This window comes from Rissa tridactyla, chromosome 5 (genome assembly GCF_028500815.1).
Source record: "Rissa tridactyla isolate bRisTri1 chromosome 5, bRisTri1.patW.cur.20221130, whole genome shotgun sequence".
Taxonomy (NCBI): Eukaryota; Metazoa; Chordata; class Aves; order Charadriiformes; family Laridae; genus Rissa; species Rissa tridactyla.
The window spans coordinates 73,183,918-73,472,275 of record NC_071470.1 but is presented as its reverse complement, the minus strand read 5'-3'; the positions used below and the strand labels follow the sequence as shown (position 1 = coordinate 73,472,275).

At 39.4% G+C, this 288,358-nt stretch overlaps 2 protein-coding genes across 2 annotated transcripts; one reads left to right on the top strand and one right to left on the bottom strand.

Moving 5' to 3' along the window:
- The first annotated feature begins 49,737 nt into the window (after positions 1-49,737).
- Positions 49,738-259,361, top strand: TTC29 (tetratricopeptide repeat domain 29). The gene is made up of 12 exons (XM_054203188.1): positions 49,738-49,832; positions 129,839-129,935; positions 133,770-133,853; positions 148,134-148,357; positions 160,417-160,602; positions 179,494-179,706; positions 184,374-184,459; positions 199,852-199,943; positions 207,141-207,264; positions 210,035-210,266; positions 258,510-258,583; positions 258,960-259,361. The coding sequence occupies exons 2-11, from the start codon at positions 129,844-129,846 to the stop codon at positions 258,545-258,547; spliced, it is 1,371 nt and encodes a 456-aa protein (XP_054059163.1). The 5' UTR covers positions 49,738-49,832; positions 129,839-129,843; the 3' UTR covers positions 258,548-258,583; positions 258,960-259,361.
- A 20,619-nt stretch (positions 259,362-279,980) lies between these two features.
- Positions 279,981-281,702, bottom strand: POU4F2 (POU class 4 homeobox 2). The gene is made up of 2 exons (XM_054203247.1): positions 281,385-281,702; positions 279,981-280,922 (listed from the first exon to the last, which is right to left on the bottom strand). The coding sequence occupies exons 1-2, from the start codon at positions 281,700-281,702 to the stop codon at positions 279,981-279,983; spliced, it is 1,260 nt and encodes a 419-aa protein (XP_054059222.1).
- Positions 281,703-288,358: the final 6,656 nt, after the last annotated feature.

The following is a 288,358-nucleotide window of genomic DNA, read 5'->3' as shown; positions in this document are numbered from 1 at the left end:
AAGTGGCTTGTGACCACTGGGAAGACCTGGATTGTGAATATGAAGTATTTTTACTACAGATGTCTCCTGGTAGTGTGAGAACATAGCACCTGTATGTTTCTATATGCATGTCTGTGAGTGCATATGCTCTTCCTTTTGTCTGAAAAGGACTGGTTCATATTAATGCTATTTTGTTGCAACTGTTGTCGCAAAAAGTGACTTTTCATGCTGGGCTGTAACAGCAATAGTAGACCGTGCAAAACAGGAGAGGCATCCCTGTTCCGCTAAGCATGGTGACAACTTGACTAGAACAGTGCGTCAGGTTTGGGGGTTTCATCTCAACTAGAAGTGGGCCCATGAGAGGGGTTCCAGATGAGGGCAACAAAAATGATCGCGAGTCTAAAAACCATGAGCTACCAAAAAAAGGTCAAAGGAGTCAAAACTGCTTAGTCTAGAGGATACTGGGATCACCAATGTAGTTGTTGTCTATTAAAAGGCTACTGCAAGGAGAAAAGGTGACTTTTTGCCACGTTTGTGTGGTGTAGGAGGACAATAAGTCCTATGGGCTGAAACTGCAGCAAAGATGACTTGGATTAGACTTCAGGAAACCTAACAGGATGGTGAAGTACCGGAGCAGGCAGACCTGCAGACTGTCTCTTATGGGAGGCCTTCAAGAACAGATTGTGTCATTCCAGACCAACAGCTGCTTAGGTATAACCGATGTTACCTCATGGCAAAGAAACAGTACAGATGACTTTTTAGAGGCCCTTTTCAATCCTATGGTTTCTCTGAGGACACTATTTTATTAAATGGAAGGTAGTTTTCCAGCATGACACAGATTGAACACTGGCCCTTATGGTTTGCACATTTGGTGTGTTTTTAGAGCTTCGAGCTTTACAGGAGAATGCAGCTGCCTATTGACCAGCAGTTGGCACTAGCTTCTTCCCGGCTTGCCAGCAAAATGCTGCTGACCAAAGGGAACAGGAGGTTCTTTAATTCCCCGTTTGTGTGCAGCCATAACACTCCAGGCTTCAAAGGGGAAGGAAGCTTGAGTGCTCCGTGTTCAGATATTAAATATTGCTGTCTAATAAAAATTGACTGGAAACACGCTTCAGAGTGTCCAAACTCTTCTGTTGGAAGTAGTGGTTATCAAGCCATCAGTTTGATGCTTGCCCAGTTAATATAGGCCTACTTTAGCTTATCTGAATTTAAGTCTTTTCAGAGAATGTTTCTCTCTCGACCTTTTTAGTATTACTGCTTTTTTTCTTCCCAAATAAGGAAGATTTAACCACAGTGTCTGCCTGCCAAACTTTAGCTTTTTGGAGCTGCAAATATGAAGCAGGATGCTATCTGTTTTTATGAGGTTTTTCTGTTATTTCTATAATCCTCAGCTAGCCAAGAACCCCTCATTTATCCTCCTGTTCTAATCCTGCTGTGTAAACAAAAGCCAGACACAGGCTTGGTTCCAACTCAGCTAAAAGTTGAAGCAACTTAATGTATAAACGTAACTTATAGATGGACCTATTTTTTAGAAACATGTATCTTTAAAGAAATTGTGTTACTGCCCTCCACTGTTTGAGGAACACCTGAAGAAATGTTACTTTCTCAAATATATTTTAATTTGTTTTACAGGGGGACCTAGAGGCCTCAATTAAGAATTAGGGTTTTGTTATGCCAGATGTTGGGCAGTGCCTATGCTGAAGAATTTGTTTACTTTAAAAGCAGATGAGGCGTTGTCTAAGAAACATGGAGGATGATAGTGAAAATAATATGAAAATGTACATAAAGGCTTATTTGAAATGGAGTGAAGTCATATTTGTAGAAGCTGTAAGATTTAAAAAAAAAAAAAAACAAAACCAAAAAACAAACACATAAAAAGGACATGACATTACTAAACCTCTGATTTGCTTGTTGTGGCCTACTCTAGTACAAGAGATACTAGAATAAAATCTCTTCTTTTACTAGAGTAAATCTAGTTCTCTTACTAGAGTAAATCTTTTCAAGTGAAGACGTCTGTGTACTGTTCTAAAGGCTGATACTTTCCCTAATTTATCAGCTTGTTTAAATGTAGGGCTTTTAAAAATATGTTTAATGACTCCATGGTGCAAATTATAAAGCCTTTAGTTTCCTCAAGAGTTTTTTGTAAAACTCAACAAAAAAAATAATAAAAAAATAAAAAAAGAATCCTTGGTTCTTCCTCAGACCCTGAAATGTTGCAGATACTAGGATGAAAATCTGACCAAGTCAGAGGTAAAACTTCCATTAACTTAATGAGGGATTTTGCTCCATCAATATTCAAAAATACGAAAGTTACATTGAGATTTCTGATCTTATTTAGGAAAATAAGGCCTTCCTAAAATAAGGCCTTCCTTTTTGCAATGGACCTATCTGTGAAGTACCAAGAGAATTTCTAACAAAGCCTGCAGTGCAGGAAGTTATTGCTTACCTGTTGTAAATTAGATTTGATTACAAATTAGATTCAGAACATGAGACAATTATTCTTATGTCTTGATTACATATTGATAGTGCACCGTTGTGGTTTCCCCTGTTCCTTGAGTGAATTTAAAGTAACATTTAATATAGTAGAAGGGTAGAGTTGGTTTTGTTTTGCTTTGGTCTACAAGTGATGTTCATACTGATTTAAAGCAAAGCACCTTGTTGCCATAAATTTGTAAATGAGCAGTAGGTATAGCCTCATAAAACTAAACAGAAAGGTTGTATGAAAAATGTAAACCAATATGGTACTAGAAGTAGCATCCTGGAAAAAGGTCATAAAAGTAACAGAAAATTATAAATGAGGTTGATTCTTATATCGAATAAACAAACTTTAAAATAAACAGCATCTTAATTCTTTCAAATCAAGCCAGACGGAACACCACATGAACAGTGGAAATAAGCATCTAATCTTTTTAAATTACCCAAAATCAATGGAAATACTCAACATGTGAGAAACTTGAGACATTTTGTGACATAATATTTGTCAGTGATCAGTAAACCCATTTAGTACTTTGTCTTTTGATGAGGTTCCAGAAGCTGCACAATTTCAATAGTCCCTGAAATCTTAGGGACAAATATTTTCATTGGATCTGTCTTCTGCTCTTCAGTAAGACTTTAAATGAATAACAGTTCAGACTTAAATACATTTATTTGCTGACTTTTCTTCTTAAAAGCAAAGAAACTAATCTTTGGCTGAAGTTAAGCCTGTAACTTTGTAACAACATTAAGGCTATGTCAGTTAATGCCAGCAAGGGATTTCAAAATCTGTGGATGTTAAAACGTCTAACAAATATAAAAATTGTTTTAAAACATTGTCAAACAAGAATGGTAGACAGAAATCCACAGAAGAACAAAAACTAGTCTGTAGACAGTTTGCTACCAAGCTACTTGCGTTCAGAAATCAGCAGGTAATACACAAATTCTACCTTAATACATGAACAAAAAAAAAAAAAAAAAACACAACAAAAAAAACCCCAAAGAAACATTATAAAAGGAAAAGAAGCTGGGTACATAAAGCCACTGGCTAAATCGTTAGTAAAAGAACTTGGCTTTTAAGAGCTGGACTAATTGCATACATTCCTCAAGCAAAATGGAACCTGACTGTGAAAATGTGAAGATTAACAAAAATCAGGACAAAATGAATCCAAAATATCAATAAACCTATTAAGAGCCATGTGAGAAACCGATCAATAGGGCAGGCAGTAGGGCACAGCTGCTGAACAGTCCACTTTAATACCATCAATAGCCCATAGGGAAAACTCAGCCTGTTGGTTTGGGAGCATGAAAGAAAAAGATTAACTGTAACAGGGGAAAAAAAAACCAACAAAAAACCAAACCCGAAACAAAGTAAATTATAAATTCATTGCTTTCAGGGGAAAGCATACTACTTGCAAGAATTTAATTTATTTCTGATTTAAGAGAAGTATCTGGTGCTGATTTAAGAGATATGTTTATCATCTGCACCAAAATTGAGAAGGGAATGATGGTAACATTAAGGTAGACTGTTCAGAAGTCAAATGTCTGAGTTCTGGTCCTCTTCAGTTTCGGTGGCAAAAATGCAAAAACTGCAGTCAAAGAAGAAGCGGATCAACACTCAGCTCTGCAGAGCTTCTTACCCCTTTTCTTAAAATGCAACTGTCATGCAGCAACATCGTTGGTTTCTTTGCTAAGTCACTGTTAGCAAATTCCAAGGGGTCAGAATGCAGAGCTGTGAATTTATTTTAAAACCTTTGCAGAAATATTTGTGGAGGCAAACACACTGATGGAGCTGGGGGTTCTTGTCAAATAGCATTAAAGTTGATAACAAATGGACTTTATAAACACGGTGTGTTTCAAATGTGCCTCTATCTGGATAGTTTCTGACACTGCGCAGAGGCTTTGCTCCAGAAGTGTCCTCCTTGTAGCTCCGTAGGAGCACAACCCAAACCTTGTCCCTGCTTGTGAGCAGCTACACCTTACAGAATGCTTACAGTGATTCTGTGTTTGTAACGGTGCAGCTCACCACTGCCTCTCCTCCCTGCAAGTGAGCTTTAAAAGCCACGGATAAGCTTGGATATATATGGATTGCATCTCAAAAAGATCATTGTACCTTATTGCATCCCTACAATTATCACAGAACAGTCGTATATGGCAAAACTGTAAATGGCTATTGCACATGGACTATAGCTTATAATTTTACTCAAGTAGTAGTGGTTTGAAGAGGTCCTTCACTTGATGGCTGACATAGGCTTTGGATTTCTGGGATATGCCTTTCTCTGTTGTGAGTTCTATTAATGCTGGAGCTACAGCGTTACTTTTCCAAGATGCAAAGCCCTACCTGTGCAAACTGTAGATTTAGGAGTAGCTGCCATACGTCCTTGCAGCTTTCTTTAGTACTATGTTGAAGGTCTTCCAACATCTGTTTTCAGCCTCAGTAATGAACTGCTCTGATACAGTATGCTGTAATGTGCTTGAATTCCCATACCTGGGCCACTGAGCAGAAGCCAAAGTCATCTTTCTGATGAAACAGAGTGCAAAACCAAGTCTGCGTCATTGCTGTATTCATTCAAGTCAAGTAGTGAGGGGTCAACTTCCTCAAAATCTGATTAGTCCTCTATAATAAGGAGATGAACAGTCTACGGTTTGCAGTGAGTTCATCTTTGCTCTTTCATCTGTTAGAAATGCTGTTTATTTTAGTTCTGTACCTCTCCTGCTTACTCCCACACCCTTCAACTATAGCTGCTTGTTGTGTCTTGGATACCCTTGGCCATATTGGCATGTGATTCCTAGGCCTGGGATATTGGGTTTTGACATAACATAGCTCTGCTGTCGCCTTGGGCAAAATCCTGTGGTTGATGATTTGGGTAATGTAACTTTGCTATCATAAAACTTTAAATTTGTTTTTATTGGTGACCTTTTTCCCCTCTTGCTGAAGAAATGCTTGGGACAGACCTACTTGCATCACCTCTGCAATGTGCCAATTACTGTAAGTGTGCTCTGCTCTTGTCTTGGCATTATTCTAACCTGAAACTCACCTGAGTTTCATGAATTATGTGTTTAATGCTGGATGAAAGTGTAACAACAGCATTATCATCATCAAAGTGCTGTCTCCCAGGTCAGTGGTTGATTCCTAGACATAGGCTTTCTCTCTTTCTCTTTCTTTTTTTTTTTTTCCTTGCCTTTAAACTCCAGCATAATGATTCTTTTTACTTGACTGTAATGTGTAACCACATACAGGGTTTCATTTTCAGCCTGAGTTCAGTATTATTTTTTTTTATTCTCCATCACTTTGATGTCTGTCTCTGATACTTTGATAGCTCCTCAGCAATTGTATGTCAGTGGAGGGAGGGTTATGTTTTCCCCATAATACTTAGGAATTGACTGCTGCATCTCTGGTTGGCACCTGGGTACGAGCCTTTCTGCTAGGCTCTTTCTGTTAGGAGAAATCCCCAAGTTCTTTGGTCTCTCCTTTATTTCCCAATGTTTAGAAGCTACTTATTGCAAATATAGTTTCTCAGAATTCTCTTTTTTTTTCCTTTTTTTTTAATAATCTACTGTATGTGTTATGTTAAAACCTGAATTGTGACAGAGGCAAAGGTCTCCAAAGTTTTGGAAGCAGAATCTGGAGGGACAAGGTTTCAGGTCAGTTCATACCTTTTCAGTTTTTAGCAAAATTGATTTTACTTTAATAAATGTGAAATACGATTTATTTCAAGCTCCACGAATATCAGAACAAAGCACTCTGAAAATTAATCTAGGTCATCAAAAATAGGATTTTATTTAGATTTATTAACTTTTTTGAAAGCTTCAAGTCAAATACAACTTACTGACCAAATATGATTTGAAATTTTCTGGTAGCTCTTACTTCTAACCACCAGAAGAAAGAACTGCAGCTATTTTTTAGCTTGTATCCTAGTTCCTATTGTTGATTTTTTTTTTTTTTATTTTATTTTTTTTCATTCAAGATACTGACCTTGGTAATAAGATGTCAACAGCTGACAAGTCTAGAGGTAGGAATGTTTCTGAGTGCAAATTGCCCTGGACTTCCGGATCATACCCCAGTTATGCTTTTGTGTCAGTGCTTACAGCTTTACAGAAAATGGATTTCCTTGGATATCTTAAGGTGCTTTTGTTTCAAATGACTTTGTGTTTCAGTAACTAATTGTGCAGAATTTACTTCCCTAGATAGCTTTTCTGTAGAGAAAACTAGTGTCTCTGCCTTGTTTTTTTTTCTTTTAAGTTTGGTTTCCAGGGTTCTCTGTTCTGATAAAGTTTGTTTCCCACAACTTGGAAGCTGTAAGTCCCACAGGACTTTATAGCAACATCAGGAAAAGCATGAACTCAATTTCTTGTTACTGAAGTACCACAGTGAGATCTATGTGTCTCGGCTCCCTCAAACCAATTCATTATTTAATTCACAGTAATTTTTAACCTCCCTCCCATGTCAGTATTTTCCTGAGATTACCTAGATTTATGCGGGGCTCTAACGTTAATACTATGTGCAAGACCAACTAAAGGTTAAAGCGTTTTTGTGCTGACAGGACACCCAATGTGTCAAACGGCAGCTTTGGTTGTTCTGATATACAGCCTGCTGGTGAAAGCTGCTAAACATAGTTGGGCTTATCGCAGCCCTGGCGAAGGGGGGAGTGTGGCATTCCTGTGACAGGAAGCCGGCACCGGGCACTTCAGACGTGCCATTCCTCATTCTCTTCTGCAGGGCTTGAGCCGGCGTTTAGTCTTTATCATCTAAAATCAATTCTGAAAAAGCATCTGCCGTGCAAAACCCTTGCAATTGTTTGGCCCGATAGCTGCCGAATTTATCGTGCGCTAATCAGTTACATCATGACACTTTGCAGGGAAAGAAGCGAAACAGGGCTAGAATAATGCAGACAGTTCATAGAATGAGTTTGCGTGAAGTTGGACGGCTCTGGCGCTGTGTGTCACCGTGACCTGTTTTCACTTGGGGAAGCCAAAATTAACCTTGAAACAGAAGGTCCTGCCGCACATTAAAAACAACAACAAACCCGGGGGGAGCCAAAAGCCTTGAAAGATGATAATTGTCTCCATTTCCTATTTAAATCAAAAAGGGATTTCAAGGCAATTAAGATCATAACAGAATCGGCGCCCTGTGGATTGATAAAGATTCTGAATGCCAAACCAAAACTGGTGTGTTCATGTATCTTTTTTTTTTAATTCTCTTTTTTAAGCTTTAGGAGCCTTGGGCACACAAGGCGTCAGCTTTACATCTTTGTTTCAATTCGTTTAGTGCTGAATTTGCGCTTTCTAAAGCCACAGACGGTGTAAATAGCAATGGCCGTTGCTGCCTGGGGCAGGTGCTGAGGCCCTGCAAGGGGCAGTAAACACACAGCCCAAGTGGTTCAAGCGCAAATGCCACTTAAAAAGTGTGCTGTGTGACTTGGGGTAGGGCAGTGTTACGGGGTTTTGTAGGGCAGCGGAGTAAGCGCAGGCTTGTGACAGTGGTTTCACTAATAGGTTTGAACAAAACCTATGCAAGTCAGACCTGACCTCCTTCAATTTTAATCTTGAATCTTAACGGCAAGGAAATATTATCTCATGAGATAAATATAAATATTTTTTTTTAGGGTGCTTCCTGCTTTTACTGGGATTATAAATAGCACAAGGGCAACCTAGCTGAAAAGCAGAAACATGCATGTTTTAAACACTTGTTCACTGAAAGCGACACATCTCACCGCAAATACTATTTCCAAAAAATTAATTGACCAGCTTTACTTGTGGTACTTCTCATACATTTCTGCTGGAAGCCAGACAGTTAACTTTAATAAGCCTCTAATTATTATTTTTATTACTGGGGATTTTTATCTGATAAACTGAAATTTTCATGGGTTTCTTCTAGATGTACTTTGTACTTCAGGGATAAAAATGTGGAAAAAGCTCTCTCTATTACAGCCACCTCATTCTCCTGAGAGAATCCATACTTCAGAGAAAGAGGCCATAGATTCACATATGAGAAAAGAGAAAACCAGAGGATTAATCGATATCTAAATTTGACTTGACTCTGTTCAGCTTCTCAGCATTGAACTGCTGTGAGGAGGTGAATATCCTCTCCTGGGAAAGGGACTTGGCTGCCTCTCATGCAGCCACAGGAGAGATCCTGGTGCCAGCTACAGAGGTCACTGCTCATTTGCCCTCTGGCTTGAAATGGAAAAAGGGAAACATAGCCAGAGAAGAAGAAGAAAGAAGTGCAATGGAGAGGAGGCAGTGTAAGGCCAAAGGCAAAAATGCGGGTTGTTATGGGTATACTGGAGAGGAAACGGCTAGAAAAGAAAAGAAATCTGACAAATAGGGAAATGGACTAAACGTCCTGGGGCAGTATCGATGGTCCTGGCAAGCAGGATGTTGACAAGCCACCCTTGGACAGGAAAAAATCAGAAGGGGCACAGAGCGCCGAAAGCAAGGGAACACAAGGGCAATGGAAATCTTGTCCTTCAATGATTGCCCATCTATTGTATCGCAATGCAAACAGCATTGCCAGAGAGAGAATATAGTGCTGTTTCTGGGTCTCTCAATACGATATGGTGTGCTTAGGCTGTTAGAGCCCTAGGAAGAGAAGCTAAGTTGAAACTAAGTGGCAAAAAGTTTGTTGTTTTTTGGGCGAGAGTTTAAAAAAAAAAAAAAAAAAAAAGAGAGAGTAGCCTAAATGTGTGTTTAGTATTTAATGAATCTCAAGAAATTGTTGTTGCAGTAAGATTGTGGAATGCTGTGTGCTCATGGAAAGCCATTAATATATATTTTGTTGCCTAGCTTTGAGACCGGAGGAAAACCGGGTTCCTCTGAGGAGCAAAGAAGTGGATTAGAAAGAAGTCAGAGAGGAGAAACAATTGAAAGTGGCGCGAGATGGGCAAGTGAATATTTGGGTGCTTGAGGGACTTGACCAAATACCACTGTCAAGTTCTGTCATATCAGATCAACCTTTGACACTCTTACTCTGAAGCCTAGCTCCCTGCTATTGTCTGCCCACGTCCAGCTCCTGAAGTCCTCTGGGTGGGCAGGTTTTATAGGCATCAGCTCTTTGGACAAACTAAGCTTATTAGAATGGGCAGGATATCTGCTTTGGGATGCTTTGGACTGCACGTTAGCAGTGTCTGTTCCTTCTGTTGACTCCAAAAGGAATCCAGTTGACCAGCTTGGGTGTGAACTTCTTACGCTGTAGGTATCTCAAGATATGCTCATATGTCCCAAGCCCCATCCATAGCATATTTGACTGTACTCAAACGTTCTGGCATGCAGCCAAAGCACTATGTATGTTTAGCAATATCCACAGGTACCTCATAAAAATGCATTTGTATAACCAGGAGTGGCTACAAAAAAAAGGGTGGATGTGGGGGGTAACTTGCACACTTTTTAGTCAGCTTTTGATGACTGTTGGTAAAGTGTCTTCCCGTGGCATAAAAATGAAAAATGAACAACTTCTAGCTAACATTCAGGGACTGCTTTTCACTGAAATTAAACCTCTAGAGTGATTTCAGGTTTGAGTGGGGTGCTTTTGAGGGGTTTATTCTAGCTTTCTGTTTGGGTTGTCATCTCCTCTGCCCCTCTCCTGAGCAAGGAAAGAGTTGTAGATGGAAGTAATAACTTTTTTTTTTAAACTGTGTGGCAGGACTGAGCAATTGAGGAAAAAGACAAGGTGTAGGATATGCTGTTCTGAAATGAAAGCAATGAAACTGAGGGATAAACAACTATTGTCAGACCGAGTTCTTTAGCAGAAATACTGACAAGTGGCTACTGGTGATTGTTTTTCCTGTGTTTGTTTTTTTTTTTTTTTTTAATAATCCTGGCAGTTCTGCCAATGTGGCTGTACTGTGAACCAGGTCAGGGAACAGAACTCATTTTAAAGAAAGATTTATGGGGGAGTGGGAGGAGGAACTGTTTGTTATATGTTGTTATCAAGCCAGGTCAGCTCTCCAAACTGGCTTATAAAATGGCCACCCAAATAGCTGTGCAATGGTGATTGGTGGTTTTGGGAGACAGCTGGGAGAAGGAAGTGGGATGGATGGGGCAGGAGCCTCTTCAGCTGATACTGCTGGCCAGAGAATGTCTTGTGAAACTCAACCTCAACTCAAACGCGTTTCTTTAGCGGCAAGAGTGGCTTAAAAAGTACTTGACCCCATCTCATTCCCAGGTATTCTTCAGGCTCTCAGGCTGTCCCTGGCATTGTACCAACCATGTTTGTATAGCCACACGCTAAGCAGGTGCAAACTGATTGAAAAATGCTCTTTCTGTAAAAATGAAATCAAGTGATTTCTAGGCAATGGAGAGAAATAGGAACTTATCTGCGCCAGAGCTCACACAGACACATCTGTACTAGAGACAGGTAAAAACTGATAAGCTGAACTCTACCTACCACATCCGTCGCGCAATGTGGAGGGTCATGCATGCACTATGAATGTACCCAGGGGGATAGAGAAGGAAGAACTACAGAAGCAGTAGAAACGGAGGTTTACCATCTTACAGAAATCTCTCGAAATAGGTCAGTCAGTCCTTGCTATGTAAGTATCAGAAAGATGATCTTTGAGAGAGCCCTAAAGGTAAGAGCACGGACACATTTCTTTCCCCTCTGGTGTAGACAAAAGCTAGTGGCAATATTGACAACAGAAGTGTTACGTAGCGAGGATGGGTCAAGAACTTGCTTTCTGTAGCAGTTTGTCACTGCAGCAGACCTTGGAAAATGATTGCATAAAATTAACCTTCAGGGTGAAAAATCAGTGAGACTAGACTATGTATTTTGAAATGCAATGTGACTGTGCCTTTAAAAGTTGGATGTGTTTCTTAAACCAGTAATCATAATTAAAAAGATGAGGGAATTTTCATCTCTGCTCCTGTGCGCTGGCTTATGTTAATGATTATAAAACATTTGAAATATACCAAAACTATGTATAAAGAGATTGCCCTTTAGAGAAAAAAAAGCTAAAAATCTGTGAAGGATTGAAACTTATGCAATTCTCCAAGCCTACAGCTGCAGACCTCTCTGAATATCGGCTGTGATGTGTTGTTTACTTAGTGCATTTTATTGCTAACCAACTGTTGTGTTGTGGGAAAAAAAAAAAAAGACCTCCATAAACTTAGACCACTATCAGCCCAGCAAATGGACAAATATCAGCCGTGTGAATGGGTGGGAATGCAGCTTATATGGCAAGCTGCCTTGTGATTGTAAGTCCTTGATGCTTTGTGGCTGTGGGGTGACGGAAGGCACTGCCTCTAACTAGAAAGCAAGCGCTCTGCGTAGCTTACTAACTTGACTGTAAAAAGATGCCATTTGCTCTTTAGTGTCCCTAAGGCTCACTGCGTGATCTCAAGAAGCCAATGGACTTTGTGTCCTGCTCCAGGTTTTCTGTCTTGTGAGGAAGTCTACTGATTCCTCCTAATTACAAAAGAGATGGATTTATTTTTTTTTCCCCATTTCTCAAGCTGTAGTAGACTCTGAAAATGAGTAAGCATGGTAGATGTTTCTATGGGGGCTCCAAAACCACAACAAGGCTCTGAGCTGTCTTTATGAATACACAGCTAAAATGCTCAACCTGAAACATATTTTGCCTTCCAGACTGCTTAGAGTTGTTTTTCTTGGCCATTCCCAACTTTCTATACCTGCATAGGTCCAGACTGAATTTGATCGTTATATTTTTGATCAAGATAACATAAGAACATGAGTTCCAATTGCTTTTCCTTAAATAGACTTCTACTGAACTTAAACTCTTAAAGTACTGAAGTGTTGAGGTGGGAGGTAACCGGACTGCTTACTGGTGCAGAGGAAGACGCTCTGTACTCTGAGCTAACAAAAAATGATGTGGATAAGGTTAGGGCAGTATTGAGCCCTAACAAACAGGTCCTAGGGGCAGGATAAGATTACATGAACTTCTAGCAAGCTCTTGTCTGTCTGCAAAATATTATGTTTCCAGAGATGGGAGCAGGAACAAAAAACACAAAGTTTTTCTTCTGAAATATGGTTGTGAACTTTAGAAGTAACACACTGGTAATGTTTTAATACAGCCCTGTGGCATTCTTTCATGTCTTGAAAGATTTTTATTTGCTAGCAGCAGCTAAATCTAGATTCTGCTGTCTGTTCAGACTTACCTGATTAATGGAACTAATCCTGCCAAACTACGTGTTTTCATGCAATATACTTTAAATATCCAAAACTATAAATTGAGTACAAGTGTCCACAAAAAAATTCTGTGAGGATTCTCTATCAACATCTTTCCCTCAGGCGTATCCTGATATTCATTCAGCATTAGCTTGAGGATAGATTAGAAAGGGTTGGACTATATCTTCTGTGGCTCTTTTGTTTGTGTGGGGTTGTTTTTGTTGGGTTGTTTTGGTGTGTTTTTGTGGGTTTCCCCTCCCTGTATTAGATCAATGGTTGGCAAATGTGCGTGGTAGGATATTGAATATTTATCTGTGTTCCACTTCTCCATTTTTCTCTAAATCTGCTTAGGAGAAGTCAATAGTATTTCTCTAGAGCCTATCAACTGCTCATTTTTATTTTTTTGGGGAGGGGTGTGTGTGTTTGCCTATTACCATAAGTCAACAGATACCTGGCAAAACGTGTAACGTTTGGGGGATTAAAATCCTGTAATGATGTTTTTAAAAGCTTTCTCAATGTTCACACTCTTGTGTAGTTTCTACTAGTCCATAATTGGCATCATATTGCTTAACTCATGCTTGAGGTAGTTGTGTTTTGGTTTTTTGTTTTGTTTTTTTAATTAAAAAAAACCAACAAAAACACAACAAAAAAAGTCACAAACAAACAAACAAAACAAACTCTTTGCTCTTCTGTATTCTCATTAAGGCTTTCTTTTGGGAGGGGTTAGGAGGGACAACTGAGTTGTGTCAGCACTTTCATTTTGGCATTCTTAGAAGACGACCTGACTGTACAGTAAAGAGTAAAATTTTGTTATGTATTTTCAATACTTGAAATACTCCAAATACCAAGTTAACAAGAAAACACCCACACATGTTCCCTGGTTGATACTAAAAGGCCAAAATTATGCTCTAGTGTAATATTTCAATGGGTAATCTAAGCACTATTAAGAAAGAACAGCTTTACAAATTAAAAGACTGTTTGAATGTGTCTGTTCTTTCATATAGAAAAACTTGAGATACCTATTAAGAGTTTATACTTGAATTAAAGTGAGGTGAAGTTGGAGTATGGATTGTTTTAGCTGGAAGAGGAAGTAAAATGGGGTGTGTGAATAAATTAGTAATAGCATTGGAGTAAACTGGTTGCAGTAAAGCACGTAGATGTTTTTCTCTGCATATTTCTCTGGGTTTCGTGTTTCCAAATGTCAGCATGCAATCTGAATGCAGATATTACAAAATAAATGTTGTGGGTTCCCTCACCCCTGGGGAGTCTTGCATCTTTTAATGTCATGTCATGAATTACAGGTGATCCTTTCAGTCATAAATTCTGAATTCCAATAACCGTAAACCCTAGAAAAACTCTTGCTACTTACAGCCATAGTATTGTCTCGTAGGGAATAAGAGCAAAGCCTGAATCTTGAACCTTCCAACGGTCAGTTTCAGTCTTTGCTGTTCAAGTTTGACTGGTTGCAGATGATCTTTAGTTCAGCTAGAAGAGGATGTTACACAGTCTGAATGACTTATGCAAGGGATTGTTGGAAAGCAGTAGTTCACGGGAGATCAGACTCTTGATCCCAGCCATGACTGCAAGAAAAATGTGACTTAAAGGTGAGGAATGAGATCGCCAAAGAATACTCAGAAGCAGTATCAATGAAAGGTGGAATTTGGCCTAGAGAGGTGGTACAAAATCAGAGGAGAATTTTGACAGAATCACATAGTCAAGATTAATACTTATGTGAATGTTTGTGGGTTTTTCTCTTGCATAGTGGTAAGAATAGAGTACACCCTGCTATGAATAGCTCTGTTACATCTTATAAACATCTCCAGAGATGAAACAATGAAGAAAAGAGAATCTGTTCTGAAAGCTTAAAATCTTAAAAGTCTGAAAATGGGTAGAACAGGAGAGCTGTTCAGATACAATGGCCTTATTCATGGTAGAAACCTCATAATAACCTTGCCAGTTTTAGGGCAAAATTTTCTATATGGTTGACTTTGGCACCAGTTTTCTGATTTTTGGCATTCCTAAAGTAGTTTAAAATATCACATTGAATTGAAAACAGAGTTTGCTCTTAGTTGTGGAGATTTCCACTGTATACATCTATACCAATTATTCAAAGATGAGAAATAATTTCATGATTTTTGAAGGACGTATTTAATTGCTGCTTCCAGTCAGGAAAGATTGATCTCCAGTGTACTTCCAGTGTTTCTGTTTCAAAAAGGCTATGAGTAGATGCAAATTGAGATTGCTGTGTTCTTTTCTACCTTGCTCAGAAAGGTGCAGCTTTTTTTGGATAAGGATATTAAATATTGAAGATTGAGTGGATTTTATAACCCTCAAAACAGTAAATATTTTTTTTCCTGGCAAAGGTGCCAAAATTGTCAAAAGAATATCTCTGCTAATGTTAGAGGATGTTTCCCCTACTGCGCCAGTGAAACCAGGATTCCACAACTCTTCACTATCTCAGTAACAACATACTCCACTCAGAATCCCAAATTCTTTGCTTTTAGTTTGAGCGCTGTTTTTTTTTTTAAGCTGTGCTTGTATGCAGTGACATAGATGCAGTGTCTCCTTGCTGTATACCTGCTCACTGCCTCCCCAAAGGCTTATTCCCTGTGCATGTTTACCAATGTTAATGTGAGTTCAGGTGTGATGGAATGTATTTCCAGTATTCCTCATCCCAGCATAGGATGTGCTGTCTTACATTTATCCTCTTTACGCTGGGAAAGAATCCTTTCCATGGAAGAATCTCTCTTTAAAAAATCCAAAACAAAAGAAAAAACCAAACCGAACGAACAACACTGCTGTGGATTCACTGAAGCTTACTTTGAACTTAGAAGTCAAGAGCACGCAAATCCTGAAGTCTTAATGAAACATTCGAAGTATTTGCCCAACTCAAACATGTAAGCTAAATCTTTTTGCTTCACAAGGACACTCCCTTGCTTAAAGTTAGGTACGGGTCTTTAAGTATTCTTGCTGGGTTTTGTCTCTTGTAAACCATGTTCCAGCTGCTGTCCCTTATTTATGAGTACAGATAGCTCAGTAACATTCTTTTTCCTTTAGCAGAATACTTAAGAGAGCCAAATGAACTGTTTTTAAATCCTGCTGGTTAAAGAAGGCTTTAAACTAGAATGTGATTTTTTTCAGAGATAAGGTAGCATCATCTTTATCTGACCTGGCTAGACATGAACATCAAAGCTCCATAAAGGTAAGGAATGTGATACTCCGATTATGCTAAGAGAATGCTTGCAATAAACCAAATTATTCAGTGCAGTCACTCCATCAAGCGGATACGAGGTACCTCTGTTAACAAATCCACTGCAGTGCATAACATCCTACGGGTTCTCATATACTATGGCATATGCTGGTATTACTGTTATATGATAACCAGTGAAGATTGCCATCTTTTTTCGTTAACTGGAAAGAAAGCAAATTAAGTTAGTTCTATCTGCTTTGCACTGGTGTTTCTGTTTTGGAATGCATTTAGGTTTGTTTCTTCATACTTTCAGAAGAAACACTTTTATGTGTTCTAGAATCATAGAATGGTTTGGGTTGGAAAGGACCTTAAAGATCATCTAGTTCCAACCCCCCTGCCATGGGCAGGGACACCTTCCCCTCTGCTCTGCCCTAGTGAGGCCGCACCTGGAGTACTGTGTCCAGTTCTGGGCTCCCCGTTCAAGAAGGACAGGGAACTGCTGGAGAGGGTACAGCAGAGAGCAACCAAGATGATTAGGAGACTGGAACACCTTTTTTATGAAGAAAGGCTGAGGGATTTGAGTCTCTTCAGTCTGGAAAAAAGACAGCTGAGAGGGGACCTTATCAACACTTATAAATACTTAAAGGGTGGGTGTCAGGAGGATGGGGCCAGGCTCTTTTCAGTGGTGCCCAGTGACAGGGCGAGAGGTAATGGGCACAAACTTGAGCATAGGAAGTTCCACCTAAACATGAGGAGGAACTTCTTTACTTTGAGGGTGGCAGAGCACTGTCACAGGCTGCCCAGAGAGGTGGTGGAGTCTCCAACTCTGGAGACATTCAAAACCCACCTGGACACGTTCCTGTGCAACCTGCTCTGGGTGACCCTGTTCTGGCAGGGGGGTTGGACTAGATGATCTCCAGAGGTACCTTCCAACCCTATGATTCTATGATTCTACTAGACCAAGAGGCTCTTACTGCTGTCTTTACCTACCTAATGAAAAGTTATAGGGAAGGCAGATCCAGGCTCTTGCTGGTGTTCACAGTCAAAGACCAAGAGGAATTCACATGTCACATCAAGAAAAATTCTGATTGTGCTCTCTTTTTCATTATAAATATAGCAGTCCTTATTGTCAAATGAGTCCCACCACCACTTTGCTTCCAGAAGGGTTTATCTCTGTACCCTGTAACTATACAGAATTTGTAGTGTAGAAGTTATAAATCCATGCTTGAATGTCCCAGTTTAACTGTTGCATATCAGGAAGAAAAATCTAAGTCTGCTTCTTAGTCTAAGCTGTGTGAATAACACCAGGGAGGGGGGAAACATGTCTAAAGAAAACCATGCAGTTAAATCCTGAATGTCCTGTGCGTGACTGATTAATTTTAAAGTTGTTTTCATCACCCTGAAAAGTGGCCTGTGCTTTTCTGGCGTGAAGAGGGAAAACAGCTCAAATTGAAAAGATAAGTAAGTTGTTACATGGTCAGTGTGGGGACTGTGGATTTGACTCTGAACATAAACAAGCTTTTTCCTCATTGCTTAGTGCTCTAAGGCCAATGTAGCTGTTCTAAATAGGAACCATGTGTACAAGGTTAAGGAGGCAGCTTCTAATCTGACAGACTGATTTGTAGGTATGTGATGTTGTCTGATGTCAACCAAAGTTGCATATCTGTATTGCAGGGTGAGGATGGTTGGGTTTTGTTTTTCTCCCCTTTCTCTGGGTCTGAGAAAGCAGCTTGAGCTTGCTGCACAAAATTATGTGTTTGAGGAACAAAAGGGTTCTTTTTGCCATTCCACCTATGTGCCAATACTTGGAAAAATCTTGGTATACTCTTTGCCTTATGCTAGCAATAGACTTCTGTGAGGTTCTTTGGCATCAAGAAAGTTAGGGATGTCAGTTTTGGCTCAGTGCTTAGAAGATAAATTCCTGAAGTTGCATAGCTAGGCTTCCCTTTGTGTTTGCCTTGATTAATAGGCTATACATAGCATAAAACAGAGCGACTAACCAGTGCAAGTAGATCTGAAACATGTGTAAAACTTGATTCCTGTAAGCACCTTAAACTTCAAAAATTCTTCTAAATAAGAACCAAAATGGGCGAGTCAGTTGGTGACTCACAGATTTAAGCACTGCTGCTTTTAAGGGGGGGGATCATCAGGGCACTCCTTCACCTAAGGGAAAAAATATGAGCGTGGTTATTCCTCATTGTATTTTAAGGACATTAAACACAATACAACTGACTCCTAGTTGAAGTATAATCTTAAAGTATTTATTTTCACTGGCACTCAACTCATTTTGATTGCCAACTGTGGAAGGTTGATAGATTTGCCTGCAAATTTTATAGCCAGCTGCTTGAAAGGAAAAGAGTTTTTAAAGTCTTAACAATACTAATGGGGATTCACTCCTCAGCTCCGAGAGAAGAAAATGTCAACAGTGGCAGAAAGCGTTATTGTGGAACTGCAGTTTTCCCAGGCAGAATTTCTAGAAAGATAATGGCCTTAACTCATAAGGTAACCAATGAGAATTACTAGTAGTGCTCTACTGCACAAATGCCATGTTACAGTTTTATCATTCTACTTGCTACAAAAAGGCAGGTTAAGGGACAGAGTTCCCAAAGTTTGAGTTTGCACAACTGTGTATGTGATATTATCCTGAATTTGCATGTGTACCTAAGGTACAAGTAGGTTATCAGGTTACTAGTGGCCACTTGGATGTCTAACTGTACCACAGATAACCTGAAAAACCAAAAGTTAGAACTTGGGCTCCCCAAATCAAAGGGTTTTTAGTACACATTTTGAACATGGAGGTCTCTAATAGGCATATTTAAATGGCTATACTTGTGTAGTAGTGTGGGGGGAACCATTCTCAGAAAAACAGTTGACTGTTTATTAAAGTTACAGTTGTCTCTGAAATCATGAATGGGTCAGCAGCATTAATGATATCTCTCAAGAAAATATTAGCATTTCTAGTAAAAAGATGACAGGTTATTTACCCCAAAAGTAAAACACAGAGGTTTTAAAAGACCAACTAGATCCCCACACTCTAAAGGCTCATTTCCTTTTCTTAGTAAAAAGTATTGTCAGAGGCCCAATTAGATGGAAGTGATACATTAACACTCAGAGAGCTATGAGTTATCCGAACACTTCTTACTTTCAGCAGTGTTTGCTGCACTCATTGGTTGTTTATATTGTGATAAGGCCTAGAGACAACGTGCATTAGACACATGGAAGTATGTCCCCGCCTTTAGGATTAGGAAGGAATGAGAAATAGCAGATGTCCAAGACAAATATATGTGTCAGAATACAGAATAATGTCAGAATAAGAAAAACACTGTGATATACAGCATCTTACTGTGTCAGGCTGAAACGCTACAGCTCGTCCCTTGCCATGTAATGGTTTCAGTTAATTGTGTCCCTAATGGAAGCTACGAGATGGGATTTGAAACAAAACATAGGCAACTTTGCAGCATTGGCTCCAGTAAGAGTGCCATGAGGGAAGACGTGAGCGTGCTGCTTGGATGAATGTAGAATTTTGTGAACACTGGTGATAAGCCTGTCAGGTGTCACAGCACAAGTCACCACCTGGGTCTTAAAGGATATTTACCTTGTGTAGAACCGGTCTAGACTGCCTGTAAGAATGGATATCCACCAGGATAAACTAAGCTGGCTTCTAAAAAATATTTTATTAATAACAATTTATACCCACTTCAAAAGGATGTACCCGGCATACAGTTTATCTTCACAGCCTAGTTCAGTACAGATAGGGTCATAATTCTTGTTCTCCTTGGGAAACAGAAAAATGATGAGAAGACAAGAGAAAAAAAAGAGAAAAATGCAAAAGCATCATTAATACCTACACAGCAAGATGAAGGAAAAATGTTCTCTTGGTAATTGGAGTTTTTGTGTGTTCGGAGGGGAGGGAGGGGCTTTCTTTGCTTCTTGCTGGAGTTAACAGATCTTTTCCTCTTGTAGTTATGCGAACTGTCTATAAATGTTACTTTCAAAGGCTTTTTTCTTTTTTTTTTTAAATTCGGGTTTTGTTCTGTTTAAATAGGCTACGGGCATGATCCTCTCTGTCCTTTTAATATACCCACTGGTGATATTGAACAAAGGAAGAATATTCCGTATCTATACCCCTAAAAAGGAGTGCCAAAAATGAAAAGCAAGCTGAAAAGAGAAATAAATCCTAGTCTCCAACGTTTCCTCTTCAGTGAGACCAAGATACGTGAATTGAGTTATCAAACTGCTGAGACAGGCATATGTTATGCATTATGTCCTGCAGGATATACTGCAGATTGAAATACAGAATAGGTTTGCTTGGGATTTTTTGCTTTGTTTGAACAGTTATGTGTGTTGTTTATTCCTTTTGCACGTCTTCAGATAAACATCTCTCTACAGGTATGGTTCTCTCTGCTTAGGAAGACTTGATTTATGCTGCCTTTCTTTTCACCATTATGTTGAAATTGGAATAGTACTATGGGCAAAATAGCAAACTGAAAATGGCAGGAGTAGAACACACATATATTTAATGCAGTGGTCTTTCCCTGTGGGCTTTCTGATTAAGGTAGGTGGCCTAATAGATTCAATATGACTGGACAGCCTGCATGAAATGCATCCTTAACTGTGTGGCAAAAGCAAGACTGCAGTTTAGTCTCATCCTCTTAGGAAAAAAAAAAAAAAAAAAAGAAGAGGGAGAGAGCGCGAGCATGGTGATATGTTACTACCTTTACTCATTTCTCTGGTTAGGTTTCTTTTCAGAAACAGTCTTTCACTTGTCAAAGTAAATAAGAGCCTTTGATAGCAGATGTGATGGGAGGTAAGATCAGCTACAAACTGGACTGAATCTAGGATGGCCAGAGGGAGAACTGACGATTCTCCTTGCTCATCAGGTTAAGGTCACCATTATAGGCACTGTGGTGTGATGCCTGCCTAACATCCACACCAGAAAGAGTGCAAGACTAAGGTGCACTGCATGCCTGCTATACTCTGTGTCTCATCTTCAAATGCAGTTTCTAGAAAGTGGGTTGGAACCCCCTTGGCCAAAAGGCAACACTGGCTTTGCATTTCCAACTTTTTGGGGGAAAATTTCTCAGTGCTTGTCTGTTCTCTGTGTGATGATCTGGCCCCTCACGAGATTAATGTGATCGTGTTGATGTATATTTTAGTTGTCTTCTGTGCACAATGAGTGGTACAGGACCTTTGGGGATTTAAGTGCTGTTCTGCCTGATCTCTGCATCTGATCGCTTCTGGACACATACAGAAAGCGCTTGCATGGCACCCTAGGAGCTCCCAGGTCGAAGAGGACAAGTGCGTAGTCAGCACAGAACAGCCCTGAGCAGGGGAATGGAGTCTGGTGTCCAGCATTTGCCTAAGTTCTATGTCTCGGCGCTATCTATTGTATCCATGATCCTTGTTAGCAGCAATACTTAGAAAGATTTTTATCCACTGCAGTTGCCTGCTGCGTGCACTAAACTTTTTTTGTTGGATATTACCGGGATTGTACATCATGCCTATGCAATGATTGCCACCTCAGCAGGGGATGTCTGGAGTAAACAAAGGTTGAGTTTGGTCCTAAGTATACAGCGCAAACTATTCAGGTAAACTGCTTGTGTATGTTATGAATTTATTAGCTTACCCAATGGTATTAACTGACTATAATGCAGTTAGATTTTTCATGTCTAATAACTGTCAAGTGATTAAGTGGTTTTCACTAGCATAATTGCTCAGCTTTTTACATTTGTGTCAGAGAACCTCAAACCACTTTGAGACAGCTTACATGGTAGCTCAACCTTTCACATAAATGGCTTATTCCCTTTTCCCACCTCTCCAATATACTGTTAAATGAGAATATTTTATTGCAATTGCTCTATGTGCTTGCTTGCTCTGATTCTCTCCATCAATATCTTTAATTTTTGAAATGCTGCAATTATATGCATTTTCTCTGTGATAAAGCTGAAGAAGTGAGCCTCAAGGAACTCAGAAAATCAGTTTTTATTCCTGTAGAGTTGAAAGCTGCCCTACTGTTTTCTTAAAGCTAAATGTACCTATTCATATAAATAATGTTAGGGATTGAGTGAGGGGAACAGTGTACAATTCCTATTTTACATATTTTATTTCATTTTCTATAACTACCATAAGGCTTTCTGTTGGCATAAACAATACATTTGCTTCAAATCATTGTTTTCAAAGTCTAAGCTGTAAATTATTTATGATTATTATTCCTGGTAATATAGGTATGCAATCACATGGGATGCTCCATCAGGAGCACAATACTAAAATGTGACCAGATTATGCAATATGTAAATCATGGTAATATAGGTAAATAATGCAAATAGGTAAAGTGAGGATTACAGTATAAATAAGTGATGACATCACAGTGTACTTCAGTGTTATTTGTCAATATTAAACAACTAAACTGAAAGATGTTTGTAATGAATAGTCAAAGGAAAGTATTGTAGTGATACATTTAATCTGTCCAAGGTACAGGCCATCCCCAGAGTATTTGAGTATGTTTCGTGGAGTTTTGCATCCTGTCTGCAGACTAGCCTAAGAGAGACATAAGCTTTTTGTGACACACGCTTGAATAATCAATTCGATAGTGGCTGTACGAGAGGGTATGGTGCTGATCCGTGCCTTTGTGTTGAAGATTAGTGTTGAAACTAGAATGCAGAACAATTATTCCACTATACTATACATAGTCAATGAAAGACGAGCACTTTCAGAAACACTGCAAACCAGGATAAAGCGTGAATGGATGGAAAGAAATGTGGTGTTAGAAATAATACTGTAGAAGGCGGTAATGTGTATTAGGGAATGTCACGTAACTCCATCGAAATCAGAGCCCGTTAGACCCCTGCCCTGGTTTGAGATAAATCTCTTTACCTACCTATCTCTCCTCTCTTTGGAGACAGAGTTGGGGGAGAGCATCTGTTGCGCGCTTCAGTGGTCAGTTTGGCCCAAACCATGGCAACCCTTAAATCACTTCCTCAGTAGAAATGTTTTTGCCTCTGATGTCCACCACTTGCAGCTAACAGTTCACAGTAAACGTGCCATGTGCAGTCCTGTAACCTCCTGCTGACATAAATGAAAATGCTCCCTTTGAGGAAAAAAATAAATGCCAAAGCATGCCCTCACTTACTGAACATTTCATGGAAAGATGCTGTTGAAAGGAAAATTGAAAAATGAAATAAAGAAATAAAAACATTTCTGGGTGAATTTTTAGCTATGTGGCTTGAAATTTGGCAACCATTTGGAAAATATACCATGTGGGACCTTAGAGGGGTTGCTCACAGAGGTAAAAATATTAATGTAGTGGTTGGGCTCTCACCCCGGAAAAGAAGCACGTGTTACTTTTTGCTGTGCATTCATAGAAGGGAAAGCGAAAAGGCATAAGGCTGAGGAAGAGAGAGCACCACTAGCGTGCAGAGCGTGGCTGACTGAGATTTGGGCATGTCAGTTCAGGGCAGGTTGAGCTGCAGTCTCTCTGCAGCTGGGTGATTGCCTTCACAGGCATTCCCTAACATTGCCAGCGAGCACCCACCCGCCGCTGTTCCACTGAAATCCTGGCAAGAACGCAGGCCTCCATTTTAGACAGTGTTTTTCTAGCAGCAGAAGTTAGTAGGGCACGTTCTCGTCTTGGCTTACACTGGAAACGATGACGGCTGCAATCTGCATAACGTTACTGCTACTATTTATTCTTACGTTAAAAAACAGAAAAGTGAATGCCCACTAATGCAACTGTTTACAGCTCTGCCACAGGCTATAATTAGGTCTGAAAGAGCAAATGGGAGTGATACCTTCTAAGTGTGGAGGTATAAGATGGAAAACATGTTGCTGACCTTACCTTTTGGTTTGTTCTTGCTTTAAGGAGAGATGTGTCAGGTTCCCTTTCAGCGTATGCATTTCTAAGCAAGAATAGGTACATTTATTTTGTTACCAGTGAGGATATAATTTGCATATTGAAAATTTCAGCCTAAATCTATCTAGCAATTTACTAGCTGAGCTTTTTATAGTCTATAAAGGGACCTCATTAAATAATGTTTGGCTAATTCAGGAATTCTATATTTTGAACAAACAGGGCCCATGCTTCATAGCTCCTGACAAAGGTTCCTTAGCAGAGGCACCCAGCTACAGGCGTCTCATCAAGACCGTCCTCCCCCTGCCCCTAAACACACCAGAGTGCGTTCACGGGATCATTTCAAAATGCAATCGGGAATAAAGTAACATTTGTCAAAAGAACAAAACCATGTTTTGTTACATGCTAGTCTGTTGTTTTTTTCCTAATGTATCTGCTCACTTAAGGGTTGATTTACAGAATTTCTGCGGCTCACAATCGGACTTAAAATCTCTATGTCCAGTTAGTTCTCTGAAGCAATATATCATTCAGAGTGCTTTAGAAAGGAGACATCTGGTTTTAATCTTAAAAATCAATGGCCTAATATGGCCCAGGGCTTTCAAACATTAATTTTCAATAGGTTCCTTTTTTTTTTCCCCCCTTCATATCTGTTCTTAAGTGATAGACCTTTTCTGCCACAAAGCATGCATAAATTAAAATGCACGAGTAGAAATATACTTGTACTGTATGATGTGCACGTTAGTGTTTTTTGGAAACAAGACATCCTTTCGCTCGAGTCAAACTTGCAAGTCTTGCCCCTTGGCATGAGCCCCTCCAATTCTCAGAGGGCATAAAGCTGGGTTTGGTTTTTTAATTTTTTTTTTTTTAAGTAAGCCATAATAAAATTGATACCATGTGATGTAAAGACTTTTCAGCATGTTAAATATACTTATTTCTTTCAAGCTGAGAAGGATTGAGGTCAACATTTGTTTCAGATTTCCAGCAATACCATCATTGCTGTGTAATAGCTGAAATGGTTCCATCCATCCCGTTATGGAGTTACTTTATTTCTTGACAAGAAGACATTAAGTGCAAAGCAAATTGGGGGTAGGGAGAATCAAAACTGTGTGAATTGTTTAACCTTCCACCACAGTTCAACAAAATTTAAAAAAAAAACCCAACAAACAAAACCAAAAAACCTTTGGCAAACTGCCTAGATTTTGTAAGGCTACTCATGCTTTGTAAGCCCCCAAAGATCACAGTGTTTCTGGCTCAAGGCTGAAACCACATTGAGCCAAAGCTGAAGAAAACTCTTCAACCGTGCTGAGTAAACAGTTCAAGGAACAGCTATTGGTCATGATGCTTTTAAATATTCTGTGTGAACTGGCTGCCACATCTCAGACAAAGATGAGCAGTAATCATAAATGCATTGTTTGACTTCAAACATGTCTAGATATCATGGTGGTGGTCAGCGGTAGGCAGAATATGGTGTCTGTTATTTCTGTCGAAACTGTGCGCTGGAAAAAGGAGCAAAATGATGAATCCACTAACTGCACAGTGATATTCCTTAAAACTCAGCTACATAAATCATCATGAAAAAATTGAAGCAAAAGCTTTTCCCTATAACAAGATTTCTGATTCTAACACTGTAGAACATGAGTTCCTTCTTGGAGCCTAGAAGATGTCATGGCCCAAAGCAAAATACTTCGTTCTGAAAAATGGTCCAGTGATTTTGAACTACTGACGAATTCAATTTTTTTTGTTTTGTTTTGTTCCCACCCCGCCCCCCCTCATTATCCTGTCTCTGAATGGCTAGGTCACAGTCAGCACCAGAGTTTCTTAGAGTAATTTCCAGAAAAGCTGAGTCAAGGCTTTTGAGCGCAAATAAAATCTTTAATTACAACAACCAATATCACTTGGGGAAAAAAAAAGTTATTGGAGAAAGGGCTTCAGTGCCCAAAGCTTTTTCCAAACTGTATTAATTTCACTACTGCAAAGATACTATTCTTCTGACCATCACAGCTGTAATGGTACTTGTATTTTAGATGATTTATCTCTAAACCAAAAAAAAAAAAAAAAAAAAATCGTGCAATATTTAGTGCTTGAGGACAACCAAGGGCAATGAAGACTGCTCAATATCTGATCTTCAGAGGAGCGTTCTGATATTTGTGCAATGAATTTACATAGTATGTAGTAGCATAAGTAACTGCAAGCTTTTAACTGGCTGCTGTTTTTCCTATTGAGGAAGAAATTTGACTCCTTACAAGAGCAGGAGTCGCTAGTTCCTTCCTTTTAAATGAAACCTGAAATTAGTCCATCATACTTAAATATCTATCCTTGGAGTATAGTCTACATTTAGTAGCATCCCTATCCTGGCTTTACTTTCGGTATGGTAATTTTATAAATTGATTGATCCTCTGTGCTCTGGAAATCACTGGAAATCTCTAACAATTTCTCTTTAATTAGAAATACACTACCTTTTCCACATGAGAAGGACGTAATGTCATATTAAAATCAAGAAGCGTGGGGATTTGTTAACTTTTTGAACTTCAAAAAAGTTCATGTTTAGTTCACATTTCAGGATAATATTTGAGATGGCTTGTGTTCAACTCAATCTCTTATGAAACTAGAATGTTAGGGACCCATTCCTTTATATTTTGCACAGGGAATACAAAGTCCTAACACTGCTATGAGGGCAGGCTGAGAGAGTTGGGGTTGTTCAGCCTGGAGAAGAGAAGGCTCCAGGGAAACCTTTACTGCGGCCTTTCAGTACTTGAAGGGGGCCTACAGGAAAGATGGGGACAAGCTTTTTAGCAGGGCCTGTTGTGACAGGACAAAGCGTAATGGTTTTAAACTAAAAGAGAGTAGATTTAGACTAGACAGAAGGAAGAATTTTTTTGCGATGAGGATGGTGAGATGCTGGAAAAGGTTGCCCAGAGAGGTGGTAGATGTGCCATCCCTGGAAACATTCCAGGTCGGGTTGGACAGGGCTCTGAGCAACCTGGTCTATGAAGATGTCCCTGCTCATTGCAGGGGGCTTGGACTAGATGATCTTTAAAGGTCCCTTCCAACCCAAACCATTCTGTGATATTTGAGGCAAATGGTATGAACGTTAAAGGGGATGTTCAATCAGTCACATTTGAGCGAAGACAGAAAACACTAATTAAATGAATATTAAGAAGCTTACAAAACTTTGAGTTTTACTCATCACATGGAAAGTATGCTGATAATATATATAACAAAGTGAGGTATTTCATGGTGTAGTGTCTACATATGTCGGTACCAGAAGTATTTGGTCTTCAGACCGGCTCAGCAAAATGCTCCTGAATCCTGCTGCCATAACACTGTAACGCATACCGTGTTATGTGCTGTACTTACAATCCACGTCACGGGACAAATATTTGTTATTAACAAAAGTTTCACACATGAGTTTCACCATCCATTTTCTGGTCAACTCCAATTTAACAACAATTTTATATTTTGCCTGCAGGCTAGAAAGCTAAGTTTGTGTCCATGTTTTCTGTTTTAGCTGTCATAGTCCAAAATGAACGTTTTATTTTAAAAAGAACCTGGAAAAATTAACTCAGAAAGGGAAATTCAATTTATTCTGATGTTCTAAAAAAATAAGTCTAATAAAAATAGTTTATTTATACTGTGCAATAAGCATAATGTAGTCTTCAATTTCATAGCAAATAGCGGAAGATGAACTTGAAAAAATGCCTTGTTTTTATAGTAATTATTATGGTGGTCATGTAAACATCAAAGTTCTCTGCTAGATTTAACTTTTCAGCGGACTGCAGTCCAAGATAGTTTCCCTGGATAAGCTCCGTATCTGTTGTGACTGCAGGGAGTAATTCTGACACCCAATGGCATTATAGGAAAATAAGTGCATGAAAACTAGGCATACGTGAAATATGTTGTCAGAGATGTGCTGGACCAGTCACTTTTACATATTTTTCACTGTTAGGTAAAATATTTTTTTCTATCAACAAATATCGGAGTGCCTCAACGTCATGCGTAAGTAGTGACAAAACTGAAATTTAGAGCGTGCAACCTTTTCTGTCTTAAGTGGTGTGGATTAAAATTACTGATACATGTGCTCAGAAGACACATACTGTTTACAAGGATATATCAGTAAGTTTTGATTACTAGTGATATAACATATGTATGTAGTTAAAGTTCAGGGCAGGTAAGGTAATTAATTTGTGGGTGTTAATGTAACTGATGGACTCTGGAAGGCCTTTTAAACTCACTCTGTCCTCATTCCCATAACAACCTCCGACACTTTCTAAGATTTTCTGCTTTTGGGCTAAAGCTTCTCATGTTTCATTTGAACTCTGTTTGATTTTTGGATGGAGAAAATGGAGCAAAGGGAATGTAAATGCGTTAACATGTTTATGTTCCTCCCACGCACCCCTTCTTTTTAATGCATGTGTAGGAGGAATGAAGAAAAAGCCATAATTTCCTTTACTTGCTACAGCTTTCATTTCCTTTCCCAATGTGGAGGCAGAGACTGCAAGAAATAAAAAATATTATGCGTCATTTGTTGGGATTTTATGTTAAAGTTTTAGGGTTTGAGCTTTTTTTCCCAGAAAACAAGGTATGAAATATTGCCTCTGTAGGAAACACACATCTAAATCAATTCTTCCTCAGTCATCAAAGTCTCAGGCAAGAATGTGTGTGTAACACTAGGAACATGCTTAAACATTTTCCTGAAAACTTGTTGAATTGCAGGTTATATGAATTTTGATATAAACCTCATGCTGTGTTTGGTCAGGCAGGCAGCCAATTTTATTTTATTAAGACCCTCCATTCACCTACAGATATAGCGAAAAATAAAGGGAGTATTTACTGAAATACAGGCTAGGAGTAGACCTCATGAGATCACAGTCAAGGCAGGCTGTGCTGTACCTGCATCAATCCTGACAACACTTCTCTCGTCTGTTCTTGAAGACTTCTCATGTCAGAAACTCTACAAATTTTTAGGTAATCTGTTCCAGAGCTTCACTAATCATACTACTAACAAGGAAGTGCTTTTTTTTTTTTTTCTTTTTTGTATGCCTGTGTCTGCCATGGGCACAGTGAACAAATAAATCTTTTTCTTCATTGCAGCAGCCTGTCTGTGGTTAAGATTGTTATCTTGTCCTTGCTAAAACCCACACTCAATATTCAAAGATTTTTCCAGGCGCTATTTTCAGCAGTTTCCAGAGTTGTACAGTCTCCTCTTAACTTCTATCTTTGATCCTTCAGGAAGGATGATGGCCTTCTTCCAAACAAGTAAATGCAGGAAATGGATCAAAAAGTACTTTCAATAGGAGAACAGAGCAATCTAAGAAGACATCTGCCATACAAACTGTTAGGTATGCCAGCCAGCCAGCTGGCAGCCAGTTATGCCAGGGGATGAATTCCAGGTCCTAACCCTAGGATTAGATGCCAGCTGACCACTGAGGAGACTTAAGAGAGCAAAAATAAGTTCTATGTAACCAATGACAGTTAAACAGAATTAAATCGTATGCAAAATCTTGTAAGGCTTCATCAATTACGGCTACTTATTTTAGAAAATAAATAAACCATATAATAGAAAAATTAGGCTGAGCATGTTTTTTCCATGTAGTAAAGGGGACTCAAAACATGTGAACTAATGCTGGGCCCTGAAATTTTTGGCAAAACTCTCTTAGCAGGCAAGGGCATGTGCATGCAAGCATGCTGTAGCTAAAATGGCTACCTCCAGTTGCTATTGTATGACTTTTTAGTACATAATCTTAAATCCTTCAAGATAGTAAGTGTTCTCTTACTGATCTGGCAAGATACTGAAGCGTATGCGTAATTTCAACCTTGTGCCTAGTCCAGCTGAAGTCAGTAGAACTATTTATGGTCTAGATACTGTTCGGCTTTGTTTTGTTTAAAAAAACCAAACAACCAACAACAACAAAAAAAACCACCACCGCAACAGAAAAAAAAACCAAACCAAACAGAAAAGCCTAGCAGGTTTCTTCTTAGGAAGAAAAAATGATAAAAAAGCCACTAACTTTTTTTTTTTTAATACAATTCCATATCTTCTTTGTAGAGAAAGATAAGTTTTTTGGAAAACTGCTCTTACTTTCAAGTCTCATTCTTAACAGCCTTCAATGCAAAAAACAGTCTTTCCTCCAGTAGTCCATTACCAGTGCTGTATGGGTAGTCTTTTCAAACTCTTCTTCCTCTTGGTCTTTCTTATTTCTGCCTATTTCTGACTCTGCCACATGTCCAATCAGTAAACCCAGCTTCTAGTTTTCTATTCAGTCACAAGGGAAAAACAATACAGATCATATCACTCGCCTCTTACCTAAACCTTGCCAGCCTGGTCTGTGAGCACTACCTCTGTTGTTTCCATTATCTTTAACCCATTGTGTGTATTTAGACATCAAATAAAATATTTTTAAATATGCAGATCTGGAAAACGTGCATCTGAGAGTTTTAAAAACAATGCCTGATGAGCCAGCTGCTAGCAATTGCTTTTCAGCTATGGCATGGTATCAACAGGCTGGAAGAGATTGTGTTGTTCCAATGTTCACCCTGGTGTTTGAGAACCATGTGAGGAAAACATGACCACAAATTAATAAACTATTATGCAAAAAAAGTAGTGAAGGTCAACAGCCATCAATGCAGAGGAAATCAATCCCATCAAAACTAACTTTGTCTTTTTCCCTGGTGACATTGTAAGTTGAGAGAAGGTAACATTGCTTGCAATGTTTGTCAACATTCGGTTGACAACAGTAGGCTAGTAACAAGGATGCTAGGGCTGACGAAAGAAGGATGTTTAAACGTATCCCAAACTAGCTTCAACCACCATGCACCGTGGTTCTATTAGTAGAACTGTGGATGTGATGCAGACCAGCTGTAAGGCCCTCTACAGAGAAAGCTTGAATTTGTCATTGCTAGAGCTCAAACATATCCAGTGTTGGTGGATAAAGGAAAAGCAACTGACGTCATCTACCTGGCCTTGTGCAAAGCATTTGATACTGTCCCGCACAACATCCTTGTCTCTAAATTGGAGAGACATGGATTTGCAGGGTGGACCACTAGATGGATAAGGAATTGGCTGAACAGCCACACTCAAAGAATTGCAGTCAATGGCTCAATGTCCAAGTGATGAGTGGTGATCCTCAGGGGTCAGTATTGGGACCGGCACTGTTTAACATTTTAACACCAGTCCTTGAGTCATCACTTGATCTTGGCTGTTTTGTCCTGCCTTCATGCTCCTTTCAGAGTATTGAAAAATACCCACAGAAAACTGTCTTAGCCTTCCCTTGCTTGCACGTATTCTTCATCTGACATTGTCACTTTATTTTCCATTATCCCCCCGCCCATGTTTTTCCCTTAGAGTGGTTAGGGATTTTTGTTTCAGTTCATCGTTGCTTTCATTATTAGAAACTTTTTTTTCGATTTCCAACTTTGCATCTTTTTTTTTTTTGGTAACTTGTGTCTGTCTGTTCTTGTGCCACTCTATTCCTTTAGCACATGTAGTTCTTCTCTGTTCCTATAACTTACTAGAATTTATGTTCTGTCATCCAGGTTCCATTTTATTAGGATAAACAAATTATTTGCATCTCCCTCATTATGCTCACGTTGGTAGTATGGATGAAGTGGGATTATTAGGTCAGTGATCAAAGACTTACTTGTGCAGAAACACTCCATTGCCACATAACAACACTATTTCTAAAACGAAGCACCAAATGCATCTTGGGGTGTTCCACGCTTTGAAATCCAGTGTGTTCATTGACAATATAACTGGCAGGCAGCTTGATGCTAGGGGAAAAAATATCCTTGACTACATAATAAATTTGTACAACACACTTGACTTCCGTGGAGCTATATTGATTCATGCTCTCTGAGAATTTATTGGAGAGGAATAAAGCATCAGTTTACAAAAAAAATAAATTGGCCTTCAAAATGGGCAATTTTTAAGCCAATGGTAAATTCTTGCAGCTGCTAAGAAGTTCCTCCTATTGTGGGAGGAATAGTGAAAGAAGTGGTATTTTTAATTAGACTACCTTTTCTTTCTCCGTAGATTCTTATGCTCATCGGGGGAAAATTAACGTTTTCATTTCCAGGAATTCTTGTTTCAGACTTCTGTCATGTGTTTGGAGCTATTCTTAGACCACCAGAAGTCAGAAACACAGCAGCCCAATTCAAGCCTTTCAATATTTAAGTAAAATTATTTTTTGGAAGTGTATTATCTAGGACCCTAACTGATTAGACAGCTAGAGGAAGGAACAGTTTCCATAACAGAATGCTAGAAAAAACTGTGAAGTAAAAAATTAATTCTTGCAGTAGACAACATTAAACCTGCCGCATTCAATAGTAAGTGAGCCCAGCTGGAGAAGGAATTCTTACTGTGAATTTAATTCCATTGGCCACGTGGTCATCCATTAAGCCGCTGTTGGCCATTGCTTCTTCATACATGAGCCCTTTCTTGGTAATGTCCATGTTCACTGGCACTGTGTCTGTTCCCATGTGTATGTTGAAAACTTACGTGAATCTGTGAAAGTATGGGATCTTTATACATGGGGGTGTAAATCCTAGGATAAACTGTGATATTGAAGGAGTATTATTGACTGCAAAGGAAAACATAGCTGGCTAAAATGAAACTATTTCTGTAATTTAAATAAAAATAAGTCTTATGCCCTCCTTTTCCTCTTTACTGAGATGTATATACAGCCTCATAAAGCACGTGAGACAAAGTTTCAGTTCAATCAGAAGTCTCCACTGCAATCTGTAGGAACTATGTTGTTTTACTCTAAATAAAAATAAAAATGTTTATTTAACCTCAAAAATATCAAGAACATCAACTCATGACTTGTCTGTTTTTACTGGAGATTCCTCTGGATGACTGGAAAAAGTTGTTCTGAGTTAAAAAAAGAATAGCATGTAGAGAAAGCCAAACTCATGCCAGAGGACAGTTTAAAACTGTTGAGGACGGATGTTTAGTGTGTTCTCTGGGTCAGTTTGGGGAAAAATATGCTGCTGTGACCCACTCAGAAATTCTGTTGACAGTGACAGTTACCTACTTTGTTTCTGGATAAATAGGAATGCATCATATTGGTTAACAGTAATAGTGGTATTTAAAATTTGTCTGTTTAGTCATGATGATTAACCTGTGGGCAATCAGAAATTAAAAAAAGAAGGAGAAAAAAAAAAAAAAAAGAAAGAAAAAATTCCCTGGAAGCTGGGTCTCATTAAACCAGATGAAAGAAAATCAAGGCACACTTAAAAGTTTTTCACGTGGACGGGCGAAGCCCTGTGAGAACTTTCAAAATAATTCCCTTTAAGGTTGCTTTCTTAGGCCCTGCTCTAACATGGATTGGACTGGAAGTAAGAGGTGTGAGTGAGGAATATGACTTGAACAGAGCACACCCTGGGGGTATTCCACAAAGGGCTCTATACTTCAATCACATACTGAAATGGGGAATTTTCAGCCTCCAGAGCAGCATAGATTTAGGAAAGTGCAAAGTGTGCTGCCTTCTAGGACAACAAGTGTTGTAATGTCCCTATAAGTTCACCATCATACCCTGTACCTTTCTTTTAAAAAGCGTCAGGTGTTTCTGGATTCCATTGAATCTTCTATGAATGATATGAAGGTGGTAAATCATCAAATAAGTGATGGCAGAGTAACTTAAGCATTATAGAACTAAGAAGAAGTCAGTAAGATATTTGTGTGAAAAAAGAGATGAAACCGTTCTCATTATAGTTGGCAGTACACACAAGGGAGAGAGAAGGGTCTGTAGGTGGAGGTTTCAGGTTTTTTAGCAGCACAAAGGACAATTGGCTTGACTTCCTCAAGAGGCACCCTGTAGAGTGCCAAAAATATATTTGGCTAAAGTTGCAGCAGCTGCAGAACACTGTTCAGTTGTCATGGGTTTTACAGAGGCTGGGAAATGAGACTTAGAACCAACAAAGTTGAGGGCCCTCAGAATGGCTGTTCTGCTCCCAACAGATGTGCTGGGGATCACAGCTGTTGGGAGTCAGGGAATGTGCTGGAGCTGAGTAGTTCAATGCGTGAGCTGAGAGCAGAGCTGATAAAGTGATTCTGTCTGGCCTGTGGTGTAGATTATGCAAGTGCTTAATAGGCAAATGGGGAAACTGCCTCCCTGTATGGGTTCTGCATGTGGAAGCAGCGTATGGTGCTCGGCGGGGATGTCCTGAGGTAATTCTCTCATGTTCAGTAACTATCTGGTATGTGGCCTGCAAATTACCATCTTCTCCGCAGAGGAAGAAGGTGCCTAGAAAGCAGCACCTGGCTTAAAATCAGACTGGAAACATTAATCACATCAGTATTTAAAAATCCAGAAATAATAATAATAATGCCTTGTTGACGGGGAAATAGCGGCTCTAATACCTGGAGAGCCATCTGTGAATTACTGTTAACACCAGAAAGCACAGGTTAAAAGAAAAGCCACAACTTAATTATCGAGAGAATGTGTATAGAGATACGTGCACATACCCATAGTCAGAAGTGCCGAGACTCTGGCATGCTGGCCTGGGGAGAGAAGGAAGAATCCCCGGTATCATCGCTAGCTTCTGGCCCATCTCCCCTCTCAGGCCTGAAATCCACCAGCCTCTAACTTATAGGTAGCTGTAGAGTACTGATCCTCCAGGATAGCATCAGCTATTCTGAATCCTACCACTATGTCCTGAAAGATTCTGTCTTTACAAAACTTTTCCTGACATTAGTCTTCCCATGCCTGTTTGAAACTACTTTCTTACTAACAGTTCTTGGAAGGCGCAGGCAGAATTAATGCAGAAAAGACCTAAATGTTTTCTGCCTGACCTTCTGTCAATGTGGATATGCATCTACTGTAATTACACCTTCTAGACCAAATCTGCATCTGATCAAAACCCATAATGGAAACAGAGGTGCAGTCATATCCCAAAGCAACGGGTATCAAATTGACCTGGGGGAAGGAAACATTGCGGGCAAGAAGTTTCTTATTGTTGACACAAATTTGACAGCTTGCACAACAGTGGAAGAAACTAGCAGAACCCAAACACACACCAAATAACCAATGCAGCTAATCCCCCGTGATAAAATGTATCATTTAACGATCTACTTAAGCTGCAAATTTTCCTTAGCCTGAAAAATCCTGAATCTCCTGTAGGATGGTGCTGTATAACCTAAATATCTTGCTTGCTAAAAACCATCAGTTCTGTCTTTAGGGCTGTCTACATTGACTTAACCAGAAGTTCTTTTAGTTTTCCGTAGAGGAATGGCTCTTTGATGAATATGTCATCTTCAAACTGAGGCAAAGCACTTTCCAGACTATTGTTGACTCCTGCAATATGGACTGCCTGCTTAAATATCTTCTACTGGAGGCAAGGAAATACAGACTTTGCATTAGACTAAAGGACCCAAGGAGACTTGTCGACTTATTGATTTTACAATATCGGGTGTAGTTACCGCATTTGTTCTTTAATTTGGCACTCCAGATATCAGCCACTACCAAGAAGAGAAATAACTGTAAGAGGCTGATATTTATAGTGATACTCTGCTCTGTCCAAACAACAGCCTCCTTTATCACGAAACACTGACCTCTGCAAAAGCAGTTGACTCGTTGCTGCTGTCTGAAATAGCAGCTTCCATTGAACACACCGCTCCAATTGCTATAGACAAACCGTACTGAGATGAGGCAGGAGGGAAGGCCATAAGTGAAGGAAGACCCTTCTTTGTCCACGTAGTCACTGTGACACGGGGATGCCCTTTGAAAACCCTGGGAAGAGCTTCCTGCTGACACTAACAGTGCAAAGTAGCTTTCCCACCGGGTGACATTTGAATACCCAGAAGCATTCGCAACTGCAGGAACACTGCGGATTTCCCTTGACTCGCTTAAACTCTAAGAAAAACAGCTTGGAAGTGATTAATTTGTGTAACCTGAGAATATAGTTTTAAAAGGGTAAGGCAGCTCAGAGCTGTGTATTCTTACTCACTCTCACCTGTGCTTAGTACAGAGTGTCTGATTTATACACCAAAGTGTATAAATAGACGCCTGTTATCGGAAAGCGTGGCAAACACTCCAGTCATATCAGTACTGGTGTGGCTTACTCCTTAGCACGCTAGCTCAACTTGTTTTTATTATTAAACAGACATCGTCCTTAACTGTTTTGTTAGCAGTGTTGCACAGCTCTCCTCTAAGGGACCATCTACACATTTTCATAGAAGTTTTATAGCCTTAATTCAGAGCTGGTGATAAATAAAGCTGTTCCCAAACTTAGAAATACCGAGAGCCAAGAATCACAGTTTATCAAATCTCCAAAATAAATAAAGCATGTGTCCAACTTGCCTATCCATTGGCAAAGGGATGCCATGAACACTGGTGTCTGATTGTTGATAAGAGAATGTGGACATTGTGAAGTGTTGACTGATACCAGCACTCAAGGGAATGGAAAAGAGAAAGTTGTGTAAGATGCAAAAATGTATCAGCTGATATCCCAGTAGGACTTCTTTTTTTTCTGGTTCTGTGAAGATATCCTTCTGACAGATTGCAGAGAAGAATAACTCTCAAACTTATGGCAAAATGAGTTTTAGGAGTTTTATTTTAGTAGTTTTGTGGAGTTGCCGTGAGCAAAGCTTTTGTAAAGTGCACGCCAGGTCTGGTTCCCTTGGCTTTTATTTTTGTGGTTATGGATACTTTTCACCTTCAAAAAAGTATACCCTTGTTATCTTAATTAGGCCATCTAAGAGCTGATGCAACAGAATTGATAGATACTGTGCTCTTTGGCTTGTTCTTTACTCTGTTCCTCATCCATAAATGAGGGTAGTTGCATTCAAAAGGGAGGATTTTTCCTTCTTGGGTTTTTTTGTTTTGTTTTGATTACCTTTGAATACAGCTCAAGGCTTCTCTTTTCTTCTTACTTCTTCCTCTCTAAGAATTGTACTTCTTGTACGCATAGAATATGTCAGCTACTCATTCTGTTGCTAGTAAATCAGCCAGGATCATTTCCAGTAACAGAGGCCATGTGCCATGATGCACTAGCACTGGTATCCCACAATTATAAATAGATTCTTGCATGGACTTCAGAAGGGTAAGTAGATATTCAAGATTACTGCAGTCATATAGGAGAAGAATAACAACTCTAAAAACTAATGCCAGGACCCAGCGTTTGGTTATTCAGAGGGCTGTTTTTTCTCTCAAAGGGCTTGGCTTGTGTAACTCTTCAAACATTTCTTAATTTATTTTTTTTTTTTGTTTTATTTTATTTGTTTTCCTCTGGCACATGGACGAACTGCTGCTACCCAGTATGCGCTTTAGTGGTATTACTAGTTTTCAGGAGGAAAAGGAAAAGTTTCACTGTTACGGTTATTTCTGGTTTTCACGTTGCTGTGCTCTTTTCACAGCTTCTGTCCCCACGTATGCACAGCTCTGTGATGTGTGTATAAGAAGCCTCCCTGTATTCTGCGTAAAAGAAACCTACTAGTTGAGTCGAGTAAGAATCTTTTCAGTCAGAGGGACTCAGCAAGTATTTGAAAATATTTCGTCTGGGCCTTCTTGAGTGCAAGAGTTTTTGGCTGTATATAAAGAACATGGGTACTGCTTTTAAGAAATGCAGTTGTAGAGTCAGAAAATGGTACTACTTGCTGTGATGTAGATGCTAAGCCTGACCAAATGGAGTTAGTTGTGCATAGGCCTTGCAATATGTTTTACATCGGATTTTTTTTTTTATTTTTCCCAAATACATTTTACATAGTTTTCTGAAACTCCTCCTCCTCCCTCCCTGCCATCTTGCAAGACAGAGCAAGCCAGGTGTGCGTCTGTAAAAATCTCAGAGTTTTTCAGAGTTTTTCTGACTTGGGGATTTAACAGCCAACTTCTAGTGAATCTTGATGTGGCGCTTTAAACCGTCTCCCTAACCTGCAGCTCTCTGCGCTGCCTCTCTGCTGGATGTGTCTGCCTCTGAAGCGCTTGAGCCTCACCCATTGTAAGACAAATCCCAGTATTTCAGCTTTAAACACTGATGAAATAGTGTGTGCCCCCTTCTCATAAATCAAATTTGTCAGTAATAGGTTTGGAAAGATGTAACCAGGGCTAGTAGGGTAGGGCTTAAAACCACCACAGCCATATTTGCCTTTTACTAAAACCTGTGACAGTATAAGCCTCCTGAACTTTGTTCTGCAACAAAACCAAAAAGAAGCAGAAGCCTCACTGGCTGTATGGATGACAAATAAACACAGGGCTTGTGTACTCACAAAAGAGGAGTTTGGTTTCGGCTAAAGAAAATTGCCGTGTCACACTTCCCAAGGGCTTGATCTCACGTCTTAATGGATGCATTACATTGAACAAATCCTTAAAAGGTTCTTGGCCTGTACACACTATTTCCTATTTTTCAAGGATACTTCAAGGAAGACTACATTTTAGTGAAACGTTGTTTCTTTTTAGAAATTTTGGGTTGATTTGTATGAATGTAATGAAACATCCAGGCTGCAAAATAGAGCATATTTAATTTGATCTCCCCATGTAGCCAATGTAAATTTTGGAGGGCTACAACACAAAGTGACAGCGTTATACCTATGTGTTTGCTCAGCACTCCCACTTGTAAGGCTCTGCTTTCAACTCATTATTACTTGTTAGATTTTAACCATTTGGTCTTGGCACTTTCATGACACGTTTCCCCAGCAAGTGTCAGTATTGGGCTGAATCAAGCTTTCCAGAAATGGCAAAAATGATTCAGGTCTCTAAGATAGGAAGGGGAAAAATATATTTTGCCCGTGTCCAGAAAATACTTCGTAGCCTCTTCAGCAAGCAGTTCTTGATTTCAGGAAAAAAAAATAAATAATTAAATAATTAATCGGATACAGGAGTTGTTGTGGTGTGAAGGATTTCCCTTATTTCTGATTTGAGGGGGGAAAAAAAAAGTATGCTGACTAGTGACTTATTAGCATTTGTCATCTTGAATTGGGATCTTATGGGCAAAACAGAGGATGCTTTGAAATCGAACGTCTGTGTGTCCATCCCCATCTCCCCTGGGGTACCTGGGACCACTCGTTTATCTAAAATGCTTTTCAGTGGCATCCTCAGAGCACGCATCATAGCCTCCATACGAAAGGGAGCCTTCTCTGGGGCCGAGGGAGCGTTTGCCGGTCCCGGCGGTGGGGATGGGGGCCGCCGGCAGCCGCAGCGTTCCCTTCCCGCTGTGTGGCGGCGCTCCCGTCCCCCACTAGATGGCGCCCTTGCTCCGCGCCGCCTCCGCCGGGGGCAGGCGGGCGGCCAGCGGAGCACGGAGCTCCCACCCCCGGGCAACCCCCGTCCTCCTGGGGGCGAGCCAGGAGCCGCTCGATTGCCGCGCACGTGGAAGCAATTCGCGGACCGAATTTCCAGGGACGGAGGCCTTTCAGAGCGCACCCGCGGAACTAAGGTCACACGCAGGCTGCTGGCGCCTCCGACAAAAATACCGACACCCCCCCCCCCCCGCCATGCAGGGTGTCACCAAGTGGAAGCTGTTCCCAGAAGCGTTGTTGCAGCTGGTTTTATCTGGAACTGTAGTGGTTTGGAGGGAGAGCTCCCGCCTGTGGACAAAGCCTCTCCAGTCTGTGCCCTCCGCTGAGCTCACTATGTCTGAAGACCACAAATGGAAATCATGCACTTGATTCTCTTCTTACCGGAATGAAGTATGATGATTTCAATGCGGGGAAAATTAGTCATTACTGTTTAACAAGGTTAATCTTGCATTTCTTGTTAGTCCAGCCCAAATCTTTGACAGAACTTTGTGCTGCCACCGCCTCTAAAGTAACATGTCAGGTTACGGTTCCCAAACTGGTACAAAATGGGTTACACTTCGATTCAGCTTTTTGAGGGTTTGTCTCTTCCCTATAAGTGCTTGAAAACTACATAGATTAGTTTATCTATAACATATTGCGTTCAAAAATCTGGATTAACAAAGCATTATTAAGGCTGCAAAATCAAGCACACATGTTAATGTGACATTGCCTGTGCATCCTGTGCTTTCTCCTTTCTACAGAAGTAGAAATAGTGTTTATGTATACAAACGCACACCGCCTTATTTTTGCCATGTAAGCATGTTCTTTCTTCTTCAGCTGGGATGGTCTTTACTTCATCAGCATTCAATGCTTCGTTTTATCTTCATTGAAAAAGATGAGATACTATATTCATATTCTGTGATGATGACTGAATTAGTAATTTCTTTGTGTATACTTTTGCAATACTTTAGAATAGCCACATAAAATCAAGCAGTGTTACTGGGCAACCTGGGCAGTGTTGTGAGATGAAGTTTAACATTGCCAAACTGATATTAATTTTGGTGGTCACAGTGAGATGTCTCGAAAATGCTTTTCGAAGCACTCTGCATTTTTATACCCTATTAGGTATTCATTATACTACATTAAACTTTGGCTGAAACTGTGAGTACTCCGCAAACTTGGCCAGATGTTTCACATGGGACATGTAAGAAGTGAGAGAATTAGTGATCGTCGCGTTAGTTAAGGTTTCCATTTGGAGTCCTGCCTTGTGTTATGTACAGAGGAGACATAGGATCTCATTCTTCAGGTAGCATTCAACCGTCTTGGCCCTAAGAATACACTTTTTTTTTCTCCATACAGTGATCTCCTTAATCTGCCATCCATCTTCTGCGTTATTTAAAAAAACAAGCACCAATAGCGAAAACAACAGAAAAAGAAATTAGACAAAATTATAAGGACCATAGCGGTCTTGGCTGTGCAGCTGTGATCACTGTAGAGAAATGTACATCACAAGGAGTACGCACGGAAGAGAGCACATTATGACGGAACAGGGATTTGTAATTTTGTTACTGCTTATCTTATGTATTTCTTTACTCGCAAGCATAATATTCTTTTTAATATTTTGTGTAATTCCCTAGGTTTTTACCAAAGCTAACTGAAAACACCAAACTAGATTTTTTGGAATCATAACAACATCCACAGGGGTCATCAGCAAGATGGCAATCTTTGGATACATCTGACAACTGTCTGCTACCTGAGCTGACTGTGTCATCGACGGCAGTAGCAGAGAGTTGGCTTTTATACTGACTGTCAGTCGAAAGGAAGAAAGGGTGTGCATTCTGTCCAGTCCCTGACCTCTTGCTGGGAGTCGAGACATTTTCCCATGCCATCCAAATCCCTGGGAAGAAAGTCTTGGCCAATTGACCGGCTCCTCAAAGACCAAACCTTTCTGTCCTTGTGTGACTACTCCTCATTTCCCTGCTTCAGTCTTCCACCTCATCCTCCTCCCTGCCACTCCATTTTGTCCCAATATTCTTCTTCCTTGAATCCTTCATCTTGTTTCTCTTTGTTGTTCGTAGCTGCCTCAGCACTCTCTCCAATTCCCTGGCTCCCCCCTGGTTCAGTTCTCTCTGGTTTGCTGTCTTCTGAGCCCAGCACTCTCCAGGGTTAGATTAGATGACCTGGTATCACTTCAAAACCTACGAGTTTCCTGTTACCTCCTGATTACTCCTGATGGCAGGCTCTTACCTGCCCCTCTGCTCGCAGTTTTCATTTCCTCCACTTCCCGTACCAGCTTCCCTCATCCCGTCCTGCATAACAGGGTCCATTCGAAGTCGTGGAGCCCTTGGCCATAGGCTATTTTCCTGAACATAACCTCCCTGCAAACCGAGTTATTGTCCTGCCTGTATTTAAGTTAGGTTGGTTTTATCTTCAGATCTGATGAACTTTACCTGCTTTCTTCCAGTGTACTCTTTCAGGAAAGAAGTTCTCGGAGAAGGTCCCTACATAGCTGTTGAATGAGAAGGGAGTGCAGTCGAGGACTGTCTTACGTTCCGCTTCAAAATTTATAGTTAAATCATCTTGGTTGTATTATAAGGAGGCAGAAAGTGGACAGCCTGTCTTCCAGCTCATTCACTTCAGTGCTAGATGTCACAGAATCACGGGGTTTAAGTCCAGAGGGGATAATCAAATCATCTTCTTTGAACTCTCACATGCTGCGAGCCCTTATTTCACTCCCTTAATATATATTGGATCTGATAAATTGAATTTTGACACTGAGATGATCACGGCTCCTTAAACAAGGATTGGAAAGCCTGAGGAAAAACACACACGCACGCACACTCAGATGGGAAACAACGTGAATTACTGCCTTTGTCAATATGATGGTGTTTTTCTGAGAGCTGACATGATGGCAGTGTGTAATACAATTATAAACTGAATAAACAGGTGATGTTATAGTATGTATATGACACTTCCTGTCACATTTCTTGCTGCAGTACTTTCTTTTGCACTATTTTCTTCCAGTCCGTTGAGACGTAAGATATGAAAATTCTACTACTACTTTGAGTAGTTACACAGTTTTCTTTTTTATACCAGCAGAAATGAGGAGTAAACTTAATTCTCGTTAAGCTGAATTTTATTTGATCCTCTCCTAAACAGAGTTGAGTGCCATTTAAATACTCCATTATAAACCTACAGATATTACCTGAAAATGCATAAAAGCTAAGGATTGTGATTTGGCTAAACTTGAGTTACTCATTGTTTGTTGACTTAAATCAACAATGAGAATATGGGTATTTTACGTGGAAAAGCCTTACAATAGTTAGACATTGAAGAGTGGAGTAAGTTAATCTAAGAAGGCCTGATTTATATGGTTTTATGCATCATGCCCAGACAGTCTAACTGATTTCCAGAATTTATTTTCTCTTAAAGCTTATCGTGTTTAGTTTAGAAACAATTTCACTAATGCTAAGTGCACTAGCACACACTGTTATCAGCTCAGGAGCTGTGCTGTTCAAGTATTTTGTCTTTGAAATATCCTAATGTTTATGAACTCTTTCAGTAACTTCTATTTTAAAAAAATCATCTTCAGAAACAACTTCCAAAATAAGGAAGAAACACACAGAAGTTTGCTAGCTTTGTAAAAATAACAAAAATTACTTCAAAAATCTAAACAGGCCCAGTGTTTTGGATGTATAGAGGAAGGTGATGGCTGTGTTTGAGTTAGTATTATTATTTCTCTTCTTTTGAAAGAGCACCTGGAGACCCCATTTGTGACCAGCTCCCTACTGTGTATCGCACATACACATAATAGCCTCTGGTATGCAGGAGGTCAGACGAGAAGGTGTTCTAGTCCCGTCTGGCCTTAGTCTATGAATAATAGAAGACATTTGCTGCCCAATGTTTACAATGAAAATAGACTTGGCAGATGGTAAGGAAACATGGAGATACTCTGAATTCCCACTTTATAGCTGGATAACTGAGAAACTGAGAGGCAACTTGCCCGGGGTCACAGAGAAAGTTGAGTTAGTACCAAGAATTAGATTGAGCACCAAATAAATGGCTTGGCCACAAGCCTGGCCTTTCTTTTGCAATCTCTAGCAGTTAACAGAGTGATCGGTGCAGAGGCTGGATACTATTGCTAGCTCCTCTTTAGTTCCTTTTGGGAAAGGAATACTGCTATGAAGCAATCTTCGCAATCTTCACTTGAAAAGGATGTACCGAGACCCAGCCGTTGGACTGACTGTAAAAGTTCTGGAGCAGGACTTTGCAGTTCCTTCTCAGCATGCTTAATGAGGACAGGAAATAATCTCATGCTGAGCAACTATTTTCACTGCAAAGAAGATGGAGTCATAAGCGCATTTAGCAAGCCAAATAAGCGAACTTTAGCAGGATGTTTTAGGTGTAAATTCACGTCGGGGACTTATGGTTCACCTAGGTGCCTGCCCTTTGGACCACCTGTGTCCCAATTTTAAATCTTCACAAGTTGCTACTCAGATGGACACTGGACTTTCCCAGTTTCTACGTCTGCCTGCATTCATTTACATTAGAAGCCCTAGACTTCTAAAACTGATTCGGATTATGATCTGAACTGCCTCAAATGAGACAGTGCTGGAAAGGCACATCTCTAAGGATTCTCACTGTTCATAAAGTCGGGGTTTCCCTGCCTGTCCCAGATCCTGTGCTCTGCCTTCTGTTGTTCTTAGAGCAGGCTCTGCAAAATACATGACAGAGGGAAGCAAATGCTGCTTTCTGTTCAGCTGCTCAGTGGTTGCGATATTTGCCCAGGAAAGCTGGAGTTTGGTCTGACTAAATGGGTTTAGAGCTGTGTCCCAGAAGAATGTTCTAGTCACTAAGCTATAGCTGTCTGGCTTGAGGCCATGCTCGCTTCCCTTTATTTGCCACAAAATACAGTGGGTTTCCTGCTTATTATGCTGGACTTTTTTTGAATCTCATTCCTCCACGTACCAGCATAAGGAACATGGCAGCATTTCACAGGGATGACCAAGTGCCCCAGTACCTGCAGTGGCAATGGCTTGCTCCCTATTGCTAAACTCCTATCAGTAGCTTAACCTGCCCGAATTCAAAACTGTCTAACTGAAAACTAGTGACCTCACTTTTGCTGATTTTTACGAAGTTTCCTTCCTGAGCGGTGGAGAGAAACCAGTGAGCGCTCTTAAAGATTTTCAAAGCGTAAGAGAGAGCACAGAGGGGAGCGCTGATTTCCCACTGGCTTGTGCAGAGAATTTCCCGTGCCTCGGGTTCCAAAATGTTAACTGGAAACAATACACCCCTACACGAGGGAAAGCACAAAAGAGGAATATTTGTTATTCTTCTACACGTATGCAAATCTAGAAAAATCATCTGGAGAGATGAATGCTGTTGTAATAGCTGTGCTAACCCCAAATGTTTTCAGGTATTTCACATTCTGTTCCTGCTGCAGAGGAAGAGAGCTGCTGCTTTTTTCTCATTTCAAATCCTAATCTTATGTCATGCAAGTCTAATTCACGCTTTACAGCAAAGATTTCTGATGTAGTGAGAAGTGAAAATGACAGTGAAATTTCCCAATATTTCCTCATTTGCTTTGCCTGGACCTAATTGCATCTGTTACTGCCTGAGTTGTATGCAGTCTCTAAAGCTGCTTTTCCTCCTGTGTACTTGTGATCTTTTTAACATTTATTTCTCAAATCCCTGCAAATTCTGGAAAAGGGACAAGAGCTGAGATGCAGTTAGCAAAAGGTGCCTTAAAGATGAAATATGGTGTTGAAATTCTGCATGTCCCAGACCACAGAAGTAACCAGGGAAAAAACTTCTTTCACAGTTTCTCTTAAAATGCATGTTCTCACATTCAAACCAAAGTAAAATCTCTTCGTATCACAGTAGCAGTGGAGCCAGAGTAGAAACTCAAATAAGCGAATGCCCCAATTTGCAATTTTGAGTAATCTCGTTTTGGATTTTTTTTTTTTCTGCTTTGCTCTCAGCTGACATGCAGGACTTATTTGCAAAGCTGAAGCAAAATCAGTGCTTTTTGTTCGATAAAGATGTGAAGAGTTGTTTTGCACAAGAAAAAAAAAAGGCTTTACTTTCTCAGCCTGCGCACTCAACAGATGCTGGTCTTAATGGGTAACATATTTTGGGATTTATTATTTGTAAAGAAAATATTAATACCGAAAAAAAATTAAAATCCATGTGGAAATCCCCTTTCATTTTTCATGCAGTCAGAGGTGACTATGCATTGTACTAAGCTACTTGTCATTTGATCCAAAGCGTGTTTTCCTATTTGCTTCAGTGGAAGCATGCACATAGAGGTTGCATAGATGTTATCATGGAGATTTGCATGTATAACTGATTTCATTCTACATTAAGGATGTAAATAAAACCAAGAATAATTTGAAGAATACAAAGATATAGCTGCAGTATGTACAGGTTTACATATATTAATATATATTTGACACATTGACTCCTGCTTAAGACACAAGTGAGTCAACCATTGCGAAGCCGGCAAGGGCTTGGAGCAGTGATTTAAGGTGCACATACTGTTGTTCTTCACTCCTGTGGAATGCCTTTGGGAAAATATTGTACATAATTCAACTGACTTGTGTAGTTTCAGTTGGACCTAGTTAGTCTGTGTGCCTGGATGCTAAAGAAATGTGGGGGGAAGATTTGCATTCAATTAACCTTAATGCATTAAAAAAAAAACAAAAAACAACAAGCAAAACCAAACACTTCTTCATCCAAATAATGCTTAACTTATTTGGACTACATATTTTTGCTTTCAAAAACTGGTATGCAATTCAGCAGCAGACGGTTTGAGGGGTGTTAATGATTTTCAAGATTGTGTGATATTGAGGTTTTCAAGATTGTCTGGTTGTTCTTAAACTGTTGGAAAAAAAAAAAGTACAGAAACATTATTGAGCATGTATTCCATTTCTAGGAGAGGGGGAAAAAAAGAGGAAATCTATTATTTAAGAAAGAAATACAGCCAGTGTGATAAAAGTGCCTTCCCACGTCTTCTGGCCAGGTGCTACGTGCATATAAATGTTTCACGTTAAGCTTTAAGATCAAGGAATAGTCTGTGGGGAACCTTGTTTCCTGGAGATCTGCTTGCTGGAGTAGCTCCCAAGTACTGACTTCCCATTTTTTATTTGGTTATTAAGGATGAAAGGCTACATCATTTTCTGGAATAGCAGTTCCTTGCATGCCATTATCTTTGTCCACAGCTATGAAATGTGCATTTCCATAGGTTCTTGTGGATACTTAGCCTAACTCAGCTTAGCCACTATCACTGCTGCTTTATGCATGTTTAATTCAAAGGATCACCTTTATATCGTGTTGTAGAGTGAACAAAAGATATATGATTTCATTAGTTGAGAAACTGTCGTTTTAGATACAGCTCAGTATAATGGGTCTCCAGCCTATGTAATGCAGGGCGCTCTCTGTTACTACTCAAAAGGAAACTTTGAAAGTCTAATTTTCTGACATAATTCACTCTGGGCACTGTGTGTATGTATACGCAGCCTTACACGTGCAAATTGCTAGTATGAACGTTTGCACACTATCAAATGTGTACAGAACCAGTAGAAAAAAATGCGATTGAAATCCATTTGTACTCAGTTTGCATGTGCAAATCATCCATAGGGCTAGAAATTCCAGCACTTACCTTATTTATCACAGCTACCCTGCATAAATATCCCTTCCAAAAAGTCAAAGGCTTATTTTTAAAAAGACAGGCACAATTAGCACAGATGTTTAAAATATCCATATACCAAGCTTAGCAAATAATGTTTTGGCTTGGAAAAAATCCTGTTTTAACTACTGTATTTTGTTATTAGCTATTTTTCATATTTTTGGTAAATGCTATTAACAGGAATGTTTGTGAAGTTCAAATAAAGCACTTTCATTAACCTTTTCTTTTTAAAAAAAGTAATAAACAATTTAAGCTAAACAATTCTTGCAAAATATTGTTACCAATACAAATGACAGAAGTTTTGCTCAGTCAAATGTAACAGATCACTGTAAGATGGTAAATGGTAATAGCCTTTATACAGAGGTATCAAGGAAAGCACAATGCAGTAATTTAGAATAAAACAAAGCCCTGCAAAACTGAACGAAACCTGGTAATTCACCAAGGGTAAGAGTAAGTATAGGGTGTTTTTTTTTCTTTTCTTAGGGATGAAGGATCCAACCTATAGATCTTTCTCTTCCTCTGACCTGCCTGCTTCCGTCTCATTCTTTAATGTGTTTGAAGGTACTTCTGATTCATCGGGAGGCCTGAAAACAGGTGTCACGGAGTTGCTTGGCAAAAAGCTAACAATGGCAATCTACTGTCTGGAGAGTTTATGCTCGTGCATTTTCTCTAACATGACACTCGTATCAAATATAAACTTAACAAGGACTGATCTATATTCTGTACTCTTCAGATGTTGTTATGGAATCTATTTCCTGCTGACTCTAGGGAAGAGTAATTGTGTTGCTCAAAACCAGCCACGTGGTTCATATGGGGTAGAAAAAGAAAACATGTATTTGCCTATACCTGAGTTTTGTTTGTGGGACCCAGAAGCCTATATATATATAAGTATATCTCTGAGTACATCTGTATATAAAACTCATACTTCTAACTCTTCTGAGACAGACATACAGGCATATAAATGCTATGATCTTTCTCTGAGAGATACAAACTGATTTCTAATACATGTACCCTTTTAAACACCAAGAACATGTTAAGGAAAGAAAGGAACATTCATTTTTAAGTAAACATAAATGGTAAAGCAGAAATAATAATTCTAAATATTTTCTATTTTTACATTAAATTCACTTTAGCTCTGATGCCCTCTCTCTTGTTTGCTGTCTCCAAAACTCCCGTGACTGTGTTTTTTCAGTAGCTACCTAGAAAGGATAATTCAGCTTTCTAAAAATGGAAGACAACCTTTCATTCTGTATAAATATGATTAAGAGGAATTTCCACGTGGCTGTATGAAGGCAAAAGGAAGAAAAGCAAGCAAGCGCAACTCTTTATCGTCTTCACAACAAAACGAGACTAAACCACAAGGCTTTGCTATTTTCTTATCTAGTAGTGGTGTGTATCATTTTTGAATGCTTTTGTGAGACTTTCTTTAAAAAGTTTTACATCAGATAAAAATTTCTTTTTAGAACTTGGTCTTCCTTTACCTTTAACATAATGCAATATGTATGGAGAAAACATCACCGACTTTTAAAGCAAAATAACTGGTTTTGTTTAAGTTGCTGCTTAAAAAAGTAATGTCTCAAAGTTTGATTCCTGATTTCTGTGCCAAGAAATCTAAGCCTTAGCCAGCTGAAATGTACTGACTATAACCTGCTTTACCAAACCTGTTCTGTTTCTCTGTCCACTATTATTTATGCCACTTTCATGGAAAAGAAAATGGGCTCCACTAAGGAATTGCCTTAAGATGGAAACGATAGGAAGGACTTCCAAGTAGTAGAAGATAAAGACGTGATTTCAATTAATTTAGTTTAGAGGATAAACACAGATAAAAGCACAGTAAGCAGGAGACTAATATCCTTGGCAGAGGAAGGCGACAGAGAATCTGCATGGCCCATTGCCCTAGCAGCTCTTCAGTGCAATAGGTATTCAAGTTTGCATACTGTTTTTTAGAATAGTTCAGTTAATAAGAGTTTCTGAAAATAGTCTAGGACTAAGAGTTCAAAGAATGAAGAGCTTTTCTCACAGATTTCTCAGACTTGGAAGTAACCATAGTCCATCTGACATGAACGGAAATGAACGCTGTTACGCTTATGCTCCTAATTTGGCAACACATCTGCGTATTTTCCTACATCTAAGGATGTGTATATTGAGGAATACATATAAGCTTGTGAATACCTTCATTGAGAAGAACGATGCATCCGAAGAGTTGTGTTATCAAAGGAACTTGAGTTGGAGTCACTGTTAGCCTCTGCTTTCATGTATCTTGTTGGCTTTATGTGGAAAGTCAGGGTGTTAGAAAAGCTACCAGTAATAAACATTGTCCTAGCTTTCCTGTAGAGCATGGGGGTACAGTTTCTGAGATTCTCCTGAGAATTTTAACGAAAAATATCTTTTTTGGGGATCTAAGATACCACGTTGTACTTTGCTCTCTGCCTCTGACATGTTATTTTGACGCAGTAAATGTTTTGTTTACTTCAATGCTCGGTTAAGTGTTTCATGGCCTGACATGAACTGAGTACCTGGTGGGCAATTCTGAGCCAGACTTCCCTACTATGGCTGTCTATGGTTACAGGGTGGTTGGACTGGCAACCAGTGTGAAGGCCTACGTCCTTATGTTATGCCTTTATATTTTTCCTTCCCTCCACATGTATTCTCTTTCTAATTTCCTAGGTTTCTTCTGTTGGATTTTTTTTTTTTTTCAGGAAGCTTTTCTATTCACTGTGGATATTTCATATTTTCCTTTTTTTCCTCAGGTTTCTGTTAATCTTAATAGATGCAAAAAAGGGTGAGCAAATATTTTTATTTCTAGTACTTCCTTTTTATTACTAAACTGCTCTCCTCTTTTTTTTTTATTTCTAATCCTTTACTATTGGTTACATCTTCTTTTCTCTCTGTCTGATATTCTATCATCTAACCTTTATTTTCCTTCTCTACTTCTCCTCTTTATTAATTTACCTTTAATTGTTCCCATAGTACGGTTGGGTTGTTTTTTTTTTCTTCCTCCAAAATATGGAATAGTTCTATTTTTCTTTTTCTGATTCATTCAAACCTGAAAAAATAATATTTTTTTATTTTTATTTTTTAGGCTCAGTAATCCTCGTTCGCTCTCAGGATTATAGAGGCATGAGGTGGAGCCATGTACTTCTGAGAAAGGCTTTACAGTTGCTGGCATCTGCCCACTCTGAGGAAGAAGGACCTGCACTTAAAAAAAATTTACTACTAATAATAACATGCAAAGTGAAGAACTCCTTGAGAGCTGAAAAACCACCCTTCCCTGACATGAAAAACACGTCATTTACCCCGTTTCTAACAGATGGCAATTGCTGTAAGGTAAGCCTCGCTTCTGATAATGTAAGTGGTTTGGTCTGTTTGTAACTATGAATTTCAAAGCTGTGTACTGAAAGGGAAAGTGAAGTTTTAAAAGCAGTGTGCCTGCTTAGAAAGTCTACTCTGACATACACGGGGCTTAGCTTCAGTCTGATACGTCTTCATGCTTTTCCTGCAAATCGAAGTGCTTGGTCATTAACACAGCGAGTCACAGTAATGTGTTATGATCTGATCTGGCATTTATAAGGAAATAGAGTGCTTGGCCTTGGGTACCTCTCCTACAGGTCATTTGTCCTAGTGATAGAGAGAGTGCTTGCTCCCAAGAGAAAGCAAAGCCACCCATTATGTCAGCTCACACCCTGGAAAAGGCTACTGATTTCAGTGCATCTATTTGTGATGTGCTCTCTAAACGGGGTCAGTGTTATAACTGGGAGGAGGGAGCAGTTTCAGCCGTGAGTGAGCGCTCAGAGAAACGGTATAACTGACTCTGTCAAAGAGGAATATAAAATGTAGACAAGCTGGCTTGTTTTATATTCACTTTAAAAAAAAATACATATATAATGATTTGTTTTTTGGATCATTGATTTATATGTCAGACACATGAAAAGCAAAATCCCTATGATGCCTTTATCATTATTCTGACAAGGATTGCTTTTAAGTTAAAGACTGATAAAGAATGCCAACTTTTGACATTACTAGAACAGCCCTTTCAGCTTTAGTTTTCTTTTGTTTTCTTGTTGTCAAAGAAAGGCCATTAGAGATGAATTATGATCTCAAACCGGTTAATCTAGTGACGTGCATTTTTTTTCCCATAAATTGCCGTAGCCAGTTTATAAAGCATTATATAATGTCATTGAGGAGCAAGCTACAGAACGTGGAAATTGCAAATGTCGAACATCATCGGTCTTTAAGCCAGAGGTTCTCAAACCGCTGGAAGACGACGGGTGAGTTGTCCACAGCTGAACATATTGTACAGCTGGACAGTGTCATATTGCACAGTTAAATGTATGAACCCATTTATTCCGTCTGACTGTACTTTTGTGTGCACAGTTTTCTTAGCATGCTGCAGACCGCTAGAGTGTGCTCAATTATAAGTTTGATAGGAAGCACACATAGTGGTGCACAGGGAGCGTTCAAGGTTGCTGAAAGTTTATTTTTTCCACTAAATTAGGGAGCTAGTGCTCTTGTCATTATAGATCAAAGTTAATTGACCTCATACCATTAGCATCAGTATAGTTACAGCACAGAGTCTGTACAGAAAACTGGAGAATTTAAAGCTGGAAAGTTTCATTTTGACTGGTCTGTGTGTGTACGCCGCAGTTTCACACTTCAGGTGAGGTGTAGCTGTGCAGATTATGAAGATTTCACACGAAAGTTTTGTTGCCTTGGATCACACTCGGTCTCCAATATATACTGTTTCAAAGCAGTCTTTACTGTTCTCCCTCTTTCTTTTCTCTCTTTTTCTTCTTTCTACCAATTTGCAAGTTTGATGAGCGTTCAGCCACAGTGTTTTCTATAAAACATAATTGACAGCTAATAATAATTTGCACCTCTTTAGCCTGGCATAGTCAATGTTCTCAAAGCCTTTATAAGCATTAGCTGAACCAAGCATCCCCCAATCAAGTAGGCCAGTATTATTCATATATTTTGACAGGTAAACTAAACTAGAAAACAAAATCAGATAGTTTCCTTGCAACCACAAGATTGTTTGTGCAAAAGCCAGGACGAGAACGTGTATCTTGTGACATTTATTCCTATGCTCAACTATGCAATGTGGTTTTTTTCCAAATACATATATGATTATCATTATGATTAAAGCATTATGATTAACATTCTTTTGGGAATAGATAATAGGACTTCTTTACGTTTATACTAGAAGCTTTCAAGTGTAGTATATCATCCTGAGTATGTTATAATAGGACTGACAAAAACAGAGAGTACACTAAAAAAAAATCCTCCCTGCAGCTCAGCTGGATGTTAGCACAGATATACAAGGCAATATGCGAAGTGAAAGAGAGAAACAAAGAATCGGAGAGAGAGGTGAGAAGATGCTGATGAAATCAGCAGAAAATATAGAGAATGACAGAAAAAAAAGAAGGAAGAATAAATAGGGAAAAAAAAGAGGAATCAGGCTGGATTTATTCATACCAAGGACTGAACTGTATATTATAGATGCTATGCACAGGATGTAATAATTAGACATTATTTAGTAAAACAAGCATATAGAACCTAGAATCACACAAGTATGGAATAGAAATAAAAATTGTGTTTCCTGTCCCAGTATGTAAAGACTCGGCTTGTCAGTCTTGTCTGTTTTTAATGCATGATGCTAAGGGAATAGAAATATTCTGCGTGTTTCACTATTGTGATGTGATAATGTCATATATCAGTGTGTATCATACCATATTGTATCATATACCTGTGTGTTATCAGTGAATAGAAAATATTTGGAGATAAATTCTTAATTTACCAGTGAATAGCAAATCTCTGTAGAAGAACAGAGCCCCAAAATAACAATACCATCCAGAGAGTTATTGTAAATTAAATCACCTTTTTTTTTTCTTGTAGTGTATGTATTTGCAGTATCCTCTTTCAAGAGTTTGGTATCACAGAATAACTGTTAGTGTTTAGTCACTTTCTGCACCAGTGATTCCATCTGCTGGGGATTCAATTGATTTTTCACATCTCAGCATAAGAAGGCCCAGACTGTGCCCTATTGCCTGTGAGCGTGTGGTGGCACCGGCAGTAAGGGATGTCAAGGCAAATGCTTTTAGGACAAGAGCAACGATGCTGGAAATACCACAGACAGCTTTAAGGTTTCATGGAACTGCAGACATTTTCTTATCTGAGCAGTTAAAAATGTGGATTTCATATGGCAAGAGGCTTTGTCCTATAGGATGTTGCCGCCTTATTAATGTTTAAAAATCAAAAAGGTGCGCTACTGTTCCTTAGTTTGAAGCAACATTTATTTCCTTTTACATTTGGATTTAATCCTCAACTCTTTAAGCATGAAATTAATTTATATTATTTTCCAAATCCTATTAAAAGATACTCCTGGGAAGTATCTCTCTCCTGGGAAGAGTAGAAGGTTAGGGATAGATGTGGGAGCAAGGAGATTAGTGCTATGTTGGCTGAGATTTTACCTTCTTAATGTATTGTGCCACCAGGCACAGTATATTTGTATTAATTGCATTTAATTGCTGTCAGAGCACTTAAAGCTTCTGAACAGACTGAGAAGAAGAATAGATTCTCCCTGGCCCCTCGCTCCTCTCTTTTGCACCTAAATGAAATGGTAATAGACAGAGGCCGATGGGACTGTAGTGGCCAAATAGGTACGTAGAGAAGCATGGTCATGGAGGATGAGGGCCCGTTGCAAGGACTGGGTGTGGATTACTGTTTGGCTTTCCCTTAACGGTAGATGTAATCCCTGTGCTGCACACGTGATAAAGTATAATGTTTGCAAACATTACTTGCTTTTATATGGCGTTCCCATAAAATCAACCTTCATTTCTGTTTAGTTCATTTGAAGCTCCTGAGAACCTGACTTGGCCCTTTGGAGAAGGGAAATTCAGGTCTTTTGACCTAAATCCTGAGAAAGCGGGGTGTGATGCTTTTACGAAGGTATGACAGTGTTTGACCTGTGTGATGGAGGTAGGAATTATGTTTCTTTCTTCAAATGAGGGACTCCAGTTAATGTACAGGAAAGAGCTTCCTAAGTTGATGGCAGACATGACCGGTAAAAAAAAGCTCTAAACTAGGAAACTGGGGAAGAATGGGGAAGTAGCATTAACTGTTTAAGCCTTCTACAGGCAGTATAAGGGAAAGAGGCATAGTTGCAGTAGGATGAAATGAAGAAAGAAGTGATGATTATCAGTGGCAAATGAAAGGGTACATCAAGTACACTGGAACTGGCTGTTCCTCCTACTGCTGGAAGCCTGAACAATAGGATGAAGGAATTAAAACTCTTCGTACTGGATACAAACCCAAAACTTGCAGTAGTGATAGAACTATGGCAGCCATGACATACTCTGGATTAAAGAATTGAAAATTGATTAGGAAAGTGAGAAATATACGCCTAGGCAGCGAGACAGAATTGTCTGTTAGTGAAATAAAAAATGGGGCCACCGGGAAGAGGGATGTTGAGAAATATCTAAGGTTCGGAACTGGATAGTGATATCCATTTTGTGAGGTGGGACAGAAACTAGTAAAGGAATTTATGTGATCATGAGAGATTTTCTCTTTCCCAGACTAAGACATAAAAAAATGTCTATTGAAAAACTGGACATTTGAACACTGCGACTTCACAAATTTATTTTCCAATAAAGTCAGGTCTCAGATATTCTTGAAAGTGAATGAAGGTAGATTTTTTTACCAAACAATCAGTGAACCAGCAAAACACAATGATGTGTTATGCTTAGTTTCACTGAACAGCAAGATCTAAAGGGGCTGGACATAAAAACAACTTAGAGCAGATTCAATTTTGTCCAATTCTTTTTCTGAGAAAAGTGAAAGATAAATCTGTACTTCTGGGGCCCTAGAAAGGCAAACTGAAAAAATGGGGATATTTAGTGAGTAATAGGAAGCTTACATATTTGAACCTGGAGGAGGCATATAACAACTTTGAATCAAAAAAGTTTTAGCAGCAAGCAAGATGATACTAGTAGAAAGGAGTATAGATCTCCCTGGAATGATAGTCCTCTTAAACTGTGTGTTAAAAGTAAGAAGAGAATCCATAAGGAATGCAAAAGGGGATTGATTAGGAGGAAGAATTACGCCCTGGAGGTTAAAAGATACAGAACAGAAGGCAGAATGGCCAAAAGCTGTGTAAAACCACACTTGACTATTCATTTCAGTTTTCTGCAGAGCTTGGCAAACAAATATTGAACAAGGAGGAAAAATTTTCATCCTATATCTTTTCCAAGGAGCATGCACACACTAAGCAGAGGGCTGTGTGATGGCTTTAAACAACTGATCAGGAAAACCCACCTCATACACCTGAAAGCACGTTCCTTGTTACTGAAAAGTGCTGAAAGAAGGGCTGTTGTCCCAAGACTTCCTCGTGTTTTCTCCCTCTGCCAAAACCCTCACCATAGTATATTTTGTAAGAAGCTGTTCGGGGGACTCGTTTTATTTGCTAATAGAATATCAATAAACAAAGCCTAACATAAGCCCTCCGGCTTGCCGTTCAGAGAGGCAGGCTAAATGGGACCTGAATGTGGCATTGCTCCTAGTGCCATGGCAGAGTGGAAAGGTCTCTCCGAGAGAGGCAAGACAAGAGGAGACTCACGTGTATAGGACTCCTGCCTCTTTTACTGTCCCATTTGGAAAGTGTGCAATAAATTCAGGAGGAAGTTACAGGACACACACGCACAAAAAATAGTCTCAGAGTCAACAAAGATGAGTTTACTTCCGTAGCACCCATTTCAGTCTCAGTGTTGTTAAGAAAATTAGTGGTCCATTGACATTTTGTCTTCAATCTCTCTAGCTTTTAGTCCTCCATCTATAAAATGGGAATAATAATAATTTTTCTGCTGGTCGAGGCTGTGTATGTGAAAACACATGCGTTCTTGCTGTAAAGCACAATGAAACTGGTGACACAGAAATCAATAATTTTATTCTCAGTGCAGAAATGGGAAGTGCGTGAGAATAAGTTTTTGGAATGATCCATTCCCTGAACAGTATTTAATATGTAAATGTTTGTTGAATAAGGCAATGATTTTGTAGGGAGAAAAAAAGAGAAGTGATAATGAAGTTTAAGATTGTACTACACTGGTGATTCAGGGAGAAACTGAGGGTTGTATGAATATCCTTAAGACCAGTGTTTCCTTTGGCTTCTTTTTAAGTATTTTTGTCAGCTTGTGATTGATTGGCTTGGCAATCTTTATGTAACATCAGGCTTATTTTAGTGTATCATATCCATATATATGCACATATGGAGAGCCATAGAGTTGTATTATGTATGTATATACCAGAAAACATTTATTACTGTTAGGACAGGAATAGCCTTGTGTTACCGCCTCTTACCCAAACAGGTATGGCTCAACCAGGGAGCTCTCTGCCAGCAAAATAATCACAAGTAAGCAGTCGAAGAAACCATTCGTAGGCTGAGATTAACTTTGTGCCTAAAGGAAGAAAATTATGCACGGACCATTGAAAGTCATGAATGTCCTAGAAATGAATGCTACTGGGATTGACAGGTTACTGACAGTTTAGGGCTTGGGTTTATCTCCTGCCACAAAATCCTGCGGGACCACCCAGCAAGAGTGCCACTGGGAGACGATATTGCTGCGTGTGGAAATGCGTCCCCACCCCGACACTTACTTGTTCGTACACAAACACGTTTGTGAAGGGGTGCAGGAGGGAGGCTGACAGGTAGACTTGGTTGTTCACCGTTAATAGCATTTCGCTGCTAAAATCCCTAATTGCTGTTTCAAGAAGAGAAGCTTAAGACTGAAATTCTCTGGGTTACGTGCATGCATATCACTCAGTGCACTGTGTCAGCGTGCGACAGGACCGTGCCTTCCACCAAGGACTGGGGAGCAAGAGTCACTCAAACTAAAGTCAGTCTTTACTTAAGGTTTCACTGGACTCGATGTAAAATTGTCTAAGTGAAGCCTGGGGGTGCCAGATGGTACACTCTGGGGCTGGGCGGTATTCATATCCACAGGGGCCTTCCGAGTGCCAGTCTATGGATATCGGCAGAGATAATTGTTATTGCAATTCATCTAAGACACTAAAAAAAATTTTGCCAATGAAAGTACTCATTTAAAATTTCAATCTTTATTTTATGCTGTGGTATTCAAATGAGCATGCTGTAATTCCAGGTGAGGGAAAACAGTAAAGTTTACAGGCCGAAGGATTCAATAAACAATGAGCAAAAAGAGAAGTTTCCACTATTTATATTACATATTATTTCTATAACATTGTACAATGATATCTTCATGTTTGCCTTATACAGTCTGCTGGGCGCATACCTCAAGTTTACAGCATTGATTGTAAATTCTTTTAAGGAAGGCACTGCACTTCAGCAGCCCACTGGCTTCTGTGATGTAAGTGCAGTTTCTTCTACACTGGTTCTTTTGTCTGTAATGTAGGCTTTGTTGCTAATCTGTAAGGAATAGTGGATTAAAGTGAGCTAAAAATGTAAAATGTGCTCTGTAAACAGTATTATTCCAGCAATACTGCTAATAATGTTAAAGCACAGACTTAGGTGCTTGGTTTTCTTTCTTTCTTTTTCTTTTTTTTACACAAATGATGAGCTTTTGAAATGATCATGTAAATATCATAGATATTCCAGTACATCTGCAGTTCAGCCCTTCCTTAGCTGCTGTTCCTCTGAGGTTTATATAAAATCTGACTGATTCCTTTCCCTTTATTTTCTACCTTTAAATATTGTAAATCAAACAGTCAACACATCCAAAACATATCACTTCTTTGAATCCTTCTGGAAGACTCCCTACTGTGCTCTCTGAATTTTTAAGCTTTTCAGCATCTCATATGACAAGTGTGTTTTCTTCCAATGGACGTGTGCAATGCGCAGTCTGTCAGCTTTTTCCCAACTCGGTCGCTCAGAAAGAACTTCAGCATTGCTGTATCAACTTATTTTTGATAGCTGGAAGCGGTCAGGTCTTTCTCAATGAATCCTGTAATCCAGTTTCTTGCGCTGGAAGCATAAACACAAATTATGGTAGCCCCTTGGTTAATCTTTCCCCACGTTCAGCTTTGCTCGCAGGCTGGGGTCACCCAGGCGGTATGTTTTTGTTTGTCGCTCTTGCTCTATGTGCTCCCTCTAGTGATCCGACCACGTAAAACATTTCCTTCTGAAGGGGGGAGAGCTGGAATTTCCCAGATGGCTCACAAAACGTTTAATGAAGTGCGTAGCGCAACCATTTCATTACAACATATTGTGTACTTTTGCCTTTAATAACTGCATTCCTCATCCAAGAAGTCTCTATAGCTTTCAAAAATGAATTACAGTGGTATTATTTTTCTCAGAATATATTTTTCCATGACAAGAATAGCACTTTCCTAAACTATTGTATTTATTAGCAACCTGTTACCCTCTGACACCACTGTCATTTTCATCAGCCTTGATAAAGTGAGTATCATTTAAAATCTCTTTAAAAATTATTAAACCAGCTTTATTTTATTAGTTTCTTTCCTTTTTTTTTTTTAACTGTGCATGAGGCAAGAAAATAAGAGTCTGTAAAAAAAATTAGAATTTTTATTCTGATTCGGTGGCAGTCGAAAAATCAGAGTAGCCTGAGGGTGAAATAATTTTCCGTGGTGGGACGGAGAAATCGCACGGTCCTGATGAAGAACAGGCTGATTTAGAGGGTGTTCTCCAGCTCCAAGCCAAAGTGTGAAGCTCAGTGCTCTGGTTCCTAGGTTCCTACTGCTTCAGCTTCAGGAAGAGCTGCTGCTCTTCCTGACAGTTTAGAGGCACTGAATCTGCAGAAACAGAGGCCCATGCACAATTTCTTGCTTTTCTGCGGCTTCTTTGTTCCTTTGTGGCTTTTGCACGTGTATATTGTCTGCTGCATTTTATCTGTCCACTGACGATGTGAAGATCTATGTAGCAAGATTTATATAGATAGGGCTGAAGATCTTGTGCTTACTTTCTACATGACAGGTGAATTTTACCCTGTTAGAGGGATATAATGATGGCATAAGGGATTTTATTCCTTCAAAGTTAATAAAGAAGAACATAATAAATACGTTGACTCCCTGTACCTTACAGTACCTTTGCTTAAATAATCATTCTTAATTTATTAAACAAGGCTTTGACAACAGCATAGTTACTGGTGGACACAGCTGCAAATTAGTTACCACTGGCACCTCTTAGCTAGGCTGAGGAATTAAGAGGCAAAGAGATTGAACTGCCTTTTGATCCACAAGTCGTCCTTCTGAAATAGGCTCTTACATCTTTGGAGAAATCATGTGTGACCTAGTTGCTGTGGACAGGGATAGGATGCAAACTCCTTCCAAAGAGGTCCCTTCAGCATGGATGTTCAATCCCCTGTAATAAGTGTCATTATGAAAAGCTTCATCCATTGTGTAATTCAAAGGAGTAAGAAGAGTTGTGATGGAAATAATTTCGTTTCTCATATATCTGCATAAAACTATTAGAACAAAATATTGTTTTTTTTAAACTGCAGCTTTATTCCTCCTATCAGAACTCTGTCCTTGAGGCATCGCAGAATTGGGTTTCATGTTCAATTCTTGACAGATATTTGAAAGGTGCACTTCTGTGGTAAGCACAGCAGCAGCTGCAGCTACAGCTCAGCTTCCCTTGTTTATAGCGTGAATGTCATCCTATTCATTACAGCCAAATTCTGCCCTTTTTGGACAAACTTCAGCTTCCCATGAACTTCAGCAGATGCTGAGACTGTGTACGTGTGCCAGTGTCAACAATTTAATAAGTGTTTGTTTATTCACAAACTACGTTGTACAAACAGCATCCAGTTCTTCTGGTGCTGGTTGAGTATTTCTCGAATCGATGGGTACAGGGTTGGGCCCTCGATTTGCCAGAAACCAGGGCATTTAAATGAAGTATGCCTTGGAGAGCAGATTGGATAGCTGCTTACACAGAGTTTTCCTTGATGTACACATTATCTCTGATAGGTCCAAGAGGTATTAAATCTAATGTGCGTGTGTGATTAATCTGTGTATGCACAGTGACTCTTACTGGCTAAGAAAAGAAAAGTGGTATGTAATTATTTCATTAGCAACCAGCAATTCTACACTGAAACCAATCTATACTAAAAGCAGTCTGCAATTAGCCCGACAGCAAACTTTGTCCAATGCCATTGTGCGTTAATATTTCCATACTTTCTGCTAAAGTCTTCTCATTTAATTAATTCCTGTAGTTGAAGGAAAAAAAAAAAAACAAAAACAAAAAACCCCACAAAAACTTACAAAATTTCCTATCATGAAGGATCAAGGAATTACGTCAAGCAACTAGCAAACAAATAAAAGAAAGAAAACTGTGTAGCCTGGCTTCCTTGTGTGAGCCAGGAACAAAGGGGATATGAAACCGCTGAAGGATTTCAGTTCTACCAAAAAATGTGAAGTTGCTGAGCGGCTTGTTCACATCAGCTAGAGATGAGTATCTCTAGAGATGGAGGGGCAGAAACTGCAGCAAAGAGCGGCTTCTTCTCATGCAGGGACGAGGTAACAGGGCTGAAAGAGACTTCTCTAAACTTTTAGTAAGGGTGACAGGCTAGGTAAGATCTGTACATATCTTTTCTAACCCTTTGCTTGCGTGCTTGATTAAAAAAAAAAAAAAAAAAAAGGTTTGTGAATAGCAGATAGAAGCAGCCCAAGAAGAAAACCGCGCTGCAGAAATCCACCTGAAGACTGTGGGATTCACCAAGGGGCAGGCGGAGGGGAAACCGGATCCAGAAGGAAGGCTTACTAGCACAACCAAAACGGATCCAAGCATTTCTTCCCTATAAGCATGACACAGCTATTCAAGGCTGCTTTTTTTTTTCTTTTTTTTTCCCAAAATGGAATTATATCTTTGTTTTTCCCTGCCCTTATATTAAATTGGGCAATAGCTACTTTGTCCACACTGCTGTTTGACCCGGGCAGCAGTCTGATATTTTTAACTGGTTTTAGCATTCTGAATGCTTTGCCAAAAGTGGTTGCCGCTCCTCTGCAAATCACAAGGTCACTAATACAGAATCTTCTTCCCTCATTTGTGAGATGAGTCCAGAGAACATTTAGTGGAAGCTGAATTTGTTGAGAATGCCAATGCTTCCAGATATTTTAAGTAAGATAAAGGCAAATTTCTGTTTTAATGTAAAAGTAACCACCCCTCCCCCCAAACCCTGGAACCAGCAAAGAATAATGCAACAGAGGGGCTGATCTTAAGAGTTACATCAGTCAAATGGTGCTCCAAAGCAAGGGAGCAGCTCAAATACAGTTTTAGCACCTCTGCCTTTCAGAACTCAGTTGGATGTAATGTCTACATCAAGGAACTGACAGAATGAAGCTAACTGGTGTGAAAAAAACCCACTCCTTCTGAAGAAGCTTCTAAATACCAGTTGTCTAAATCTATTGATAAGCAGGGATGCATTATTAATGAAGCCTGCAGCCTGCCTAGTGCTGCTCAGATGGTTCAAGCATTTAGTAGGAAGTATTTCTGTGAAGTGCTGCACGGAATAATGACAGTGTCTGTCTTAAATCGAACAAATGACTATAGCAAGCTCTGGGGAGGCGCAGAGCAAGCAGATGCTTTCCAAGTGAAAGGCAGTGGGGTACCACCTGCTGTAGGCAGGCAGGCGGGAGCAGTCCACTAAATATTGACTTGTTAATAATTCAAGACAAGAGGAACCCCTAGCTCTTCAAGCATGGCACTGCCCCTTCATCATGTGGCTTTTCATCACCCTAATGAGCTACTTGAAGAATCAGACACCGAAATGTCTCTCAGATATTCCCCAAAGACTAGGACTGAAGCTGCCGTAATTCTGAACAAGAAGTTGGTGGCGGTACACAAAATCAAGTGAATTTTAAAAATGGCAGGATCAGTACTTTAGCTAAATATTGCTGTTTGCTACACATTGCTGTGCAGTGACTCAGTCTGCACTTTGTACAGCTCCTGGAGCAGAATGCCTGTCTCTTATGACACTTCTCTGGCTAAAAATAATTGACATTCCAGTTTATTACAGGTGTATTGATAGTTTTATTTGCGACAAGAAAAAAAGAGCTCTGTGAAAACTCCAAAAGATTACTTGCAACTAGAATTCTCTATTAATACTTCCTAAAGAGGATTTTGGTTTTGTGATTAGTGTGTGTTTGGGACCCTCCTCAATTCCTGCCTTCATCATGGATGTTGGAATACTCTTCAATTGAAATAATTTCAACTGAATATCCATTGACAATGAATAACCCTTCAAAAGTTTGCAAAGCTTCTATGCAGGGTTTATTGACTTGGTTTACTACCGACAACAGCAGTTTGCCCTACTTGAACACTGCAGCTCTATGAGGAAATGCAGGAGCTCCTTTGTTAGCTGTACATATCCTGGTGATTGTTGCTGTGGCTTCTCTTTCAAGATGCAACCTTAACAGAACCTTCCCATTCATTCCCCATTTTTTTGATTTAAGATATTTTTCTTCCCCGAATATATAATTTCTCATTTATTTTGGAATGATAAAGTAATATTCTATTATGAGATGTTTCTTGTTTGCATGATTTTCCCAGGTGGCAAACAGTTACGTTATCTCTCACCTCCCTGACTTCTTTGCAAACTTCACAGGCTATTTTGTTGCACTTAATGAAGCTGACTAGGCTTCACTCTGTGAACAGTTTTAATAATTCCAAATTTAGTAGGCTGTCCATAAAGCAAGTGATTCTCTATACTGAGGAACTTAAAATCACAGCAGATTCATTAATGTTGCTATGAAGACGGTGCTTCTTCATGCCACAGTGAGTGAAAGTGTCTTGTGACTTCCCAGCACTGAGCAAAAAGCTTTATTTGAAAGAGCCACGAGTGTGTGTGACTTTCCCTGCTGCACTGTTGAGCTTCTGCTAACAGCCTTCCAAGTTTTTGGTCATCTGTATGCATTGATAGTCTTTGCGTTTGTCAGGACTTGGAAAATGACCTGGGCTCCCTTACTGAGCTAATTGAAGTTGCCCCCACACCTCCACAGACTTTATGCTTTTTTCTCTTGTTTGTGTTGTTAGAACATTTTAGCAATCTATACTGGTTGTTCAGTGGTGGCTGGTCCTTACTGGACCAGCTGGAAGTGATGTGTGCATGAAATCACTCTGTAAAGAAACCCCAGGAATTTAAAACTGCAAACTGTAGTTTTTCCCCAGGTATTGTTTGGGTTTTTTTGAGAAGGTCAGTAGGATAGAAAATATCTTCTGATTTCTTTGTAGCATGAGTGTATGTGGGGTTTATTTCAAGTAGAACTAACAGCTATCTGGGAAAGATATGCACTCTTCTTTCCTTTGCCTAGGACACTCTTTTGTATTGTGGCTGTAGTAGTTTATTTCTGTTTGCATCAATTGTATCATTCTTTTAGATTCTCTTTTCCACTGCTCAGCTGCAGCTATTGCAGAAATAACTGTCCATGCATCATAAATGATATAGGGAGATGAGAGAAATCTACTCTGCAAAAGTAAATTTGCCAAAACAGCTAGAGATTGTGGCAAGGCTCTGTTGTCCCCACCTCTCTTTTGAGATGGTGAATAGATAGGCATCTTCAGCACAACTGATCCAGTCACAGCTGGCAAATACTTATAGAATTATAGAATGCTTCGGGTTGGAAGGGACCTTAAAGATCATCTGGTTCCAACCCCCCTGCCCTGGGCAGGGACACCTCCCACTAGACCAGGCTGCTCAAAGCCCCATCCAGCCTGGCCTTGGACACCTCCAGGGATGGGGCATCCACAGCTTTTCTGGGCAACCTGTTCCTGTGCCTCACCACCCTCCAGTAAAGAGTTTCTTCCTAATATATAATCTAAATCTCCCCTCTTTCCATTTAAAACTGTTAGCCCTCATCCTGTCACTACACTCCCTGATAAAGAGTCCCTCCTTATCTTTTCCGTAGGCCCCCTTGAAGTACTGGAAGGCCGCTATAAGATCTTCCTGACGCCTTCCCTTCTCCCAGTTGAACAATCCCAACTCTCTCAGCTTGTCTTCATAGAGAGGTGCTCCAGCCCTCTGATCATCTTCATGGCCCTCCTCTGGACCCACTCCAACAGGTCTATGCCCTTCTGATGTTGGGGGCTCCAGAGCTGGACACAGTACTCCAGGTGGGATCTCACCAGAGCACAGTGGAGGGGCAGAATCACCTCCCTCGACCTGCAGGCCATGCTTCTTTTGATGCAGCCCAGGATGCAGTTGGCTCTCTGGGCTGTGAGTGCATATTGCTGGCTCATATTGAGCTTCTCATTAACCAACAACCCCAAGTCCTTCTCCTCAGGGCTGCTCTCACTCCATTCTCCACCCAGCCTGTATTTGTGGTTGGGATTGCCTTGGCCCACATGCAGGACCTTGCACTTGGCCTTATTGAATTTCATGAGGTTTGCACAGGCCACCTCTCCAGCCTGTCCAGGTCCCTCTGGATGGCATCCCTTCCCTCCAGCACGTCGACCGTACCACACAGCTTGGTGTCATCGGCAGACTTGCTGAGGGTGCGCTCAGTCCCACTGGATTGAGTCTGTCTCATTTCCAGCTCTTTAACAATTACAGCACTGGTTTCCCTGACTTGCTCAGCATCTCTCCCTGAATGGGGACATCAGCGTTAGCAGTGCTTCTCTGTTGTCCTTACTGCCATATATGCAGCTGTCATTGCAACACTGAGGCAAGTATTACCCTTTCTGCTTCCCCCAAAATACACTTGCTTCTGCTACACGGAATTGCTGCTCTTTGTATTCAGGGTAGAAGCAATATGAGCTTATGTTGAAGTATTATTTTTCTTGCTTAGACAAAACCTTGGTTTATGGTAGATCGGTTGCTGGTCAGACGTTATTGCTAGAGAGTAATAATTTCTTCTGCAGCTTAAAAATATGTTTATCCTGATTGTCAGAAGATAACCCATTAGCATTTCCTCATAGATTCTAATTTGTTGGCTACAAGAGGCTTAGGCCAGTGCTTAATGTTTTGTGGTGAGGAAAAGCAAAGAGGTAGATGATCCTAGATTATGCAGTCTTTCTCTCTAGTGAGTGGTTTTGCTGTATGCACAAAAGTATAGGGATGATTTCAAGTATGAACATGATCATACCTGTAGTAGTGTAAGAAGCCGCCTGTGTTGGTAAATGAAGAGAAGTCTTAATGGCTGAACTGGGATGTTTGTCTCATCTGAACTTGCCCTTCCATATGCTTTCCAAACTGTTAAAGAACAGACTTACATCCCATATTGCACTTTCATACAAATTAGTTCTGGGATAAACTTGAAATGGCAGAGCATCGGCCTGCCAGAGGGTCCTAAATGTTTCTTTCTCCATTTTGCTGGTGGAGATTGCTGGTACTTCCAAAAATGGTGCCTGTTGCCCAGTATGACTTCAGATAAGATAAAGATTAAAAATGTCAAAACTTCTAATGAATAGATACGTGTAAAAAAAGACCCAGATATGTATTTGGATTACGTAGATAGCTGTAAAACTTGTGGATACTAGCAAATGATGATACGTATGTTTATGTATTATGTTCATTTTGCATGCAGGGGGTCTGATTCAAATCTTTTGGGGTGACCACAGATGAAATTTTAAAATTATTTATTTTACATTGGAAGAAACCAAGGAATTAAAAGCCAAGATCAGGGCCTAGACTATAAAATAATACAAATAGGTAGCAGTAGGTCACAGACCTGTGTAGGAAAACGAGTTGAGTAGCTTTCCCAGTAGCTTATTTTCTTAGTGGAAACAGCTCCTGCCTCCCTGTTCTCACTGTTCCTCAAACTGGAGCCCACAGGTAGGAATCATAGCCCAGCAGCAGGCTGCAACACACCGATTTTTTTTGTGCCACCCTCTTTCTCCCCTCCTGGCAAGAAGAGAAGTTGTGTTTTTCATAATGGCAAGGGTGAATAATCATGTAGGTTCCAGGGACGAATTGCACATTTAGTCATGTTTAACTGTGTTATAAAAAAGATAGGTAAAATAATATATATCAAATAAAAGCGTGGGAGACCAAGGCAAAGATTTCCTGCCCGAGATATTCTGACAGTGAGAGAGAAGTGCCCCCCAGAGGAGACTCTCTGAACTAAAAGCACCTAGTGATTACAGCCTTGGACCAGCCTTCCTGAGATGGAAGACTGTCTGTTGGCACAAGTTGTACAGTTGAGTCATCCCACTGAATGTTTTTACTTTATGCTAAGTATGCATATGGATAAAATATAGGTGAGGACCTGGGTGGTCTATCACAAACTCATCGCTAACAGCATTCATTACTGGCAAAACTGGGTACGTGAGAAACGAGAATGGACATCTGGTTTTCATAATGCACAACTTATCTTTGTATACACTAATGAGAAGATACGGTCCAGGACCTGGCACCTGCAAACAGCGGTCTGAATACACCCTGCCTTTGCAGACAAGACAGCAAGCAAACTGGGGTAGGAAATTTTTAAGTCAGAGACTGAAAATTTGATCCCCTATGTTATTTTCAAATAGATGTTACTTTCAAAGTATGTGACTTGCAAAGTGGCAACTACGTGTTTGTCTTGCCTACAATAGTATTGCTAAACATTGATCACTTTTCTGCTTTCTAAATTAAATGGTGGGATAAACAGCAATCTGCTTTTCTCAAAATATTGCTCTGTGTTGTCAGATCCTGAGATGTCAACAGAATATGTGGCACTGTTGAGGAGTTATATGCATGCAGTTTGCATGTTTCAATATGCTTCACCAGTAGAAGCAATCAATTGCCGAATTCCTCACCAACACTGCCAAGTAGACAGGATTTAAGGAGGAGAACATAATAGTGTTATTCAAGAGCGCCTTTGATCATGGGAAGCTTAAGCTTTTGAAATATCTTGCAACTGGCTAGCTTAGAATAAAATTTTTAAAGGCTGCAAGGATCTTAAAGCCTTCAAAGGTGTGCTTTCTGTCAAAAATCACTGTGATTGCTCTGCTATGTGAGACGTTGCTAACAGAAGAAATACTTGCCTTGTACGTCAACATTAGCATCTCTGAATGCTAGAAGTACTATCAGTAAATTAGTTTTAAATGTCCGTTGATCTGATCTTTATAGCCATTGGCCTAGCAGACCTGCCGAGGCCCCATCAGTGCAGCTACGGGGCAAGTATGTCGAGGTAGATGCTGGAAGGGTCTGGAAGTAAGCACAGCTGGCAGAGAGGCCTCCCCCCACCACTGGGTAGCTGTTCGGAATCAGAAATTGCATAGCCAGGAGTAGCCGGGACGTAATTAAGGCTGAAAAAAACCCACTTCTTAATGTGTTTCACTGCGTTTTTAACCAAGCAGAAAATAAAGCCCTCATTTTCCAATAACTTGAATATGATCAGAAATAACACTCCAAAAATCTCATCTCTATCAAAACATCAGAGGAACCCCAACACACTTGTCGCGGTGCTGAGAGGGAGCAGAATGAAGTATGCCTTTTTATTAATTCAGACATTTTCTGTGATTAAAATTGTGACTAGCTTTCCCCTATAAAACCAGTTTTGCTTCATCTGCAGTTACTTATGTGAGTGCCTCTTTAAGGAAGGAGAGGAAAACTGGGGGGAATTCTGCATTGTGGTAGTGCATGAGATTGCACCTCCTCCAGCAACGCTTGCTGCTCTAATGCAGACTGCATCTGTCGCTCTGTGTTCTAAGTCTCTCTTCTGCTCTTCCTCGCATCCCCGCTGATTTTATTTTTTTTTCCCTCTGAAGAGAGAATAGTGCTATAAAATGCAATAGATTAGGACTGCATCTATTCAGTACCACCTCTCAAGCTGATCTTATTTTTCTTTAATTGTACATCTAGACCCTCCAACTGCAAAACCAGAAATATCCTCAAAACTTAGGCCATCCGACATGCAAATGCTTGCGCTGATTTTGCAAGTAGGTTGACTAACAGGTTTGGGGTTTTTTAACAGGAAAAGGAACCGTTAGGTTCAGTCCACTGGGAGGACAGTCCAGCTGGAAGGACAGTCCACCCTGCTGATGTTGTCCATCTCTTTCTGGTCCTACAGCCGACTTGTTCTATGGCCATGGACATGTCCTTTCCTCTGTCAGGCTTCCAGATGTAGGGTCTCGTTTAAGTTATTTTCATGGAATGAATTATATAAGCTTAAATGCACAAGAAGATGAGAATCCGACTTGCTGACTTTGAAGAAATGAATCGCTAAGTGTGTTACACGGGGCTGCTGTAAGAACTCATCAGAAGGATGTTTTGAAAGGATGCTCTAGAGGAGCTAAATATTCTTGTATCATGATCAGGACTTATTATGCCTTATAGACAGAAGTTGCAATATCATACATCTGAATCTACACCAACCACTCATGCTTAGTATCTATCAGAATGCTTTTCTTTTTCTATATAACATATTATTTCAGGTTGCATGTGGGAATAATTTTTAAAATGTCAATTTTCTAACTAGGAAAGAATAGTCTAGTGATACAACAGCACAACAGCGTGGTACAGCATCCTTTGGAATGTGAGATAGTGGTGTTGCATAGAGTGGTCCCATCCCCAGGGATATTGTTTTAACAACTGCCTGTTCCACACTAACTTCACTTAGGGCAAGAACGTCTTTTTATTGGAGCTTTTCCCAGTATCCTTTTTTTTGATGGGAGCTCCTCAAATGTGGCAGGGTGAAACAGCTTGAAGAACTTCTAAAGTATAAAATATATAATAAAGGATAAAATACTGAAATTTTGTCCTAATTATTTGGACTAGCCAGATCTAGGCTATACAGTGCCCAAGAACAAAATGTCAGACCCAACCACAAGATACAGGTAACTGGATATGACTTTAATAGACACTGCCTATATTGTGGGCCAGGAAAATAACATTCAGAATTCCTGACCAATGCAGATAAAACCAGGTAGATGCAGTCTCAATTAAGTTAGAATATTTATGTTCAAATTAATTTTTTTTTTTTTTTCATATTTAACAGTAAGCGCTCCTGGATATCTCTTTATTCAGATAAGGAAAATTATATGGACAAAAATTCTTGATACCTAGATATTGTCTGTGAGAACCTTCACAGGATTGAGGGCCCTGCCTTGAGCAGCTTTACAGGAGTGCAAAATGAGGAAAACATGCAGGACACTGCTGAGCCCACACAGATGGACCTTCGGAGTCTTTCTATCTTTACACGCAGGCTAGAAAGCATATACGGATGTGAACGATGAAGAGAGCAGAAAGCTATTTTCACACAAGTATCTGGCAAGGGAGCAAGAGTGGAGAGCATGATGCAGTGTAAGCATCATACAGCAAACATCAGCTCTATCCATAGATAAATAAATATTGTCATCAGTGGTGTTACAGCTGTGATGGTCTAAAGACAGAAACGGGGCAAGGCTTGTAGGAAAAAGTAGCATCTTCCATTAGGTCTCTGGTACAGTTTGAAAATACAGAGAAGCTTTCGGGTGTACGGACCTCTTCCTCATACTTTGTTTACTTCTCTAATGCACTGTAACAGGGCAGATCCATTACCGAGCACTGGAGACCCGAGAGCTGTTGGCTGGTGGGGAAGATCCTCTTTAGAGAGGCCACCTTGAATAGAACAATGAGGAGGAAAGAGAGAATGGACGGGGCAGGGGATTTCCATGCAAAAGGAAACCAAAGCTCTGTACTTGGAAATATGATCTAGGCTGGGATGTATGCTTTATTAAAAATCCTTTTTTTTCAATTTAAAAGATCTTAGGAGATGTCTCTTTACAGTGACCGTGTAGTTTAGTGGAATTGGTTAGACATTCTATCACCTCATAACCATTTTATGGTTTGGGCTGGGAAATGCTATTTCCTGTTCCAAAAAATTACTGTTATCTTTTTCAATTATTAGCAAATCACTGCCTTACCATCACCTTCCCTCTCTGGCTTTTAAACAGGGTATTAGCTGCAAGCTACGGTATAATGCAGAGGGAAACTTGCTGGCTCATAAAAACACTTGAAGTACTTTTTTTCATGGTACAAGAGGGAAAATATTCCTATTCTGAACTCATATCAGTTTTGATATATTAGATCTGAGACCACTTTATGTTCATTCTTGCTCCTCTTTTTTCTTTTTTTTTCTTTTGTTGTTCAGATTTTGCTCAGGACTGTCACTTTATTGCAACTTTCAGAAGTGTCTGGATGCTTCTTTCATTAAACTGTTCTTTCTAAATGGCCTATTTTTAATGCTGTCCTTCCTTTCATTAGCAATTTTAGGTAATTGATACTACATTTCTTTAATAATATGTTGAGGAAAAAAGTTTTAATAACAAGGCAATTGGTCAGTGAGAACACAGCCCTGGTATTTAACCTGGTTCCGTGTTCCATTAGAAAGTATTTTTACCAGAAAAATGACTCTTACTCCTTTTTTCCCATCTTCCTTTTAAAGAACTAGTGCATTTTTAAGTATATCTTAAATAAGTTTGTAATTTTTGGCATCTTAAGGTGCCAGAGCAGAGAAATGAACCATAAATGAGAAACATCAAAAGTAACTTAGAGAGAATTTTTTTTTTAATATTAAAGCGATGAATCACAGGCCAAATTAACAAGTAAAGGAATCCGCCTATAATGAAATCTTTTTTTCTAACATAACACTTCATTATAAAGGGAGTTTTTCTATAATAGTAGCAAGTGTAATTACATTTTTATATATAATTAGGACATTATTATCATTTCACCATATCAAAGTTCATTATAAGACATCTCCAATGCATTTTTCATAGAGCAAAAATAAAAAGAGAACAGGGGTCCTTCAATTAGACTCGTATAAGGACATCCACAGAGACTGAGGGAAGCTGATCAAACAGCTTAGCCCAAAAGGGACCAGGTGGAAACTCATTGCTTCTCTGGCACAGGGAAGTTGCGTTTTTACATATCCTACTTGGTATTAATTATACTTTTCACCCTTCTCATATTCCACTAGATTGTTTGGGAGACAAAAATGCTTGTAAAGTTGTAATCCACCAGAACTGATTATGGAAGATATGAAGTCTCTGTATTCTATGAATTTGAGTCATGAGAGCTCCTCTACTTTCTTGAGCACGTTGCTGTTGTGCCCAGGAAGATACACCTGTGTCACCAGAAGGACATGCAGATGGAATCCATGTAAGGTGATCCATTTTCTAGATTATTTTGAAAGTGTTTGGGTTCTCTTTCTTACTAATTTGGAAAACAATTTGACTCATTCCTCTTTCAAAAACCCCTTTCTTCCTGAGTAGGGTGAGGATTAAAGAACTACCGAGACTTGGTACAAGAACAATGAAATGTCGTGTTGATTATTAGTTTGTATATTCCTTGAACATTGGTAAAACTATGCATAGTTTGATTATGCCCGACTTTCCTACTCCTGAAGGGGTTAATTATCTGATGTGCCCATACATGTAAATCCCTGCATGCTTTTCTAATTGCCAGAAAAGGTATGTCCTCTTCCTCTTATAAAATGCATGTAAAAGGCCTCTGGTAGAGCAATACAATGGACAGTGTTTAATTCTGAATTAGTGTTAGGCTGAGCGTATTACATCCCATTTATCTGTTGGTCTGGAAGCAGGAGGTAGGTAGATTAAATCACGAACACAGTAGGAAATTGAGTATTTCTAGTGCCATTAAAAATCTGCAGTCCTTCACAAAGCTGGGAATAAATCATAACGAGATCCCGAAAATGTGGCTTTGGACACTGCACCTGTATATGTGTTCTGGGATTTGGAAAGGGAAGCACCGCATGACGTTGGACTGTGGTGTCTAGTGTTTGTCAATGTAGACGTGTTCCTCTTCTCCAGGAGTGCACTAATGCGTATACAAGGCTCGCTAGCATGTGACAACAGCTGGGCGAAAGAGATTTTGAAGTACAGAAGTGCTTTAAATGACTACAGGTCAAATGGTCCATTCATCAGAGGGGTGCCTAACTCGGGTGCTTGCCTACCCTCCACGCTGAGAGCTCCTCAACTTGCTGATTAGGTTTCGGCAGTGGGAATTGCCTCCTTCAAGGCAGCTCAGAATAGCACAAGGGGTGCTTTGTACAGAAGGAACGCACACCAAAAAAAAAGGAGCTGCTTCCTCATACTCTCTTCCAGGCTGCTTCTATGCTAGGAAAAAAGTCAAGGCTACATTGAAAATATTCAAAGTAAGGATTCAATTTCTACAAAACTATGAAAAAAAAAAAAAACCAAACCAAAAATCACCCCTTTGTTTTATAGTACTGTATTCCTGGCTGGAAAAGCAGATTTTTGTTAGAATAGATTGTGACTACACAAATGACCTCTGCTGCCAAAGCATCACCTGCTTTAGTCAAAGCTTGCACCTCACCACACTGCTCCCTGACACACCTGTGCTGGCAGAAGGCTGTAATGCAGATCCGCTCAGGGATGAGGCAAGAGGGGAAATGTCTGGACGACCCACTTGCCCAGGAACCAAAAAAATGTCTTGCTATGGCTCAGTTCTAGAGATGGTCCATAATCAATATATTTCTAACAACAACGAGTTGTTGTGTCAGGTTGGTTTCTGCACGTGAGCTGAAGGTAATGCCTGGCTATGTAATAATTGTGGTGACCCCGAGTCTTACTGGCCTTACAATATTCGGTGATTGCCAGAAGGTAGTTGATTGATTGCCTACTCAAATGGGAATTTGCAGAGTGTTGACTCTAGTGATTGGCGGTTTATTTTGCACATCTCAAATGACACCTCTGGTTGTGAAGCAATACTTTTCAGCCCTGCGTTTTGGAGATCCCTTCCCATTCCGTTCTGATCTGCAGGCTGTTGCAACAACTCGTTGTGCTCTGTATCGCGAGGGCTTGGCACATTTTTCCTAGAAATATTAAAAGAACATATTACTCTCTGCTGTCTGCTGCCATGCAGAACACCACTGACAATTAGTTTGTCGTTCCTGGAATAAGAATGACTTTCAGAATGGTGTAAATGTTTTTTTTGCGACCGCTTGTGTGTCAGGGTGTAAAATGTCACCTAAGTGGTACATGTCAGGCTCGGGGTGTTTCTTCACACGGCACACGCAGAGGTTGGAGGTGGAACGCCATCACCCACTGGCAACAGCCCTGACCACCCGCAGCCCTTCTGCTCCCCTACGGCAAGCTGACAGGCAAACGCACCAGCCCCGCGGGACTGAGAACAAGCTCATTCTTTTTTAGAGCAATAGTATAATGTGTATAACATGCCTAAATTAAAGCAGATGGATGTTCTTATGTTTCGCTTGTTCACTTTCCCCTTTCTTTTCTCTCCTAGCAACTTCCATTGATTATTCGCGTTTAGTTTGGGATTATCTCCTGTTTCCTTGTTTTCCTCTCTTCATTTTCTCTGGAATTCAAACCCTTCTGTATAACCATCTGTAGCCATCTATATGATCCTCCCTGGCTTTGCCAGATATCACTAGGATTTTTATCCTGTCAGGAGAAAAGTTAAACTATAGTTCAGTTGTTATAAAATGGGGAAGTATTCTTTAGAGACCTGCTGGATCTTCTATAAGACACAAGCGTTGCTAGAAGACTTAAAACAGAAAACTACAACTGCAACTAGAAGTTCTAATATCAAATTAGTATTACAAATTGGTATTACAAATACCACAGGCACAGGAGTTTCATTACAAATATTTGCCTTTATTTTAATGGTTTCTGCATTGCTGGAGTAAAAGAGAGAGAGCAACAGCATTGAGGAGGTTTATGTTGTATCTTACACTTTGACAGAGGTGGACTTCTCTGCTCAAGCAAAATCCTTACGAGATCACTGGGCCCTGCTGGAAGAGTTGGGCTTCTCCCCAACTTTACTGGGATCTGTGAAACAAGACATAAAATACAGAAAGGAGAAGAGACCAAGATGGCAAGGATAGATTAGACTAGACTTAGATTAGACTAGACTAGACTATTTCAGGTGGAAGGGACCTACATTGATCATCTAGTCCAACTGCCTGACCACTTCAGGGCTGACCAAAAGTTAAAGCATGTTACTAAGGGCATTGTCCAAATGCCTCTTCAACAGTGACAGACTTGGGGCATTGACCACCTCTATAGGAAGCCTTTTCCAGTGTTTGACCAGTAAAGAAGTGCCTCCTAATGTCCAGTATAAACCTCCCCCAGCACAGCTTTGAACCATTCCCACGTGTCCTGTCACTGGATCCCAAGGACAGATCAGCACCTCCCTCTCCACTTCCCCTCCTCAGGAAGCTGTAGAGAGCAAAGAGGTCGCCCCTCAGCCTCCTTTTCTCCAAACTAGACAAGCCCAAAGTCCTCAGCCGCTCCTCGTAGGGCATTCCTTCCAGTCCGTTCACCAGCTTTGTTGCCCTCCTCTGGACACCTTCAAGGACCTTAACATCCTTCTTGAATTGTGGGGCCCAGAACTGCACGCTGTACTCTATGGTGAGGTGGCACCAACACTGAATGCAAGTGGGATAATCACCTCTCTTGACCGTCTGGTTATACTGTGTTTGATGCACCCCAGGATGGGCTTTGCCCTCTTGGCTGCCAGGGCACGCTGCTGACCCATAGTGAGCCTGCTGTCGACCAGCACCCCCAGATCCCTTTCTGCAGGGCTGCTCTGACCTGCTAAATTTCATCCCAGTGCTCCAATCTGTCTAGATCCCTCTGCAAGGCCTCTTGTCCCTCAAGAGCCAATAGCACCTCCTAGTTTGGTACCATCAACAAACTTGCTAATGGTGCATGGGACAATAAAATCTGTGGAGCACCCGTGTGCAGATGTAGACAACTGCTAAATGTAACTGCAAGTCCCCAGTAACCTTACCGTTACCTTTGGGGCTTTCTGTAAACATTACGGCACAAATGACTTTTAAAGCAGGTCTCGAAGGAAAAAAATGTGGGGACCTCGGCTTCAAGTTATGTTGTACCATTTAGTCTGACACAGGGGCTGCTCAAGGCCACTGTTAAAGCTTTTTAATTTTTGCTGCTATTCCAAAAATACAGAGAGGCTCCCTTCCTTATTTACCAAACCAGCCAAGGCAAAATCGTGAAAGTATTACTTGCTGTGTAGTGCCATGTGAATGAGGTTTGGACGACTTAGGAAATAAAAAACCCAGTCAAGTATATATACTTTATTTACTGAGGGCCCTCTTTTAACTGCTCAAAAAAGCATGTCACTTCATCTTTGCAGTACAAACCAGGTGAATCACCATTTTTAACATATCGTTGCATGTACAGAGTCAGAAGTTACGCAGATTTCATATTTTATTAATTACAAGGATCTTAATTATTTTGCTGCACTCACAGACAGGAAAAAAATGGTGACGTGGAAAACTCCCAAGCTTCCTAAACTCCTGCTGTGCCTTCTCTCCACAACCTTGCAGAGCAGCTTCACTCTTTGAAAAAATAAAATATTAATTTTTAGAGAGAAAAAAAGGACATAAAAATGATTTGGTATAGACCAAAAATGTGTGAAACCAAGCATGAGAGGAGGAAGATGAGACTTCTGTAGCATTGTATTTCTTTATTTCCAAGAGAGTAATGCAACAGCCATTGTGTTGGATGTCTATGAAGTCTGCAATAGGATGAAAAGAGGCTGAAGCCAAATCATAACATTACTGCATGCTGATCCTGACTGCGGGGAGTGTTAACCCTGGGTTCATCAAAGCACTAGCCATGGCTGCAGAATTTCAGTTTGGAGTGATCCATGCTTGATAAGTTCAGAGAATGAGCAAAGTAGGCTGTTGTCTATTTGAAAGACTGTAGATGTCCCCATAACCATTCATCGCTTCAGAGACTGACTTTCAAAGTATTTATGCAGCGGCTGTTTGGCCTTTGGCCTTTTCTATAAAAGATTTCTTGCGCTCAGATAGATACGTGGCGGCAGCACTGTGAATTTCTGGTGCAGGAGTGCTGAGCTAGAGGAAAGCAAAACTCAAAGACCTGGGTAAGGTGCTGAGAGTCCAGTTTCTTGCACTGAAACTTTTAACACTTGGGCTTCCACCTGAAATCATTTGAGTTTTTCTCTGACGCTGAGTGTTGACAGAATTGTTCTTAGCTGAAGTTGTGGGAGCTCGGCATCTTTTAGATGAAGGAGAAGGAGCAGGAGGAAATATAGACTTGGACATCCAAAATGCAAGGAATCTAAAATGAAAACCACTAACAAATATTTAGTGAAAAAGTCTGTCTTGGTTTTGCCTCTCTGTAAAGTAAGGATGTTAATAGTTACATCCCTCAAAAATGGATTTTAGGGATTTCAGTATTTGTTAAAGCCCTGAAGAAATACTGTCAGTTCTCTTTAATTAAGTTCTTGGGAAGAAAGCGAGTTTGGTGTTAACATGATCCTGTCTGCCTTTCCTTCCCCTAGGGGGCTATTCCCATCCCCAGTAAATGGCCCGTATTGCACTTCAAATATGGCTGGTAGAACAACAACATGAAATTTTACCTATGGGAGTTTTGCTGTTTTTTCTGCTGGCTTCTGCAGCAAAATAGATGTTTGCCTGCAGAGGAAAAGAAACACATTAATAGTGATGTGTTTTGCTTCATATTTTAAATTAACCTTTTTTTTTTTTTTCAAAGGTGGGTTTCATGCCCATAAAAAAATGTTGCCATTTCACTCAAGTAAGTGACTGCAACAGAAAGCATCGTCTCCTTGGCACGGCTTCCATCTGCCCTTCTCTAGGTAACTCCAATGGGTTGGTACCTGGGCTCTGGTGCCGTTGCCTTCACAGTAACAAGGATGGTGTAAGGCAAGATGGAGCCATACCTGTCTTGTGACATGGGAAAGGCCCCCATTCCAGCTCTGCAACGTGGCTCTCTTCCCTGCCCGACCCTGTGGCCCTCAGTACACACACATTCAGGGTGAAGGTGAGCTTTTGGAGCAATAACCAGAGACCTCCTCTCCCCTAAAAGAGTGGCCTTGTTCTTTAGGAGTAACAGGAGTAGTAGTTTGAGTCTCCTCTCCTCTTGAGGGCTATTTCGGTTCTCCTCCTCCTGGGATGGGGTTTGCTTGCCATTTAAAACGGCAATGAGATTAATAAATCAGTTTTTCTCACGCACAAATATTAACACAGTTCTCTGCAAACTTAGGCAGGTGTCAGTGATTTCATTTACTTAGATCATATTCTGGAATTTTTCTTTATGGCCAAGAGAGTTAGAAGCATTTTATTTCAACAAAAGGTGTGATTCTGCTGAACTCACGGAATTCATGAACCTCGACTGAGGGGTACAGGCCTGTAGTTCTTCCTATAGCCACAACACACGGGGTATCCTCAGGAGCTGCTGTTCTCTGTGCTTAGGGAGGGTAAGATGGAAATGGGAAAGGAGCAGCACAGTGCACCCATCATTGTTTTGTCCACTAGTTAAACCTAATTTCTGACACCAGTTTCAGTCAATTAAATTTCTGTTGTAGTCTTGCTTTTCCTAGTCTTGATGTTTAGACAGTCTCAAGATAGTAGTAAGAGATTTTTGGAAGAGAGGAGGTACCTTTTTAAATCATTAAGGCCAGAGATATAAGGTTCTCTCTAGAACTTCCCTCGCTGTTGGTGTTCTTTCCTAGGAGCAGGTTTCAGCATGAACTGATTGTTTTGATGATGATGGTAATGTGCTTCTAGCGACTATTTCTTTTGGGGCCCCCTCTTCTTTGTGTTACTCTCCAGTGCAGCCAATCCGCCGGTGCCCAGCCAACGAGGCATTTCTCAGAAAATTCCCAAACATGCTGCAGATGCACTGGTAACTGCAATATTGTATGAATCCTCAGCCTGTTTTTGACCGTCTGAATCGCTGCTCAACTGCAGCGTATGCGTTGCCTCAGTTATTATAATAGGACAAACAATCCATAAAATAAACACAGAAGGAGAAATAAAATCAGTCAAAGCAAAATATGCACCTTGGAACAAAGCTATTAGAAGATTACCGAGAGGTACTTCAAGGACTGTAATGTCTGTCAGACATGTACTACTAGAACTAGATGAAATGATTCAACTGCTGCATTAAATGCTTTCAGTATAAGCAAGTGGAAAAACTCAGTGAAGAGACACAATCCTTGAGGTGGGTAAGCAGCATGACAGCTGGTGAAAAAGCTGACAAAATACATTTGCATAGAGCAGTTCATTTGTACAAGACGGTAGCGAGATGAGCTCAATAACAGATGCCTGCAATTGAGGAAAGAATATCTGAGTTGGCTGGCAAAGGCACAGACTGTCTCCCAACCAGGCAATTTTGTATTAAACAAGCAATTACTTACCCTAATCTCCACACTACGGAGTAAAAATGGGTGGCCGAGAGAGACAATATGGATTAAATTTGCTGTAAAAGAACATTATTGCCTCCTAGGGAAGAAAGGGAGACTAAAAGACTTAATATCTGTAAGTTTTCTGAACTAAATTGCTGCCAAGCATTTAAGGTGTCAGTTGAACAAAGATGTAACGCAGACACAACTGCTTCAGTTTGGTGTATCCAGTATGTACCTCTAGGAGCAAGTGACCAACTGTTTAATGTACAAATGCTAGATTCAGAAAATAGGGACAAGTAATGCGATGCCAAAGAGAAAGTGTATGGGCTGTTGCTTTTCCAAAAAGGACACCAGGTAGCTTTCGCATCAAGTCTGCTGTTACCAATGGAATGCAAATTATGAAAGTCAATATGAAAACTGGCTTTTCAAATGCAAGATTTGGCCAGTTCAATTTTGCAATCTGACGATTGCAAATCAATTTGAAAATGAGCGTGACCAGCCAGAACTTTTCTTAAAACCGGTAGGAGTGGCTTCAAAATGCTTTCAATGCGTGCGGCTAAAATATCTGTGTAATTTTTATGCCAATAGTACGCCCTAATTGAGATTAATCCGACAGGGAAAAGACTACGGTATATATCCAACCTTGAGAACAGCAGAATTAAAATATTGTAATAAAATATGTCTGAAATTTTCAACCTGTAAGAAATAGGAAAAGTGAGTAAAGCCTCCAAATCTATCATCCAGACTAGTTACGAGGCAGTTTTAAGAGAGGCTGAAAACCTCCAAAGATGTAAACAAGAAGAAACAACTAAATGTTCGTCGTTCTGTCAGTCTGGCCTGACATCAGGAGCAAAGCAGCCCACGGGCATGGCGAGTTGAAAAATAAGATCCTCTATACTAGTAACTCCTTGTAATACCCGGGTCATTGAAAACCTGAGCTCTGAAGGACGAGAACAGCTCTGGGAAAGAAGCGCGAGTGCTCGGAGGAGTCAGAGTTCCCACATGCTGGCCAAACATCAGCCGGGTTAGCAGCAACCTGAGACAGGAGCTTTCCCATTAGCGAAGCAAAAGCTGCCAAATCTGTATTTCTTTCCAGCGTCCAATGCGTAAGACAAATACGAGAGCAGAAAAACAAGACACCAGGGACAAATTGCATGAGATGATTGTGTCACAAAAGGAGGTCTGGACAGATTATTCCACGGTCTCCTTGCAGCCTTGCCTTCAGTAAGAAACGTTTGGTCCTCAACTGTAAAACTGTTTGTGTACTTTCTAGTGTAACTCTAGATTTGTAATTATCATCAAGCACGGAGCCGAGCTGACACTTCCTAATTACTTTTTTTTCAGGGTTATCTGAACAAGTGTGGCAGTGCTGTTTAGATGAGGTTTGTTCTGTTTCACCAGGATATTTTAGAACAATGTGATTATGCATGGTTGCACCTAGCTACTACTATCATGACAAGTACAGAAGTTAAATTATGAAGCAAACGTAAGCTTTGAAGAAATTTTTATTTAATCTGTATTCCCCTGTTTCATCTGCTCATCCATCCAGCACAATCTGCATCATTATTAACCACACCATATTTCTAAAAAAAGAGTATAAAAAGTAAGACATCTGTGTTATAGCATTAATATATTCAAAGGTTTTTACTTTCATCTTCCAGGCATTAACACTATGTAAGTGCAATGTAGGCGCAACTTACAGCATCGATGAGATACCACGAGAAAAACGTACTAAGTGGCAAAAAAGAAGGAAAAAAAGATACAAGTAGACTGAGTATTATGTAAAAAGAGGACTTTTATTCATAAATAGAGCACTTTTGCCTATTGCTCCTATATACCTTTATTTCTAATTGCTACCACAATTTTTAAGGCACTGAGGCAAGCCTCCAGCAGTGTGCTGAAGGTGTGTTTGTGCTGTTATGCCCTCTGGCTTTGCTGCCAGCCTATTCCCTTAGATCAGAGCCAGAAGGCAGACTGTTTTCGAATACCGATCACCTCACCCGGACCTAATCCTTTGAGTTCTCTTTGGCATCTATTCCTTCTGCCAGTTTCCTCTTCTGTTCCTCTCTTTTCTTCTGAAGTTGACAACAAAGACATCCTCAGGGCCCTCCTTGATGTAAGACCACTCTTGATGTTGTTACAGTGTGGTTTTTTTTTTGTACCCTAAAGTTGCGCTACTTTTATATTCAGCTAGCACAATATTTGCACACCAGAAGATAAAGAAAATGAGAATATGTTACACAGAATGATAGTTTCTTTTTTATTTGTACACCTTGGTCCTTTCAGTGGAAACCTTTTTTCTTTTCCTGTCATTCATCTACATACCTGATCAAGAACCTAAAGGTATCTTTTTACAGGCTGTGCTGCTTATATACCTTAAATTGGCCTGACCTGCCACTTTTAATTTTAAAAAGATGGCTGTATGGGATGTGGATGAATATGGAATTTCTATGAAGCACAAAACTTTTGAACGGTTCCTGTCCTCTGTGATAGTGAGTTTTAAAAGGGAAATCTCCAAAGAGCTAATTAGTAGACAAGTAGAGCTCAGGCTGAACAAAGCTGAAAAGATAGCAGATAACTAAAAGGACCTGGCCATAGCTGACAAAAATCAAAGCACTGACAGAGAGCTGGCAGTAACCTTGGGCTGCTAACTGACAGGGACAATAAAAAAAGCCTCCGAGTGTGGCAGAGAGTGACAGCCACAACCACAGCTCTCTACAGAGCCTGAAACCTCCACCAAAACGAAGATATAATCTTCTGCCTGGCAGCACCATATACTTTTCCCTCCCTACCCAAATTGGGGAAATTGGAGCTTGTCTAAATAATTCTGCTGCATGAATGTGAACTGAGAATGGAAACGCCCAAGACTGGCATACAAAGTTTGGTGGCAAACCTATGGTCTGGGGGGACACGTCTGCAAAAATGTAAGTTTGATTGGGGGAAAGTGAAGGTTTCCTTTGCTTACCCTGACACTTTTGCCGGAGCAGCCACATAGCTGATGGACTCTTACTCTCTGTTAGTTTAACACGAGATAAACACATAGCGCAAACTATGAAAGACATTTAGTCGCTATATGCTCCCTGAAATGTAATATAAAATGGAAAATACAATTAGCTTCTCTGCAGTTGGCGGGGTGGGGGAGATGCTTATTGCTGCATCATGTTCATAGAGGAAAATGTGCTTGATCTGATTCCAGAAGTCACTTAAATTTCACTTAATAAATTGTGGCAGTTCTTTCTATTTGTATGCCCTCCCTGATTGTAAACATTTGCACACTGTGATCAACAACCTGTGAAGCCCTGTTCAGCAAGTAATCGTTCACGATCTAAGATATTGGGGAAACACACACAGGTAGCGGGTAACATATTGGACCAGCAACCATGCAAATGAGTTATGCAAAAAAGCCTTGGAGATTGTTTCAAAAGACAGTAGAGATGGTAACTGCAGGGAAACTAAGGCTGCAGAACGCAGACAGCGTTTATGAAGTGTTATCACCATTCCTGAAATCACCATGACAAGAGCTTGGGTGTTGCTTTTGGACATATTCACGTTAAGACAAAGATTCTAAAACTTGCTTTTCACATCTCAGTGTTCTACCTGCAACCAATTTCTCTTCTTTCGTACAGTGAAACAGGGACCGATCTTCTAAGAGGTGGCCAGTTCCTTTTGTCCTACAAGCTGCAGTGAGCTTACTACGTATCAGCAATCCCCACAAGCCCTAGAAAACTGGGACACAATTACTTGGGAAAGCTCTCTTGTTTTGTGGAAGGCATAGAGATGATTTTAAGGTTAAAGAAGAGCTGAATTTTTCTTTATACTCTCCAGAAAATTTTGGCAGCACTTAATAATCCTTGGTTTATCCAGTCCTAAACCGGTCGCTATGCCACGCTGTCTTGGATATGTGTGTTTAGCTTGATCTTTCAGCTAAAAGGTCAGTTCTGAAATGTCACGCATACATTTGAAGCACTAAATAAGGCTCAGAAGTAGTATCTGCCCAAGACATGCAAGAAAGATGCATATAAATCAGTATTATTATTTTGATTTGCTTAAAAGCTTAAAAAAGTCTAAGTTCTGTTTTCAGAATTAACACTGCTGATTAACAGTTTTAGAGTGAATCCAAAATCTTATCGAAATTGGCCTGCAGCTTTTAAATCTCATAAAAGACATAATATTTTGCTTCATTTACACCTGTAATGTACCAACCTCAAGACTGGGAAATTCTTTTATTTAGAAATTGTAGTTCTAAACCACAACACACACAGGCTGCTTACGAGAACCTCTGTGTGGTGGGACAGTTACACGCACCAGGGCATCCTGCAGACAGCCCGCAGTTTACGCTTGCAGTCAGAGCCATGCTCTAGATGAGAATCTTGATTAAGAAACTATCATGGGATCCTTTGAATGTTAATATTTTTAAAAATTTCATTCATCCTGTTTGCCACCTATTTTCATTCTCTTTTTCATATGACCAAAATAGCCTTTGGCAATGCTTCGTTTCTCCTTTTTCTAAACCCTGTCCTTCATTCTCAGTCTTTGGCCTGGCCTGTCCCCCCTAAGATTTCTTTTTCCCCTCTTTCATGCTATGTGTCTTACAGTCTCTTTCTAAGCCTTTGAGCTCTTCTTCATGGCTCCCACTTTCTTCTCCACAGGTGTTCCTCCTTCCTTGCCTACATACATTTCCCCTGCACAGGATACATTTCCCACTCCCTCCCCTCAGAAAGTAACTTTACTCTTCCAAGTATGTGTTCTTTATTCGTTTTATGACAGAAGTCTGTAAACACATATGAACCAGAATGACATAAAAGGGCCTGCAAGAATATGGCCATTTCAGGCTTTTTCTTGCTTATTCTACTTCAATAAAACTTGCTTTGACCATTTTTCCTCTCCTTTCTTTCTCAAACTGGAGTGTTCTCTATGTTACTGCGTTGTATTAACAACTGCCCCCACTTAAAAAAAGGTTCACAGCTTCATCCTCTGTTCTTACACTGACATAGCTGAAGAGAAAGCTTTTAAAATCTGCTTTTGATAATTTTAGTGGTTTAATTCCTCACTGGCTAAAGGGCTGGTAGGGGTTAACATACTAATACATATATATACTAAAACCATCGTAAATTGGTTTTGGAAGGTAACGTTGTACTGCATTATACTCAATGCATTCAAAATGAATACAGTTTATAAGGGTGACATTCATTTCTGGTAGCAACTGAAACAAAATTGGACCAGTTTAACTGAGATTGACATTAATATATCACTGAGCAGTTAGTTATATCACATGAATTAGATATTACAAATTCAAGAATCATTTGTTATGCTTTTAGTACAAATTTTCCTGACATAAGTGAGATAGAGATAAATAGCCAGTCACAAAGATGTCATTTGGTCTCTTTGGGGCTATATTGATGATTCCTGCTGAGAAACTCTAGCAGCAGTTTACCATGCAATAAAATGTGAAACTGGGCATCCGTGGTGTTTTTAGGGGTCTTTTACGATTGGTTCCTCACTTTTTAATATCGATTTTTATGAGGATTTGGGGGGGGGCGGGGGTGTGTGTGTGTGTGCGCGTGTGTGTTGGCAGAAGAAACTCCATTGAGAACCTTTGGAGTCTCCTCCATTTAACAGACATTAAAATAAATGTCATAAGGAAGAGATGAGTTCTACCTTGTTACTACTTGCAGTGGAAGGAGAACAGCTGTAGGTGATGAGGCTTTGTTTTGAGTGTTACTCAGATTTATCTTCCTTTTCTCAGAACTACCTTGCACAGCCCTTCTGGATGTCAATACACTCACGGTTCCAGTAATTACCTTCAAATTGTTGATACCCTAAAAAATAGTTAAAGTTTATGATTTGCATTATCATATTTTATTTTTATAGATTGCTTCTGTATTGTTATATTATGTTGAATTGTTCAAAATCTTTTCTCCCCAAAGTTTGGGGGAATTTAGTAGCAAATTTAGAAATGCTGCCGCCTTGTTGTGGTTCAAGACAAAAATTCAGAAATGCCAGAATTTTATCTTGGGCAAATATCCTACTTCTAATTCACGCGCATGTTGACGTTAACCTGTGCTCAGGCTGTGTAGTCTTTCTCAAGTAGAGTTCTGTGACTCTGGATCTTGTGGACAGCAAGCATTTCTGATACTTTGAGAGAGGATTTGTTTATCTACAGCAATCGGCAGTTGCTCCTACAGCATACAGGCTTCCTTTCTTTAAACAGAAGTGTCCGCTACTCAAAAGATGCTTGATGAACGTAGTACCCATTTAGAAATATCCACATGGCAATATGTGTTACAGATCAGCTCTTTTTATTTATTGTACGCTTACTGGCACGATATGAGTCTTCCTGTTTAGCTGTCTTTTACCGGGGTCTGTACAGTGGAAGCGTGGCCTCTCTGAGCCTCTCTGTGCATACAGAACCCGTTGGCATCGACGAATAACTAGATGCGGCTATGAGCATGTGAGGACTCGGGCCTCATGGGCCTCATCTAACTCTTCTGAAACTAGTTCTACATTCCAGTGATGTAAATGAAGGCGCCCCTCATACCGCAGCGAGAAGCAAGAGCAGCTATGTGCTTGAAGTGCCTTTTCTTTTAATATGCACATTCCTTGAGCGCTGCCTGAAATGACCAACAGCGGAATGTAAAAATGAAAGCTGAAGCTTCTTCTGCCAACGCAATCCCAAATCATCCGCTACAGCAGGACTGAATATTTACTGAAGAAACATAGTCACAAAATGAAATTAATAAGAACGCTGCCAACACAGCCTCACAGAGAAAATGCGGAAAAGACTAAAAATCTCTTTTCTCCTAGTCATACTACACTGCACATCCTCCTGTAGTTTTCTTTCTTTTTAAGTATAATAAAGCTACCAGACACTGCATGCATACTTTGGTCCAGTACGGAGAGATTTTTTGGAGCCAGGGGTATCTTTAAGCAACAGCTACAAAGGATTATTTTGCGTGTATCTGGTTGGTGAGAACTGTGTCTGAAAAATGAATAGAAAATTTTATCTTATTTTTATAATTTTGAAGTAGTTTGCATCACATTAGTTGAATGGAATCTTTTTCAATCTTTTCATTAAAAGAATTTGCTTTCTTCATCAACAATTTTATTTGTAAAAAAATCTTTCATTTAAATGAAAATCAGTAGAACCCATGTTGAAGCTATTGCTGCTGTGTGTGTTTTAGAGAGATAACAAACGTTCTAATGGTTGCTAGAGTTTTTGCTTTTTATTATTAGGAAATGGCTTCTGGTAAAACAGACCTGGTGGAAAAGACATATTTTTCCTGGAAATATGAGCAAACTAGGGTTTTTGGCTATTTTTGATGGACAAATAATCATATCAGGAGCCAAGAGTGTTTTCTTCATACATTTATTTGGCAAAGAAAAACACAAATTTTCCTTTCGGAGATTCGTCTCCACTGTGTAATGCGTTCAAGCCAAGCTAAATCTGATGTCTCTTCATGCAGCACAGGATGTGCTTGCTTGCGTGCTGTGGTGGGATTGCTCACGGGGAAGCTTGCAGTTGCTTCCAGATTGTTTCCAAATACATGAGTTTTATGGTTTGAGTTACTGATTAAAGGTCACTTCTCTATTTGTATTCTACTTTGACGCTTCGGATGAGATGAAATTCTTGAATTATAAAGCTATTTAGGCAGCTATGAATTGTGCTGAGCCGCGAGAGCTCAGAGTTCAGCTCCCTGCTGACTAAAAGAGCCCCAGATTGTTCCCCCAGAAGCTTCAAGGGCTGATCTTTTTGAAGAGACTTTGTTGAGACCGTAAACTGCATTTTTGGAGGAATCTTTTAATTGACAGTGGCTCTATTAGTCTAATGTATTTTAATACCGTACATGCTTTTAGTCTCATAAGCATATTTTATAAATCAAAAGGGAGATGCGCTATTGTATATAATGCATTCAAAGAGAATATTAACACTATTTAAAAGAACAAAATCTACAGCATATGGCAATAAGTATGAAATAAAAATGGGATTACACAGTAACCTCTTCACATTAAACATTGTTAGTCACTCACATGAAACAGTGTTAATTGCATTGAAGTGTAAGCTACAATTAATTATCAACATCCTTGCCCGTTCACTGGCTGCAGTAAAATGATTCCTGAAAGGGATTAGGCCAGGTGACGCTCACATACCTGTACCTGATGATTTCAGGTGACACTTCTGATGTCAGGTCACAACAGCCTCACGGGGCAGTGCGCTCAATGACTACAGGACTATCAGAGCTCTCACTGTGCTGGGTTTGTACCTCTTTGCCTTCCCCAAGGATTCATCAGATGAAAACTGATGTGAGGGTGATAAATAGCCTAGGCAAAAATGACCTTCAAATCATAAGTCCATTTTCTGTGTTTTCATTAAAAAGTTTCACGCAATTTCTTAAATATTGTCCCAACAGAAATGTCTGGCACATATTTCATTTTGGTGGTGGGGGGGACACGATGCGGGGTCAGGACGGGAGGCAGTCAGAGGCCCTTCTCACTCCAAATAGCCATCAGAAAGATATTTGCCAGATTTTCAGTGAACACATCAGTTGTTAACATAACTATTCAATAGCGTGGCTGCAGATTAGCTCAACTGAAGTTCCAGTTGCCTTCCCTTGCTTTCTCCAAATTACTCCACATGTACGAAGAAAACACAGGAGTATTCTCACACAATAATTCATGAAATTGCTTTACTCCCGTGCAAGGGAAACAAAAATATGCTCTGAAGTGCCTAATTTACGCTTGTTTGGTATTACGGCTTTTGGATGCAGAAGGCAGAAGTGTTAACTGTGTTGCTGTGTAACAATGAAACACTAGGTGTTGGTTCTGCATAGAAATTTTCAATGTGCTTAGTTTTGCAGAAATGAACACCAGTAAAATCTTTTAAATACCTTAGAAGTCAGGTAGAAAAAGCAAAGAGTTAAAGTACCCAAGCTGTACCGCATTACATGCGGCTTTTTAAAGTTATTTATTGCCTTTCTTTCCAACTGTAAAGTGCATGCTAAGGAAAACTACAGTCATTTGACAGTAGTTACCTGTTGCTAACTGCTCCATTTTAGTGGGAAAGAAAAGAAGCTTGCTGCAGCTTTTTAATCATCTCCTGGCTCTATGAAGACAGTAACAAAAAAGTATTTAGATTGAGCAGAAAGCAATAGGGAATACAGGAGTTGCAGTTCACTTTTTTCTATGTTTTTATTAACGTTTTTTATAAAGGTGATGTTTATATATTCTGATCCTTTGTGATCTTCAAAGTTAAACTTTCAGTAGGTATAGACAAACAAACATAAAGAAATGACACACATGTTAGGGTTTTTTTTTAATTTGCAAAGTGACTGTTCTATTTCAGTTAGGCTAATTCCAAGACTTGAATTAAATCTGGAAAGGTGCCCGAGCTAGGTAGAACACTTCTCAATCTTCAGGAGTGTATGAATTATGATAGCCTTTGGCTAATCATTTCACAAGATTTAGAGCCATTGCACTTTCAGTTGCTGTCTGTCAACCTTGTCAGAGGATAGAAAGACCAACATGATGAAAGAACCTCCTGTTGTCAGTGGCTTTTCTCAACCAGCCTCAAAAACAGGCCTCACAATAAGAACAATCAGAAAAACACAGAAAAGCTAAGCCCAGACACCAAAAATGCTTTCAGTGAGAGGTGTTTGCATCTTTCTAAGAACCAGACAAAAGGTCTACTCCAAGTGACCCTGTCTAACAATAAGAACATCTCATATGATATAAAAATTGCGCAGCATGAAGTCTAGACCACCAGAAGACAATAGGTTGGTTGTCAGCATAGACGTGCTACAGTGCTCATCTACCTGTCAAAAGCGACACAAGAGAATTCAGCCCAAAAGTCTTGACAAAATATTGACTTAATTGTTCTGCCCTCCACTAAGATAATAATAGTGATATCCCGTTAATCTGCCAGATGCCTTTAACAAATAAACTGGTGTTCATTTTCCAGTAAGTTTGTTTTCATTTACCATAGGCAATGTATCAGCGGTTTAATGGTTATTATTAAAACCTGGATTATAATTTGAAGGTTTAGGACAAAAACATGGTACTTAAAAAGTCTTCAAATTTGCCTGGGAGGACAACCAAGCCAATGAACTAATAAGATAAATTTAAAAACATGTCGATATTATCATATGCCATAATGAATATGGCAACATAGTAATTCCCTAAAATAATGACTTTGCAGTCAGGTTATGTTTTATTTATAGACTTACCATTTGTTTTGAAAAATGACTACCTGTTTCTTATTTTAATTAGTCACAATCTCCAGAATCCAATGAAGGGCACTAGCAGCACTAGACAAGAGAAACCTCTTCTTATCCACAAACAATCCAACACAAATTGCTTAGCAGCCATCAGACACTACATCTCCAGCTCCATCCTTTCAATAGATCAATAAAACCTTAGTGATAGTTGCAAACAGGCTATGGGAAGCAGAGACACACTGGCACCTGCCACTCTTAAAGCTGTTGAGTTGGAAATCACTCTCCCATCAGTCCCTAGGTATTCCAGAAATTGCCTGTCCCCCCCAAAATCAACCCCAATACAATCAGACACCCCAAAACATACGCAAGATGAGAGAGACTTTTAAAGACACGTAAAACAAGAAGTGCAATATAAGACAAATTGTTCTTTTCCTCCTCGTATAATGATGGAGGCATCATTAATTCAATTGCCAAATTTATATCTTTTCGTTTAGCAATTTTGTGTGATGTGTTGTAAAAGCCTTCTACCAAGATCAGGGAATTCAGGCTCTGTCCTAGTTCTATCATAACCCTTCAGTGTGAGACGGAGCCAATTGTTTTCTTCTACTTCAGTTCTCCATTGATAAATGGGAATAACAGTGCATTTCACGACAGATGGATGTTGGTGAAAATTTACTGATAAACCTGATACTCACAGGATAAAAGCATGTGCTTTAAAAACCGTCTCCCTTCTTTGCTAGTGTTGATCATCCTGGGAAATGCGTAACAGATGGTTTCTTGACAGCATGGAGGTGGGAATGTCTTTTTTTTTTGTCTGTTCGAGAGAGTTTTAGAAAAAAGTAAACTGGGGGCAGGGGAGATTCTAGGCTGCAAATAAGACTTATGAAAACAATAGTTATTAAAGAGTGAATGGTAAATATAATCATTTAAAGAAAAAATGAGGCCAGCTGCTTTCCTAAAATTAATCTGTGCTTTTCAATATCAACGAGACATTGGTCTGAGCAGTTCACGCTAACCTATCTGAATTCAGATTAGGTTAGCTATAAGAGGTTTCAATTACCAGAGGATTGTTGCAATTAAACCTGCAACGGGTACGCAATTGTTAAAGATAGTAAATGGTACCCTTTCCTTGATACTGCTGCAAGCAACCCCTGCTAGGGGAAAAAAGTGATGTACACTCCTTGCAATTATTCTCTGAGAAATCGTTTACTCTTAATCAATAGTGAAAATAAGTGCTACCTCCCACAGCCAGGTATAGCGAGTATCAGGCAATTGTATCTCAAAGACCGCAAACAGAAACACTGATGGAAAGTTTTGAAGATATTACATCTGCCTTTTAAAGAATCACTCAAGTGTTGATAAAAATAAAATTGCACATGTAATTAAGTATTACTCTGATCTAAATAGTACTGTTGATGCAACTAAAGATAACTTGGGACACAGCTAAAGTGACTCTTGGGGCTGCTTTATTAGTGATAAATGAACAAAAGGAGGGAAAACATAACAGGCTGTTGGAAGAACATCCGTTCAGTAAAATGGACATGAATCTAATGGAGATGTCAGAGTTTCAGAGTTATTTTCAGAACGGAAGGCTATTAAAACTGTTTTCACCAATAAAATCGGACGATGTACCCTCTCGTAAACAAGACAGATTACTTGCACACGTGCTAAGAGTGCACTGAGATAAGGGACTGACCAGAACAAAATAAGGGGAGTTGGACGTTTCTTGTTTTGGATATTGCAAAGATGCTTGTGGGTTTTTTATAAACAATTGTGTTCTACATAGTTACTTTAAATGGCCAAGCCTAGATTTCTCAACCTGAACAGTACCAGGTGCACCATTACAGGAGAAAGGAAGAAAAAAGATAAAATAACTAGATTAAATGAATGGTTCTATTCACGTGGATTTATGTGTTCTGTCTAGCCTGGCGGCCTCATTCATCCAGTGAAAGGTGTTGCCTAGACTTACTAAATACCTTGGGAGTTAGGCATAATTGATTCAATTAAAAATAATAACATGTATTTCTTTAAAGTGTTCTTATATATTTACAAATAAAATGAAAGTTATTATCCAAGTTCGACAATGAGGAAACTGAGACGCTGAATGTTATGCGATTAGAATAAGCTTGTCCTGCAAGCTAGTGACAGAGTCCACTGGAGTTAGGAATGGAAGCAAATTTGATGCTGTTGCCCCTGGGTCATGTTGATTCTCCTTAGGCAAGGACTGCATATATGAGATAAGTCAAATGCCACATTTTTTTTAAATGTATGGGATTAGCTGCTTAACAAATACTGGTTTATGTTTTGGATATATAGAACAAACGTGAGCAAAAGTGCTCACTGACTCACGTGGGTCAAGATCAAGCCATATAATAATAACTAAAAGATGTATCATATATCAGAACAAACTGTCTGGAACCTTGGATCACAGAAATTTGCTATGGGGAAAGATATATTAGGTTATCTGTTGCCTCCTGCCTGGTTAGGACTCTCTACTACAGAAGAGGTTCCTTTTTTTTCTTTTTGTTAGCAGGTGCCAAGGCTTTGTCTTCTCTTCCTCAGTGCCTTCACTTCTCACCCTCCACCTCAGCTCTGGTTCCATCCTAAACCTCCGATTTGTGCTTTCATACGCTTCTCCCTGAATCAGATTCACAGTTCTGAGGCTCCACAGGACTCTCCCTCTTTCCCTACCCAAAATACTGAAAGACACAGCACAGTGGTACAAACGAGGCATTGTTGGGAAAGGGGATGGGAGGGATAAAGCCAGCTTCCAGCACTGTGTCTCCATTCTCCCATGCCACCTCAACCCACAGCTCTACCCATGCATGGTGGTTGGAGAGGCAGTCACAATGCCACAAGGGCTGCCATGGCTGCTGATTCTCCATTCCTCACTCTTAAATGTTCATATGTGACAGAATTAAGGAAGACTTATACAGAACAGGTTACACTCTGTTATTCTCTTCTCATACACCCAGTAAGACAAGAAAATGTAAGTACTAGTTGTAAAGTGTATCCACAAGTGTTGTTTTGCTAAAAATAAGAATGTTTCATGTACTTTTCCAGTCTCTTCTCTATAATTATTCCATTCATGTCCAGAGATGCACATGTCTCAGATCTGATTAAACAAATTTTGGAATTGTAAAGCAGAAAGAGGTATACTCATGTGTAGGATTAAGGGCCTCACTGAAGTCAGCAGCTGTTAGATGCACAGTGCTAAGCCTGCATGCTGAACGCAACAGCCAATCTGAAAACAACATGGGCAGCCACATGCATTTAGAGTACTTAAGACACTGGTAGGGTTTGAATGTACTGAGCTGCTGTTTTATTAACCATACTTTCTACTGGAAGACTTATACATACACCTTTCCAAAAATGCTCTTACAAATACAGGTAATACACTGTATGCATCTCGTATTAACTTTGCTAACTTCGCTGACCTTCACAATAACAGACAGTTATAATAACATACTGAAGCAATAACATTTCATATCTCTCTTTTAATTTACTGCTGCTATTACTCCAAATAATTAACTTCTACTCACTTATTCTTATCAATTAACCAATAGAAAGCAGGATATAAGAGCTATAAATTAATACTAAACCAGGATATGTTATTTAAGCAATGAAGCTCTGCGCTGGAGCTAGAATTCTGGTTGAGTTGGGGGCTGAGGTTTTCGTCCACAGCATTACAGAAAAGGATAACTGCAAGTCTAGACACAGCACAAAAACTTGGCATAGTGTGGTTCACATAACTTCCAGGGAAAGATGTTACAATCGAGTCTTATTTATGGAGATGTGTTTTACATCCATTTTACATGGAATTAATCCAAATGCAAAGAATTCACAGGAACTGGAATATTGTTTTTCCTCTTTTCTGTTTATACATTTGCTTTGTAAATGCAGAAAGGGAGATTACATGCAGAATTTTAAAAGAAACAATTTTCCCAATCTCTTGTCCAAATTTATCAATTAAGCATCATCTGTTAAGATGCTTAATTCTACTAAGAAGGAAAGAAAGCAACTCTTCCTCATCCTTTTTTTCATTCTGGAGGGAAGATGTCCTGCCTTCCAGGTTGTATTTTCAGAAGGGTCTATTTCTAGTGATTGTAGTCACTATTTCCCTTATGCACCTTTATTTTGTCATTTTGTTTAAATTAATGACCCTATCTCCAGAGCTGAATATCACAGAAGTGTCATTAAGTTTGTAGGATAAATCAGCCTCACTGCACTTGGAACTAAGAAAACCCAAACGTGTGTCACTTGTTCTACAAGCTCTGGTGCAATTTGCAGCATTTCATCCCTCTGTTCCGTTGCCGCTTTGCTGTGGCAGCAGGTGAGGTTCTGTGACAGTTTCTCTGCTGCCTAGTTTCCCAGACTAGCATATTATCTTAAAAGGCTGATGTGAAAATGGTTATGCTAAGATGTTGACCTGTGAACTGGTGCCCACCAGAACGTTCTATTCTGCTACCCATTTGCTGAAGTATTAAACCAAAAGCAGAAAGCTAAAAGAACAAGAAGGGGCAGTCCATCACAGTCGAATTTGCTGCGAGTTGTCTGTTAGAGCCCCTCCAAGAATATTGGTGGTATCTGCATGACCTAAAGGTTCTCAGGGATGGGCTGATTATGACAGTCATGCCTCTACTGATAAAGAAAATTATTTTACTGATGAGAAACCAAAGATCGTGGCAGGTAGAGTGAGAATGCTTAGACCTTTTGTTTTCAGAGAGATTTTTGATTCTGAACATCTACCAAGACAATGCTAACAATACTTTATAATGCCTGCTGATTTATATGGAAGTGAAACCAGAAGAACTTAACCAGGAAGGATAAATTAAACACCATCTGAATGACACCAAAATAGAATAATAAGATGATTTTCAGATTAGTGAATGAGCATGGTGTCTGGAGAAGATCTAATCAATTCTATGAAGAATGACAATACGTTATTATAATGATGGAAACAGCACAGCAAAGTATTTCTGGGATACCTGTCATTTTCTTTCTTTTCTTGCCCACATGACTTAGGAGAAGATGAGATGGAGGAATCATACTGAACAAGAACTACAAGTTCCTCATGTTGAGTTACTAGTTGAGTTACTAGTAATAGGAAAAATATTCTGTGACAGAAGAAAGTGGGAACAAGTTCTGAAATCTGCCAAGGTCTTTTCAGAGTATTCAGTGACAGAGACCAGTACAGAAGAAAAGAGAGACCTATATATTGTGTATTTACTGCTATACATTGCTCTTCATAGTAAAATTCTTGTTCTTTAAAAACAATATCTGTTTGTTGGGGAACCTATTGCCTGAAGGTTTCACACACTTCTCATGTTCTGTTCACAAAAAAGATAAGGGAACCTTAAAGGGAACAGCAGCACACACAAACACTTGTATGTATGTTCACATGTGTTTTACTTGTCTTTGCCTTGACTGCTTGCCTAATTTGCAGCCTCCTGAGGTAGGAATTATTCGCCTTTCCTTTCTTACCTAAAGCATTTATATACTGAATCATTTTTTCAATCATTCTTGTCCTGCAGATTACCTGCAGGCAGTTTGTTAAAATGTTTTTCTGTGGACACTGAGTGAGACCATATGGTTATTGTTTCTTCACTGGCTGGGAATAATTTGTAGCCACGTTTCTGGTGTAAAAACTGATATTTAGGAGTCTTCTACCTCTGTGAAAGTTCCTACCAGAACACATGAAAAGGGTGGGATGAACAGTTGGAACAGTCAGATTTTATTTTTTTTAAGCATAAGTGTCTTTTCAAAGTTGCTTACACTTATTCATATAACTAACTGTATAATGCTTTCCAGTGTAATTGGAAGAAAATTAACATGCCATCTGAACATGTTCCTCTGAAAGATTACATTCATGATGGAATGTAGCATTTCAAGGAGCCTACACCTACTGAAACATTGCCATTTCATTTCACTACGTCTGAAGTCTTACTTGAGTATAGCCCAACGTACAGTCTTCAGCAATCTCAGACCAGTCAAAATACTGACAAGTGATTGTTGAGCATAAGTGACCAGTTAAAGAACACAGATTTAACAAGTCTGTGTGATTAGCACATGAAAAATGTCCTGGGCACAAATAGCTTAGGGAATTCCGCAGCACACTGGACAAAAATGAAAATTCCTCTAAGATTTTAATTATTTTCAAAACTAAATAGTCTACTCAAATGCAGAGATGCAATTATTCATTTGCAGTCCACAAATTCACATAAAATGATCCCTTTTTCACTCTCCATTTGGACGACAGGATGGTGCAGAAGAAACAAGAATGTTTGCCTGATGGGCTATGTGTCTTTATTCACGTGTATCCAGAAATAATGGAATGAGTCCCTCAAACTTTCAAAAAATAATTTTCATCCAACAGAGACCTAAACTATGAAAATTTCACCCGGCAGCCAGAAGTTTTCAGAAAGTTATGAGCTGCTGAAAATGGGGGTAGCATGGAAAACGTCACCCAACCTGAACAGTAGTAGTCATTTTCTCTCCTACTGTCATATGTTACAGTATAATTTATTCATGTTCCAAAGTACATTAAGTAAAAGTAATAAATTCTTAGTGCTGGAAGAGTTAACTCAAATCCTATAAAAGTCAATACAGTTTCTCACGTGTAAGATTAAGGTGAGACTTTTGCCTCGATTAACTGTTTTGCAGTTGCACTAAATGAGCAAGATTCCATTTTAGCTGGAAATACAAAGTGCTTGTCAAAATGCCATTTCCTACTGAATTTCAGTTTCCTGCCCTGGGAAAACAATCCCTAATAGCTTCCCCCCGCCCCCATTGACTAGCTCCCTTCACATTTTCCCTGCTTTTTGGAATAATTATAGCAATTGCTAAGCATAAAAATGCTTGCTTGCAGAGGATATTGTCTTAAATTAATTCTTCAGACAGGAAAGCTATTCAGAAATTAAAATGTACTGTTTTCTAGCTATTGTGCTATAGTGCCTCCTCCTGCTTTTTTTTTGCGATCATCTCCACTTTTCATACTGCAATGAGTTCCTTTTGTTGTTCATTTCACAGAATTCTACGGCTTGATTTTTTGTTGGCTTTATTTTTCACACAGAAAAGAATTTTTTTCACCCTTATACAAATCTGTATATACAGGATTAGAATCAGGGCAGGGTATGTATTTAATTACACAATATGTGTAATGGGTGTATCCTTGAAATGTTAATGGGTAAAGACAAAGTTTATTTTCACCAAAAAAAGTTAAGTCCCTCATGAATTTAAATCAATTTGAGTTAATAGGCAGCATTCACTGCAAGTTTGTTTTTATACTTCCTTTTTTTTTTTCCTTGGAACCATCAGAAATTTTCGTTATACAGTAAAGATTGCAGTCTGTTCTAAGCAGGCCAGGACTTCCAAAGCATTATTTAAATGCCTCAGCTGAATACCAGCATTCTTTCATCCTATTTCACACACTGAAGTACCAAAAGGGTAAATAACTTGCAATATCATTTTTGACTGACTTGACTTTGAAAAAGGCACAACCTACATAAACAACTGAGCAGTTGTTAAGTGCTTAACTGGATCTCTAAATGATCCCATATGCTAGTCTGCTAATGCTGGTAATGATTATAAACACCTCAGTTCATCATATTAATGAGTTATAGCCAATAGAAAAGGACAAAATCTATAACTTTTCCACAAACTTAGTTAAATGTCAAGGTTTTTAAAGGCCTAGTTAGCAAGTATATTAGATGAGATATGTCAGTTTCCCAATTTACGACTCTGACTTGTCTCTTGTGATTCCTTATAGCCTCTAGCCATTCTCCTCTTACCTGAGGCATTCTCTGGCAAAAACCTGATGCTTCCAGTCATTCTGCATTCTTGTGTTCCTTCAAAAATAATTGGACAGGCACCTCTCCATAAACAATCATCATTAGTCACATAAGGTACACAGATAAGAATACCATACAAATAAGTTTCAATGGAATGTCTCGAGCCAAATAATAATTATTTGGCCAGCATGCTAAAAATGTGATTGACAGGGAGTTAATGCACTTAACACTTTTCCAGCAGGCTGTTAAAATTAGTTCCTTGATGCTCAAAAAGTCCTGCTCCCAGAAAAGTGACACCGACATTGACCAGTGAGTTTGTTGCTGTTCAGTAACCTGCTCCATTTCCAGACTGTATGATTAAAGTCATTATGGGAACTGTCAGTAGGAGGGAAAAAAATGAAAACTGTCATGAGAAGCAACTGTTGGAAATCTTAGGATTTTTTCATAATGCTAAACTATTTTAAAATATTGGCTGTAATTTTAATATCACGATATCCAGCCATATAATAAGGATCCATATAATAAAATAAATCCTTTGAGGTTGTGTTGTAAATGATACACACGTCCTTCTTTATTACGTATATAGTAGAAAGGAAATTAATCATAAATTTCCTTTTACATGAAAAAGAGTGAATTAGCTTACAAAAGAAGAGCCCTTATGTTAAAATGTTACTATCATATTTAAATCCTCTAAATTAAATAAAAACTAGAAAGTGGGGGGGAGAAAAACCAAGAAGTCACAGTTGCAAGAATTTTGTCAAAAGAAAAAGCCTGTCGACAACGTAATCATTTCTAACACCAATCCTACAGAGCCAATTAGTTGCTTCAGGTGAATGTGCTAAATGAGAAAGATAAAAAATTCCTAATTTCCACTTAAAACTCTCCTAAAATTATTTTAATATTTCATGCAATTATATAGGAATAATTTCAAAGACTAGTTTACACTCTTAAATACCCACTAAGCTCTGTTTTAATTGACCCACTGAACGCACTGTAAATTGTTGTTAGTTATATAGAGATCACAAGACTTACATCATGCGTTGCTCAAATAGACATAAATTACAGTATTTGTCTTGTATTTTAATATTTTGGTAGGCTTTACTGATTTTTTTTTTTAACAAATTCACAAATACTTAAATCTTAAGCTGTTTAAAGATTCGTGGTTTTTTCATATCACACAAAGATCTGACCCTTTCCTTACTATGTTTAAAATATTTTTATAGATCAAAAGGCTGCTTAAGAAGATAGTGTCTTTATCTAATACAATAATACCAACACTATAATTTTCTGATATTTATTTTTCTTTTCTCACCTGCTACATCTAGGTTTTGACATTAAGAATATTGTGTTTGATATTTTCAGCATTAAAAACCACTTTATGCTTTGGTTCCGTTTTACTCCCAGTCAGAAAGATCAGAAAAAGCTCAAGTCACACAGTGAGAAACTTTATCCACTGAATGAGACATTATCCATTCCACCAGACTACAAATCAAAGAGTATCTCTTAGGCTGCTTAAAAATTCATTTTAAAATCTGATCCTGATTGTACTTTTATGGTAATTTCATACCATCAATCATCCTTTTACCTTTAGTCTCTAGGTCCACTGCTTTCCCCATAGATCTCATTCACTCTACCTCATTATAATTCTTTAGGTGAGAAAACAGGGTAAGAAACCTTAACAGAAAATGAGAGAAAGATGTAAATTTCTCGAGAAAAGTCAGGTTCACTAAGAAGCATAGCTAATGATATGTTCTGATCTATGTTTTTTAAAAAAAATTAAAAGATAGAAGGGGATAGAATAGAGTGAAAAACACATTTCCCATGCAAATAATGTGTTTGTAATCTGTATTCTAACTCAACAATATCATTTATACAACTAAGCTGTCAAAATACCTTCTTAGATGGAGTTTCTTAAAAAAAGAATAAAAGAAAGATTTTTGGAGCTCCACAGAACTTTTCCTAAATAAGTGCTTGGCTTCCTACAATTCTCCACTTACTGTTTACAACTAAGGCTGACCCCTCTTTCCTAATACTATAGATTATGTAAATTGTAATAATTAGGAAATGGAATTAACTGTAGAGTGCTAGAAACATACGGATGAAACCCCCTCTCTTACACCTAAACTACACTACATCATTGTATAAAATTAATATATAACCTTGTTTATTTCTTCAGCAGTGCTGATGCCTTCACCAAGAAACAGCTGATCACAGGAAGGGAAAGCTACTGTGTATTGTTCTGTCAAACAGTTCTCAGTGGCAGCTAAAATTCTTGGAAATAGTTGAAATCTAGTCTATGCGTGGTGGTTTCTACATGAGTCATACTTTCCCAGAAGTCAGTATTATAGTTTCACTCTTTTCATTTGAATCCTGGCCATAATGAAAAGCCTTTTTTAACAGCATGGAGAAGTATGACAAATAATGAACCCACTTTTTGAGACATCTAGACTGGAAGAAAAACTGTTGTTAATCACAAGGGAAAAGAATGATTTTTCCAATACTGTGGGCCCATCCATGTTACAGTTCCTAATGTCTTTAACAAAATGTAGCCATAAACCACTGAATACTGGTAATAGCAATAATCCCTCCAAAATGGTTTGTTACCAGCAGTTAGTGACCAGTTTCTTAGTTAATGGCCTGAGGGGAAAGGCTTTAAAAAAGCTGTATTCACTGTTTCCTCTCAGGCAATTTAACTGGCTGCATTAAACTGTATTTTCATTGAGATTCCTAACATTTGTACTCTGATAAAATTCTAGTCAGGGAAGGGAATGAGGCGGCGGTGCAGTATGTCATCGCTGTACTTTGTAACAGAAACATTAAGAAAAAAAAGTTATTGAGTGTCTTACTCCTCTGAATGATGTTAGGATTTGGCACTGATAGCAATAATAAATTTTAAAGTCTTTAAATAGCACGTAAAATTAAAAGTAATTAGCAACTTTATCTGAAGAGAAGATGAGAGAGTCTTTGGTTTTATGATATGATACAACGCCCTTGAAACAATCAGGGAATACAAGAAAAAACATTATGTGCTTTCACGCAAAATCAAAATGCTAATCTGAAATGCTCATTTATTTTCATAAACCAAGTAAAAAAAGTACCTTATTTGGAAGAGTAACACATGCTAGCCTGATACATGGTAATATTAAAAAGTTAATAAAACATGAGTACAGGAGGGCATATAAAACAATTAATATACAGTTTTAATTTGTATTTTACTGAGTTAATACACTGTTTCATAAAGTGCTTCCAACTATGTCATTGATGTACAGGCTTACACAGGTGGGATTTTTTTTTTGAAATATATATGCTTTATCCATACTTTATAAAAAACATTTTCAGTAGATGAAAATATTGTACAGCGCAGTGCTCTATTAAAAGGTAAAGCAACAATATGCCTTCACTATTTTAGTTGTGTACCAAGCTATAAGTCAGTCAAACACATAAACAAGACTATGCTGATTCCTCTGCCTGCCTCCACAACTCACTGGGTTTAAATGGTATCTCTTCATTTTTTGCTCACATGGGTAAAAAGACTCATTAATCAGAAACTTTTTCCCAAGTATGGCAATAAAGTCAAAGGAATGATTGGCATTACACAGAACACTCTGTAACATACACACAGGAATACAGGCTCTCATTAGGCACAGCATATTAAAAAACCCCAAAACAAAATACTCTACATCTTTGCTTGCACTATATAGGATGAAGGAATGATAGAGAAAAGAACCACGCATAATGTGTAGGGAAGTGGGGGCGACTGGAGAGAATTTGAGGTTTCTGGAGTCCTGGCACAAACAGAAGGAATCAGTTCTGGGGAACTCTGACAACCTGCCTTACGGCTGTGGTGAAAGGTGGTAGATGGCACAATCCCGAGTGAAGTTACTTTTGTGCAGGAAACTGATGTGAGGGTTTGTTGGGACAGAATTATTCTGTTCGTGCACAGCCTGCATGAGACACTCCAGCAGTTGGTACCACTACCCAGCTGCGTTATATGCAGTAAGACCTAGTGAAACTGGCTATTTCAGGAACCTTGCTTTTATTAAAGTGCTATTGGAGCACTTTTTCTGTCAGGTCCCAGTTCAAGTCTCTCTACCCCCCACCATATGGAGAATCTTATTCCCGGCAATTCTGGATCTACTGTAACTGCCATATGTAGTAGACTATCATTTTACAGAACCGTTGATGTTTTAAAACTGCATTCTTGTGTTGAGGTGGGCTGTTCATTCTAACTGTATCATCTAACTATAAACTCAACTGAATTAAGGTGAGTAGAATGAACTATATCACACACAAAAATTCAGAAATAAATAGACACGGTGTTTGTTGGAAACACACCATTCATGCAGTTAAGACAGTCATAGGATGTCTTATGTAAATAAATAGTGGTAAAAAGCAGCATTAAAAATGACCGAAATGGAACAATTAGGTAGCAACACTGGAATTTTAATATACTTAGGTGGAAACGTGAAGGGGACAAAGAAAACTAGCAAGAAGGGGAGAGAAGGGCTTATGCCTTGAGAGCAGAGACAAATTTTTTCATGGGAAGCAAAGGCTGAATATCTGTGGGAAAGGCCCTAATCAAGAAAGATACTTATTTTAAAGAGGGGGTTTTATGTCACATTTACAATTTACAATTACAACAAGCTGAAACATTTTTCTTTAATAAGGGAAGAATAACTGCACCTTTTTTTCCTTTGTGTATTATATACAAAAAGAGCTTTAAAACCTTTTGGTTTTGTCGTTTTCCCAGCCTTCTTAATGCTCAAAATATCAGTTGTTAATTCTGGCTTTGCTGGAGGACATCTTTGTGGATGTACCTCCTGTACCTTAATTGAACTGATAAGAGAGAAGGGACTGAACATTTAATAATACATTCTTCCTTCAAAAAATTAATGAAACAAGAGTATAAAACATTAATGGAATTACTTCATATTAAACTATCCAGAGAAGGTGCTAAACATAAAGGGCCTCATTGTTCAGGTGACTGTATAGGTTAAACGCTCTGTTTGGATAGAAGGGGACTGGAGGAAATCTGGGCTCCACGGATGTTGTTTCATCTCTAACCCCTACAAGGGGCTGAGCTGTGACACCCACTTGTCTGAGGCCAGGCGAGGTTTCAAAACATCAAACTGAAGGCTAGTTCCTTGCAGCTGAGGGACTTCTCGGAACAAAAGCTGAGCAGAGGAAGGAAAAGAGAGTGGACTAAAAGCAAGAGAAAGAGATGAGAGAGAAGAAAGGTATTTTCTTGGCAACAGAGCTGGCTCGGTGGTGTCTGATTTGGATATTTTGAAAGCAGAATTACTTGTGTGCGATTTAGATCATCTCTGTTCAAAATAAAACAATTTAGTTCACTTTGAATAGAAAGACACCCAGAAGCTGGGGCATTTCTTTTGGATGTAGAAATCTTCATCATTGTAAAATGCCAATTGTGCTATGGCGTTGGATGCAGCAGTATTTGTTTCACTCTAAACTGACAACTTCTGCAAGATTCACCACAAAAGACATCTGACATAGGAAAAGTTCCTACCTCTGATAGCCTCCGTATAAAGAGCTGGACTAGCGATAGCGACTTGATTTCTAGACAATTTTCTTCCACTGATGACAGAGCAACAGCTGATGACTGAGCTGGGAATTTGAAGAGATTGTAGCTGGTGGATTTCATGTTTAACAGCATTGTGACAATTTACAGAAATATACACACTGCCAGGTACAAAAATAAACATTTTAAAGTTACTTCTTAAGAGTATTTTGCCATAAGGAAGACTGTATTGCTTACCAGTTGTTTTGCAGAAAGTTGTTTGCTCAGGAAGACTGGCAAACAAGTGCCCTGCTGGTGCTGTTTCTTTGCTACCTTAGTTTGTTCCTTACATTCTCCAAAGAACTCTCAACTTGTTTTCACTTCCCAATGTTTTATTTAAATCTCAGTGAGATGATGGAGCATGGGAAAAGACCTATTTCATGGCTGATCCCCCTTTCAAATCTCCAGGCTCAAACAGAATTGCATAGTATTATGTGACCCTTTGCACTGACTGTTCCGTCAGTGGCCGCGTACTGCCCAAGTGGTCAGTAATGATGCGATCTCTACCGTGATTTCTGCAATATTAGCAACGCTGTGAGAAATATAGCTCTTCCATTAAAAAAAAAAATAAAAACAGAGAAACACACAACAACTTGGGTTTAAAATCCTTTTCTACTTTACTCCTCATGCTAATACATTTGTGACAAATATTATTTCCCCAGATGACACTTGTACAGTAGGTCTATAGGAAATGTCAGCCAGAGAAAAAAACTCCTGCATTAATGTGCATTCTGAAAGCCTTCTCATTATTTCTCATGCCAACTAGGAGCTTACTAAATAAGAAAATAGAATGCAAATCATAAAATAATGCAATTAAGCTCATATAAAGTTGGGGTGCTCCAGAAATAGCAGAGAAAAAATGCACGCAATATTTATGTATGTATGATTCCCTTAAGAAAGATGGGGTACTGGTTTTATGCACACTTTAAATTCTTATCGCTCAAATCATGTGGAAAAAAAAGAAATTAAGGTGATACTGTGGTATGGAACAACACACAGTGATGAGTACAACGGAATCTGCCAGGGGTAATCTTTATGGGTCCTTTCAAAATAAATTTCCATATGGGATCTGCAGTAGGGCCAAAAAGGAAAGTTCAAAAAACATCCCCAAATTTATGAGATTTTTAAAAATTAAGGAGGGTGATTTCTTATTCTTTTTAGCAGATTAAATTACATTTAATGTTTGCAAGAAATTTTTTTTCCCAAATTTTTGTTCTGAAAGAGACAATGAGCAATCATTCCTTGACCACCTTCTTCATACTAGTAACGATCATACAGGCGTCCAGCCATTTAGTCAACTCTCTCTAGTTTTTGTAAGCCTTTCTCTTACAGAAACTATTCCCTACCCACCCTCAGTTGTCTAGATGATTACGCACAGCTCCAAGGACAGACTTCCAGGGGGACTGTTACAGAGAACAGGAGGACTATAACACAGTACCAGTCCCCCAAAAAATGATGAATGCCCAGTACGTCTGTCCAGTCCATCCTGCTCTTAGGAATACAAAACTGAAGTTTCATAAATGTGTTGGTCCAGAAGCTAAAGCACTGTATGACCCATCACAGAGACTCCATGCAATTTTCTTTAGCAAGACAAATTACTGTAATCTATTAAAGAGATTTTTCTTCAGATATTATTTTAACAAGGAAGGTTTGGAATGTTCCTGCTACCAAAATCAAATAAGAGTCTAGGGCAAGAAAAAACATTCTTTTAACTGTCTTAAAAACAATCTAATTTAAGCTTAGAGCAGAGAACAGAATCAAAGATAGCCAGTTCAAGAGATTACACTCATCCAGTCAGGGAAGAAAAAGATGTGTGACTTGGATGGCCAGCTAGAGGTAAGACTCCTTATAGTTTGGAAACTAGAAAGAAAGTAATTGCACAGCAGCTATTGACAAAAAATTATTAAGAAATTTATGTAAATAGTGGAGGCTGCGATATGCTGAAGAAGAACTCAGCTTCATGTGAATGGCTGTAGCTGCTAACAAAAATATCTTTTTTTCTATGATAATAATCACACCAATAACTGTTACCCTTAAAATTATGGGGCACTTAATCAAAAGAAAGGGTTGAGTCCCCACTACGTACACACAGATATGTTAGGAAATTAATGTCACAAGCAACAGAAGTAAATACTGGATCTCACTGGATTTAGTAAAATTCTCTCTTCTTTCTGTTGGAGCGTTTCTTTAGAAAAAGTCTATCATAAATACAAAATCATAACTCTGAGAAGTAGAGAAATATTTAGTTAAAACTATAATTATATATACTTATACATTAACACATATTAACGTATTAACACATACACATCATTACAGCCTCTTGCTATTTGCCTTGATGTTTCTTTAGCAAGCTAGCAACAAAATTTTCAACTGTGATTTCTTTTGGAAAGCATGAAGTTGGAGACCCTTCCTTAAGTAATGTTGTAAAGTTCACACGGTCATAAAACTCCAAGGAGTCTTGGAGAAACTCCTTTCATGTAGCTAATAATTTTAAAATAATATTATTTTAAAGTTAACAATAATAATAAAATTTAAACTTCAGATCGTTTTCTATTTCATCCTTAGTATATTTAACAAGTAAACATAAATGAGACCCAATACAATTATGGGAATTAGCAACAGAATTAGCAACAGAGAGCATATCTAAGGAAAAAAAATATGCTCTTTCTCTAACATGCTACAGATGATGAGCAATAGTCTTTATTTTAAATAACTTGGAAGGTTTTAGATATTACAGTAGGAAACAATCAAGTAATAAGACACAATTTTCTCTGCCTTCCAAAGGGTCCCTCGTTATCTTGTGTATCCTCCTCAGATTTGCTTGTCGGATCTGACTTTAGCATTCTAAGAAAGGATATAGTTCATTTAAAGAAGCGGGATTATATTTTCAACCCATTTCTTTCCATCCTCTTGCTCTTCACCATCCTAAGAGTATTTTTATTCTAGCCTAACATTAAGGACTCTAGAGAGAGTGTTTTACAAGTTGTATTAAATTGTAATTTGTTTCTTCTTCATTTGTTATTTTATCGACATGCAGAAAGAATGCTGGGAATTACTTACAGGTATTTATAAAATGAAATATTTTATTTCAAAACACACAAATTGGCGTTACTAGGAATGAAAAACCCTCATGCACCAAATCATGAGTAACATGCCCAGACCTTTTCAGAAAGCTCAGAAAAGTACCTCAAAAGTCTATGCGAGTCTGACATATAAAGAGTGATCTCAGCTGAGAAGAGCAATAAAAGTGCTGGTTGTGATTTTGAAGGTAACTTTGCTCATAAAACCCAGTAAAGTAGAAGACACTGCAAGTTACTTCAATGGAGTTAGCAAAGGTCCAAGTGTGTGTGAAGCACACCTCCAGTGGTTCCTCTGCTCCAGAGCAATGGCAGGAATTTCAATAACGGACAGCCAGTCCTACATGCCTGAAAACCCACAGAAGAGAATCCTATGAAGAGTGTTGACTAGAGGTGCCCTGGGAGTTACTTTGCTTTCAAGAGTCTGACTGCATTCTTTGTGCTTTTGGCAGCATCACTAAGAAAAAAAAAAGCATTCTTGGATCTGAATTTTGTTTCCTATTGTTAAAAATGATTTCTGAAACCAAAAGAATATAGCTTTGCATCTGTCAGATAGGATCTACAATGTTGAAAAGCTCAAAAACTTCTTTTGGCTGGTAAACTGAGCAAACACGGTATGGAAGTTGAAGAGAAAACATCTATAGAAACTATACTTTTAGATGTTAAATTTTTGAGAGAGTGAATGTCTTAGTGTAGAAGAAATTTAACATACTTTCCGATCAAGTTTATTTATAATTTTTTAATTGTCTATGTATATTTTTGGGTAAATTCAAAATTTAACTCAAATTCGAAAAATATAACTAACCTGTTTCTGTGATATGATACCTCCCCCCCTCCCTTTTATTTTTTAGGCGTTTTATCTGTTTCTCCTGCTGACAAAAACCCAACTGCTTTCAATGTAATGTTTTTCTAGTGTCTCAAATGTGACCTTGATCACCCCTTCTTCTGTAAGTCTTCAGAACGCTCATGTCACACACAGCCATACTTTTCCAGAATAATGCTAAACAGCTTGAGAATTTATTCAGTCTTCAGTTCTAACTATATCTTTTTCTGCTCCCTCTGATCAATCTGTCTTGAGTACTGCTTTACCCTGCTGCATTGTTTTCTTTCCTGCCCATGTTTCTGAACAAGTCTATTTAGATAGTCTGTTTCATCAATTTTAACATCAAACTCTATCATTACCTGTTTTGCCTTAAAAAAAAATAAACTCCCTGGAATCCCATAACATCCTAACTTCAGAGCAGCTGTCTCCCTAGTAAAATAAAGACATAACTTCATTATCATGTGCCAGCATCCCCAGTTAGCTAAACCCAGCTGGCACTGGAAACAACAGTCCACAAAGAAGGGTGCAGCACAAGCTTTACAAGGCAGGAGCCCACAGGATCCTTTTCCCAGGATCCTTGGGAACGTTGGCGGTGGAAGGCCAGCACAGCCCTTGATCTGACCATGTAGTATGGAGGAACTACTCTTTCATGAAGGCCTTAGTCAGTATTCTAGTCTGAAAACTTCTTTCTTCTTAATTGCATTTAATACCTGCACTGTCTCTGCTGCTGCAGATCCTACCCACTATCCTGAAACAAAAGCAGGAGCTGTGAGTATGGTCAAATACTTTGTTAATAATTATTTTTATCCCAAAATACCACATGGCAGTATCATAATTTTTTACTAAAACATTTTCTGCACTGTTTATGTAATACCACTTATTTATCCTCATAAGACCATAACATAACACCTGCCAAATCAAGCAGAAACAGATGTCTTCAGTTTGTGATGTCTCTGACCTATAAAAAAGCATATGACATCTCAGTGCAGAATTATGACAGAGTTTTCCCCATTTGGCTGTTTCCTTCTCACGCTTCCACTGACTCCTGGTTTATGCTCTGAAATAGTTATATGAAGTCTCTACCTCTTTTCAAAGTCAGATAGATGTCTATGGTTGAATACTAAGCTATACTACACAATTATATACTAATTATACTGATTTACTTTTTGTTGCTCTCTAAGTAAAAATGTTTATTCCCTTTTAAATTTCTATTAAAAACTGGAACACGGTACAGTGATGAACTGCTAGACTTATTATGTGCATATAAAAACACATAGATATTTATATATGCTAATCCATTTAAACACCCCTTATTTAGGAAATGCATTATTAATTACAATCTCAATAACTACAAAACAGCTAAAAAACAACCCACTATGAACCATTCTGAAAGTAAAAATACTGCATTTCCTAAAAATATTCTTTAACAGGCATAAACTCTGAAACATCTGTTTTCCTGACTTTATTTATTTAGAGACTAAATCTGAAAATCTCATTAATTTCATTTGTTTCTATTTCCATCACATGATAAAATAAGTGAAAGCAGGTCACAGGCCATGTTCTCAGCTGACAAGAAATGGCACAGCTAACAGAGAAATGCTTTATGCTAGCTGAGAATCTAGCCCCACGTTTCTAAACGTTACTCATTTACTATTTTAAAACATACTTTTAATTTAAATTCCAATGGAATTTGGAATGTATACACAGAATGCTGTGAAGCATATGGCCTGTAATTGCAGAAATGAATGTCAGATTAATACCTAATATTATTCTTTGCTAAGATAATTGATGTTCCTTCTAGACAAAAGAAACGCAAAAGATTTCCTCCCTGCACTTTAGAATGGAGCCTATTACAATGCTACATGGGAGTAACTTTTTACAGGGGAATTTATACAAGAAAGCATGTAGGGAATTCACTGAAGAGGCGATGGTGACATACTATGTTGGAAGGAGAAATAGCCAAGCTAAAAAGAGGCTATATATAGGATTGAGAAAGTAGTGGTGAGGAGATAAATCACATGTAATACACTCAAAAAGGGTCTTGGCAATTAGGAATAAATGAGTCAAAGCCGCAAAGAAGTTTGAAACACAGAGAAGGATCCAAATATCCAAATAAAATAACTCTGAAGGCTGGACTGATTTCAATGGCATGAAATTTAGACGTACAGAATGCAAAATAACACAGATAGGGACTAAATGTGGAGAATGTTTCTGCAAGATCAAATTAAACTCTTAAGTGGGTTCAATTTTCAGAATTGTTGTTATGTAAATATCTAAAGAAGTTGCAGTGTATGGCAATGACACCTTTTAGTGACAGCTTTGGAGGCATGAATTCCAGGGCATATGGCTCCTGCCACTTGGAACAGGGTTCTGACTGGAATCCCATTTGAGATCTTGGACTAAAAGGGATTTATCAGTGTCACATTATTTGCACTTTTCTAAATCACCTTCAGCTCAGCTAATCCCGTCTCTGGCAGGAAGAAACAGGCTACCTCTGCATTTGCTAGCTTGTCAGATTTCCTCTGATGCTCTGGCAGCTAATACCATGCTAAGACGCGAGATTTGTAGGGCTTGCTTTGACTTATCTTTACCCCTGGCAAAACAGGTTTGAAGCACCGGGCTGAGCAGCCACTGCTCTGTAGCTACAAGTCTGGCTCCTGGGTTTGAGAGTTTGCTGGAATGTTCTTCATCCACGTCATAATTTTAAATTTTCTGCTTAATTCCTCTACCAGCCATAACTGAACATATTCTATAGCAAATAACCTATTAGAAACATAGAGTGGTATGAAGTTTTTTATAAAAAATATTTGTCACACCAAAATCTTACATGGGGATTCTTAAACAGAAATCCTCTCTTCTTCTTTAAGTCTACCTGCTCTGCTGGAACTTCCTTCTTGGATATAATTTCTTCTTCTAGCATCAGTCACTCCTTTATCTCGGCTCTTGCAATGCTGTATAGAAAAGGTCAGCTCCAAGCAACCCTACTTTGTGGCCTTCTGTTTACCTAGTAGTAGATAACTTTTCTCATCTCTGTTGGATGCAAAAGTGCTAGTTTCTCTTCTTTCTGAAGTGGCTTAGGAAGATCACTCTTCCCCATTTCAGAGTCTGCTTCTTTCCTCCATTTTTACTTAGAAAAGGATGAAGCGTAAACATCAGCAGCTTCTAACACAGCACAATTTCCCTAGTACCCAAATATATAAATCAAAGCCACCACTATTAATGTTTTTTGCAGCTGAGATGGTATGCTAAAAGGATACTTTATATTCCCTTCCCCTAAGAAAAATGCCAGATAAACTTGTTACTCTGTTTAAGTGGTGCCTGACTGAAGATCTTACTAACATGTGGCATAGATACAGCAATAAGAAGGTACTCCCTTCATCAGGATATTCCCCCCTTGTAACTCAAGCTTATCCTTCTGAAACTAGCTGAGAATGAAAAGTTTGTTTACATGTTAAATCTGACCTGGACATCTCACCTTTTCTTCAAAACTGCCAGGCGCTCTACTTGGCAACACTGGTATCAGTCTACTGGACATCCAGTTGTACTTCCATGCATTTTCACTCTTTTTTCTCAGCCAGTACCTGGCCTCATAGTGTTTTTCCTCTGTTTTTTCTCCAGAAGTTTATTCAACAGGTTTTTAATAACTTTTCTTCTTCCACTAACATTAGTTATGCCTTCTTTTCTTCACATTCTAAGTACTATCTTTAAATCTTTCATCCTCCTCCACACTTCCTGATCTTTCTTTGCTAACCATTTATATTTCTTTGCATTACCTGTTCCGTGTTAGAAGTTTATTCTTCCTCTCCTTTCAATCTTTATCTCAATCTTTACCTTTTTCTGAAAAGTCATTCTCAGTTTCCACATACTTCCTTTTCCAAAGGATTTCTAATCAGTTCGCTAATCCATAAAGTTATATTCCTTTCTTCTTTCTGGAGATTATTCTTCATTGTTCAGTTCTTCATACTGTCCGTCTGCATTACACCCAGCTTGCACCAAGCCGCCCACCTGGACACGTGCAGCAGCTGTTAGTGGTTTAGGGCAAACCTATGCCTATGTTGATGTGATATCCAGGTTAAGAACCCCAACATCCCTTGCATCCACACATAAAACATCAGAATGTTTGCTAAAGTAGTTTAATGGGCATAAAGCAGCCAGGGCTCTAGTTCCGCAGTTGCGCCAGTATGCTCAGGGAGAGCTAGAGCTCTGTTTTACACAGCTGTTTATGTTATGTTTACATGCTGTGACTCAGCTGGGAATTAAAAACAACTAGGAGATGCTAAGGACTCGCTTTCCACATCTTTTGGTCTACCTCATGATAAGTTTCAGGTCAGCTCAAAACATTGATGAACATACACAAATTTGCACTAGAAGTGCGGTCTGTCGCAGTGGATCTTGTGTCTGAAGTCCCTTCTTGTTTAAAAAGAACCTTTACTGTATAATATTGCGGAGAGGCTTAGCACAAACCGACAACATCAGATGTAGAGGCAAATTACGAAAAATGCCAGATGACGAGGGCTGAAACTGCCTACCCATAAAGGCATACTATGTGAATCTGCCCGTTCTTCTCATCAGATCTGAGCTCTGCAGAATATAGCAATGGCTCCATATCTTACACAGCCCAGTCTAATGTCATGTTACAAAAACAATCTGGACATTTTCTCCCTACTAATAACTAGCAGGATCTCACCTGTATAATTAAAGAGCACTATAACTACTTTAAATTTAACCACTTAACATTTAACTTACTAGCCATGAGTATATAATTTGTTTTTTAATGTTAAATTACGTGAGTCAGTTTTATAGTTTGTGTTTTTATAATACAGTAATAAAATTCTAGTCAAAATAATATATGTACAAGGTGAAGATACTGTATCATAGAAGAAAGAGCCCTCTACCTCAATGAATAATTCATTTGTGAACCACGGAGGTGATAAAAATCTGAGAACAATAAATACAATCTACACCATAAAGCTTGGGAGTGCTGAGTGGGGGCTACTCACTTGAGCTCAAAGACAGTGGAAACAGTTTGGTTCTAGCTGCCCTGCTGAAAATGCCAAGACTGTTATCTACTACGTTAATGTAATGAAAGCTATGATCACGATCTCTTCAACCTCAGGTGCAAAGAAAATACTACAGCAGAAAAGCAGCTGTCAATTGTTTCCAAACAAACTGAAGAAAACAAGTAGAACATGTCGCTAATCCAAGCTGATGACAAGAGCGTAGGAAATTAAGAGACCTTTACTCCAAAAAGATCTTCAGTGGCTGGAGGCAGAGAATGTAGGAAATTTACTGTGGGCTGTAATAATTGCTGTCTGCCCTGGGAAATGGCATCAAGGCCAGAGCAGTCATGGCTCCATGCAAGCATATCCTCTAATTATTGAAAAACCTGTGTAGAGTCTCAATGTTAATCAGTCTCTCAGAGACTTCAGCTTTATGTAGTTAGTGCAGATTTATGGCATTTTTCTTTTCTTGTTATTAAAACTGATATTTCACAAGGAAGAAACTATCTCCAGACAACTGTTAAAATGCAAAGTTTCAGTCATAAAAGAGAACTGCAGGATTATTCTGAGACTATTCCACAGAGAACCCAAACAAGAAGGGTAAGAAACAAAACATCAAAGACACAAGGAAAAATGGAAAAAGATGAGACTTTAAAATATTAACTAAAGACGCAACAGTTGGCCTATAGATTCAAGAGGTTATAGTGTAATTAATTAAGTGCTTGTTACAATTAGGGAAATAAACAGTGCATATACTAATGCAACATGAATAATACATAACTATAAAAAAAAGTAAAACAAATAGAGAGGTTTGCAAGGCCACGTTACTGTAGTTATTTGCATTATTGTATCAATGATGTCCTTAGAAAACAAACAAAACCAGAACTTTAAAATTCTATTACATGGCCACAGTTTGCTTCCTTTTACTAGTACTGCAGTAATAGTATAATGTACAATTTCTGATTATTCCACTGGGATGATTTTAAATTATATTTTGGTCCATAATGCTGAAGCAATTTTGAAGTATTATACACAATGGTCTTTGCCAAATAATATATTTAATCAATAATGTTTCAGATTTTCTACCAGCTGTGTCTGCAAATTTCTGGCAAACAAAGTGGAAAAAGTTATGTGTCTCAAGATCTTTTCTCTTACATATTACATCAACCCCTACTTTTCAGAAGTACCTGCCACTTCATAAATAGTAGAACCCTGGGAAAGTTCACAGGAATGAAACCATAAAAATTGCAAACTTCTATGTCACTGACAGGATTTGAGAAGGGCTTGAAGGGGTGGGGGATGGGGGATGGCTAGATGTGTTAGTCACACATCATTTAGTTGTTGTCATCATTTTGAAAAATATGAAATAACAGATCTGATTTGTCTACAGGTTTTGATTTACTAGTGATGGCTCACTGCTCTTCAGTGGCCTCAATTAGCAACAAAATAATCTTTCTGGAAAGACATGCATAAATACTGCATAAGAACTGACCATAGATTGTACTTGTAACTCAGAAGACCACGTTTACTCTGTATAGAAAAAGACTGTGCAAGATACCCAATTATCTATAAGGCAACAGGAAGTTCAAAAGATGTAACTGGAATAAGCAGTGGGAATGCCTGAATCAGAGCACAAGACCGGAATAAAAAAGGATATGCAAACTGACATCAGCTCTTTATTCTGCTTATGACGCTAATGCTTGAAAAGAAAATAAGGACTAAAATTCCACGGATATATGTGCAGGAAAGATGCAGAATGATTTAAAGTACAAAAAAATTGTATGGAAAAGCAAGTAATGTGTGTTCAAGAATTCTCTTATCTGCATACAAAGCTGATAGATATAGAGCTCTTAGATATAAAGACACCTAGGACACTATTTTAGACTAACTTACTGTCCATAACCTTAACTATGATGGTATGATTACTTAAATCGTGTCACGTGCACTCAAGAGTGAATCACAGCCGCAGTTTTTACTACATGATTTACTCTGAAGATGCAAACAATCTGCTGTAAAGATTATGACCAAGTCCAACTCACAACCAGAATACGTATTTCTCATTTTGGATTTGAATTTGAACAAACACCAGCTAATCTTGGTAGGAAAAACATGCAGTGGGGTCAGTATTTTATTGCCAGAATGGCATTTGAAAAATTATCCCCATATAAAGTAACTCGGCTGCTACCAACGCGACTAATACTGCAACGATGGCTGTAATAACAAATAAAAATAACAGGGGAAGCATAGAAAGCTGTGTATGCTAGTGATTTTGTGAGCCAGGCAAAAGTAATTAGATTGATGATTAGTCATTACAGATTATAACTCAGATGTCTATCAAGGATTAAAACCACTCTGTAATACTCTGTGTATTGCTCTGTGAGTCTCTTTGTATATAGCAGTTTAGATCTACATATTTTTACCTGTATACATTTCTATTTCTCAGCATTATTAGCTACCACTCTCTGCCTAAGTAATAAGGTGCATGTCCAGAAAAAAATTGAGGGTTTCTCAGCCTTTTATAATAACAACATGCTGAATTGCAACTGTATGCAAGATTATATATTACATATAAACATAGACATGAAAGTCTAGGTTTTTGCACTTGTTTCTCCATCTGTGTAATTGTAACTGTGCACTTGAATATTTACATGTTCACTTTTTAGCACATTGATTTTAAAACATGAAAAACAGAGTTTTGCTGGGTGAAATATGACGTGAAGTGCCACCTTTAGAAAATACAGTATTCTACAGTAATTACTGCAAACTGCAGTATTGCTATTGTTACTTATGGTTTCTTAAATCGTTGCTACAGAAATCCTGTAGTAATATTTTTAAAAGGAGGAAAAATGCTTGATTCGTACAGGTAAACATAATTTGCATTCCCAAAATTGTTTTAATGCTCAGCAGGAAAGTCAACAATAGTTAGCCAATTTAACTTTCAAATCATACCTAAAATTATCAGCTATATTTATCCTCTCCTTCAACTATGCAAACATACAAAAGTATAACACCTCTATTTATTCTATGATTCATTATCATCAATTAGTGAAAATATAGCTGACAGCATCAAAAATATAAACAGAAAGTGAATTTTTCTAAAGACTTAGTTCATGGCTTTTCTAACCTGCCACTTACTGGCCTTATAATAATTAGAGATTATCCCACCTTTTAAAGTAAATACAAGATTTTTGAGTAAGAAACTACCTAACCGAACAGAATCTTTAAAGACTGAATGGCAGGTTTGATTAGAGCTTCTTCACTTATAAATGAAGCAGCTACTCTGCAAAGGCTTAAAAAGTTTAAATCAAAATTGTTCCATTAAGCAATCAGTGGCTATACAAGAACATACGTATGATTTTCATTTTATTTCATTAATTATTTAATGAATTTTGCTTCACTTTATTTTATAAGCCATCCACACTTTTATGTTGATACCCTACCTTTGCCACTACCAATACTAGACACTGTAAGTGGTGTCTTGATGTGTTCTCATGTAGATAAACAAGTTATCTGAGACGAATGGACCTCGACTAAAAAGAATGAAATACGTAACCCTGATTTAACTTCCACATGGATATGCCACAAGCAGTATGATCTGCTTTTCTGGGCATGCCTGGCTGTATGTTAAGTTTCCAGTGTTTCTGCATGTCCCAGTCCTGCTTGCATACTCCCTATCTGTAAGGATACAGAATTTTGTCCCTCTTCAAGAAATGATGTAAACATACTGAGAAAAATTTACTAAGATAAAGACAGCAAAAACAAGGGACTGCTTTTATAGGAAGAAGGCTCATTTTGCTATGAGTTCAAGCAATAATCAAGAATTAGCTGTAAATGAGAGAAAGAAACACCAGTACTTGAAGGAAAACACTAGGTGCAAGGAAGGAGAATCACTAGCTCTTCAGAAACATCTGCTTGAAAACAAGCCAGATGATAACTATCTGTGTGTCACACATTTTTGTCCAGCTCTGCATATTGTTAAAATTAACACCAAACAAGTGTAGGATCTCTGCAATGTCTGTATTTCATATACTTCAGTGTCACATTTCTCTGTTAAGAACCTATGCCAATTAATTCGCAACTGAGAAAAGAAATACTAAATTCCTGAAGGCTCTTGGGGAACTTTGTAATGAGTCCTCCCTGGTTGGAGAGCAGGGACTACATCTGGAGACAGAAAGGCAGAGCTTAAACTCTGCTCGGGTTGGAAAGGGTAAGGATTCACTATGAAGCCTTAGTGAGAGTTCAGATGCAAAGTTTATGTTGTGGTTTTGGATGGATTGGCCAAGCAGAACGACAGATGGCCCTTCCCCCGCTCTCTCCTCAGAGAGGAGAGGAAGAGATAAGGAGATTGACGAGTTTAGAAAAAAACTAAACTACTTTAATGAAAATAATAATAAATAAGAACATAGTAAATAATAATAGAATAATAAAAATTAAGGAAAAAAAAAGTTTACAATATATACAAAACTGTATCCAGCTCCCAAGATGACGATCGCGTCACCAGCAGACACAGGAAAAGTCCCAGACTGGAGTCAGCGACGGACAGGAGCTGAATTCTGGAACTGGAGTCAGGAATGCTCAGATTGGGATCAAAGGCAGACGAACAGACAGGGTCCTCCTCAGACATCGGCCACTGAAGAAAGAGCGAGCCAGAGCCCCCTTGCCCCTTTGATCCCTCAGCTTTTATCTGAGCGTGATGCACATGGGATGGAATACCCTGTTGGTCAGTTTTGGGTCACCTGTCCCGTCTGCTCCTCCCTGCAGGTGGGACCCCTCTACGCTTCTCCGCTTCCGACCCTCTAACGGGGCAAAACAGCGAAGTTAGCTGACCTTGGTTGTTATAGCAATAAGTCTAAGCAAGAGCCTCTGTGCATACCGTTCTTTGGTATAATCAGGTCTTATCACTCTGAGAGTGAACAGTGCCTGAACTATTGTTCAGGCATATTTGCTGCATATTCTGGTGCATATGCTGCATATTTGCTGTTAATTTCAGAGTTTAGTCAGTTAGAAGAGGCCCAGCTAAAAAGTAGAATTACAAATCAGAAAATTGGTTCTGTTTTACCTCAAACCAGGACAGTTTACAGTGTAGACAAGAAGGCGGCTGTTAAAATTACAAAATTAGGTGATTATAAAATTAAAATGTAGGTGATTATGAATCTACATTATGCAAGATTCTTAACCCTGACCTTTTTAAGGTGTTACGGCAGAAAAGGCTGTTTCTGCAAAGCAGACAGGAGGAAATTTATTGATTTCCAAAACTCTTACCCAATGCCACTGTCCCAAGCCAATTCTACCATTTTTCTCCTCCTCTTTGGTTAGCTTTGGTTTAGCACTGCAGTCAGGCTGCTGCCAGTTCCAAATAGGCATCTGAACCCTTTCCTGTATCAGACTGAGCAGCTCTAGCTAGCTCTTCCCATTCTGTCCCCAGCAATAAGACACTCCATTTTGGGGATGTTGTCCTATGGTTTTACCAGCAACTACTGACGTTCAATGAGCAAAGGCACAGGCACATCCTGGCTGAATCCTCTGTACTGGGTTCTGGAGACTATATATTCCTCTCAACAAAGCCAAGATCAAAGGCACATGGGTGCTGGCATTACAGTTTGTCCTCCAGCAGGAGATAATGTTGAATTTCATTATGGATGTTAGCTTCTAATCTTTCTTGCGGTAAACTCAAATTATTATCTTGAATACTGCCGTAATCCATCTCTCAGCTGAGCCATGTTATTAAACTACAATTTCAGTTCAGCTTGTTTCAAGACAGAGATACTATGTACTTAGCTGAAACCGTTTAAATAACATTGTCCAAGAAATTATCATTAATCACCCTGTAAGAACATATATCTGCCAACATTTAAGACAAAGCTAAGGACTGATGTTGTTATGACAGAACAGTAAGAACTATTGTAAAAGTTTTGAATTCAGAGTCAAGTCCCACGAAAAGGGGCATGATCCTCTCTTCTTTCTGGGGTTAAGAGATTTAAAACTCAGAAAGCCTGTCTATTTGTAGAAAAATGATGATCAGGACAGCGCAAGGTAGATGATATGCCTGGATTCTCTGCATCTGAGGAAACTGTTGTGTAAAACTGCTATGTATATATGTACTACAGTTACAATAGTGTGAAGTTTGTCCACAGAAGAATCAATGCCAAGAACATCCATTTTCAATAAACAGTGTACTCTCCCAAAGGCTAATTCATAACAAACTGTCTGATACAAACTTCTGTTTCACATTTAGAAAAGAATGTGACTCAACAGTTTTGGCCATGTGGCCACCACAAGACAAAGGCATTTGCGTCAAAGCCTACTGGAACTGCACATAGATCCAAGTTCAGCTATTACCATAGTAATACGTCTTTTTCAGGATTTATGGTCCTAAACTTTCATTGCCAGCTGCTGTTTTCAATTTCACTCTTCAAAAGATGTTCGTCTAGATAAGCAAGCAGAAAAAGGGTAAGGCTAGACTGGACCACTACTACCTTGAGTTACACTTAGACGTTCCTGCAGATTGAGGGACAATAAATGTCACCTGCATCTCCAAATTCTATTTTGAGGCAGACCCATAAAGAATGAGTGAAGCTGTTCTTCCAGTGACACAGGGACGGTGGCTTATGCTGGGGAACTCCTGCTTCCCTGTTCCGGACGTCTTGCAACAAGTTAAAAAATCTTCCCTCTTTTTGCATGTCAGTGAAGAAAATCAGGCAGATGTTTCTGATTCCAGTAATGTAATCATTCCAACAGAAGCTCTGTGCCTCAGCAGTACTTCACTGAATTCTCCGGCTTCATCAGTTTAGTTACTATTTTTGTATTATCTGGTAATTTAGATACAGTTATTGTAGGTTCTTCAGCCTGTGTTAGATATTCTCTATACTCCCCAGAGTTTTGTATCCTGTTTTATACTTCTTCTCTTGTTTTTATCAGTTGTCACCTATTGTGCCTCAGTATTTTACTCTCGGGTGCTTCAATTATATATGAATGTGATGTGCTTCACAGCAGCTAGTTTCCATTTGCCATCTAAATATCTTTGTACATGAACGGAGTAACCTACATTTAACTTCACAGACAGTTGTGCAAATCTACTGTATTTCAGCTTTCGGTGTTGTGTTTTGGGGTTTTTTTTGTCTGCTTGCTTTTATTTGATAATTGATTTCTAGCTGTTTTTTCCTCTGCTTTCCAAATCAAAAATAAGATAGGGGAAAAAACCAAAAAAGGTTAGGAAAGAAGCCACAGAGCTTATCCCTAAACCTGAAGGGAAAGAGGCAGCTTGGGATGTTAGAGTGCCCATCCGACCTAAGAGGTGTAGTCATACTGGTTCCCTTGTGGACCTCATGTACTTAAGCTTGGCAATTTCTTTAAAAAAATGTCTATTACAAGAAAGAGGAGCTAGTAGATTTTTAATGTCTTAGTAGTAGTAGTAATTATTTGCAACACTTTCCTAGTACCCCACAAGACTGATTTTCAGAAGTGCTTTCATCCCACAATTAAGTAAAAGCTTTTTTCCCAGTACTCCTAAAAATAAGACACTGAAAAGAGAGCGGCAAGATCCCTGCTCTAAGACTATTGCCTACGTAGACAAAAGTCAGGTAAAGAAGGTGGCAGGCATATGGACTGGCATTGACATTTATATGAATGTCCTTTGACTTATTTTCAGAAAATATTTGCGATGTCCGATACACAAAAAAAGTGTTTGATGCTTGTGTAATTTGTTTACATAAATACACTGAAGGAAAATCAAGTGTACCTCGCACCATGCTTCCCGATGTTCCTTATACAGTATCACAGGATAGTGAAATAGAATTTAGTATCAAATTCTTATTATTAAAGTTACTTCACAGAGAAGGTAATAATCTGTTCAAACTCATGGAAAGTATGGGGGCTTTTAGGGAAAATTGGGTATTAAGACTCACAGTATTCTGTTAAGCAGTAATCTTGCTGCCTGCATCTGAATTTCATACTCAAACAAGCATTTAATATCATGCCAGTATTCAGAAAAACATATAAAAAAATAAGCATATATTCTTGTAGGAAAAAAAATAAATCTCAGTACTAGAAGAACAGAAAATAGCTGCATAGGGACAAAAATAATTCAAAGCAGAACCCTTTGATATATAGCAATATAACATTGTATTTGTTCTGATTTTTGCTTTTCTGAATCCCATGAGCTCCTAATGAACCTTTTAGATTATTCTGAAATAATTTTTAAGTAAATAATTTGGTAGGATTTTTTTAATCAATTGTTAATCCATGATTTGAGTGGCAGTCTCACTAATCGGGAAAGCAGCATGAACAAGTGGTAAGTAAATACAAATCAAAATGCATCAAGAAATAAATGTCTGAAAAAAACAGCAATGCACTAGGGGATTTTTTGACTTCAAATCTGTGCAAATACAGATTGAGCTTAAGATGTGTGGTTATTGGTTAAACAATTTTTAATGAAATATAAAGACCTATGTGCTCTTAAATGGATAATTTATGTGCAATGTTATTGTCTCTCAAGGTTTAATTAAATGTTTGCCTTGTGGCTAATCAGCTACAATTAATAAATGAAGCCCATATTCATGTCACTGATAGGGAATGTTAAAATGGCCTCCATTAGAATTTCAGTATCACTTTTGTGTCTGGTTGGTAACAACAATCTAATGTATCAGAAACTTCCACAAAATAATTTGATAATGACACTAAGACAAAATTACATTAATATAATGCAATGTTTTTATCACAATGCGTAACTTTAATTTGGAGGCAAGTATCTAGAAGTATTTCATGTGGAAGTGTATGCCTACAAAGTGCTTTTCATTCCCAAAGTTTCCAAAGTTCAATTTAAACATTTGCTATACCTAAAAAGAGCAACATTTCTTAGCTTTATGGATACAAAAGAGTTAACACAGTGAAGCAAAAACATCCATTAATTGCCAGACCTACTGGACACAAAGGATTTGAACTATCTCTGGCATGATGCACTAAACGTTGTCTTAGGACTATGTAACACCACCACATTATTTTTCTCGACATGGGCTTTCCATGCCTTTTTGACTCCTGCTACTTTAAGTTATAAACCCCAATAGGTAAGCATTTAAAATGCAGGTGAGCTTCCGTTGGGTACTCTCCCACCTGAATACATTATATAAATCACAGGCCAAAGGCAATGCTGGCTGTCACTGACAGTGTTCCAGAAGCCAGCTAAAAAGAGAATTCAGATCTCCTGACCTCAAAAGACATCTGTTCTATGTAGTTACCATATTGCTATTTATCATTTACACTGCAGAAGTGCACAAAGGTCTCGGGGCTAGGCCCCATCATGAAATGTTAGCTGTAAATAGTATGTAGTTACTTGTCTTTATCAGTGTTTAAGATGAGAGGCAATCAACGGGTGTGACCAGAAGTAGAAAACAATAATGGAAGAAGAGTTTAATAGCAAATAAGAATAAACAATCTTCAGGGTCCAAATGCAAACCTTTAGAGTTTCAACTTACTGGGGAAAAAATATTATCCTTCAGTGCAACTTAATATGAGCACCTTTTGCTGGCAGTCTTTCTGATTATCTCAAATGATTTTTTGCACGATTTAAACAAAATCCATCAGACAAGGAAGAAATCTGTACAGGATAATTCTACTGTCATCACTTAAGTCATTAATTTTGATTGCACCTCCTTTGATTTATTTAGATTCTAATTCAGCCACAAGTCATACCATGTACAAAATCATGAGATTCACTCAGAGGAATCTGAAAGATTGTAAATACTACTGTCTTCTATTAGTGTAAAGAAAGGCGTAATCAATTACAATACAGTAAGGATAGTGGCTGTATATTTTGTCTCAGGAAAATGAAAACTTATTTAAGAATAACTTATTTCTCTTGGGGTTGTAAAGACATCTTTATCTGTAAGTCACTACTCTTTTACACAGACTTCCACCTATTACAGAATGAAAACTATACAAATTAATGTATTAGAGATTTTTAGCTCAGTTCTGCATGAAACAAAGCTTGTCCCAACATATACCAGAATAAACAGACAAAGATACACCGAATACACAAAACACAGTAAGGTTTTCTAAATGTGATTACAGTGGCTGTTTATATCGGTTTCTACTATCAGTTCTACACATAAAACATTTTCTAAAAAGTGCTCTATAGGATAAACAGTCTTAACCTAATTCTGATTACTATTTCCCATTCAATCATGAAGGAGACCTTCAAACTCACTTGCCTCAGGCACTGAGAAGCTCCAGGTCTTTGACGCTCATGAAAGAAAGATAACAATCACTCTTCAGGGGAGAGAGATCTTATTATACGTACCCCGTGGGTTTTTTTATCCTTTATCAAACTGCACCTTTGTGGGCCTTTAATTTCTTAATGGGTTGTTTATCCTTTCCCCCATAATTCATGATGATAAGCTAGATGTCACATAGATATTGTTATAGTGATGAAAAAGTTGTACTGATGAGCCGAGTCAGTGATGTAGTTTGATTAACTTTTTATGTAAATCTTTCTCGACAGTTTTCAAAAGAAGGCAAAACAAATAAATTGATAATGTTACAAATGTTTCCATAGGTGAAAATCTATCTGATGTATACCTATGAGTACAAATACCTGAAATAAGTAAACATTACCACAGAACCAGGAGGAGATATTAATGGGATAAATTTCAGTTTATTATAAAGAGAGGGAGTGGGAAAGGGAGCGGGAGTAAATATATTAAGTGCACGCTGGGGCAGTGTTCTGTGTAATGCATGTAGAATACAGGGCCTGCAACGGCTTGATATAAAAGACTTAACAGCATGAGTTTTGTAAAGCAGTATTACTTGCGACTCTATCATTCATAAGTTTATTAGGGGATCTCAGGCAAATGCTAATAAAACCTTTGTATGATGCCACCTTTGTTTATCCTATACATGTCTCTCAGGTTAAAGAAATACTGACTTAGACAATTCTGAGATGTGTTAGGTTACCACGAATCCAGTTATCATTTGTAATAGCCATAAAATTGAAGTGCAGTATCTCTTGACCTTCCAGGACTACAAATGAATGTTTCTACACTCTTTTTAACAACACAAAACTTAAATTTCTAGGCATGCAGAACAATAAAGCCTGAAGAGGGGAATTTTTTGCCCATTGTGGCCCTTACTTCAATGTCTGAGGAAATGCTGCGTTTGTAAAAAATAAAATAATAATATATTTTCTTATTTTTTGTGGCATTTCCTCTTCCCTAGTACCTATTTCTGCCAAGCCACATTCCATACTTCCATAAACATTCAGACTAGATTGTTACTGAAATAACCACAGCTTGTTTTAGTAAACCGTAATTGTATTTATCCTCCTTTTATCTGTATCAGTCCTTAGACCTATTTGTTTAGAGCTAAACTGGGAAGGGTTGCTACTTATATTAGCAAGTTTTTAGTCATATGAGTGGTTACATTTGAAGAGAATGGAACAACTTATATAAATAAATGCTCACCAGCACCTTAGAGTAGTGTTAACACAGTCCTGTTTCGCTTAGTTTTCCATTACAGTGTTTGAAGTGACATAAGCAAGGATAAATGGAAATCCTGATAAAACAAAAGCTTATAGTGTCTAATCCTTTTGCTCTAATGCTACTGTGGAACACTTCCATCTAAACACCAGATGCAAGCTATAGCAAGATGAAACATGACAAGAACCGTGAAGTAAAGATTTTGGAGACTTGCGTTTTCTGTCAAATATTTGGCTCTTTCCTGGGCCTATTATGCCGGCAGTGGAACTTGACAATGATCTAGTATATCGATGCGTAATATGTATATAATGAATAACAAGACTAGAGATCCTTATAGTAATTTTTACACTGTAAGTTTGTTTGATCTTCATCAACACTGCTGTTTCCATCTCATCACTCAAATAGAAAGCTAAAAAAGGAGACACATGATGTAGAGTACATTGCTGAGGTTGCTTAAACAGGATGCAAGTGCCACAGTAGAACAGTGGAAATCTTCAGTCAGTGTGATACTACTTATTCAGATCTAAATATGTACTTGCCATAAAGAAAAAATCAGAGAAAAATCCTCCAATTTAGTTGTGTATTCCAACTGCCTCTAAAATTAAAAAAGATGGCTCTTGTAGGAAAAGTAACTTTTATATTCAGTAATACTTTATTGCTGTCAAAAGGAGCAGTACCAGGTCTTGCCTGGCACAGCCTTCCTTGGCTAATTACTACCTGCACCAGGACCCCTATTTGTGAGGGCTCCGTATTTACCCTGCTTGCTTCTTCAAGTGCTAGCTTCATGCTGCTACCTGACCAGCAAGTTTTGCAGCATCACCAGTACCTACCAACAAAACAGCTGATCAACACGTGGCAGAACTGGGCTCCATACTAGCTGATTGATCCACAAAATCCTAATGCTCATCTCTAAAGAAACCAGAGGGGTATCACGTACAGAGTGATAATCAGTAAGGTACCTAAATATGGTTTTGAAGAGTTTGCTGTGAAAGAAACATTATAATGTACCTGGGGATGTGTCTCATGTGTGTGCAGGAGAAAACCTATTTCTGGTGGTACTTGGCCTATGATAATACTTAGAATAGCACATTACACTTTTCACTAACGTAGGGACATCAGAAAGGTCGAAATGCTTTTTACCTCTCACATGTATAAGGAAAAGATGCATAGGAAAAATGAATCATTTTACGGAAAGATAATCCATTTTGAGAGATGAAAGGTTTCCTGTTATTTTGCTTTAAAGAAAATTCACACAAAACATTGAAAATTGAGGTTAGAAGTATTGACTGCAAAACCTTACAGGATCTGTCTCCAGAAATTCTCTGGTGGTCTTAGTTTTTGTGTATTTCACTTGGTGGGAAAAACAACATTAGTGCCACAGTCAACTTCTGGTTAAAGATCATGCCAAATCAGTACCTAGCTCAATATGCCACCCAACGTCTCAAGGAGTTGCAGAATCTTCTCAGTCACCTCCTTTTGACTCTGGCCATGGGCCTGGTGGAGGAAGAAGTTTGACTAAAGAAATCCTGCAACTTCAGAGATTATTTCTGTTCCACCAGCTTGTCATGTCTCCCCACCTGCAGCCCACAGCAGCCAGCACTAGCTTTTTTACTTTTTGTATACTTTCTGCATTGTCCATTGTGTACTTTGTCCACTGATTGCTGACTGGTAGCATGCTTGGTGTTGCCCCCCTCCAGTTCCCTGGTTTTGTATTTTTGACATTTCAACCTTTTCTCCTTTTTTTCTCTTTTTTTTTTTCATATTTTTCTCCATGATCACTTTATTTTTCACCAACTCTCTCTCTTTCCCCTCTTTTAGAGTGGTGGAGTGGGGACACTTAAGTTTTGGTTTTTTCTGCAGTGGTCAGGTTAACAAGTAACACGAAAATCAAAACTGCCAGGGACCAAAGACGGAAAGCTAGGCAGGAGTAAAAAACTTTTTTCCTTTTTTTTTTAAATATAGTTAAAGTAACAGCGCACAGGTTCTTAACTAGTCTTACGAGCAGTATTCAAGTATTCAGTATTCAAAAGTATCCAAATAAGTTCTGGGAAGTTTTTGATGTTGCCGCATTTAAGCACAGACAGTATGTTAGCAATTCCTTTTTCACGCAACCATTAAAGCTGCACAAACACATTTCCTAAGGGTACCAGCTACTCAGAATGATCAATATATTGCACTTTTTGCCCCTTTAGATTCCAGTTTCAAATATGCCAACATGTGAACACCAAGTTTTTCTCAAGCTTTTGCAAAGTTGATCTGATATAAAATATTATCCTTCCTTGGACATTATCAGTGCTTACAGAACTGGAAGAAGACCTACCCCAATGACAGGAACAAAGAATTGAACAATTGAAATTTTATTTTTTTTCCATGGACAGACACCCTTTCCATTCAGGACTTGCAGACCAAACATTTCTAGACCAATTACATTGGTGCTGCAACACAGTATTGTAATAAGAGTTGGTTTCATCCTTAACCACAGAAAGGCTACTGCCTCTCCATATTCCTATATAGAAGTAGACTGCCTTTGATTCTTTGCTAAGGAGTGTTCTAAGTTACATATTGTTTGGCATGCAGGATCCTTTGAACACATCTCCGTAAAAAAAAATTCTTACTTTGCTTCCAAGTCAAATGAATTATATATGCTTAACACGGAAGGTGTAGCCATCGTGTAAAATGGCTGCTTGTGAAGTACTTCAGGTATCATTCCAGAATATTACCAGTAATTTAAAATCTGCTGGTTTATCTTCTCAATTTTTACAAGTTTTCTTTATATAGGATATAAATAATTGCGTCATTGAAGTCCTTCATCCAAAAAGCTATACGATAATAAGTCAAATGCTTTACTGAAGTCTAATTAAATTACATCAATATGTGAAACCTGCAGCTTCATTAAGGAAATAAAGTCTGTTTGCCACGCTCTAGTTTTCTGCCAGGATATATATATATATATTTTTAGCAGAAGCCCATGTTAATTGGAATTATAGGTCATCTTTTAAATTCTTTGTTAACTGAGTTTTATATTGGCTATTCCGTCTTTTGCCAGTGACCAATGTCACATTAATAAACTACTATTATCCCACTTATTCTTTTGAAGTATTAGAACAATACTAGCTTTACCCTCTTTATGTAAATATCATAGTGTTCCAAGACCTTCTGAATATGAACACTAATAGTGCCTACTTCTTGACATGTTCATTCAAAACTCTTATGCCAGTTTTCTTTTACTAACTGAAGTTGAACTGTCCTCCTGTATTATCATTTGAATAGAAAACAACTCTTCAATACCATACGACATAACTACGTCAGCTGCCGTCTTCCCAAATGCACAGAAGAAATATGTATATGCTTTAACATTCCAAGTTTGTCATTAATTACGGTTAAAGCTGACATCTTTATCCCTTAATAGGGTCTTCTCACTATTCAGGTAATTTTCTATGTTCTATACTTGAAAAAAAATTTCATTTTCCTCATTTTAACTCTGTTAACCATATGTGTATTTCCTTTATAACCTTCTACTTCCCACAGTAATTTTCTACAATTCCTAGCTTCCAGTGTACATGTATGATACCACATTCCTTCTGTTTCATAGATGTTTTGCTTGTAAACCACCCTGGCTTTTCAGCAAATGTCTTCCTTAGTTGCGGGATTATTATTATTTGTGGGTATCTAGGCTAACATCCTTAAACGGTTTCCAATTATCATTCTCCCATTTCAGATTAAATTCCTTCTCCCATTGATTTACCTTATAATAGTATTCACCTTTATAAAGTTAGCCCTTTCAAAGCATTAAGTGTATATATTATTGGTTTGGACTTAATAGTGTTTGCACATAACAAATTTGATCAAATCATTATCAGTTATACCTAAGTTATGGCTAATTTTTAGTTCTGCGATCAATTCCTTTTCATCTGACAAGATGAGGTCTAATATAGAATTCCCCTGTGTTGGATGCAACACTTTTTGAGTTAGGAAATTGACATTTAAAATATTTTGAAATTCCAAGTACATTTTAACACTGGCAGCATGAGACCTCCAGCGTATGTCACTCGGATTGAAATTCAGTGCAGTACAGCAGTGTTTTCTCTGTATGTTGTAGGTGGGTAAGGCATAGGTCATGCTGTTCTCTAGTGTGATTTGATATCAGCTAAGTACCCTGTCAACTTCTGACTTATCTGATAGAACATTGACCCATAAACATTCAAGATCATTTGCTTCTGATTGCCATCAACTCCGAAACGGGTAATGCCATTTTTGGAGTGCTTTCTGTCCACTTGATCCTTCCAAAGTAGATTACAACAATTGATTTTGACATTCCAGTTTTCCAAACAGTTTTAGCAATAAAAACTAGGTCAAATCTCTGCTAAAAAACGACCTCTTCTGCTGGTCTTAAGTTTCCAACAGTAAAAAAGAGGCTACTGAAAAATGTCTGCTCTTTCTTTGTATTCTGTAGCATCCCAATTATGGTTTCTCTTACCATTTTCATTTGCACTTACCAAAAACTCATTGGTTCCTTCTCACTATTTCCATTTCTTCTAAGCTCCCAGACTCCCTAGCCGATCCGTCCCTCAGAAGAACACTTCCTTTGTTACAGAAAATTAAGCAGCATGCTCTCACCAACAGAAAGTGACATAATTTTCCACAAACCCAAAGCCTTCATGTTATGTCACTTACTTAGAGATTAAGTCTAGTCTTTCCTACTTGCTCTTTTCCACAGCTCAAAAGTCCTGATGGATGTCGGAGATCACAGATCCTGAAGGACAAAAAAAAGCCTGCTCACTCCAAGTGTTCATGTATAATCTAAGAGACTGCCCACAGACCTTCCTGTAAATATCGATGTGATACTGTCACTGACTCCTGCCAACTGCAGAAACTTACTCAGCTTTGAGAGCTGCTCCCGTTTGAGATAAGCTTGTTTGGCGCCCATTTGAGCTGCGCGCCAACACCTCCCGTTAGCTAGAGGCCCCGTTCACGCCAAACACCTCAAGCTGTGCTGATTTCTCACAGCTTCCACATTTTTCGTGGTCGAAAGCGGGTCTTGGCGGCTGGCCTGGCCCGCAGGCCTCTGGGCTTGCCCCTCACGCTCCGGCGGCGGGCCGCCTCACGGAGCCCGAGGGCAGCGCGGCCTCGCCCTGGGGCGGCCTCAAGCGGGCGGCGGGGCCTGAGGAAGCCGGCTTGGGGGAGGCGGCGGGGCGGGCGGCCCGGCCCTCGGCGCCGCCCGCCCCCGTCGCTATGGCGAGGCCGCGGGCGTCCCCCCGGCTGCGGGCGGCGGCAGGAGGGCCGAACCGCCGCCGGGCCGCGGGCCGCGAACGCTACCGGCCGCGAACGCTGCCAGCCGCGGGGGCCGCCTCCGCCTTCCCGCCCGCCAGGCCCCGAGTAACGGAGCCGTTGAGCGCCGGGGGAAGGCCTCATCCTGCAGCCGCACCATGAGCAGAGGTCCGTTCCCCTGGAAAGCTCAACTAATATATATTAGTTTTTTTTAAGGGCTGAGACAGTACCAGAGGGAAGGGTTGAGGGTATGTGGCTTATGGGGGTGGTTAATAGGTGAAGGGGGGGAAAAAAGTGTACCTGGCTGGTGGTGGGTGAGGGCCAGGAGGCAGGGAAGGGCGGCCATCTTCCCGCAGCTCTGGGTGGGACAGCCACAGGGACGGAGGAGGGACGGCGGACGGGTCAAGCGCTGCAAAACCAAGCGCTGGCTGGGGCCGTGGCCTCCTCCAGGTTACTTGGAACAAATTACACCCATCACACTGGCCATAGATTTTAAAAACTTACTGGTTTTTGGTTTTTAATCAATCATATCAGCGCTTCCAGTGTTGTAAAGCGGCGTGACTGTAAGTCTGTCCTGTCACACATCATTTTATTTTATGAGGTGCCAGTTAGCAGCAAATGCATCCGCAAAGGCAGGTGGATGTAGCCATGCCCACTCCCTAGGCTGCTTCCCGTGCTGGGAAACCCTCAGCCCCCAGCTAGGCTTACGCACGCCTCAGAAAACACGTGGGAAGAGCTAGATGGGGCAAACAGGTTTCCTAAAAGATGCAGAGAAATGCCATTACACTCAGTTGGGGTTTTACCTTTAGTTTCAATGCACGCTGGAGCGATTGCAGCATGTGGGGAGATTCCCTTGATCATGTCATTAAATACAGCACTTCCGTAGAAACAAACTGTGCTGCCTTGTCTTTTGCTGAATTCTGTGGGCATTTGATTATGTAAATGAGATGGGGCTTGGGCCTTATAATAAAGGAGTAAAGGGGTTAGCAGTCTTTAAATTAATATAAAAACATGTGTTTCAGAAGGCTTATACCTTCTGTCACGTGTCTCTGTGGTAATTTACCGGTAAAGATTAGTTACCTTGGAAATGAGGGGAAAACACCATCCGTTTCACTGTGAAAGCAACCTCCCACTTCTAAAATAAGAATTAAATTGACATTATCATGAAGCAGGTATTTTTTTTTCATTCCCAAGCTTTGAGCTTGAAATAGGAGTCAGGGCAATAGTTTTAATCCTTGTGAGGCACTAATGGTCTCTGAAAAATGCCTGTGTATGTGCCTTCTGTTAGTGTGAGACCTGTGTGCATGCCAGCCTGTCTTATCATATGCTTGATTTCTGTGGGGTGGGAACCTGGAGCGTGTCAGCCAGTGAGGAGATAACGTATGCTCCATCCAGGTCCCGTGTGGGTGCAACCTGGAGCCTGAGACCTGCAGCATGCTACAAAGTACACCTAGCCATCAATAGCTTTTCACAGTTGCAGTGGCTCTACCAGGGCTTTTAGGGTCTCCTCTCAGCTGCTTACCCACCCTGCCTTTTTTGCCCCATAGCTGCAGATGGTCAGCTCTCCTACCTTGCCAAATTCAACAGCTGCCATTAAAATGTGGTCTGTTTGCTTTTTCTCACCTAATACCACAAAACTAAGAGGCTTGTAGAAAGGTTTGCGTCTTCTCTGGTCTTCAATATTGTTGTTCCAAAGTTTAATTACTATTTCTCACTGAATAGCATCTTCCTAAAAAGAGATTTTCCTTTCTATATTGCTTCTGGATACAAACCTGTCATTCTCTGTAAGAAGTGTAATTTTTTATAGTGATGAATTACCCATATGTTTTCATTCTGTTGATTTCTTTGTCCATGACACACTTGTGTAAAATTTTGCCGCCTCTGATTGTAGATTAGTTTACTTATAAATACTATTTTTTCCTTTCAAATGTTATTGTTAGTACTAAGCCCTAAAATAATGACTTAGGGGAAAGATCGTATCCTGTCATCTTTTCAACCTATAATTGCCTTTGTTATTCCATTCTAACACAATTTAAAAAATTGCTTCACTATAACTGTAGCAAAATCTTGGATTAATGAAATGGCTTTTTATCCCAAAAAGGCTAATATAAAAAATATCTCCTAGTCTGATGCTGATCGTTCAGTATCAAGTTGATTCATATCTAACATTTATTTCCCGTAAAATAAATTTCCTTTCACTAAATGTAGCAAATAGTTAAATTCTTCCCCCCCTCCTATTATATTCTGTTTTCCCATTCCTATTAAAAGTTTGTGCCTTGAGGCCTACCAGCAGGGCATGCAATACTACATTAAACCAAATTTAAAAGTAAGGGTGCTCCTGCTGCTAACGTCCTCAGATCACAGACATGCAAAATGAAGGAACTGGCAGCTGAAACTTTAATGGTAGGAAGTGTAGACTGAATACTTGGGGAAAAAACACAGTAGCTCTATATGACAAAAAAGTCCTATTAGCATTTATGTACTTCAAAATGACGAGTTAGACGATTCTACCTAACTGTGGGGCGTTCGGCTTTTGTTTTAAGTAAACCCCTGTGTTGTAAGTATAGCATTACTTACATTTTTTATTCAAAGGATTGTTACGATTACGGTTATGTATTATTTTGAAAGTTAATACAGTGCCTGTTGTTCCGTTGCACACCGCATGTTCAATCATTTCTCCACTTTATGTATTAACTTAAAATATTATTAATAATTGGACCTAGATAGCTTCAGAAAGCACAGGGAATCACATGCAAGTAAGGTTCCTGCATCGGTTGTTCCTGTGCAAATCAAAAGCACTCCAATGAAAGAGAGAAAAACATTGAAAGTAAGGTCACGACCATTCTTATGCATTTTGTCCTACTGAAGTAATCTGAGGCCTGAAAAGATTTGTGTGGAACTGGAGTCCAGTTTTACATGTAGTGCACTGGAAATAAAAGAGGGTGGACTGGGAAGCAGCACAAGAAGGATAAAAAACTGCATCACTGCGAAGACATTGTTTCAAGTAAAGTTGGGTTTGTTTGTTTGTTTTAGTTAAAATGAATGTGTTGCCTCAAGCAGTCCTACAAAGCCCAGGGGAGCATCCCAGGTTCATAGAGCAGACTGTTTGCCCCTCGTTAGACTTTGCAAGGTATGTACCTCTTTTCTTCCAGAGTATGGTTTTTACTGTGAATAGCTTCAATCAGCTACGCTGAGGTGACAACTTATGTTTGCTTTTTTGCAGTGTTTAAAACTGTAAAAATCAGAGGCAAGGAAATTCTCTCTTAGGAAAATTTTGTAATTAAAAGGGGAAAAAAAACCCCAAACAAAATAGGAGATGTGTTCTGTTTAAGGTAGATATTTCATCCTAATTTTTCAAAACCCCTTCAAGAGCAACAGGAAGTTATTTCCATTTAGCATTGATATGAATGTAGGTCATTGAAAATGTACTTATTTGGATGAAAAAACATGATTTTTTTTTTTTCAGGCACAAAACAGTTTAGCGTTTCTCAAAATATAATGAATAAAACTGGCTTGAAAAACATTATCATATACTTAATAAATGAGGGAGCATAATACTTTCAGCATATAGCAGCTGATAGTATAGCACCATAATACTTTCATATAGCACCATAATACTTTCAAGCCCTCTTCATGTAGGCACATGCCTACGTGGCTTTCCATTCCCTTGCGCTCGTTTCTCCTCCTAGTTACTTGTATCCATACATTTTTGTCTCCCTCAGTGAGTACTGGTCTCTCCACTATGCTCTTTTTGCTGGAATTCCTTCCATTTCTGAAAGAATTGTGCTTATTGTCTTCTTATTCCTCTTCTTCCCCGTGCCCCCCCCCCCCCGCCCCAATCCTAGCATTCCCCTTAGCCTTTGAAAGGTTTGGGGCATCTCAGAGTTCAGCAGCTGTGTCCATGTCTAAAAGCACTAAGAATCCAGAAACATGGTACCCTTGGGCCCAGTCTTTCTGAGGGGCTCATACTGATGGGTGTCCTCTCACACACTGATAGAATAAGGCCATGCAGTGGTGTCTTACAATTTTATTTTTTTTTCCATCTTTTATGGCTGGAGCCGTGTTCTGCAGCCATCACTTTTTCCAGTAACTATGTTGCTGGAGAACTCACCACAGAGGTAGGAGGCTTGATTTTTCCCTTTACTTGGGGAGTTTCATATTCAAAAAGATCATTCTGCAGCAGTCCCATAGAAGTTGTGCCTATTTGCAGAAAAGAAATGTGTGATGCTGTAACGGTCGAGACGGTGCTGTAGATGCCTAGTGGTTAGAGCAAGACAAGCTCTGCCATTTTCTTTGATAAGAAGTTTTGAGAAAACTGGAGTCTGACTTAACAGAATAGGCAGTGGGGATAGAAAATCAGGTGAGAATCAGTTTCATCATTTATGCAATTTTGTTCTGTTCTTTGATTGAAAAGCTAGGTGTATTTATCATGAATTTATTTCTAGGAAAAATATCAGTATCCATTTTTTTGCTGTATGGTAACAGAAATAATTACAGGAATGCATGGTGTAAAATGTTAACTCTGGGATAGGTGTCCGTTGGATTAAAATATGTTTGTCTTTAAGAAGTGAGTGATTTAAAATTAAATAGGAGCCAATTACAGGTGAAGTAGACTTTTTTATAAACTATTTATGAAATATTGTGAGTCATCATGGAAACACTGGAGAAATAAGGCTAAAACAGTTTGCGAAAAGCAAGTGACAACTTTTGGAAGAAAAGAAACAATGCCTCTTAGCCAGTGCCATCCTCACCTCATTTCTTTATTAAGAAACAATGTCCATTCCAAGTCACAGTCTCAGTTCTTCACATTAATTGCTTTTATTGTTTTTAATTCTCATTGCATATATCAAGACATTTAAAAATAATGATTATTTGAGTTGATGGAATTTTCTACTGTGTATTTTTTCTGATGTATCATCTGCCTGTCTTTTCTGTGTTATTGCTACATTAACAACATTGATAATAACAGCCAGGATAAGATAAGTCATTTTGGTAACTTAAATTCTTTATGATGTATGACCGTGTTTGTAGTTGCATCAGTCCAGTGCAGGGCATTGCAGAACTTACATAAACAGTAATTGGTTTGCAAGTTGTTGCTTTTGGTTTTTTCCCCCTGGCTGTAGTTATCTTTAATTTAGAGGGTGTTACCAATCAGAACTCAGAAATCTATACCTTAACTATAAGGCAGGTGACATTTGAAATTGTAAATGATTCTATGGGCTTTTCACCTGATTGTTTTTTATTAAAATACTTTGAGAAGGTAATGAGAAGGCATCAGGCTTCCCTTTGTTACAGTTCAAGATGATTTTTAACTGCAGTGTGGATTAAATTGCAGCAAACTGATAGTGATGCCTAGGAATTTGCTTTTTTCAGTTTGGAGGTTTGGGCTCCCCCCTCTCCCCATATCTGGTGTGTTCTCTGTGTGCTACTGATCTGCAGAAAGCTTGTTTTTGCAGTCTTAAAGTACAAAGGTCGGTCAGGGGGTTTTGTGTTGTCTACTGAATACTTTATGTTTAATTAGCCAGAGATACTATTTTTCATTTTTTCTATTACCTCATGTAAGCCTATTGTATATTGATGTTTTACATCAGTTTAAAATATACAATAATTACCTTATCTTCATTATCCTAATGACATTGTGTCTCTTCCTAAATTGTGACTGTTTTGGTGTGAAAATTTTGATAATGATTATATTTTTGGTATCGACTGTAACTGAATTTTTATGGCAGTATCCATAAGGTGTACATTTTGCACAGTCAGCAGCAACTCATATGGATTGTGTTATGCACAGCTTGAAAGCACAAGCCTCTGTTGGTGCAGCTCGGTAGTAGTAAATTCTGGAACAAATTTAAATGCCCTATTTGTGCCGGAAGTTTTCACTATTACATTGCTTTAAATACAGACATGTCAAAATATCTCTACATTGCTTAGCTATTTTGTTTTCATTTAAATGAACTTCATGAAGTGTCTTTGGTATTCTCAGAGCAATAAGAAGCATGACGCTTATATTAGCTAACATTATGAAAAGAATTTACTCTCATCCCTGTAATGAAAGACAGCAGTGCAATACAGACAGAGAAAGAGGAAAGTAATAGATTTATGTGGAACACTAATGTTGAATTTCTTTTATCTTTGAGTGATTAACCAGACAATCTTTATGCTCTTTTAAAGAAGAATAAAAATAAATTCACATTACTTTTATAAAGATAATATCCTCTACAGTCGGGATATCAGAATCTATTTAAATACACTTTATGGTCAGTAAGTGCATATTATCCTTTAAAATTCAAAGCACCTCTTGTGTATCAGAGTGGAGATGCAAAGAGATGATGGCTCAAGTGAAAGGTGAAATGATGTACAGTTCAAATTTTAAAATTAGATCCATGCATCCTGAAATTTGCTGTTTATTTTAATACCCTTAGAATTACCCCCTTAGTGTCCAACTTTTGCAATATGCTGCTCAAACTGTGGAAAGCTGAGAGCAGTGTTAAAAGTCTGCATTGCATTAAGGAAAACATTTTGGATTGAGTTTGGGATTGTTGGTTGTTTTTTTTTTTATTTTGAAAAAGTTAAAAACAAAATAGATTGGACCACTCTGATCCATATTGATAATGCAAAAAAGTAATGGTTCTGGTTTAGAAAACAGTTCAAATATGGATAGCTTAATCAATTATTATTGATTTAGCTAATACACAATTTCTTCTAGCTTAGACAGAATTATCAGATAACTAGGTCCTTGAAAGCTAATACCGACTCTGTTTTCTTTCAGAAATAAAGATTGGAAATAGCTACAGACGAAAAAATTAAAAAGATATTTGTATGTGTTTATAGAATGTCTGATATATTACTTTGTCAATATTTCAGTTTTTAGCTCTACTTGGCAATGCTAATATATTATACATGCTGCAGAAGTCTATGTTAGCACCTCACAGGGTTTCTTTTAATTTTTTTCATTTAAATTTAGGATTCATTTGATCAAAGACAAAGATGGCATAGATGATTATTTGGCGAAGAATATCAAAGGGCTGTCAAAACAAGAAGCTGCTGCGTAAGTTGGCTTTTTTGAGGCATTTTAACATCCATAAGTTTATTGTTTCCTTTGTTTCTAGTCATCATAATCATTTAAATTTAAAGTTCCCTAGGCCCTACCCTTTTTAGTGGAACTTGGCATTTAAAAATTGAAGTTGATATTAAATAATGATGGTTCATTTCTCCTGATCTTAAATATATCAAAGCATTTAACTCCTTGGTTTTACTAATTTGTATATTTACCAAAGTATTACAGCACATTTGTAACATTATTGTTAAGATTGTGTCAGTAATTATATTTGAAATTGTGCTGCTTTTTTGGGGTTGGTTTTTTTTTTTTCTGAGCCTCTGTGAAATATCTCCTCTGGGGTGGAAGCTTAGTATACCGACATACACGTTCTTGTAATTTTGAATTATTATTTAGCCAAGCCCAAGTGCTGACTTCTGCGGTGAAGCATTTAATACACCATTAGTTATTTAAAAACCCAGTGAATGAAAGAAATCTAGATAACTTTTGGTTTCTTACAGCTGAGGTATTTACATTTAGAAGTTACAAGAGACTATGACTGACTTATTCTTCTAGAGTCTTTTAACAGATCTGGGGTTCAGCACCATCAAAATTAATGAAAGAATTCTAACAAATCTGAATTGCTGGTTGCTTAAGTGAAATGATTTATTTATTTCAATATTTAAATAATAAAAAGATGCATATACAAGGACTCTAGGCACCCTAACAATTAATATTACAAGATCACCCTTGCAGCATAAAAACTTTCTATCGATCAGACAGGAATTCGACCAGCTAGTTTCTTGCAAAACATGCTTCTTTTCTGCTTCCTAGCCTAAGAATGTACCCGCAAACCTTCCCTAAAAACTTTCCAATTAAAATCTAGAAAACTACCCAATTTGAGTTGAGGGATAATAACTTTAGCAGTGTCCTAAACCCATACCATAAAATACTCAGCCCGCAGACAAACTTTTTTTTCCTGTGATACATGTCCAATTCACCTTTATTTTTACAATGGTGACATGATAAAGCTAATAAGTGTTCTGACTGTCAGTACAAAGACTGTAATGTATTTGGCCTGATGATCTAGGAGAGCAATTTGTTTAAAGCAAACTCGTACCCCATTTCTTTTGTTTGAACTAAGACTGGGTTCAAAGATGATGGACTAAAGATTCGTTCAATGATGGGATTGGGCAGGTCTTCCTCAGTATGTCATCCTAAGGTTTGCAAAGGTCAATGTGTTCCTTTGTCTCTGGAGGAGAGACTCTGTTATCGTGGTCACAGTCTGTGGGAGAGAGCAGCGTGACAGGGAAGTGAGTTAGGTGAGGCAGTGGGAAGTGCCACATTGCTGCTCTGTGAGTACACATGATTGAGGTGGGGCAGTTACCTTTGATCATGCTGTCATACTAATTGTGCTAAGTGTCATAGCTGGTTTAAATATTCCCTGCTTAAAGAGAAGGAAACTAAGATTGGTCTGTGACTCGGTCACATTCTGCATGAGCTAGACCAACATGAGGAACAGATCCTCCCTGAGAAAATGCTGTGTTGACAGAGGTCCTGTCCCCTGAATTAAGGGTAGCGTAGTTGCCCTGTGGGTGGGGAAGAAGTATCAGACCTCAGGGAGGAAGCACAGAAATAAATACATTCGCTTATTGTCACCCTAGATCCATACCAGCTATGCAGTGCTGCTGTAGTCATTACGCTACAACAGTTGTTACAGCCTGACTTGCCTTCCCAGTGAGCTGTTTCAGTCTTTAGCCCCAGTGGATTTCCACACTTCACACACCATGCTAGGGACAGAAGTGTTCTCTCTGTGATTACACAGGAAGTCACTGCTATTTTAGGAAGGCCTTGGGGCTTCAAAGTGCATTTTACAGATCTGATTTGATCAGGTCAGCCTTTTACTGCTATTGAAAAAAAAAATGCCCCACAAACAAAGGGAACAAAACAACAAAAATAGCAACCCAGAAAACCCTCCCGTACAATTTTTCTTTTTATATCCAAACCGTGAGTCTGGAGGTTGTGGAAAAGGAAACCAGCAAGCAAATCCACAACGAAGTGAGAATTTTGTCATCTGTTCCACAATACCTACATAAAGCGAGGTGTTTACTTACTGTTTTGTAATGTGCTGTTTTTCAAAGTTATCAAAGCCTCTTAGAAGATTAAACTGAAATATCATATGTATTCTGGTTTATTTCTATGGAGATATTTAAAGTATATCTTTTAAAAGATTACGTTCAGGTTCTGTGTATTTAATTATTCTCAGAATTTTAGCTTTTGCTAATAGCTCAGCAGTTACAAAATTTCTGTAGTATGTGATTTACTAATGCTGTTCCATAAACATGATACAATCATTTGAGAGCAAACAAATGGTAACAAACTAGCAGCTACACAGTTATAATAGTACTAGGCTAATCTAGTTATAAGAGACTAAATGAATCAACTGTAATTTTAAACTGATTTATAAAATAAGGCAATGCTGTATCTGTAAACGATCGTACTGAATTAGAGTATTTTGTATGTCTCAGCAGACAATAGATGTTCTTATTTTTAAAAGTGTGAGAAATGGCTTCTAATACGCTGTGTAGTTTTTTTTAATATTGTTTCCATTCCAGAAGTAATTATTGCACTTCTTTATAAAAGGACAGAATATCTTTCTTTTGCCACCTAAATATCTGTACTTTTGTTTAATATGGAGGTTAACTTGATAAGCCAGTCATCATTTTGCCAAGACAAATTCTTGTAGCCACACTCCTGCTTAATATTAAACATTCTTTATTTTTTTGGTGTATGCTAGGCAGATAACAAATCTATTACCTCCTAAATAAAGGAGTGCATGGGTAGTATCACATTTATGGAAACAAAAAACATTCTTTAAAGCTGTTCCCTAAAACTGTATCCTTCACAATATTCTTTAAAATTAAGATAAGCTAGTTTCTTCATAGTTGAAGGGAAAAAAAAAGGTTGCAGTTATCTTTCTATTATACAGTATTGTACTCTGTTCGAAATGACAGCAAATGAGAGGAATTCTGTTAAGTGTGTTTATGTTATAATCTCATTTTTCTGTGGAAAAAAGTGGAGCTGCTTTTCATTTTTTTATTTCTAATAATTTTTTATCCCAGGGTGATATGATAGAAGACGAAGAAAAAACAGTGCTTAAGAAAGATAGTACTTTAATTATATTAAAACAGGGTATTGCTTTGTGGTTTTTTCATTGATTTTGCTTTTATTTCCTTCTCTAAGACTTTAACTTGAAATAAGAAGTAAATGGGGTGTAAGAAGCTGGAAAAGGAAAAAAAGTAAAAGTTCCCATTAATACAGAATGTGACTGCTTTCTTGCCACAGAATTAGGCTTTTGTAAGCTTATGAGGAGGTTGGCTGACTCCACTGGCCTTCGGTGTGCTTTCCCTGATACTTTCTGTTCTTGATCTTGACTCCCCAAATCATTAATGGCTCAAAATCGGGTTGCAGTAAAAATTAAAAATTGCCCTCATGACTGATTTAAGAGTCAAAAAGTTCCTGATGAACTGTGAAGTAAGGCTTTTTCCGTCAAGAGATTGATTCCAGGGTTGAATCTTCAAGTGAGTTTGGAGCCTAGAATGGACCAGAATTTGATACTGTCATTCCTGTTTCCTGATCTTTTTGTCAGGGCCAGAAAGATCAAGTAACCGTTCTCTCCTCTTCATACAAATGAAAACTGTCCAGACAACCATATCATCAAAAAAGAGTTAAAGACTAGAAAGAGAGACTTCAAAATCTTTTTGATGAGAGGAATGGGGTTTTTTAGTAGTAATTAACAATTATACTAGATGTGATGATGGAGTTCTAGTGTCCTCACTTGAGACTCATTGATAGTCAGATGACGTCTAAATTATTTTACAGAGATGGTAGGGGCTGACCTAGATATGCAGGAAACTTCTGTTTGTGTTTTCTGTCTTGTGAGTGGTGGATCAGTATGTTACGGAAAGCTTGCCTTGATAAATTTTTGTCAGTAAAGACATGCTCTGATACGACTTTTTCAGGCAGGAGACAAGATTATCTTATACGCATTCGATCAGATGTGTTTGAGATATAGTATGTTGTTCTGCTTAGAATTCACCAGAAGGCTGGTCCACTTCAAGGTTACTGGAACACAAAAAAGCAAAGGCTTTCATTTGCAGGTGGGCTGTGACCCCCAAAGCAATTGCAAGCTATCTCAGCTAATACTGAGATCAATCGAGATTAACTGATCCATCGTTAAACTACTTTGCAGATTTTATAATGAAAACTGGAATATAATATTTTTGCTCTAGGAGTGAATGTAGTAGCAATCCTTTGCTTTCATAAACCTTTGTCCTCTGCAAAAAAGACCAAAAGGGTTTTCACCTTAGTTTAACTGATCCAGAGAACTAGGTTAATCACCCCGTATAGAAATAATGAAGAATAAGTAATTCGATTAGTTGAGCTCCACCTTTTAGGATTCAAACAGCTGCTTTAAAGTAAGGTGAATTATACTTCTGAGGCACCTATTTCTCTCCATTGCTTATATAGAGAGCTTAGAGTGACCAGATTGGATGTAGACATGTACGTTTACTGCTGAATCCCACACTGGAGAGCCCTGGGAATTTTGAAAGCTGTCAAAAGGATCAGGTAGAAATCTGAGAGAGTTGCATTCACTAATTCCTGAGGCAGCATTTCTGCAAGAAGCTTGTAAGTCCAGAACAAAAGTGACCTGGCATAATTGTAAATCTTCTCTTGGTGCCATCTGGTAGAAGATTATTTTTCCATTTTTCAGGGAGAGAATTAAAAGGGACAAATCATTTACTATCCTCCCCCTCGCCAAGTTTCTGCTGTTTTCAGTGCCAGTACCAGCTAGGTAGGTTCAGGAAAAGATATGTCAGACAATTAATGAGGGATTAAGTTTTAGTGCTCAAGATAAGTTTGTGGAAATGAAATATTTCTTTCCTACATCCTTACTTCTTCTACCAGTTGGTCTCTGAATATTCAACCCTATCTGTCCTCCAAGACTAAAGAGGAAGAAACTTCCTCAACTGATTAGAGGTCGGGATGATCTGGAGAGTCCACTGAGGGAGAAGAATGGGGTTTGTGGGCTGGTGGAGAGGAGAAGGCCTGGCTTGAAGAGTGTTTTATTCTTTATTTTCATCATAGCCATGAAAGACTAGGAAGCCCTGCTAGACTGGGCTTCTTCTAATCTTGTCCTCTGTTTATAAGTTATTTAAATTACAAGAGTTTTGGTACTCAGTTTTAGATTTATTTGCTTTTCTATTTGTCCTTATTCTAGTCTTTTGTGTTGATGAACCAGTTCTTTAAGGACCGAGCACAAATAGCTGATTGGGGTTTTGATTAATCCAGACTTTTTAGTAGCTGTCACCTCTACCAAATAAATTAGTAAGGTGACTTCATAGATGACCTATGAAATCTCTTACTCAACAAATAGGTCAGAGCATTTTTTCATTGACAGCTTATCGTATTGCCATGTTTTCTTTTTCACAACCTGAAATCTTTACTGGGGCTTCCCAGTTTGAACATGCATACTTTAGGGTTGGGAATTTTGTGTTATAAGGTGGATTTGACCATTTCTGTGTTATGGAGTGAGTCTCTTAAGGGACAGGGGAGGGGCACTGCCAAGAATAAGTGTTATCTTGTTGGTGTGGGTTTAAGGGAAGGAAGGAGCAGGGGCAGCTGCTATTACTAGAAAGCTTGCAAAAGGCAATTTCAGACACAGACAGATAATGTGTAGGTACAGATTCTGCTTTTCCCTTGTATTTCAGTCCTTCATTGCACAGTACTTGGTGGTAGTGATGCACTGATTTGAGCTGCTTCCATTTCTTCTTTGTATAACACTATGAAGACGAGGGAGAGAGGAGAGCTCAAGGCAGCTAAAAAAGGACATAGCAGCAAAAGGAGAAGTAAACTGTTCTTTCCCTTTCATGTTCAGGTCCTAGCAAGATTATGCTGTTCTTGCTGATGTCGATCTTTGGATATGACCTGTGAGCACCTTATGACCCTCTTTGTTCACATGACTCTGGTTGGACTGGTGGAATGTTGTGTCAACTCATTTACATTTTATAAGGATATTTCTTCACTTTTAAATACTAAAACTATGGAAAAGGGTAAATGAGAACCAAAGAAATGTATCCTTTCATAGTAAAAGAAATTTTAAATTAAGGCACTCTGTCCCAAACTCCCTGCTGATTGTGGAATGGGAGATGGCACAAGTCACTTAGTGAGCTAGATGATAAATTTTAAATTTCTTTCACAATATTATTTAAATATGTATTTTTTTCCGTCTGAATAATTCCTAACAATCTTGCTTGCCATGACCAAAATTCAATGTTTATTAAACAACTTTCAAAAAGAGATTTTTAGCACTTAGAGGCACACATTCTTTTTGGTCAAATGAATGATCTCTGCGAATTTTGGGCCTGATAAACATATTATTTAGTGTAATTAGGCAGTGATCTAAGGAGCAGAACTCTGTGGGAAGTGGGTGGTTTGCCTTTCCAAAAGAAACTTCTCTGTGCTTTTGTGTAATGTGAAAGGTTTTTCTTGAAAAGGTTAAAAAAAGTTCTAATCAACTTCTGTACATTATGTAGAACTTCATTTTCTAAACTCTGCAAAAGAAAGTTTCATATTTAATGGGAAATCATGAATTATTCCATTTATTATCTACTTCCTCCTTTCAAAGACATGATCTGGATAAAAGGCGGGGTGAATAATTTCAAAAAATACAATACATTTTTAATGGGAAGGTGCAAACTACAGATTCTCATGACTATTAGCAAGTATAGAGGAAACAGAATTTTACTTGCAAAAACTCATCAAACTCTTGCAAAGATAAAATACATGACATACTTTAATAAAGAAGAACACAGTGAGCTGAAGTTTTTCTTTTTTTTATGTAACTTGTTGTTTTTACTAAGTTTGGTCTTACAGTTTTCTAGTGCTTTCATTTCTCAATAGTTCAACAGTATTTAGTACTGAAGATAATGTACAAGCAATACACAACTGACTTCTATTTTTAAAACACTCCATAAAGGTTGAAGCATCACTAACTTACAAAAAGAGTCTGAAATAAAGAAAGTGTAATTTGCCTTCATACAATCATGACTTCCTAATAATTCTCATAGTGAATCATTCTGAATTGTGTAAAATCCTCTTTTTTCTTTTCTTCTTAATCTCTGTGTGGTCTGTTCGTCCTTAGACTACTGAGTAAGCTCTTTTGGGGACTTTAATGAGATACCATAAACAAAAGCAAAAATACTGTGGGCATAGTTTGTAGCAATAGTACAATAAATGTATAGCCTTGTATAGGGTTTTATGATAATTAATAGCATCAGGTTGAGAAGACACAGAAAATAAATAGTTATTATTATGTTTTTCTAAAGACGATTTTGCACACTGTGAAAGAAACTTGCAGAGGAATTTAATGACTTTTGCGATATCATGCAAGTCAAATGGAAAAGGTTCCAAACTCAGATGTTTCCAGCTCTCAGTCCATTAGGTCAGCGCTGAAATAAAAGAGGAAAGTTGAGAGATACTTCATTTTGATAAATAATAGTCCATAAAATATGGTTGGAATTACTTTTTGTTAATGAACATAATTAATTTAGAAAGAAAAGCAGAAAGATTAATGAAGGTAATGTTTTTTTCTGATTGTGCTTGAAATAATCACAGGTATGTGTGCAGAGGTGTGTGTTCTTCTGTATGAAGAACGTTTTTATAACAGTAGCACTTTTATCTTTATTTTCAGTGCTTTCTTTGCATTTGTGTTTAGAGACAGAATGTTCTAAAAGTTCATTGCTAAATTTATATTTCCATTTTCTGGGTTAATGAGGATTCTTAATTATTACAGTACTTACATTCATTTTAAAATACTTTTTCTGTGTCATCCTTTGATGTTTATAATTGATTAATTTTTCATTTTATGTAGTGTTAAAGTGGCAGTGTAGCTTTGAACAAAAGGAAGCGAGTTCAATATATGTGTTCTTTGCAGGATCCTGCTGACAGGTTATGCATCCACCTTTGATTGCATGATTTAGGTTAAAGTGTGGTTTGATAACAGTCAGAGACTGTGAGGCAGTAGATGAAAAATACTGCATTTCTTATGCTGAAAGTTATTGTACCTATATGTGGTATAAAGTACCTATATATTTATTTTCTGACATACTTTATTTTCATTTTTCTATTAATAGTTCTGAATACATAGCTCCATAAACCTGCTCTTATTTAAAAAAAATTTGAATTGTTGCAAAAGTCAGTTTCAAGTAGATGTTCTTCCCTCTCATGATATGGACAAATTGTCATGCAGTATTTTGTATTTACTCTTTGGAGTAGGGAATTCTTTTTATAACATTTGGGGGTTTGGTGGATTTTATACTTTTTGTATTAGGACATTAGCTATTTCATCTTTATAATTTGGAATTAAAAAATATGCACCCCACCCCAATATAATTTAATTATCAGCCTTATTAATCAAAAATTGTGATGTGTAAGCTAACCGTCTATTACTACTTAATGGCATTTACTGTACTTTCTTATCTTTCTTTAACGAGATTACTATAGCCTACAATTTAACATATTACCATCCAGTTAATATTTCATTAAAAGAAAAGTATTTAAATGGACAGTCTTTAAACTAGGACTAAAGAGGGCTGTGCCCTGATTCAGTTAAAAGGCTTTGTATCAGTAGCAGTATGTGGTGAAAATGTGGTGAGTACCTTGATCAGCTGAGGGCTTGACTCACCAAAGTTGTTATGTGTATACATTTTCACACTGAACTCAGGTGCTCGGATATATTTTCCAGTTAGCTGTGTGCCTAACTTTGGTGGATTGCAGCCCAGACACATGACAATGTAGATTTCGACACTGTGAGTGCGTGGTTTTATACCACTGTAACCTGGATTGTAGCATCGCTGAATGCGATAGTCAAATCTTCAGCTTCCATATTACCAAGTATTTGCATAAGTGCTTTTTGTGTTCAGCAATGCCCTACAGAAGTTTTAACTAGATTTTAGATGTGGGTCACTAACGGTGTTGCAAAACTGTTATGTTTTTTGGCTGTCCAGCTATAACTGAACAATAATTCCTGTTTTGATTCCTAGGCAGAGCAGCCTGAAATTATAAATTCTTACAGCGTGCTTGGCTTTTTAGTGTTTCATATAGTATATTCGTTTTTACTTAATGCATATATTTTTAAAATTTTAGTGAGGACATTCCGGTGTCTCATTGCTTATGCTGTGTGTGTTTGTATATAGGTTAAACACAAAGTAGCTAAGTATTCATATACTTGATGTAATTTTAACTTTTCTTGTAGATTTATAGACAGGAAATGTTGGGGGGGAAGTAAAATGTATTTGTTTAAATAAACTTAAGCAAAAATGTCTTGATAATTTTTTCATAATTTTGTGATCCTTAGCTAAGGCATTTTTATCAGTCATTGACTTGCAACTGCAGAAGGAAACCCCAAGTGGATGAAACCTATTTGAATACAGTTTTTAAACATTACAATAATTGGTAGAGTAATTATTTTACACTGGAAGTACACTTTAATATTTTATATACTATCGTTGTTTAATCCATGCCATTTTGTGCTTTACAAAATGCGATTGCTACAGTACACTTGTATTGTAATCAGCAGCCGGCATTAACCTATAGTACTAATTAAATCATACAAAATCTAAAGATATGAACTGTGATATAAAAAAAATAAATAAAATAAATCTGCCGTCAGAAAATAGTAACCTTTTGCACTTATTTTGCATGTCTGTAATTGATCACACCAAAGAGCAGGCATGGAGAATTAAACTTATGATAAATAATTTTGTTACGCTTTACTATTCTGATTCTTTCTAACACCAGTATCTGCCTGTTGGCCTCTTAATTTCTTTTCTTCTTTTCTCTCTTTCAGCGTAAAGGGTAGAATGCAAATAGCCTTGTTGTGCAGGATTTTAAGTTAAAGGGAATGCAGTATGGTACTGTCCTGATCTCCCAGCATTGCTTAAGAGTCTTGTAAAAGTACAATACCAAAACATAGGAAGGTCCTTGAGACAGTAACCACAGTGTAATTTCATTAGCCTCACTGAAGGTTAGTATTTATGATTTTTGCGCTGGTAAAGGCAGATTAGAATCAGATTTCTGTGATTCCTCAGTATGACTCTAGATCATTTTAGACCAGCAATGATAATAATAAAAGAAATCCATGCAAGAAAATTATATAAGTAGCTGTATAGTTTAAGAAAAGTAAAATGCCTGTAGCAATTTCCAGGTACACTTAGAGCACAGCGTTAACAATAGCAGTGCCTTTTCAAGCTTGCAGATATACATTCAATAAATAGCTGCTTCCACCCATGTCATATTATACTACATGAAATCATCATCTATAACATGGTACCACTAAAACAGCAACTTGAACTTTCGGTGGTTATTTATTTGGTGCTAAAAATTCTTCTGACACCCCCCCACCCTCGGCCCCCGTGACACACACGCAGAAGCGCACAGAATTTTTCAGCATCTCATGCATAAAATACTGCATCACAGTAACTGCCAGTGTAGGACGAACGTGTGATGCCCAGCCAGACCCACTCAGTGGACCTCATTTCACTGTTTTACCCAATCTGTGTAAATAAACATGCAGCAACATCAACAGGGTTTTGGTGAAGACCGAGATGAGTGTACGGTCAAAGGAACAGCGCGTTCTCAGCATCATCTACATTTGTGTTAGGTATTGCGCTTTTCATCTGTTGAATTTCATGGATTTAAAAAAATAAAGCTGCCCTACACTTAAAACGGATTAATTGGTGTCTTTGTTTACCCATAAATACATAGATATCCTCCAGATTTCATTAAAAAATTATTTGTTTTTAAAAAATCCATCTGAAATCTTTTTCTGCTAGCATGCCCGTAGGATCATTCAAAGGGGAAAAAAGACTTTAAGTTTATATTCGTACCAAGGTTCAATTTTAAAATTAAACACAGCTAGCACGACAAAGCGGTCTGCTCATTCGCATTCTGCGAGTTTAGTTGCTCGCAGGCGACGTTTGCGCGTTTCTGGCATGGCGCTTTTGGGGCAGCGGGTCAGGTCGGCCAGCCTCGGCGGCAGCGCAGGGCGCGCTTCTTCCGCGCTTCTTCCGCGCCCCGCTCGCAGCGATGCGCGCCCTGCCTTTGATCCGTGCCGCTGCCCTTCTTTGTTCTGCGGCCCTGCCCGACAGCGGCACGATTAACGTGTCCTGGCTGCAGTTTTCCAGATTTCCAGTAGATGCCCCCAGAGACCATTAAACCTCTTGGACGTCTTCGGCTTCAAGCAAATGAAAGGCCAGTCTTTTTTCATTTTGCTTCTTGAAGTAACGTAATTGTTCAAAGGAAGCCTAAAATCGGCGTGGATGCAATGCAGAAAAACAAACTTACTCGTTTAATAATATATCATAATTTATTAGGTGGTAAGGTTCAAAAGGTTTAGTGTAAACTAGTTTATTAATGTAGTAGGAACATACTGTTAACAGTTGGGTTTTATAACATAAGTCATGTACATTTAATTAGGTATCAGGTTTTGATGTTAATATTAGAAATAAAGTAATCTTCGGTTATGTAAAACACGAGATGTTCTGTTTAACCTCTCATTGTACCTGCTGCTTGACGTCATAAAAAGCAGTATGAGAAGGATTTTGAAGATAGAGAATTTATAGTTTATCTCAAGATATCACAGAAAGTTTACTTCTGTCCCTGGCTTTACTCCTCTGTTTGAAAGCGCAGTTTGTTGGAAAATAAGGAGGCTGGCATTTTCATCTGGAACTTTGATAACTGAAAACATTCAACTGACACAATTTCAGAAATCGTTGCATTGTCAAGCTCTCGTAGGTGTCACGAATACCATTCATCCCCATAACAGCATTCATTTCTAGCCCTATTTTATTGTTTGTGTGTGATCAGTCACTTGTGGCTTATATATTGCAGAAACTTAAGGAAACAATAGTATTATTATTTTGCCCTTTGCGTGTTTTCTGTTTTTAAGTATAACTGAGAGATAACTTCCATCTTCATGCCTCTAAAATTTGAATGGTTATACAGTAGATAGCTTCATTGCTTGTGAATTGGTCAGTTATCTTTGCCTAAGAAAAAAAGGGTCTCTGTACTGTATGATTACTTCAGCACTATTTCATTTTCTTTATTAATTGGGATGGGATTTATTACAAGAATATTGACACTAATTTTTAAAACTGACCTGTTTTACTCTATGTTTTGTTTCCCTGTATTGATTTGCTAATAATGCTGTCTTGTGGGGAAAATGTGCTTTGACTTCAAGTAAAATGCATCAGGAGCCAGGTTTTCTATTTATACGAATATTGGTACTGCGTTCAGTGAGTATGCAGAGAGTGTCAAAAATTAACTGAATGACGCTTTGTTTAGTCACTGTTAAGATCTTTTGGCAGTACTTTCTTGTTTACTTCTAATACATCTAATGATCTAATGCATACACACACATGTACACATCTATGGATTGCATGATATAAATAAATATGTCTGCTCTACAGATTTTTATTCCACTGCTCTGAGTTATATTACTGTAGGATTCGGTCCTAAGCCTTTGGAAATTAGTAAAATTTTTTTACCTATATTCTTCAATATTTTTTTTTAGTTAGGATTTTAAAACAGAAAAAAGAAGGCATTCTATATATAGAGTAGAGAATACATTGTGCTGTATTAACATAGTATCTTTACAGTATTTTTAAGCTATATACTGTCCATCTGATATATGACAAATATAGCATATTCTGGCAAATTAAAATTTAAATGTTTAAAGATATTTTTCATTTACTTCTCCAATGTTGCAAATGTTTGCTGGTACAGAATAGTTGGATATTTTCCCTTGTCTGTGTGAACAATGTGTGCTTTTCAATCTCAAAACCCACCTACTTATATATTAAAGTTAAATTCAGTACTCTCCAGTCTAAATCATATCAGGAATTTGTAATATTTTTGCGTTCAGTTCTGGTACTAAAATGTAAAAAAACACATATGAAGGACTAATGTGCCTCTGTGTACTAATTAATAGATTTTATTTTAATCATATTAAATATGAAATAATATAGATTATTTACTTGTGAAATTGCACATTACTGTTTATTTCATTGACAGCTAGCTAAGAAGTTTTTTACATCATTTCGTCTTATTAGCGTTGTTTAAGAACTGCAGTAGCTCTTTTTAGGCTAGAAGTATTAGTCTCGTTAAGCTATTGCTTAGCATGAGGTCATCTGAATTTATTGCATACGCTATAAATCTCAGGTTTTAGAATTCCATATTTATTTTAAAGCTGCTGAGAATTTGAAGTTAAGTGGATTTTAATTTAAAAAGACAGTCTTGAGAACCCTTTGGAAACTTAATGGAATATACAAAATAAAATGAACACATCTGGGTCCTTGCCATTTTACTGGGACAAAGGTTTGTTTTCTCACACTAGATACCTGCGCCCGCCAACCTTTACATCTCTACTTTAGTGTTGCAGGCAGTCCCATTGGACTCATAGTTTTCACCGGGATAGGACACAATGATTGTTTCATGCCACATAAAAGAAATATTTTGATTATTTCCATAAATAACACCTCAAAAGACATACTACCTCTTGAGAATATTTGATTACACAACTTTTTGATATGTGTATCTTATCAGAGTTTATGAGTGAGATAACTTTGATATAAATTCATCGTTGCGTCATTTGATTTTAGAATTAGGGAGAAATTATCAAACTTCCGCATCAGTGAACCAGTTCCAGCTGAAGTTATATGCTAAACAGCAGCAAAATAATATCTAATGATTATGTTTCTGGCATAGCATTTGTTTGACGTTTTAAACCAAGCCATCATATCCTACAGCAAAACTATTTAACATATACATTGTTTTGACATGTGGAATGTGCCTCATTTTTCCCTTTGCACTGTTTTAAAGCAAACTAAGAGTTCATTGTGTTTTCATGAGCTAGTGTAAACATGGAGGGTTTCCCCCATCATTCAGCCTTTTTTACCAATACCAGCTGAAGAATACCAGTATATTTTTAACATGTTTTCAATATATATATTGGTATTTATTCATTGTTGCCACATTTACTTCCCTAGGGTATGACATTCATAATCGTATTTTAGCAGAATGCTTTTTGAGCAGAGGAAAAAATACCCTTTCCCCGTTGCTGAACTGCAGAGGTCTCTTCTTGAGAGCCGTTTTAGTTATCTGTACTTATTTGGCAAGGTGGAGAAGAGAATACAGGCTTAAAGGCTTAAAATCTATCTTTCTTATTCCCAGTAACAGGAATTCGTACAAGAAGAACATCTGCATAGACATGCTGCGACAGGGTTATCACAAGTCCTTCTCCGAGCTCTTCACTCTGATACAGAAGTGGAATGCCTTGAGGGAGGCTGCAGGGCCTGGGTCAGCCATATGGCAGCAGAAGTCCCTGGAGGAGCAGCCTGATAAGCTGGATCAGCTTTACCACTTCCTGACCAGGGCTGAGGCAGCCCAGCGAGCAGGTAAATGGGGGGATTGTGGGTAGCAGAGCAGCGGGAGCCGCAGCCGCCAATGCCTGGGGGAAGCTTCCAAATTGTTTCATGTATGAATTTGAAACGTTACTGCATCTTAGCACATTTCAGCCTTAGTCAACTAAGCTGTATTTATAGAATAAATGATTAGGAGCTGCAGATATCAGGAGAGGTTTTGTGAAGGAAAAAAAAAAGGGAAAAGCATGTAGAGTGCATTATGATATCATCAGAAATGTTTGATGTGTTTATAGCTTTGATAACATCTCAATTATTTTCTCATAGTTTCATTATTTATTGTTTTTCTTTCTCTATTGATTTGAGTAGCTGGTTTTGTATTAGAAAAATTTAATAGGTGAAACACTGTTTCACACAGTAATAGTTTTATAAATCTGATTTTATTAAATACCCTGTCTGCTAACTGTGTTTGGATTTGTGACTGACTTAAAAAGGATTGTGAACGTGTCAAATAAAATGCAGCACACAGATGTAACATGCCACCTGTGAATTATTAGATATTAGTGAAGACATAACTCCAAATTACTGGATTTTCTCTATTGCCTACTATTTACTAAGCACTCATATTTATCGTTTCCTTTTACTATAAATAGTAACATAACTTACTCTGTCTCTCTCCTTTGGTATAATTGTAGGGATGGAGGCAGCTAAAGCTCTAACTGCAATGCTGTTTCATGTCTGAGCTGATTTCACTATAGTTGGCTTGTTTCAAGTTGCGTTTTGATCATTACAAATATGAAAATCTACAATAAAGCTCATGAGTCTGGAGTCTAAGCTTTTTGACTTAAATTTAGAAACGGACAACTTCATTTAAAAAAGGAACAACAAAAAAACCCTTTCAGCGCTTAAAAAATGTTCATTTAAAATGTTTATTTTATGTTTACTATGAAAGCCAAAGGTTGTGTTTCTTTATTTAATTCACTGTGATTCTAGGCAGGAAGTCTAGCCAGCCTGTGATTGGAAGGAATCTTCAGATTTGTCTGGAGCATGACTAAAACCTGAATAGGCACCCCTGTAGCTTGCAGGAACGCAAGAGAGAAGCTTGTGCTCAGCCTGCCCTGGCAGAAGTGCATTGCCAACACTTCGATGTTCGAAAAATAGTAGATATGTCTTATCTTGGTGGGTCTGTTTCCTGCAGCTGCTTGAGGAGAGCATTTTGCCTCTCTTCAGTGCATGATATTTTTCAGTGTTACAAACTGACGTGTGATGACAGAGTTGGCAAACACGCTCCCAGAGAGTCAGGGTGCTGCTGACAGTGCTGTTTCTGCCCCTGAAAGGCAGGGGCCCTTTCTCTCTCTGAATTCAGCATTCATTGTGTGATGGGCTCTATAAGTTCACAGAAACAAGACACCACCATTTGTCTGACTGATTGTATCTTGCCTCTAGGAGAGAATATGTCCCAACTTTGCCCATTAAAGTTGTTTAAAATAAAAGAAAACAATGGGAATGTGCCAATAGAGCTGGCAAGCACATTTACTGAACTGCTAGATCAAGGTATAGTTAGTTTTGATTTTTTCACGAGTTTCAGTGAAAGCCTTTGCACAAATCTCTTGTTTGTTTTAAATGAGGCTTGAGTCACCTGGCACGTGAAGGGGCGGACACTAATTCATGTTGCAGGTGTTAGAGATAGTAGTGCCGTGAAGATAATGTATGAATTATACGTCTCATCAAATACTCATTCAGTAGTTCCACTAATCCAGTTACTCTCTGATTCTAATCAAATTGCTTGGGGCTCTGGCTTATGATCTCCTGACAACTCCAGTAGACACCATTTAAGAAGCGTTCAGCAGTTCTCCTCAGCTGCAACTTACCATGATGTAGCAGCCACAGCAGCAGCTGACCTGCATTTGCTCATCAGCCACCATAGTTCTAGTTTAAAAGGCTGAAAGTAAGCTTTGGGGTTGCAAATGGAGGGAGGTTTGTAGTGTGGTTGATGTTACTAACATTGGGCTAGCTGAAAATTTACCTGTCTCAGGTATGCTGTCCTAAGCTAAGAGTTGTGTTGAAGAAGAGAGTAGCTGGTGTATATCATGCAAAAAAAAAAAAAAAAAAATCCTTCATGACTTGTAAGTTTTTTGATGAATTTAAGCTTTATGAAGGGGTTGTTTTTGAACCTGAAGTGGAAAACAAAGCTTTGCTTACTGTGTCAGTAAGTAATTTTCTTATTTGTTATTTAATATTTCTCACCTGATATTTTTGTATTGTACAGTGTTGCTGTGTTAATTGTGAATATAACTTAGAGCTGTTTCTCCTAAGTATAGAGTTTTATGGCTGTTACTACAGTGGACAGAGGAAGCTAGGTATTCATTCTTTTTGCATATTCATTGGTGGAATATGTTAATACTTTCATTTTTTTGATAACTTGTAGTTCTAGGACACTGTAATGCTGGACATAAATTGTTTGCTTTAATAGAATCAGCACCATCCATCACAATGTGGAGGTTGATATCAATGACCAATTATTTTTCTTTCCGTTGGGATGGAAAATAGTAACACTTTGTTTACCCGCATTACATTGTACAGACTGTTTACCTTTACATATGCCAATGAATGTTCTCTCTATTTTCATTTTCAGTGGAACATTTTGGTTGAACTTCAGATCATACAGGAGTCTTTTCTTTTTTTTTTTTAATTGGCTATTACTAATATTATACTGTGTGTAAAGAAAATATCTTTTTTCTGTCCAACTTAATTGCATTGTCATTGTGTTTGAATACTTCTCAAGTATTTAAAAATAGAGAGCTAACATTAATCCTTACAGCTTCTCAGAAAAATAGCTGACACAGTTACACTGTCCTAGGTATGGCTTTGTCCCCCAAACCCTGGCAGGAATATTGGCAATACTGGACTGCATTCCTTTAGGCCTTTTTTGATGCAAATAATGTAAATGCTTCTGACTTCAAAACTGAGTTGTTTCTAATTATTCCTTAATCTTCCTTCATTATCATGGACTAACCTCTATTTTTACTAGTTCTGGTCTCAGTAGATTAAAAAAAAAAGGAGATGTTGTAGCTGTTTAAATATGTATGGTTGTAGGGGTTTATTACAGAAGAATGCAGGATAAATGCCAAAGCAATGTATCTACATAGCTCAGCATTTGATGTATACAGTTGTTTCTTGGCACGTGTATGAAAATGTTGGGTTTTTTTCCAAAAAGAAAGTTATATTTTGGGCCGTGGAATGGCCTGTCCGATTGCTTTCTTGCCTGCCTGATTGTACTGCTCAGAAAAGGTATAATTGTCCTTGAAAGGTATAATACAGTGCTGGCAGGTTGTTGTTGCTATCCCTTTGAAGAGCCTAGCTCCTACTCAGTGCTGTTCTGGGAGTTAGCAGGAGGGACAGTTTGAAGCCACAGTCCATCCTTGTCTGACATTGAGGGTTGCTAACTAAATATCCTTTGGCTGCTCATACCCTGTGAAAAAATGATAGCGATACTCTACAGAGGTGTGCCAGCTGAACAGAATTCTTTTTGTCCATTTTGTCTGTCTAAGACCAGACAAAATTTGACTTCTATATCTGTTATGGGGAAGAAGTAGGAACAAAGGATATACAACTAAGAAGTCTTTTACTTATATTTTGAAATTTTTGAACAGCACCCAGTGCAACGTGTGCCTGAGAGAACAATTCATTGTAAAGATAATGCTGCTATTCCTCAAAAATATTTAAAAGTTAAATTAAGCTAGTATTTGCACAGATTTTACCATGTGAATCTAACTGATTCTTTAAATCACTACTTGGCTGCTACAGTCTGTCTTATTGTTTTAAAATGCATTGCTGATTTACTTGTTGGGTCTGTATGCTGGTTAGGATAAACCACTTCTCAAATAATTTCATCAAAGTATTGTGTAACTACTTTTAGTTAGTTTAGTTAGCACTGAACCTGCCAGAAGAATGATTGATAGTATGCAGATTATACTGTAAAACATCAATCATGTGTTTTAGACTGAGACCAGCCTCTCAGTGATAGCCTGCCAAATTACAGGTCACCTGTCCCAGTATTGTTTCAGAAGGGCTTAAAAAGCATTGCTCTTTGTTGAATTACATACTATTTCATCAGAGTTACATATTAAATGTAGGCTTGAACCCTAAGACTAGCAGAGGCCTTGAAGAGCTCCTAAGATCAGTGCTTGTTAGAGTGAGCTGGTTTGCTTATATTGTACAAGTTGAAGGTGATACAAGGCAAGTTGTAGCTCAAGAACAATTAAACAGAGACGTGTCTCTGCCATTGGCTCTACTTTGCAAGAGCAGGGGAGCAAAACCAGGGAAAATGCCACAGTCCAGTGACTGCAAGGTGTATTGAGCAGTCAGAACTATAGTGGCACATCACTGTGTTTACCATGCCAAAGCATGGAACCTATACTCGGGTATGAACATGCCTTCAAAGGGGTGTCCTGGTTTGAGGTAAGACAGAACCAATTTTCTGTTCAGTAATTTTACTTTTCAGTTAGGCCTCTTCTAACCGCAAGGGGCAAGACACCACTTATTAGTTGATCATTGGGGCAGCTGGTGGAGAGTAGGAGTTAAGACCTGGAAGCTGTTGCCTTTCTTAGATTCCATCTGCTCCTGGTTCCTGACCCCATGCAACCTTTGTGTTATGCTAAATGCTGAATCTGTGCATATGCTGCAGGCTGCTGACCCTTGTTGTAGAGAATATCAGACACACAGAATTAGAAGGAAGTGCTAACTTGGCTTTTTTTCCTCACTTCAGTGTGGAGAAAACTTCTGACAGTATGAGTTATCATTTGTTGTTGTTGTAAAAGATGACTTTTCATAAAGTATGTAAAGAAAGCTTGAGTATTTGATGTGCTTGCACTGGAAAAATCTTTCTTTGTCTGAGGTATTTAAGGTTGAAAACAGAGTTTAGTGTTTTACAGTGAAAAGCTTTTCTGTAAGATTTCACGCTTATGCCTTAGGCAGGGCTAGAAACATTGCAATAACAATTTTACCCATGCTATTTTGGAGAAAAAAAAAAAAGGAAAGCAATTATGCATTAAAAAAGAAAAAGGGTAAACATACCAAAACCTCTTTTAATATTCACTTGGAGGAGGAGTAGTTTTGTTTGGTTTTGGGGGGATGGGGAAAGGAACACTGTTTTATTTTCTAAGCAGGTTTATTCTTCTCCACTTAGCATTGTATCACAGGGAAAAAACAGCAGTATTTGCTAGAGACCTATGGAGGAGTTTAGTATTTTTGTAATTATCTTACAAAGAGTGAAGTGATTCTGCCCAGGAAAGAAGTCACCCTTCTCAAAATATAGACAACTGTAGAACTATAATTGGCTTCAACAGAAGCAGCATTTCTTAGAAAATTTCAGCAGTGTGCTTTCGTTGCAATGGCTTGGAGCTCTCCATTAGTATCCCAGATTACCAGTTAATTGCCTTGTATTGTTATCATTAGATAGCTTTATCCTTACTTGGCAAAATTACGTCCTGACTGTTTCCTTAGCATCTTTGTATAGATTCTACTTTCGTATGAATATATGAAAGTATATTCCAGTTCACTGAATATACCACTCTTTATGTACCTAGTGGTGTTGGGAGGGGTGTGCTCAGTGTATACCCTGCCCCATGATATCTAGGAAACAGAGGCTTTGTCTGAAACTTGATGGTGTCACCATGCTACGCCACAGCAACCTTTCTTCATTTGTGTGTGAGTTTAGCTTATGCATGAACTTTCTGGAAAAAGGAATGATTGGGTGGTCCTCTACCTGTAGGTCTGGAGGCATGATTGTCCTGAGCGAGCAAATGGGACTGGTTCTTTGCTGTGTGTGGGTCCAGATGGAAATTGATGGCAGCACCATATTCTGTTAATGTTCATTCTTCCTTTTGGCCCAATGGCCTCCATCCTGTGTGAATTCTTCACAGCATCAGATATGTTGGTATTAAGTCACTGGTATTGGTATCTCTGTCAAAAGAAAAATTAAACTTCCAGTATCGATGTCTTATTGTGACATCAAAAAATGAATCCTAGTGACTTAGTTGATCTTAGACCACTCCTTTATACGTCTTCAAGGGTGAATGGTCAGTTATATTCAAGTCATACTCGCTAAAAACAGCTAACTGAATGGGAAGGTGAGTGTTACCAGCTGTTGAAAAGTTTCCATATGGCCGCCTTCTGCCAGGAACAAATGGCTGATTGGTGATTTTTTGAGTGGAAAATATTGAAACATAAATGGATGTTGAAAAATTTCTTTCTGATGCCTGTATTTTAAAAATAAGTACAAGTTCTATTTTCCATTAACAAGAACAGCAGCCTCTTTCTTTTCTCCATTAAGGAAAATACCAAGCCAGAATCTTTTGTTGTCTTCATCTGTTCTCTAAAGACCATTTCTGTACTTCTTCCCTTCTTCCAATCCATCCTGTCATGAAGGAGACCTACAGAAGTAGCAGCAGTTGTAACTAAATTACAGTAGTATGGTTTGGGGATCTTCTATATGTTTCTTTTTCTCTCATTTAGCTCTGTTGGGGTTTTCATACTCAAACTCTGCCACACTATCCCTGTACATTCACTACTTAGTAGTTGTCTAGCTGAAGACGACAAACACGCAGACCATGGATCTGAATGTTCCTCTGTTCCATGCACACCTTTGCTTGTCAAGGGAAGAGTTCCTGAGAAGAGCGCAAGAACAAAGTGGGCCAGTTGGGACTATGGCTTGAGCATAAGAATGAGAGATCCTACTTTACACTTGAGATGCACCTGAAGAGATCCTGATGCAGAGCAGGCAATGCTATGTGTGTTTAATATATGGGGCTTAATGTTTAAGCTTGAGTCAAAGGGATTTTTTCAAAATCCCTGTTTAACAAAAAGATCTCAGCAAGGTTTGATAGGGATATTTTCCTTTTGAACATAGATACCCAATTTCAAAGTTGTTTGCCATTGCAAAGGACAATGAAGACAAAATATTTTGAAAAGTTCAGATCAAAGTTAAAGAAGTCCATTTTCTGTTACTTATATTCTGTGACCAAAAACATAAAACCACTAAAATATTATAAAACAAGTACTGCAACATAGCATGACTTTAAATTTGTTTTCTGCTTAATTTTTGTGAAATCTTACTGCCTGCAATTTGGCATTGGAAGAAATGTTCTGTTGGATAATTAATGCATGTGTTCTTAGCCCTGCTTCAGATCTTCAATTAAGTCCAAAACTCTGAACTATCTGGCCTCACCATCTATGCCATCAACTTCTGTTAGTTCTGTGTAGCTGCCGTTTCGGGTGAATGTTTGTCTTTACAGTATTCTCACAATCCTATGACTTAAATGTTCTGGAAGACCTGAATTTAGCTTCCAATGTTTTATGAAATTAATGTAATTTTTAAGAGATTAATGGGATCAGCCTTTCAGTCTTTATCTATGTGCTTTTTTCATTGTTTCTTATTTAAAAATAGGAATTTGTCTTGCAGGAACCGTTTTACAATTGTGTGTGTGATTCAGACTTCTCTTTCTGTTGATTTGGTGTCACATTCCAGTGCCGTCATTCCCCCACTGATAAGTAGTGCAGATCATTATTTTTTTTTTTTTGTATCAACAGATAGATAAAGATGACTTTTTGTCCTGGCTCGAGGTAAAACAGAACCAATTTTCTTTTCAGTAACTTTACATTTCAGCTAAGCCTCTTCTAATTAACTGAACTCACTGAAATTAACAGCATGTTTTTCAGACAGGGTCCACTTCTAGCAGAGTTAAGGCCTGACGTTTATAACTAATACCAAGGCATGGTATGCAGAGAGGCTCCCGTTTGTACTTAATTGCTGTAACAACCAAGGTCGGCTCACTTCGTTGTTTGCCCCATTGGAGGGTTGGAAGTGGAAAAGCCTGCGGGGAGGAGTGGACAGGACAGGTGACCCAAAACCGACCAATGGGGTATTCCATCCCATCTGCATCCTGCTCAGGATAAAAGCTGAGGGATGAAAGGGGTCAGCTCTTCCTCTTCAGTGCTCAGTGTCTGAGGAGGCATCTGTCTGTTTGGCTGCCTTTGATCCCAATCCGTGTGTTCCCGAGTTCAACTCCTGTCTGTTGCCGAGTCTGGTCTGGGACTTTCCCAGTGGCTGCCAGTGACATGATCGTCATCCTGGGAGCTCGATATGGTTTTGTATATATTGTATATATTTAATTATTTTCTTATTAATATTATCATCTTTTCTTTTTGTTATTAGTATTTCATTAAAGTAGTTTAGTTTCTTTTCAACTCATAAGTCTCTTTCTCTCTCGTTCTTTTCTCCCTGAAGGGAGAGGTTGGTGCGAGCATCTGTTGTTCATTTTAGTGGCCAGCCCAAACCACGACACTTGTCTACATGCATTCTGTTATCAGTTGTAGAGAACTTACTATACAAAAGCCGAGAGGTCAAAGCTTTAACACCTGAACTACCTATGGAAGATTTTATGGAAGATAATATTTACCTATTCTAATATTTTTCTTCTTCTGGGGAGGTAAAAGCTTACTTTTGCTAAGTCTGACATACAAGCTTTACCACTGTCAGAATAATCTCAAATAATTTCTGTATTTGTAAATCAGACTTTGAATCCAGAAGACAATACGGCTTCTGAAAGTCTATCTTTTGGGGTTTACTTTATGACCAGTGTATCTGGTCAGCCACTGTCCAAGACAATTACAGAGAAATGGTTGTCTTTTTGCGCTTCTCATTGTTATTCACCAGCAGGATAGTCATCAGAGGGTCACATTAAAGTTCATTCAATCAAAGCTGTGGCAGTAGCAATAGTCCGCCTCGGGTCAGTTCCATCTCTTGAGGTTTGTAGGGCACTACCTGAAGTTATTTGCGTAATTTTATGTAGCGTTCGCGCCTTGATGCTTTGTAGCAAGGATTTCAAAGGCAGCAAATCTGTATCTAGTGTTCTACCCCAATGACAATCTGGTTATCCTTCCCTCTGCTGTGTTATTGTAACCATCTGTATGTATCCTGTGGTATCTTCTAAGTTCGTTTTCACTTAGCTGTAATCTGTGTATAATGCGTATTGTTATCTTATGTTAGTGGTTATAATTAGGTTTTGTATTTCTCTGTTCATGTGGCTATTTGTTTATGTACTTGCAATAGTCATGGGAACCTCTGCCTTTTTACTTTAGAGATAATCTTTAAAAATACTCCCTTGTGCTGCAATAGATGTTTAAGTTGCGATGAGGTAAATTGCAGACAAGAATTTTCTACTTTTTTCCATTGAGAGTAAAGGGACCCTGGGTAACCCATACCTATATCTAAATTGGTTAGTTTGCATGAATCCCAACTATGTCTTGACTTGTTTTATCTGTACATAGTATAGATGGGCATATATATATATCTGTGTGCACACAGATAGATAGATAGTTGTATATTAAGCCCAAATCAGTTCTTTTACTTCCATTCCAGTATCATTTGCAGAGAATTTTATGAGGCTATTTTACTAAAATAGTCTTAATTTCTAATGTATGAGTAAGTTTTTTATATGATGTACACTCCTAGATATTCTGAAGAAGAGGTACCTAAGAGGTATGTTTGCAGTCTTGAGGGGGAACAAAAGGCATGAAAACTCACAGCCGTGAAGAATGTTTTCATTAGGAATAGATGAAGTCTATATATTGATAATTATTCCTCTCAAAGCCAAATTTCTAAACCTAAGCTGACATTTTGGCATCAAACCTTATATGCAAATGAGATGATAATCTAGTTGTAATTTCTGGGGTATTTCTATTTAGGTGATGCTAAAGAGATTGTGAAACGTTCTTATTCTTGGAAGGGGTGTTATCTTATTTAAAATACTATAAATGGAAATGTATATTACACAAACTGGTTCAAAAAAAATCATAATTTTATATATCTTAATGGGAATTATTAAAACGGTAGAAATATAAGGTACCATTTCATGGAGGAAAACATCTGAGAAAATAAATAGGAAAGCAAAATAGTAAATAAAAAAGCAAAAGCAACAAAAAAGTATCATTGACCATTAGAGGAATGAACTTGCAAATCAAAAGACACAACTAAAGAGCATTCAAGAATGAAGAAAAGACATTTCAGAAAATTTTAAGCAGGGAAAATTCAGACAGTGTTCTCAAATGGCCAAGATTAGATAAAAATGGAGAAGAAACAAATACTAGGTAAACCTTTTGAAAACTGCAGACATGATTAGGTGATAGCAGGATTGGTTCAGAAGACAGAATAAAGTTCTTATGGTGTTGTGCAACGCACTGGAGAGTTTATCAAGATGTTTGGAAGTCAAAGAACTTAGTCATGACAACAGACAGAATGAGAGATTTGTATTACTTCCTATTGGACCATACCTAACTTGTCACTTTTAATTTTGAGACAAAACATACTAGAGATAAGGCTGAGGAAACACTCTCTTGTGTGGTTTAGTGATCCATTCAGCATACTTCTTTGGTAATTGCGGCTGTTTGTTCCAAACAATGCAAATGGCTCACATATGTGATAGAATTTACAGTTTAGAAATTAGTCCTCTTTGAAAGTTTGATTTTCGCCAATTCTTCCTGCAGGTAATAGTAATAAAATAAATAAATAAAATTTAACTGCATCTTTTGATCGAAGTGTTTTGCTATGATATCACAGTTTTGAAACAAGAAAAGATCTGGGCTTTGAGAGAGATCTTACCTGTGTTGAAATCGGGTATTTTTCCCAGTTGATTTCTGTGTGGTGCTCCATACCCAGGAGTAAGAGGGTTGGGTTTTTTTTTTCTTTTGCACCTTTTCTCTCTTTGTTGAGCAAAGCTTACAAATTGCAGAACTGCCGAAAGCAAAGCAGTTCTGTGCACACATCTAGCTTAACCAAACAGTCTCTTACCTGCTGCAAGACTTGTGGTTCTTAACTCCTTCTTTACCCAACTACGTGAAAATTCTTTCAAGAACTGGCTGTTTATCTTACATTCATTTAACGGCCACAAACGCAGTAAGGACTCACCCAAACTGCAGTGGAATTTTAACTTATTATTCCCGCTCGCATCTGATTTGAGCAGAGTTTGGCAAGAAAATTCATTTAGTTTAGCCAGCAATAAATTTAGCGGTGAAACATACAGGTTCATACTGTACTCTATTATCTCATAGATACTTCAGCATCATGTAGGGAATATATATTTCAAATCCCCCTTAGGGAGAAGCGGTATGGTAAGAGTTGTCAGGTAAGTTTTAGGTCTTTACTCCAAGTTAATACAGTTTTGGAATAATCAAAAGAGGATTTTTTGTGGATTTCTTTTTAAAAGGCGCTTTTCTGTGTGAAATAACTCTGTAGAAGCTCTCATTCTGTAATTTTAAATTGTGAATAATATGTTTGTTGATAATTTTGTAATGCAACTTAGACTTGGGACTTGCAGTGTTTTTATGAATTTTATGGATAGTGTGTGTTCGTTTAGCTGTCTGAGATTATGATAAAGAGTGGGAACTGAATGTGTTTTTTCTTCAGATCATAAACGAGATCTCTGAGTCTCCCCTGCTTTCCACCCTTGATCTGAGAGCAATACCTTGGTGAACTGTCTTTTTAAGGGCAAGATGTGAGACTTGGACAATTAATTTGTCCTTAATTTCTAAGAGTGACTGTTAGTAAAAATGGAAATGTACATGAAAACTCAAAGCCTTTGTTTTTGAACTACTAAAATGGTATGAATTAATGGATTGTGTTTGCTGAGTGTTTTGTTTGGTTCTTTATCTCCATCACTGCAGTTGCTATCTTAGACCTGTTTTGAAAGGTCTCAGTGGCTCAGGCAAATTGCAACAGTTTTAAAACTTATTTTAGCAAAACCACAATAAATTGCTCTCACTTCTGTATGCAAAACCAAATTTCCATTCAATAAAACATGGGTAAGTTTTTGATTCTGCCTAATTTGTGAGGCTATAATTTTCCCCTTATTGCATTCCTTTGAATGGACATGTAAGAAAACTTGGTGGTACTTGAGTGGTGGAAATATACAGCAATAACCATATAATGAAAATGAAGAACTATTTATATGTAAGATAGATGTATATTGCTGTAATATGTAAGATTTCTGAAAGCTGATGATAATCTAATATTTTTGTTGTAATTTTTGTTTTTAAAGGGCACTATGAGGAGGTGTACGATAACCAACTTAACTTGGCCTACTGTTTCAATGACCCTGAGGAAAAATGGTTAAGTAATTACTTCTATGAGCAATGCTTTAACACCGCTCAACTAGTAAAAATTGATGGTGGGAAGAGAGAAGCACAAGCGCATGCGAATATGGGCCTCATCCATGAAGAACAAGGTAAGTCGCTGAGATCAAAAAGCTACATGGTATCAGCACTGAGACAGTCATATTTGGCAATTTGTATTTCATCACAAGGCACAGTATTTCAATGTAAAATTAATTTGCAACCATAACCTAAAAGAAGTTTTATAACTGTTGCAATTTTAATTTTTGGAGCAGCAAATAGAAAGACAAAGTCTGTAATTATTCACAGACCTGTTTCCTCTTTTGACATTCCATCTGCAGTTGAAAGTACTCAGTCATGAAAAACAAAACACAAGTTTAAAGGAAGCATTTGTTTAGCACAAAGGTTCTTTGGATTTGACCTTATTTCCTTTTGCTTCTTTTTGACAAGACACTGGTAATGCTGCCTCAGGCCACAGGTGTTTGAGTAGGATGGCAGTTGTAGTTGCCGAAACTGGGTCGATTTAAATGAGGTATGGGCATGTACTTCAGTTTAATCCTGCCTCCAATTTACACTCAGATAAAACAGCCTGTATTTTTGTGTTCTTTTAAAAAAAATACCTTCTGGTTCTCCTGCCTGAAAATGACACCTGTTTGTTTGTATGTGACTGCCACATTGGCGTTTGTCTTCAGATTTATACCTTACCACAAGCACCATTTCTCCATTCATGTATCTGTATTGTCAAAGTGTGAGTCTCTGAAATTAGAAAAGATATTAATAGAAGTAACTAGAATTATAGAACAGCCCAGGCTGGACGGGACCTCGAAAGATCGTTTGGCCCAACCTCTAATGGGAAAGGGAGCCTAGATGAGATTATTTTAGCACCTTGTCCAATTGCAACTTGAAAACCTCCAACGATGGGGACTCTACCGCATCCCTGGGGAGGATTTTCCAGTGAACAATTGTTCTCACTGTAAAAGATGTTACTTCTTTATATCAAGATGAACGTTATTTCTATATTTAAAAACATACGTTACCTCTCATGGTGGAGGGGTTTGTGCGTGCGTGTAGCATTCTGTGTATAAAAAAGGTGTTTTCCTGTTTGTATAAAATCCTTTCATGTTTTGGGAAGACAAGCAATGAGTGAGCCTCAAGTAACTGAATAAAACCTATCTTCCGGTTCTAATTCCCAAGCGTGCTGGATGCCTAAGCATTGCTTCAAATATGTGCGATTCGAATAGTCGTTATGTTTTTGGTTTTAAGTTTGACTTTGTGGGTTGAAACCATTCCAATTTTGAGCTCAGCTTGTGGCTGGTTTCTCAAATAGAATGGCTCCTCTCAGGAAAAAAAAGAAGATTCACAGAAATTGAAATATTTTGTGGAAATAGTGTAATTCCAGTAAATGTGTGACAGAATCGATGTGTTTTGAAAGATGACCTAATTTCCCAGCAAAAATCTGGTCATAAAACCAGCAGCTGTTTTTTTTGTGGTGTTTTTTTTTTTTAATTGAAGGGTTATTGTCCTGGTTTTCCCCATGTTTTTTTAAAGCTGAAATATCACACCTTTTTCACTATTTCCTCATATTTTTCTAGACTGCTGGACATTCACACTGTTTTCCTCTGAACTGTTGTCATATCTTTCTTGCCTAAACTTGACTTCATCACAATGATCAATAAAATGGAAGGATTACTTTTCTTACAAGTTGTATTTTTATTTGTGTTTTCAGGTAGAACATCTACTTTTTTTTTCCACCATAAATTCCATACTCATATTTAGTTCATGGTCTTCGGTAATCTCTAAATTCTTTTCTGAAAAACTGTTAAATAGCTATTCTGTTCCCCATTCTGGGATCACCAGTTAGTTCTGCCTAATGCAATATGTTGCTTTCTCTTTGCACTGAGTAGCGTCCTGTGTTTGTGGCACTTACTAGAAATTGTCAAGGTTGTTTTGAATTCTGAAGCTGTCCTTCAACATGCTTTCTCTTCTTCCTAATTTGGTATCACTTGAACATTTTAAAAGCCTTTTTCTATCCTGTAATTCAGATCCTTAATGACAATACTAAGTAGTAAGCCGGACCTGTGACAGGCATCTGTGGAACCTCACTGAGTACCTTTTTCCATACTGTCAGTGAACTACTGATAACCAATGTCTATATAGGACTTCCTAACCAATTTGAACTTAATTAACAGCAGTTGCAGGTGAACTGTGCTTCCCCAATGCTTTACAAGACAGTTATATGACAGTGAGAAATAACTTACTAACTTAAATAGAAGATTGGTTAATGATATTCACTCTTGATGTATTAGTGTTGGCTGTAATATTTTCATGTTTTCTCTAAATGCTTAGGAATAATGTGTCTGACTATTTATTCCAGTATTTTTCCAGGAACTAAAGTTAAGCTAAGTCCAGTTTCCCAGTAAATAAGATAGCACTTGCTTAAAGCCCAGCCAGTCACAAGCAAGTAATTTTCATTTAGAGTGAAAAATGCTTAATTAGGTTATCTGTCTGATGCTCAACAGAATAAAATGATTGAAGTTGCTGGATATTTTTTTTGCAGCCTTAACCTGGTCCTTCAGTTACTAAAAAATAAAACTATAAGAAGGTGCCTAAAAGCGAGCATCCCTATCTATTTGTAGCTTCAAAGGCTCGTACTGAGTGTGACTCTCTGCTGTTATTGAACCACTGCCTAAAAGCAATTTTAACAGTTCCTACTTTTATGATGTGTTAAGCAGAAGTTGTTGAATACTTAAGTGTCTTTAAGCCCATTACAAAAGCACATAAGTAAAGTTACGAAATACACTTTGAGATGCTCTGAGGAGGGGAAATTTCATTTTCTTGCAGTAAAATATTAGAAACCTCTATAAGAGAGGCTTCTTATTAATATTGGTAAGGAGATATAAAGCAAGGTGTATTTTCACTGCCCAGGGTAAAGCTCTACTGAATCTGTAGGGTCTATCTCTTTCAAATATTTTATTTCCATAGAGAGAGGTGGAAAAATGAAGAAGCTGAGAGAGTAAGTGTAGGATTTGCTTTGAGAAACCGCTGAGAAAAAGGCAGCAAATGTATTCCATGCACTTTTTATTTTCAGCAGGTGAAAAATTAAATCACAAGTTCTGATTGCACAAAACGTGTAAGATCAGATGTTTAGTTGGCATTGTATGAGTATTAATGATGTTTTAAGTAAAATTCTAAACGTGCTGACAAATATGGCTTGAAATTAAATGGTCTTTTTCTGTTCAGTTATTTATAATGCTGTAATATAATTTGTTTGTGGACTGAGTGAGTCAGATGCCCACTTCCTATGGGGATGTATACATGTACGCAGGAGTAGGTACACATTTATAGATATGTATGTGTGCATTAATATATATATAGGAATATGTATGTGTACCTATATAAATACAGGGATGTGTAATGATGCCTGACACATCATACTTTCATCTGATTTAAATCATCATATCTATATTAACTGCATTGATTAATAGTGTAGCCAGGAAGACAGGAGAATTTACAAGAAGAATTTAGCCTTACAGACACTCGTATGTATCCTTTTAGATGTAAATATCTTGTGCCAGTTCTTTTCAGTTCTCTCACCCGATAGTGTATTTTTGATTACTTGTGCACGGATGCTTTCTATTTATATGCTTAGGACTGATTGCTTGGGAGTATAAAGTTGAACATATACTTGTAAAGATCGTTGTTTGCCTTGGAAGCAAATCAATACATTTGCTGGGTAATTTTTGTGTAATCAAATTTAAAGTTCTTTGACTTTCAGCCTGGTCCCTGTCCTAAAGGCTGGATATAATCCAATCATTGTTAATCTTCAAAGCTAAATATTTGCGGTGTTGGCAGTGTAGACTTCAGTCATGATATTTGGATGCAGGCGATTAGTGTCTGTCAGTACATAGTGCTTGTCAGCACATAAGGGAAAGAAAACAAAAATAACAGAGTAGCCTGCTACAGACACAAATGGAACATTCTACTTGGAGCAGGCATGATTTTAGTTGCAGTTCTTTGCAGAATGAGATTTTTAACCACCTCTTTAAAAAAACTCTGCTTGTAAAATAAGGTCTCTGTTTACAAGTTACCCAAATGACATGTTACTCATTGATTATTGTAAGAGTGTTCAGGTTATGTTCCTGTTCATTTGGCTGTACTCACCCCATAGTTAGCCTTTCCTGAAGGGGCTGATATTAAATTGTTTTATTAGTTTGGTTACTAGCCATTTTCTCATATAGCTATTAAACATGTCGATGTCACTTTGTACACAGTGAAAAAGCAGTGTCATATTTTAATATTTTTTTCTCGCATTAAACCCAGTGTTACTTGTCATCCAAGTGAGCACAGGCATTGTGATGGAATCTCAGTTAAGAAAAACTCATTTAAAAAATATTTTTGCTTCTAAAAACACATTCAAAGCACAGGAATAATGTCAATCATTATAAATGTGTGCATTTCTCTGCATATCAGAGACTAAGACGACTATCATAGTCTGTGATAGTTCTATTATATTAGTGTGAATTCTGCTGAAGTTAATTGTGAACTTCAGACTTACACTGTTGTATCTTGCAGAAGAAGCATGGTGAGTGTACCAATAAGCATAATGGCTAGTGCTAGTTTGTGTAAGCTCTTACACTGCTAGCACTTATCATAACAATATTTGAGTGCTTTCTGTTTTGTATTAAATGGTTAACATCTATCATGCGTGAAATGATGTAGACCTTAACTATATACATTCCAAAGTTTCAGATAACTTATGTCAGTAACAAAAACGGTACAGGAGAAACAAGGAATTTGTATGTGTAGGAGCTATTTGCTTCAAGTAGGTAATAAGAAAATTAGGTACAATATATTTCTATATTATTCAAAAGCATAATAAAACCAGATATCTGAAAGTGTACCTGTTCTAAGAGCAGCCATCAAGGCCATTGCAAGGAATACAGGTGTGTGTATATACATACGCATCTATATACAAACGTATATATATGTACACACACACTCAAATATAGCCTGTGCTTTAAAGCCAGTACTTCAGATACCAACCTTTCAATCTTAGTTGAGAGAATCTTAAAGATGACTAATTAACATATTTGATGGTGTTTTTCTAACACAGATGCATGACTGTTCTTTCCTTAAGGCACACCCTTACAAAAAGATAGGTTAGTGGCCCATTGTGTGGGGGACAGTGGAGCAGGAAGAGTGATATGGAGAACTCTGTAGGAAACAACGAAAGCATCATCACTACAATCTTACTACAAATATCTGTCCTCCCACCCTTGAACGGTGCAAGTATCCCAAAGCTTACCTTTTGGATGTTAGCAGCAAAGGTAGACATTCACAGGCCATGGTTGCTTTCCCACATGAGTAAATTAAGGGGTGCACGGGGATGTCCATGTGCATTGGAGAACAGGTTAGTGCTAAAATGGTGGTAATAATACTGCACATGCTTTTGGCTTGTGCTAATTTGGACTTTCTTGCCCTGCAATTATTCATGGGCACAGTTTGCTAATTAGGAGTGTTGCAGGGACTTTTCCTAACAGGCAGTTTGCAAGCAGCTGGGCTGTTCTGAAGGATAACAGAGTTTACTATGTTAAACACATGTTTCCATACTTGTTGGTTGCAGTGCTTGGAAACATTCTGGATACGTTTAAATAACTAGTTTTGAGAAAGTATATAAGTATTACGGTAGAGTCCAATGAATAAAACTTGCACAACAAATTCCAAATGTAAATCGGCGCATGCCAGAAACTGCATATCCCCTGGTATGACATTTGTGAGATGTATGAAAATTATGCCATTAATCTCTATGCAGTGGTGACTTTGAATTAGTCATCAGATTTATATTCTGCTAGCACGTAAAGATCGACAAAAGTGGAGGTAATACTTTTTCTGAAATGCTTACAGACCGGAAAAACTAAAGGCAGGCAGAACTAGTAAGAGAAAGGAACAGAGTGCAAAGCAAATATCCATGTTAGATATGGCAGTGCTGATTCCTATAACATGCAGCTAATCCATAAACTCAAGTTTGTGTGTCTTTGTGTGTTTTTTAGATTGCAAGTCTTAAAGAATTCCTGATCAAGGTCACCTTAGTTCTTTCTAAAATAAACTTAGACCTTTCAAAAAGTCTGCTGTATTCTGCAAATTAGTGGAGGGTTTTTAAGCACTCAGTCTTAATCCTGTTCTGCCTTGATTATAAGCAATGTTAAACACCTGTTGCTTTTCAGTCAGAGCAACGTTATCCCAGAGTTGATCACTTCTGATCCCTCTGCACCTACTGCAAAAATATTAGTAAATTGGACCTATTTTTTGAGAAAGGTATAATTATTCTATCCGTAATCATGGGTAAAATACAGTATTTCATAGAACTTGATGTAGACTTTTCTGGATGAAAGGCCTACTGAACACAAGGGAGTTGTAAATAAATTTAATTAATTTGTTGGGGAAAAAAACCCTATAGAGTTCTTACAGATTTTGAAAACCTGGATTAAGACTGAGAAGTAGGATTATACTTATTGTTTTACCATACCGTTGAAATTAAAGTTTTATATCAAGGGAATATAGAAGTTGGTGGAAAAATTCCTATTGAGTCTGATGGGCATTTGATTCAAGCTTCTGAAGCTTAATTATTAATTATTAGATCCATTTGGTAAGCAAAAACTTAAAGGCAGTTCACAATATCATCTTTTTGTTCTGGAACATATAAAGTCTAAACTGATTATGTTCTTGTTCTTAGCAGCTCCTATTTAATCCATTGCTAAGAAATTGGTGATTTTGTATTTTGAACTATTTATGGCAAGTGTTTTTCAATTAAAAGCTGTAATGTATAAATAATTGAGGGAAACTCAGCATAGATTCTTGAGTATCTATGCAGAGGAAATATGCACGTTTAAGCAGAATTTCCAGAATTGGTTTGCCTTCTGGCAGAAATCATTTATATTCAGATATAAAAAAAGAGAATGTTAATATTGCAAAATGAAGTACTAAAAAGGTTTAGAAAGGCAAAAGTTAAAATTGCTTATGAAATTTCCTGTGCTTTTGTGTGTGCACATTTTGTGAAATTACATAAATATGTAGTGTCTTTTGCTAGGAGATTCCTAAGTATAACCAGAATAACATTCACCTATTGGATGGATGGCCCGCATACACCTTCTACATTGACAAACTTTATATTGTTATCTGTGTTGCAAGTCTGCCAAGTCTGCCTAAATGGGAAATTCTCATTGTGCTGTATAATGTAGAAATGAAAAGTGCTGCTTTACAATCCAATTGAAAAATTAGAAACAGCTGGTAAATAAAACAAACCAGTGGGACATTTGTGAAGAGTGATAAATTTCTTCCCTACTACCCGTAGAGTGCAGAACTGTTACTGATAACAGTATTGCTGCATTTGAACTATCCAACCTGCCTATTTAATGTTACATTTTTAACACAAGGCATCTAGAGGTCTCCATATTGTTGTATTCACAAGCGCAGGTCAGACACTGGAAGAAAGCAACCTAAACTGGATCCCATTTCTCCTTCAGGAGCAAAAGCAACTCAAATTACTAGCTAATACCTACCTTTCTGGTTTCATCCATCCTTGTGTCTGTATTAGAGATTTCTTTTGTAAGCAACTTCTTTTGGTTTAAAATGATACCCAGATAAGTTTCTGATTATTTTTTTTTTATAAAAGGTGAGCCTCATAATTTCCTTTCTCTTTATTTTTATAATGGGATTTTTCGTAGTGTGTGCCAAAAAAGAGAAAAGACAATTAAAGACATAAATGCCTATGTAATTGTTTTTCATAGGAAGCCTGAGTGCCAGTCAAAATATGGCAGTGATCTAAAGGGGAGTTGCAGTTCTAGAGATTTAGAGGATATGTGTCCTTTGAGGCAGGACCCACTGTTTTGTTCTGGGTTTATACAATACCATTTCCTGTATGTGTCTATAAGACTTGTGCTTGGTGAGGTTCAGTGTGTGCTGTGATAAATTGAAAGCTATATGTGAACGTGCTGCTGACTGGTCAGTGCGTAGTTGCTGGCTGGCTGAGCAGCGTGCTGCCCTCTAGAATACGTACAGCATTCTGCCTCTCTTTCTCTCTGTTTGGAGCTTCGATCAATGCCTATTCTCAAGCTACTAACGTTCTTAAAAGTGGTGAGAACTTATTGTCCTATGGACTTCTTGCCACTTCTCACCAAATTTGGTTGAAGTTCACTCCAAAAGTAGTTGGGGGAACAGGATGATCACATAGGCTTGTTTCCTTTGGAGACTAACTTAAAAATATCTTTTTGTACAGTTCATCATTTGGAATAAACATGTAGTGTGTTTCATATGATTATTTTAATTTTCCTTTATGTAACAGACGGTATCTAGTAGTGACCAAATATCATTGATTTATCATGATATCCCCCACTGTGTATCCCAGATTGCAAACTTCTAAGATTTATACCTAGCTGTGGTTATTTATTCCAAACAACTCTTTCAGAAAAAGGAGTGTAGGAATAGGTCAGACCTGAAAACTTACTTATGTGTCTCCAAATTCTATATCTTTGTCTCCATACACCTGTTGCTAAATTTTGTCTTTAAGGTCATGCCAGAGACCTATACTTAAAAAGAGCTTCCACATCAGGGACTTTAGAGACAGAAAGAAGCCTTTCCTTAATGGGACACGCAATTCTGCATATCCAGTTTGACCATTTAAAACACTCTGGTCATTGATTGAGTCATTGGGCTAACTCTTGTTATTCTGCAGTTACACTATTTCACAAAGCAGTTATACTGGGGTTTCTGTGGTTGCTTAAGAATTGAATACATAAGTTAGCTGGGGAAAACTTGATTGTAAAGCATAGTTTAAAAAGTTTAAGCAGCAAATTGTTAGGAGATAAAATCTTCAGGCACGATGCTTTTCTCTGTCAGTCAGTGGCAGACAGAAGCAGCCATAAAGCCAGATAGATTCTTGGGGAGGACAGATTTAAAAGGTTTATTAAATAATTGAGCTCATCCTCATGCAAGTGCAGAATGAGGTTCTCCAATAAATTACACCTTATTATTACAGGGTTGTTACCACTATTGAACTATCAGGTACTGTTTTGAACTGATGTTATAGAAATTAGGTATGTTTCTCAGCTCAAATTAGTATACTCTTAAGAAATTCTGAAAGAAGCTTCTGAGCATGCAACGTGAAAGCAAAAAGGACCTGTTAGGTTCATGAAAAATATTCTTCGTGTAATAATTTTTTATTCTTACTTTTTAAAAGATGTTGGTAGGCAATGAAGATGTTTTGAATAAAAGAACTCGGGAAGAATTCTGCAGGGCTCTTATTTTCACTTCTGAAAATAAATACTGTGAAAATGAAAAACTTTCTTCATGCTTTTCCTACAGTTTATTTAAATCAAGGTTTATTATTAAGCACATGGAAGTAATAATATTCTTTACACTAGGAAAAAGTAAGCAGGCTTGCCAAAAGCCTCCTTAATCCCTTCACCTTCACTGCCACTTTTCTAGCCTAATTCTTCAAATGGAGAATCTTTCAGTTCTGTTATAAGGAGAAGCTCTTCAAAGTATTCATGGCAATGCAATAGTGCTAATTCTAAACTTTGTTCTAAAACAAATTTTCAAGGAAAATTTGCATTTTCCTTAAAAGTTTTTGACCTATGCGGAGGGGGAAAAAAAAATCTTAAATTAGTTTCTGTTCTTAGGTTTTTGATGATTGTAAAGTTCACTTTCAAATGCATTGTAAAATTACTGAAAAAGTATTGCTGCTGTTTACACTGAACTATGAAAGATATTGTATCAGAAATACTTAAACAAAACATTTCATGTACACTTGAATATAATGTGTAGCACTCAAGTGAATTGATTGTATACAAACTGTAAGAATTGTATTCTTTCTTAATGTTTTTGGTATCAAATGTTGCTCTGTTTGCTTTATGTGCGTGTTCGTAAGATTATGACATTTAATGAAGAGATCTTCTTAAAGTATTGATAGCCATGAGTAAATTACACTATGTTTGATCTGTGTTAAAGATTCAAAGTCCAAGGTCTTTGAATAGAACTTAGAATAAAAATGTAATTAGGTTACATCCCTAAAGTCTGATATATCTTTAAACAAGACTGCAAATGAAACTTTATTAAAACTTCAAATGAATTATTTCTTTGCTTTTTTAAATTCTTTTTCCCTCACTTCTCTTTCATGTCTATTACTGACATTGCTGCTTGTATTTTACCTGTCTCTTTCTGAGTATTTTAATTATTTACTGCTTAATGAGTAGTACTGAGAAGAAGCTTCATTCAAAGCTGCCTGCTCACTAACAGGTTTTTTTTTTTTTTTTTTTTTGATTCAAAGCTTTGTAAGGTCTTGGACTGCTTCAGCTGAACTGGCAGTTGTCATCATAAACTTTCCTGGAGGCAGTGTTTCCTTTTAGTAATTGATAAAGGAGGTACTGTTTCCAGAGGTGCCCTCTCAGTGGGACTGAGAGCTGATGGGGTTGCACGGCCTCAGCCATTATCAACAATGTGTAGAAGTCATAGGTAAAACAAATATTATGAAGCTACTAATAGAAATATTTCTTGCTCTTCTGAGGATCATAGGATAATTCAAGTTGGAAGGGACCTCAGCAGGTCATTAGTCCAACCTGCTACTCGAAGCATTCTTCTGAAGTAGATTATCTGTACAACAGACAGTGCTGGAGCATTGCACCTGATACTAAACTTATAGTTGGAAGCTGTGAAAAGTAAGGGGAATGGGGTAGAGTCTGAATAAAATGTAATAACTACAAAAAAATTATTTAAACTGAGGCCAGCATTTGATGTGAGTTAGTTTCACTAAATTACTTTTTTTTTTTTGCTAATCTGCTTCAGTGTCACTTTCTGTATTTAAAAGATATAATGATCGTATTACTCTTTGAGATGAAATAATAATATAATGTGTCTTCATTTAGTTCTATTGAGCTAAAAAAACCCCTCAAGCCCTGAAAAACAGAACTGCAAAGCATGTGCCATTCTGCACTATTCATCGGTGCATTTTCACCTCCCATCCCTCTCTGCATTTGGATATCTGCCTGTAAACACTGCAATGTTTGTGAAACCTGAAGTGTGAGCATCCCACTGAGCGTGGGCCTGCTCTTATTCAGAGCCTGGAGCCTTACATTGTGAGCTTCCTGAATACATTTTGCATCTTAGGTAGCCTTTGCATATAGAAAGCCCTTTGATGCTTTACAAACATGAAAGAAGAAGGTTTGAATGTTACCGTGAAGCAAGAATTCCAGTCTCTTTAAAATGAGTGTGTTGTCATTCAGCTACTGTTTGACATTGTTTGCAATGCTCTCCTCTAGATTAAAATTGACGTGTATCAAAAAGTATTGGTTTATATATAATCAAACAAATCAGAAGAAGGCATCTGACAAGGGTTGCTTTCATAAAATATGTTAACCTAGAAAGATAATGGAATTTTAATTGTAAGCCAAAATTTTCTGTGTTAGTTCATTTGAATATGAATGTAGGACAGACAAGTTAGTGCCATTTTCTTATGGGACCTGTTCAGTTGTCAGGCTTTTTCTGTGAAGTTGGATGCTGATCTAGGAAAAGTACATTTTTTTTTATTCTATTTTGCATGTGGGCCAAAGGGTGCTAAACCAGTTTGTACCATTACAGTATTGCAGAGCCTTCAGAAATTCTAGATTCTACCTCAGACCTAAACTACTGTGAAAAGGCCTGAAATATGAACATTTTTTTCCGCAGTTAAGCATAAAGCAAAGGGAAAAATTGGTGATACAATGTAGTTCAGGTAGGAAGACAGTAATTACAGCTAAGTTTGTAAGTTTCAGAATTATGGGTTACACTTAGTAGGAAATCACTCTTTAATTAATTATATGTCCATACATTGTGTTTTGTACCACTCTTTGTAAAGTATATGTGAGGTCTGCGTGCATATAGTTTTGGGAAAATCATGTTTAAGTGACACCAGATGCTCTTTGTAGAGCTACTCTGAGTAGTTGCAATCGATTTAGAGTAGGTGTGTGTCTCTTAGAGAAAATCTGAGAGATCTTATGTAGAGGCTGAAGCAAGTTAAGAAGGCGTGGAACTAACCCAGAATTTTCAGGGTACAGGGGCTGCTGCAGTAGCTGGAAGAAAGGCAAGAGGAAGATATTTGTTCCAGTCTCCTCTACAACAGTGCCTGTTCCTCCTGTACTTATTCTTGGTGCTTTCTTGTAAGAACAAGAAGTTTTTCTCAAAGTAGATCCTCTTCTGGTAATGTGCTCTTCAGTTAATTACAGGGTTTTTTCCCTCTTGCTGGTCCACAGTAAGCTATCCCCAAAGCAGCTGTCATTTCAGCTGCCTATGAGAAACCCTTCCTCCTTTGCTGTTCAGAAGTGTTGGCAGCTGCAGGGGAAGGGATTAGAGAGCAGACAGGCAAGCAACCAGAGTAACTAGTATTATCCCTAGCTTGTGAGGTGTCTTTCAAAGAACCCATTAAGCAGCATCTTCTAGAGCGTTTTTATTATCATAATGTGTTAATGATGCACTGTAACAGACTGTGAACGGTCCAACTGTGGGTGCTAAAACATGCACTGCCCTCTAGGTTTGTATAAGTATATTTTGAGTATTTGAGCTTTAAGGCAAGTAATTTAGGTCCTAGGAGGACGAGACTACGTATGATCTAATGCTTACTGGATTCCTACGGTTATGTCTTTCTTTTTGAAGAACAGATACTTGATTAACTAATGTCAGCAGAAATAATATATCATTCTCTAAACTGCAATACCAAGGATTAGCCTAGCAGTTCTTGACCTAGACAAGGGAATGTAAAATGCCATCTTTTTGCACTGCAATTTCAGTCCACCAATGCCATATCTCAGGTTGTGTGATGCTCAACTTTCCTTTTTATCTCCATCTTTCTCCTTTATGTCCGGAAGCCTTCTACCTCTGAGGCATGCTTTCAGTTGACCTCGAGCAGCTTAGGCTCTAGGGAGAGATCTACTGGTATATTGTCAAATCGGGAAATTGTCAGAATACCCTATGATGAGCCGGCATGTTCATTACAATATTCTTGTGAACTTTTTATGTCATTTTGCTAAAACTCCTGGTGGAGTCTTTATGAAAAATATTGTCAGCTCTTGTAGAGTGAGTGAAAGTAATTTCTTTATCCTTTAACTTAAAAATACTTGTCTTGATTGTTGTCTGATGATTGGTTGTGGTTTAGAGGAATCTTGTAGAGTTATGGTTTTATCTTAAATCTCTTCCACAATATTTGTCTTGCTTTTGCAGACGGCACGTAAACTCAGGTTCTTGCATCTGAGATCAGTCACAGTGATGTGATTCTGTACAATTCATTTTACCTCAGGAGTCCAGGGTGGTTCAAATATTTGCTGAATGAGAACCTTGTTTTATGATTCTTGTGAGCTTTTTGTTCCACCTCCCAACACATCTCTGTTAAAGACTTATAACAACCTCTGTAAATAGTGACACACATTGGAAACTGTGACAGATTCTTAACTATTTCAGTGTGAATAGTTCTACCATGATTATCATAATTGAACATATAGGAAGCTAAAAATAATACAAATAGTTCAAGCAGTTAAACTGAAATGTAAGCCTATATCTTTTAAAATAGTATTAACAATTTTCTTTTTTTTGCTACTATTAACTCTTGCTTCAAGAGATTTTTGTGTTCATGTTGCACAGTGAAATAACAAAAGATATCCTAGTTCTAAATTAAAATATACTGTAATATACATAAAGCTTTACTGTTCCTTTAGGTTGTTGTTTTAAGCTAAAGTGGAATATTTTCTAAAGTCCTCAATAACTGTTTACAATTTAGAATTAAATGTGCTTTCTGCTTATACTAGTACTGCTGAAGTAATATACTTAACAGACCTGTCACTTTTTGGTTGGTGCAATTGTTTCTGTGGCATTGTTTTCATTGGTAAATGTATGAGCTGATAGAAAAGGAAATCGTTAGGTGCTCTCAGTATTGCTGAGGCATGGAGCTAGAACAGGTCAGTCACTGCATTTTGCAGATTGTGACATTTTAAATTACCTGTATACTACTGGAAGCAATCTGTGGACCTAATTAACATCTCACCTAATTAATGTCATGTCTGTATATAGAGAATTCTAGATAGTTTTGCACTACCTTTATTTGTTAAATACCACATTATTCAAATTTGCTATCCTTAATTTCAGTATTGAAAACTTCAGATTTGTGTGCTGTTTTCTTAAGTGGGAGTAACTTCTTTTTTTTTTTGTCTCCTTCAAGTAATCAATGCACTGCTGAATGAGTTCATTTTAATGCACTCAATCATGCCTCTAATGTTTGTAGCTTACGGGCGCAAGCATCAGTAATGCAGGAATGTTATATGGCTTTAGTTTGGGCCATTTCATAAAATATTCATGGAATCAAAAATGTGCATCAAAATAGCGGCTGGGAGAATTACATTTATGTGCCTGCTTTTATGGCAGCTTCACATTTAAACCCATTTGTGTTAATATCTAGTCAATCTTTCTACTTAAAAAAAAAAAAAAGGCAAAATAGTAGTCTCCCTATATACCCCTTTTGGTTTGATATCTATTTTGATATAACAAATGTATACTTTCGGAGTGGGTCTTAGGAAAGGGAATTATAAAGGAAGTTTTAGACAATGTAAGAACGTTTCTTTTCAGTATTTACAAAATTACATTGAATTCTTTTGCTTGAATGAATAGATTTATTTTTTTGACTTTAAGCAACTCAGTGAAAGCTGTAGCACAAATCTTTGTGCGTATGTATGTAGCTCCCATGAAAATAAGAGTAATTTCTAATATTTGATACTGTTAGGGGCAGAGCAGTGTCTTATATAATTGTTTAAAACTGATTCTTTACTCCTAAAATTATATTGGGGTAATGTTTGCCTCCCATATTTAAGATTAAACTCTTGCTGATAAGGTTTCTTTTGTTATGCCCTGGGCTTCATTAAGCTATAATGTTTTAGTAGTGGTTGTTTATATGTCGTAATAGTTACGTTTCTGTTTTTTGATTCCTTTATAAACAGAGAAGAGATATCAGAGATTCTCAAACTCCACTTAGTATCCACTGGGCTAATTTCTGCATGGCAGCGGGAAAGAAATATGCAATTGCTGTTAATGTTGCCAACTGAAAATAGCTATACAGCTTTGTGTAACATTTTCCAAATAGATTTTTCAAGTATAGATTTCCTAGAAACACCTTCTGGATTTTCTCTTTGAATTGCTGGAGATATAAAAGATGCGTTTCTACAAACTATTCTAAGTGATTTTGCTACTCATTGTTTTTCCTCTCATTTTGCTTTCTTTTTCTCTCTTCTTTTTTTTTCCTTCTTTTTTTCCTTCTTATCTTTCAGTTGATGATAAAACTAATTTAAAACTCTGCCTTGTCGCTGCTTAGGTGAGATAAAAATATGCTTACTCAGAAATGTTCTGTAATTAGTTTATAACTTTCTCTTAATGCTTTTCAAGATTTTCAGACAGCATCTACCAATACCTGTGCCTAACAGTTGCAGTAGTTCAATGTTTAAAAATTGGAATGCACTGGCCAGATCAATTCCAACTGAACTGACTCATGACAGTGAATAAACTTGCCACCCCTGGAAACATTATTTTTCTACAACGTTTGAGGTTCACATAAACATTATGGATTAAAGAAATAGGCTGATATGTCATTTGCTAATGAGAACAAGGGATTTCAGATTATTTTGATGGAAAAATGAATTTCAAAGTCTAAAACACTTTTACCTTCCATGAATTTGAGAGGTCTTCAAATAGCCAGCATTACTTGAAAGTCTTCAATAGGCAAATTCCCAGCCATGTAAGGGCTTCCAGGTCAGGGATTACATCTCTCCCTCCTTTAGGAAACCAGCAGGTATTTTATTTATTTTTCCTTGGCATCTTCTTTTTGATATTTCTGTGAGCAGATTGTATTACTTCTTACTTCATATTCTTTCTTGGTAGTTCAGTGAAGTCTAATTTAGTTCCATTTGAATACTACTAAAAAGATTATGTTGCTGTTGTATTTTGAAGTTTGATGTAGATGGATTGTTTCTAAAGAGGTTTCACTGAGATCTGGCAAAAAGGATGTCAGGTCACAGCTCTTATGGTTAGGTCAACTCTTAAGAACTATGGGGTACATGGAATATATGAGTTCAATTTCTAGTCTGACAGAAACTTTCTCCAGGGGATACTGCAAGTGAGGAAGCATGGGTAAGAATTACCATACCTGATAGTTCTAACAATCTCAACAATTGTTTAGTTCTGAAGGTTACATGTATTATTTACCTAAATGATGTGTCCCGTTAAGAGATTGTTACAGAGTCTTGGGAGAAACTCAGATAATGTGTTCAGCCTCAGATTACATACCCAGGTGATACTGTTCTTTTGTTTGCTGCTTCCCATTCTCACTAGAAGTTTTTGAGTTACACGTGAATCAAACTCTGTTATTCTAAAGAATCTGTTACACATGTAGTGAAAGTAGATCATTTAAATGTATGGCAATACCCTTTCAGAAGGATAATCAGTTGATTAATAAACTTTGAGGAGAATTCCAAGGAGGAGTTTGTATGTGTTTATGAGCATCCAATTGGATAAAATGCCAGATCTGGCAACTAACATTACATTTCAACTCAACTTTCCATCATTCGTGTCAAAGCCAACACCAGCTTCTTCAGTTAATATCTTAAATCTGCAGTTAGCAACCTGGATAACTGGAATTCTGTTGACTTCTGAGTTGGACTTTCCCTAAGAAGTTAGCTGGACTGGGTAGGCAGAAACCCAAGTTCAAATTGGAGGCCTCTAGAATGGATGGAAGTTTTCATCTGGGTTTAGCAAGTCTATATCTCTATTTCCTGATATATGTACTGTCAGTGAATGATTAAACAGCTTGTACTGGTCATGATAATTTCACTTTGCACTGCTGTTTGTTCAGCCTGATGTCAAGTATGTAATATTTTGGAAAGTACATATAGATCTTTTCCTGTCTGTTTACGGGATCTGGTAGCTACTCTGACAGTAAGATTTTTTTTTTTCCAGTGCTGTGGGCCATCTCTCCGATACCTGTCCCTAGCTAGAGAGGAGCTGCATAAAGCTTGTTGTCTTCTCTTTCACCTGACACTTCACTCTTCAGCACTTTGTGTTGTGTCCTCTGGGACTCTTACATGAATCCTAGGTTGTAGAGCCTTAAAATGCTTTGTCTGTGAAACTCATTTGATTAGTTGCGTTTTTGAAAGAGAGGTTTCTTGTGCTTGCCAAGTTTAGTTGAAATCATTTTAACCATCAGTGAAGCTTAATATGAAAACATTTAATTCTAATAAAGATTAGAGTTAGTTTTATATTGCAAAGTTGAAAGCATGGTTATACAAGGATAAAGTATGCAAAAGACAAATCTAAATTAAGTTAATAAGCTCTTCATAGCTGTTCTGCTGCCTCTAGGTTGGCTGGAGGCCTGGGGAACTAGCCTTGTTTTCTCTCAGAACGCTTAAAGGTCCTTCTCTCAGCTTCTCTCCCTCCTTTCCTGCATTTGGGAAACACCTTTTCTCCTTCCTGGTTCTTTTCATAATTTGAATGCAGTACCGTAAAAACGATCTGCAAAACAGTAATTGTTCCTTATAAATCATGTTTCAGAAGAGGTGTTAAACTGCAAATACATCTAAACAAACTTAGTTTATGGTTTATTACACACACGCATGCTTACTTATGAAGGAAGAGTCACATTCCCAGTTCTCCCTGTTATAGAATATTCTTTCTGAAACAGGGTACTGTGACCAGAATGCACTTTTTTTTTTGGTACCTGCTTCCCACTAGTTTTTCTGTGCCTATTATGTATAAGGAAAAGCTTTTCTGTTTTGTCCAGAATGCATAGAAATCTTCTGGATTGCGTGTATACACTGAGATAACCCTAGCTGAAGGTAGAGAGGAGAGAGGATCTACTTCCATGTTAAAATGAATTGAACTTTATCTTCAAACTTTCCTTTGCCTTAAAGATGTTTGAGTAACTTACATTTGAAGACCTTAAAGTGTATTACTTCAGGCTCAATAATTAATCTATTGGTAGTTAATGCTCTTCCAGTAAATTTACTACATAAACTCGCCAGAATTGGCCTAGTAATAGTTGTTGATATATGTTGAATAGTTGTAATAATAAATAATAATAAACTTTGCATAATAATTTTTTGTTCACCACTTATTTGAATAAAGATATTCCCATTCCCCCACCACTGCCACCCCAAATTTTTTACCTCTATTCTCCACATTTGGAATCTTTCAGCACAGCTTTTTATTATGGAAAAAGAAACTTGAGGAACAGTTCAAATTGATTCCTTATTCATAGATGTGATTTTGAAATATGAGATCACAGAATCACACAGAATGGTTAGAGTTGGAAGGGACCTTAAAGATCATCTGGTTCCAACCCCCCTGCCCTGGGCAGGGACACCTCCCACTAGACCAGGCTGCTCAAAGCCCCATCCAGCCTGGCCTTGAACACCTCCAGGGATGGGGCAGCCACAGCTTCTCTGGGCAACCTGTTCCAGTGCCTCACCACTCTCACAGTAAAGAATTTTTTCCTGATGTCATCTAAATCTCCCTTCTTTCAGTTTGAGGCTGTTACCCTGTGTCCTATCATTACACTCCCTGATAAAGAGTCCCTCCCCATCTCTCCTGCAGGCCCCCTTTAGGTACTGGAAGGCTGCTATGAGGTCTACAAAGGCTACGTTAATGAATCTATAATAGGTGTATTTTCTAGAAAAATATGACTTTGCATCCTTGGTATCACACTTCACAACATTGTGAATCTACAAAGGAAAGCTAATTTAAAATGCAAGTTCAAATTACAGTATTACTGATAGCTGTGAGATTTGGTAGCATTTTCTAGTGATCTCTAAGTTATATATTGAAGATTCTTGAAAAATCTGTGAAATGATTGGCTGCAACTTACTTTCTAATGAGAAAACTATTATAGACTAAGAACTTTAAAAATATTGTTGATTACGCTGATTGTAATTATGAATGATGTTTTTCAGGTCATGTCATGAAAGCTGCTGAGCATTATGAAGCATTTTATCAGCTAACAGTGGGTTTGACATGGAAGGATGATACAGGCCGTACTTACAATTCACTGGCATGTGAGCATCTCTGGAGAATTTATACGTTACTAGCAGACAAAATGCTAGAAAATAAAGAACACCAACAAGCCATCAAAACGCTAATAAAAGCTTTAAAAATGGCAAAAGAAGGTAGGTGGAAAATAATACTTTCACATTTCTTTATTTGATGATTTTCCCAAGAGTAAAGTAGAAATTGTCAAGTGTTTGGGTAATTATTTCTTATGAAATTCAAAGACAAATGCTATCAGTACACTTCCAGATCTCACTAAGGCAGAAATGCCTTCTTGCTGACAACAAAGAATCTTTTAGATTCCTGATAGCTTTATCTCCAAAAAACCCAAGCTTGCGGGTTCAGTGTTTCATACTATTATTCCCATAATCATAAAGTGAGGTTACTGATGGAAGCTCAGCTCACTGATTTTGATTGGCGAGTCACTGCTGATTTGCAATTTTTCAGTGACATTATTTGCTGTATCACTACCTTTTCACTCTACACAGTCATTTAGTACTTGCAAAAACCAGTTTTCTATCATAAGCAAACAAAACTTCTTCTGTATGTATGTATCTTCTGTTATACTTTGAAACCTAAAGTGAAAAATTACAGAATCGCAGTATAACTGAGGTAAGAAGAGGGACCTCTGGAGCTCATCAGAGTCAGCTGGAGCAGGCTGCCTAGAACTACATTCAGTCAAGTTTTTAGTGTCTCCACTAGTGGAGACTCCATAACCATTCTGGAAGATGTTTTCCACTACTCAAACACCCTCGCAATAAAGAAATATTTTGTTGAGTTCAGATGGAATTTCAAGTTGTGCCCATTGCCTCTTGTCCTGTCACTGAGCATCACTGAGAAGAGCCCGGCTCCTCTTCTTTACACCCTCCCATCAGAAATTTGTGCACATTGATGAAATCCCCCCTGAGCCTTCTCTTCTGTGGTCTGAACAGTCCCAGCTCCCTCAGCCTCTCCTCCCAGGACAGATGCTCCCAGTCCCTTAGTCGTCTCTGCAGCCCTTTGCTGGACTCGCTCCACTATGTCCCTCTCTCTCTCTTGTACTGGGGAGCTCAGAATGGGACACAGCACCCCTGGGGTGACCTCACCAGTGCTGAGCAGAGGCGATGGATCACCTCCCTTGACCTGCTCACGATGCTCCACCTAATGCAGCCCAGGATCCCATTGGTCACCTCTGCCATGAGTGTGCCTCGCTGTCTCGTGGGCAACTTGTTGTCCACCAGGAAACCCAGGTCCTTCTCTGCCAAGCTCCTTTCCATCCAGTCAGCCCACAGCCTGGGCTGGTGCCTGGGGTTATCCGTCCCCACGTGCAGGACTTTGTGCTTCCCTTTGCTGAGCTTCATGAGGCTGCCATTGGCCCATTTCTCCAGCCTGCCGAGGTCCCTCTGCCTGGCAGCACAACCACCTACCTGGTATATCACCCGTTTCTACCCAGTTTTGCATTGCCTGCGAACACGCTGAGGGTGAGCTTGGTCACACCGTCCAGGTCATTAATGAAGATGTTAATCAGCATTGGTGCTGGTATTGATCCCTGAGCACACCATTAGTGACCGGTCTCCCACTGGACTTCCTACTGCTGCTTACAACCCTTTGAAGGCTGGCAGCTCAGCTAGTTTTCAGTCTACCTCACTGTGAATAAAGATGTTATGGGAGACGGTGTTAGAAGCCTCACTAAAATTGAGAGAAGCAACATCCACTGCTTTCCCTTCATCCACCAAGCCAGTCATCTTATCACAGAAAGCTATCAGGTTCGTGAAGAATGATTTCCCTGTCATAAATCTATGCTGTCTACTCTTGATTTCCTTCTTGTTCTAGATAACAGCTGTATGGAGCTTTGTCTATGTGCAGATAGGTTTAAAATTGGGGGATATTAGAATAGCGTTTGAATGTTATATATAATGTGAGGTGTTGATCAGCTAGAAATACTATGCTCTGTAGCATTTCTTACACAAGAGGGAACAGAAAAGAGACAAATATACCTTATGAAAAAATACTAATTTTTCAGAAATCTTAATAATGCTTTTTTCTCAAATGATGCTGTTAAATATCCACTTCTACAGACTGACTTTTCCTAGGTGATTATTGGCGTGCTTCTCAGAAGTAGGATAGAAGGTCTCAAATAATCATCGTTTAACATGCACAGCAATTCAAGAGCCTTTCTTAGTATTCCTTAAGGGGCATATTTTGCATATGAATTACACATACAATTAATATGTAATATTAATTCAATATTTATCACCAGATACATTAGGTTTTTAAATTTAATAATGTATGCCTAACATGAATCTATTAGCTAGTTTTTGAGTAGTACTTGGGATCAATAGAATTAAGCTATCAAAAATGGCAAAAAAAAGAAAATATTTTCCAAATTTTAAAATAAGTTTTGCCACATATAAATATATGACTATACAGGTAGATAGTATAACACAGCAATCTATAGAAGAGTATAAAATGTATTCAGTGAAGCTAAGTCAAGTTCCTAAAAAGAAGTATCTTTATTGGATCAGCAGATACTCTTGGAAAAAATGAACAAGATCGCAGGCATCTAAGCCCATGTGAACTTTGCTGATTATTGTTTTTAAAAGTGCCAGCAAATTGTTTCCATTTCAGGTTTTTTACTGTATTGTGGAGAACCAAAATCTCTCAGCTTGCCTTATCTCATGAAGAATAATTTAAAGCACCATTTGAAACCTAAATGCTTTTATGTGGAAATTTTTGGGGAATAAACCAAACAGGACTTTGGGGGCAAGAATTCAGTTCTTTCTATTACAAATGTTTCATTTTTAAGGGCATATGATTGTATTTGGCTAATTTTTTCTTTTAACTAAACCACTAAGTAACCTATTTTGTTTTTGTCTGCAATTCACATTAGTAGATCTGTCTTATGAGTTGCCTGTTTAGATCTTTTCTCTTGGGTGTATGTACCCAAATGTTGAGAACGCCAATACAATTAATCAGCTCAAGGAGGACACATTTACCCAAACCCAAAAACTTTTCTGTCTTTTCCAGCTGCATCTGTTGATCAAATGCAAACTTTTAGCTTTTTGTGCAGCTGTTGTCTGTAATAGCTTAAGTCACAGGTACAGTAAAACTGCTGATGATGATCTTTACTGTAGTACCTGGAAGGACTGCTGGTGAAATTTCTCATCAACTTCTTCCTATTGCTAGTGAAAACTGCTGGGAATGAAGAGACTGTCAAAATGGATATGATGCCTTTCCAAAACTTACTTTGACCAAGCAGATGTTCCAGTGCCCTTACTTCAAATCAATTGCTTTCCATAGCTTCCTGAGGCATATAGTAAATATCACTACGCACTTTGGCATTGTTCTTTTTAAATTTAAGCTATAAAAGTTTGTTTCAGACGAGTTTTCCAGTTCTCATTCCAAAACCATAACCTCTGTTTATGACGCCCATATTTAACAACTTAGTTAAACCCATACTGGCTCTGGCTGCCTTCTGTAATAGCCATTCTGTCCTTCTGGACCATCATCTATGTTTATGTCTTTTATGGATTAGGATTAGGTACTACCCACTTCAGACTCTCAGACTGTTCTTAAGTGAGGAAGGAAGTTTTTTATATCCCTAGCAACTTTTTGCTTCTTATTCCTCTGTGAAACTGTATTTCTGTATCCTTTTGCTTCATTAAGCCTTTTAAGGGATATTGAATATTGGAAAAGACCGGCAGGTTTTCGAATTACAGGCTTTTCCTAACTTTGTGTAACATATTAAGTACTATAGATAGAGCATTGCTATGGCCTCAGCAATTACAACATTCAGCGAGTTCTAGAACTAGATGTAGCCTACTGTGTTTTTGGAGGTAAAGAATTTATTAGCCTGACAAATGTACGTAGATAATCTCACTTTTCATTGCAACTATATTTATTTATGCATTTTACAAAATATCTTGATATGCAGTTATGGGTCAGGTTGATTTTTCCAGTCTTTATTGTGTTTGAGCAGATAGATACTGAGCAACAGAAAGAGTGGATTTGGGGCTATTTTTAATATAATTTAATCTACAATTTATTTATTTTTATGAATACTGATGTTCTGGAGGGAAATTTTTTAAAATAGCGTGATACAGTAAGCACTTATTAATTTATATAAAGTTCAGTATCGAATGGATGATTTTCCATTGAGGGAGCAATATAAAACGACCAGCAAGAAGTGTCTGTTAGGTCAGCATTAGTGAAATAAAACCTGGTATGGAAAAGTATTAGCAACCACCTATGAAGAATTTTCTGTGACTACTGCTTGCAAATGTAAGTTATCCCTATTTTTTTAGCTATTCTAGCCTACAGTAGCTTGCAGGATCGCCATGAGAATAAGGAATATGATCCTGGTCTACTGGTAATTCTCTCTTGGTGTTTCACTAAGATTCATATTAGTGAAGTGTATGGGTCAACATATTATATATTTATATGTTAGGGTGTATTATATATTTGTAGCTACTTTTATTATATGAATATAGAGAGAGAGTATTATTAAACAATTAATGACAGAGACCATTACAGCATGTTAAATTGATTGTGCTGCATTACTTACTGGAAGATAATTTCTCTGACATTTTGAACTTTCTTGTTGAACTTTGTTTTGATCCATGGCCTCTATTTTTAATCACCGGTATATATTTTCAGAAAGAGATAAGTGGCAAGGGTAAGGAGAAGCAAAAACTTACTACGGTATTTAAACATCTCCATGTTATTTAAGAACCTTGCAAGAGCCATCTATACTAATGTAATTTTGTTCAGATTACACTGGTAACTGTAACTTTAATCCTTTCTTTAGGAGGTGATATGAAGATGGAAGGAGAAGCTGCGTATTGCTTAAGTTTAGTGTATAATTTTGCTGGAGAACAACAGACAGCATTATCAGTAAGTTTATTTTAAAGTTGCTTTAGCTTTCCAGATGCCTTTATCTGCCTCCTTGGCATCTTCTTAGGCATTTTGGAGAGTGGATAAGACATGGAGAGACTTGGCTCATGGACCTTTTATAACTGTATCTGATCCTGTAGACAAGGATCCATTTAAGCAATTATGGTTCCAGTAAATTCCAGAACTGATAGAGTCCAGGTTTCCATGCTTGGATCTGTAGAAATAATACTATATCATAATATTCAGGTTATATGTGACTAGCTTTCGTTTTCCTGTATTCATACATATATAAAACAGTTTTTATTTAGTTAGATTTTTGTATAAAACACCAGTTTTGCAAACTAGTTTGATACAGCGTATTTCTGAGCAGCAATTAAAAAATATATCAATGCACATGTTGAGCTTTTCAGAATATCAGGAATTTGGAAGAAACATTAATTGCTTTTTGTATGAAAAGCTGTAGTGCTGATGTAATCCCTTCTGTTGATACTTGAGTTCAAGCTCCTCTTCTTGTGTTTCCCTTGAGCCTCCTGTACATAGTCATTCTAAGACAATGAGAATTATATATGTGGAATTCTAGTCTGGGAGGAGGGTTCCTCTAGTTCATCATCACTACAAAAAAGACATTGAGGTGCTGGTGCAGGTCCAGAGAAGGGCAACAAAGCTGGTGAGGGGTCTGGAGAACAAGACTTATGAGGAGCAGCTGAGGGAGCTTGGGGGTGTTTAGCCTGCAGAAAAGGAGGCTGAGGAGAGACCTTATTGCTCTCTACAACTACCTGAAAGGAGGTTGTAGATAGATGGGGGTCTGTCTTCCAAGTAACAGGCGACAGGACAAGAGGAAAGGACCTCAAGTTATGCCAGGGGAAGTTTAGACTGGATATTAGGAAAAAATTTTACACTGAAAGGGTTATTAAGCATTGGAACAGGCTGCCTGGGGAAGTGTTTGAGGCACCATCCCTGGAGGTATTTAAAAGATGGGTAGACATGGTGCTTAGAGATATGGTTTAGTGATGGTTTTTGTCAGTTAGGTTGATGGTTCAACTAGATGACCTGTAAGGTCCTTTCCAACCTAGGCGATTCTATGCTAGAGAGCGAGCTCATAGTGTGAGGGGAATGATAAGCACCAACTTGACTTGTCTGTGGCAGTCATCAAAGAAGTCACAGTCCTCCATTATCCTCTTAAAAATGTTGTCCGGAAAATTAATTTATTTGAATATTTTGTTCATGATTATTGCAATTAATCAGCTGGATAATTACTATTTCTGTTTGTTCCTTTAACTGCAGAGTGGCTCAGTATTTTATTAATGAACATATTTTATAGCAGTCGTTCTTTGTGGTTATTTGTTGTGGTAGTTTATTTTTTTCAGAAATAGACCAATAGAAGTCACAGAGTGAATTCAGCATGGGTTTCAATATTGCTTGCTTGGTTTCTGCAGTGTAGGAACGGTTCTAGATTTCTGTCTTGAAATATCCTCTTATATGCTTTTAATAATTTGTCATACAGTTTTTCCAAAAGTTATTGACCATCTTTATTTATAATTCCTCAATGCTAATAGGCCTATCTTCTGTATAAATCAACTGAATGCTGGAAAGTGGGAGCCTGTTCTCACATCAATTGCAAAGTCTGTAGCTGAATGTGAGAATGTTTCAAAATTTAAAAGCTAGATACAATGTTATAAAATTATAAACATAGTCTATATTATATAAATATAAATCATATATAAATATAATAATATGTTATAATTATATAACTTTATAAAATTATATCTAATAGTTGCAACAGCAATGAGAAGATTCTTACCTGATCTTACCTGATCAACTTTTCCGTTAAGTTTCTGAGAGTCACAATAAGCTGCGTGAATGATGAAGTGCAGCAAGATAAGCAAATGTGCTAAATAAAGAACCCTGCATGCATATTTGATCTCTCCGTCACAGGAGAAATTAATTAATGAACAAGACTGCGCAGTCTCCATGATATACGAAGGCTCAAACTACCTGTGAAAGTCTCAAAAATATTAGATGTCCTGGCATTGTTTCCTCAGGATCCATTTTGCTTACATTTTATAGCTGCTCCTTTCCCTTCATTGCTCCCCCATGGCTCCTGCCAAAAAGTTACAGCAATCATTTGGAAGTTCCATTTCTTTCGTCATGTGCAGAATTATTTTTTTAAGGAAGATTCTGAAACCTTGAATTTTGTAATGTACCACTATTAATTTAAAACATATACGTAATAAGTTTGCCTGTTGTTTTTAGTCTTACAAAAACACCTGACAGGTAAGGAAAGCAATGTGCATTTTTGTTAAAAGGGAAAGAAAATCTCAGTAGTATAAAATAAAATATAATGTTAATAGTATAGAATGTTGTTTTAACACTAATGAAAATACCAATATTTTTCTGTGTAAATAATAATATACTGTAATATAATATAGTGGTATTTCTTAATATAATGGCATTTCCAATAATATGACACAAGAATCTCATGAAGTACTTTCATTCAGAAAATAGTGTGTGTTATGGGACTGAGAAAAAGGGGTAAAATTTTAGTTCCTTTTGTCCGTAACAGTGATCAATGCAGACAGCAGTAAAATACCAGTGGTTGACAGTACTGTTGAACACAAGTTGTCTTCACTCTCCAATTAGAAATCATTGCCTAAAATTTACCCTTCTGTTCTCAGTTTAATGGTCTCTGTATCCAAGGGGAGCTCAGATGCTTACGGAGATGAAATCATTGCATCCTGTTCCCAGGGGACTACTGGTTATCATTACACATAACATGCAGACAATACTGCTAGGAGCCAGTTTGCCTCATGGTAATATGTAGTTCATCACCAGCTTCTGTAGCATGCTAAAGAGGTCTTGCCACACAGCTTGGGACTATTCGGGTTTAGACTCAGGGGTCTCAGCAGTTATTTTCCTGCTTTGCATCAGTTTTCATCTTCTTTATCCTTTTGTGCTGTGGTCCACCTCAGGCAGTCTCCTTCTAGGGGAATCTGAAAGGAGCAGCTGTTACGGATACCATTTCCTCCAATTGTTGCCACTTGGTTCCTTTTGCCATTCGGCGCACTGCTCCCTCCCCCAACATGCACGCACAGGAGCATGCATATAAACTTGTTTCTCTTTCATTCATGTCTTCTAGCAGAGTGGAGAAGCATATGTTCAAAATATTCATTATCTGATGCAGTAATTAAAGGTTGAAATGATTAAGCTGCAGCCTATTATATCAAAAATATGCAGTCACTTTGTATCAAATGGGCTAGTTTTGTTGGAGAAGGTTTTTTATTTGCTAGGCACTTGGTGTATAATCTAACATAATTTGATTTGGTGTATAATCTGTATAAATTGATTTGATTTAATTTTATTTGATATATATGATTGATTTCAGTGGACCTGCTCAGATGTAAAAACATAAGTGTGTGCCACTTTAAAAGCCCGACAACTAATTGCGTTCAATAGCAGTGTGGTATGTTCATAATATTTTTCATATCATCTGGTTTGTAATCAAGTCTAATGGCTTTTCCACAAAATATGACTCAAAATATTAGTAGTTCACATTATATAGATTTTATCTTAAACATTATAGACTTTGTCAGGGAGGGTTCTCCCTCTAGGCTAATTTTAAAGTAAAAGTTACTGTTTATTTTTCTTCAGACTTGCATAACAAGCTAAGTGTTAAGTGAAACACTTCTGTGTCATTAGAAATCTTGCATAAGGTATTGTAATCTAATGCTTGATGTGGGAATTTTTTTAAACTGGGCTTTCAAGAATGCTTCAAAGCATTGGGCATCAAGGGTTTTTTCCTCTTTTAATTAGAATTGCATCCTGAATCATCATGAGAATTACAGTCCTCGTCCCTTGTCTGAGCATTAGTTTTTTCCTAAGTGTTCCTTTATTTTGGACATTGAAGCCTGTGTTTCAGGTATGCTACATATTTAAATAATAGAGACAGTGTTCATGAGTACTGAGACCATGCCAAAATAAATGTGGTAATTTATGGGATAATGCTGTGTGCATGAATTGTCAGAATTACGATATACAAGCCACAGGCATAAAATTATCAAGAAAATTTATGAACTTAGAAAGACATCATCACATTCGAAATGACCCTATTAAAGTAATTAAAGGTGATTTATGAGCATAAAGTTAATTTCTGAAAAAGTCCATGTCAAAACAACTGAAAATTTTGTCTCAACTTATGCAGCTAGAGGGAATATAAGTAAATATATCTGGGATGCAGATATTCTGAAGTTAGCATGCACGGTGTATTTTATCTAATTATATCTGTTATATTTAAATATATAGATGATGCCCATACATATCTATGAATTTGGTGAATCAAGGATCTTAGCAAGTAACAGAACTCCAAAAGGTAGACTGAATGTTATCCTCTTTTCTCCCAAACATTGTGAAAGGTAGTTGAGAAGAATGAGCATCATTCCTTTGAGATTTGCTTACGATTCTAGTGCTTTTCTAGAAGGCGGAACTTCAAGGGACTCTTCTGCCAACGGTGTCTGAGTAGACCGCTGAGTTTAGGTTTAAGCTTTCTTTACTGTTACTACAAAAAGAAACACTTAAATGGAGACTCACAAAACACATCAAAAGATACTATTCAATGGAAATTTTTTCAAACTCCCTTCTTTTAAATCACTCAGATTGACCTTTGTTGATCTATATGTGATATTTAGCCATTAGTAATGAAGTGTAACATTTTCAGATTAGCAAATGGCATCACATGCTAGAAAAAAAACATTTTAGCATACTAGGTTAAGAAAAGGTCTCATCATTCCTAGAGGCTTTACTTTTATTGAAGCAATTTTTAAGTTGTTCTTAAAACCGTACTCACAAAGTAATTTTGTGGTTTTCATACCTGAGGAATAAAAACCCAGGCAAACTCTGAGTCATCTTTGAAGGTAGGCACTTCTGATTGATCACTGACACTGGATTGACCACTGACAATAGATCACGTACAAAGGTGTTCTTCTTGAAGGTGTAGAATTAGTAAGCCAATTCTGAAACTGATTAAATTTCATGTTTCTGAAAGGTCCCACTGCAGCTAGGCATTGGTGAAGGCAGTTCAAACAAAATTATGTGAGAACAATTAGTACTGGTAGCGAACTTTGCCCTGATAAAATATACTGACTCAAATACTGATGGAACTAAGAGATTAGAAATTACTTGTATTGAGAATCTTAAAGAAGACCTGAAATTTCAGGGAAAAGGTGAATTTCTGATCATTCAATTTTTTTTTTGTTTTAAATTTAGCACTTAATTCTTAAAGGGAAAGAAAGATCTAACTTTTTGTTTGGATATGAAAGTTAACAGTCTCCTAGTGAAGGAAGGATTTCTTCTGTTGTTTTAATTTAGGTAATAATTTTCTTATCTTAGCCAGTTTCTTGAAAACCTGAAAAAAAAACAGGGAAAATGTTCTGAGTAGTCCTGACATGTAATGATGCTATTTTCCTTCAGTACTTCTCTGTGTACTACATAGCTTTGCACCTTGGTGATACAGTGTCCACTACAATTGCCTGTGGAACATGGTATCCTTTTCCTTTTTGAGACTGTCGTTCCAATTGCATTTTGCTTGGTTAATGGCATCAGAATAACTCCTCTCAGTAAGCTGGATTTTTGTCAATATAAACATACCACAATACCCTTTGTAAGAAAACACTCTTAAATGCAGTGCTGCTGCAGAATTACAGTAGTCAAGTTATGCAAAAATTACAGAGGATGAGAAACAAATAAATATTAAATACATAAAAAAATCTATTACTTGATGACAAGCAAATCAGCTCATGAGATTTCCATGTTTTCCCATAGCAACAATGAAAATAAATGCACTATTAACTTGTCGATATCACCCTTACTCTTCAGGAGTCTCATGGTCCATAAGACTTCCTACCAAAACACATAAATGGGTGGACTTTCATCTCATCCATTACAATTTTAAATTTAATCATTCATACATCCCAAAAGAGCAAGACAACTGCAGCAAGCTGCGGATTTGGCTGCATGTTCCATTGGATAAATCTATACCACCTTTTCAGAATTTTAGGAGTATCTGAGTACTGGTGTTCTCAGGAATATGAATACGAGTTGGTGACAAAAAGTTTAAAACCCCAATTTTGAGGGCTATGAGTGGAGGATGTTGGGTTTTTTAAGTGTTTGTTTTTAATTTCCAAACAGTATGAAAGTTGATGGGTTTATATATATTTATAAGGTTTATGTAGCCTTACTTAAAATATATATATAAAACACCCTGAATTTAGAAGGCATGCCGTTTAACATACCAAACGTGGTTTCCCAAGCTTCAGACTCTGTTTTTTGGTAAGATTTTGACTCAGGGTATCTATTACAAAATGACAAGTTTTATTATTACCTTATACGCACATGCACTTGTGCGTGCACACACAGAGTCTCTGTATGAGTTTGCAAAAGAACTGGAGGGGGCTTTAGTGCAACATTAATAAGAATATTTACATGCTTCTGCATTAATAATAATAATAGATAACCTAAGATCAAGAGAATTCTTTGTATGACTCTGAATCATTTCCATGAAATTGTTGCTAGCTGTTACATTTGAACTCAAAAGAAGCAAATTGTCCCTTACTGGAGTCTTACTTAGCTCTAATATGTTGAAACATTGAGGACAAAGCCATAAAAACCTCCTTAAACTGCTCTGCAAGGAAGTAAAAATATCCTTGCATCTATTTTTCACCAAGGCATGGAGGGCAGTGCAGTTGGCAATCATGGAGCCTTTGTTCTGGTCCTACCTTTTTGATATAGCTGATGGGATGGAACAATCTCTGCTGTTCTCTGCATATTCTCTGCTAGGTATGGCCAGTGGAGATGGCTCTTCCTCGTGCTTTCCCAGGCAAGGTAAGAGCCAGGTGGTGACCACGGCTATACAGTGTCTGTTTCATGGGATATAAGGTTACAATTAGTCCACTTGCCCTGACTGAGGTTTCTAAAACACTAATAACTGTCTTCTGTCAGTTAAAAGATGTGATTTAGGCAGATGATTTCTACTTACTGTATTGAAATTTTTTTTAAAGCAGCTAATAAAATATACTTTTTAAAAAACAAAACAAAAACAACTGCTGATATAGAAGTTTCCACTCATTTCATTCCCACAGGCTAGGAACAAAAAAGACAGAGCAGTACAACTGTATGTTATAGAGGTTATTTACTTCATGGTCTTTAGACTATATTGGATTTCTAGCTTAGATGTGCTAAACCTTGGAACCTAAATGCTGTATATAATTGAGGGAAAGAGATAGTTACAGCATGTCTTAGCTCGTAGCTTATATTATCTGAAAAACAACAGCATGAGAGATCTGAAGAAGTCAGTAATATGTCCAACAGTGAAACTGCACATATTATACCCAGGGCTGTAGCAAATGGCTGAAAAACTGTACAAGAAATTTTCTAATTCTGTTAGATTCTGTTACGGAAGTCAGACTTATGTGTTTTGAGAAATTAAACATTTGTACCCACACTATACAAACTCAGGAATTTCAGTACTTAAACGCAAATATATTCATAATCTGGGAGGTTTTGTTTTTCTTTGTATAGTTTAGTTCGAATGAACAGACTTTAAAAAATTTTCTATAAAGTAAGGCTTTTAAAATTAGATTGTTTTCTCAAATTGATGTAGTTCAAGCTGCAGCAATTTACTTATTAAATATGTGTTTAAATTTCAGTTCTGTTATTCCCATTGACTTCAAGGGAACCACTCATATATTCAGGTGTAAGCAAATGCCTAACAGCTTTGCCAGATCAGAACCATCAATGGCTAGACTGGAGAATAAGAGGTCTTGATTCAGGCATCAGGTCTTAAGGAATTTAAAAGTTATCCTTTGATAGATAAATAACCTGAGAAGTTAAAACACTGAAGCGTGCCAGTTTAAAACCTAGAGCTTGCTGCTTCGTTGCTAGAAGCAATTTGTTTTGCTGTTTTGCTTTCAGCTTATGTATTATTTCAGAGCTGATCAAAAGAATTGGTAGCAAAGTGTGAAATAAATTGTACTCCTAAATAAATCGATTTAACATTCCTTGGTGCTTTAAGTGATTTTAGTAATATTAATATTTAAAGTATTTCTGTCTGAAATCTTTTTATGACTACATATAGCAATAATGGCCACCATTTCATTCTGCTGTTTTTCATATTAGAATATTACACAGTAAACATTGTAAAAATACTATCTTTTAGCACCGAAATGGATGCAAAAGATTTCAAGTGTCTATTTGCATGTAAATGACTCAAGTTTTATTCAGTCAATAAAAACAGTCTATTAATCCTTTTACTGCATTTATTACACAGGTTAAAACTTAAAGAATATGAGGTTTTCAGCCAAATGAGAACTTGTCCTTAACTTCCATATAGTTATGCAGAAAAATATTTTTTTTTAACTGACTTAAATTTTTTGTATACCTTCCTAGTTTATCTCTGCAGTTTTTTCCATCGTGTTATGCAAACTGAAGGGTTGGTTTGTTTGCTTTTAGCTAGGAAAACTTCATGCAATTAAAAATATCTGTTCATGAGTGGACTAAAGATATTAATAAGCATGAAGCAGAATATTTATAGGTGCTTTGTCTAAGAAGTAGTGGGCATTTAAGCATGCACATGCATATAGTATGATATTAATGTCTTAGGAGGCTACAGCAATCTGACAGACAGGTACATTCATGTAGACACAACAGTGTGATAAAAGCAGTCCAGACATCTGGATCACAGTGCTGCGATACAAAAACATTTCTGAACAATTCACATTATTGCACTTACCCAAATTTCCAGTCTCGTCCACCCCTTTCTCCTTGTTTCTTTCTCCGCCTCTGCCTTTGTCTTTTATGTACTTGCGGAATCTCATTTTTCCTTTACAAGTCACCTCCATCTGCTTATGTGTCAGAGTGGCCCTCGTGCCACACATCACATTGAGGAATTCTCAAGATGAAGGGCTGTATTCACATCACTACTTCTGTCTCAGCACTGTTTCATGCTTGTCACTGCTCGGCACTCAGCGCCACACTGCCTTGTTTTGTCAATAACCATTTATTTGTTGCTGGAATAGTAGCAACCATTACATCTGACCTCCCTGTTTCATCAATTATGGATAGATTATTGGATGTGAACATCTGCAAAAGCTTGCTGTTGAACTTACCTCCTGGCTGGGATTAGATAAAGTATTAAACTGTTGTTTATTGTCAGGCCAAAACTCTACTGGGAAGCCAGGGAATTCCAAGACTAGCAGACTCCCATCAGCAAGCACCAAAAATTGTTTAGTATTGCCACCGTTTCCCATAAGATCGTAGCCATTTATTATTTACACTTATTACTAGTTGTTATAACATACTTGATAAAAGCTCTTGGCAGGCACAGTGTTTCCAGCTATTGTCACATCTGTCAGGATGGAAAGGATACATAAACTGTTTTTTCCTCTTATATTGCTGTTAAAGGGTAACAGATGAAGCTTCTTCACTCCAGACTGTTAAGCCGTGCTTTATTTTGAAGAAATATGTCAACAATGGCTGGTTTGGAAAACATTACGTTCCCGTACCAAATAAAGATTACAACAACCTTTACTAGAGTAATGTCTCTTGCAGTAAAGGTTTCAAATTGTACAATAGTAACAAAGTAGTATTCCTGGTTTTGATGTTTGCATAGGTTTTTTTCCTTGTAGGACCTGGCTGTTTTTTTTTTTAAATAATTATTTATTTTAATAAAACCCTCTATGAGGTATAGTAAATAATAAATTGATGACTGCTTTCCTACAAAGTTGTAGGTGGAGAGAATCAGAATTAATATAATTGTTAGTGGCCCAGAAGGCCAGGATTAAGAACAGTAATAGAGAAGCTAATACAGAAGAAATAAGGGTGAAATATACATCTGATTGAATAAAGATAAACTCTTGTTTATCTTTATTCAACCACCTGTACATTTCATCTCTTTTAAGTTTCCTGTGCAGCAAAATGAAGCATACAGGGTAACTCCTGACTTTGTGGAGCCAACAGAGTTTGAAATTACTCTGGGGAAAGGAACTTTTTCAATTAGTTACTTCTATTTATGTATTCATTCAGAATCAAAGCAAAACTACATGCTCTATGTATTACGCAAAGCGTGCAAGACTTGATACAGGCAAAGAACCCTAAGTCTTATCTTGATAGGCTGTTAAGGAATGAGTGAAATGTTTGTCTTCTCTAATCCTTCAAACAGATGCAGACACAGGTGTCCCAAAGCATGTATTGCCACGCAAGTTTATAGAGCACCAAGGTAAATATTGCACTTGATTTCCAAGTATAACGGGGGGGGGGAAGAGTGTGGACTGGATGGAGCGGTTACCCCTCAGGGACAGTATCAACCAAGCAATGCCTTAGTGATAGCCACTTCCTACCAAGAGCCTGTGGAAGGTCTTGAACAAGGGTGCTCTGCTTTGATGTTTGACTTGGCCAGACTTCTGGCTGGATTCTGGAGGAATCCCTCCACATCCCTCTGTCCCTGATTCCCTTGCTCCAAGGTGCATGCTTATGCTATGCATTGTCCAAATATCCACATTAAAGTCCCTGGAATAGCAGTGCTGGAACAGACTAGACCAGCCAATTCCAGACAAATTCTGTCTCTGTGGGAACAGTGACAAAGTTGGTACATTTCTGGTTTAATTCTTTCCCATTTATTTATCCAAACAGTGCAGTCCAGTGTAATTGGATGTGGCTAAGGGCAAGGAGTTAGCATTCACATTTACAGAATTTGAGTTGGTGAATTTCAGCTGTGGGAAGAGAGGGAGAACTAACATGTCTGGCAAATCGGGGACCACTCCCTCTTTCCTCAGCATGGCACACAGTTTTCAGTATCCCTTAATTGTGAGCGTGCAGACAGAAAGCTGTACTGCTTTTACCTGGCGTGCTCGCTATGCCTGAATATATTTAGCATTTAGCAAGGCACGGCCTGCCATTCAGTTGATATTGGTTTATTATTTTCCTGGGATCAATGAGCTCTGCTTATTGTAATCGATGCATTACACGAACAATACAGTTTTCTTATTGCCACCCAACCTCTCCTGTGCTGTGTTTTGGCCAAAATAAGAATACATCTGGGTTTGTATTGTGAAACTTTCCTTTGACTTCACTCAGGTTACACAGACGTGTAACCACTCAAATTATGATAATAAAGGCTGTACTTTTTTGGCATTTTCAAATATGCATTTCTTGGGGAGCTATGGGAGAGAGTTCACTGAACTGCAAAATGCCTGTGCATACAGTTCTATTGTCTTTTATTTTTGCTGGAATAACGTGGAAGTGATTATTTAGTGACTGTCAGAGCTATGTGTTTTTTCTGAACGTATTTAAGAGGTATAAGTGGTATGAGGCCAGTAGTCTCACTCGATTGCATTGTCTGTCTACTAACACCTATTGTTGGCTCCAGAAAAATATTGTCAGATGCTGCTAGCCAGGCTGGGCCTTAGCCTGTTACTGCAGCGCCTGTCAGAAATCATTAGCTAGTGATCTCTTTGACTAATGTTCCAGTTGATTGTCTGATTCATGTTCAAGATCTGTAAATGAGGCAGAAGCATCTTTACTGCTCACCAGCTGTGAAATGGCTAAACACAGCTAGATTTTCCAAAATCAAAATAAATGCGTTTCCAATAAAGTTTGACAACAATATCAAGTGCAAAGCTGAGAGCAGAACTATGTTTTTGTGTTTTTTAAAGTTACGGTATTATAAATCAATATCATCCCATCATGTTTTTGTCAGAGTAATGTATTTTACCAAAATAATGAACTGCTGGTAGTAGCATTAATCTCGTGTTGAGTTGGATAGACATTCTTTATTCAACATAAATTCATACCTTCGATTTTTACTCTTTTGTCCATTATCCCCAGATGTATCAATGTTTAGCGCAGCCTGTGTCCTTTTGTCTGAGTCCTCAGCGTATGCCAATGAGGTGTGTGCTTGTTTTTATGTACGTATAAAAGAAGTACAGGTATGACAACAATAAAAAATAAAGGGTGGGATTTTGGGGAGGGGGAGTCTTCGGGGCGGAGCTGGTGTATCCGTTTTATATTAACGGAATAACCCCAGGAGGGTCCCACTGTCGTAATGCTGAGATAATGGAGAAGTAAATCTGGGCCTGAATTCTGACTAGTGTTTTTCTTGGCAAAGGAGGTAAACATGAAATTCACCACTGTCTAGAGAATTAGTGCAAGAGCTACACCACAAATAGTCTCTAGTTTGAGGATTTAAGCAGAGCTTGTTACTTTATTTTTACACTGTAACTAATTGTAGCCACAATAGACTTACAAAGACCCAGGAAGAGAATTTACTTAGATGCTCCCACAGTAGCTATCCTCCTTACAGACACACCTGCATGAAGCTTTTAGTGCTAAGTAAGAGAACAAGGGAAATTGTACAATGTTTCCTGATTTTTTTTTTTTTTTTATATCTATTTTGGAGCCATAAAAACTACTTTCTTTTTTCTCCCCCACCCCCCCAAAAAAAAATAATAGTGGATGGTATGTGGGACAGTTATCTGTAATGTGGAAGACAAAGTTGAAGTCTTCACCCTGCCACCTTCCTATTGAAACCCACTGTTCGTTTCTGTATTACACTTTGATTTTCATTTTATTTGGTTTTGGTTTTTTGTTTGTTTTGCATTTTTTTAACCAGTATTTCCACTGTGGACCCACAGAAGTAGGAAGTTTGAGACAGTCAGTGTGCTTGGTTGCCTAGAGCCAAAAACAAACTTGTGACCAGAACCAGTGCTGATTTTATAATTTTTATTTTTTTTTAAACTTACCTTACATTTTCTTTTTAGAGGTAGAAGGAACTGTACATTATTCTAGTCTGTTCAACTGCATGCACAATGACTTTTTCCGGTAGTTGCTAGGAGTATCAAACTCTTTGAAATAGTATGGAGATTTTATAATGGAGCTAGCATGATCAGGATCAATCTATTGCCACAGCTTCTTTCCACAGAACTCTTTGTACACAGCAAATTAAAAAACAACAAAAAAAGCCCTACAACAAACAAAACAAAAACACAAACGAAACCCAAACCAAGACCAAACCAAACCACTTTTGCCCCTTCAGTAACCCCAAATCTCTGAAAACTTCTTCTGAGTTTTGAGAAGCAAATTCAGCCAGATTCATGTAATACCCAAACCCACTCTTTTTAATATACGTTACCAGCATAGATTTTATGTATTTATGTAGTCCCATTCAATAGCTCTTTACACAATGTTACATGGTTTTATATGCATTTCTATAAAACGAAGAAAACTACCAAGATGTCATACAGGGGCACTACACAGCTCCTTTCCAGCAAGAATGTGGCCCTTTCTGTGTCCCTACGTAGCATCTGAAGCTGGAGGAATTATTTGAAATACAGACATAAAGAATATATTATCTATTGTAATTTATAAAGATTTCCTTCTTTTCACATAGATGATTTAATTATCATTATTTAGAATGCAACATCTGATTTGTGTAGAGTAGTAGTAACCTGGGCCCAAAATGAGCACTTTTCATCAATATGAATGAGTGGCTTTATGTATTTACTTACTTACTTCTTTCTAGCAGCTGTTACAGAGATGCAGCAAACCAACTTTTCACTTTAGCTACTCTGGCTATGGTTTTTCCTTGGTTTTATCTATACTTTTTAGGCTTTGTGATATCTTTGATAGGAAAAAAGTACATCAGCCTAAGCCTTAGGTGCCTGAGTAACCTTTCTGTGCTAGATGGTAACCACTAGAGGCCCTGTGTCCTAGTTTAATATTGTAGAGGCCAGTTTAAAGTAGCAGTGATTTTCAGTCCAGCACATAAAATTTTGCAAACCTTCTGACATTCTTATGGCAGGTTTTCAGGTGTGGGCATGATTATTACAACAAATGCTGTAGGTCCTCTGAGTTAAATGCGAAACCAAGAGCTGTTTCTCGGACACTTGTGTATGTTTGTGTTACCAGCCTGGATTATTAGAAGGACGCACTGCAGGCCTTGACAACTTTGAGTACACATTCAGTTTAGGGCGAGTTCTGAACTGATGTGACAAGTTCCTAACTGAGGTGCCTGCACTCTCTTTTTGTCATATCTTATGCACCGATAACTCAATTGATGATGACCTTCAAGTGTAGGATGTAATGCTGATGTATATGAGAACATAACTGATAAGAAAGTACTTGAAGGATGATAAACAGTGGAGTGCACATTGATAAATGCTACTTTTTTTTCACACAGAGTTTACATAACTAAGAAATAAGAGCCTTGTCCAGGGATACTCCTGCAAGTAGTAAACATCTTTTAAGAACTAGAAAATCTGAGTAGTGGAAACAGTGACAGAAATGGTGACATCCATAGCATTAGCACACACAGGTTGTCTTCTTTTGAACACTGCACTTTGCCCATGATAGGGGATGCAGTCTTAATAGAAAATGCCTTATCTCTTGCCTCACTATAAATAGGCATCTTGGGGCATGCAGGATACTGCCGTGTGTTCCTGGGCATCTCCCATCCCCCTTCAGAGCTGGTAAATGACATTCACTACTCCTTTCTTGGAAATGTGCAAAAAGGATTTCCATAGATAGTCTTTGGAGATTTCCTGTTTTCTCATGTGTGTAATAGGTTGGGTTAAGCAACAAAAAGGAGGGAGAAAAGAATAGGATTTAATTTTATATGCACTCTCCTGTCATCACCATTGGAAAAAAAATGGATGAAAAGAGAAATTATGCAATACAGGTGATGTCAGTGTTAAATTGAATAAAGATCATATTTTTTTATGCAGCAGCTGTAAGCCTTCGGTTCCGGCAAGGGACACGATAATACATTCCAAATGAATGTTAAAAAATTGCTTGTGTACGTGAATAATTAGTCAAAAAAATAACAACATTATCTACAGTATTTTAAGCCAACATAGTTCAAATGTATAACCTATAATTTATTCACTTTTTGAACATCTGAATTGTACTAAGAAAAGTTGTCATAGTGACGGTTTAAAGAAAGAAAAATGGTGTTAAGTTTTATTTCAGCATATCATTCTAAAACACTATGAATGCAAAGGATACCATCTTAAGGTATTGATTAACTGAAAATCATAAAAGCACAGCCTCTTAAAATCTTTTAAATTATGGATAAGGAAATTTATGTTGCGAATCGGGTAATATCTCTTTGGTTTTTGCAAAGTGTCAAAAATATAGGTATTTAAATGCAAGTTGTATCTTTTGAATTTGCAATCATTGAGTAGTTTCAAACAACTATAAGTAATGATCAAAATCCTAGTCCCGTTACAGCTAATTAAAGAAGAACTGCAGTGGTGGGAAAACTTCAATTTTGTGTTTAATATGGACACAGAGACTGCAAAAAAAAGGTTCTTAGCATTGTGTTTATTGCATTTTATTTTCCTGTTTCACAGATTTTGAACACCTCTGTGAAAACCTTCACAGCACTTTGTGATTCTGCTGGCCTAGGCAGAGCATATGCAGCTATAGCCAAGATCCTGGTAAGGTAGGTTAGCACATCCTTGTCTGGCTGTCAGTGCAGATTCATTCAACTGTGAAAGACTTAAATTGTTAGAGGTCTGTCGCTTCCCATTACTGACTGCTTAAATTTTAAGCAGTGCCCTTCTTGCAGTAAGTGACCCTTTCATTGAAAGTTATTTTAAACTGGTACACATTTTTTAAAGTGTATGATCCAAGCTTTTCTTTACCTGTAAACTATAGTATGTCCTTTTTTCCCCACATTTTGGGGGCTTTTTTAATTTATTTTTTTTCCCACAAGTTTGGGAGGGACCTTACTGGAAAATAGAAGAGTGGTGTATTTTCCAGGTTAAAAAAGACGGAATGTCTTGAAGAATGTTGCAAGCTTCACTAGGTGTCTCAGGGTAATCTTTTCTGAACTCTAATTTTACATTTATTGCACTCACTTCTTCTGTGGAGCTATTTCTTGTTTGGGCATATATAGATAAAAATTTCTTGCAGATAAATTGCTTGTCTTCAATGGTTTTGTTTCAGCATCTGGCATTAAAATCTTCTTCAGGGTGAATTAGTTTGAAACTATGTCAACTTCTAACAGAAATAATTTTGACATAAAGTACTCTAATGCAATTATCATATGAAGTTGGAACAGAAGGTGTTAAAGTGAAGGCTGTAGCTTATCCTTGATTCATCCTACATTTGGGAACTTCAGTGCACAAGTTACATGATACAGGTTAGCAAATTGTTTGTGGAGGAGAACTTGTTACCAGGTTTATTTCAGTGTGTGGAGGAAATTCTCCTGTTTGAGTTAGATGCCTTGCCTCCTGGCCTTTCAGAGCATTTAGGGACCAGACACAATCACAGTTTTCTTCAGCTTTCTGATACATAATTCATGGCTATTCATATTCTGAGTATCCTAAATAAGTGCATGGGATAAGATGTTCAAAAAGCCTCAGAACAGGCTTAGAATACCGGGTCCCATTTTCAAAACTGTCTTAAGACTTCTTAACTGAGAAAGATTTAATTGCTGTGACACCAGCTGTTGCAGTGAGTGACTTCGCAATGAGTGCAAAGGTGTCTGAGCTCTCAGTAGCGTTCATGGGTTCCTTGTATGCACAAAAAGCAGCAGTCTGGGTACAGGGTGGCCTAAGATAGCCAAGAGGACATTCCTAGAAAACCATGTAAATAAATGTCTTCTCTCTGTGATTTAGGCATTCTGGAACGAGAGCACATACGTTTATTTACTCAGAAATTACAGATTTGGAGATCCTTCTGAAATCAGGTTTCTAAACCCTTCTTCTGAAAGACCATGCCAGTGCAAATTCTTTTCTTAAAAGCAGAGCTAAACAAGGAGTGGCTAGTGATTTTCTTTGGCATCAAATCTGTACTCCACACCTTCTAAGAGCATTCTCTAGCTTCTTCCACTGCCTGTGCATTTCTGTCTTCCCCTTTAGTTTGACCAGCAGGTTTCGACTCAGCCATGCCAGTCTCTTGACTTTCTTTCCTGATTTCTTACACCTGGGGATCAAGAGATCTTGTGCTCTATGGAAAGAGTCCTTAATGATCTGTCAGCTCTGTTCTGCTCCCTTGTCCCTGAGGGTGGTTTCCCAGAGGGTCCTATTGACTAACTCCTTGAACAACTGGAAGTTTGCTTTCTTAAAATTCAGGGTCCTAAGTTTACCCTTTGCCTGACTTATATCCCTCAGGACTGCAAACTCCACTAGTGCATGATCACTGCAGCCCAGGCTGCCTCCAATCTTGATGTCACTGGTTAGCTCACTTGCGGTGGTGACCATCAGGACTAGTATTTTGTCACCTCAGGTAGGGCTGTCTATTACCTGGCTTAGGAATTTATCCTCAGTGCATTCCAGGAGTCTCCTGGATTGCCTACAGCTCACCATGCTACTTTTCCAGCAGATGTCAGGGTGGTTGAGAGTCTGCGAGTGCGATGCCTCCTACAGCTGGAGTAAGAAGGCTTTGTCAGTAGGCTTCCCTTGATCAGGCAGCCTGTGGTAGACATCAACCACAAGGTTCCCTTTCTTGCCTCAGTCTCTAATTCTTACTCATAAGCTTTTAACCTGCGCATGGCTGTTCTTCAGAGACAGCTCTTCACAGTCAGTCCATTTTTTGATGTAGAGGCAACCCCTCCACCACTCCTTCCTTGTCCTTTCTGAACAGCCTGTAGCCATCAATAGCCACACTCCAGTCGTGGAATTTGTCCCACCGGGTTTCAGTAATGGCAACTAGAGTTGAATCAGAACAATTTCAACATTCTGTTGACCAAAAAGTGAAAGGATCACAGTTCTGGATTTATGTTCTAAAACCTTAAAAAAGTCTCAGCTAAGATGTATAAATCTATCTGTGTACGTGGCCCTTACTTCTTCCTGAATGCTTGAACTTGAGAAGTTTTCATCCATTGTCTTCATGGGGCAATTTTGCAAGGAGGTCTCACAGATGGGGAGCCACCATTCCATAAAACCCATTTATTCATTGTTTTAAATAGAAATTGATAATTTGCATTATTACTTTTACTATATCAGAAGCAGCAAAAATAGCTGAGTAGACTGTACAGTATCTCTGACATGAGAATATAGCATAAGCAATATTTGAAATGTTGCAGCGAGGCTGCTTTTGATTATCTTTGAAAAGTTGTGGTAACTAACGGAGGCTCCTGAGAACTGGAAGGTTGCAGATGTCACTTCTGTCTTCAAAAGAAGACAGAAGGTCTTCAGGCTGGTCAACCTTGCCTCTGTCCCTGAGGTGGTGGAGCGAATAATCCTAGAAACAATTTCCAAGCATGTTAAGGCCAAGAGGGAGACTGGATTTAAGATAGGGAAATTGTGTTTCACCAACTCAATAGCCTTCTGCAGAAAGATGATGGTGGATGAAGGGAAAGCAGTGGATGTTGCTTCTCTCAATTTTAGTGAGGCTTCTAACACCGTCTCCCGTAATATCTTCATACACAAGCTGATAAAGTATGGCTTAGAAAAATAGACAGTGAGGTAGACTGAAAACTAGCTGAGCTGCCAGCCTTCAAAGGGTTGTAAGCAGCAGTAGGAAGTCCAGTGGGAGACCGGTCACTAATGGTGTGCTCAGGGATCAATACCGGCACCAATGCTGATTAACATCTTCATTAATGACCTGGACGGTGTGACCAAGCTCACCCTCAGCATGTTCGCAGGCAATGCAAAACTGGGTAGAAACGGGTGATATACCAGGTAGGTGGTTGTGCTGCCAGGCAGAGGGACCTCGGCAGGCTGGAGAAATGGGCCAATGGCAGCCTCATGAAGCTCAGCAAAGGGAAGCACAAAGTCCTGCACGTGGGGATGGATAACCCCAGGCACCAGCCCAGGCTGTGGGCTGACTGGATGGAAAGGAGCTTGGCAGAGAAGGAGCTGGGTTTCCTGGTGGACAACAAGTTGCCCACGAGACAGCGAGGCACACTCATGGCAAAGGTGACCAATGGGATCCTGGGCTGCATTAGGCGGAGCATCGTGAGCAGGTCAAGGGAGGTGATCCATCGCCTCTGCTCAGCACTGGTGAGGTCACCCCAGGGGTGCTGTGTCCCATTCTGAGCTCCCCAGTACAAGAGAGAGAGAGGGACATAGTGGAGCGAGTCCAGCGAAGGGCTGCAGAGATGACTAAGGGACTGGGAGCATCTGTCCTGGGAGGAGAGGCTGAGGGAGCTGGGACTGTTCAGACCACAGAAGAGAAGGCTCAGGGGGGATCTTACTGGTACCTCTTAGGCAGCAGTAAAGAAGAGGAGCCAGGCTCTTCTCAGTGATGCTCAGTGACAGGACAAGAGGCAATGGGCACAAAGTAAAATACGTGAGATTCCATTTAAACACAAGAAGAAGGAAAAAAACCTACTGTGACGGTGAATGCTGGAACAGACTGGGGAGTCTCCATCCTTCAAAAGTCACTCAGAACTCCCCTGGGCACAGGCCTCCTCTAGTTGCTCTGAGCAAGGCGCTCAGTAAATATCCAAACTTTTGGATATTTACTTTTCTGACGTATAGCAAACAAGCACATTTTTGGCAAGCCTGTTCAGAAAATATTGTATAAATGCATGAGTAATTACTGTTGGTGACAGAATCTCCATACTCCGCTTGATCACTTTTTCTTTACTTGTATTTTTACCTATCTAGGCTAGATTTGTGCAAGTCATTTTGAATTTAATGGATAATGTCTTTACAAAGAAAATATGACTGTTTCCCTAAAATAATGCATTATAACCATAATGTCTGTGAGAATTTGCACTGATTGCCTTGTGACAGGTTGGAGAAAGTGACTGAGTCCTCCTGAATCACTTTGAACTTGTCTATGGCTTTGGAATTTTTCATGAAATCTTTGCTGTAGATGTTTCCACAAACCATGGGAAACCGAAATTCTCTATCATGTGCATTTAGGCATGTCATTTTCCAGGGAAAAACCTGACATAATAGCATCATGTTCTTGACTTATTCTGCCAGTGTCCACCATGGTAATGACTTCTTGTGGACACATGATTTATACATCCAATTCAATCACATGAGCAATCCTATAAAAGGTGCATATTTTCATAAAAGTCTAATAGGGGTAAAAACCTCATAGGGCATTTTAGCATGAAACTGGAAAATGAGTTGCTGTAGATATGTAATCTCTTCTGCTGAAGTCATCGTAACTGTTCTGTGGGATCATGAATGACTATATCTTTAGGAAATTACATTTTATACATTTAGGAAGGTGATGTCTAAGGAGATAGAAAGTATATGGCTGTATAAAATAACATGTAGATTTTTGAAGGAACTATAAAATAGTAGCCCTTTGAGTAGGAAAGCCCTGTTTATCATGTTATCAGGTCTTGTGCAGGATAAAGTGTTTCAGTAATCCTTCTAACACTTTAAATATCTCAAGCTCTAGTGCTTTTAAAGGTACTTCCTTTGAAAAATTGTTAAGCTATACCAACCAATTGCTAGTTGGTATAAGTGAAGTTCTAACAGTGAGAAATATCTTTCTGATATGTATCAAATTGATTTCTGTTTGCTTGAAAGAGGTTATATGCCCTAGCAATTTTCACATTTTCTATACGTGGGGCATAGTTTTTTATGTGAAATATAAAAAATGGCCAAAAATACATCAAAACATTTCTATTAATTCATGAAATTAAGAAAGCCTTTTTACATTTTCTCCTGTCACTGATTCCATTTGCTTTATTACTTTTAGCCTCTAGCCCACAAACTTGGTGGCACAATCAACAAACCCCTTAGTGGCTGTTTCATCTCTGCTCTATTTGATTTCTCCACTCTGAGTAAATGATTAAGTTTTCATGCATTGGTTCAACCAAAATCTATGTTCACTCAACCACATCCTTTATTGATTACTTCTACTGCAAACAGTAGGCCAAGTGTGATATACATAATTGGACAGTTGTCAGGGGATGTGGGTGTTAACAGTCCTGTTTTCCCAATTGGAAACTGGAATCACCTTGATACACAAATATTCTGCACTGTTTCATTCTCATTCCTTGGACCGAGGAGTCCTTTTCCTCAGAATATATGTTTTTAACTCTCAAAGGTCTGGTTGAATGGATTTAATGATTATACCATATAATATGCTCTTCAAGTTGCACCTGTGCACTGCATATAGAAAACTAGAAAAACTGGAATTAATATTTGTCTAACACTTTAACCTTGTCCTTTAACTTATATAAATCATATGCTGTATTTCTGTGGGGAAACATTTGATTTTCTCTTCTTAGGAAAAAAAAATAGATTTAAAAAAATGTGTTTCTATTTCTAAAATTTAGAAGCCTTCTGACATTTGGCAAATGTTTACAGTACAGTATATTTAATATTCTCATGATATTAAAATACGGAAATTAGGAAACTTTGGTAAATCCAACTCTGCTCATTGACAACTAAGCTTTACAGGAGCGTATTTTGAGCATGTTAGTTTGCAGTGTTTTAGCATCCTTTTGTAGCAGTCTAGCTCATCTCAGTCACGTACAGATAATCGCTACAATATTGTAAATTTTGCAGCCATGCTTTGCTATGTTTCCTGTTCTGTGGCAGGCGCTACCCTGTTATAATTACTCTGATATCATAAGACAGGGAATTGCAGACTTCTGACAGGTTTTAAAAGCACATATGCCTAATAGTTTATAATAAAAACCATAACGTAAAGAAACGCCAGTCAGACATTTGCTGCAGGAATATAACTTGAAGGTGTTTTAAATTGGTGAGAAAATAAATCAAAATTCTTTATCACTTGCAGGAACTTCTATTTCTGTGAGTTTCTTAATTAAGACTGGATTTTCTGTCTTGCTTGGCAGCTTGACATTTAGCATGCGACACTCCTACATTAGTGACTCAAGTTCATGGCTAATATTGAGGTCAGCTGCAGTAACACTTCAGCCTTAAAGGGAAAAAGAGCGCAGTGCCTTACCCACAAGCAAACCCAGATGTCTATCTTATATCTTGTAATCATGCTGCAGAGATCTTATATTGTTAATATGACTGGCTTTATTAAAAAAAGGAAATCTGCAAATGTTATTGTCAAAGTATGCTAGCCAATTTTCAACTTAGATGCAGCTGTGACCTCAGGTTGCTCTGATCACACTGGGATTTGGGGGTGACACCTGCAATCCACATTTTATAGGTTTGCCTGTGTGACTCCAGCAACCTTTGATCTGCCCAGTCAAAGTGCAGCATTACACTCAGGGAAAGGCTGTCATCCCCAGAACTAAGAGACAGGGACATTGTGGAGCCGCTGCTGCACCACCAGGGTTCTGGAGCAAGAAATGGTAGCTCTGAAAGAGAGGAGCACAAAAAGTCTTGCTGGAAAACTAGCTTTCTTATGGCTTTTCCCTATTTTGTCAGGATGTGAAGTCTGGCTATACTGAAAATGTTGTCAGCTGCTCAGCAGAAAAACAAATAATGGAAACTCCAAAACCCCAGTAAAATCATCACCTGCGTTTTCATTCTTGGCCTTAAAATATGGCACAAATGTCCTGAAGAAGAATTTTGTTTTATTTCACTCAAAGGATACAGTTCTGCTCTCAGAGGTTCTGTGTCTAGTCTCATTGGTCTCAGCACAGGTAGTGCCTAGACAACCATCTTGGAAATAAAGTGCAGTTATGGACAAGTCACAACAAAGTAAAGTTAGTTCAGAACAGGGGGATAGATCTCCAGCATTTGGTGAAGCCATCTCAGTAAATATTTAATTTTGTCCCTGTCCTTTGCTTCAGTCAGGAAAAGGTGGCTGAAACTATTGAGTACTTGGAAGAGTTTATGAAGGCTGCTGAGAACGCTCATCTAAGCCAAAGCCTGGTGGATGCATGTGTATTACTTGGGAATATTTACAATGAAAGAGTAAGTACTGGTTGTAGTAATGATGTCAAACAATTGCATTTGATTCTTGGTAAAAATCTGGGTTTGCATATGAATTTGATTCAGGTATTGTATCTTATAAGAGTTAACAAAGGAGAAGATACTGTGTGACTAATTAAAACGAGCCTTAAGTTTTGGGGAAAGTTAAAAATTTCACACCGTGTTTAACACACAGGATTTTGTACTAGAATGGGTGAATAAAAACTCTGAATTCAGATCATGAGAAACTTCGTGTTGTGAAAAATCCGCATCCAAATCACTATTGGGGCTGCATATGCCCATAAAAATTCATCAGTTAACACAAATGAAATTTTATTGTACTATACATTGAAATTTGTGCTTTTTTAAAATGAATATATGCTACATTACATATTAATAAGCAGTTTTTAATCTTAGCTTGATTTCTTCTCCATGTTCTCTCAGCTAAATTTATGAAATGGGTGCTAGCAGCAAGTAGTTTGGCAAAGGTCTGTGTTGGTATCTCTTCTGTATTCCTCCATCCAGCCTGATGGCTTTGATTCGGCCTGTTTAAACTAAGATAGGCAGTGACAGACAATATTAAGCTAGAGGTAATTAAGAAGCACCCCTTATCGTAGTTTCTGAGGTCTTTTGAGGTATGTCTTTCTGACCCATGTGCCAGTCTCTGAATTGTGCCTCTGGGGTGGACCCAGCAAAGGCAGCAGTTCTGTTGGCTGCCTGTCTGGGTAGTGGTTTCTGTGCTTACTCGGTCCCTTACCCCATCTAGAGATGCAGCACTTGCACTGCAAAACCTGTTTTTTGAAAAAAATTGGGTTTTGAAATCAAAATGGTTAAAAACATTACAAGAGAAGTAAAAGATTCGTGCTGAGCCCTTTAACACCTATTTTAGAGATGAAATGCTACATGAAACTATTTAGATATAAAAAGTAATAAAAAGAATTCACTCTGCAGACTGGACAATGTGGAAATTAGGAAACACTTCACTATGAACAAAAAAAATAGAAATATCCTTTCTAAATCACCATTTCTAGCTTCTGTTGCCTGGTTTTTTTGTCAGAATTTCTTTTCTGTGTGTAAAGTACTGAATTAGGATGCTTGCCTCTTTTCACTTACGATACCCCAAATTCCCCCGCCCCTTTTTTTTTCTTGATTCCTCTTACAGAGCACTCCCACTACCAAAGTTTGTGGCCTGTTTTTTGTTTCATAAGCAGTAGAAAAGTTTCTTACTCTGTAATCTCTAAATTAGCCTGCGAGCCTTCTATTTACATATGTTCTTAGCATAAATGCTGAATTTCCCATTGAAAACTAAGTTTTAAAGTCTCTAAGAACTTGCTGAAGTAACTTTAAAACGGATCTGAAACTTAGAAGAGAGTAGGGTGATGTGATGCTGTGCTTAATTATTCTACTCCAAATATGAAAAATAATTAACTAAATTCTATTTAACTGATTCTGCCACCATTGATAATAATTCTATGAGAAGTGATATTTTAAGAATTAACCTCTTTTTGGTTATTTTCTGAATTCTCTTTCTCATTTTAGAATTTGCTGCCTTGAACGGGGGTAGTGGTGTAAAAGGGAAGAAATGCAGTGACTTAATTTTATTAACTTACATAAAATATATAATTTAAATATATTTTTAAAAATCTCTTAAAGTTTTACAATTCCCTATTTTCTACACCATTTTTTCTGCAAGGTCGGCAATGTTTACCAAAACTGACTCCAAATAAACATTTCCTCTCTTGGATCACTGCCTGCTTGGTGTCAGCTGTCATCGCTGGTATTCTCTAAGTCATTATTAGGGTATTTTTATTCAACTGTGTACTTCCCCTGGTGATACAATTTGCAGTAGTACTGTCCTTCTCAAGGAATTAAAGATATCTCTATTTATATACAGATCTGTCCTTGGGGACCTTTAGTAAACCGGGGATATAACTTTAACTGTTCTTCCCAAAGTGATTTGCTCCTGCAACTCTTCTTTTGACTCTGATGGCAACTCAAAGTAGCTTCATGGCAAAGAAGTAGTTGAGGACTTTTCTTTATATATCTCACATAAAAAATAGGTTTTGTTATACTTTTTTTTTAATTCCTCTTAATGTATTATCTGCTGTAATTTATACTCCTTTTTACTGGATTCATGACCGTTGGATTTCTGTATTCTGCAGGATAAAGAGATAAATTATGTGAGTTTTCTATTTGCGACAGTTGGCTTATATTTCTCCTACTGTTTCTCTTTTTGTGATTAGGAATCTCCCTGGTTTTTGGTATACCCCTCTTCCCGCACTAATCTGTAGGTTTAAATTTCTGCTCTTTTCTGTGCTTTAGGTCCATCATTTCATTATCCTCTGTTTTCCATTTTTAAGATTTCTTTTCTAAAATTTAGTGTCACAATAGTAAATTAGGACCTTTCCTCCCACAGATGTGTTAAACTTAATGAAATTATAGTGATAATTTCTAAATGGCCTGGCCAGAAACAGTATCAATACTTAGCATTGGTATACTTAGATTTGTATGTTCAAAATACTACGCAGACAACCAAAAACCAATTTGGTTCCTGAGAAAGATATAAGCAGTGTTATCTGGATTTTAGAGATTAGGAAACGGCAAGGGAGAGTGATTTGCTTTAGTAGCACGGCATGAGTCATTTTGTGGGCTGGCCTCTCAGCTGCGACATCACTGAGGTGCCAGAGGAGCAGGCTCTAATGTCAAGGTAAAATACAGGTGACTACAAGTAGTTTTTAGCATTCTTTTCTTTTTTTTTTCTCTTCTTTACAAGGGGAAGTATAATGAAGCATTTGAATATTTCAGTCAGGCTTCTGAGGCTGCAAAAACTTTAAATAATTTGCCCCTAGTGGATGAAACAAAGACTTATTGTGGCATTGCGAAGGCTCATAAACTGATGGTGGCATTTAACGGCCGTATAGAAGCAGAAGATCCCGTCAGCCTCAAGTACCTGCTGGCATGGAAGGAGAACAGAAGTGACATGTGCACTGACCCTCTTACAGTCGGTAAGACATTGGTTATGAAACACATTAGTGCTGTATTGTCCTCAACAGTTAAGTCGTTTTTCTTGTAGAGTTTTATTGAATTATTTCCTGCGTTTAATCCTCCTACTGAGTGGAGGTTAAATTTACTCCTTTGTGTGCTTATTTTAAAGGCTGAATTAAATAGGTTTAAATACAATATAGCAGGGGGAAACAAATAGTTGTAGTTGCTAAGGATGGTAAGTTACTTTTTTCAGTGCTATTTTTCAAAACATAGTAGTTACAGGCAAACAGTGATGTATTAGTTTAGTTAAATATCATTATTTTAATCTTCAATGAAAAAAATAACAATAATCTTAATTTGCAGACAGTGTTTCGAGTGCATCCAAAAATAAATTCCCTGTTACTATAAGTAAGAATTAATTTCTGCTTGACATAGCGGACAGTTCTGAATTCAGAAGAACATGCTTTTTTATTTTTGGCATCCTTATACTTGACATGGGAGGGGAAGAAAAAAAAAAAGCAACTCTGATTTCTTCTTTGTGTTTCCTTGTCTCAGATAAAGAGTAGAGGAGGACTTTGTGTGGAGTAGACCTCTTTCTTCATGGGTTAAATTTTCCTTACTTTTTTCCTCTGTACTATATGTTAATACAAGACAAACTGAATTATGCATTATCTCCAAGTATTGATAGTATTAAACTGTATTGTACTGGGGAAGGAAGAGGGATAAGTCTTCTCCACCTTAAAACTTTCTTCTCTGCATTCCTGTGGAGAGTGTGAATCTGGAGTAGAGTGGAAATAAATGACAGCTGGGGCGAAGTCATAATATGGAACTTCAGAGTTACTGTGCCCAAATTCCCTTGGTTATCATACTCTCAAGGACAAAGAACTGCTTGTCTGCTGTTTTCTTGTGTATCTTTTCCTTTCATAGAATTGGAACAGTTAAGTATAACTTCAGTTGTGAATTTTATATATGAAATAAGCGGTTAACAGCCTGGTAATTGAAGATGTTAAAGGTTTAAGAGGAGCCAGGATACTGGAGGCAACACCGGAAGCAACTGAGAGTTGTGGAAGGAGGGTATTCATTGGCATGCTGATGTGATAACAAATTAGATAACGCTGTTTAGAGTTACAGTGATGGTAACAGGGCAATTCTTTCTCGACGATAACACATTTCTTTTTCAATTGCTATATATATATATTTATGATTTTTGCCTCAGTAACTGAATATCCAGCATACTCCCAAACAGATTTTTTAGGCTGGCAGAGTTAATTGGGTGTGTATCTCCTGCAAGGGATAGTAAGTTGCTAGACCTGTAGTGCAGATGCCAAGAATTCCAACAGAGATGGTCAAAGAAAAATCCAACGTCAAGCATTTTCATATGCATTTCATGTGAGGATCATTAGTTGTAGCTGATTAAATAGGAGGCCAACAAAAATAAACAATGGCAACAGCAAAAAAAAGAGGAGCCCCAAAGAGACAGGATGATCTTTGTATCTTCAACATGTATTTTACTTCTTGCACCTAAAGAGGTTTTCTGTTCAGCTTTTATACATTGCTTTCTTCAGCCAGTTGTGAAACATATCCTGAAATGGTATGTGCCCCTTTAAGCTTGAGCTTCATGCTCCTCTTTAACAGGACTTCAGGGATAAAAAGAGTACGATTAGAAAAGCCCTTTATGTCCTGGCAAGCATGGTACCAGAAACAAGTTCTGCCTGCTGAGATTCTCTTCCTTCAGTATTTCTGCCTAGTTTACCCTCTGTTGCTTTCAGTGTTAGAGTTTTCATTTTAGTTCCAGTTAACTCCAGGAACCCTGTGGCTACTGCATATTTAGCAGCTCTTCCAGTTCAATATCATTCTTCTCATTAGTGCTCCAAGCTTACTCTCATGATACCCAGATTACATCCAGGAAAACATAGTGTCACACTGTCAGCACAATCTGTAACATTCTTCATGTTTTGTGTGCCAAATCGCTCGTTAGTACTGGCATTACATTTTTAATATCTTTGTCTGGCAAAATGTGACCTGGCACCAATTCAGTATTGGGATTCACTGGCTTTGAGTTTCAGGTGCAGCCTTTATCCTACCTTCCAGCAGAATGTCTGTGCATCCTATGATGGACTCATCACTTTGGAAATTCCTGCTGTGATAATAGAACAGTATTTCTAGCTCTTTCAAAGACCTCAACATCGATAATCTACTAGATTTTTCTCAGCCTTTTTGAGGATAAAACAGCTAAAGACAAGATACAATGGTAGTTCTTAATCTTCAGGGGAATTTAATGAAAGGAAGAAGGAAGGTAGTAAGTTTTTATTTCTAATCGTTCTGACTGAATAATTTTTGTGACAAAAAAAAAAAAGAGTAGTTTCTGTATTCTTAGGCTGGTGGAGGAACAATGACATTTAAATTCAAGTACTGCCATACACCTTATGTCTTTCAACCAAGTCTTATTTTCTAAATCAATCATTTCAATAACCTGGCAGGAAGAACCATTAATTACTCAATTTACCTCAACATTTATTAATAAAATGGATGTTTTGACCAAAGTTGTCATGGACAAAAGGGATAGGATTGTCAGAAAACAGTGTTTGTAAATGCAAAGGAAAATGTATTTCTATCTGCTGTATTTGACTCAGTCACCTGACTTCACTTACAAGAGAGTTATTTATGCCAATGTGAGATGCCACTGCAAGAACAAATATGTTTTTATTGATCTTTTTATGTTTAGTTAAACGTATAAAAAAATAATTATCAGCAGAATCAGTAGGCAAACAGGCTTGTCGACTCCATGTTCAAGCCTAAAAAGGAACCCACAGTATGACTAACATTGACCGATGAGAAAATATTTCACGGGTCTTTCAATAAATAGACTCCTGACTTGCCACCTTCTAGAAGGGAGAATAATAATTGAAGGTGCTGAAGGCAGGAAAATTTTGGATCATATTTCAGATATTGATTACATGAAATGCTGACCAGAAATTGTGGTTTTCTGTGAGCCTGGCAACTCCCAGTCCAGGTCATTGCATCTGGCAAGGCTATGCCTCAGCAAGAGGCCTTGGATGCTTGAAATCATTTAAGCACTTAAAGAGTAGACTTAAAATGTATTGTCTTCCTCATACTAAAAAGTCTTTGGTTGTTTTCTTGAGAAATTTTATGTGCTTTTGACCACAATTTAGATTTGCATTTCTCGACTTTGGAGAAGTTTGCAAAATTGACACATTTTACTCTAGGTTTTCTCTGTGTGTTTTGTTGTGTTTTTTTTATAATAGTTACAAATGCAGCATAAGTGGTTGTCTTACCCATATCATCAATTGTGAAGACTTAGGATCAATGGAATTATCTTGTACCATCAACTTCAGCGTGATCAGGACTATTTCTCGCATTCCGCACCAAAGCAGTCTTCAATGTGATTTAAAATGCATGCACCAGCTAAAACTATAGCTTGGAAAATACAATCCAATGAGCTTCTGTTCTTACTCCCAAATATGTAGTCCTTCAGTATTCTTTATCCAGCTCCCTTGCGCAGATGTATGAAATGGTACATTCCATAATGTGAATGTGTCCTTTTTTGTTGTGTAAAAAGTTAAATTGTCAACCTACCGATTCACATTTTTAAAAGCTCTTTAAGATGTTTCGTAGTCATTTTCCTGTAAAGGGTGTTGCTAGCACAAAATTGTTAATGTGTTGAAGAATAGAGATTTTACCAGGTGCATTTTAGATTGAGCTTGTGTGTGACTTTGTCATTCGCTAATAGAAGGATTATCCCTAAAGAATGGTAAAGTCAGAAGTGAGATATGAGATCAAAGATTACACTAAAAAAATTCTGTTAACATTTCTCTACTGTAACTCACCACAGCCATGTAATTTATGGGCCATTTTGGTAATACTGTCCAACAGTAGAACAGTCTGCTTCATAATGTGATAAACTGCTTTTTTTACTGTCGCGTCTTTCTGAACTACACTAATTCCAGGAAAAATTCTAACATTACAAATCTTGTCTTTCCCTCATTAATAAATTACGTCAGTTACCTCAAATGCATGCTAATAAAACTGTTATGCTATGGCACTGTACCCAAAATGCTTGACTGCGCTTTAGCAAATCAAAACCAATCTTCATCAGGAATGTGCATTATAAATTATACTTTGTATTTGCCTAGTAAGCATTCATCAGTGGTAGCAGATTTTTTGATCTGAGAACGTTTAAGAGAAAGAAAAGGTAGGGTGCACTAATCAAAACTACAAAAATAGTAAGTCTTTGTACCTTACACAGCTGTACATCCTTAAAATAGTTCCTATATGATGTCAGCGGAAAGGTAGAGGCTTCTGTCAGCAGGTTCTTTTCACTGCATATTTCATATCTAAAACTCTGTTATAGATTTGGGCATATCGTGATACTGATGTGGGACTACTGGAGTTGTGCACGTGCATGCGCTGCCTCTGTTGGTGTGTCTTTCAGATTGTTTGGCTCATTTATTATTTAAGAAGTTCTATTCTGCAGTTAGCATGTACAGAAGGCTTGTATGCTTGCATGGTGACTGAAATTAGCATACAGTCTTAGTATTTTCTTTTAACAGGTTTCTTCTTGATAGTATATTAGTGGGTTTTGTAACTAACTTGTTGAGTAAAGATAATTAAAATATAAATGCTGTCACTGACAAAGTATCTAGAATGAATTTGAACAGGCCAAACAGATTTTCTTCCCAAGTACTGCTGTGAAGAAGATGGGAATGATTCAAACCCTCATTTTGGGAGGTAGAGAGCATGCCTGTGCCTCCCAATGACCTGCTGGACCCCTCCTCACTCTCAAGGGTCTGTTCACTGTGCCAGAGTCTGGAGATAGGATCTGTAATGGGCTCTGCTTCAAGCTCTATATGCTTATGATTTATGTCAATAGTGACTTATACAAAGCGAGTGTTTGAATACATTGGTAATATGACCAAAAATAATGAGAAACAGAACGGATTTTAGAGGCAGATTTTGTGGTTTTCTTAGGAAATACAACTGAACATGAAATAAGGGAATTATACACTTGTTCACGCTGTTAAATAAGAACCGTGATTTTAAATCATGGAAAGGAAGTGTGTGACCAAGTACAGACTCCAAGGCTGTCCCTGTGCCAGAGGCACAAAGGCTCACGTCTTAATAACCATGTTTCAAAAGTAGCTCAAATGGTTCATGCATCCTGCTGAAATTCACAGGATGGCTTCTCTGCATTTTTGTGGGGTTTATCAAATAGAATAATTTGCTCACTTCTGGAAAAATACAGTGGTTAGAAATGCCAAAATATATAGATATAGGAAAATTATTAGCAAAAAAATGAAGGTGAAGGCGGTTCTGTCATTATTTCTTTTTCCTTAAAATTTTCTAAACTTGTACTGGCTCTTCTTATTCATATCACCTAGCATTCATCAGTTGCTGAATTTTACCTTATCTCGCTTTTAATTTTAAAAAATCTCAGTCATTATTTTGTACTGTTGTACCTTTGATATTAATGCAAAATAGCTTAAGTAAATGTTGAAAAACAGCATACTTACATATAGATGTTCATGAGATGGAACAGGTGTGTTTCAGAAAATTGGCTTATGTGGTTCTTATGTTTATTATTATTATTATCTTATTATTAATTGGTGTTTATTTTTTAAGTCTGCTTAGTGATATACTCTGATATTTGTAGAAAGTGAGAGTGATTATTGCTTGGACTACAGAAAGAATCAAGTGTGAAGAGAAGAACTGAGGGTGACAGGGAAGGTTTTCGGCACACTGATCATTGGCCAGGCGCACTACATTCTCAATGAAGAGTCTGAAAACACCATTTAAACATCTATGACAGTTTTGCCATGAGTGCAGTAGCTTGTCCTGTTTATTGCTGATGGCTGAAGTTTGTCTGAAAAAAACATGTCAGGGGAGTGCTGGTATTCAGTGCTCTTACACTTTGTACAAATGCACTATCCAGTTTTGTTTTCTTTTTTTTCCTGTGATTTCTTCTTAAATACTACCTTAAATAATTGGGAATTGCTAGACAGGATCAGATGTAGGCCAAGTCTGTGGGTTGGCAGTAGCAGGTTTGAGAGGAGGCTGCACGCAATATTTTAATGTTTAACCATGGAATACTGTGTTAGAGGTTTCTTCATGGTCTTTGCCAAAGGTTGGCAGTTCTTGTATGTCTAAGTGGTGTTATAACTTCAAAAAGTTCACTATCATCCTGTCTAATGTGATTGTGAGTGTTCTTTTCATCTGCATCTTAACCAGAGGAGAATTTGGATCTCATCTAGATTTTTCCTCCATCTGATACTTTCAATGGAAACATCTAAATCTCCCTATGCATTTGCTTTAGACACATCCTGTGCTAAACATTGTTGGCATCCAGCTGTGTTTTCTCAGACAAGCTCTCTAGATCAGCAGAAAATGGTTCCCTAAATAAGGTGAATTGTTCTTTCTTGTGGAAAAAAAATGTTGGAAGTGGTGCTCAAACTGCAGTATGTTGTCAGACCCTTTAGTGTAGCTTTATGCACTGAACTAGTGTAGCTTTGTGCGAGGCACTGTCAGTACTTCTACAAACAGTGGAGTTCCTTACCAGTTTAAAAAGTGAAAATTCTCAGGGCAAATGCTCAGTCTTGCTCTGATTCTACAGGATACTTGAATGGTGCAAAAGAAATTGAAGCTTTGCCCAACCACATTAGGTAACTTCTGGAGAAATCCTTGATTTGGAGGCACCTAGAAGTTTTAGGTTTGCCTGCAGTCCAGAGCATAAGAAATGCAGCGTCAAGGAGAAGAGTCATAAAGCAGAACAGCTGGCTCCTGCTGTGCTCTGGCAGTCCCCTGATGGTTGCAAGGCCAAAGAAGGAATAACCAGTTGGCATGCTTTGAAGTGGCCCTAGGGCTTCTCCGCGTGTGCCCATCATCGGCCCCTTTCCTTTGCTGCATACATGAGCAGAGATGTCTCAGGTGGTTTTATACTCTTGTTCTCAAAAGAGAAAATTGATCTTCAGAAAGAACCAAAGAGCAGACTTTTATGTTTTTGTTTAATATTGAGAAGGTTGTTGTCATTTAGGCTTCATAAAGAACCCCTTATTGGTGCTGTCTGCAAACATGCCAACTGAGAGAGATTGACCTCAGGCCAACATGAAAACAGTTCTCTGCTGCAAACCCTTCCTTACCAAAAGCTCCCCAACAATCCTTGGACATGGAAAATCAAAGCCAAGACAAAGAAACTGTATTCAGTGCATACTTTCTGTAACAGAACCCTTAGGTCATCTCAGGAGTCACAGTCAATGTATCAAACACCTTCCTTCTCCTTGGTCTCCCAAGACAGCTTTCTTTTCTGCATCTTTGAGGGGTGTTTTTTCTGAGATGCCTTCCCCTGCCTAGACATGTCCTTTTATGTTCCTCTTATGTTTAAGTAACAAATTGCTATTTTTATTAATAGGCTGTGGTCTGAAGGTAGCCAAGATTTAAATTATTTACTATTTAGAATGAGTCCATCTGTTTTAAAAAGTGAAGTGTCATACTTCCACAATTAATGTATTTATGAAAACATATTTCTTTTGTCCAAAAATCCACTTCTCTTTTTATTCTTTTCTGTAATCATCAGGAATATTTGTGATTTTTTTGAACAGTTTCTGAAACAGGTCTTTTGTTTTTTTTCTCATCCTTCCCTGTCTACTTCTCTTTTGTTTTCTCTCTTGTTCTTCACTTTATTATTCTCTCTCCCTTTTTGGCCCCACACCTTCATTCCAACCCCCAAATTTATGTATGTTTCTGTCAATGTTCAAGGAGCGTAAGTCAGTTACCTCTATACCCAGTAGCTAGCATCTCAATCTATACCTTATCAGGTATATAGTTCGTGCTTGTAGTAGAATCAATGGGAGTTTTTTAAGAGCGGTGTGTCAGTTTTTTCATACTTACCATTTTGGCACTGTTCTTCATGCTCTATGGTTTTATTATGTTGTGATCAGAGAATGCACGGGAAAGAATTGTACTTCATATTGAGTATCTTGGTAAGTTGGTTAATAGAAAATTGTGAAGTATCAAAATAGCCTTTAAAGAGATCTTAATCACCTATGTGAATGGATTGACTAAGTTTAAGTATACAACTAGATGATTAATTAGCTTGAAGATCCAAACGTGCTTAAGTAGATGACCATGCCCCCAGGCTCATCCACTTGTTTCTACTTACTCAGTTAAGCATTCAATATTATCTGCAATACAGAATATTCCCATTTAAAGGCTCGTACAAGTCTTGCCACAGAGCCAAGTAATTATACAGTATTTTTGTAGTGTGTCATATGAGTACATCATATTGAACGTGCAGCTACTATCCTATAATACTGACATTAATAAGTATCAGATAGAGTAATTGATCAGGGGAGGCTAATTTGAAATTGTTCTGAGTCAAAGTTGTTTTCATATTTTTTCCACGGTTGCTACAGTGTTTTAATTCAATTCCTTTTCCTAAAAAATCTGGCATATTTTTTAATTTCTGAGATGTAGCTGCAATGGATGTTAGTCAAACACAACGTAGCTGGTGTCAGTTCCTGTGGGGAATTAGTTTTCTGCAGTGGTTTTTGAAATGGGAACTGCAAGTGCCCAGTACCTCTCATATCTAAACCTTATGCTTATTCATATGCTAATCATAATGTCTGTGAAAGCCAATACTCAAACCATGTCTTTTTTGTGAATGTGTATTTCATATTGTCCGATATTTACAGACAATTACAGACTGATTGTGTTTATGCATCGCAGCTGGTCATCCAAGCGATAGTACTGTGCATTCAACTCATTGCTGATATAAAATTGAACCTGTAACATGGAGGATGAGTATGGCACATAGTAGTCTTGCTCAGCTCATCTTGTGGACCCAAGGAATTTGAGGCATTGGAACTCCAGATCATGCCCCTGTAGCTGGTGTCAAGGAAAATTGGAATGTTATAGTTGGTAGGAAGAAGGAGGGGAGAGGGATGCATGCTACGTGGTGTTGATAGTTCTGGCATATCCATTGATTTCGTATCCTGGGTGCAGCACTTGCAGCCCTCTGTTTACCTTACACTTGTGTTCTCCTGATGGACAATGTCACTTCAGGGTGCTGTGGAGCCCTGTCCTTTGACTCCAGAACCTTTCAATCTGTTGAACGACGTCTTGAGATGTGTTATTCCCTGAGAGTGACTTTATCCTCACTGGTACCTCTAGCTCAGTTTTGAGAATAATATTAAATCAAATTATATTTTGTTTTATTTTGTTGATATTCATACAAGTATGCACACTTATGCTACAGTAAGAAGAGAATTGAGGTGAAACATTGATGATTTTAAGCATTCACTGATATCAACTGATATATTAGAGGATAACTGGGTTTCTGTTCTTGTCATCTCTTACATATCTTGAAATGGCTCACAGTTTATGTAGGGGAAAGCAATATTTCAGTTGCTGTGTTAGAACTGTTAGTAATTACAGCAACAAGTTAGCTGTGATTGCCAGGAAAAGATTGTTCAGGCTAATGACTTTGAAATTTGATTTAGATAAATTTAATTTGGTTTTAGTTCAAAACATTTCTTCTTCTCACATACTTGGATACTTTTTAATGATTGTACTGCAATTATATTAGCTGCTTGGAAAGTGGATGTGCATGTGGAGTATATGTACATACAGAGAGAAACTGTATGGCAAAGAGGAAAATGTTGCAAATGTGCTAAAAATTATGGACCGAATACTGCTTTTTGTTATGCTCATAAAATCTTGTTGATTTGAGGGGGGTTGCACAAGTGTAACTGAGCAGAATTTGTCGCTTTTATCTGAGATGCGTTACCAAAAACTTCTAGGTAAGCAGAGGTTCAAATAATGGGGGGAATTGCTAGGTTTGATATTCATTCTGAGGAACATAACCTAGGTAAAAGGGAGGTTCCGATTAAAGGTGTTCAACTAAACAGATTTTAGTATATTATATTTTGTATTTCTAAAGCATGTTGCTTCAGCATTGGTGTTGAGAAGCACTGGAAAATATATTACTCACTAATCATAGTTGTAGTATGTTTAAGGAATGATCCACAGAACTAAAATCTGGAAGATGCAGGAAGAGTTCTAATACTCTTCCTTAATATTTTTCCTTAATAGGAAAATACGGGGTTAAAGTGGACTATTTTTTAAGCAGTGTTCAGTTGACTTGCTGTGTGGGGAGAGACTGAGCAGTCCTGGCTAATGACTTGTAGGTACTGAATCCTCAGGTCTCTCAGGTGGTTTCACTCGACCAGTTTCAGCAGAATGATGAAAAGGTTGAGATAAAATAAACTGACAGTTGCTACTCATCGCAGGCAGCAAGCTGTACCCTGGCAGATGAGACCCTGGGAGCCCTCTTTTTTAAACAAAGGCTTTCACTGCAGTGAGCAATGAACTCCACACAAAAAGGGAAAGGAGAGAGAGATTGGCAGCTGGTGACCGACAGGAGGAGGGAAAGGAGGGAAACTGAGAAACACAGCAATTGTTGGCTAATTAGAAGCCATTCCCACCTACTTAATACCAACCCATTAAGCAGAAAACACTTTTCATCTTACTCTCGCTGCTACACATGACATTATACTCCAATCAATACCCTCCCACTGGCTGCCCCACTGCCCACAAATGAATACATTGCAGTTCAAGAATGCAGTAATTGAGTTGGGGCAGTGAAACTGCAGCTCGCAGTCGAGATCTTTCTCTGAAGATACTAATGCAGTGTTTGTGATGCTTGGATAAAGAAATCAAATCCCTATATTGACAGCTGTCAGCAATTGGCAAATGGACGAAGTCAGCAATCAACCATTTTAACCTTTGATTGAAGAGACAATAAGTGTTTATTTTCAGAGTGGTTTTTTCCATTTGAGTAAGAGATCTAGGGTTTTTACACCTAGATGTTCAGATTTTCCAGGGCATTTTGAACTCTGATCCTTGGTTATACCTACAGAGTGTACATATATACACGTCATTATGTACATGTAACAGTACATCTCTATACCAATACATCTCACAGGCTTCCCTGTTTTCTGGAAGGTTTTGAGGTATCCCTAACCTTTTAAGAGCATTTACAGCTGCTTGGGTTTTGGTGGGTTGGGTTTGGGGTTTTTTTTTCTGTTTTGTAGGCTACATATACTGGAGCTATTTTTTAATTTCATTTTAAGTCCTACTATGATTTTTAGGGGTTACCTTAAAATGTACAGTTTGGTCCACAATAGTACGTTGTGCAACGAATCCAGGATCTTACATTTCTATCATTAGGATCTTACATTTAAGTTCTACATTTAGATTCTTGCAACATTTTTTTCAAATTAAATCCCCTGTTCCCCGAGCCATCTGGAGTTGGTAATACTATGCACAATCTGCAGCATAAAGTGATACTGTGCAGACCGCAGTATAATTCCTTCTTCACGCCGGTTTTGTCACCACAGAACCAAAACAGCAGGACACTGTTACTCTCCCTCTTTGGTTAGACTGAGGAAGACATCAGTGTAAGTCTTCTGGAAGTGCTGGAAGGAGATTCCAATGCAACACGTGACATCTCTCCATCCCTTTCAATTCCAAAGAGAATTGAGTATCAATTCAGGAACTTAGATTCCTTACAGTGCAAGTCTGAAACCATCTTTTCAATGCAGATAAATTGTGTACTGTGACATCTGATATTTGCAGCAAGAGACTACCATCATGTGTGCTATTCATTGTCATTATAATATGTGGCATAATAATATTGTGGCATTTGCAGTATGGCATTTCTTCAGATGCTGTTTGCTAAACTACTTCTTATGTTCATAATTGTATAATGTGTTGTTAACTTGCCAAGCTGAGCCTTGAACCCTTGAGTTTGGCATTATGGATGTGCAATAAGGTAGCTACTACTTGGGGCACTCACGTTTTAGCAGCTTATCTCTATCTGAGTAAGAACAGTTAAAGCTGAGTATAGTCAATAAGGCTGACACAGTAGCAAACGTTTAGCATCTTTTGAAATTGTAAGCCAAATAACAACAAACTGCTACTTTGTTGCCTCTTTCCAGTTGTAGTATAATATTTTAAGCTTATTAGTATAATTAGCATTAATTTTCACTCAATTCATTTGTTTCTCAATATTGTAAAGCACTTTTCAGCCACCCTTTTTATGTATGCTCCCTGGGTTTCTTTAGATATGTGTTATTGACAGTCTTAGAAAAAGATTTGTCCTCAGTACAGTCTGTAAAGAGGAAAGAATCTTCTTCTGATGGAGAAAGCTGGAATCTTCACCACCTGTGAAGATGCAGGTACCCAGGACATAGGAGTTGAATATGATAAGGCAGTGGGACAGCGGTTTTAATTACTTAGAGATACTTGGATAGGACAAACAAAGCTACATTCAGATTTCACATAGGTACAATCTGCCTTTTAAAACAATCTGGTTCTAACATTTGTTTCTGTAAACTATGGGACTTCGATTCATTTAAACACAGAGGTGTACAAGTTCAGTCTTACTTTGACTAGATGCCAGTTAGAAGGATCAGAAGCAGGCTAGGGAAAATGTGGAGAGCAGTTGGCAGTCTTTCTGTTTCTCAGTGCCAAAGCCTGTGGGGTTAATTTGAAGATACCCAAATCACCTTGGCAGCATCATCTCTAGTCTTTTCCAGAACTGGAATTTAATGAGCCGGGACAATAAACATAGGATCCTAGAAAAATAGTTACGGAAGGGACTTTAAGAAGTGGTCTCCTCCAGCCCCAATGTAGGAGCAACTGTATTTATGTAATTTCTAAGAGAAGTTTGTGTTGCCTCTTCTTAAAAAATATCTGGCAATGGACCATCCACAACGTTCATGGACAATCTGTTCTAAAGGGTAAAATGATGCAGAAAAATGAAAAAACTAGGAATCTTTTCCTTTATGTCTGAAGTTGTCTGTAATTCAAACTCTATATCTGTTCTACTCAATGAAGACTTCAAATTCATTCCTTCCATCTTTGCAGTAACTATGGAGAAAGGAATTATCTGACACATGCTGGCATTTTGCAGAAAATTTTATAGTGATTTTTTAAAAGAATGATTATAAAGATTACTTAGTCGAAGTATTACTTAGATGTGTTGGAATGTAGTTCCTCCTTATGAGCATGACTGATGGAAGGAGATAGAAAGAAGATGCAAGGATCCTGTCTCCTTAATAGTTATTTTCCGGTTATATTGTCCAGTAGGACTAGTCCATATCACTCAACTGAGCACAGTAGATTGGTATCCACTCCCAAAGGGCAGGAAGAACAAGGGCTTCCCCAGCAATAAATAGACCAATGCAGAGGGAAGACTTGCTATTTAATCTTAAATGGTCTCTCTAAGTGCTGGGAAGCTTTGTTATTCAAAGTCTCTTACATAATTCAGGACTCTTCTCCTTACATAAGTTTCTAAAGCAGGAAAGCAGCTAGATTTCTGAATTCATCTTACTGAGTTAATCCACTCATACTTCAACTCTTACTAGAGATGCAACTGAACTCCTTATTTATGATTAAGGATGTTTCTTCTAGAAACCCAGATGTGAGATATGAACAGTCTCTTTATCCACTCTAGACTGCATGTTTTGATACATCAAAAACCACACTCTGATTTTTCTCCAGGTTCAGAGTTCAGCAATTGAATTCATATCCTCAAATAAATAAAATCACAGTACTGCTGTGTGCCTTCACAACTCTAGATTCTCATAAAGCTGTACTGCGTCCTGTTTTGCCAGTCTTCTGTAAAGAGAAATCCAAATACTTACAAGCCAAATGGCTCATCTGTTGAGCCCTTATCTAATGCTTTTATTCCCTTTTCATCAATTCTTTTTTTTTCCTCCCATGGCAACTTAATTAACACTTTTTTTTTTTCTGATCTCGTGGCCCCTTCTAATAGTCTTACCTGCAATAGTTCCCTAGCTCCAGATTCTCAAGTCAAGTTCTTTTCTAAATATCGCACCTCTTTCTGTCATAACTAAGATTTAGCCTCTGTTAGTAAGAGCTTCTTACAGAGAAGCTTCTGCCTAAGCTAGAAGCTGGTAAGGCTATTGTTTGCATAGGACTCATTCGTGAAAAAAAGTCTGAGGCTATATTTGTGTTCTGCAGAAGTTATAACTAAGGGAAGAGAGTACAAAAAGCATCTGTCTTCAAATAAATCAAATGATCAATAAAACCCACTCAAATTCCATCCAGCAAGCATTCTGCTCAAGGAGACACTGCTTCAGGAAAATGGCTTCATCATAGTTGAACAGAAAGAGTATCCTGTGGAAGCAGTTATGGCCAGGCAGTTAGTTGGTCTTCCATACGTTCTTTCACTCCAGGTGAAACAGAGGTGTGTTTGATTTTCTTTTACCAATTTCGGTCATCTCATTCTGCTGTGAATGCCGTGAATCCCCCAGATTGATAGATGGAGCCTCTCTAGAGAAAAAGGGTGTTTCTTTCCCCTACTTATGTGTACACCAAGCACTGCAGAGACACATATTGGTTTGGTTTTTATATTGTGAGATGCCACTGTGTTTGGGGATGTTTGAGAGATGGGTGTTCCTAATAGAAAGAAAAAAGAAAATTGTCTATGAACATCGCCTGTTGTCAGACTTAAAATGAGATATGTTGTGCATTATTGATTTCCATAAACTTCAGCTTTGTGTTCAAGTCCTCATAATCATTGAGTCTTCAGTACCTCTAGAGTAGTAAACATTTTCCAATATTTGTCTCTAAGGATGCATATGTGGGACCTGCTAATGCCCAACAACTGTTTAGTCACGTTTAGTTAAGGGGAAAATGTTTTTTTCCTGACCTTGTAATTTCTGTGTACACAGAACTTTGTGGTCTAGATATTAAGAAGGCGGTTGCATTTTATTTAGACTAGACTGAGGTTTCCTATGAGCCCAAGAGTCTCAGTCTCCATGGAAAAAACAAGGGCTTAAGAGCTTCTGAAGTAATCATTACTTAGAAGACTGAAGGATTGTGCTCTACGGGTTTCTGGAAACAGACGAAAAAAGTTTCCTTCCATCAGTGTTGTTTTAATGGTGATTCTGAGGTGTCAGCAGTTAATATATGTTTGGTTGCTGCAAGAGTTAGCTGACACTTTATTTTTTATTCAACATTGTTAATGACAGTTTTCATTTAAAAATTGATTAGTCATTCCTTCCCCCCCCCAATAAATTCAGTTTGGTTTCTGGATTAATCCTGATTCTTTATAGTTCTTTCCTTATTCCAAAGTTGTCTCTATTGGCTGATTTTGGTGCAGTTCTCCAGGCTGTACCTCCAGGCTGCGCAAAATATATGTGTGTGTGTGTATATATATATGTGTGCGTATGTGTGTGTTTGGCAATTGCCTAGGTGGTAATCTTCCTGTTTTTCATACCTACCTGAGACTTACCAGGTTCTTTCATGTTTGCTTTGCTATACACAATTTTATTTCTCTAGTTTGAGATTGTAGCCAATGTTGTATATGCTAAAAGTAAGATTAACAAATCAGTATTAGCAAATAATAAAAAAATGGCCCTTAGAACAATCTCAGATTAAGCCACAGGGGCTCAGTCGCAGGAGCTGCCTCGAAGGGTTGGGTTTAGCTGGCTGCTGGTGGGTGTCTCTGCACGGTGTACCTCTCTGTATTGGTACCTCTCTGTGAGATAGAAGTGAGCAACCCACCCCTGTTGCAAAGTCACTCTTTTTTCCCCATTTTCCTGTCAGATTAGCGGTATCGTAAGCAGAAATACTTGAAACTGCAAAGCATGTTTTTAAAATCAGTTTTAAGTGAAATACAGCCACTAATGGTAATTTTTTACGTATTGCATGTCACTACAAGGAAACTGAGAATGTTTCTGAACCTTCAACAGCAATCTTTCTGTAAATTTGAGATTCTATTAAATATAACCTTAAGGTAATTCAGAATTTCCTGGCTTTATTACGCTCACTGAGGGGATAATTGCTGTTATCATTTAACTGTTTTTACGCACAAATTCCTGGTACAAAGTCAGCCTTGATTACATCAAGTGCAGTTTTATGTGAGAATGATTGCAAACTTGTACCTGAAAATTGGATCTGTCTTGATAATCAGAGAAAACTATGAAACAGTTTAAGACATTACATGTATTTATGACCAATCCATAGTATCCTTTTGAAAATCACCATTTTTATTAATCATTGTGAAAAATAAGATATTTAATAGAAAATTGTTTCTTAATTAACAGAGTACTGTCTTGGAGAGCAAAGTGTAAGAGATGTAACACATGACAGTCTTGTTCTGAGGGGAATTTTGGTACTTCTAGGTCAACTCTTCATGTAATTTAGTTGGAAAAAATAGCTCAATACTGTTCTTGTATCTTGTTCTAATTAAATGAAATTGGTATTCTTTCACACAGGTGCTTTATTTAGCAGCAGTGAGGTATAGCAGGATGTGAAATATGAGAAAAGAAGAAATAATTTAATTGTAAGCTGAGGAACAAAGTCCACGAGCGTGAGCCTTTACAAATAGCCGTGTCTTACCTAAACAACAATTACAGCACTGTTAATTTCTATTCAGGAGTGGCTCTGCATCATTTCATTGGAAATATTTTATATTAAGAAATTGTCTTTGAGTAAGAACCATGGGTTATTGAACTAGCATATATACACCTCTTTTCCTCGAAACTGGGGGAGCATGCCTTTCGACTCCACTTTGCTTCCCCTATGATACACAAGTGTAGGATATGTTTTCCTTTGAAGTTATTTTGGGCTCCACGGTGGAGTCCAGCATGAGCAAGACATAGCCTTTACTGCAGGCAGGGGTAAGAAAATCTTATTCTTCATTTTTTTTGTGCAGCCCTACTATCTTGGACAGCAATGCTCTGCAGGATGCACTTGCAAAAGAACACTCCATCAAGACACCAGTGCAAAACTGATATTTGTAATACCCTTCCTATGACCGTCTAGGGTCGTTTTGTTTGCAAGGGGTGATCTAGGGCCAAATGCAGGCCTGGGGTAGGGGGCCGAGGTGAGTGGGTGGCTTGCAATCCTGCCAGGAGTTGCGTTTAGCCTCTAGAGGGTGCGCTTTGATCCCTCTTGATCACACAACAATTTGCTGTGACAAAAGCGAGCGGGCGAATATAGCCGCTTATGCATGAACAGCAACATCACACACCAGCGGAGACTGTTGAGGCAAGGCTCTTATCTTATGCAATATACCATTTCAGCTTATGTATACTCTTCAGAGATGGAACCTGCCCCTTTTTTCCCTGAATTGGATGTTAGGTGTTCAATCAGCATTCAGATTTATGCTTTAGATGCTCATGAAAGAGGACGCTTTCCTTCGTGTGCCTGTCAGTGGTGATGTTTGCAAGCAGATTTTGTATTTTTGGAGTTATTTTCTTAAAATATTAACACAAACATCCTGCCACATAGAAAAATCTGTGGAGATACTGAAATCTGAAGAGTTAAGAGATTTGCAATATAAGCTTTTGTTTTACCCTTTGACTTCCTTATAAATCCTTTTCTTTTTTTCTTTAATGTGAAAGGTGTCTTCAGGAAGATAGCTTATCATTTTCCTGTGATATATGTGTGCTTTTAAATGTAGTCTGAATTTGCTCACAGAAAACCGCATTCAGGATCTAGTAATATAGTTGCATTCAAGACAGAATAAAAGGCTTATATTACTACATGTGATTCAAAACAATGGCTTAATTGGCCAGGAAAATGTAGTTATCAGATGATAAAGATATGAAGTCAAGGGCAAGATATGCCTGAAAACAAGCATTTTCCTGCCTAAAATTAGGCAAAGTTAATAGGTTAAATTTTGTTTATTGAATAAGAGAACCCAAAGTTGATTGATATAGTAATTTCAGTGTTTGCTATGGCAAATATTTAGCTCATTATCAGTTTTAATAGCATTTTGCAGAACAAGCCTTTTCTTGACATGCAGAAAATACTATTAAATTTCCCTGCATAGATACATTGTTATGACATGCAATAACTACTTGAATATAAAGGGGATTAATAATTTAAAAGGTGTTAACAAATTAGGGCCATCATTAAAAATAGACTTTGAACCATTTTGTAGAAAAATCAGATTGAGGTAATGCTCCGCTCTTATGATAAAGAATTACAGCATTAATTCTGCAAAGTGAACTTATTGCTCCTATTCGTCTCCAAAACCCTGGAGCATTAAAAGACAGGAAGAATGAAATGATCACTGCGTTTTTTCAGGCACAACAGCTCTAATATTTCCATCACAGTTTCACAGCTCAGCTTGCATGGTTGTGCTAGAGAAAAAAGCCCATAAACGTCATGCTTCCCTTTGTTTTGTTTTTGCTGGTCTTATGAAATCGGGTCGAATTTTTTCAGACAGTTTATATTAATATACTGAGAATTTTGCTTGTACAGCATCTGTGCAGAGTATAAAGCAAACATTTCTTCTGTATAGAAGCTGTTCTTTTCTTGATTTTTAAAATGTAATCCTCGGTTTTCTTTCGCATTTTGTTTTTCCTTTCTTGGAACAATTGATGACCAGAGGCATTTCAAGGTTGAATTCTTGTTGGTTTGCAAATTATTAATTTGTTTTCTTTCCAACTTGAGATAAACAGTAATAAGATCACTTTTGAACCCTTTTCTTCATTGTTTCATATTGCATCCATGCAACATGCAGAAAAATTGATCCCATTTTTTTTTTGGCGTAAGTGTATTAGTAAATACATCCATGATTCTTACTCATGTGAGTAATCCCTGCCCATGTGAATAGTTTCACTGTCATAAGGGTCAGGATTGGACCCTTATTCCAGAAATAGTCCAACTGAAAGATTTAATGCTTTAAAAGGCTAAGCTTTTCTTTTTGCTTCATTCCTCTTATTGTTTTCTTTCAGACATATTTTGGAGAAGAAAAAAAAATAATTTCTGGGATTTAAGTAATAAATTTCACATTTGAAGGACAGAGATAGCAGGAGCTCTTTCAGGCCCCGAAGGTAGCAAAATATTTGTCCTCTCCCTCTCTCTTATTCTCACTTGCCATGGCAGTCATCTCCCTTCATAACATTTCCCTCTCACCCCCCTTTCTGAGTTTTCCCTCCCCTTCTCCTTACACTTTCTGAGACCACAGAACCCAGATGGTGCCCTCACTCTTGCCAGGCACTGGGGGAACTGTTTTTGTTATACTCGCCTCTCAATAGCTGCTCTGAGAAACATGCCAAAAGTCCAGTGCTGAGATGTGTTTAATTTTGATGTTATTTTCTTTCCAATGAATGTGTTTGTCAGCACTAATTTTTATCCCTAAACTCAAGCCTCAATATCAGCAACAGTGCAACATCGAGTTTAAATAAAACAATGAGTTTCCAGTCATCTAGTTGTGATTTTAGCCGAGTCAGATGTTGTTAAGGCACCAATCAATAAATGGTTAAAGCATTGTTTATATAGCACCTCTATTCCTGCTAATATTGAAAAATTGATAACACCACGACATTTTTCAGGCAGAAGTGCATATGTTGGTGCAGACAAAAAGAACATCTCCTTTCATGTACCAATATACCAGTGTTTGATTTTTTTAATCACACAGAATGAAGTCTGATGGAGAAAGTAGAACATATAGCAGAGGAGAAAAGATTCATGTTCTGATAAAGTATAAAATAAGAGTAACTGTGGTAGAGATACAGTTAGTAAGGGACAGCAAGGATAACGAACTATTAGTATGTTATTAGCCAGAGGAAGATCAAGGGGAGTATTAGTCTGCTATGCAACAGAAGGGAGAAACTCTTAATAGATGACCTAGGGGAGGCTTTAATGCTTTTTTTGCTTTAATCTTCACTGAAAAGGTCAGCTGGGATCATGTGGCAAACAGAGTTTATATCTGCCACAAAAAAGGAAGATCCAAGGCTAGAACAGGAGAAAGTAGGCTAGAGAGTACTTAGAGGAGTTAGATCTTCAAATCAAGTTGGCCTCAGAAACTTTGTCCTACAACACTTAAAAAAACTGGCTGGAACAATCTTGAGGTCATTAGCCGTTTTTGAAAACTCATGGAGGTCAAGTCAGGTTCCAGAGTAGTGGAAAAAGACAAACCTGATGCCTGTTTTTAGAAAGGGAAAGAGGAGAAGCCGTAAAAGAGTTTCAGATAGATCAACTTAAGAGCCTGTCTTGGAAAAATACCAGAACATACAATCAGATGTTTAATAGATACCTAGGAGAAAACATGTAAATGTGTGACAGACAAAATGAATTTGCCAAAACTAATTGTGTCAAGCCAAAATAATTAACAGGGCAACAGGACTTCCAGGTAAAGAAGTTAAAATAAGGAGAATATATATGATACAGTCCGTTGGAAGCTTTTGACATAGTATTATAAGAAAGTAAGGAAGCATGGAATACATGAATCTACTATCAGCTGGGTGAATAATGATTGTAAAAAGCCCTGACTATTAAAAGCTATCAGTGGCTGTTGTTAGAAATGGAAGGCTGGTTAGCATGTGCTTCTACAGAGTTCTGAATCTGTACTGTCCTGTATTTTCATTCCTTATCTGGAGACTGGAATATGCTTATTACATTTGTAGATAACACAAACTAGGGAAGGAACATAAGTATTGTTGTTCATGGTATTGCAATTCAAAAGGATCTTGACAGACTGAGAAACACATGTTGTAACATTCTCAGCATGTGTGTGTGTATGTGTGAGTATGTATAATCAAGAATAATCAAGTGCATAGTTACAAAACGGGAGCAAGTACCAGTTTTGTAGAGGGGAAAAAAAAAATCTAGATTTGCAGTAAATCACAAGCTGAACCTGCGTCAACAGTGTTAAGCTGTTGTAAAAACTGCAAACATCTTACTAGGGTATTAAAAAATGATGACTCGTGAAGTAATCCTTCTGCTCTATTCAACACTGATAAGGTCTTAACTTAGCATCATAGCAGTTCAGAAAGGTTGAAAAGGAAGTAAAAATCATGACCAAAGGAAAAGATTCATTTAATAGTAGATTTTGAGTTTCTGTGTCTCCAGAAGAGACCCAGGGAAGATTCAATAACAGAATTGAGATACGTAGAATTTGAAGAGGGGGAGAAAATAAATAATGATCTTTTCTCTTTGCCCGTGATAGGCTGAACTAAAAGTAGTGGGCTGGAAAAATGCAGATGCTAGAAGGATGCTTATGATTAGCCACTGAGAAAAACTTTACAAGAATTTGAGAGGCAGACTGTGTGATGTCCATTGTAGACACATTTCAATGGTTTATGAGTTGCCATTATGATGAGGGTGATTTTTATATCTATTTTTTCATTCATGTCAGAGAATACAGACAGCAGCATTCTGAACACGCTGTAATTCTGGACATAAGGCTGTGAAATGCTGGTGACAGGATCTTGTGGCCTAGCAGAGAGAAAAAGAAATTATTTTCTGGGAATAATTAAACTTGCATTTTATTTTAAAATAAACACTCGTGTGCTAAGAGAGGTTGGGTAAATCATTTAATTTCTTTGTGCCTCAGTTTGCTTATCTGTGAAATCAGCTTTAAGACATTGATATTTTTTATAAAATAGTTTTCCAAGATACTTCTTGACTTAAGGATAGTAAGAGAGAGAGATTCCTTGCCTATGCCAATTCGTCCCCTCGTCCTTTCCTCCCTGGAAGCTCTCCAGTTCTTTCTTCTCTTATCCCTGCTCTCCTCCTCCTCAGAAACCATTTCAAGGCTACCAAAAATCTTTAATTTTGTCAGTCCATAGATTCTTAGGGCAGCAATATTCAGTTTTGCCTATTGAGGAAAGCCTTCATATTCAGGTGTAACGTAAGGGCAGGCTACGGAGTCTGAGAGTTAAATCCACTTTTGCCTCTTGGGAGCAAAGTTCACAGCTGCAGACTATACTCTTTCCACTGCCTGCTTCTTCTCTCTCTGCCTAGAATAACAAACCAGCCTTTTCATCCTGCTTGAACAGGCATTACCATGTGTCCCTGCTCCACTTTCCAGCCCCGGACCATTTAATCTCTTCCCATTATCAGGCTCTGGGCTGCCAGGAGTTCAAGTAGTAAATGCAATCTTTTGCATTTTCAGCTTTTGTCTCAGTGTTTCTTTCCAAAGCATCATCTCTTGGGGCTTAAGCCACGTACATGACCTCATATTAAGTTGCTATTAATGGCACTTTCATGTGCCAACACAGTATGAGTTTTTTGTTGGTTTTGTTTGGGTTTTATCCTCAGGTACAGACATTTTGAAATGCAAATATTCAAGTGAAGAGAACATATATATTCTAAGTTTGCGGCCTCCCCTTTTGCTATTCCTGGGGCTGCATGCCCCAAAACTGACAAGCCTGTCTTAAGGGAGCAGCAGCACACAGTGCCTTCAACATCCTTTCTGCGTAGAACCTAAGGGCTAACATGGGCATCTTTGGCTAGAAAGGATGGGAGGCTAGAGTGTCTGGCAGTGATTCAGTAAATTCCTCAGGGTTTTTTCACATGAATGATTTGACTGTAAACAAAACAGGAGCTATAGGTATTTGTGTGTATGTGTGCATACGTTGGTGAACATGTTTTTTTCTGCAAATGCTGAAAAACTTCCACCATATGAGAAAGAGAGGTGCAATTACTGAAGGCTTTCTAAGACACTGTTGTGCTCAGTCCTAGTATTGTGAGGAATACTGAAGCTCCTAACCTTTGTGTAGGAGTTATTTATGAAAACTCAAATAGGGTGTCCCTGTATAGTTGAGACATATGTCAGGAAGAGGCTCCAGTCCAGATCATTCTGGAGAGTGCTGCACAGATCTTGTTTCAAAGGTACTGAGAGCAGCTTACAAGTAGTAGTGTTAGGATCAAGAGTAGCTTGCAAGTAAGAATTTGGGGTGGAGGTTATTTCCTACTTTCTTGTTCTTACTCCGTTTTATGAAAATTCCCTGCTTCTCCAAGGGCAAGTCAATCTTGCCTTCATATGTTTTCCAAATAATGCACTATATAATTACTATTTTAAAGCTACTTCAAGGTAAAATGTTCTGGTATATGCATTTTTGAGTCCTAGAACCTCTGGTAATTAGCATCCGAAGATGACCACGTGCCGTAACTGAAATGCTTGTTTCCATTGGCTGATATCAACCAAGAGATATATTTTCTCATTCAACATTCTATATGCACTCACAAGATTTTTTTGTCTTGCTGCCAAGTCTTCTGCTATAGTATGATTTTCATTAACATATATTTTTCAATTTAAAAATGTTTCCACGTTAATTCAACTTTAGGCATAGGTAACTAACAAGTAAGATGAATTCAAAGGAAGTTCTACTCGGTCTGTAGTGTCTTCTCCATCTACTCAATATTAAGGGACCTATAACCCAAGAAATTAAAGCTTTTGAAGGTAAACTAAGCAAATAAAAAATTGGGTCAGGGCGGTGTATGTTGTAAAATATTAAATATTTGAGCATTCATCCACGTCTTTTGACCTCTAGAAATTACAAATATTCATAGATTTGAAATTCGGACAACTATTTGAAAAACGAATTGAGTACAATACTTGATGGTTAAACTGTATCTATAATTTCCTGCAAGCGTTTAAACTATTTTATTGCTTACCTTTTGGAGGAAAAAGAGGAAGAGAAAAGGGCTATAGAATGATGGAAGTTGTTTCAGAGCCTGACTTAATAAATGTGACGATCAAATATGAGGATTTTTGGAAACAGACATAAGCGATGCTTGCCCGAAGGCTGAACTTAATGTCAAAGAGGGTGTTCATGCAAAGTAAAACAGTGTATCTAGTAAACTAGAGAAATATCATCTTTGGAGAAAAAAATCTCTAAAGATTTTATGCCACTTTTAACAGACAACAACAAAAAAGCCCTAGCTGTACCTCAGGATATGATCAGTCTTTTTGAACTGAATTTGTTCAGTGCTTTTTTGTTCTTCAGCGCTGTCTGCAAGCATTCCCTGTCTCAGTCATAAGGCTTGGGAGTTTGGCAGTTTTATTTCTTTGTTATATTTTCATCATGTGAGATAAAAAGTCACAGATATAATGGAAACAAATGTTACCTATGTCTGAGCAGGAGGAAAAAAGCCCTCAGTTGCACTGAATCTGTGCTCTTATTCTTTCATAAAATTGTTTGAAATTTTTTGAAAACGATAGGTGATTTTTATTTTTATTTTTTTTCTTTCTCTTGCTCAGCCAAACTGCCTCTCTACCTGAAGTGAAGTTCAGTAGCCACCTTAGGAATAGCATTTCTCAGGATAGCTGAGGTTGAGACTGTTGTAGGTATGATATCTTCAGACTCTGTGGGAGGGGATGAAGGCTGCATCACTCTGGAGTAGCCCCTGGAGGTTAGCTTAGAGCAGCAGTACAGCTTTGGAGGAAGCTGTCAGCCCTCTGGGCTACAGGGATGTGCTGTTTTTAATAAGTACATTGCACAAGACAGTACCCATGAGTTAAAGCGTATTTTCTCACAAGAAAGTATTTTTAAAAATAACGATTAGTAAGTCCAAAGCTGCATAGCTAATTTTTGAAGAATATAGGGTGCTCAAAATACCAAACAGTCCTAGATGTTTTAAATGTGAATACAGCCTAAATAAAATACATTCTACAGATGGGCAGTTTGGCTCATCCCTTGCTCAGAGATTTGAATTTGAGCTCTATTTGTTTTTACTAGTTGTGAAGGAGTTAGAGATATGAAGATCATTTCTTTCCATTCAACAGTGGTTCTTCAGCTAAATACTATTTCATTTGATTAGTCAGCATATTCATTTTTGTGGGAGAGGAATTGAGAGGAGGAAAAAAATAATAGGCACTATTAATAAGTATGCCTTTTCTAGATACCACGATGCCATATATGTTGCAATAAATTGCTTTTCAGAATGTGGAGTGCAGCAGATTTCGAGGCTATTGTATACAACTTGTACCTTCATTTCTTGCTCTAGTATTTGGTGATGACAAGCACTTGATATATCTCATGTTTTTTCAAGTTTAGCTTATTATGCTCTTCATCAATTAGTTACTGAAAGAATAGGCTGCTTTTTTTTTTTTTGACACATTGTGAGTACACACATCAAAAGTTACTCAAAAATTAAAACTGAGCAATATGTTATCGACATATTGAGCAAAACTCACATGTTCATGACCAGCAATCGAGTGAGCTAAATCAGAGAATACTTCAAATATGACATGATGTGACAAAGAGTCCCTTGTATTTTCTTTTGCATATATTTCATTACTATAAAATGTTACCAAGCTGGTGTTCATAGGCATGATTCACTGACCTGCTTACTGAATTTGAGCAGTTTTAATCAAAAAGTCCTGCTGAATGTCATTGACGAACTGGTCTAAAATGAGACTGCAAGGTTGCCTAGCTTTTTATTTCCAAAGAAATACATGTCTGCCAGAAATGAAGGATGAGGTTCTGGTTGTCCTAAAGTTATTACGAGTGGGAGATTATACAGACATATATGGTAGTGATGAACAGAGATCAGAGAGACCAGAACATCAAGGGTAAGGAGAAAGGGGAATTAAGAGATCAAAGATTGTAGAGAAACTGGAGGGAGAGTTGGCTTTGTCTTCTCTGCCAAAAAAGATGTGGGTTTTGTAGTGAAAAAACTAACAGTAGTGTTAGTTATTCTGCTGTAGAAGACAACAAAAGCTCTGTAGCTTTTACTGTGCTGTAGCTGAACAAGTTCAACTGCTGAAGTGAACTGTAACACCTCTGTCCCTTTTTACTTAACAATAAGATAATTTTTAATGAATGAACAGTAAAAAAAATTAGTCCGTATGTCTCTTTTGTATTTCACTGAACACTATTCAGAGAGGAAAAGCCTAACAATAAGAGCAGCCTAACTTGGACAGAAATGATGGAGTCTGATTTTCATCCTAAGCAACATTTGACACCACAGGAAGGACTCGGACTATCAGAAAAACACATGGGCAGTAATATCTGGAGAGAATAAGGCACTGAGGGTCGTGCAGTATGAGATAGCAATTTATTTCCCTTTTTACTACCAATTTGCTTTCTAAATGTTGAAAACACACTTTTCCTCTCTGATATGCTTTTTTTCCTTATTTCTCAAATAATCACAGAAAGCACAGTTATGCATTAATTCTTCTTTTAATCTTTCATTATTCAAGAAAAGAGCTTACTGAAAACTAAGGTCAGATCTCTTTAATATTGGCTATTTATAATTAGGCAGTGAAAGCCATACCTAAATATTTAAAGCAGTTTGAGATGTTGATTACCCATAACTCCCAATGGAAATATACACTTTATTTATAAGAAGCCTAGGGACAGAATGCAATCTGTGTATTTTTGGAGGTTTTGAAAGAGTAGGTTAGAGAAGTGATCAGTTGATTCTGATCAAAAGTATTATTCCAGGACCACTTTTTTATCATCTTGCGCTACTTGGATTTCAGTCAATGATGTGGCATTACATGCCTAAATGTAGTACTCCGGTTTTAAAGACACTTTCTACAAATTATAGCTTTTATGTACTTTCTCATATAAAATTAACTGAGACTTTGAGGAAGCTGGTCTACAACTTCCCCCATCTCATCAGTAGTAGACAAGGTTTTGTCAGAAAGCTTTGAATAAAGAAGAACGGTGAGAGCATGCTTATGCTGGGTCATATCCTAAGTTTCCTTTATCATACAAGTTTCTGTAGAAGGAATTTGCACAATGTGAGTGTTTGCATAATAGTAGATCAAGCAAGAGTGGAATTGTCATGTATGAGTTACATTGGAAACAGTTTCTTCAGTTTGGTGAATTATTTCAGTTCTGTTAAATTTTCATCTATGTGTATTGGAAGCCAACATATCTGCCACCACATTCTCGTTACTTTCTAGAGAATGTAGTACCTAATTGTCATTTTTAGTACCTGAAAATTATTAAGAGAAAAAATTCCTCACACCCAAAGTTAAAAGGCAATAATGACACAGCCAAATAGTAATAACTTTATTTTCTGGTCTTCAGGATAGACCTCATAGTATCCCCTTAAATTCACAGCAAAAGAATAATTTCTTTAATAGTGTAAATTTTCCTCTAGGATTATGTATTTAACAGATGTCTAATGTATACCTTATCTAGGGAGTTGATTCTTTGTTTAGTATAAGTAGCATTGGGATCACGGTAAAAGAGAGGGCTAGCCTCCTTTGCTGTCTGCAGACTAGATTGCCTTAAGAGACGTTGAGACCAGTAGAGAAAAAAGAAATTACACTGATCCAATAGATATACTGCTGAGAGGTTTCTATTATATTCTTACCTCAGACATTGTACCACCATTAAATTCACACTTTCAGGCCCTGGGAATCAGGTCAGCATGACAGAGAAGTTTGGCTGAAATGAATCTGCTATATTAGTTTTTGTGAAAATGATTAAGCTCTGCAGGTTCAAGATCAGTACTATTTTTCAAGCAGTCATTGTTTCAAAGCTAGGCAAATAAACCCTAATATTAAAGAGAAAATGATAGGGAGCCAGACAAAGATGAAATTGAGTAGCAGAGTAAACAAACTACCTGAATATATGATCTGAAGTAGAAAACAGCACAAAGTCATTCATTTGGCACAGCTAAAAATCAGCTGGCAGGCAAATTTTTTTTTTTAAGTATTTTAAGTAGACTGCCCATCAAATAAGCATAATTATAATCAAAATTCTTACAACGTTCTCAAAATTCCTAAAGGCAATCAGCTCCACTCAAATTAGTAACTTGGATAAATCACCATTAATTAGCTAATATAAGCCAGCAGGTGGTTTTGAGCCCAGAGAGATTCCCTGGTTATTTAAATTATGTATACTATACTACACCAAAGATGGAGTAAGCGAAAGGGGAACAACAGGCACAAGTCTGTTTAAAAAAAAAAAAAAAGAAAAACACCACAAAAAACCACCAGACTGCTTAGGGATGATGCTCAGCTGAAGCCTTCTTCGACTCCACATCCTACCCAAAGGAATACAAGGCAGCTTTGACCCTCAGCTCAGATAGTATAATCCAGGAATGTTCTGCATAGTTCCTATTTCAACACTAAAATAGATGCAGGAAACAAAATCTGCATTGGAAGCTTGCTTGAATAGGTTTGTTCTAAAGATATTGTGATTACTAGAAGGCTGGACATAGCCTTCTGATAATGTTTTACAAAAACGCATCATTGAAGCCACAAGGATTGCCTTACCAGCATACACATTAATCACAAGAACAGGAGGCAATTCTCTTTTGTGAGCTTGTGGTAGGTATTTACTATGAATAAACAAAATAAAAATTACATCATTTTAAGACATTAATGTCCAGTCTTTTGTGACCGATGCTGTCATGCTCAGTTGTGGGCAATAACTGTTAGAAACCAAACTGAGTAATTTTACATTAGTACAGCAGAAGAAAATTAGAATTTTTTGAAATACTGGTACTGAGAACTTCATGAGATCCAGAGATTCTTTGACAAATCTGACCCAAATCTGCATGCAAATCTATTGGTTTGAAATAATTTCTATTTGCATGGTGCGATACCCTAAAAATCCCAGAGATTGCCGTAAAATTTTGTCATAGATTACTGCCACCCATGAGACTTAAGCTTGGTGATCATGCAAAATTGAGGCTCAGCTATATTTTACAGTCTTTGATTGAAGCTAAGGACATTGTGTGGGAGGAAACAGCAAGATCAATACAGATATTTGCATATGTATTGATAACGCCTCTGGAAGTCTGGACTGTGATGCAGTAACGGTAAGGGACTAAAGGACTAAGGGACTTTTAAAGGACTAAAAATCCTGCCAGGTTTTACTGAATGATGTGCAGATCTGGTAGTAATATTTAAGCCCAATGTGTGCTCTTGGATCGTCCATGCTCTTCACATTAATCAACTCAGTGTAATGCTCTGCTTACAAAGAGCTAAGATTGCATATCTCATTGCATTACTGCCTCTGTGACTGGCAGACTCGTTGCTGGCACATACTTTGTGCTGGGTGATGTATTTTGATGAACTTGTTTTCATACATTTATGCAGGTTTATAGTCTATCACATTTTTTTCAATGTAAATGATAAATGTATTATGAACATATTATCCAAGAATTATTTAGCATTTCCATTCAAACACAAGTTTCTATAAATTAAGCCTGTTCAATACTGGAAAGAATAGCATAGGAAGAAGGGGTTTTCATTGCCGTGTTATAACCCAAATCCTGAAGTCCTTATCGTTTTGCTTAACAGAGAAAACCTGAAGCCTGTACCTACCTAAGTCCTCCCCACTTCCGTGGTAAACACTTAGGAATCGTGCTTATCCCACATAAATGGGCAGTCAAGGTGGTTCCCGAGTTACTTGAACAGTGTAGCATTGTCAAGCCTCAAGACGTGTTGCAAACTACTGTGCAGTCTTCATAACATTTCAATTAAAAACACTATTCGGTGGATTATTTCCTATGGCCTCATAGAACGACGCTTCCTCCCAGAAGAGGACAATAGAGATATAATGATCAAAAGCGTGAAGATAGGTGCACATTGTCAACTTTCCAGCTATTGACAGAGACTCTGTTAAAAGACGATAGAGACTAGAGCTTTATTCATTTTCCTGGGGACTTCTTTACCTATCGCCAGTCTTGCTTTCGGTCACTCTACCAGGAATGAGGGAGCCTGAGCAAGAGCCTGTGTGTGTATGAAGGACTGGACAGCACAGGAGTTTGCCAAGTTGTAGGGCAATTTTTCCTCATTTTTGAAAGGTTTTTTCAACCTTTGGCCTAGCCTTTCACTCTTCCACTGAAAAAAGAGAGTTAGGGCGTAAGCAATGATTTCAGAATGTATCCTCAGTCAAATGTAAAATATGTAAAAATGGTAACAACCATAACCAATTCAGTAGGTAAAATTAATTCCATGTGTACACAAAAGTAATGTCACTAGTTTTGTAAAAAATGTGTCCTGCACTGTTATTTTAAACTACCTTAAAAATTCTTTTTTTCTGGGCATGGTATAGAAGTATACAACTGTTCAGGGGAAAAAAAATGCAGACTTGTTGCTCAACACATGCAACAGTGCCCTTTGATATCTTTTTTTGGACTTTGTAATAATGCTGTGACTACTGCTGTTCACAAATATTTTATTTATAAAAACCATCCTCCCACAGGGCTGCTGCAGATGATCTGCAAGCCGAAGACTAGCCTGTAAACTCCACTCGCTCTAGGAAATGGTGCTTGTGATTTTAAATATCAGTGCTTGGGTTGGGAATTTTAGTAACTAGCAATGTGCTCCCAATTTCAGCTTATAGAGCAAGGGATCTAGCTCTTGATAAAGTGTCGAGATAATAGTTTAATGTCCAGTCTTTCTATGACAATGCTCTTAAGGTCTATTATTGATAAAAACTGTAGAAAAACATGGAAACAGGACGCCTTTACATCAGCATGACAGGTAGAATTCCTGTTATTTTTGCAAGTAAAACTAGTTATTTGATATATTGGCAAGATCAGCAGTCATAAACTATCATTTGTTAGTGCTTTTGAATGGAGGCCAAATAGGTGTTAATGCTCAGAAAATGTCAAGTTTAATTGAATGAAGTTTAGTGGCCAATAATATGAAATTTAGAGTGATGAAAACCCTGGCATAGTGTTTAGCAGAGGTAAGGTAACTATGATTTCACACTGTGAACAATTGTAAGAGTCCCTATGTATACTTTTTTTTATGTTAAACCTTCTCTAATCTCCACAATTAGACATCATGCTTTCCTAATAGTAACACGATATATTGAAAAAAATGACTGTAGTAAGCCAGATCTACGGTCTTTCTTGTCTGGTATCTGTCTAGCAGTGGCTAATAGCTTAGGAAAAAATAGAAGAATAGAACATTTGGAAGCAATACTTCTGTCTGGTATTGTCTCCACATCTTCAGCAGCCTGCAAGTTAGGGACTCTCTGAAAAAGAAGTTGAATGTAGATCCCACTGTATTTAATAGGTTTTCCTGTACTTATCCATGAACTTGTCCGGTGTATTTCTAACTGTTGCATGACTCTGGCAGCCAAGACACCTCATTGAATTTCACAGATAAAAAATGGCTTTCTTGAATCTGTCCTTAACCTGTTGTTTTGCAATTTCAGTTGTCGCCCCTCAACTTTTGCTCCATGAGAAATAGTGAGTTATCATTTCTCACTCCTTTTCTTCATGGTGCTCATGAAAATACATATATCTCTTTATATCTGACCACCAGTCATCTTTCTATCAGGCTGAAGCTTGCAATCTCCCTATGCATAAAAGACTGTTTTCCACATATGCATTAATTTGCATTTATCAGCACTGAATTTTATCTGATGCTTTATTGCCCAGTCACAAAATTTTTTTGAAGTTCTTTACAGTTTTGCTTTTGATTATCTTGTGTAATTTTGTATCAGTAGATTCTGTAGCTTTGCTGTTCACTAACATTTTGTGTTCTTTTTTTTTTAAATGTTTAACTGTGCAAACTCTGCCTTAGATCCCTGTTGAATTCACTACTGATCTGTCTTCATAGTGAAAATCAATCCGTCTATTCTTACCTTTATTTCCTACCTTTAACTAGTTATTAATCCAGAGAAGACGTCTGAAGCATTCTGTGAATCTAATCAACCAGGTAATTTTCATCCTGGTTGAATCCTCATGCATTCCTCAAAAGAACAATAATCTCATGAGACTTCTACGAAAGCTATCTTGATTTCTTTTCCTCATTATAACATTTTAGTTCACTTATCTGTCGTTACATCCTTTATTAGAGTTGTAGCTAATTTGCCTAGTATGGAAGTCAGATTTTTACTGGTCTCACCTCCCATGGAACAGTCGTCGTCTTAATAAATGTCCTGTTTAGCACTTCATATTATTCTCATATTGAGGCTTATTTAAGCAATACCTATTGCTTAAATAGCAATAACCATTAAACCTCTTGAGCAAATACCACTTTCTTGCCTGATTCATTTCTCTCTAGTTTGTTCTAATCCTCCTCCAATTTTGTTTCGATTAGGGACTGTTCCTGTCACTCTTACCTAGAAAATAAAGATGCTGATATAGATCTCTGCTGGAGGTCTTCCTTAGTGACCACCATCCCAAGAGATGTGCCTTTCTGCTGTTATCTTTTATTCCTTGAGTTCTCTTTTAACTTTTTTCTTTTTTATTTTGGGGGTGGGAGGGGTGCCTGGAAAAAAATTAAAAAGAAGCATGCAATTATGCTTTTCCCCCACTATTTTATTGTAAGGACACAAATAGAAATAGGAAAACAATGCAGTCTGTGGAGATGTGGTACCTGCAATCCGCGTTCTGTTATCTTTGTGCGGTCCTCGTAAAATAAAGCAGTGGAGTAAGTTGTATTTTTATGCTTATACTCTGAAATCTTTCAGCTTTTTCTATTTCATAAAATTGTCTCCAATATCTTGGCAATTTGAAACATTAAAAACAGAGTTCAGTTTAAAAACAGGTAGTCATCAGCTATTTGTAGGTGCCATGAGGGTGTCAAGTTGTTGTTCTTGGGTTTTACCAGGGAGCAGTTTCTGTGTCAGTGGCAAATAAGCAGAATGCAGAGTGATTGCAAAACAGCTGTGTTCTCCCGTGCTCTGCAAGGGAATTTCTGACAGGCATGTCAAACTACAGAGGCCCTGATTCTGCTTTTAATTAAGAGCTATATGTTAGAGACATCCGTACCTTCCTTCTTCCATGTTGAAAAGTTCAGGGGAAGCTTCCACAGTAACCAGTGGCAGAATACAACCCCATGTGGTAACTAAACTTTTAGTGATTTACTCTTTTTTCACTGTATTGTCCTATTCATTAGTTATATGAAAAAAAATGCTGTACTGTTCATGACCATTTCCTGTCTTTCTTCCTTCATCCTTCTTTTCACATTTTTGCTATCTTCAAGGCTTTCTTCCATCTTTTCCCTGCATTTCTTTTCTCGCAGGGAATTCAGTCTTCACTCCTAGTTCTTTTCTCACAGCACTAGTTAGACAATCAGAGACGAAGTTTGGCTTGATAGCAAAGTGTCGTTATTTGGATTTATAGATAATATCCTAACCGAATTGGGAGTGGAAGAAACAGCTTACTCCTCCAGGGGTGTTGCTTTCAGTTGTCTGCCAACCTAGGCAAATACCACTGCATTAGTTATTCGTCAGTCAATGGAGGAAAAATTTGAACCTCTTTGCAGAAACAAATGGAGGGAATAGTTCAGTGAACCTATCCTAGAAGTCTTTGGGAGAGAAGAGAGAGAAGGAATTAGGAATATATAAATGTACTGAAACAATAGAAAGCATCAGCACACAAAGAAGGAAAGATTTGTATCTTCTAAGAGTTTTGCCTGGTCACCCAACAAGGGGAGGGCAGGGATTTGAAAGAAATGAAAAATTCAGTTAGTGATCCTTTACTCTTTTCCTTTTTTGGGGGGTTGTTTTGGTTTGGTTTGGTTTTTTGTCCTCGTGATCTGTTTTTAAAGGAATCCTGAAAGGTTCTAGGCTTGCTAACTTGAAAATTTCAGAAGATGTGGCGTGTGCTCTGTGGTATGTTGTGTGAGCTTTTGAAAATTACCTTAAAGCTGCCATATTACATTTTTGCCTAATTACATTTTCTCACAAGTGCATGATGTATGCTTGAATTAAGATGCCATGATTTGTTTAAATGTTCGGAAAAAATCCAAAGAACAAAAAATGCCCAAAAAATCATGTCCTTTTTTCAGCAGCTTAACTTTTTATCTTTCTACTTTACGGTGTCCTAAGCTTGATGGGTTTTTCTATTTACTGTCTTGACATAGTCAAGACCTACATTTAAAAGAACAATGCATAAAAGTATGTAGGTAAAAATGTAACCTGAGATTGATATTATATAACCTTTTTGTATTAAGGCCTTGTCTGCAAATGTAAGGCCTCTTTGCTTTCAAGTTAGTTAAGTAACATCATAATGCAATATTAAAAAGAAAAAATCCAGACAGATATCTTTTTCAGCTTGCTGGTATAAGTTCTGCATACAATTAAATACTTAGCGCATGTTCCAAATCCCACCATAGTCAGCAGAGTTCATACACAGAGAGAGATGAATAAAGACCAAGTTAGAATACCTTTTAAATTAAAGGATAATGTTGACACAAGAACAGAGTATTTTTTATTAACTTGCTCATTGGTAGGTTTAGGTCAGGAGCTAAAAGTAGTGAAGTTTTGAAGAAACCCTAAAAATAAGGCATTAGGGACTTCTCTTAAGGTAGGACTTAATACTTCAATGAACAAGATTATATTATGTGAATGGTATGGTGGGACTATGATCCTAAAAATTCAGAGGGTATTGATTCAAGCTTGTAAACTGAAAAACTGAAAAATCGAGATTCTCAGGCACTCCTTGATGCCTGATTCAGTGATTCAGTTTTGGAAGAGTTGTTTATAATTCCCTTCATAGGTCCCATCTGTTCAAGATATTCAAGGGTTTTTATGGTCTATTTTAAGACTACTGAGGATCTAGTCAGTGTGGTTTTAATTTGTTTTCTCCTGTTTTTCCATTGTTTTGGTTTTGTTTTATATATAACATCTTTAGAAGTGAGGTTCAACCATAATCTTAGTGTAGCAGGGGAGAGATGGAATACAAATATAGTTTTAAGATTTTGAATTCCCTTGGTGACTTGAGTGCGAGCTAAAAATCTTGACCTAACATTCTACAGAAAATATCTAGCTGTATAAAAAATGTTTAATTAGAATCACTGGATTTCAGTTGCCATTAATGATCAAATTATTAAAATTACTTAGTACCAATCCCCCCAGTGGTTAATGAAGAGACTTGTGAAGTTTTACAAAGTCGGGGTTCAGTCCAGAACCACTAAGTTGGCGCAGTGATACAGCTCATGCTAAGTTGCTTGTTTACCCTTGCTTTCAGTGAATAGGTATTTCCTTAGCATATAGTTGTCCATAAACAGATTTAGAACTCTTCAAAATAAATCTCTCACATTTCATTATTCAAGCTTCTCTGCTAAAACTACTTTTAAAATGCCAGTAGCTGTAGTCTTTATTTATTTGTAAATCCTTTGTGTGTATGTGCGTGTAATTAAACTTCAGAATAAGTTATAATAAAACACTTTGTTTTGTTACAGCATTACTTAAAGCTCCCAGGGAACTGAGTTGTAAATATTGCTCCCTGTGACATGTTTTTCCTATAAAATAGGAAAACCAATTTCATATTAAACTTGCCTTTTCATATAATTATTAATTGTGAAGCTTTTTTGCCATTACAAACGATAATGTGAATGTAAATATATCAAAAAGATGTGTACTTGAGAAGTCTATACTTTTAATATAGGTGAATTTATTTAGCGATCTCTAAACTAACGATGTCCTAGAAGACCACAGAATGATTCCCCTTCCTGAATTTCACTTAGCTGTCTGGAATAGTGAATAGTAGGAAGGAGTGACCAAAATTCAGAAAGGATTTAGCTAATGCGCAGATGCGCCTCCACGGATGTAGTTGTTCTGGTCTGAATCAGGTAACATTATCAATAACATAAATAACACATCAAAAAGAGACATTCAGTTGTGCTTCAAATCAAAGTCTCTTGGTCTGTGCAAGTTACTCGCGTGCTGCAGGCATCTGGTACTGTCTAATCTGCTCTTTCGCTTTCATGGCTGTACCCAGGTGTTACAAAGAACTAAACTTAGACTTAAGCCTGGGGAACTTTCCAAGTAAGAGGGCTCGTGCTGGGATTGGGTTACTCCAGAAGTGCCCACTTTTGGGAAAGATTCAAACTGTGCTAAAGTCTCTCTGTTGACTTATTGTGGACTTACTGTGGTGTGGACTCCATCCATCCTGTTGAGGTGAGACAGCAATTTTTGGTAGTGGCAAATGGTGATGAGTGGTCCAAAGGAACAACTTTTCTGTCTGTCTCCTGTGTGTTGATAAAAGGACCTCGCTGCCTCACAAGCCATTTTGATTCCATGTCTTGGCTTGAATTTATACTGGATCAAATCTCTAAGAGCAACTTCTAATTAGAAATTCCTTGTAGTAAGTCTTTGAATATGCCATTTAATGCCAATTTATGAGAGGTTTTGAGGAGAATAGTACTTGGCTACAAATGATGTATGCAGGATGAACATCTTTAGTGTTAGTAAAAAGCAGGCGAGACTATTCCTTTTTTGAAGAGGTATTGCTTATCTCATCTGCACTCAGGAAGCAGTAAAATCATACAGAATTAAATACCAATAATTATGATTAGTGTACATATCAATAAGGTGCACAAATTGGTATTTAGATTTGGATTAGTATTAGAAAACTAATCATTGTGAAAGTTATTTTATTTGCATATTAAACAATGCCATTAATGAAGAATACTACTGTTAAAATAAACCTGTATTTAAAGTTCTTAGCCAGAAGTAGAACAGACAAAAACTAACACTGACTTTGTTTTCTATCCTTCAAGTACAAAAACGTGCAAATAAGTGCAAATATTTAGTTTAATTACTATTAAAATTGAAGTCAGTGACTAGGAAGGGCATCTAGTGAAAATGTGCATTGCAGCTTACCCTAAAGGAAGAAATATTGGGCCGATAAAAGCAACCTATAGAGAATGTGAAATAACAGCCGAGTGCTGGCATTTTAGGAACGTCTGTTCATAGCCGTGCAAGTTTTATTTCACATTGTCCTCACCCTTCTCAATAAGAATGACTGATAGCTTCACTTTGTGATTTCCCAGCTTTTAAGAGTCTATTTTTATTTATTTTTTATGACCAACCTTACACTTGTTAAATGTAATTTTTGCTTTATGTAACGTAAAAAAGAGCACATCTGCAGTATGCTGTCCCATGAATTAACAAGAATGACTGGACATGAGACAAGAAATCCTTTAAAAACATATGTTCACATTAAATATCTGGGCTATCTCAGTAAAGGAGGTCTTATGGGGTCATTTTTGATGCAGTGCAAGTAAACCATTTCTGCTCTTCTGAAATAGTTTCTTTCAGGTTTATATTGAGCTTATATAAAGGCACATTACATAAATAAGGGCTTAGTTTGTACATTAGTCTTTTACATCTTGGATTCTTACTAAATCCTTGTTTTTACCAACTTGATGCTTAAGAGATATTGATTTCTGCTACACATGTCTGTGGTGTTTATTTTGATATGTCTGGGATTAAAAACAAAATTAACACGCATAATCAATTTTCTTAGAGTTAAAAAGGGTGCTTTGGTACCTTTGGTTACATTCTTCTGAAGAAAAAGGAGAGTAAGAGAGATGTGATAATAAAGGGATCGATTTATTCAATCACTGGGTATAAAAACATTAGCCCTGGGAAAGAGCCTTCCTCTAAGAGCTTTAGCTGCCCAGTCTCACTTGTGTGGCACAAAATAATTTGCATTTTTAGAGACATTTCGTGTCTTCTGTGAGCTCTAGTGAAACATGAATAAATTGCTTTCTTTTCCTCTTTTTCTGATTTTATAAAGCTGAATCCATTAGGGGCTGAGTCAAACTCTAATGAAAGAAAGGCAACAACTGAGATGATGGAAACCCTGGATTAGATTTCTTAGTAGTCCAAGCCCAGCTGTCATGGCCTACGTGTCAAGTTAGTGCTCTTTGGGGAGGCCCCACAGTACATGTGAATATTTTTTTAACTGCTGTGTTACAACAGGTCTCTAAAGCAGCTAGGAATTAAACAGAGAAGCAAAGATTAAGAATTAAATAGAGCCACAGCAAGCAGTTCGCCAGAGAGATTTGCAGTCAGGCAAGTAAACCTTTCCAAGACTGTTAGCCCGCTGCCATCTGCCTGACAGGCTTGCATGTGGCCCGCCATGCTCCCGTTGTGCACGCTGAGTTTACATGATCGCTGAAGACGCGCGTAAAGGATGCGGTTGTTCCCATTACTGAGTGCACTGGCCTGGCACTGCTCTAGCACAGTCTGTCATGTTCACCACAAATGAATGCTCAGCTCAAATAAAGCCTCTGCGAAAGGTCGGCTTTTTTATTCTTACATATCACAAATATTCTGCTTAGTTGGTTTGTAATGTAATAGGTACAATCTAAACAGAACCCAGAAGAAGCCAAAGTACAGTTTCTATTTTATGCCTGATAAATGAATTTGCACACCAGGATCAGACTAGGGCTCTCCTGTTGGAAGAAGAACAAACTTCAAGATTTGTGCCTGTGAAATATTTCTTCTGTTGGAAGAGGCTTTGCTTGAAGACTCTTAGACCTTCAAGCAGGGGTGTCTTATTCTGATTTATATCAGGAAATTTTGTCTATTATACCTTGTGAGCTTTGTGATGAGCTTAGAACATGATTTGATCAGAACGTACAGATTTGAGCATGGATTTTAAGGGGAAAGTTGCACATTTATTGTTTTTATCAGGAAGACCTCCTTTCCTGTCAAAGCACTAAACATTCTTCTGAGTACAGTCTGGTGTTAAATTATCAAATTACTGTTACACAGAGTCTTCTACCTAATGCTTGGAATTTATCCAGCTTCCTAAGAGATTCTCACTTCCTCCCATCTAGGGGATGATGGCACAGTCAAGGGGTCCCCAGGTCTGTAGCAGATTCAGATAGCTGAAATCATCTGAAGTTTCACATTGACTTTGTGAATTTGGGGAAACTGATGTTTTCAAACCTGTTATTTTCAAGACAGGATTCCTGGACTGTGAGAACAGTTTAAAAGAAAAAAAAAAAAAATCTGCCAGAATCCCTCTCAAACTTGTCCCCTGGGGAAAAAATCTTTCCTTGTTTCTCAGCTGGTGACTCCACATGACTTACCACGTCTTAGGAAGGCATTTCAAACTGGCAGCAGCTGTAACTGAAATGGTACTTGCCTCCATTCCACTGACGCCTCTGTGAGGGACAGGACCGAGAGTCAAACCTTCCCTTAACAGTCTAACCTATGGCAGCAACACAGAAATAACCTTGTTCCTTTTTCTCCCCTTGCGTTGTGGTTGGGGGAAAGGTTCAAAAGAAACCAGATCACCTGTCACTGGTCTCCTTCCCTCAGGCCTAGAATTCCATGCCTCCCTTCAGCCTCATTAAGTCCCTGCTACACTGAGAGTATCTGGTGGTGGTTCTCATCTCAGCCTTGTCACTGCAGTCGAGGAGTGGAGTGGCAGGGTAACATCTTTTACTTTATGAAGAAGTTTGTTTGCCTAGTGCATGTTTCTAAGCTCTGCTGTTCCTAGAGCAAAACAATGTTATTGGTGTGGCATAATTCAAAGTGAATTTAAAATCACTTAAGTCAATTTCTTTCTAAAAAGACCTGTTTTGAAGCAATTTGGCAAAGCTGACATAACCGTGCTGACTTCAGTGAAGCTGCATTGGTTGCAGCTTGAGGATTGGGCCCAGACTAGCCAGAGCATTTATTTTTAAATTCTAGCTTCTACTAGTATGTTCTTAAAAATCTCTGTAGTTCTGTAACTTTCTAAAGTAGCTCACAAGTCTTATGCTGACTGCTAATAAAACAGAAAATCCATTTCCATTTTTCAGTGTAATCTTTTTTTCATGTGAATCTATTTCTCATCAAAAGAAGCGGATGACTGGCCTGAAAGCTGGAGTTCTCTACTTATCTGTAAAGATGGAAGAATAGAAGTAGTGGCCCTTTCAAGTTGTCCCATGTCGTCTGAAAGAACGTGTCCATAAATCCAAAAACTAAGAGGGAGAAACCCAACACTCAGTGTTGCATTGACCAAGAAAAGTGTTGTTCCCAATGCCTGGTGAAGAGAAGTAGGTCTGATCCCACTCTTGGTAAAATCAGCTAGGAAAGTTAAGACAAAGAAGTTTCTCCAAAACGTCGATGGGAGAGGTATCTCACATAGCATTATATCCATGTCACCACCTGTGAATGCAAGGACCCTGCATAAACCTGGACCTTAATTTTCAGCAGCTGTTTTGTTGGTTTGGTTTGGTTTGGTTTTTAAGAGAGAAGTTGGAGCACTTTGCATCGATCTTAGAGGAGGACTTTAACTGCTACAGAGAATGATATTCTCCCCAGAAAACCTCAGTCACAAGGAAACTGATACTTCCATAAGGGATTCTGTATCTTCTTTTTAAAGAACATAATCTTCCAGATGCTTCCCCTACATCTCCTTAGCCAAAGAGGGTGCACTCATGCCTAAGATGCATTAGAAGATGTAAAACTAAAGTCAGATAAGGAGAAAAAAAAAAAATCTCCCTGGCATCCTGTTTTTTGTAGCAGATGCATTGCTGGATTTTCTCTGCTTCACTGGCTTCAGTTTCTGTACCCAGAAGATACCTTTGGTTAAGCTCTTGGAAGGCAGTTTCCCAGGCAAAAAACCCTACTTTATAGAGGCCTCAGATGATAAACAGTTTGTGAGCCACCAGGCAGCGTAGTCACTGGAGATGCTGAAATAAAGAAGTCTCGACCATGAAGAAGTACTCTTAGATATAATTATAGGAGAGTAGGTAAGCCTTTAGAGGCCAGCAAACAGCAGAGCCAAACCAGAACGTGAAGAATGAGATCTGCAGAACAAGAAACTCAACAAAATTACATAGAGCACTCATATCAAAATACAGAGATAAAAGCAAAAAGAACTAAAATCAGAGATACTTCTAATCAGAGCAGTCAGATACTGTATTTGAAACTCTGTATGCTAATGGCATATAATTAAGCAAGAGGCAGTGTTTAAGTAATCTGAGCTTTCCAGCTTTCCCTCCCTTTGGGACCCTTTTGAGGGACCTGAATTTCAGAGAAAGGGGTGCTAAACACTCTCTGACAGCCAGATCCTTTGAAGACACATCAAGCTGCATATTCAGAAATAAATATCACACACTATCAGTGATTTAAATACTGAGCTCCTCTGTTCAGTGACGTATTTTGTTCAATAGGTAGAAGATGGTGTTTGCAAAATGCAGTTAGGAACTGTCCTGGTATCCTGTCTTGCAGTTTTTAACGGGGCCTTTATAACAAGTGCTTAACAGACTTAACGCAGTATGTCTATATGAGTAAAGGATAAGGGTGAGGTTTTATGTGTAGCCATGCAACAAGGTTGCATAGTAAGTGCATAAAGTAGGCTCTCAAGCAGAGTATTAAAAATTTTTACAGGACAAAGACTGTAGTGATTTTGGGGAAGAGAGCAAGAATTTTTCAGTGTACTAATTTGAGCATGAATTGGCCTTAGAATCATTGCTATGCCTGAAATCTGTGTTTTCACATCTACTGTACTGTAATTATTCACTGAGCACCTGATATATCTTGCTTTGCTTTAAAATTAATATGGTGATGATAATTCTGCACACAAAATGGGAACAAATGTGCGGCTTCTGTTGTGATCATTATGCTGTCTGAAACATCAGTCCACTTACTGCTTCTTTGCCCTTTGCAACGAGATTGGATTTCATACATAACTCTAAAGGTGTGTGTTAAAAATTTCTGTGCATCTATCATTAAGATATAGATATTTTTGCAAAAGCCTGTAGTAATATCTTTAAAAATGCTGTCGAAAGTTCTCCAGGACTGTAAAATACCAGTTCTGTGAGCAATATAAGGATTTTCTTTTATAAGGATTTCTAAGTAGCATTTGGGCTCAATCTTTAGTGGTGGCTCATGGTTCTCAGCAGAGATAGAGGTAGTGGAAGTGTTTTTACACTGCTTCTGTGTTCTCTCCTCACCAGCTCCTCAGGGCAGCCAAGGGTGAGTTTGGCTTCTACCACAAGAGCGAGCAGCTCAGAACTTTGCTTTCTCGGGAAGTTCCGCTGGGGCTTGTCCTGTCCTTAGGAGAGAGCAAGTAGGTTCCAGTTGTGATCTTTATTCTGCATCTGGGTGGGGGGTGAAGGAAAAGAAATCCTTCTCTGGGACTTCTGGGAATTCTTTGCACTGTGGAAACCTTGATTAACCAGTTGAGCAGATGCTCAGCCTGCTTCGTGTTGCTGGACAACTTTGCCTTTGACTGAGAAAGTTTCAAGATCCTGAGTCTGAAATGTTGTTTCCTTAATTTCTCCCTACCTTGGACTGGAGTAGAGCCAGAGATGAGATGCTGTATCGAAACTTTAAACTAATAGCTTGGATTTCATGTAAAATTAGTTGACGGTAAAGGTAAAACTATAAACTAAAAACTGGCTGCTCTTTTGTTTAGGTTTCTTCATGTTTGAAGTGATCTTCTTGATGACTGTTTTTCAAAGCTGATTTTTCTGTGTATTTGAGATGTATCTCTCAACCTCCTGATACACAAAAGACACGGTGTCATATTTTGGCCTTGAGAAAATCCCTTTTTCCTACCTACAGTCACCAATCTGACCCGATAGAGCCATTATTTAAAATTGATACTCAACAAATGGGTTTTGCAGAAGGTGCTGCTGTACTACATTGTCACAGACTAGTGTATAATTTTCACAATGAACAGAACTGAAAACTGTAAGATCAAGAGAGATTTCCATTGTTGTGCAAATGTCTGGCACATGCCCAAACTATGTGAGAGAGGAAGATTAACTTGTCTGAGGACTGTTGAATATGAATAAGCAAACAACGGAAGTTATTAGGCAGGGAAAAATTCATATTCTCCTTAGGTTTTCTCATCCAAACCAGAAAAAACTTGCACTTTCCTTATTGTGCCATAGTCTGAGTAGGCTCTTTAAAAGCATATAAAATAAATTCTGCTTCTCATTCATAAACTTACCCATCTGTGAAGCCTTTATTCAGAGAAACCTACCTGCTCAAATGCTTGCTTCATTAAAGACTCCCATTTGTACTCATAAAGACTCATTCATTGCCCTGAATAATATATATGGTATACTGAAAAGAGAACCAACTCTCTCTTTTACAACCTAAATTAAACAACTTTGTCTAATAAAAGAAGCCCTGTCTCATTTCTAACTAGGCCATAAGCCCTAAGGGTCTTGTATGTGTGCATTTATTTATTTATTTTTGCCAATTGTCCTACAAGGATCTGAAAGCTAAGTGAACCGAGCTGCCTAAATTGTTTCTCTCTCTCTGCCTGCTTAGAAAGACTGAAGGAAGCATGGACACAATTGCACTGACGCAAATACTCGCCCGTTAACTTATTCTAAAATGCATCGTATGATCTCCTGTCCTTTTCTCGGTCCCACCTTCTAACCTTTCTAATCTTGAGAGTTCATCTCTATTATATGTGGCTCTTACAAATGCCCATGATTAATAACCGCTGTGATTCATTAGCCTGTGTTGTTGGCATTGTTTCCCCAATGGGAGCATTTGCTATCTAGGGATAGTCCATGATTACTCTGCCTTGTGGAACAGTAAGATGCTTTCAATCTAATGCGCTGTCCATGTTTTAGCATAAAATAATATTAAGGCATCCACATAATGGAACCGTCTGAAGATCCATTTTATTAAGCACTGAAAGAAAATGTGTGTGTGTTTGTATGTGCAAGGGAAACATAATCAGCAAATCTTTTTCACCAGAAACATAATTTCAGTAAGCATTTCACATAAAGACGCAGCTATTTTGAGATATAGTTCTTTGGATTTCAGGTTGAAAAAATACTCTGTAGCCAATATCTTACCTGGTACAATTAACTTACTCAAATTATATACTGCCTATTCAAAGTAGGAAAAATAGGAAACAGAGGTAGATTTATTGTATTTATTCCATTTTGCGGGTATTTATTTTAAATGCAATCTACCTTCAAGTACAAAGCTGTAGTGCTCTTAAAAGATTACTGTTTCAAGTTACTTCACATACCTTAACAGAGCATGTAACCTTTTTACATTATATGATCAACTTTTTGACAGTGCAGGGCCAGCACAGCTAATGGAATAATAGCCTGCAGGGTCCAGCTAAATGATATACGAATATAATCAACCTTTGTGATGACTATTCAAAAATAATCCCTTTAGCTTTCAACTGCAACATATATTTCAACCAGGCAAAGCCATATGAAGAAAATCTCTGCAGACTCCACTGATACAATATGGCCTTCATATCCCCACAGTGTGTTTGCTGCTCACAGTGAGTTTTAAATTTAAGGTAATGGCTACTGTATATTCATGTGAGCATAGAACAATACCTTTGATTTGTTGGAGAAATGTTACATTAGCTACCAAGGGCCCTATTCAGTAAACTTTGACACAACCCTTATATATGGTTTACTGCTTATTCTAAATGGAATATGCCTGATAAAAATGCTTTGCATGCCCAAATTGTACAAATTCATTAATCTTTATATTCATAAAACTTCCAAGTACAACTGCCTCCATTCCAAGTGGACCTAGTCAGGATACATGGCTAAACGTGTAGGCCCAATCTGCTTTTAAAAAAGCATTGCATCAATTTTCATTTATCAAGAGAGAAAAGAAGGAGGAAGATCTTCAAGTGTGGGACGTGCCTGTTGTTGGCAGTCATATTATTTGCTGCTTTATCTTTATTCCTACTCCGTTACATCATTCTGCAGATTATATAACTGAAAACAGCTGCATGACCTTTAAAAATGCAATTTTTAAATTACAATAACGGGTAATATCTCATCAGCTGCATTACGCCAACTTGATACAATCCTGCCAAATCATGGGGAGGGTATAAAGAATACGGTGAGATAGTCTTGCTTTCTCTCTCCCTTTTGTGACAAAAGTACAGTATTTGCTAACAGTGAGCCTGAATGCATGGAATTCATTGTATTAAAGGAAAAGAGAGGTAAGGAAAACACTGCGTTGCTCTATATTGCTGCTTTTGTATGTACAATATAGTAAGAGTTCACTCACATTGACAGCAGTTGCAAATATGGTCTTGTTTGCATAAATGTACCTAAATGCATGTAAAAACATAAGAGCACTGTTGCTGTCTTTTGTTTGAGGTGTTGTAGTATGGGATTTTATGCCACTTGAGCAAGTTAGCTGTAGTGGAAGAATGGGAGAGGGTACAGACATTTCTTCTATTTGTTTGCCTTGGCATTTCTTGAGCCTGCAGAAAATTAGGGCATCCTCAGCATCCTGCAGCTGGGAGTTCCAAGGATGAGTTGTCAATGCACAAAGAACCCCTCCCTTTGTCTCTAGGCCTACCACCTGCTACTTTCAATACATCCTACTTCGTTCTTTTATTGGAAGAGACAGTGAAAAATGGTTTCAGGGTCACCTTCTGCATGCTACTCTCATTCCTACGTTTGTTGTCTCCTGAAAATATTGCCTTTCTTTTATTTTTTCAAAGCAGTTTCAGCTCCCCAAACCAATAGTCCTCTTATGATTCTTCATCGGTTCATGGAGCTTTTCAGCAGAGCTCTTGTTTAATAAAGTCCAACGGTCTCTGAACAATGCAAAACTTGGATTTGAATGCTTTCTCATCTTATGGGCATGCAAGCTCAGGAGCACAGGTGTTGCCTGTTTCATTTTCTTTATAATCTTTGGAGAGAATGGTGCCTAAAATTCATGTTCTCTCTGGAATTAGTGATCATTTTAGCTTCAGTATTTGTAGGTGTGACTTTCATTCTTTTGTATGACTTTTCACTGATTATATTGTGTAGAGGACTAGCAGCTCTGCTTAGCTTTCTCCCAGGAACATAGTGAAATAATGAGATTTTTACAAGTGTAACGATCTTTAGATAGACACATGTAAACAGCAAGAACAGAGATGTCAATTCTAGCTGCACTGAAAACTGGACCAGACAATTTTAATTATATTTTATCAACAGCAGTGATAATATGTCAGGAACATCCTATTATGATTAATTATATTTACATACTATTAATACATATTAATGTTTATCTCTGCATTTTGTGCAACACAATAACATAGAAGGAGAATGCTTGATGGTGTGATCAAGCATTGGTGTATATGTATTATCATTATGAATATGAGATGTTTTTATTGTTCCCAAATAGCACAGGCCAAACAAATGCCAGGAAAACATTTATGGCTCAGTATTCCATCAGTTATTCTTGATATGCTTCATATTTGCTGGGAGGATAGAACTGTTAATCAGACAATAATAGCTTGGTGTCCGTGTGTGAAGGCAAAAGGCCAAAAGGTGCATGAGAAAAGCCATTTAAGCTATAATTCCCCCTCTGTCACGTACACATCCCCACCACTTTTCGTATATGTCAGTGTCTGTAAGATACATTGCTGTCAGAGACACACTTTTATGTTTATTTGCTTGCAAATACATATGTTACTATACATACCTAGTCACATTTTGGGCTTGAGTCACCCCAGCTGTCTTGCATCACTTTTTCAACAATAAGCTTCCACTGGAGGGAGTAATAATGCTACACGGGTGTAAAGCTGGCGTGGAGCAACATAGTTCAGACCCCTGGTTAGCACTTCTGAATTGCATGGGGCGCTCGGCTGCTTCACGGTGTTTGAGTTCCTAAGGCAAACGGAGAATTTATAGACTGTGCAGCCGTGGGCAGAGCCCCTTGTATTCAATTAGGTTTAATTAGATTTTTTTGTTTAGACATGGTCTGCTAGTAAAGGAATTTCCATTGATGTACTTTATCCCCAGTTTCAGAAAATGTTACCTGAAACAACTATATTGTTACATACAGAGCAAAGCACTAACGTGCATGTTGCCCTCGTACAAAATGAGACTTCATACGATAACTTAGCCTAATTCTCAGATATTCTTCATAGATTTACTTACCCTATTCTGACTTGCACACAACTATGGATGAAGTCCTAATTAGTAACTATACTTAATAAAAGCCTTTGATACGACAAAACATAAATTTTATTGAGTCTTGAATGGTCCGGTGGTTTGCATCTGTTCCAAACATTTCACTAGCAGAGACACTGCTTTGAACATTATTTTTCATCTCCACCAGAACTGGATTAATGTATTTATTTTGGACATCAATTAAATTAGGATGCCATATAAGCACCATTGGTATTACAGTGACTGAAAGACACAGAGTCCAGTTTTGGGCATCACAGTGCAAAGAAGTAGTGACAAATTGAGGAGGATCCAGCCAAGGATTATACAGAGGTCAGAAGACATGAGCTCCTTTCAAATATTAGAGATTGCATTTGCTTTATCTCAGAGAAGATTAGAGGAAGGAAAATAGTCTCCTTTGCTTTTTGTGTCTACCTGTGGTGGTTTAACCCCAGCCGGCAGCTAGGACCATGCAGCCAATTGCGCAGTTCTCCCCTTTCCCCTTCAGAAGGGTGGGGAGAAGAGTAATAAAAGGAGGGGAAAGGAAAGGGAAAAAATCTTGTGGGTTGAGATAAAGACTGTTTCATAGAACAACATCAGAAGAAGGAAAATAACAACAACAATAATAATAGTAAAAAAAAAAATACAAGATAAAGTAATACAACACAAGTCCGTCTCATCACCTGGTGAATTGGTTGCCCAGCTCATCTGGAGCAGTGATCGCGGATTCCCACACTACTGCCAACCCCCATTTATATACCGAGCATAGTGTCTAAGGTACAGAATATTCCATTGGCCATTCTATTGTTCTGTCTGTGCTCCTTCTCAGCTTATGTGGGAAGCTGAAAAAAGTCCTTGAATAGTATAAACATCACCTAGCAACTAAAACAATATGCATTATTGACATTCCTTTCTTACCAAATCTGAAAACACAGCAACCACTAGAAAGAAAATTAACTCTATCCCAGCTGAAACCAGAACACCACCAAAGGTAGAACAAGAAAAAACATCTTAATTTGCAATAAATATTTATCTTAAGTATTAGGGAAGAAGCTGATCTGTAAGATCATGAAGCACTGGAACAGAGAGATTAGGGATGTTGTGAAACGGCCTTCATCCAAAGCCTTTGAGAATAGATTTGACAGAGATGTCAGGGATGGACTAGATATATGCGCACTTTCTTCATTTAAGGAGGCGAACCAGATCAGTAGTTCCCAAAATAGGAAAGAATCCCCCAGGGATGGTATGGTTGTAACTAGGCAGATGGAGGTATGATGCTGGAGAGTCACTGGGAACAGAGCAGAAAGTACAGCTAGGAGGTGGGAATTTGGTGTGAAAATGGAGCAATGAAAGACCAAGGCTGAGCATCACAGATCACGGGAGCAAGAGAGGTCTGTGGCTGCCAAAAGCCTCAGAGTTAAGCCATTGCCTCCCAGGCACCTGCTCCTTTGATCACATCCCATTAGGGCGACCTCACTGAGAGGTGGCATCCTTACTTATCCAGCCTCCTCACCCTGCTCTTGCTTTCTGCACTGCTCACTTCTTCCCCTGGATAGTCTTCTTGCTGCCTGCCATCTTTCAGTGCTGTCTTTGACATCATCTTCTCCCAAATGCATCTTCCTTGTAGACTCCCCAGCTGGTCCCACCTGGACCCATCCTGCAAAACCGGCCTGTTTGAGAACTGTTGCGTAGGAGTACAAGAAATAAGAACAGAAATCGCTGTCAGTTCTGTATTTCTAGGATTATGTCTTAAGTGGCTCTCCTCTGTGTTGTCTTAGATTGCCTTCTCCTGTGACTTTTTGTTGTTATTATGTGTTTTTCTAATAAACCTTCTAGGCTTTTTTACTATGAAGAATGTTGTAAGTCTAAAGACTAATGCACCTTTTTTTTTTTTTTTTAATAACAGAACTTGATAAAGAAACAAGTGCTTCAAAGCCCCTGTGAGCCTCTTCCAAAGACACCAGTTCTAGATCCTTCCTGGTACAGTATTTGCTCTTAATCCATAGTCTTTATACCAATATGCTGATTTTTGCAAAATGTCATTGGTATCAAAATTTAACCTGATTTTGACAGGCAATTGCACATCATCTCTGTTCTGCTTTGTTCAAATATCAATATCTTTCCTGCTCATAAATGAACGAATCACACTTCCTTCAGATTTTTTACTTGTTTTCCCAGTTTTAGGATTTAATTGCCTTTGATCATGTAATTGCTTTTACTTGACAGAAATAAGCCTTTGAGACAGAAACAAATCTATTAACCAGATGCTGAACCCAAATATAAAACATGTAGATATCAAAGCGTATATATAAACTCACAACATTTGCTAATTTTTATTTCCTCTTTTTCATTATAGAGAATGCCTGCTTACTTACAGAGAAGCTGATAGATGTATAATGAGTACAGGAAGATCCTTGAAGAGTCATGCAACAAAGTAGGAATTTGGGTAGGAATTTTGTCATTTAAATGGGAGCACAGTGTTGCAGTATGAATATCTGCGAGCTCTAAGTTCTTGACTGAAGTGTGGCTTCAATATGTATTACGCGTTTTCATCAAAAATAGCTGGTGTCATTGAAATAAATACAAAAGAAAAATAGTAATATAGAATAGAAAGTTTGCACTTTGTGCCCCTAATGCTTATTGTCTTCCCAAGTGTCAAAATCCTCCTGTTAAGATACTAAACATCCTCTGCGCCTACTGAATGGGAATCCAAGATGATTGATACCTTGTAAGATCAGGTTCTAACTGTGTCTAGAGAGTTTTCTTTATATCCAAGATTATTGTCCCTCTCAGAAAAAATAAACTACAAGCTCAATGCCTTATTTATAGGGCTATCAGTGATTTTAGCCTCTGTGCTTAACAGTTGCGGTTCAACTGTAACTTGAATCGAAAAGATCCAGCCTGGGTGGCACACTGTGGTGCAATTTTGATCTACTCTATAACACAAGTTGGACCCAAAACACAACTGAGTTTGTCTAAAATCTGGTTGAGCGCACTCATGAAACTGCTGAAAGCCTGTACAATCAAAGCATTTGAAATGCCATTGACTGTCTCAAGAGCAACATCAATCTTACAGGCACAGCTGAAACAACTATATTTAACAATGAAAGTGTATTTGGTAGAATACCCGTATGTCACACTTTCAAAATTGAACCCAAAATTCCCCCTTTTAGCAAAAGCTCTGTTCATTCAGACAATCAGGTAAACTAAAATTCTGCCTAGATTCTTTTCGATAAATAGTCTGAAGCACTGATTTTGGAGTGTGTGTGGACAATTGTCTCCCATTTTGAGCTGATTAAGTTCTTGACAGTGGGCTCCCCACGTTACCCACAACAGTCTGACTCCTGTGATCTTCACAGTCCTCAAGAGGGCATTTTCCAGCTACCATCAGTGTTGGCCCGAAGAAGAGATAGAGGACAGAAGACGGTGCTTATCACTTTGCAAAATATACGTAAAAGCAAGATTTGGAGCCTTTGAATTTTATTTAGGAAAACTGATGCAATCTTTCTTAATTTTATGTATTTGAAAACCTGTTCTTTCAAAATACATAAACAAAGCTTTATGAATACCAATAGTCGACCATTCCTTTCTTTAAACGGAGGTTTCCAGATTCAGAGTTTGAAGCAAGGTCCATTAGACCTGTAATCAGTTTTTATGACAGTCTTTGAGCAAGCAATAGCTTTTGCCATAGTAATAACTCAATTCACTGGTTTTCTTCAGGACTGCAATTTCAGTAACTGGTTGACATGTGACAATAGGATTTTTCCCTGTTAAGGTATAGTAAAAATGTATCATTAACTAGCTCTTATTAGACCATTTTTGATCAAGATGCTGTGTACACGCAATGTAAATACAAATACCTCAGTAATTTTATTATTTTACTTAGAGGTCTTCATTGTCTAAACACCAAACTTATTACAACAATGTTCATTTAGAATGTTTTTACAAGGCTGAAAAGTTGCATAGGAATGTTCCTACGTGCAATTATGCACATACATAAGCATACAAATCTCTTTATTAAGTGTTAAAAAGGAGGTGAACATTTTATGAAAACCAGGAAGAGAAACAGGAACGTGAATTAAATATAAACAATAACAGTATCCAGTTTACCCCTTATATTTTAATGCTATTGATACGAAATATGAAGAACATTATAAAACCAGCACAATTTTGCAAATAATATCTGAAAATCACATTAATCTGCAAACTCTTCTAATCTTGATAAGTATAGCATGACTGCTTGTAAGAAGTTGTTATTTTTAGATATTTGGAATTTCTTTTATCAGTGTGGTTTAAAGAAATGGTGTATTTGAATTTATCCTTCATAGTAAAAAAATAGATCTAAAATAACATAAACCAAGCAGACTTTGTAGAAAAGAAAAATACCAATTTTTCAAGGGCAAGTTTCTAAATTCTTAAGGGTTTTGAACCTCACATACCTTTCTGCAGCAGCTGAACATTCTGTGTATGTGTTCCAGAAGCTATCATGCAGTTACATTAAATAGCATCCATGATCATCACTACTTTTTGACAATCTGCACTTAGTAACAAGCGATAACTTTTGTATGCTTGTGAAAAGATGGTCACAAATTAATCCTCTAGAGCATTAGCTCTCCCATACTTTTTAACGATACTTTTTAGTCATAAAGCTTTTAATAAAAATAAGGGGACTTTTATCATCCTGTAGTAATGTAAATGCAAGTTGTGTTCTTCAGAGTCAGGAAGCTTTGGGAGAAAATCATGTGTATTGAGCTAAATGTACCTGCCTCCCATCCCAGTAATGATTTGTCTGACGTGTAGCTCTCTGTCTGGCAGAATGCAGGTGTTCTGCTCCTCGCAGCCTTTTTCAGCAGGAAAAGGAAGGCTCCGCTTTGCCCTTCAAATTAACAGGGGAAGGAGGTTAGGCAGAATGTTGTTCCATACGTTATACTTTGGACGGGATCCTGGAATACACCTCTCAGCTGTTGGAGCAGTCAGAGCTCCGTGGGTCGTGGGCAGGCCTCGGTGTAACGCCTCGCGTGATCCAGCTGAAAGCACAGTGCTCACTGAACTTGGCTGCACTATCAACTCGGTATTTCTTTAGAAGAAAAATCGCCACTTGCTGAGTTACCCATGCCTCTTCCAACACCACTTTTCTTTGGTGATCCCTTGTCGGACATCATCCTGCTCATAAGATCTGCTGAGATCAGAGCTCAAATTGCTATAATGGAGCTTTTGTCCTTTGTCTCTTTACATGAGAGATGCTCTCATTTCTTTAAGGAGCTCGTGATATGGAACAGAATTATTCTGCCCTCTGCCTGGCTCATTGTTATTGCAGTCCTTCCTCCAAGTTTCTCCAGAAAGCCTCTAATACCCTGACCCTTAAGACTTTTCAGTCAGAAAGGAGGACTCATGAGAGAGTATGAACTGCAGTTACAGGTTTTTCTGTGCTCTGAGAAATTATAGGCATAGTTGACTTTAATGAAGTTAGGAAAGCAGGTAAATCAATTTAGCATATAACACCAGGTGTCTGTTTCAAAACTAAGACTTGTCAGACATATTATAGCGGATGAAACCCTGAATAGTTCTGAAGTGTAATACTGATGTCTCTAAAACCTGTGTCTTGTGGGTGCCTAAGGTATGCGAGACTGGCAATTAAGACTGCTTTTTGAATAGGATTTTAGTAGGTTTCACTGTGGATGGTATTGACTAACAATTCATAGGGGGAGGTTGTACCTCAGAAAGGATTCTGTTTATAATTATGAAAAGCATGTTTTCTAACTGTTAATAGGGTATATCTTGTTAATTATGATGATATATAAGGTATTTCACCTGTGAAGCCATTTAGAAAATTAATGTTTGAGTCACAGAAAGGTCATTGCCATTGTGGAAGGAACCCATTCATCTCTAAATAGGCCATCCGAATATAGACAAAGAAATACACTATATATAATTACCTAGAAATAGATGGAATAAATAAGATTGATGATAGGTATTACTAAAGCCACACTTTAGTTTCCTGCTAGGAAAAAATAGAACGTAACTGGAAGAAACAATAATATGCATGTAAAAATGCTAGAAATAGGTTAAAGTCTGAAGTAGTTATGTGAGATTCAGCTATTACATGAGGTGAGAACTCATCAGCCTTCGGAAGTGGTGTACATCAAGGCTTTGTCCTGAGATTCAGTCAGGTATTTCTGAAGACAGGTACTAAAAAGAAGAGAATGAGGACTAATTTTTATTTTTTCAAAACTGTGTCTTGTTTGACAGTGTAACTTCATAGTATCTCTATATTTGACACACTTATGCTTACAAGTAGATAGAATGTATGTGCTGTCTTTGAAGATAAACAAATAAACATGTTAATGAATATTTCCATGTGTGAGTCTTCTTTTGACACAGACATATCACTGAAGAGTGACGCTGAGCGTGAAGGAGCCCAGCAGCTATGATGGCAAAGCACACTGCCAGTTTAACCTTAGGAGATAAACTTCTCTTTCTAAACATTTAATGTTTCGGTTTTTAAAACTACAGAGTAGAAGTCCAGAAGGGCTGTTGGTCAAGTAAGCTCTCAAGCCCATTTAGCAGAGGAAGAGAAAGATAAAAAGGTGTGAGTGTGCCTTTAATTGAAAGCCTGCCGTTTAATCTTAGCTCGTCTGTGCAGGAGACAAAGCGAGTCCCAGATTCATACCCGCTTGCTGCAAGGATGGCTTGGAGGAATCCATCTCAATGGGTGAGAAAGCAATTTAGTAACTAAAATCCCCTGTCCTGGTCCCTGCGGAATGAATAGGTTTGTTTCACCGAGGTTAACGATGAAGTTACCTGTTTGTTTCATTACCACATGAAAGGCAGACAGACAACTTTGCAGCAAGAGCGGCTTTCAAGCACAGCTAACCTGGGTGAGATCTGAAGTGCTTGGCCCTACCTGAAGTCTCTGGGAGCGGAGGGTCTGCAGCCCCAGAAGAATTGTTCAGCTCTTTGTAGGATCACGGAGAGGGGGAGGAAAAGTCTGAAGCTGTCCCAGCAGCTACCCGTTCTCCAGCTCAGTTCTGCAGCTTGGCCACCTGCAGTGAGTAGACAGAAATACGGTGGGCAGCAGATTTTCAGTAGCACATGGAAGACCTGGGAGCTGGGAACTTGAGCGTCCTATGAGGAGCATCTGGGAGCAGCAATAGCTCCTGGCCCCCACTCAGCTCTGAACCCAGCTGGGACCAAGATCTCCTGCCCCAGAGAGACTGATGAGAGGTAAGCCTTGTCTCTGGGAGGCAGCTTCCTTCAGCACCAGCTTTCGTAACTGGCACCTGATCTGGGCAATACATATCCATACACAGAGGTATATCACCTTTGAAAGATTGCTGCCTCCTACACCAAGTTATTCTGCGCCTGGCGACATCGCTCCCTGGTCTTCCTGGACTGTTTCAGAAGACATTGCCCCATCCCGACGCGCGTTCACCATTTGTAATTCAAGTGGCTTGAATCTGGACTTAACCACAGCAGTGCCTCTAAAAACACCTCAAAGAGCTCTCCCTTAAGCATGGTGGTCACTTATTTCCTCCTGTTTTCTTTCATAACTTTTGTCTGCCTCCCAGCTCCTCAGCATCAGTTGGCTGAGAAAATTAGACACTCTCCCTTTCCACGTGAGTTGCAGGAAATCAGTTTCCCTGGCATTGCAGTCTGCTTTCTGGGCAGACTGCACTCATGCCGGGCTCACAGTACAGATTAAAACAAAATTTATTTATGATAAGGGAAGTTCAGGATTACCTAACTTCTGTCTCCAGGCCCCACTCTCTCTCAGCTGCCCCTTTAACTTTTACATTCTGAATTGCAATGAGCTTTCACATCTGCTGAGCCCTGATACTCTCAGAGGAGCTCTGTGATATTAGAATATTTTGATGAATTAGAGCCTTTGCTTTTACTTCGCCTCTGCAAACCTCTGTTCTGGGAGAGCAATATCACCGATGCATTCACATTTTGCCATGCGTTGGGCAGAAATGGCTAAACTGCTCAAGATGGGGACAGTTAAGCAGAAAGGGACGAGGATTTATGGCACTTTGAATTCTTCCTGCCCCGCTGAAACCCAGCGCGAGCATACCCCGTTCAGCTGGGGAGGGATGCATCTGGCCTTGCCAGCAGCAGCAGAGCAGATCACATCCACAGAGCCAGTGGTGAGTGGACACCCACACAGGCTTGTAAAACGTAGCTGCTCCTGTGCTGGTTGTACGGAGGCTCTAACAGCAATCACCAGCTCCCTTATGTGCAAACGTTGGTATTTTTCAAGTGCTGGCTGTAGGTCAGCCAAGTGGCTGTGTACCTACCACGGCACCGGGGCTCGGGGCTCTACAAAAGCAATACAATCCATGTTGGCACTGCGTACTTTGTATAATTAAGGAGGGACACCACGAACCAGTCTTACTGATGTGCCTGTAGGGGAAGTTCTCGTTAGCCAGAGCCGATAACCCTTGTGTGAAACCAGCCTGGACCAAGCCAGCTCAATCTCCTGAAACACAAACTTGTGGGCCAGCAAAGGTGACTCTGGCAGGGGCAGGAAAGATGTCCAGGATCAGTGTGAATGTTTTAGGTGCAGTAGGAGCCAGTTAGACGGTAAGATGTTAGGACTAAGAGCCAGCTTTGAGGTAACTTGTGCGTGCTGGGCTTGGCACAGTAGTCGGGGAGCGGGAGTGCTGGCACAGGCCGTGTGCATGCACACACGCCAAACCGCCTTGGAGCAGGCCACATTCAATCAGTGTTGCCGGTTGGGGTCACTCGTATAAGTCATGTTCTAGGTTTTTTCCTCTCCTTCTGATTAGAAAATTGCAGAATAGTGGAACCTGCCTGGAAAATTGCTTTCTGAGACCATCTGTGCCAGAAAAATTGGTCGTTTCTGCAAAGTAAATAAAAAGCAAGCTGTGAAGGTGAGCAAAGTAAAAGAATAAAAAAAATACACTAATATATTTGCAAAAAGTGTTCTTGCCTTAGTCACCCCCTCTGTTTCTCCCAGATCCCACACGCCACTGTAGGGACCTGCGCTATTTCCATCAGTGAGACAAAGCAGTTTCCCTTGAAAGCTGCTGGGTTTAATCTCACCATCAGATGGTGTGATTCATTTCTGCAGTCCCTGTTGTACATTTCTTAATATCAGACACGAGTGAAATATCTTCAGGACTGTGAGTGAGAGTGGAGTTAACTATTTTTTCAAAGGAAAAAGATGCTGGAAATACAGAGTGGTCTCCATCAGCTGAAAGAGCTTGGGAAACCAAGGCCAGACTCCTGGACTGCACATGATGAGCCTGTCGTGGTACCGACTAAGTGAGCCAGGAAGAGGCTTTCACACCTCTAAAATAGAGCCAATTTGGTTCAGCCAAATCCCATGTGCAGTTTGGAGCATTTGGCCCAGCACGCAGCTGCCTGGAGGTGGCCACATCTGGTGAGTAACAGCTACTGCCCTGCAGAGGAGAAGGCCTACTCCGGCTGCAAGGCTGTGCTGCGTGACATTGTCCTCTGCCTGAATTCATCCTCCACAGCACAGCAAAGCTTTCCTCTGCCTTTTGTAGTGCTACAGTGGCTCCACAGAGCCATGTGAAGGGGCAAAAAGTTTCATGTAATAGTTCAGGTTTCCTCTCATCTTCTGTGAGGTCAGCACATGTCCATAGTCTGCTTTAAATACAGTCATCATGTGCGTTGTCTCAAATCATTGTGTAGGTCAAGAAGGCCTCCTGAGACCTGGGTTCAATGAAGACATGCTGAAGTCCTTTTACTTTTCCTCTGGTTTCTGACCTTTTGAATTTTGTTCGCGGTGTATGCTGAAGTTCTTCCCTGCAACAGCTTTCCTGCAATGGAAGCTGCAATTCTCAGGCCGTCACTTGACTTCTGAAGCAAAGGCTTCAAAGCCTCCCTGCATATTGCAAGCTGATAGCCCTGAATTATGTGTTTTCACATCTTTGCTTCCTGATGGTTGTGCTCAGGCCTTTTGAATTTCTACCCATAAATCATCTTCAACACCTTTGAAATACGAGCGTTCATAATGGTTCTATGAGCTGAAAAAGTTTATTTCATAGTTTAAAGTGGTCCTGTCATCTTTAGCTGTTCTTTTGCATCGCTGCACAATGACCACCCATTTGGGGGAAAGTACTTTCCATGATTTTGTCTGGTTTACCATGATGGGTTCCTTGGTTAGGAGCTTGATCCTCTTTTCTCACCTTTTTCCACATGCAGCATTACAGTGTTAAAAAAAAATCTGTTGATGGGGTCAGATGGACATTCACATCAGAACTAGATCAGAATCTCACTCCCCAGCAGAAAGGCCTTGGGTCGAGACCCAAATACAAATGACCATCATGATTTTGAGCCCGCTGTATTCCTTTCCCATTTGCACTTTCTTCCCCACTTTTCCTTGTACTCATCCGTTTCCTTCTTTCCCTTCATTTAAAGTTTCCCCTCTGTCTTCACAATCTTGATTAACATCAGGTTCTGCAGAAGCTCATTCACCCACCCCGCACATGACCTGCCAAAAAGTTGGCACGAGCAGTTCCTTCTTTATAAGGAATCGCCATCTCTTCTCTCTGATTGTCCGAAACCGCTCGCTAAGCAAAGGTAAGTCACGTCTCCAAGACGATTGTGTGGCTGGTTACGTTGCTAGGACAAGTGAAACTGTTCCGCGCTGCCTAAAAGTGAGTCAACTCATGAGCTTTGGGCCTTTGAAAAGCAGATGAATTCTGTTTGTCCGTGTTTATTCCTGACTTCACAACTGTTTTCCCCAGTTTTCAGGTGTCGGTAACCTTTGAGAGCAGGATTTGCTCTGTGTTGCTATAGCCTGGGATTTTGGTCTGCCTACTTTGCTTTGTAGCCTTCCTTCGTTGTTAACCAGGTATGCCTGCCGAATGAAGACTTGATACAGATGAGAGGTAAAAGATGATGAGCTGTTTCTAATTAAGCTTCGCTGCAAACAGCTGGTTTGTAGAAGTTACGTTACGCCCTCAAGAAAAACGAAGGTACTTAAGCCTAGAGTATCACTGATCTCTGTACACCAGAGATTTTGGCTGCTAAATGCCTGCCAAACTCTGCCCTTCGGAAACTCCAACCCTCATCTTCAGGCCTGGCTGTGGGACGCGCTCACGGACCTCCATATCAGAGCAACCCCATCAGTTGTGAACTGGTCGTGCTTTTACCCAGTATCATCCGCGACTGTCTCCCCCTTAATTCTCTCGGCCTGGAAGCACCCTGGTGTCTCCTGAATAGGGGTTAGCGTTATTTATAGCCATTTGCAGGTGTGCTGCTAAAAGACTGAACTGCAAATCACACCAAATGTTGTTCCGGGATGAAGTGCCTCTATATTATTTAACAAGTTGTCCCAACACAACTGAACGGTGCATGATGGAAAAAACTTGCCACAGAAATGTAATATCGAAAAGGCCGTAATACTGCGTATTTAGTTTAGATTTGTAATTGCAATTGATATTCTTCTGTCTGTTTTGTATTTTCAGCTTCAGAAAAGCAGAGGACTTCTAGCCTGGGGGTGTCAGCGGGGCAGTACGATGACTGATGCGTGTGACACTGTTATACAGCTGGCTTTGTAGAGTTATTTGACACAAAAAAAGATGCGGCTGCCTGTGCGCTTTTTAGTTACAGCTTACTGCCTAGAGTGTGAGGCAGCCGCATCGTTTTACAGTGTGTGAGAGTGATTCTGCCTCAGTCGAAGGAAGATTGAGGTGTGATGAAATGCCAGGCAAAAACGCCTGCAGATACCTCAAAATAAAGAACTACACATGTTCTGGGATGTTGGTCCATCGTATTTGGCCTTAACCTGGCGCACAGCGCTTTCCCGGATCAAGGACAGGCTTGTAATTTCGAAATGAGAGGAAAAGTAGAGCAGCATCCTAGAAAGCCTGGGCTGAAAATTAACCACATCAGTTGTTATATTAATCCTTTTTCTGGTACTTGCAGGTGTTTTTCCTCATTCAGACGTATGTACAGGCTACCATTACGTGGTAAACAGCTTCTGGTTATTCTTTACTTGACCAAGGACAGCTTAAAGATTGTCATGCCTGAAACATGCACCCAGTTGAGATCTCACTGGGTGAGACCTGGCACAAAAGGTAACGGAGCCGCCCGGCACCGGCAGCCAGGTCAGCTGCCGGCTTCCTCTGGGCCAGAAAACTTGCTCACAGACAGCCACAGGCATACTTGGAAGGGCAAAGGAGGGCAGAGGGGATCTGGAGGAGTGAAGGGAGGGCTGGCATCAGCGCTTCCTTCCCAGGGATTCGGGGTTTGGAGTTGTATGAATTAAAGGGCCTTTTCTAAAGGTGAGAACTGAATAGCCCTGGCAATGCCCCTGTCGCTTTTTAAGGAGTAACTCTTTGTTTTCAATTTAACCTTTTGAGTTTTCTCAGTTAAATCTTAACATCACTCAGATCCCTCCTAGCGTGAAGTCCAAGACCTTCTAAAACTATTGGTGAAGATGTTTAAAATGTCACTGCAGACATGAAGTGTCCGTTTCCATGTGGATAACGGGGCTGTTGGTGTTGGCGGGTGCCTGTGTGGAGGAGGACCCACTTAATTAAGGCCGGTCTCAGGCTGCAGAGCTGCATCCAGGCGCCGGGAGGGCGAGCGCTGTTGCAACAGGAGCGGTCTGGGGGACAGGAGGTACCCCGGGCGCCGACACGTTTGCCCAAGCAGCATCACTTCTTCAGGTGGCTCAGTCACAGATGGGAGCCTGGCTGCCTCGGGAGGGCCTGGGGGACCACACGCCGCATGGCTGTCCCTGTCTGTACCTCTGTCTGCGCCTCCCCCGGCCTCAGTCTGGCTTTAAAACCCTTCGCCCACTTCAAACCAATGGAACAGGTAGAGAAAGGGCTTAACTGTGACTATGTCCCCACAGGTTTTGTGCGGTGAAGCAGCTGACAGAGGGGACAGACCCCACGTGTGTCCCACACAAGGGAAAAGGCAGAAAATCACACGTGTAGCAGAAAGCCTGCCCCAGGCAAGAGGTTTTATTAATGCTTCAGGCTCGGGAAAAGCGTCAGTCCGAGTTTGTGCCTTATTTGACACCAGAGAATCCCACCAAAAGACCCGAATCCGAGGGAAGTCGAATTTCACCGTTCCACTGCCACTCTGCTGTGGTACCCCTGAGGCTGAGCTTTAAAAACGACCGCTGTGCTGCTGCTGGGGAAAAAAAAAACACTTCTTCCTGTATTTCGAGGTGAATGGGTGTTTTGTTGGGCATATCGTACTCCCAGCGTCCTGGGAGGAAGATATTCAAGGACGCTACTGGTTCGGGTTTGTGGAGGTGCTGTCAGATGGGGCTGGGTCGGTCCCCTGGTCTGAGCGCTCTCCTAGGACTTGTGCAGCTCCTCATCCATCCCAAACTTCTCTGTTTTCCTCTGCTGCCAGGTGGGGTAGCAGCACGTCCCTGCCTCCTGGGGATGCTGTGGGGATCAGTACACTAAATACCTGAATTGCCATAAAGACACAGAAAAACCTGTAAAACTCTAGGAAAAAAAAAGAAAAAAATCACCAAAAAATAACCCCCCAAACCCAGCCAGCCCATTGGGGCACAGTGTTAAATACACTGTCACTCACCCCCAGCGTGGTTTTCCCTTTTCTGCGTGCTCTCTTCCATGCACTGCCACTGCTCTTGCAATTTGAGCCTGCGAGGCGTATGGAACGGGACTATCGCAGCACACGCAAGCGTTGGAGTTCGGACTGCGTGTTTTCCTTCCCCGAGCACTGCTGCCTCGGCACTTGTCAGTGATGTGTTTTGCAAAAATAAATAAATAAGGGAGCGAATGAAAATGTCATATACATAAATATGCCACGATAAGTTTAGTCTTTGGATCAAAGTGCTCAAAACGAGACAGCTTTGAAACAGAAAGGTAGGAATCAAAATTACACCTCCCTGCGTATCAGCTCGGATGCCAGCTGTTTAACTGAGGCGTACGTACCGTGGCTGATTAAATGAAAACATTTTAACAGCTGTCTAAGAAAGCAAAACCCTCTCCCCATCTTCCCAGGGCTGCCTGGTACACCATCCTCATGGGCTGCCCAAGAGAGCGGCCACTGGGCTCCAGACCCTGCTTGCCCCGTCTCCGCTCATGGACATGCGTGTGGGGGCCGCAGGGCACACAGGGCTGCGCCAGGGGCTGGTCCACAAGCTATAAAATCTTTGGCAAGGTCCAGACCTCACTGAGTCCTGGTGCCATTGACTCGCAAACCCACGTCTGGGCAAAAGCCCATCGGCTGGCTGGCTCTAGTCCAGACTATTCAATGAGTTAAAAGTAACGCTGGCTAATTCCGGGGGACAAAGCGGCTCAGCAGGTTGAGGGGAGAGCCGCTGGTTTTCACATCCAAGCCAAACACAGCCCGACCTCCCCAGCAGGGAAGAGGCTTTATGGAAGAGAAAAAGCTTTGGGTAAGTGATGGGTGGTCTCTGGTGGCTGCATCCCTGCCAGTCTGCAGAACCAGCTGGGAACCGTCCTCCAGCCCTGGGGCCAAGCGGCGCTGCCTGACTGCTCATTCCCCTCCTCTCTTCCCCTCCCTCGCCAAAACTGCCTGGGCACAACCGAACTGCCTGTTTGGAGCAGATACTGTCCCCAGCCCATGGGCAAGCATTGCCCAGGAGGGTGTTTATCGGCTCCGGGCAGCACGGCAGAGCCAGAGCCGTCTGTGGCCAGGCTGGTGGCCCCATCCTGCTTCGTCTCCTGGTGCAGGCACAGCCAGGAGGTGCTGACCGCGATGCTAGCCTGGGCTCGGGGGGGGCTGCACTAGATGGCCTCCCAGGATCTCACCTCCTCAGCTGTACTGGGAGGACGATGATACTCTTCTTGTAGCACCGGTGTTGCCACAAACCCCAGCGCTGGGTTCTAACAGTGGCCTCAGCGGGGCGGGCAGCAATCGCACAGCCTGGGCTGCGTCAGCCATCACCCCTCTCTGAACGCGACCCCACTCCGGCCGTGGGAGGTGTTTCCCCAGTTTTCCTGAGCAGCCAAGGGATGAACCTGGGCAGAGAGACGGGGACTGGACACATCATCCCACCACCACCCCCAGCCCGCTGCTGCCATCCACCTCGTGTCTGCCTGTCGGTGGAAGCTGAAACGCGACGATGCCCTGTGAGGAAGGGCCAGTAGGAAAGGTTTGTGGGCATCTTCGTGTAAGGTATTTAAGTACAAGAAACTTGGGAGGGTCATGTATCAAGGCACCAGGCGTGTCCATCCACAGCCATTTTTAAAGATGCTACATTTTAAGAATGTATACTTAAAATTTCCAAAATGAAGAGCAAGCAAGAAAGAAATTTTACGACTCAGGATGTAAGAACGATTTCAAAATGTGACATCACCTGCTTTTTTTGCATAGCGTCTGTTGTGTTTAAGTGTGTGTGTGTACACCTGTGGGATGGAGGCTTTTATTACGCTAAGGTTTGCTCAAGCCCACCTCGTCACATTCTTCTTTGGCTTCGTGTTGCTGCCCGGTGGGCACTGCCACGCATCTTGCTGCCAGAAGCACCCCCACAAGAGTCGCAGCCATTACATGGGTGGCACGGGACCTGTACGCGGCTCATTCGCTGCTGCACACCCACCACTTCTGCCCACAAAATAGGGCAAGAAACTGAACTGCTCTTCACTTGCTTAAAAGCTGCAACTGCTGCTACCATAAAATGTTGTCGTCATTGTAACTCGAGACTTTTCCATGGCTTTCCCTCCCAGCCTGGCATGGACTGACCTGCCCAGCTACGTCTGACACAATGTTTTTAATGGCTTTGTTAAATACAGACAAAGCTATCTCCCTGTAAAATGTCCCCCACAAAAAAAATGTATGTTCTCCATGTTAAGTTTATCCCACCCTTCCACAGCTTTCCCTGCAAAATAATGTGGTGCCACCTGCAAGGGAGAAGCCACAAGGGTTTCAAGTGAGCGGATCGGTAAGAAAGGGCTTTCCACCATGCAATGAGCCCTTCTCAAACCCAGCAGGCCACGTGTGTGCGCCCGCACACACCCTGAGAGGACTCGATCCCCAAAATGCCACATGTAAACGGACAAGGAAAACATACGCTAGCCACGAGCCTCTGTGCTACATCTCCTGTATGTTCCTGGTGGCAATAACTATGAACACCTCTGCAAGTACAATTGAATGCGTCACCCTCAGGCCTTCTGGTGGCTCTTTGTGTCTCGTGTTTTTGCCTACCCGGGGTGATGCTTTCGCTCGTCGTCCTGAAGGTATTTTCCTCTGCCCAGGGAGCATCTGGGACCAGTGTAGCGGCGGTGGCTCTAGGAGGGGCTCACATTGCTGGCGATGACCCTGCAATCCGACGCGTCCAGCTCTTCAGTACCATCCGTCTCTCGTGTGGGGGCCAGGGCTGCATGCACCCCATCCTGCACAGATGGAGGGCCCCCCCGGCCTCGTTGCCCAAGAGGTGGGGAGGGCTGGATGCAGCCGTGCGGCCACTTACACATGGTGCTCTTGGCTGGAGAGGAGATAAATGTTCCCACGGGTGTCAGCGTGTCCCTGGGACCGTGCGAGGAGGTAAATATGCCTTTGACACCGGCCTGTGTGTGGAAGCCGGTCAGAGCCCCTGTGGGGGTGTCTGTGCCAGGCTGCAGTGGGGTTTGAAAGGCTGCTGATACCTGTACCCCCACCCCCACCCCGCAGCCCCCTCTGCCCTGGCCCCTGAACCTCTGGGGGGTTCCGGGGGCAGAGGGGCCTTTCCGATGCCTGGTGAGAGTCCCCTCCTGCAGGGGGGAATTGCCGGCGCCCTCCCCACCGCAGCCCGAGCGCCGCCGGGGCAGCGGGCGTCCCTCGCCGGGGCCTCGGGGCGGGCGCTGTGGGGCTGCGTGTCCTTTCCCCCGGGGGGCGGGGGGGGGGGGGGCGCCGGCCCCGCCGCCTGGCTGTCACCGCCGCCTCCTCCCCGTTATTTACATCCGTCTTTAGCAGTCTAATTACCCGCTTTATTGCTTTCGCCCGGGGGAAGCCCGGGGACGGCGGCGCAGGGGAGGACCCTCCCCGCAAAGACTCCGCCGCGCTCCGCACCGCCCGGGGGAGGGGGGGGGACGCACGCACAGCTCAGCCGGGACTTCCCCCTCCCCGCCCGGTTTTCAGCAGGATTTCGGGCAGGGATGGGGGAGGAGGAGGAGGAGAAGGAGGGCTCCGGAGGCAGCCGGGACCCTCCGGCGCGCAGGACCGGGAGAGCTCCGGGGGGGGGATTCGGCGGAGGGTCCCCGGCAGCCCGCCCTCATGGGGCGGCTTCATCGGGTTTCACCAACGCGATCTGCGCCAGCGGAGGGGAAAAAAAAAAAAAAAACAAAAAAACAAAAAAACAACGCCAGAATAGATGGATTTTCAGATAAGCAGCGGAGGTAATTTATTGGCCTTTATGCTCTTCCGATGGAGCGGGGGAAGAGACGCCGGAATCGCGGCTGCACATCATTAAAGCGGGTTTACTCCGCCTCAGCCAAAAAAGGTTCCCCCCTTCCCCCCCCTCCCCGCTGCCGGGGGATCCCCCGCGCCCCAGCCCGAGCAGGGAGGCGAGCCCCGGGCCGCCCCCGGCCAGGGCCCGGCGCCACGGTGAGGGGCCGTGGCGGCGGGGTGCCGCTGCCACAGCCCCGGGGGGAGCCCCAGCCTCTCCCCGCTCCTCCAGGTTGTCCGCCGCGCACTTGCTCTTCCAAACTCATCTAAATTACATCAATAACAGAGCGCACTCTTTAATGAGCTCTCAACTTTAAAGACTTGAAGGATATTAACAAGCCGCTTGACAAATGGTGCTTAGAAGCACATTAAAGACGCTGCTAATGGAGCGCATAATGACGGCTAATTTTCGATCAGATATAAATTAGAGCCCCAACAGTTATTTGCCTTAAGGACTTTATGTAAATGATCCTGTTCTGTATAAACGGGGAGGCGAGGCGAGCCCAGCCCCGCCGCGCTGCTGAGCGCTGCCGCAGCCGGACGGGGCGCGCAGCTCCCGGCCCCGCCCGCCGCGGAAACACCGCGGGGCTGCGCGGAGCGCCCCGGCTGCTTCTGCCGCCCTCCTCGGGCCCGCGTACAGAGGCACCGGCGCCCAAGCGGGTGTGCGGGGGGGGGGGGAGGAGGAGGCCGAAGGCTCGTCCCGCTCCAGGGCTGGTTGCGGAGGGGAGGGGGCGGCCCAGCCCGCCCCGGCTGGGCAGCGCTGCGCCCCGCGGGCTCCGCGGACGCGGAAAGGCTGGGGCAGGGCTGAGGCGGGGGCCCAGCTGCGAAGCCCAGTCCTACACACACACCCCCCCCCACACACACCCCCAGACGCTCCCGGGGCTGTCCCAGCTGCCGCCCGGCGCTCCTGCGAGCGCCTTTTTCCTTCCTCCGTTGTTTTGGTTTGGGGGTTGTGTTGAGTTTGGGAGCAGGTTTTCGGTTTGGGGTTTTTTGGTTTGATTTTTTTTTTTCTTGCTTTTGATTTTTTTTTTTTGGCACCAAGTGCCAGCTGAGGGCCCGGCCCCGGGAGAGGGAAGGCGTTAGCCGCCCCCGCACCGCGGCTGCGGGGCGCCTCTGGCCCGGAGGATCCCTGTGGGCAGGTCAGCAACCCCCCCGCCGCGGGAAGAGGGTCCCGGCTGCCTGTGGGAACCCGCGGAGTTTTCTTGGGGATTTTTTGGCTGGTGGCTTGGCATTATTTTTTTGTCCCTCCCCGCCCCGCTGACTTGCGGGGTGTCCTCTCCTCCTCCCTCCAAAAACCGGTATTTACCTTTGCGGGGCGCGCCGAGCCGCAGCCGCGGGGCAGGTCCCCCTCCCGGGCTCCGGGATCCCCCCTCCGGGAGGGCCCCGGGGGTCTCGCCTGCCAAAACAACAACAGCAATAAAGAGGGGAGGGAGGAGAGTGTTGTGTGACTTCCCCCTACCCTCACCACCACCACCTCCCCACCCCCCCCGGTTACCGCGCCGGGACCACAAACCAACCGGCTGCTGGGGTCTGCCCCCGCCGCCATAAGGGGGGACCCGCCGGTGGGGGGCCGGGCTTCCCCCCTCCCGCCCTGGACCATCAGCCCCCCCGCCGGGAGGGGATCTGGGGAGAAAAAACGGCGATTCCCCCCCCCATCTTTCCCCGTGCAGCGACGCGCGGGCCGGGCCCCGGCGGGGCGCGGGAGTTGCGCGGAGGGGCCGTACTCACCCGGGCGGCCCCGGGACTGCGCCGCCTCCTCCTCCGCGCTCGCTGCCCCGATCCATCGATTTGTTCCTGGAAAAACGCGGCTCGTTCTTATAGCAGCTACGAGCAATTAATATTGCATTAACCCTATTTAAAAAAAAAATGGGGGGGGGTGTGGAAAGGGAAAAATCCGCACCCTCTCAAAGCCATCTATTATTAACGCGAGTGTAATTGGAGACCCGAGACGTGGGTGTGTGCGTGTCGTGGGGCAGGCAGGCAAACACAGGCGTGACAGTGTGGCGGGAAGGAAGGGGAGCCGAGGGTGGCTAATATTTAATTTCAGGTCTGTGGTTTTCTAATTCGAGATTAAAAGCAGTCACGTCTTTGAAGCCAGACACTTGGTGTAAATGTACAGTTAAAATATTCTATTCCACAGTCCCCAGACAGAGCTCTGCTACTCCCAGGCTTCATTAAATTTTAATTATCATCCCAGACTGGAGCAAGGGAAGAGGGGGAAGACTGTCCACCTAATTGCAATTGATAAAGGCAAAGCAGCCTAGATCTTTTTCCTCGCCGTGCGCGCACAGCAGTTGTTGTTGGTGGTTGTTGTTGTTGTTGTTGTTTTAATGCGGGCAGAGCCCGGCGAGGGCAGCGTGAGCGTCTCCACCTATACATCTCCATCTGTACATCTCCACCTATACATCTCCACCTATAGATCCGCTGTTTACAAAAGGTGCACGTGAAGGAAAGCCGGGAAGTGGTGTTAGAGATGGGTGTTTGGCAGCAGGGGGGGGCGGACGGACGGTCACACACATTAGCTCTTGGAGAGATCTGGCGAAAGATCAACGGAAGAGACAGGGACCCTCATTAGGGCTCGGCAGCTTATTGTCTCCCAAAACAAAGCGCGCCGGTGGCTCAGCCCTTGCCGGCCCGGGCGGCGGTGGCGAGCGGCAGCAGAGGGGTGGCCAGTGCCCGCCCCGCGTCCCCCGGAGCCCCTGCCCCCCCCCCCCCCCCAGCTCTTTCGTGCCTTTTCGTTTGTTAATCTGCATGTGCGGGACAGGCAGGGACGGGGAGAAGCCGACTAATTGCCCCGGATTTTTAATTTGGGAGGCTGGAGAGCAGCCTATCTGCAGGCGGTAAAAGGTGAAAAATAAAACCCGCCGCGTTTGCTTTCTAAGCAGCTTCCTATTATCACATCGCCACTTAATTTTATTTCCATTCTCTCCAAGTTAAATAGAGAGCCGAGCTCACAGGGGAGCTGCCATGTGCCTACAGACTGGGGATGTCAAGCAGAGAGACTCACTGTGCAAAGTTAATTTCAATTCCCGAGGAGGATTTCACATTCTCGCTCGCTCTGACCCACAGTAATTAGCTGAGATAACTAATGATTACTTACTTATTCCTTGTAATTATCTGGATTTAATAATTCGCTGTGTAATTTATTAATTCGCCCGTAATAGCCTTTAAGTGAATGGCTCATTTAAGAGGGCGAAGCGGCAGTTCGGGGGTTCTTCGCCGCCTGCGCCTGCTGACGGTTTTGGGGGGGGTGGGGGTGTCTCCGCTGCTTTCAGGGGTCCGCCTGGCCCCCGCCCCCGCCGGGCTGGCTCACCCCGGCCCCCCCGACCCGCCACTTTCCGTCCCCTTCCTTCCTGTCCCCCCGCCCTCGCCTCTTGAAACGATCCCCGCGCCCGCGGAGGCTGCGCGGTAGGGGGGACGACAGGGAGGCATTTCCCCTCGGGGGGAGGTCTCGGTGGTCGGGGGAGGAGGGGAGGGAGCCCCGTCGGTTGCCCGGTCGTCGGGGCGCGCAGGTTCCGCGCAAGGACAGCGCCACCTCTTCCCAAAAAGCCATCCCTGCGCCTGCAGCCCCGGCGGCGGCTGAAGGAAGGAGACGGGAAGCCGCCCTGCGCGCCCGCGGAAGCCCCTGCGCGCCCGCGGAACCGTACAGTACCGCGGCGGCAGCAATTGACGGCAAACGGCAGCAACAAGCGCGGCAGGGCCGGGAGGGTAAAGGAGGCGCTGGTTCCGCGCCCCTCCGCGCCCGCGGAGCACCCTCGGAGCGCCCGGGCGGCTTTGAAGATGCAGCTGAAGCTGGTGGCTTGGCGGAAATATGAATATTTAATAGCGGTTCGTGTATGATCTCCTTCCCTCCCCCCCCCCCCAACCTCCCCGCCCGCCGCCGTCGGGTTTCCCCGGCTTTTGTGAGCGGGGATATTACTTTTTTCTTCCCTTTTTTTGTTTTGTTTTGGGTTGGGTTTTTTTTTTTGGGGGGGGGGGGGTATTTTTTTGCGCGTGTGGTGTCCGCGGTACTGCCGTCCGCAGCGGCGGATCCGAGCGGAGGGGGGGGGGGGTCCCGGCTGCGGGGATCCCCCCGCAGCCGGGACCCCCCCCCCCTCCGCTCGGAGTCGCCGCTGCGGGCGGGCAAAGGGGGTGCAAAACCGGCGTGGAAAAAAATACCAAGAAGCAGTAAACGCGCTTCGCCAATAAAACGTTAAAATCCTTTTTTTTTTCCTTTTTTTTTTTTTAATGAAAGACGGTTTAACAACATTTAAAAATAACTTAGTACATTACTAGAATAAGTAAACTTCCTATTAACCAGGAACAGAAAAAAAACCACCCCAAACCCAAAATTAAAAGCCAACAAAAAAAAAAAAAAAACAACCAACGAAATCGAGTGATGTACAGAACTTAAAGACTTCAAACAGTCTCGGATAGAACAGCGATACAGCGGAATCTGTAAGAATATATCTATATGTGCGTCAACGCCAATGAAATATTTACAATCCATACAGGTACAGGTACCCAACCGAGTACCCTCCTTTTATTGTTGTTGTTCCCAACAAAAAAAAAAAAAAAAAAAGAAAAAAGAAATGTACGAAACCATTAGTGAATTTACAAGCAGTGCAGCCTCGCTCGCTCGCTCGCTCCCTTTCCTACAAAATTGGAATTTGGCTTTTCTACAAACAGACCTCCAAAAGGGACTTCCCTCCGTGGAAAAGTATCGCAATTAAAGGTAATAAATAACCGACCGACCAAATAAATAAATAAATAAATAAGCAATCGGATAGATAGATAGATAGATAGATAGATAGATAGATAGATAGATAGATAGATAGATAACCGAGCCGGTCCGAACACCGTCGCGATACAGCTTTGAAATCGAGAAAGACGGATATTGTGCTGGCAAGAAACCCGAAGCGACAACACCCCCCACCACCAACAACCATCTCCCCCCCCCCCCCCCCCCCCGCCCCACGCTGTCACCTACGCGGCCACGTCCTTTCTCGCTTCGGGAGCAGCGTGTGGTGGGGACAATATGGGAATCCCCATTAAATATGTAACGCCGTAAACAAATTCCTCGGACAGTGAATCAGGCTACACAAATAATGTAGGACAACTACTATAGGGTGCCGACGCCGTACGAATAAGAATACTCGCCAGAGAAATACCTTAGGTTCAGGTGACAATTTACAGATGGCCAAAAGGGACGTTCAGAAGAAGAAGAAGAAGAGAAAAGCTCACGTTCATAAATCCTACCAACACAAAATATTTGATTCTCACTATCCTTTTTTTTTTTCACTTTTATCAAGACTTAGATTAAAGAGGTGTAATTAATTAGAATGAGCACAAAATGAAGTTGCTAGAGAGATAAATTAATAATTTACAAGGGGTTGTTTGGCAGTAATCTAATAATAGCTTTTGAAGACCAGTGAACACAGCAGGATCAGCTCTTTCCCTAAGCGTTATAACTTCAGAGAAGGAAAAGGATAATAACCACAGTAAAAATATATATATATTTATATATTTATAATACGCAGTGTAAATGCAGAAAAGCCTGCCATCTGTTTTTTTTTTTTTTTTAAATCATTATTATTATTATTATTTAAATCAAAATACTTTTGAGACGTCTCTCGCGGCGCAGAGCCTCAACTCTAGATTCAAGTTTGGGTCCCGAGAAAAAAAAAAACAAAAACCACAACAACCCCATGCCACGGCGGCGGCGCTGGGTGCCACGGCGAGGCAGCTTGCACCCGGGCCAGGTCTGTTAAGAATAAAAACCAGCGGTACTTGCCGGGGCGCGTCCGGGCGGCTCCGCGGGGAAGTTTCCCCCGAAAGTTGGGCGCGGGGCGGGCGGTGGGGTGGGCTGGGGGCGGTGGGAGTGGGGTTTTTTTGTTTGTTTGGGTTTTTTTTCTCCCTTTCCGCTTTTTTTTTTTTTAATTGTTGTCGTCGTTTATTTAATTTTTTTTTTTTTTTTTTTTTTTTTTTTACGATGGTGATGCCGTGGGTTCTCTCCGCCGCTGCCGGCTCAGATGCCGGCCGAGTACTTCATGCGCTTCTGCTTCTGGCGCTGGTTGCAGAACCAGACGCGGACCACGTTCTTCTTGAGGTCCAGCTTCTCGGCGATGGCGGCGATCTTCTCGGAGGAGGGCCGGGGCTGGAGGGCGAAGTAGGCCTCCAGCGAGCGCTTCTCGGGGGCGGCGATGGAGGTCCGCTTGCGCTTCTTCTCCGCGCCGCTGAAGAGCTCGGGCTTGGCCAGCTTCTCGCGGTGGGACTTCTCGGCCTCCTCCAGCCAGGCCTGCAGGATGGGCTTGAGGGCGATCATGTTGTTGTGGGAGAGGGTGAGGGACTCGAAGCGGCAGATGGTGCTCTGGCTGAGGGAGCCCACCCCGGGGATCTTCAGGTTGGCCAGCGCCGAGCCCACGTCGGCCTGGGTCACCCCCAGCTTGATGCGGCGCTGCTTGAAGCGCTCGGCGAAGGCCTCCAAGTCGCGGGGGTCGGCGTCCACGTCGCTCATGCAGCCCATGTGGGCCGGTAGCCCGTGGGCGTGGGCCATGCCCAGCGCCGCCGGGTGCATGGCGTTCATGCCGGCCATGTGGGGAGCGTGGCCCGGCGTGGAGACCACGGCGCCGTCGGGGGCGGCCATGGCCCCCAGCGCCAGCCCCGGCGTCAGGTGCTCCAAGAGTTCCCCCTCCAGCGCCTGGTGGGGCTGGTGGTGGTGGTGGTGGTGATGGTGGTGGTGGTGGTGGGTGCCCGACAGGGCGGACGGGTGGGAGATGGGCACCGAGGAGGAGGAGGCGGCCGAGGTGCAGGGGATGGTGTTCATGGTGTGGTAGGTGGCGTCCGGCTTGAAGGGGCTGTGGTGCGGCGGGTGGTGGTGGTGGCTCTTGCTCGGGGAGACGATGTCCACCGCTGCCAGGGCTTCGGCGCGGGCCAGCAGGCTCTCGTCCAGACCGCCGAATATATTGCTCTGCAATTGCAAATAGAAGGCACACATAACGCTCAGCAGGGAATTCGCCTCCCCGCGCACTCCGCCGTGCCACTAAAACCTTCCCAGCATGTTAAAAGAGAAATCCTGGAGAAGGAGGAGGAGGAGAGGGGGGGGGATCGGGGAGGGGGGGGGGAAGAGGAGAAGAGGGAGCGAGCGGGGCGAGGGAGCGGGCGCGGCGCGCAGCCGCTCGCACAGAGGCAGCCGGCGGCGGGCGGGCTGGCGGACGGACGGAGGGACGGACGGACACACGCACCAGCCGCACGCAGCATCCCAGGTCATAAAAATTAATACGGGCGGCAAGAGCCGCCGCATGCATAAGTTGGGCGAGCGCCCGGCGGCGCCGGGTGATTTGCTGCGCGGCCATGAAAAAATCATCAGGCGGATCCGGGGGGCCGCCGAGGGGCTCCCCTTAAAGCGGGGCGGCGGGCGGCGGGCACCTACCGGAGGGGCGGGCAGGCAGGCCCGCCGCATCGCCTCCGCGCCGCCGCCGCCGCCGCCGCCGCCGGGGCCGGAGCCCGAGCCGGAGCCGGAGCCGCCGCTGCCGGGACCGGAGCCGGAGCCGGAGCCGGGGCCGGAGCCGGAGCCGCGTCCGGCGGAGCCGCCGGTGCCGGTGCTGCTGGGGGAGCTGGCGGCGGGGGCGGCGGCGGAGGGGCAGGGCGAGGCGGTGTGCAGGGCCGAGTACTTGGTTTCGTGGAGGCCGCCGCCGCCGCCGCCGTGGGGGAGGCCGAAGGGCTGCTTGCTGCTCAGGGACATCATCATGGTGCTCGCCGCCGCCGCGCCGCCGGAGGAGGGCAGAGGCGCGGGGCCGGGGGCCCGGACCCCCCGGAAAAGCCACAGGAGCCCCGGCCCCCCACCCCCGCGCCCCCACCCCCCGAAAAATAAAAATTAAAAAAAAAAAATAAATTTGAAAAAATTTAAAAAAAAAAAAAAAATCCCACTCGCCCCCCAGCCGGCTGCCCGAGCCCCGCCGGGGAGGACGCGGCCGGGAGAGGCGGCTCCGGCGAGCCGGGGATGCGCGGGCTGGGCTGCCTCCCGCCCGCCCGCCCGGGCGCTCGCCGCCGTCCGCCGCCGCCGCCGCCTCCGCTCCGGCGCCGGCCCTCGCCTCTCGCGAAGTGCCCTCCCCGCCGCCGCGCCGGTGGGTTTTACTCTCTCCCCTCCCTCCCCTCCCCTCTCGCCTGTCACTACAGCCCAACTCCTCGGGAAGGGCCCTCCGCGCCTGCCTCCTCGGCCCCGGCCCCCCTCCTCCGCCGCTCCCTGCCCGCCCCCCGCCGCCCCCGCGCCCACGCCCACGCGTGCTCCCACTCTCACCGCCGCGCCCCGCCGCCTCTCGGAAAGGGGAGGGAAAAAGCCAAAAAAAGCCAAAAAATAATAATAAAAAAAGGTGGGGGGAAGCGACCCCCCGCCGCCCCAAATCTACTCTCCATTAAAAAAAAAAAAAAATTAAAAAAATTAAATAAAATAAAGGAAAGAAGAGAGAAGTCCCGTCCGGGCTTACAACGAGCCCACAGCCAGAGTGTCCCGGGCGCTGCCCTGGCACCGCTCGCCGCTCCGGCGGGGGGGCCGCGCAGGGCATTGCAGGGAGCGGAGGCCGGGGTCTGTCGTCCCCCCCCCCCCTCCGGGTCTGTCCCCCGTCGGCGGGGAGCCGGAGGGATCCTCCTGCAAAAGCGCACCGCTGTCCCGCCAACTTCCACCTGCCTCTCTCTTCGAAAAAGAAGAAAAGGAAAAAAAAAAAAAAAAAAGAGAGAGAAAAGAAATCGGGGAAAGTCAGTTTTTCTGAAGGTGGCCGGGTTTATTTCCATGAATTTCACTTTGCAGCAGGAAGGTTAAAATAAATGCTTAGGTGTTTAATTTCTCACCTAAACAGCAGACTTGGTAATTTTAAGGGAAATAAAAAAAAAAATTACATTGTATCAGCTCTCACTGTCGCCAGCTCGGAGAAATGAAATAAATCAAAGTTAAAAGCTTGAGTATCATTTAATTATGGTGCGAATAGCGCTTGGAAAGAAGTAGAACAACATCTCTAAACAAATTATGGCCGGGCCAGGAAGGAATTATTAGATTGAAATTTCATTTAGGCTCGGGAGACACAGCGCTTCAATATGTAATCTGTTATGCCTCATCTGATTTGTATGCTTAATTCAGCTTGACGAATTTATTAGTTTTCATAATAGTAAAAAAATTGAGCAGCACTATGGGCTAATGCATTGTGTGTACTATAAATTGTATGTCACCGTTGAAAGGCTGAAGTCTATAGAAATCTTTTATTAATGACAACATAGGAAAGAGGATTTTCTTGCAAGCCTTTAAGGAGTTCATGCCAAACCTCCGCGCTTCGTGTCTCAGTAGGCTATTAACATATCGTCATACTAATTAGGCTACTTCGTGAGTGATATAATTTCAAACTTTAAATTATGTTCTAATTAACAAGGGTTGTCCAATTTGCTTAATCTTCAAAAGGCTTTTGGCTTGTCTAATTAGTCTAAAGCACCGAGCATCTCCAACGCCCAAGAAAAAGCCATCGATAATATTTTTTTATATTTTTTTGCGTGTTTGCGGTAAGTCCCGGGCAGAGCCCACGCGTGGCGCGGCCCGCCCGTGTCGGGGAGGCAGCGGCGGGCCGGGAGGCGGATGTCGGTCCCTCCGCCTCCCTCCTCCGGGCTCCCCGCAGCGCTCCCGGCCGCTCCCGCCTCCCCGACAGCCGCCGCCACCGCCGCCCTCCGCGCTTCAACAGCGCGGGCGTGCCGGGAGGTGTGCGGGCGAGTGAGGGAAATCTCCCACTTTCTGGAAAAAAAAAAAAAAAAATTAAAAAAAAAAAAAAGAGGAAAATACCTCGTTGGCGCTGGGAAGTCCGAGGGCAGAGGCAGCCTGCCGCGTCCGCCGAGCCGTGGAAGGGGCTTTGCCCGCCCGCCTCCCCGGCTGAACTTTGGCGGAGAGAAGGGCGAGGAGAAAAAAAAAAAAAAACAAAACACCTCTCCACGCTATACATTTAACCCCTCCCGCACTGAGTTTAATTACTCGCAATAGTTGTTCTAATGTATGCTGTCACACGGGAGAATTGAGAATGCATATCGTTAATATGAATTAATCTTGATTTTAATAGCAACTGACAACCGATCTCCAAAACGCTGAGCGCTCATCGCCGCTCCGAACGGCCGCCGCGGGGGTGCGGGGGGTGCGGAGCACCTGGGCAAACTTTCCTCGGTGCCGGGCCCGGGGCTGGCCCCGGGGGTCCCCGCGGAGGCCGCCCCCGCCGGGGGCTGTCCCCGCTGCCGCTCCGCGCTGCTGCTGGACCCCGCTGCCGGCAGCTCCTGCCCGCGGCACCGCCGCCCGGCACACGATGACATTCCCTTCCCCCCCTCCTTTTTTTTTGCGGGTTATTTTTTTTGTTTGCCTTTTTTTTTTTTTTTTCTTTTTATGGAGCCCAGCTCACGTTACCCCCCCCGCCCGATGTCGTGAGGGACGCCGCGGGGAGCCGCAGCAGGCGCGGAGCCCCCCGCTGCCCGCCCCCCCGGCAGCTCGCCGGCCCTGCGGGGCCGCGGGCCCTGCAGCCGGCTCTGCGCACCAGCGGGCCGCCTAAATAAAAGGAAAGCCCCCCGCCGCCCCCCCCCGCCATCCCCGCTTACCCACGCCCACGCCCACACCCTGACCCACGCAGACATCTGGGGAGAAATCACTGTCGCCTCTCATGTATCCGCGTTCTGATTTACGATTAAAATTTAAAGCCGCGCATTCATATTTTACCGAACCTAATGCGCCCTATGAATTTTTAATCCATTAAGATGCGGGCTACACTTTGAGCAAACTCTACCTTTGTTTTGAGCTCAGGACAACGCCGGACCCGGCTCTGCCCTAGGGGCGGCCCCGGTGCCCCCCACACCGCCCCCCGGTCCCCGCGCCGCTCCTCCGGGGCTCCGGGAGCGGGGGGCCACCTGGCCCCGCCGCCGCGGGGGCACCGCGGGTCCGGACATCCGCAACCCGTGTAGCCGGGGCAGCCCCCGGGCCGGGACGCCCCGTCGGGGCAACTCCGCACCACCACCCCCCGGCCGTGCCTCCGTACCCCCAGCACCCTCGCTAGCCCCCGGCCCCCCCGGCATCACTGCCTGCACCGGCTCCTGCTCCCCCCAGACCTGGTTTCGGGGCCGGTGCGTGGTGTTGGGCAGGCACCGGGCGGGCGGGGAGGGGGTGTTGGATGCACCCTTCGGGGCGGGACGGCTCCGCCGGAACCCCCCGGCCCCTCGCCTGCCGCCGCCGCCGCCGCCAGCCGAGTCAAGTCACGAAGTCAAACTTAGAGCCCGGAACGATCAATGAAGACTTTTGCCGTCCGTGGCGCCTCGTGCTTCCTGGCACTAAAATAAATGCAAGAAATCGAAACTTAATTACTTGAAAAGAAATCCAGAAATCCCTCTGCATAATTTATCCCGGCATTTTTCGTGCCGTTTGTGTTGAACGCGCCGCATTTAGCTCCGCACGCTCCTCTCCCCAACGCCGCTCCCCTCGGCGGGCGCGGGGCAACCGGCGGGCGAGCGGCGGCCGGTTCGTCCCGGCGGACCCCCGGGAGCCCCGCACCCCCCGGACCCCGCCTGGCCGAGGGGCGAGGGGAGGAGGCGGGGGGGGGTGTCTCCGGAGAAGACCGCGTTTCTGCCTCGGGGTGGCCCGGCGCTGAGCGCCCCCTCCCTCGGTCTGAGAGCATCTCCTGGGGCAGGGATGCGGGCAGGGCGGCGTGCGGTACCCCCTGCTCCCCGCCTGCCAGGGCTGAGCCCTGGGCGAGGCGCTCGGCAGATATTTTCTGATCAGGAGTGTCTGGCGTAACAACCCGAGTCTCCTAAGCGTAATGGAAAGTGCCAATAAAGTAACTCGGTTATTCTGATAAACTCTCCCCTTGTCTTTGATGATACCCCCGTGGCCTCCGCAGTCCTTTCTTATGAATAGGGTATGACACCTGCTAGCTGGGGGTAGTATATTAACTGGCAATGCAGCGATGGCCTCCTCATTTGCCATCTAGCCTGGCTGATGAGAGCCCACTCGGCAAGCCTTTCGCTGAATTCATTAGGACTGGGAGTCTGCCGGCTCGGGAGCAAACTTTATCATAGACACCTCATCGAGAAGTTGAAGTAATGTTATGAAAGAATGAAAAATACATTTGGGAGCTGCCTGGAAACTGAAGTACATTTTGATTTAACTTACATTAACAGAAACCTAATGTAAAAGTGAAGGGATCTAACAAAACCATTAATAATTTAAAAATAATTACAGATAGTCTATCCTTACTATTCATAACCACTCAACATTTTAGACAAAGAAAGCTGAATATTCTTGGTGGGGGAAAGATGTGAGCAGACTGCTAAGCAGGAGCCGTCCGGCTCATGCCACCTCTCCTCTGCTCCTGTACGTCGCACGTTCCACACGGTACCCAGGGCATCATCCAAAAAGTACTTTTCCAGGAGGGAGGGTGAAAGCTGGCCAGAGGAGGGCAGGTCCTGCCTTTGTACAGGGCTTTTTGGCAGGCGTAGGGCACAGATTTCAATCCCTCCTTCTCGCTGGAGCTGCTGTTTGAGGTGGGCCCACTCTGGCAGGGGAGACCAAGGACTCCCTCACGCCACCTTGGGCTCTCATGAAGGTCTGCCAGCCTTGGAGGACTCAGGAAAGGCCTTTTCCGTCCATAGCCTTGGTTGACAACAGTGGCATCAGTGACTTTCCTGTCCTATGCTGTGCCGTGCTATGTAACGACAGCTGATTTAAGCACCATACATCATCTGCTTGGCTCGCCATGGCTCTGTACAAAAGTTATTTTTAATGCATCCATTTTAATTCAGGTTTCCATTGTACGCTTCATAGCTCAAGGGTCTTGAGCATCCTGCAAGGCCGTGATTTTGCCTGTGTTTCTGTTCATTTGGGGTTTTTTTTCTGAGATACACCGTCTGTCCAAACACTGTAAAATCAAAGCAGCTGGATATGAGGCAAACTTCACTGCTTTTCCTTACAGGTAAAGATAAAATTGTAAAGAGCAAAATTCACAGACATAAAGTGGCTTCTACAGGAAAAGAAATATCGGACAATACAAAGCAGATATGAAATTCAGATTTAACTCTCACAGGAGCCTATCTTACAAATAGCCTCACAGGTGTGATCCCTTCCTAACCACTTCCCCAACCACTTCTTGCACTGAAAACATTAAGATCTCATGGATCATTAAAAAAAATAATCCTATAAATCACACTGTGGTTGTCCTTGGGACTCTTCTTGTTGATTTAGACAAAACCCTGGTATCTTAGATTATCCTTCATTAATTATTTTCATTAATTTCCCTTGTTATAGCTGTATTATCACAAATCATATTCCAAACACATCCCCTAATTAAGTGCAAAATTCCTCGCTACCTCCGTACGCCATTTAAACGGAGCGATGAGAACGCGTGTGTTTAGCACGTCGCTGCGGCAGAGCCCAGCCCGGTGCCCGGAGGCTGGTGGCAGGCACTTGGTGTGACAAAAGACAGTGCTCGCATGTCAGCTCTCTTTCGGGACTCGCGCTAACTCAGGGAAAACACTTTGATTTTTCCATTTGCTTGTCAACATGGGCACGTTCTCAGCTCAGAGCTCTTAGCCTTTCCAAATTTTCAGTGTCCCCCATCTTCTTCTGCAGTCTTTTCAAGGTAAATCTGAGTTCCTTTTCTCCCCCTTCCACCATGTGAGGTGTTGGCTGATCTCTTTATATGTCCCCAAAAACTATGACAGGTGATAAGGTGATGAAAACCTCATGTTTCTGAGAAGGCTGTCACCAATGGATAGATGCAATTTTACAAATGGTTTAACACTTGTGTCACTGGGTCGGCCCTTGGACCCTTGGTGCTAAAATACTTATTTAGGTAGACAGAGTCTTGTGGCCCCACGTGAGAGGTGTATAATGTGCCGCTGTCGTATTTGGTGTGCGCCGTGGTGTGTTCTGTGCTTTACACAGCCTCCGTAGTTTTGGTGAGGTCTTACACAGACTCACCCTGCTTCATGAATGGGTAGGGGAAAAAGTCTGTGAATTATTCTGTTTTCTCTCTTTGATTCATTGTCCACGCAATCAGAGCGTGACGGGACTCGGCCCTGGCTGGTGAGGAAGGCCCACTAGGACCAGCATCTGCCCAGAAGTATTAGATATGTGCTGAAGGATCCGTCCCTGCAGAACCAGGCAGGCTGAGCTCAGACCTAGTCTACAGGCTCATCCTCCTTGAAAACCAGTCTTTAATTCTCCAAAGAGAAGGTGTATATATATGTCCACCTTGTATGTGGACATAGACGCCTGTCTACGTTTTATTCAAAGCTAATCACAAATCCTCAAGTGGGTTTTTTTCCCCCCTCTTCTTTTTTTTTTTTTTTTTTTTTGGTTAAAATTCAGTAGGAATGCATTCCACCTTTCCTACAACCTCTGGG

What these genes read in the sequence shown, in the direction of transcription:
- TTC29 (XM_054203188.1), top strand. Translation starts at nt 129,844, where the DNA reads ATGAATGTGTTGCCTCAAGCAGTCCTACAAAGCCCAGGGGAGCATCCC. An exon ending in TGAGGCAGCCCAGCGAGCAG is followed by an intron (nt 148,358 to 160,416) that starts GTAAATGGGGGG and finishes TTGTTTTTAAAG; the next exon opens with GGCACTATGAGGAGGTGTAC. An exon ending in TTTAAAAATGGCAAAAGAAG is followed by an intron (nt 179,707 to 184,373) that starts GTAGGTGGAAAA and finishes TCCTTTCTTTAG; the next exon opens with GAGGTGATATGAAGATGGAA.
- POU4F2 (XM_054203247.1), bottom strand. Translation starts at nt 281,702, where the DNA reads ATGATGATGTCCCTGAGCAGCAAGCAGCCCTTCGGCCTCCCCCACGGC. An exon ending in CCTGCCTGCCCGCCCCTCCG is followed by an intron (nt 280,923 to 281,384) that starts GTAGGTGCCCGC and finishes TTGCAATTGCAG; the next exon opens with AGCAATATATTCGGCGGTCT.